Below are 288,358 nucleotides of genomic sequence, written 5' to 3'. Positions count from 1 at the left end.
TATGGAATCTGAGGTGTTGCTAAGGAGTCCTCTGCAGAGTGAGAAAGAGGGATTCAACAACTGGGACCAGAGCCCGGAAGACAAGCAAGGTTCATGGGCCACTGGGTTGTTCAAAATTGTTTACAGTGAGTTTACAATAAGGGCAGAGCGAGCAGCAAGGATCCTATTTTATCCTGAGAGTAGGCAAGCTGCGCTCAGGCAAGCTGAGTAGGCAAGCTGCCCTATCCTTTCCTGGAAGGGAGTAAAAACCCGTGGGGAGGGGAGCACAGAGGAGAAAGAGAAGTGAGTGACACCTGTGGCTACACTTAGTGGGGAGCCTTGGAGGACATCAGCTGAAAGTAAGGAACGGAGCGAGGTGAGGGTTACTGGTGCTCAGTGGGCTCCAGTTACGGCCGGACAGAACAGCAAATGAAACTCACCGGGCAATCGTTTCAGACTTGAGATAAAACATCTTACGATGAGTCTGACAGAAGCCAGAATCCTCCCGGGAGGGAGAGGTAGAAAGGTGCCTTGTTTTACTGTAACTTTCAGGGTTAGCGGTGATAATGGTGGGTGGAATAAATAGAAGAGAAAAAGAAAAGCCAAAGAACGCTTTCTTTGTGCCTTTTTAACAGGAAAGCTTTTATTCTCTCCCCAGGCTTGATAGACGCCACCTAGCGGGCAAAGAACCATCTCACACTCAGCCAACAACTACGGCCAGCCCAGGTTGGACATTTCATATTTACCTTGCTTTACCTGCCAAACAAGAGGTGTAAATGGTGTTATAGCTCTTCAAAGGCTGCCCATCACATTGGGATCGAGGCAGCAGCTGACCTGGGTAGTGGAAAGTGGCCCAGAAGCGTCAGGGAGCCCCAAGAGCTGGTGTCGACAGAGGGCAGGAGCCTGGAACCAAAGAGGCAGAAGACTGGCCCCAGGTCTCCTGTGGTCAGCAACAAAGCCGGGGGCTGGAATCTGGGGCGCCTGGGGAAGCAGGTTGGCACTCATCTGTTCTCCAGGCAGAGGTCGGACATTTAGAAGGTCATTATTATTCAAACAGTGGCACTGGCCAGCAGAAACACAGAATACAGTGCTGAGATTCATTCCAGGCGGGGAGCCACCTGTCCTCTGACCCATTTTGTATTTTATGCCACTGTGTGTGCATTCTGGGCCTGGAGAAGACTTCTGGGGCCCGTAGGAGTCTGGGAGTAAGGAATATTTCAGCTAGTCTACATCGAGTTTTGTTTTGTTGATGTATAACTGACGTATAATATCACATTAGTTTCAGGTGTACAACGTAATGATTCAACAATAGTTTATACGTTGCAAAATAATAAGTCTAGTCAACATAAATACCTTACATAGTTGCAATGTTTTTCTTGTGATGAGAACTTTTAAGCTCTTCTTTACTTGCAACTTTCCCACATATTAATATAGTATTGTTACCTATAGTTACCATGCTGCAGCATCCCCATTAGTTATTATTTTATAACTGAAATTTGTAACTTTTTACCCACTTCACCATTGTGCCCATCTGCACCCCCAACTCTGGCAGCCAGCAATCTGTTCTCTTTATCTATGAGCTGAGGGTTCTTTATTCTGTTTTTGGAGTCCACAAAATAACTAAGATCACAGAATTTGCCTCTCTGTCTGATTTTTTCACCTAGCATAATGTCTTCAAGGTCCATGCACATCACAAATGGCAAGATTTCCTTCTTCTTTTATGGCTGTGTGTATGTGTGTGTATATATGGATATATGATATTTAATATATGTTTATGACATTTTCGTTACCCATTCATCCACGGATGCACACCTAGGTTGCACATGTGTTTGCCATGGTAAATAGTGCTGCAATGAACGTGGAGGTGCTTATACCTTTTCAGATTAGTATTTTCATTTTCTTTGAATTGCCCAGAAGTGGAATTGCTGGATCATATGATAATTCTATTTTTAATGTGTTGAGGAACCTTCATACTGTTTTATAGTGGCTGTACCAGTTTACATTTCTACTAACAGTGCACAGGGTTCCCTTTTCCCCACAACCTCATCAACACTTGCTATTGCTTGTCTTTTTGGTAATAGCCGTTCTAACAGATGTGGGGTAATATTTCACTGTGTTTCTATGTGCCTTTCCCTGATGATTAGTGATGCTGAGCATCTTTTCATGTACCTGTTGCCCATATTTATGCCTTCTATGGAAAAGTGTCTATTCAGATTTCCTGCCCATTTTTAATTGGATTCTTTGGGGGTTTTGCCATGAAGTTGTGTGAGTTCTTTTTATATTTTGGATGTTAACCCCTTATCAGATACACAATTTGCAAACATTTTCTCTCATTCATAGGTTGCCTTTTCATTTTGTTGATGGTTTCCTTTGCTGTTCAGAAGCTTTTTAGTTTGATGTAATCACACTTCTCTGTTTTTGCTTTTGTTGCCTCTGCTTTTGGTGTCAGAGCCAAAAAAAATGCTCACAAAGACCAATGTCAAGGAGCTTAACACCTGTATTTTCTTTTAGAAGTTTTATAGTTTCAGGTCTAACATTCAAATCTTTCTTTCATTTCGAGTTAATTTTTTTACATAGTTTAAGATAGTGATCCAGTGTCATTTGCATTGAGTTTCTGACACTTACATTCAAAATATTCCTAAGTAATAGAGCTGCTAAGTCCTATTGCAAAGGACTCTGGAGAGTGCCAGTGGCCAGAAAGGAAGTAAAGGCAAGGCAGTCAGCACAGTCCCTCCACCTTCCTGCCTGGAGCCCCTTCTAAGGGACTTTCCTGCCCGGAATATCTTGATGAAGGTGTGGATCTGCACATGTTATTCCAACCTAGCACTAGACCGGAAGCTGGTGTTTGACCCTAGGACAGTGAGTATAGGTTAGATTATGCTGCCTCAACAAATCACACCTGCAATATAAATAGCTTTAAAAATTAAGAGGAAAAGAACAAAAGGTGGGTTTATTTCCTGAACACGTTCCATGTCCATAATACGTCAGCTGGGGGTTCCTCTCCAATTGTCCTCCAGATTGTCAGGACACGTTGGAGAGGCAGCCACCTCTCAGAGGATTGCTAGTCACTAGAGCAGAAGAAAAAAGAAAATGGCTGAGAGAACACAAAGGGTTGAATTGACCAACCAAACTCACAGGGATGGGTCATAAATCTTAATACTAAAATGTATTAACGAGTCAAAGGATACGTGCGATCCCAGGAGACAAGTGAAACGTGTAGACATTTGGGACCATCAGTGCCATTCTCCTCCCTTTCTTTGTGCACTGGGACACGTTCTTTTCCAGATTTAAAATGGTAGGTTTTAAGTAGGGCTTCACTTGGGAAAAGGACGCCTTTTGGTTAGGAAATATCTCCCACTTATACTGTAATAAATACATAGCTTATTGACAGTTTTTCAGTGAACCATACCCCATGAATGCCCAAATTCCAGGTTGGTTTACTATGAGCTACCTAGATAGGCCAAATCACCTCCTGCTAGAAACACTCTGTAGTTGAAGACTCTTTATCATCTTCAGAAGGTGTGCTTGGCCCATTTATAAGGAGTAAGTCCTTTGTATCCTCTTACCACACATTTGTGTCCCCAGGAGAAGGAGAATGGGTTGCAGACCAACTGCTAACCTCTTCCTTTCTGATGATGAATCATGTTTTGGCTCTTAAAGGCTTCTATCTGGAAATTAAGCATATCACTTCTACTCACATTTCATTGGCCAAAGCAATTCACCTGGCCAAGCCTGGAATCAAGGAGGTAGCAAAGTATAATCCTTCCTCAGGGAGGGGAACCAGACATTGTTGAACAGTTATAAAGTCTACCATAGGTAGCTAATTCATAGTCAGGAAGGGGAACCCTGACACAGATTTGCTTGGTATTAGGATAATATTAACCGCTATAACAGAGAAACTTATGGATGCTTAACACAAAGAATTCCTGATTTCTCTTTCATATTACAATTCAGCGTGATATTTGGGGGCAGCGTTCTACGTGGTAACTCAGGATTCCAGTCTTCTACCATAAAAGCACTCCACCATTCCGCATGGCTTCAGTGCTCTCTTCCAGCTGGCTAACAGGGACATGGCGGGTGGAAAGGTGAGAACCAGTGCTTATTAAGAGCTTTGGTTCATAAGTGACATGGTTTCACAGTTCCACCTATATGCAAAGTAGTGTAGGGACTGTACTCCCAGACTGCACAGCTACTCCCCAAACACAGTTTCGCACAGAGACGGAACAAAATCCCTGCTGGAAGCCAGCCGTCTCTGCTGCAGGCATTGAAAGATGGGGCTAGACAGATCCATCTTTTTTCCTTGGAAATTTCAACCAGCAAACACTGAAGGAAATTTCCAATTTGTGATAGAGCTATAGCTAAAGGAATATATTGGTTAGGATTGGGTTGAGTTGTTGTGGGGTATAGGGGGAGAAATAGCAGCTTTAAAAAGAAGTTTGTTTCTTATATGTGAAAGTCCAAAAAGGAGCAGCCCAGGACTAGCGTTGTGACTCTGCCCCATACCGTCCTCAGGGATCCAAGCTCCTTCTGTCTTGTTTTAAAAGTATGAGGCCCTGGCTGGTGTAGCTCAGTGGATTGAGTTGGGGCCTGTGAACCACACGATCGCAGTTCAATTCCCAGTCAGGACACATGCCTGGGTTGCAGGCCAGTTCCCAGCAGGGGACTCACAAGAGGCAACCATACATTGATATTTCTCTCCTTCTCTCCTTCCCTTCCCCTCTAAAAGATAAATAAAGTATTTTTAAAAACTTAACAAACAAACAAACAAAAAAGTATGGCTTTCTGTTCCCAAGGGGTGGTTCCTCCGGGCCCCCAATGATGATTCCATATTCAGTCATCTGTCCATAACCTAATGACAAGGACAAACACAGGACAAAGGAGAGGGCAAAGGGCTCATACCTCTGTCATTTTTCTTGCAAGGTGCCTGGAAGCCGCCACATGATAACACAGCACATGTTTGTATTCCACTGACCAGAACATCATCAAGGGGCTAAATCTAGGTGCTAGAGAGCCAGGAAATAGGATCTGCATTATGATGGGCCAGGAAATTGGTTGGGAGGGAGGGAGAGAACTGCTCCTATATTTTAGAAAAACAGCCCAGTGGATGGGATTGGTTATAAACAACTAGGTTGCTTGTGGATTAACCTAGATAGGAAAGAGTTAGTTAAATAGAATTCAGTTACTTTTCTCAACAAAGCGACGGAAAATTGGAATCTTCCTCCTGCAAAAGAGCGAGAGTGTAGGAATACAGGAGAGAAAGAGAGAAAGGCCTGGTGGAGGAGGAGTGCACCACTGCGCACAGTGTGTGTTGGTCTCCCGGGGCTGCTGTAACCAAGTAGCACTGAGTGGGTGCCTTAAACACCAGAACTGTTTTGTCTCACAGTCCTGGAGGCTGGAGGTCCAAACTCAAGGTGTTGGCGGGGTTCGCTCTTCCTGAGAGACCCGCGCAAGGCTCTGTTCCAGGCCTCTCTGCTGGGCTCGTAGATGGCTGTCTCCTGCTGTGTCTCTTCTCACCACTTTCCCTCTGTGTGTGTCTGTCTCTGTGTCCAAAGGTCCCCTTCTTAGAAGGACCTAGGCATTGGATTAGGACCCACTCTAGTGACCTCATTTTAACTTGACTTCTTCTGTAAAGACATTCTATCCAAATAAGGTTACATTCTGAGGTACTAGGGATTAGGACTCCAACATATTTCTTTTTAAGGGACACAGTTCAGCCTATAACAAATAGTGAGGAAAAGAATGGCTGCGGGAAATTCTCTGCAGAGGGATAGCAAAGACCTTTAAGAATGGCAGTGTTTAATATTCAATTTAAATGAAACATGTTTTTTAGATGTAAATCCCTCTATTACTCAAACCTTCAGTAAAGAGTCTGCCCCACCCATGCAGACGACATTCAGGTTAGGGGTGCTTTGGAGAATGTGATTCTGCGTCTGAGGAAGCACTCTGGGCCTGCTGGGCCTGCTGGGCCTGCTCCGCCCCTCTGAACGCAAGCCTGGAGAGTTAAGGCCCTGGAAGCATCCCCCCCCCCCAACTTCCAGATAAGGTGATGATGGGTCACTACTCCAATTTCCTTGCCTTAGTACAAATCTGAGGTTCTTTCCTCATCATCTCAAGATTCCCCAGTGGCACTNTTGGAGAATGTGATTCTGCGTCTGAGGAAGCACTCTGGGCCCGCTGGGCCTGCTCCGCCCCTCTGAACGCAAGCCTGGAGAGTTAAGGCCCTGGAAGCATCCCCCCCCCAACTTCCAGATAAGGTGTTGATGGGTCACTACTCCAATTTCCTTGCCTTAGTACAAATCTGAGGTTCTTTCCTCATCATCTCAAGATTCCCCAGTGGCACTGGTCTACAAGTGCCCACAGTGGTAACCCATTCTTTAGTCACTTCCTTTCTCTCCTGACCTCATGTCCCCACTTCCTCACCGGTATTTCCTGGGGTCACCTCCCAAGGAAACTACTCGTGGTCAAACTCTAGTTTGAGGGTTTGCTACTGGGTGATCCCCAACTTAGACAATAACCAAACATGTAAAATTTTAAACTGGAATCCAAGAGTTTTTTAGCTTATATGCATGGGGAAAAAAATCCTAATATTTTTTATTGTATTTGACAACCCCCTGCCCTGGGAAACAATGATGTGTCGAAGTTCTTGTTTTATTCATGGGCTTTCAGAATGATATTTGAAAGAATGGACAACAAACATAATTGTATTCTCAAAGTTTATTTTTATTTTACTCTCTCCTCGCACCTTGAAACAGGTGGTATCCATTCAAATGAAAATGAGATATACAAGTGATTTTTATTAAAATTAACATTTAATTTAAGTTTTGCTTTATTATGCATACTAAAAATAACTATGAGCTCCCGGTAAATAGGTTGTCTATATGACATAATTTATAACTATTCATGCTCTACCAATTACATTGAAATTATGACTAGAGTTACCACTGAACCTCAATAATCATTACTATGCAATTTGCAGGTTTCCAGATCGGGGAGCTCTTTGGAAGCTACAAGTAACTAGCCAATTGTTTTTAGAGAGTACAGTAATGACTGTTATTACTGAGGAGTTGAATGAAGCTCCTTTTTATGCCCTGAAGATTGCTTGATAATTACACTTAATGCTATCATTAAAAGAAAAAGTACCAACAGATAAACAGACAGCAAGCTAACTGTAACAGTCCAATAATGTGGGCCAATATTGTTCACTGTGGAAATGAACGCATCTTCTATTGACTTCCATTCCTTTAATGGGAACACCTGCCAATACAAGTGCACTTAATTAGACAGATTGCCTTGCCTCATGAATGGCATTAGGAGAAAAATGAGTGAAATTAAAGGGAAGATTTCTGAGATTTTGCTTATTATGTGAAAGAACAATAGGCCGCAAAGAAGACTTGAACTAAGTCAGCTCCCCTCACCGCAGTTGAAACAGACCTTGCTCTGTCCCCCTTCCAAAGCTCCTTGGATGTGGTGCCCAGACCCACTGCCTGCATTTTATGTCAGTGAGGTGACCCTGGACTGGACTCTGTTGATCACCATGGCCCACCTCTCAGAAAACATTTTGTTTTCTGGAAATGAAGCCCATTAAAAGATTTCTTATGTTTAAGTACTTGAAAACAATATTTCTCCTCTACTTTTTTCCCCNTTAAAGGGAAGATTTCTGAGATTTTGCTTATTATGTGAAAGAACAATAGGCCGCAAAGAAGACTTGAACTAAGTCAGCTCCCCTCACCGCAGTTGAAACAGACCTTGCTCTGTCCCCCTTCCAAAGCTCCTTGGATGTGGTGCCCAGACCCACTGCCTGCATTTCATGTCAGTGAGGTGACCCTGGACTGGACTCTGTTGATCACCATGGCCCACCTCTCAGAAAACGTTTTGTTTTCTGGAAATGAAGCCCATTAAAAGATTTCTTATGTTTAAGTACTTGAAAACAATATTTCTCCTCTACTTTTTTCCCTCTTAAACTAGGTCACTGTAGACTTTTCCCCAAAACTTTTTTTTTTTTTTGTACAGGGAAATGTACTTCTCATTTAGAATTGACCCCAGGCTAAAGTGTTAGGGATTCAGGATTGGAAGTTTGGTTTCAGTCCCATTAACCTCTTTTCCTGCCTCTTATTCCTCATCTTTAAAGGCTCAGTGCAAGTCAGAGCAAAGCTTGCTTTTATGATAGTATCTTGTGCTAGCCCCTGTATTACCTTTCCCAGTGATAAATGATCTGTAAAATTACCTCTAGGGGGCTAATAAAAGATTTTCTCCCATGTCAAAGCACCTCAGCCAATGGGAGGTCAAGTGACTTCTGAAATTGGATGCCACAGTCTGCACCGGGTCAGGTTACCTTCCTGCAACAGGCTACTTTCACTGCCCACTATCCTGACTTCCCTGCTGGAAGAATGGAAGTCCCCTCCTGAAAACAGCCACAATGACAGCATGGAGACTTAGTCCTTAATGCCCTCATTTTCTGCAGCAGCTATTCCAAAATAAAAGCTCCGGCTTTCCACTGCTAAGTTGCCCTGGGAACCACTTTAATAAGTCTATTAAGATTTTTTTTTCATGCTGCTAGTATTGGCGCCCATTTCTAATTTTAATTAGACTTACACTAGCCAGCTCATTGAAACAGCCCTCTTATATTTTTATTCAAGTGATTAACTCCAACTGAACTAAACCATTTTATTTAACAGTCTCCAAAAGCACCCCATAAAATGCTTCATGAGTCCTTTCTCGGGGGCACTTTAGTGAGCAGACTTCCTATACTTTCAAAATTCCTGAGACCAAAGTCCCATCTACTTGTAGAAGACTCCAATTGGTGGAAATACCACCTGCAGAAAATCTACTGGCTGTGTGGAATGAAATGACAGACTGGAAAGACAAATAGAAAGGCTGACATCCACACATTTGGGGTGCTGCTCAGCTCGCCCTCTCTCAGGACACTTCCTCACCCCCTTTCACAGGGTTGGGCCACTGACAGAATATTTATGCTTCTAAGTCACCGCTGCCTTTGGCCACAGCTGATTGGCCCTGAAGAGAATATGTCCAGGGGTGTCCAACCTTTTGGCGTCTCTGGGCCACACTGAAAGAAGAGTTGTCTTGGGCCACATATTAAATACATTGTGACATGTAATCACAAAAAAATCGCATAACATTTTTTATAATTAATTTATTTTTTAGAGAGAGGGGAAGGGAGAGAGAAAGAGAGGGAGAGAAACATTAATGTGTGGTTGCCTCTCACATGCTCCCCACTGGGGACCTGACCTGCAACCCAGGCATGTGCCCTGACTGGGAATTGAACCTGTGACCCTTTGGTTCTCAGGCCCATGCTCAATCCACTGAGCCACACCAGCCAGGGCAAATAACATTTTAAGTAAATTTATGATTTTGTGTTGGGCTGCATTCACAGCCATCCTAAGCCACAGGCAGTGGGCTGACACCCCTGAAGTTGGGTCAGTCTGATTCTCTAGCCCAGGAATTTGGAATTGAGACTGACAACTTAGTTGGCCTGTATATGTTTGGCAATCTTGGGCACAGGGAGGTGCGGTGGGAAGTAAATGTTACACGTGGACAGGAGAAGCAAGAAAGCAAACCTGAAGAGGAAGGAGAATCGGAGGAGAGGAGCAGAGATAAAAATCTAGTGTTTTTTTTTTAAATTTTAATTTTTATTTAATTCTTTTTCAAGTACAGTTTTCTGTCGTATATTCCCAGCCATGCCCCCCCAGTGCTCCCCACCTCCCTCCCATTTCCGCCCCCCACCCTAGTTATTGTCCATGTGTCCTTTATACTTGTTCATGTGAGTCCATCCCCTTTTCCCACTCAAATACGGAACAGGCTGACAGGGTCCAGAGGGGTGAGGGGAGAGAATCATAGAGAAAATCTAGTGTTCTGATAGCATTTGGTTCCCAGACCCAGCCCTGGCTGAGGCTCAGCTTCATTTCCCCTGCCCTAGAGCTCCATGAACTTCCCCAATGGCGGGGGTTGTGGGTACTTTTAAAATCTATCCACAAATTCTTTGACATTCCTTCCTTTACATGATGGAGACTAATTTCCCTCACCTGCAATGTGGTATGGACTTAGCGGCTCACTTCTAACAAAGAGACTGGGGTGGAACTGACAGCTGGATTTCCGAAATCCACTTTCAGAAGAGGCATTGCCACCCCTCCCCTTGCTCTCTTACGCCTCGCCCCTCTGGGGGAATCCAGCGGCCATGCCTTACGGACACTCAAGCAGCCCACGCAGAGGCCCAAGTGGAAAGGCGTGAGGCTGCCCACCACTGCCCTGCTCTTCCTGCCAGCCCTGGAAGTGGACCTTCCCACCCCTGTGGAGCCCTGGCCAACATTTTAGCTAAAACCTCAGGAGCTCCCTAGCCAAAACCATCCAGCTGAGCGCCTCTCACATTCTTGACCCGCAGAAACTGTGAGGACCATACAGGTGTATGGTTTTAAGCCCCCAGGTTTGGGGTAACTTGTTACACAGCAGCCTTCATGGCCCCAGGTGATCTGGAACCCCTTTCCACCCTCGTTTCTGGCCTCTGCTCCCCTTGCTCATCATACTCTAACCATACACTTTCCTGCTTATGACCTTCACCCACACTATTCCCATTACCTGAAATCCTCTCCCCCCAAATCCTACTTTCTCTTTCAGGTCTCAGCTTAAATGCAAATGCTTCAGAGAGGCCTTCCCTAAGTACCCAGTCTAAAGCCTGTTCTTTTACCGTCTCCACTGTTCTCTCACAGTACCCTCTTCCTTGTCTTCATAAATTTTGCTGTAGCTTATAATTATATATTTACTTGATTTGGGTTTTTCTTGTTGATATCTGCTTCCCACTGTAAGTCTAGAGCCAAGTGTATACAGTTAACTCTCAATAATATTTATGGAATAAGTGTTGTGAATGAAGTAAGTTCCACTAGCTCTGACCAAGGAGTCCTAACTAACAGCCCAACACAAATACTACACAAATACACAAATACACAAGTCTTGAGTCAGGAGACCCAGACTCTACTTCTGGGTCTTACAATAAGCTGAGCGCCCTTTTCAGAGTGTCCTTAGTTCTTGTCAGAAACCTCTGGGACAGGCAGATACTCATCTCATGGAGCGGGCTCTCGGGCCCAGGTGGTTAGGCTGTCAGAGGCCAAACTAACAGTTAAAGGACCACACTGGCTGGCCAGGGACCGAGACTCCCAGGCACCGGCTCTCCCAGGCCACACCACTGGCTCTCTCTGTCCTCCCAGCATAGCTTGCTTTCCAGCCTTTTCAGAACAGCAGGACGTCGTACCCTAATCCCAGGGTGTTAGAAAGCTCGCATTGTTACCACAGTTGGTGTGGAGCTCTCAGTGTCCTTTCTACCTGTGCCAGAAGCTCTTTACTCTCTTGCTCTCCTCTCTGATGCCACAAAAAGGAGTTCTCTCCTCCCTCTCCTTCCAGCCCCACCCTGCGGGGACGCACGGCTCCCCTCCTCGCCCAGAGCCTTGGTCTCCACTGTGTTCCCAGGCTCAGTTGGGTGCCAATGACACTTCCTCCCAACTCCCACCCCAAGTCTGCAATTTACCTCTTGGCAGATCTACCGCTTTGGTGACCCCAAACCCTAGGGTCTCCCACAGGAAGCTGACTTTCCCTCCCAACTAGCCAGGATAGAAAGCAGGGCCTAAGCCTGGGGAGGCCACAGACAGGCTCCAGGAGAGCAGCCATTTCATGGGCAGAGCCCATGGCATTTGTGGCCGAATAGCCACAGCTCAGCCCCACCGAGATCGCTGGCCTCGCCCTGTGTCTTTGTTTCTCTCTGTGCATCTGCTGTCTTCTTCTTTTTTGTTCAGTCTCAGCCAGCTCCCTCTGCTCACCTTTCTTACACATGGCCCACCCTCTACTTGGTTTCTGTAGGACTGAACACCACAGCACCCACAGGCCACTGGGATTTCCTTCTATATCTTTTAGTTTTAATTCTCAAAATAAGTTGTGAGAAGTTCCAATCATCCTTTCAGACTGAGCTATACCAGTCCCAGGTAGCAGCCTGCTTCTGTGCGGAGTCCCCTGGGCCAGCCTTCTGAGCTGGAAGGGGCTGGAAACAGGTCCTCAGCAGACTGTGGGTAGGCCCTCTTCCAGAAGGGTGAAGGGTGGGTAAGCTTTTTTATACGCACTCAGCCCCGCCTCTTTAGGAGGGTTCGTGTGATTTGAGAATTACCCAACACCCCAAATGCCTATTTTATCAACCCTTAGAGTTGAAGAAATTTTTTCCAGAAAAATTCTGCTACTGCACAATATGTTACATGCAGTTACATCTTGGAGCCTTATAAAGTGGGACTTCAGAGACCATCTAGTCCAGATTCATCGTGTGTCACCTCTGACTACCTGCAGTGTTGCACTGTAAAGAATTGTGCCCCAATTACTCTGGGTGTAAGGCTTTGCCAGGTTTTTATTCAAACATGTCGGGCCACTCAGCATCATTACCTCAGAGGAGCCACCCCTTTCCCGGTCAGTATGGTGAGCCGCCTTTGAGGCCTCCCATCTCTTCCACCTTCAGTGATGGGCACATAATCCAGGCTGGACCACTGGCTGTGCACCATCCCTCTGGCCTCAGTGACTGGTACGGAGGTGGAAATGTGACCCCACAGGGCCATGTGGAGTCTTTTCTATGATACATACTTCCTGTTGAAGTAGCAGGCTCTGAGGCTGCCCGGTGCCCTCTTCCCCCTGACCTGAGAAAGCCTGCAGGCAGCATGAAGACAGGCAAAGTCCTACAGAACAGAGTGAGAGCGAGAGAGCGAGCAAGAGAGAGGGACCTTATTACTATCATTTGACCTGCTGGATCCAAATATGCCCAAAGAAGCCAGTACATTCCTTTTTTTCTTAAACAAGTTTTGAGTTTTCTGTCATATGCAATGAATAGAATTTAAACCAATAATCTCATTCATTTTACAGATGAGGGGAATGGGAGTTCAAGAGGTTAACTGATTTGGCCTAAGACCACTCACCTAGTTAGTTATATGGCCATTTGGAAAGCAGATTCTAAAGACTGGGACACATCCATCTATCCTACCGTTTCAGAGCCAAAGGCCCTGTTGAAAGCCATTTGGATGCTGATTCTGTCATTAGCTCTCTCTCTCTTCCAATTCCATGTCCTCTGAAACTTTGATAAGCATCCCCTAAATGTCTAAGCCACCATTGATATTCCGAAATAAAACGAAGCTAGACCCCAGCCACAAAATCCCCTGTGCGCCGTGGCTCTGACCTATTGACTAATCTTTCGATAGAACTGTTCAATTTCTTTTTTTTTAATTTTTAAAAAGATTTTATTTATTTATTTATCTTTAGAGGAGAAGGAGAGAGGGAGAGAAACATCAATGTATGGTTGCCTTTTGTGCGTCCCCTGCTGGGAGTTGGCCTGCAGGGAACTGGCCTGCAACCCAGGCATGTGCCCTGACTGGGAATTGAACCGTGATCCTCTGGTTCGCAGGCCTGTGCTCAATCCACTGAGCTACACCAGCCAGGGCAGAGCTGTTCAATTTCTTATCGATCCACCTAACCATACTGTTACGCAGTCCATGGCCCTGTAACTCAGAGTGTGTCCTGTGGCCTTCTGCACCTCCCCAGAGCTTTTAAAACTCAGGTTCTCAGGCCCCACTCCACACCTTTAGGCTCTGCGGTTTAACAAGATCTTCGAAGGGTTCACTGCACAAGAAAGTTTGAGAGGCATGGATCTCCATTCCCTACCTTAACAGACACATACACACATACACAGTTTTGCCATATTCTTTCTGAAACTTAATGAACATGTACACACACGTTTCTTATCTAAAAGTCAGGCAACCTTGTTGAAATAAGGAACATAGTTGATGTGATGTGTCTTTTTCTTGCTGAACCTGGGCAAGCTCTTATTGGTCACTGCTGTTAAATCATAATTTTAACAAAAAGAAACGTTGCCTGGGCTTAGTGCCAAATTGCCAGAACTACAGATTAGAGAGCCTTTCTTTTTTAGAGTTTTTGAAAAGTGGAATCCTATTTGCACATCTCAAGTCTTTCTGAAATCAGCCCTAAGATTCTTTCAACGCATTCTACACAGTTCCTTAAAGATGACCAAAGGATGCAGCGATTTTATTTGCAAGTGTTTCCAATACTCTGGAACTCATCCAGGTCAGGTCACTCAAGCTAATTTAGAGCATCTAGGCTGATGGATTGCCACCCTGGATGTACACTAGAATCACCCGAGACAGCTTGGAAACTACCACTGTTTGGGCCTCTCAACCAGCCGACTGAATTAGAACCCAGAGATGGAGCTCCAGGAGAACACTGCTCTTTTAAGCCCCTGCCCTGCTCCCCGACTGCAGGTGGTTCTGACATACCATCATGGATAGAAGCCATTGAAAAGAGGTTTTTTGCTTTCACTTTGGGGTGGCAGTGGTGGTATTGTTGTTTAATCTAGTGCTCAGGGCCCACAGATTCAGAATCCCTGTGGCTGAGGCTCAAGCATCAACAGTTTTAAGCCCCCAGATGGTGCTCAGGTATAGCCTGGATGAGAGCCACGGGCAAGAAGCTGTTCTCGATGTAAGCCAGATGTTACGCATTCTTCTGTTACATGCAGCCCAACCTGATCCAAACCAATGCAAGCAGGGCTCACCACTTGGGTAAGCCTCCCAGACGTACTTCAGCCCTCCTAGTCCAGGCGCCCCTAGAAAGCAAGGAGAACAGATCAATTCAAGGAAAAAAGAACAACAACAACAAAAAAACCAGTTCAGGAAAAGTATACAGCTGCCAGATCAATTTAGTAACAGAAGGTGTTACTGTTTTTAAACTGAAAAGATTCTTCTATCCAGCACAATGATGTTGAGGTGGCCTTTTGCCCGACTGATGAAAGTGATATTAAATCTTACGGGACTTTGGTCCAAGTCTCCGGAGGCAGCCTAGGGGAGACTGGGAGTGTCCAGGAGGTGGAAGGACAAGGGGAGGGTGCGCTGTCGAAGAACGCCAGTTTATGTAGGCTAATTGCCCCGATATAGTTGTGAAGATGCAGAAATCAATCCAGAGTGTCACTAAGCCAAAGCTGAACTAGTGAGCCTCCCAATGTCACCTCAAGAGCTAACCTTATGGCAAGGGCAGCGCACATGAGTAAGAATCTCTAATTACTTTTTTCTTTTATTGATCTCAGCTGACCTATTCATTTGCCCAACCCGCACTGAATGGAGGCTGGTCCATTTAGTCTTCTCCTGGCTCTGGGGCTTGCTTAATTATTCTTGGCTCAGAGCCTTCCTCATGAAAGATGTCATTGACACCTCAGAGAAGGGCGCACTCTGTAGTATAGCATTTTTCTGGACAGGATTTCACTTGCCAAATGGGAAAAGATGGCTTATCAGGCAGTCGGGCGGAGCATTTTTCATGCTCTGCGAGTTTTCTTTCAGCCGGTTAGCAGGCTGTGGTCGTCTGGGACATTTTCAAGATAACTGAGAGCCAGTGAATGGCTTTGCCACATAAGCCACACAGCCCTCCTGGCAACACTTCTGTTCTGGGGCCCCCTTCAGAGGTACTATGTCACTTCAGAAAAAGCAATGAGCTGCTTCTCTGGGTTCAGCTGCTGACTTTGCCTAGGATATTGTAACCAAAAGCCGCCTGCGTCTTCGAAAGCCAATACTCAAGAGATAGGTGTGATGTAAAGGGAAGAGGTATATTCAGATGCTGGCCACCTGGAAGATGTAGGACTCTCGTCTCAGAGCCCGTGTCCACACCTCAGTGCAGGCAGAGGTGTTTATGAGGAAGGAGAGGGGAAGAGAACAATGGGGTCAAGGGAGGTCAGGGTTGAAAAGTTCTCTAAGTGCAGATGAGTACAGTCCATTCCTATAAGAACAGAGTTGGTCTGGTGTGAGTCATTCTGGCTTCACCTCATCCTGGCTCCATGGTTGGTCGAAGGTCAAGCAAATCTCCCAGAGCAGAATGCCTGAAGACCCAGGTCTGTCCCTTCTGAAGTTAGTTCCTAGGCTTCTTACACAAACATGCTGTTTATTTACAAGGTACATATTAGTCAGAGTCAGCACTTATGGAAACCATGTCAAAAGAATGGTGGGGTGGGTTACAATTCCCCACTGTTACAATATGTGATTTATAATAAGAAACATACAGATCTCTGCCTCCGGCTCCTGACACAGAGTTCCTGAGACCCTTGTTAACTTCCTGGGTGATAGGAGGGTCTCCAGGGTGGGTCCTGGGTGAGTGCTAGTCACCAGAAGCACTGACCCATGATTAGAAGCTTAGAATGCTCAGCCCTGTCCTCCATGAATCTGAGAAGGGAGAAGGTCTGAAAATGAAGTTAATGATCAGTCACACCTACATAATGAAGCCTCCATAAAAGCCCCCAAATAAGGGGTTCAGAGAGCTTCCAGGCTGCTGAACCCAACTCCATGGGACAGAGCTCTGGTGCTTGGGACCCTTCCAGACCTGGCTGTTCATCTGTATCTTTTATCGTGTCCTTTAACAAGCTAGTCAATGTTTCCCTGAGTTCTGTGAGTTCTGTGCTTGGGACCCATACCAGCAAATTCTGTATTTAAACCTGTGGAGAGGATCTTGGGAATCTCCAATTCGTAGCCAAATCGGACAACAGCTGTAGGTCATCTGGGCACCTACTACTTGTAGCAGACATCTGACGTGGGGCGGGAGCAGCCTTGTCGGCCTGAGCCCTCATCCCTCGGGAGCTGCCGCTGTCTCTGGGCAGAGGGTGTCAGCATTGAGTTAAATGACGGTAATTGTAAGACACCTGGCTGGTGTTGCAGAGAACTGCTCGGTGTGGGGAAGAACCTCCACACATTTGGTGACCAGAAGTGAAGTGTTCTGTGTGAGAGTCAAGAAAGACACATGAACAGGAGAGAACTGGAGGGAAGACTGGCTGGGATTTTTCTTTTAGGCCGCTGACTCTGAGGTGACCTGGGTGACAACTTTGGACAGATCAGTTAACTTCCCGGGGCCTCAGTCTGCATATCTGTAAAATAAGGGGTCGATGTATTTTTTAAAGAAAGCTTTCAGCTTTAAAGCTCTATAATTTTGTGGGGTTTCTTATTAGGAGTAGAAAAATGAAAACTTATCTATATTTTCTCACTGCACCAAGGCATTTTTTTTACTCAGATGGCATATACACTTTGCCAGAAGTACAAATATATATTAGCAGAAAGATTAAAATATAAATCTTCCATCCTCTCATCTCATTAGTATTTTGATTATATCCATTCAGACTTTTTTCTCAGCATGAACATGCTAGAAATTTTTTTGCAAAACTATAATTCCATCTGAACAACTGTTCTGTTGGTCTACTTTTTCACTGAACTCAATATTCAAAATATCTTTCTAAGTCCCTTAGAATTCATGTTAATTATCACATACTATTCTATTGTAAGACTGTAGCAAAATTTATGTAACCAAACTACTCTTTGCTGTTGTAAAATCCACTGTATTGAAAATCCATGTATATACATCTTGTCTTAGTTATTTTTCCTTTGGAGAAATTCTTAGAAGTGAAATTCCTGAATTTAACAGTATACTTCTTTTAAGGATGTTACACATATTCTGAATGGTCCTCCAGTAGGTTGTATGAATTTATGTTCCCCAAACTGTAAGAACGCTTTTTCCCCACCCTCTCCCTCATTCCTTTTACTTTTTGCCTTTTTGGTAGGTATATCCTATTACTTTTCATTCTGCATTATTTGAAAGCCACTGGGATTTGTTCTTTTTGTGTATATGTTTTTGAGACTTGCATATCTTCCCTAGAAAACTGTCCACGTCCTATTTCTTGTTGGGACCCTCTCTGGGCTCTCTTCTCTAGGCATAGCTCTTGCCACTTTAAATGTGACAGACGGAGGAGACATGATGGGTGAAAAGGTGAAGAGGGAAGGAGTCCCCAGGCGAGGTGTCAGGGCTACCTTGAGCTACTGGATAAGCACCTGTGTTCCCCACACCCTGCACCTGCAGCCTCTGGGTCACCCACTCCGGAACACACAGAGGACGGGGACCAGACAGGTGCCCTGAGGTGCATGGGGGAGCTGAAGCAGCCTCCAGGTCACTACCTGAACCTTGACTGTCATAGCAAGGTCAGCACAAGGAGAGTGACAGAAGCCATCATTTAGAAAAAAGTGACTAGAATACAATGAGTGATGTTATGGGGTTGGAGGTGTCTCCAAAGTGTCCAGCAGCATCTGATACCCACCACACATTTATGCTTTAGTTATTTGATAAATATTTATTGAGTGCCTACTATAAGCTGGGGACTGCACTTGCCAAAATATAGACCGATAGACAGTTATGTTGTTACTTATATCATTAGTTGGTTTTTGTTGCGCTAAAAGGGTTCCAGCCCTGGCTGGTGTGGCTCAGTGGATTGAGTGCCAGCCTGCAAACCAAAGGGTTGTCGGTTTGATTCCCAGTCAGAGCACATGCCTGGGTTGTGGGTCAGGTCCCCAGTAGGGAGCATGCAAGAGGCAACCATATACTGATGTTTCTCTCCCTCTTTCTCCCTCCCTTCCCCTCTCTAAAAAATAAATAAATAAATAAATAAATAAATAGAATCTGTAAAAAATACACTTAAGAGAAAAAGTATTCCGTTTTCAGCATTCAGCCAACTAGGGATGTTTCATTTGAAGCAGCTAGAATGTGTAGTCAGAGTGCTCAGTGGCACAGCATCTGACTGGACAGAACGGAACACTGCTCCAGCTGACATCTTGTTTTTATAGAACCATGTGACTGGACAGGACCTGCAGATGAGAGTTTGCAGCAAGGCCCTGCATGCTTTCCGCGGGGCTGGAGGAAGGGACACACAGCTATTCCCAGCCAAGTCAAGCACATGGGAACATATTTTCACAAAAGGCAAACTTATCGAGAGTTTGTACTGAGCGATGATAGAAGTGGTAATACCAGCAATGGTAGTGGAACATCTATCAGTTTTTATAATGATGTATATTATGACATTTTAATGTGAAAATCCTCAGACTACGGATATGAGAGAAAGGGAAACTCAGGAATATGACCTGTGGCCACTGTTCAGTAATTCACTCTAGCCATAGTGAATTACTATGAAGCCACTCAGAGAAGGTTTCAAACTCAGTAGAGTTCAGCTTGTCTTCCTTGCCTTCCCCCAAATATCACTTTCTGATACGATCAAAAATCAATAATTCAGTCATGTGGGTTATCTCAAAGGTATGAGGTAGTATAATAAGCCAGTCCCTCCTTTATTTTTACTTGCTTATTTTATGTGTGTTTCCGAGCTTGTGGGGCCGCTTTCACATTTCACCTGGCCATATCACTTGTCAGGCTGGTTTTCCTTTTCTGTGAGTTTTGTTGCCTTAGACTGAGGCCACATACCACAGCTTGCAGCTTTCAGGCAAGGGGGTGGGGGTGGAGGGGCAGGTCTTGCAGTAACTAGCAATCTTCCACATAAATAATAGGCGTTTGGGATTACAGACCTTTGTTCCAGCAGTTCAGGAGGATTCATTCTTAGCAGAGAAAACTCATTTGCTGGTGGCAGTGATTCAAGCTGCTAACTTCACAGAGAATATTGCAAGAGTCAAATTTTTTCTCGGTTATGGAGGTCAGAGGTGAGGCAACTGTGCGTATAGGGCAAAGCTCTTTTATGGATTCCTTTGGCTTTCTGCTTTCTTCTTTACAGCTGATTAACACCCAATAACCATGTCTTTAAGAAAGAAAAATTCAATTTCCCAGTTTAATTAACTTCCCTAGTGCCATATTCACTACAGCCTGCCTGAATCCAGGCAACAATGACTTGAGACTTGAGACCCAGGGTTTGTGTGGTCAAAATAAGGCCGTGGACTTAACCCGTGGCTGGCACGTGTGAGGACTCCTGAGTGCAGAATTTTGTCTGCATTGACCATGATTTTTGGAGAGCCTGACATTCTTTGGCTTGGTTTGACATTTGCCTTGACTTCATGGTCAAAGTGCATTAGCTGGCAGCGTGAGTTTTATTATTGTTAATTTTAATACACTGTGGAGTTCTTTCTGCCTCATTCTTTGAACAATTAACAAACAGAAGTTTATTGAGAATCCAGAGAGCACAGTTTACTCCATGTTTACTAAGTAGCTGCAGATTTGGACAATCATATGCATTTTTATTCTTTTATTACAACTCTTCAGTATTATATGGTAAAGGCAACAGAGCCTAACCTATAAGTGCACAAATGCTAAGCCAAATGCCTGGGTTCAAACTTAGCTCTGACATTTCACAGCTGTATGATCCTGGGCAAGTTAATGGACCTCTTTGTGCCTCAGTTTCCTCACATGTAAAATCAGGATTATGACAGTCTCTACCTCGGGATTCTTAAGTAGTAGTTAATTAACGAATGCAAAGCAGTTAGAATAGTGCTTGCACTCAGCGTAAGTCCTCATAATGCTCACTCACCGTGAGCGTTTATTAAAGGGTACCACCATTGAAAGGTCATCATCTCACTGAGGAGTGGGATTGTAAATTTTCTACCACTAATTGTCCCGTCAACTCTCCTTCACCTATTACCTGTCTTGGGCAAGGCATGGTGGGTGATGGAGCCACAAAGGTAAATCCTACATAAACTGGAGTTGGTTGGGAATTTTGCACATACATCACAGTTGCGTGATGAGTTGATGCATGAAGAAGTCACCCGGTTGCACCACAGGGGAATATGAAGTGTCACAGCACCCTGCTATCCAATTCATTATTTCCTTCAAAGCTTTCTAAATGACCTCACCCTTGTCAGTGATCTCTGCTCCCAGAAAAAGCACAGGATATGGGAAAAGGGCCCTTGAGAAAGAACCTTAAAGAAGGTGTTATTGTGTGTCCTGACTGTAAGATGTGCAGTTTTTTTCACCTTCTTACGCCTCTGAAATCAGATGCAGTGAGGAAGCACGGCCACCACACCGGCGTGTGCACACATGGCTGAGGCCGCTCAGCTGTCACTGCAGCCGAGTTATGTGCATTGTTGGCGTCACGGGGCACGAAATGTATTGTCGTGAAGATGTCTCCGAAAAGACTGCACTATGATTTAGATTGGAAGGAAAAGTTACTGGATGCACAGGAAAGCACAGAAACAGAGCTTTGCAATATATGATTAAAAAATTGTGCTTAGTAAAAGACAGCTTTCATCAAACATAAATTTCAAAGTGCTAAGTAAGCATGAGTGGTAGTTCAGTTGGCAGTATTTTCTTCTTTGTGGTACATAAAATAATGGTTCGTTTTATAATTAAAAGCTTCTTTAATTCAATGAAATACAGTACTTTGTAATAGTTCATTTTTATTGTATTTTTTCCATTACCATTTATCACTTGTATACCCTCTTCCACCCCCACCTACCTACCCCTCCTTGAGAAAAAATTAGAAGATCCTAAAACAGTTATCTTCACATTTTTCCCCAGCACTCCAAATTTTCAATGTTTGGTAGAATCAAATTCTACCTACAGTCATATTTAATTAACTTTTAAACTTACCTCACTTTTAAACCTAATTCTGTTATTTTGAAAGAAGTATATTATTCTTGTAGTACAGAATGAAATTTTTGATGTACTAGTCAGGTGGTTAACTATGAAGTACAATAAACCCATCACCATCAAAATGGGAAAACATGCTCGACCATTTAACACTTACAGTCCTTTTACCATAGAATGCAGACATGTGCAGACTCCCTTAGGGAAACCTCCATTTAGATAAGGTATTACCGCCTCAGATCAGTCACTTCTTCCCAGCCACTGAGCCATTTCCACTATGTCAAGACCCTTTAATTGCATTTGCTTTCAAGAAACTCACACAGGAAAATCCTGCCCACACTGAACCGCGGTTTGGTGTTCACAGTTTGGTGAACCACAGAGAGCTGCCACCGGTTTAGTGTTTGACTCCTCAGTATCCATGATTCCTGTGCTCATTTCATTACTAAGGAATGGGAAGCTCTGTGTCCTACTCTGGCTGTGGTGACTAACCCTCTGAGGTTACCAGATTTTGCCATGAATTTTTAGCAATATTTTGACACAATAATTTTGGACCTTTGGGGGAGGGGTCTGATTTTAGCCTACGGTAGTCATTCTCAAGATTGGTCCTTATCCTTCAATTTATTTTCAATTTGTAATCCCGGTCATGTATCTTCTTTGACTTAATAGAGCATCACTTTCACATATGGCCAGTACTCTTGTACCAACAAGAGAGGAAATTCTGTTTATCAGCAAGTGACACTTTCCCCACTCTGCATTTCCTACTAATTACAGCTAAGTGTTTAAGGTCCTATCAAAAAGAGCAGCTTGTTAACCTTAATTATTTTTTAAATTCCTTGGCTCTAATAGAGTGAAGCTAGCAGGTGCCAGAGGGTTAGAGTGGCAGAAATTAGTTAACAAAGAGCGAAATCTCTGACAAGCTGATGCTTTTGCTATCTGTCTTTCTCATTTAACCATCAGAGTCGGTCTTCAAACTGGAGGCAGAGAAAAGGTAAGAGCTGGGTGTTCAAGACACATGAAAGCCAAGTTTTAGGGCTTGGCCAGGAGAAGAGTACATGCCTCATTTTTCATCATTTTCCAAGTAGACCAACTGGATTTAGAAAACCCACAGATCAGTTGGTTCCCAAATCACCTGCAACTGATGTGTGTATTAAATTGAGTTTAAGAAGAAGTTGGCACTTAAAAGCTTGACTGGAATCCCTCTGCCTGGCAACCCATTAAAATTAGATTTCAATGGCCATGGAAGTCCTCTGCTCTGTGATGATGTGGCACTTTGCTGGTATTCTTTAAACATCAAACCAGTTAGAAGCCATTGTTGTAGATTCCACTATTAAGTCCATGTCTGTTCCAATTTCTCCTTTTAAAAGTGACTTCCTGGTATGAAAAAATAGTACTCTCCAACACTGCTAGAGGCAATTTGAATTGATACAATCTTTATTTTTCTTTAAGATTTTATTTATTTACTTTTAGATAGAGGAGGAGAAAGAGAGGGACAGAAACATCAATGTGTGGTTGCCCCTATCACACCCCCTACTGGGGACCTGGCCCACAACCCAGGCATGTGCCCTGACTGGGAATCGAACCAGCTACTCTTTGGTTTACAGGCCAGTGCTCAATCCACGGACCTACACCAGCCAGCACTATTCTTTCTCTCTCTCTTTTCCTTCCTTCCTTCCTTCCTTCCTTCCTTCCTTCCTTCCTTCCTTCCTTCCTTCCTTCCTTCCTTCTTTTCTTTCTTTTTCTCTTCCTCTCTTCCTTCCTCTCTTCTTCTTCTTCCCTTTTTCCCTTCCTTCATTTCTTTATATACAGTCTTTCTTTTTTTTAAAATAAATTATTTATTTATCTTTAGAGGGGAAGGGAAGGAGAGGAGAGAAATATCAATGTATGGTTGCCTCTCGTGAGTCCCCTGCTGGGAACCAGCCTGCAACCCAGGCATATGCCCTGACTGGGAATCGAACCGTGATCGTGTGGTTCACAGGCCCGTGTTCAGTCCACTGAGCTACAGCAGCCAGGGCTATATACCATCTTTCTTAAAAGCAAGGTAGCTACAGACATAAGATCTCATCAAATATACGTACAATTTGATCTAAATTTCTGCAAGTATTTTTTTCAAGGGAATAATACGATATGTGGGCAAAGAATTATCAAAAGGAGGTTTATAGCAGCATTGATTAGAGTAGTGAAATATTAGAAAAACTTAAACATCTCAAATACTTGACCAGCAAAAGTGATGTCATAGAATATTTGACATAAAAAAATGGTTACAAAAAAAAAATGAGCTCTGGCTGGTGTAACTCAGTGGATTGAGCTCGGGCCTGTGAACCACACAATCGCGGTTCGATTCCTAGTCAGGGCACATGCCTGGATTGCAGGCCAGTTCCCAGCAGGGGACTCATGAGAAGCAATGATACATTGATATTTCTCTCCTTCTCTCGTTCCCTTCCCCTCTAAAGATAAATAAATAAAATCTTTAAAAAAATGGTTACCTTATATTGTGAAGTTAAAGAACCATGTCACAGAACATTTTTTTGAATATTGCTATTCTTGTTTTAAATTATTTTATTGTTTTTCAATTACAGTTGTCTGAAATTTCCCCCCAACACTCCCCCTGCAGCCAAACCCACCTCCCTCCCTTGCTTCCACCTTCCCCCTTGATTTTGTCCATGTGTCCCTTATAGTAGTTCCTGAAAACCCTTCCTCCCATTGTTCTTTCCCCTCTCCCTCTGGCTATCGTTAGATTGTTCTTAACTTCAATGTCTCTAGTTATATATATATATATATATTAATATACTTTATTGATTATACCATTACAGCACCCCCCTTCATTCCCCTCCACCCGCACCCTCCCTCCCCCACCATTCTCCCCCCCCCCTTAGTTTTTAACCATGTGTCTCAAGTTCTTTAGATTCTATATTTCCCCCACTATTCTTGCCCTCCCCCTATCTATTTTCTACCTACCATCTATGCTATTTTCTGTCCCTTCTCCCCCCTTCTCCTCCTCCCTCTCCCCTGTTNATGATGTGCCTTGGTGTGTTCCTTCTTGGGTCCAACTTCTTTGGGACTCTCTGAGCTTCCTGGATTTCCTGGAAGTCTATTTCCTTTGCCAGACTGGGGAAGTTCTCCTTTATTATTTGTTCAAATAAGTTTTCCACTCGTGGCTGTTTCTTTCCCCCTTCTGGTACCCCTATAATCCGGATGTTGGAACATTTAAAGATGTCCTGGAGGTTCCTAAGCCTCTCCTCATTTTTTTGAATTCTCATTTCTTCATTCCTTTCTGGTGGGATGTTTTGTTCTTCCTTCTGGTCCATTCCATTGATTTGAGTCCCCGTTTCCTTTCCATCACTATTGGTTTCCTGGACATCTCCCTTCATTTCAATTAGTTTAGCCTTCATATGTTCCTCTAATTTGTGACTATAATCAACCAGTTCTGTGAGCATCCTGATAAACAGTGTGTTGAACTGTGCTTCTGAGAGGCTGGCAATCTCTCAGTCACTGAGAGTTATCAGCTCTGGGACTTTGAGTTCTTCTTGCGCCATCTTTTGGGCTGTTCATGCCTGTTCCATAGCAGGATTGGAGCCCTAGGTGTTCACCAGAGAAGGGCAACTCAGTTGCTGGGTTGTGATGCTGTATGTGCGGGCGGAGTCAAAGAGGAACAATGTCAACCCGTCTGCCACCTCCCACCACGGCCCCCACAGGTGGCCGGTGCCGCAGCTGCCACCGTCACCTGGGCCCGCGCGTCTCGTCACACTGCACGTGAGTGCGCCACCGCCGTTAGCCCTCCACTGGGTTCGCCCCCTGGGGCCTGCATGGTCTGTCTCACTGTGCGTGAATGTGCGACCTCGGTTAGTCTGCCCCACCCCCCGACTGGGTCCGGGCTACTTGCGCGCCTAGGTCTGGGGATCTTTTCTGCTAGACCCTGCTCTACTGCTGCCTCCGCCCCTCTTACCATCCCAGTTGACCGGTTCGTTGTTGTCAGACTTCCATATAATTCAATTTTCTGTTTTTTGGCTGTGTCTTTGTTCTCCAAACCTTTGTTGTATTCAAACTTGGTTGTGGGAGAAGACACAGTGTTTCCACCTATGCCTCCATCTTAGCGGAAGTCCTATTCTTGTTGTTTTAATACTGTATACATGTATAGAAGTTAAGAGGAGTAGAATTAAAGTACATTTTATCCATCTCTGTATGTTTCTGTACTTTTTAAATTTTTCTATATTTAATAGCTGCCACTCATAATCAGAGAAGAAACATTAAAGGCTTTAAAAAAGAAAGAAAAGAAAACATCTCCTTAAGGCATAAAATAATTGTTGAAATTCAAAGTTTATCAAAATCAAGCCCCTATTCTTGAAAGTTCAGAAAGGAAACTGATTTGGTGAGGGCTTGCCATGTATTAGGCACTGTGTTAGGAACTTTTGCGTATATTATTCCACTTAATCATTACCCAAGTCCTGACAGGTAGATACTATATTATCCTTCTCCTCGTGGTGAGGATCCAAACCTAAAAGAACCTAATCAGCTTAACTCATCGCAGTTCAAATAACTACAGCTTGTGGAAGGCATCTGATGTATCAGAAATAATGTCCTTCTCCAGATCAGTTTTGTACATTTCCTTGGGGACTATGTTAATTTCGTGCAGCTCTTGGCTGGTCCTTGAGCAGATGATGCCAATGAGAGCATCCTCATCAGTCCCCAGCTCCTTCATGGAGGCTGCCATGGGGGAGGGGTCAAATTGCTGTTGATCTTCGGCAAGACATCCATATACCCTACCAACCACACTCAAGCAGGAGTTACTTCTGCCGATCCCTAATGCCTGCTTGGGTGTGGTTGGTAGGATAATAATATGGCTGTAATAATTCATAGTTTTAATTTGAACATTTCACCTAAAATTTCATATGGTGTGCTTGAGTGTGATATTGTTATGTTACAGAATTACATGCTTATGATTTCGTAATAAAAGAGTTTGTAATAAAGAGGGGCATTATTTGTGCCAGACCCTGCATACTAAGATTGAAGAAATAAATAAATGGCAGATAATGGGAACTAGATTTCTCGCTGTCAGAGAAAGAAAGTACAGCTAAGCAAAGGGAAAATGCTAGAATGAATACCATGGAGCTCAATTAGAGTACAAGACAGTATAAACTTATATTTAGTTTAATGTATATACAGATAGGGAGATATAGAAATAATTATGAGTATGTGAGTATATATAGATCAATATACATTAACATGTTTTGTAGCATCTTTAAAGGATTAAAAGTGGTACACTTTAGTAGTAATGAGCACACCCAAAACCCAGATCTTGGTTTCTAAATACCATTCTCTATTTAGAGGAATCAGGGCTCTTGGGAGAATGGCTGATGCTAGGACTGGTAAAGAAAAAACAAAAGATGAGCCTGGAGCATTTTCCAGTGCCAAAAATACAGAAATGCTCAAATAGCAAAAGAATGATTGCACAACAATGTGAATATACTCAATAACACTCAACTGTCCACTTAGAAATGGTTAAGATAGTAATTTTTATGTTATGTATATTTTACCATGCACAAAAAAAGATAATAACCTGACAAAGAAACTCAGAAGTCAACCTAAAAGTGGTCCCAATGAGCAAAGCTGGAAAAATTTAAGTAAAGAAATTCTGCATTCCCACCAGCGTTGAATAACATAGCATCAGATTAAAGTCAAAGCACAAAATAAACATACATGAGCCCATGTTGATACAAGTAAGACGACTAAATAAATAAATAGGAGAGAAGAGGCAAAAATTCTTACAAAAGAATTTCAAATTATTTCTATAGGTACGCCACTCCAGGAGGTGGAGCCAGTCTAATTTTGAGAAAATTAGGCCAGTCTAATTTTGAGAAAAACATTAGATATACCCAAATGTAGGTATATCTAATTAAGGCCAGTCTAATTTTGAGAAAAACATTAAACATACCCAAATGTAGGTATATCTTGCAAAATACCTGATGGTGCTGTATGAATCAAGGTCACAGGAAAGTTTGAGACGCTGTCGTAACCAGAAAAGACTAAGGATGTGGGCCAACTAACTGTTATGTAGGGTCCTGGAACAGAAAAAGGACTTTACTAGAGATACTTGTGAAATTTGAATAAAGTTTAGAGTTTGCTTAACACTGATATACAAATGTTGGTTGTTGGGAACCGCCCTGCCTGGTTTCAGAAGCTGTAATGGCCCATGGCTAAGATTGAATAAAAAGACCTTGAGATCATAAGTCACTAAGGAGACAAAGCTTATCTTTCCAGCACGGGCCCTTTTTACTTCACCCTTCCTGGCCTCAGGTGGACAACTGACTAGACAATGACGAGTAAGATTCCTCAAGGGAGGGATGACCTAAGACAGGCATGGTCAGGGTCCCTCGGGCATGAAGGGGCCCTCAGGGAAGGACTTGGAGGACTATATAAAAAGGGAGTGATGGACTCTAACCCAGTGGCTTTGACATACCTGAGTCCTCATTCTGTCTGTAAGAAGTCTCCTAATCTCTTGGCTGCCTTTCTTCTCCTCCCTGACTTAAGTCTGAAGCAATGCCAGAGGCAGTGCTGGTATGGGTGGGTTTCTGGGGAGGCAATCAGGCCTAAGAAAAGAATGCAGAAAATCCTGTGAAACCTGCTTTGCTAAAAAATACCCTCATTTTAAATGATAAGCGTCCTAGCATAGAATGAATCCCCGAAGTTTTGTGGTCCTTTAACTATCTGACCCTGAATCAGAATAAGCCCTCATAGTTATTTGAATGTTATCTATTGTTTGATCACTACTGCCTGACAGTGATTGACAAGCTTTACCTGTATTCCTTTGCAAATTAAACCCAATAAAAGCCTATGAAGGAACAGGCTCAAGGCCCTTCTCCTTTGAGAAATTGGCTACCTCTCCTGCCCAAGCAGATCATATCTTGGTAGAATTACTCTCATCCGAGAAGGGTTGGGGATTCAGATAGACAAAGCTCCCCCACAGTTGGTTTCATGATTTCAACAAATATACCATGATTATGTGAGATTGTAATAATAGGAGAAACTGGGTGAAGGGCATATGGGAACTCTTTGTGCTATCTGCAACTCTCTGTAAATCTAAAATTATCCCAAAATAAAAAGTTAAAAAAAAAACTAAATAAAATGATTCACAATAAAGGTGATGAGAACATCAAAGAAGCCCAAGAACATCAGCAGAGATTCAGCCTGTGGCCACAAACCCTCTCAGTTCTGCAGATTTTCGACAGTTATCTGATTGCCCACAAACAGTACACATTCACTGAGCATCCCTGTAGTGGGGTGGTTTTCAAATTCTGTGTGTATCAGAATAACCCAGAAATCGATGAAAACTACTGGGACCCAGGCTCTGTTGAAATACCCTAGCACTTGGACTTCTGTATTTTCACAAAGTACCCTGGTGTTTCTGATACATATCCAAGCTTGAGAGCCACCGCTCTAGTACTTTTCTGTCCACATGACTGTTGATATTACCATTAATTCATTCATTTATTTAACAACTATTTACTGAGCAACTATTCTATGCCAGCCCATTGTCAATACTAAGTGAGTGCATAGTAGTAGACACACAGGCAAAGACCTCAGGAAGCCAACATTCTAATATGCAAATATTCACTGACTGAATCTCTTCTTGTGTTTCCCAGTTTCAAATCCCCAAAGAGAATATCTGATTGGCCTAGCTGGTCACCACCACCTCTTTTTTGTTTTGGGGGGAGAGCAGAAGTCTTCTTAACAGACCACATCATTGACTATTAGTTTGTGTAAGTGTTGTTTGTCGACAGACCAAGGGTTTCCCTCAGTCCAGTCAGTTATTGCTGGGGTTTGATGGCACATAACATGACCCTTCCTGAGGTTTGCTTCCTCAGCAAAGCAAGCTGGGCCCATGGATGAGGGAGGCCCCACTGGCTGACTATGCAGAGTGCCTATCATCCACATGCAGCATGAGCTAAATTTCCCCAGGGGAGTCTGGAGGCAAAAGTATTAGGCTGCAATAGCCAATATGATACAAAGGACCCTACCTTTTATGCTCATTTATGGGAACTCAGTGTTAATGAAACCTAGAATAGACACACAAAATTGTGTCTTGGATGTTTTGTTGAGAAAAATAGACTTTGGTTTAATATTTTTAGTCTGTAGATATTAGTTTTTGCTGGGCTTTGCTTCTCTGCTGCCTGTGGTGTTTCAAAATACCAACTTGCCTAGAGTGGATTCCTACGTGAATTAGAAATGACATGGACAATAGTCTCCCATGTCTTCCCCTCCATCATGTGATATTCATTTATATTAGCTTTGACAATATCCTTGGGGTTTTATTTTCTGCCCTCCGAGCACTTACCCTAACTAAAACAGGAAAACAACTGGCACAGGGAAAACTGTAGCAATGGTTATCACAGTTTTTCAGTTCTGCTAGGGTGAGCTTTTTACCTCACCCTCTACCAATTGTCTATAAAGAGATAGCACGGATTGTCATGAGGCGAAAACAGGAGCAGCATAGGTAACTTAGTAACTGATCTTGAAAAAGAAAAGGCTTTGAAGCTATTCATTATACACATTGAATTCAAATCAACAAACATTACAGTAAGAGGGTGCAGCCAGGGAGGGGGGCAAAAGAAGGATTTGTAATAGGGTCCAGAACTCAGGGAGTCCGGGAAATATTAAAAATATGGAATGTCCTCATCTCCATGAGTCTGAACTGGGGCTTGGGACACCTGGAGCAGGGCCATTAAGAGTTGTTTTGCATAGCAACAGTTTTGCAGATAACCTCTAGAATGGGCATTTAACATATCTATAACCTTTACCTGGTTTCATAGATATGTTAAGTAGCTGTGGCCTGCTTTGAGCCATGGGGATGGGAGTGACTTCTACCCAGTATGTAACTGGGAGGCAACTTCCCTTAGTTACAGCACCTGCCAGAGAGCTTGGAGATGATTGGCCACGCCTCCCTGGACTTACTATGGCAGCCCAGAAAAGCTGAAAAATATGAGAATGCTGGCAAGTGTAGTCAATTGCGGGATGAGACAGGAATGGGTCTGCAGAAGATTGGCGCTGAGATTTAAACCCAGCCTCGGCAGCCATGACAAGAATCACCACTAAGCTTTAGCAGAGAATCACCACGTGGCTTTAGCAGGGGAGAACCCCAAGGTTTTGGGTCTCCCTTTGCCATACAGCTTAGGAAGCCAGAAAGCAAGATGTAGTAGTGATTCAGAGCCTCTCTTAGCAGTTTGGAAGAATGCAGGAGAAACACTGCAGGAAGGTGAGGGGTGAAAAGGACTCTTGCTGGTGGGCCATGAGAAGGTGCTGCGTGGTTTTGTATTAAGAACTGGAGATCTCAGTGACACAGCTGGTGGTGCTGGGAACCGAGGGAGGCCCACCAGCTGAGTTCGGATTACTGGGAAGAGCCAGGGGCTACCTGAACTGCGGACTTCTATTTCTTTTCCTGAGATACAGTACCCCAGACTAGGCAAACTGGGGAAGGAAGGACCATGTGGGTTTGTGGGTACTTTAAGGGACTTTGGGATTTTAATGAAGACATTAAGTCATTACTCTTAAGTCTATATAACTTAAATATGTAATTCCTTTCCTTTTCACCAGTCTCTAACATGGAGAGCTATAATTCCCTGGTGGTGGGCAAGGCTAACCTAGTATAGGGGAACACCAGGAGAAGGAGGGGTCCGTTTGGTGACATTGTGCCACCCCTTCTCCAGTGGCCAATCAGGGAGACCACATGCGCAGTAGCTTTAAAGTAATACAACTACTTGTACAAGCTCAATAAAAGCCTGCCAAAACTAGCCAGAAAGGATCCACCCTGTAAGAATAAAATCCCTTCCCTGGTTGGTGTAGCTCAGTGGATTGAGCGTGGACTGCGAACCAAAGGGTCACCAGTTCAATTCCCAGTCAGGGCATATGTCTGGGTTGCGGGCCAGGTCCCCAGTGGGGGCCAGGTGAGAGGCAACCACACATTGATGTTTCCCTCTCTCTTTCTTCCTCTCTTCCCCCTCTATAAAAAATAAATAAATAAATAAGATCTTTAAAAAAGAAGAATAGAATCCCTCCAGCCCATGAGGTCAATCTCTGCCCATGAGGTCAATCTCTGCTTGGATTTGGCCTGCTCTCAATGTTTTCTGCTATAAACTCTGGGTGTTTGGTTTAATTCTTTGTCCCAATCAGCAACAACTTGGTTAACTGTGCCCACCTGTGACAGCTGCAACAGTTTTTGGTGAGCCAGTCAGGAGAAGACCCCGGAGTGGTAAACCCCCCTTGCTGCTCTGACACCCAGTGATACCCCTTTTCATTTTCATCGATTCTACATTGGTGAGTCTGATATTCCCTGGTGGAAATTTGACCACTAAATTGTGGACCTAGGTCAGGCAGTTAAAAGCCACAAGGGTGCCCGCTGCTTGAAGACACCCCTGATAGGATAGCCTGGGCTCGGAATGGGGTTAGCCTTAGCCCCCGCCAGGTGCAAGAAAATGTCTGCACATTGGTCAGGCACACTGCGAAAACCACAAGACGTGCCCCACCCCACAGCTGCTCCCTCAATAGGCATAGCTTGACCTTCCATATGGAATATCAGTCACCACCTCACCTGCGCTATGACTTCCTTTTGCAGTCTCCTCATCAGGTCCACAGATAGTCTTTTACGCTTATCCTCCCTGGCTGACTTTTGGCCTTTATACCTGCACTTGTACCCCACTTGCCTTTTGTGTAGGAAGGTTTCCTACTGTCTTTATACCCATAGTATCTATCTCGGGGTCACTAATAGTCCCATCACTAAGTATAGTTGCAGGAATGAGTCATCCCCATCTTCGGCATGTATATACTATCATTGTAAGCAGCAACATTGCCCAGAGCTGATTAACAGGTGCCTGCTAATCATTTGTTACTAGAATGGCCACATTGAGCCACTCTTACCTTGTGACATTACTAGCACATTCCCAACACTCAACCAGGAACTGGGGAGCAAAAATAGAAAAAACATGATCCTCACCCTGAATGATGGACCATAAATGGTGGAAGATAGGTGATGGTGATGATGATGTTACCAGATGGTAATGTTACCATCACCATCTCCTCTGGTGATGATGATGTTACCAGAAGTGAAGGAACTAAACTATTCCAGCAACTGAGTGAGGAGAGAATCATTCTGAATTTAGGAATAAATAAGTAACATTTGAAATGGGTATTAAAGGAAACAGAATTTTTCTAAGTAGAAAAATGTAGGCAAGAACATTCCAGTTGTATGGATTCACATAAATAAAGGCAAGAAGGTAAGAAAGTAAATGGTCTGTATGAGGAATAGCAGGTAGTCACACGTGTGGGGGAAACATGATACAGCTCTAAGGAAGGACTGGATTTGTTCATAAACTACCGCAGGCCCACAGCCTGGGCTAGTGTCAGACATCTGGGAAGCAAAAAGTTTGAACACTGAACAGAGCAACAGCTTATTACACAGCCACAAAGAGGATAATAATTGGCAAGAAGAACAAAACATTTTCATGAAATATAGTTCTTATATTTATTTCTTTGCATTAAATTAATTTGTTGAATTAGCTTTTATGTACTCTGCAAAGTAGTAGGAACATAGAGCTGACTCCATTGCAGTCCCTGTCCTTAAGGAGCCTAATGACTGAAGATTTTAATCGTGTATTAATATATTTATTAGGCCTCCTAAAAACCTAGTTATAAATAATTTTTTATGTTTAATTTTTTAAAGATTTTATTTATTTATCTTTAGACGGGAAGGGAAGGAGAGAAGGAGAGAAATATCAATGTATGGTTGCCTCTCATGTGTCCCCTGCCAGGAACTGGCCTGCAACCCAGGCATGTGCCCTGACTGGGAATCGAACCGCGATTCGTGTGATTCGCAGGCCCGCGCTCAATCCACTGAGCTACACCAGCAGGGGCCAATTTTTTATGTTTAATTTTTAAATACTCTTATTTTTACAGAATCAATCTATGGGCATTAGAGAATACAGAACCAGACAAAACAAACAATAAAACATCCCTGTCCCAGCCAGATATCACCACTGTCATCTTTGGTTCATATCCTCCTATATTTTCATATGTATATTTATGTATTAATATGCATTTTGTTTACCAAAATGCTTTCATTTTGGTAAACAAAATATTCAGAGGCATCTGTCTTGTAACCTATTTTTTAGTCAATAATTTCCATTTTCCCATGTCAATAAATGCTTTTTTCCCCTATTACTCAGTACATATTCAAATTTTCCCAATTAAGCAAAAAATGGCCTTTACAGCTAATTTCTCCGGATCAGCCCCAGAGTCAAGATCTCACATTGCATCTCCTGATTACGTCCTTCCTAAATCTTTTAATCCAGTATAGTCCCTTTCTTATTATTCTAATTCGATGAAAATAACTGGTTAGCTGTTCTGAAGAACAGTCCACCTCCTGTATTTGCCTGGTTGCTTGCTTGTGATGTTATTTACCCATCGCTCTATCCTCTCTATTACTGTAAACTAGAAGATCTAACTGAAGATGTAACAGAAGCAAGTTAAACATTTGGGGCTAGAACATGTATTTCACGTTGCAATGAAGTAGGAAATGTCAATACACTCGGCTACCTAAAGGAAGTGGGAAGGGAAGCCCAGTGGCAGGCAGTGGAACACCAAGGACATCCAATTGTGTTGATCTTGTTCTCTCAAAATAGGGAAACCAAAAAACAAAAACAGGAGGAAGGAAGAAAGAAAGAGCGAGAGGAAAGAAAGGAAGGGAGGGAGGAGGAGAGAGAGAGAACATGGTGGGTCCTCCATGACTTTTGGGGACAACCGTTTTATAAATAGATCATTTTCCTTTATAAAGGTGAGTTGGGCTACGCGGATGCGGTATTTACTACGAGGGGAGCCACTGTCACCATCCTCTGTGCAACCCGGGACTAGACGCAGAGAGTAGCAAAGAAACTGCACCCGTCCCTATTATTTTCGGCAGCACCCTTTTTCCTGCCTCTAGCCACCAGGGGAGCTAAAACCAAGCTCGTCTTTCTTTCGCGAAACAAACTTTCGGTAGAAGAATATTGTCCTACTCAGGGTCCGGTAACAAGGTGCTGAGGAGGGTTGAACCGTACACGTATCTGTTCTCTCGCGAGCTTGAGTTGGCCCCTCCCCCGCTTTCCTCTCCTGGCCCTCCCTCCTCACCTGCGCACGCTCAGGCCCCTTCTGGTGGCTCCCGGCAGGTGGCGCTGTCTGCGGCGTCGCCGGGGCTCTGGCTGCGGCGAAGACCATCTCCCGGCGGGCAGTGCGGCCCGGCTCTCAGGCGGCAGCAAGTGCCACGTCCCAAGAGCTGAGCGGAGGAGCGGAGCGGGCGGTTGGCTGGGGGCACAGGAGCTGGGAACAGCGCGGAGTCCGACCCAGCCACACTGATCGCCTGCCGCCATGGGCTCTTCCCAGAGCGTCGAGATTCCAGGCGGAGGCACGGAAGGCTACCACGTCCTTCGGGTAAGAGCTCCGACGGCACCCCGGAGCAGCGGACTGGAGGCGGGGCCTGGCCTGGAGGAGGGGGAGGTCCCGACGGGCCCTTTCCCCAGGCGGCCTGCCCGACCCCACCAAGGGGGAGCGACCACAGCTGCTTTTCCAGAGGCCCGTTGGGGAGGGCATTCATATCCCGCTTGCCCGGAGCACCCCAGCACCCCGGCTCAGGATCCCTTGTTTTGGGAAAAGGGGCTGGAACCTGACACAGCAGCCGGCGACTTCTCTTAGGGACAAACTTGGCTCTTTTTCCAACTCACGGCCTTCTCGGTTCCCTCCCCCTCAATTCTTAGCTTCCAAAGTTAGGAAAGGCATGGGGGCAAAGTCTGCAAAGAGGTGATGGTGAGGATATCTTTTTAGTTTTCCGAGTAAAGGAAGCTTGAGGACCCTGCCAACAAGAGGTTGGGGATGCGACCGCAGGTCCCATGTCTGGAAAGGCCAGTTAGGCAAACAGAACGAAGTGGCCCAGGTGTATGCTTGACAGAATTAAGTTTATTTGAATTTGACAGTCATTTTTGCTCTCGTGTCGCTCCTGACATTTCCAATCCTCTTCCACGTTTCCTGTCGGAGGGAACTTCCGTTCTCTTCTTTCTAAGACTGCTCAGGGTGTGGTGAAGATTAAGGTTTAGAGCCACAGTGGTGAAAGGTAAAGGAGAGGAACTCTTAAAAATATAGTCTAGGTAAGTAAAGGAAAGCTGCCTCAGTCACCAGAATGCAGAGAAACAGTACATGTCAAAAGGCGTAAACTAAGCCCCTGTTTATGGACAGCCTGGGTTGAATTAAGCATGTAGTCCCTTGCTCAGGAACTAGTCTTTAAAAGTAGCATTGGTGGCTGTGTACTGTGACACTCACGTGTAACGGGACTGACTATTAACAAAGTGGCCCCAATCTGTAGCGCCATTTCAGGATGCAATAGAGCTCCACTAGATATTAGCTCCTCACAGGCGAGGGCATTTTCACTGAAAGTGAGAAAGTGCACTTCCTGGTGCTACAGTCATTTTCTGGCTTAGGTCCCATGTTTGAGGTGAGACACTCTTAAGCTGAAGGACCCTAATATCTTCGATAGAGCTGTGATCAGTCATGTTTTTGGTATTCAGGATTATCATGTCTAGTTGTCTCTTCACTATACTAAACATCCCTCTTGAAGCCACACTCTTATTTGGAAAGGATTTTCCCAGATAGTTTTGAGTTTTATTAGAGGGAACTTTGAAATAGTAATGATCATCTAGTTTAGGAGAATTTTTTAAATGTACCTGAATGTGTATGTAACCCACTCTGCCCCTGACTCTAATTGGTTTTCTTTGTTTTTAAAGGAGAAAGTCCTATGTTAAATCCCAACATTCAAAAATAACTTATTTTCATTTGTTATTGCCTAAATGTACAGCAGTATATTCCACCGCTGGATTACTGAGTTTGTAAACAACAATATATGACAGGATAACCTTGGAATAAAATAACCGTGTTTAACGAGCCCTCTAGAATGATGAAATTGGAAGTTTTCATTAATAATCAATTCTCTGGCCATTTTCTTGTTTGTCACAAAAACTTGTATGACTGGGTTTTGACATCCATATCCATTGCTGTTTTATCATTGTTATTTCAAAGTCCCTGCAATTCATATCAAACTTCACAGTTTTTCCATTTTTTCATATTGATTGTTAGAGTCTGTTAAAAAATCTTTAGGGACAACCTTGAAATGTTTTCACATTTTCTGCTGTGAGCAGTGTATTTTCCTCTTTATGTTTTATATATTTATGTATTCGTGCATGTTTTCACGTTACTGATCCTATTTTATATGGACTTCCCATCCTGGAAGTAACCACCATAGGTAATTTCTTCTGTATCCCTTCAAAAATGTGTAATACACCCTCCCTTTTTACTCGTTTCTGTTTCCTTCTGTGACTGTTGCAATTATATGATATAGCCAGGCACCTTGGTCTTCTCATTTGATAACCATCCTGGCAGGCTTTCCATAGCAGCACGCAGATCTGTCTCCTGTTTCACTTGGCTCCATACTACCCTGTTGTACCATAGTTTCGTCAAGAGCACCTTCTGGTGTTGGACGTTTAATCTTCTGTTCTTTTGCTATTATAAGTATATATCTACAAACTTTTTTTCAGATCTACAACATTTTGATTTCACCTAAAATGTACATTTTCCTGCCCTGGCTGGTATAGCCTAATGGATTGAGCGTGGCCCTGCGAACCACAGATCGTGGTTTGATTCCCACGGTTAATATTTCTCTAAGATCTTTTAGAGGGGAAGGGAAGGAGAAAGGGAGAGAAACATCAGTGGGTGGTTGCCTCTCATGAGTCCCCTGCTGCGAACTGGCCTGCAACCCAGGCATGTGCCCTGACTGAGAATCAAACCACGATCTGTGTTTCGCAGGTCCACACTCAATCCACTGGGCTGCACCAGCCAGGGCAAAAAGATAAATAAGATCTTTAAAAAGATGTACATTTTCACAAATTACTAAATGTTATCTAATTACATAAATGTTGATATTCATTTTAGTAAATTACATTGTTTTCTGATTGTGAACACGTGTTTACTAATTATCATTTGGATTAGTTCCAAAAGTATAACAATGAACCAAAATTACCTGTAATCCTACCATCCAAAGGTAAATACTGTTGAAATATTTTTCCTAGTCTTTTTTGCTCTAACATTTTCCCTAAGCCGTATCTCACAAAGATTTTGAATGATAGGATATGTTCAGGTACAGTGTGGTCAAAGTTATAAGTTGTTGGCTTTACACTCTAAGTATCCAACAGCTGAGGAATTGTTAAGTAAATCAGGGCCTATATACAGATTTGATTACTGTGCATTCAGTGACATTTGTGTTTCAGGAAACTCTGTGGGCACAGGTATGCCTCTCCATGTATGTCTGTTTATATTCAGATGGCCAGGAAAATAACATGGAAAGGTAATAAGCCAGGATATTAAAAGGATTATTGGTGGATGGTGACATATTTCTTTTATTTTACTTTATTTGGAAAAAAATTTAAATCCTCACCTGAGGATATATAGATATGTTCATTGAGTTGAGGAGGAGGGCGGAGAGAGAGAGAAACATTGATGTGAGAGAGGAACATCAATCACTTGCTGCCGTGTGCTGCAACCACGGGTCAGATCTACAACCTAGGTATGTGCCCTGAATGGGAGTCAAACCCACAGCCTTCTGGTATATGGGACCGTGTTCCATCCAATTGAGTCACCTGGCCAGGGCACATTTATATTTCTTTTAACCTTTAATGTATTTTCTAAAATTTCTGTAATGGTCATGAAATGTTTGTATATTTACAAAAATATACTTATTGTTGTAAATATACTTATATAAAATATATTAATAAAAAGTAGACTCCTAATGGAAGATTTTTTAATTTGTTCAGAAGCCCTCATTTAAAAATAGCATTATATTTCAGAGTCCTATATGTAGTGGGTCCAGTTTCATGCTCACCATGAGTACCACTTCTATTCCCGGCCTCTACTCCTAACATTAGGCAGGAAAAGTGTTACCAGGGCTTCTTAGTTTTGTTAGAAGTTATGGTGAGTTACTACAGTTGAAGTGTGTCAAATACAAAATTCTTGCCTAGATTTTCCGTTAATCAAAAATTACCTTTTTGGAGTTGTGTCATGGATACCCAATATAAGATTCCCGTGTAAGTTAAAATATTCACATTAATTTCATTCTCCACTTAATACTCTCTGAGATGAGGTATATCTGAGGACATTTTGTAACCAGTGTTCACACCAACATGGGGCACAGAAAATGTCATTTTGCTCTTTCTTATAACTTCCACGAAGAGAGATTTCGAGTTGATGTTTTGAAGCACAGGACATTGAGATGAGGCGTTTCTCCGGTGTAATAGCAGGCCTTTGTCTCCTGAGCCATTTGCTGCAAACTGGGCAATGTCAGGTACTTTGCTTAGAGGAGAAAGTGGTGGTAGAATGGTTTCTATAGAAAATGGAATAGCTAGACTGTGTCTCCTGTTACATGGATCTGTTCTTTTTAAATGATGCCCTAATAATCTACATGATATGTTACAGCATTTTAGTATTTATTTTGAGAAAGTAAATTCCCAATATTTGATAGTCATAATTTTTTATTCTACTGATACAGTGTTTCTGAAATTCATGCCCCCATTTGAAAAACATAAAATTTTCACTACTACTCTCTTCTCACTCATTCTGAAAACAATGAGTATTAAAAGATAAGATTATTTGATGTTATTTTCCAGGTATAAAGTTATAATTAAAAAAGCTTTATAAGTACCACATGAAAATTCTAACCTACTCCCAAAATTAATCTCTTCTGAAAAATGCTACAAAATTTAACTAATAAACATTCTTTGGAATTGCTTTTTTTAAAGGGAGAAAGAAAGAGAGGGAGAGAAACATCAATGTGTGGTTGCCTCTCTAACACCCCCGACTGGGAAGCTGGCCCCGCAACAAAGGCATATGCCTTGACTGGGGATTGAACTGGCGACCCTTTGGTTCACAGTCCAGCACTCAATCCACAGAGCCATGCCAGCCAGGGCCGGAATTGCTTTTAAACTTAAGGGTCATTATATTTCAGTTTATTATTGCCATGAAATGCAATGTATGTGAACCTTAGTATACTTTTAAGAATTGGAAGTACCATTGGAAATAAGTGATTCCCTTGAACAAATTAATAGTGTCATGTGGTCTATGTAACTTTTGTATTTTTGTTATGAAGTGTGCTTTCGTATATAGACTGTCTTCTCAGGAGCCTCATTCAGGGAGACCAGCTATTGGTGGATGAATATGATGTCTGTCTCTGGTCAGTAAGTAGTAGAGTGCATAGCACTGGCTGTAGTGCCTTCTAGATCAGAGAGTGACTGGGTTATTTGATATTTCACCCAAAATGTTCATAAGACTTGAATTTCAAATAATATCAGTACACTTATTTTGCTGGCTTTGATATTCTATTGAAAGGATTATATTATTTTGATTGATTCACTAATGAAATTTTAATTAATTAAACTAGAAAATACTTATTCACAAAGATTTGATGTGGACTTTAGAATCTGTGGATTGCCTTGGAATTTGTGATTATCAAGTAAGGTGATTTCACCCCCCCCCCCCCAAACATATGCAGAACCAAAGTTATTACTTGAAGAGACTACACATCTCTCTTGGCATTGCAAATAATTTACTACAGCATGAAGAGAAAGATGGGGGGAGTTTTGTTTTGTATTGTTTTGTTTTAAACACCTTGAGAGATCATTCAAGCACATTATCAGCAATGAAGAACTTTGTCATGCCCTGACTGATGCAGCTCAGTGGGTTGGGCATCATCCTGCAAGCCCAGGGGTCACTGGTTCAATTCCTGGTCAGGGCACACGCCAGGGTTGTGGGCCAGGGCCCTGGTCGGGGTTGTGCCAGAGGCACCCAATCCATATTTTTCTCTGACATCAATGTTTTTATCTCCCTGTTTCTCTCTCCTTCCCCCCTCTCTGAAAATAAATAAAATCTTAAAAAAAAACATTTTGGGAAAAACAACACATTAAATTTCTTTATTAAAACAGCTCTTCCTGCCTCATTGGTTATCCTGGAGATTAAATGAGATACTTCTTGTAAAGCACTACCATAGGCTCTGTTGGCTGGTGCCTTTATTACTATCAGTTGCATTATTGTATCACCCTTGGGAATCACTAGTGTAGTGGCAGTACTAGTTAAAATATACTGGTAAACATTTTAAGTAGTATGTCCATTTAATCATTCAGTAGCTACTTTTTGTCATGTACCTAACTCTGTACTTTACTGCTGTTTAAAACACAAATTTTGGATCAAATCTGACCCATTATTTTTATAAATGTACCTTCTAATTTTTAAGGATCTTTATTTTTGAAGATACCTTATGCCTGTTTTTTAAAAAGTATGTGACGACCAGTGCCCTTTTCATCGTTTTGCCAGTGTGACTAAGCACATTAATTAAAATGACTAAAAATGTCTGTGTTATTAAAATGATGTTGTTGGGTTTGATCTTTCAGTAACTTAGCAACAGTTAGGCTTATTTCATGGTGAGTTATTAAATCTTAGATAGACGCTATCCAGTCAGTCTCCTCACTTTACAGTTAAAGCAGAGAGAGATTATTGCCCAAAGTCATACAGCCCATTTCTTTAACTAAGATGTAAGTAACGAACTTGTTATTCGAATAATATAAAATGAGGTGACAGCTTGTCAGAGTTTTTGTTCATTTTGAAGCAGACTTCACTCTATTTGAACATCGTTTTACGAATATACAGATCTTTTCCAGGAAGCTGTTATGTAATAATGGGTTTTGATTCCATTTTAATAACCATTAGAATTTTATTTCAAATTATTTCATATATTATAAGTTACATCATCGGTTCAGTGTTAGGAGAAGGTGCTCTTTGAGTCACTTTGGTAGAACATGTGAGAAGAACGTTTTAGCTGGGAGGCTTGAAGTCGGCTACTTGACTGCAGAATTACTGACCACACATTTGTGCCCAGTGCCAAATGGGGAAACCAGCCCTTTCAGACTGTGGAAGGGCTCCCCGACTCCCAGAGTGCCTTTTTTAAAAACTCTGAAGGATTTAGAGCTGATTTTTATTAACATCACTTTTCCCAATCTTTTCCTATCATTTTGATTCCTTAAGCACACACAGAACACGAGGCTTTGTGTATACAGTTGAAATGAGCTCTCATTTAGATGTTCATTGAATTTCGCGTTATTTTTAGCCTTATTTAATATCATTATGTTCTTAAAAGCTACAAAAGTAAGAATGTCAACATTCAATTCAGAGCTAGAGGCGGTGATGGTGTAGACAGAAAGTCATTCAAAGGGACTTGCCTACTTTTAATGTGTGAAGAACGAATTGAGTAGAGAGTTAATATAGAGGAGGCACATTGCACTGAGTCACTTTTATGGAAATATCTCCGTGGTTAGAAAACATGAGGAAGATAATTTACACACCAGCCAGAAATTTGGTCAAGTGTATCTTTGTATATCCCCTTATAAAATACCTAGTCTGGTAATACCGTGTTCTGAAAGTAACTTTGTGGGTTCCTTTGAGGTAGCAGCTCTGTGTCCCTCGGCTGGAAGTGTATGCGTAAGCGCAGCAGTGCCAGTGAGAGAGTGCCTCCCCTTGCCTCCACACACCCGCTCACACTCTTCTTCCTTCAACCCTGCTGCCCCTCTCTCCTGCAAGTTGATATAAAAGAGGGGTTCATGCAAAAAGACCCAAGTCTAGTATAAAGTGCAATGATACTTTTATAGGAGAAGAGGTGGGTGCTTTGCTGGAAAGCAGCTGGTATAGAACTATTAGGTCTGTACACAAATTCAGGCTAAATCTGGTAAAACTTTCTAATGATTCAGTATCAAGGTGAAGGTAAAGTCAAAAGCTTAATTACTTTTATTACCTGGAATTTGATTGGACAAAAGAGTTAATGGTATCTTATAGGACAGTTTATTGAACTTTATTACAGCTCAAAATAAATATATATTTCCATTGCAAACGATATGTACTACTACATTTCATGAAAAACGTCCTTATTAAGTCTTATTTTATTAAGTCATGAATTGCTATTTTGTCTGTGCTTATATTTTTGACATTTGTCTGTTAAATTGATTTCAGAACCTAAAGAAACTCTCTGTAGTTGTTGAATGATGCTACTTCAGGGATTCATTTATGCATGGTTGGTGATTCAAAAATCCATCTCCTAGTCATTGGTGCTGATTTCTTTTTATGTAGTGGGGATGGATGATCCTTCACTGCAGTTTCTATGTAACCTTGAGGAGTAAAAAATGTCCAACAGATTTCTTGCTTTTTTTCTAGAGTGCTTATGAGGGAAACATTTCTTTCATGTTGACGTTTTTACTTTAGTAAGTACCAATAACTGTCCATAATTTCATCTGCCTGTTCATGGTTTGGTAACATTTCTTTTTATGATTACCATTTTGTAAGCATATTGCCCTTTATTATTTTCAGCTGTTTTATTATACTTCTTAATTGTTCAAAGTAAATCATATGGCCTAAGAAATTGGCAAAAGTACTTCACCATGCGTTTTGAACTCTCAAGGAATGGGTTTGCATAGAGTCAGTTTTTTCCTTAAAACTGAGTATATACTGCTTTTAAGTATCAAAACTATGATGTATGAACATCTGTTTTTAAGCCCTGGCCAGGTGGCTCATTTGGGTGGAGAGTTGTCCCGTATACCAAAAGGGCACATACCTAGGTTGCAGGTTCAATCCCTGGTCCAGGCACATATGGGAGGCAGCCAATCAACGTTTGTCTCTCACATCAGTATTCCTCTCTCCCTCCCCTCTCTAAAGTCAATAAACATATCATCAGGTGAGGAATTAAAAAAATAGAAAGAAAAGAAGATCTGTTTTTAAAATGTATTGTGTGCTTCTCCAGCATCAGAGAGATAAATGCTAAATATATTTTAACCACTTCCTGTCTTAATTATTTTGATAACTGTCAGTTAATGGTGCCATGTTGGAATACAGATCACACAGTCCTCACCTAGCCTTGTGTTGTAGGGTAGCCTCTAGCTACATGCGGTTGTTTAAACTTAGATGCAAATTTTTTGTCTTTTTCCCCACTATTTTTAATTGTTTTTTAATGTACTAGATGTAAATTATTAAAACTAAGTGATATTAAAATTCAATTCCTTGGTCACAAAAGCCACATTTCAAATGCTTATGTCACTTGTGGCTACTGGTTACTATATGGCACAGCACACAGACAGATTTCCCTCATCACAGAAAGTTATGTGGGTAACTTAAGGGCAGAGATGTTTTGGTTTTTTTTTACTTTTCTATTCTCCACAACAAGACACAACCACAGCTGCACCTTTTATTACAAGTGCACAGTAAGTACTTGCTAGGTAGAATTTGGTAAGTGGCTTTGTTTTTCTTTTGATTTTTGTAATTTTTAAAAAAATTTTCTGCCAGCAACTTATTTACAGTCCAGTGGCAGTAGCATTCCTTTTCTCCTTTCTGTTCTTTTGGCTATTACTCTGCATATTGCTGGCTTGGGAATGATAGCCAAACGATGCAAAATAAATGTACAGTAAATAGCATCTAAGGGGGGTCTTGAAGTAATGTTGTAAAGAACAGTTGTAAGGTATATAAATGTCTCACCACTGTGATGTACACCTGTCACTAATATAATATTCTACATCAACTGAAAAGATTGAAAAGTCTTTATTAAAAAAAGGAAGAAAAAAACAAAAAAGAATTAGCAAGGTAAATACATTACTTTGTGGCCTTTACATTGCCTGCTCAGAGTCCTTTTAGACTTAATGGCTGGCTTTCAAATGGTGTTTCTTATAGGTGAGGTGTGGGTATGTTCTTAGATTGCAGTAACTTAATTTCTACTAATTTACTAAAAGTAAATTTCTAATTTACTTTTTGGACAGAGAGAACATATCTTTAAACTTTTTGAATTAAAGAAATACCTAAGTGTACAGCTTGATGAATTTTCACATACAACACACTGTGTAACAGGCACCCCATCCCTTTACAGTATCACCCCAATGACTCTCCAATACCCCAGTGTGAATAAATAGTATCCTGATTTCTTTTTAAAATGTATTTGTATTGATTATGCTATTACAGTTGTCCCATTTTTTTCTCTAATCTTTATTCCCCTCCACCCTGCAGCCACCCCACCAGCATTCCCCTCCTTAGTTCATGTCCCTGGGCCTTACATACAAGTTCTTTGGCTTCTACATTTCCTATAGTATTTTTAACGTCCCCCTTTCTATTTTGTGCATACCATTTATGCTTCTTATTTGCTGTATCTTTTCCCCCATTCTCCTCCCTGCTGATAACCTTCCATGTGACTTCCATTTCTATGATTTTGTTCCTGTTCTAGTTATTTGCTTAGTTTTTTGTTTGTTTTTTAGGTTCTGTTGTTGATAGTTCTTTCTTGTCATTTTACTGTTCATATTTTGATCATCATCTTTTTCTTAAATAAGTCCATTTAACATTTCGTATAATAAGGGCTTGGTGATGGTGATCTCCTTTAACTTGGCCTTATCTGGGAAGTACTTTATCTGCCCTTCCATTCTAAATGATAGCTTTTCTGGGTAGAGTAATCTTGGATGTAGGTCCTTGCCTTTCATGACTTGAATTCTTTGTAGGTAACTATCTCCTTTTCTCTTGCTGCTTTTAAGATTCTTTCCTTATCTTTAACCTTGGGTAATGTAATTAGGATGTGCCTTGATGTATGCTTCCTCAGGTCCAAATTCTTCAGGACTCTTTGAGCTTCCTGGACTTCCTGGAAGTCTATTACCTTTGCCAGATTGGGCAAGTCCTCCTTCATTATTTCTTCAAATAAGTTTTCCATTTCCTGCACTTCCTCTTCTCCTTCTGGCACCCCTATGATTCGGATGTTGGGATGTTTCAAGTTGTCTCAGAGGTTCCTAAGGCTTTCCTCATTTTCATGAATTCTTGTTTCTTCATTGTGTTCTGGTTGAATTTTTATTTCTTCCTTCTGCTTTCAGTCATTGATTTGAGTCCCAGTTTCCTTCCCTTCACTGTTATTTCCCTGTACATTTTCCTTTATTTCACTTTGTGTAGCCTTCATTTTTTCCTCTACTTTGTAACCATACTCAACCATTTCTGTGAGCATCCTGATTACCAGTGTTTTGAACTGTGCATCTGATAGGTTGGTTATGTCTTTATTTCTTAGTTCTGGTTTGATCTGTTCTTTCAGTTAGGCCATGTTTTTTTTGTCTCTGCCTTTTACGTTCGTTGTAAGGGGCAGGGCCTAGGTATTGGCATGATGGGACAATCCACCTTGCTACCTTGTGGTGCTGTATGTGGGGGAGGGGTCAGAGAGGGAACAATGCCCCTTGCTTGGCCAGGCCAGCTTTTAGTCACTTCCCCTGCTACCCGCAATCAAATTGGGCCCTTCCAGCACTCATTCCCAGGTGGGTGGGCTTATGTAGGTTCTAGGACCCTGTGGGTCTCTCCAGTAAACTCTCCTGTGAGGCCGGGAACTTCTCCCACAGTTGCAGCCCCCACAGGTTTTGACAGCTGAAGGTTTTGAGGCTTTCTTTTCCCCAGCCGGAACCCTGGATTGTGCAGTCTGTCTCCCTAGTTGTTTCTCCCAGTTTAGCCACACGCAATGTGGCAAATGTGGGACCATGTTTTGTATTGTTGTAGAGACTTTCATTAATGCATTTCATGCTATGGAGAGCATGTACCAAAACTATCTGTTCTGCTGTTGATGGGCACTGCGTAGGATTCACTTTGAGGCTATTACAAATAGTGCTGCTGTGAACATTATACTGTGTATGTCTTTTGGATAACATGCATGCCCATTTCTATTGGGTATACTAAAGAGTGGAATATCCGGTCAAAGGTGTGCGTATTTCAGTATATTAATAGATATTGCCAATACTTTACTAATGTACATTCTCGTCAGCAGGTTTCTGATTGTTCCCTATCCTCATTAACACTTAGTATTTTCCATCCTTTTTTTGTTTGTTTGTTTGTTTTGATCATTCTGATAAATGATGGTAAATAAATGATAAATGATGATAAATGTGTGTGATGGTATTGGCTTGTGGTTTTCATTTGCATTTCCTTGATGACAATTGAAGTTGAGCACATTTTTATAGTTATTAGCCACTTCAGTATCCTCTTTTGTTTCGTGTTTGCGAAAATCTTTTAACCATTTCTCCATTGTTGTCTTTTTTAGCAGTTTTGTTGAGATTAAATCCACCTGTTAAAGTTTACAGTTCAGCGTTGTTGTTGTTTTTAATTAACAGAGTTGTACAACTCTAGTATCTAATTCCAGAACCCTTTGAGCACCCCAGAAAGAAACTCCCTAACCATTAGCAGCTACTCCTCATCCTCCCTCCCCTCGGCCCCTGGCAACCACTGATCTACGTTCTTTTTCTATGGATTTGCCTTTTCTGGACATTTAAATGGAATCATAACTATGTGGCCACTGGCTTCTTTCACTTAGGGTAATGTTTTCAGGTTCATTCATGTTGTAACATCTGTCAGTAATTGATTCCTTTTTATTGCTAAATATTCCATTGTGTGAGTGTTCTACAATTTGTTTACCTATTCATCAGTTGAAGAGTATCAGTTGAGTTTTCATATTCTGGCTTTTATGAATAATGCAGCTATGAAATTTAGGTACAAGTTTTTACAGGAACATGTTTTTGTTTCTCTGGGTTATATACCGAGGAATGGAATTGCTGGGTCATATGATAACTGTTTGGCCTTTTGAGGAACTGCCAAACTATTTTCCACAGCGGCAGCACCATTTACATTCCTTCCATCATTGTATGAGGGTTCCAGTTTCTACATGTTATTGTCAGCCCTAGTTCTTCTCTTTTTTATGTTAGCCCTGTCGATGTGAAGTGGGTATCTATTTGTGATTTTACTAACTTAATGATTGCAGTGTTCTAAATTTGCTCTGAGTACAGTTCCTTTGTATTTTTTTAATCAACTTTGTTTTACTCTTTTGATGAGCAGAAGTTTGTAGTTTTAGTATAATTTAGCTTATCAATTTTTTTAGTTTGTGGTTAGTACTTTTTTGAGTCCAATTTAAGAAGTCTTTCCATACTTGAAGATCTCAAAGATATTTTCCTGTTTTTCTTTAAAAGCATAATTGTTTTACCTCTGATCTTTAGATCTGTCATTCATCTGGAAGTGATTTTTGAGAGACTACACTTATCTCTTCCTAGCTGGCTAACATTTTATGTCTTTTTTTAAAAAAAATAGGTGAGATAATTAATACATCATTAGAAAAGTAGTGTAGTATCCAGGAGTTACTTGGTTATAAAGATTTACCCTCAGGTGGTAATTGCAAAGTTAATAAGGAAGATGTGCTTAAGCTTTGTAGGACTCTTGTCATATGTCAGAGACCTATTAGCTAAGTATTTCATAAACTTAAACTCATCCAGTTGCTATAATAATCTTGCAAAGTAGATGACATTATTCCTTACTTGCAGATGAGAAAACCAAAGCCCATAAAGATAAACTTTCCTAAGCTCCCCTTGCTAGAAAGTAGGCAAAACAATGGCTCAAAACCAAGTAGTCTAGCACTAAAATTCTATTATCTTTTCACTGTATATTTTTTAAAATCTTGTAAAATCTTAATTATATTTTCAAATTTAATCTTTTCATCTTAAATTTCTATGCTGTTTGGCCCAATAATAAATGCTAAATGCCATGTCTCTGTGTGTGTGTGTTTGTGTGTGTGTGTGTGTGTTGAGATGGTTGAAGGAAACAAACAATCAGATCTCATAAGGGACAGAAAGTATTGACGTGGTAATCTGATGCTTCAGAGATTAAATGCCTAAGAGATTCTAATCAATGGATAATATTGCCAGAGAAACTAACCTGTGTGGATGTTTAATTTGCTGTGTTGTAGATCTAACTTTCCATGCAATGAAATGTAGGAAATTTCCTTTTAAGTGTATTAGGGTCAAAGAGAGCGTTTCCTAGGGCTCCCTCTGCTGGTTTCTGAGCAGTAATTAAGATACCTAATTGCCAGAGTTGTGCTGGTATTGTACTAATGATGTAAGTAAATTTAAGACAAATTCATTTCAAGGTCCGTGAGGAACAGAGAAGATATCGGTGTTTTAGTACATGAAAATGGAAAAGTAGAGTTAGAGAAACTTTATTTAGAATTCAAAGCTTGTTATTAAGTCTTTTTTGAGTTTTGGGGAAGAATATGTCTAACGGTATTAGAGACTTTGCATTTCAAACATATGGTGGTAAAACTTTATACTCAGAGGGTGGCATGATAAGAATCTGTGTGAGATCAACTTTCTGAATTGGTGATGACATTACAAAAGGCACTGTCTTTAGCCATTTTTAACTAAAGGATAAACTTTCAGAAGCCTCAGGAGAAATGTGAAGTTGATAAATGGACAAATTGGTTTCTAGATAAAATAGGATTGGATGTGGACCCTATTAAATGAAAAACTTCCCTCTGAGGGAGCTTCTAGGGTTTATGCTAATTATCTTCTTCAAACCTGAAGCACTTTACACCTAATTGACAGGACCTAATAGACAGGCATTTCACACCTAGTAGATCCCTGACTCTTTCCCAGTGTCTCTGGGACTTCCCTCACTTTTCTTCTTTCTCCAAGCAGCCACCACCATTTTCCTTTAGAGCTGCCATTTGAGGAGAAATCTAATCTTGCATTTGAGGATCTAGACAGTTTGCTTGATAATTCAGGGAAGGGGCAAAAGTAGGTTTACAGTTGTTTGAATGGAAAATAATTCAATAATTAATAAATAATACAAGCATAAACTCTTTTTCATGTACTCAACTGTAAACCTACTTTTGCCCCACTCTGTATATAGAACATAATAGCCCCCATTTAAGAAAACTTGAATATACAGAAATGAAATAAATATACATTGTTCGCATTAGAGGTAACACTTTTAAATCCCTTTGATAATTTATAAAATGATGTAGTCCCACATTTTTGGAAAATTTGTATAAGCAAAATCACAGTTTTACTAAATCATTGAAAATCTTTATAATGGACAGCTAATTCTTCCTTATTGTGTGACCTATGGAAAAAATTTAGTTTTACTTCTTCAGAGGCAATGGTAAGTATAATTTGGCTTTATATAAATAAAAAGTAACATTAATCCAGATTAGTATTATTAATCCAAGAAGTCAGGCGTTAGAGGAACATATTCCAGGAATAATCTGGGTTCCATTTTGAAAGCATTAAAATTATTTGTTACTGTGTAAGTGTCTACAGATTTATGTATGGTTGACTGTGCGTATCTATTATTTGCATAGCCTCAGAATTAACTATTAGAACTCTTTAGCCCTGGCTTGTGTGGCTCAGTGGGTTGAGTGCCAGCCTGTGAATGAAAGGGTTGCTGGTTCAATTTGCAGTCCTGGCACAGGCATGGGTTGCAGGCCAGGTCCCCAGTAGGGGGCACTCGAGAGGCAGTCATACATTGATGTTTCTCTCTCTCTTTCTCCCTCCTTTCCCCTCTCTCTGTAAATAAATAAATAAAATCTTTTAAAAAACCCAAAAAACTCTTTAGACTATTAGAGAAAATCAGTCTACAAATATCAGTGCAAACTTTGTTTTCATAGGATAGTTTTGACAGTATATAATAACATCAAGCAGAATAAAAATTCCATGAAAATATTTTAGAGAAATGCAAAATAAATTGCATTAACTTTTGGGGTTTTTTTGTCACATTACCACTATTACTAGCTACTAATTTTATTATTGCAATTTTAGAAAATGTAATAGCTAATTCATTTCAAAGTTGAGATGCTAAACATTTGAGTTGTTAAGAAGCTAAATAATCTTTGTTTTGTTTTGAATTTCTTTTTTAAATTTAATTTAATTTAAATTGTTGTTCAAGTAGTTTTCTGTATTTTGGCTCCATCCCAGCCGCCTCCCCCCGCCCCCCCCAAGAAGCTAAATAATCTTAATCATCCATTTAAAGTCCTCTGTAAGTCTGGCTCCACTCTTTCTTCCCAGCAGCCTCCTTACTGAACTAATAGTTGTAAAACGTTTTTGAGCTTCACCTCTACCACTAGGCAGCTATGGCACCATAGCAAGTTACAGGATGGTTTCTTCACCTGTAAAATGAAGAAATTGCTCAGAATTTGTTTAAGTGTTTTTAGTGCTTTGTGTCATGGAGAAAACCCTATGAGAATCTGATGGATCTTTATACACTGAAAACTGCTGATTCATAGAAAATGTTGCATATAATTTCAGAAGCTGCAGTATTCCCTGAAGCTACCCACAAACCTCTTGGATTAGAGGATTTCTGATTTTCAGAACCTATAATTCTGTATTTCTACCCCACACCACCCCGTTGTCTGGTTATCCTGTATTACGATCCTCATCAGTTCTTCATTTCAGATGTCCTTATCTCTTTATTCATCTCCACCTTTGAAAGTTCTACCCTTTCGAAAGGACAGTTCAAATGTCATTTGTGTGTATAGCTTCTTCAACTAGAATTAACCTTTCCCATAGAACTTTGTACGTACATTTAGCCTTTCCTTCTTTGGTCTTGCAGTACAGTTATTAGGGTACTGTATGTCCTCTATGTCCCCTTTCTCTTCTTGCCCGTTTCTCCGTACATTATAACTGTTTTGACATCAGCCACTGTACTGTGTTCTTGTGTTAGTTTTGTAATTGAATTGTTCCTTGCTAGTAGTAGTCATGGAATAAATGCTCACTAAAATAATTTGAATTTGTCTCTTGATTATCATAACTATCTGCTCTGTCATGTGCTCAATGCTGGGAGATTGCCTCCACCCTGCCTGCACACAGGAGAAAGTGGCGTGAAATAGAACCATGGAGGGAAAGCTCAGGTAGGCGGTAAACTTAAAGGATGCGTAGAATTTAGGAAGCTGAGAGAAATGAAAAGGAATGGGAGAACTAGTGTGTTTTATAATTCCTTATCGGTAAAATTAATCTATTTTTACAGAACAGAGATAGGTATTAAAATTATGCTCACAGTTTTTAATTAAGCTTTGATTTTTCATATTGGCATTTTGTTTTTACAGGTACAAGAAAATTCCCCAGGACATAGAGCTGGACTGGAGCCATTCTTTGATTTCATTGTTTCTATTAATGGATCAAGATTAGTAAGTTCAACTTTTCATACTTTTTTTTGTCTGTAGTATTTTGTAATCTTGAAAATGGAATTTTTTGGATTATCTGGGATGGATGTTTATTCATTAGTTACAAACATTATAAAATATGTTACCAGTTTGTAAAAATAATTATTTGTAGCCCTGGCTGAGTAGCTCAGTTGGTTAGTGCATAGTCTAATACGCCTAGATTGCGGGTTCAGTCCCTGGTCAGGGCACTTACAAGAATTAGCTTACAAATGCATCAGTAAAGTGGAACAACAAATTAATATCTCTCTTTCTCTGTCTTTCTCTTTTTCTCTGTCTCTCCAATGAATTTTTTGAAAATAAATGTTAGTAAACATATGAAAATGTCAATAATAAAATACTATACCTCACATCCCAGTGATTACTTTAAGATAATAAAGTCACTGGAGACTTCATATGTTAAATATTTACATTTTTTAAGCAGAAAGAAATAATTAAAATGAAAATGTTTGCCTTTTAAAAAATGTCAGGCTTTTTTTAGCTTATTGACAAATGCATTAGTAAAGATTCTCAAATAGAAGCTTGTCAGTTTCTCAAAACTCTTGAGTTTTCTTATATATATATAAAGTTGCTAGAACCAGAAAGAGAGGTATGTTCTAAAAGTTCAGCATTAAAACCACTTTTTGTAAATTGCTTTCAGTTTACTTGTAGTAAAGTCCTACAGGAAGGAAATTATATAATTTCAGCAAAGGAAGTTCTCACAATGGCTACTTGGCTGGCTTATTTTTTTTTTACAACAGTATTAAGTTTTATCATTTACCAACATCTCCTATATAATGGCCTTTATTCATTTATGTAATGAAATATTTAACATACTGTTTCCATTTTCTTTTCCTGTTTCCAATAAATAAATAAGTGTATATTTATGAGTAGAATCCCAAATTAAACTTCAGTGCCAATAAATGTTTTAGATTTTAAAATCAAAGTCATACCAACCTGTTAGTAGTATGACTTCCTACAGTGCATTTTGGGGTTTGTTTGTTTATCACCGAAACCGCAGATCACTTCAGCTCATGCTGGGTTGGAAGTCACACAATCTCTAGTCAGCTGTTTGAAAAAAGTCAGAAGTTGTTGCTAACATAAGAGCTGTTCTTAATGTCTTAACATTCTTTTAGTTGGAGGAACATTTGAATGATTATGAAAGCTTTGCCATTGAATGCTTTGTGTTGATTGTTAATATTACTCCAGGAAGGCCATAGGTGGCTTAAGTTAAAATAGTTACCATTAAATTTTTATTTATTGAGAAAAATAATTTTATGTATTCACAGAATAAAGACAATGATACTCTGAAAGATCTACTGAAAGCAAATGTCGAGAAGCCTGTAAAAATGCTCATCTACAGCAGTAAAACACTGGAGCTGCGAGAGACCTCAGTCACACCAAGTAACATGTGGGGTGGCCAGGGCTTGTTGGGAGTGAGCATTCGTTTCTGCAGCTTTGATGGGGCAAACGAAAACGTTTGGCATGTGTTGGTAGGTATCAACCCCGAGCTGTTACTTGCAGCTGAAGAAGCAGTGTAGAAAGGTGTCCTAACAGTGCTTGTCTCCAGTTTGGTGAGATTGTAGGGGTGGTGGTATTAGTCTCTCTGTAGTACTTAAAACTCAGAATTCATTGCTGTTAAAATAAGGATAATTTTTTAAAAGCATGAGGAAGAGAAGCAAATGTAGATGCCTAAGAACTATTTTTCTAATAATTTGCCCATTATAAGAAGAAATGTTAAAGCAAATAGTAGTATCTGCTTTAAAAAATATTTAAAATATCAGAAATATTTTAAGTATGTATTAAATATGTAATTTTTAAGCTTGGAAGATTTAAAAATATATACCCTATAGTTTCAGACATTAGCTTTAACAAGACAGTTACAAATATAGGGTTTGTTAATTACTGTAATTAAGGATTGTGAACTATAAAATGTGGAAGATTATTTTACGTCCATTAATGTTGAGGGGTGCCTGTGTCATCCTAGGAGGTGGAACCGAACTCCCCTGCAGCATTGGCAGGTCTTAGACCTCACAGTGATTACATCATTGGAGCAGATACTGTCATGAATGAGGTAACTAGTGTTTTTATTAATAATGAAAATTATATAACATCTTCTTATTAACATTTATGTTCAGAAGTATATGCGCATACTTTACATTTAGGGTTGAAATTTAGATCTTTGCTGGTCAAGCTAGGTTATGCCTCAGGGTGTTGAACAGTGCATCTGGGGGTATCTTATTAGGTGTAGCTGTGAAGAAAAACGCCCACTGCATAGCAGTTGCACAGATTTTGTGTATGGTGTACAGAAATCGCTTGTGTACCTCAACACTAAATCATCCTCAGTTTGGTCATTGATTTCACTTTCTCTTCTTTGTAGGGTAACAAAATTGGCTGTGCTGTATTAGTCAGATCCTGTTCCATGCCTGTTAGCTAGTGGGAGCATGTATTGCTAAGAGAGAAAATAAGGTGACCAGATAACCCGATATAGAGCAGGAGCAGGATATAGAGAATTTAGCTGTAGAAGAGTTTTACTAAAACTACTGACTAGGTCTTATGGAACTGGACATAGGCCTTGCACATAGTAAATTGGTCACATATGAAACCTTACTTGGAGTATCAATTTTTAGACATGATTTTGTGTCTAAGGCAGGGTCGAGTGTGTGTGTGTGTGTGTGTGTGTGTGTAGTTTTACATTTCCACATAATTCTGGTATTAGGCAGACTTGAGTCCCACTTTTTCAAAATTCAGTAACGTAAAAATATTTTTCTCCTGTGATGCCTTTGCAGTCTGAAGATCTGTTCAGCCTTATTGAGTCACATGAAGCAAAACCATTGAAACTCTATGTGTATAATACAGACACTGATAACTGCCGAGAAGTGATTATCACACCAAATTCTGCGTGGGGTGGAGAGGGCAGGTAAGGCCATTGTTTAGACTAAGTTATAACTAAGTTAAACTTAGATGTATTGTGAAAATTGATAGCTTTTATTCTGAAACAAGTTAGTGGTTTATTATAAGACTTCTTGAGAAAAGGAAAGTATTGACCTAGAATAGTAAACCAAACACTTCATTTTTTTTTTATTTTAGAGAGAGAGTGAAATACTGATTTATTCTTGCACTTATTTAAGCATTCACTAACAGATTCTTGTATATGCCCTGATCAGTAATTGAACCCTCAAGCTTGCCTTATCGGGACGATGCNGTCGAGTGTGTGTGTGTGTGTGTGTGTGTGTGTGTAGTTTTACGTTTCCACATAATTCTGATATTAGGCAGACTTGAGTCCCACTTTTTCAAAATTCAGTAACGTAAAAATATTTTTCTCCTGTGATGCCTTTGCAGTCCGAAGATCTGTTCAGCCTTATTGAGTCACATGAAGCAAAACCATTGAAACTCTATGTGTATAATACAGACACTGATAACTGCCGAGAAGTGATTATCACTCCAAATTCTGCGTGGGGTGGAGAGGGCAGGTAAGGCCATTGTTTAGACTAAGTTATAACTAAGTTAAACTTAGATGTATTGTGAAAATTGATTGCTTTTATTCTGAAACAAGTTAGTGGTTTATTATAAGACTTCTTGAGAAAAGGAAAGTATTGACCTAGAATAGTAAACCAAACACTTCATTTTTTTTTTATTTTAGAGAGAGAGTGAAATACTGATTTATTCTTGCACTTATTTAAGCATTCACTAACAGATTCTTGTATATGCCCTGATCAGTAATTGAACCCTCAAGCTTGCCTTATCGGGACGATGCTCTGACCAATGGAGCTGCCCAGCCCTGGCCTCTATTTTAAAGCACGTATTTAGGGAGATGGGTATATATACTATAGCTCTTTTCTTTACTGATCTAAGAGCCAACAGCCTTATTTGGTTTTGTTGTTATTTTAATAAAAACAGTTCAATTTTATTTTATTTTCCTAATTACCTTCCCCAACAGTGGGACAATACAGTGTAATTTTCTCTAGCTGCTGGGAAAATTTTTTAGACTTTGTGGAAACTGTTGGCTTTCAGAAATAGACTAATTTCAACCAAAAGTTTGCAACAGCAATAAAATGCACTTAGAAAGAAGATTAAGCCAAGCAGGTAGATCAGTTTTCTGGGGCTGTTTTTCAAGTCAGCTCCCTAATTTCAAAAAGTCAGACCAAAACAAAACATGCTGATTTGCATTGCTTTTTTAGGTCTTTCAGCTGTTGTTTAAATTGTACAAAATTTCCAGTATTTTGAAAGTCCTAAGAGCCTTTTTTAATTTGTGGAATTACTGGACATAAGTCATGATTATAGGAAAGCCAAGGGTTTGGAAACTTTGAAGTGATCTGTAAAAGTTATGGCATTCGCTGGGAAAAGGATGACGTAGTTGATACGGGCAAACAAAGCCTCTATTTACTCACATACCTTTACCCACACTGCCTGAGATTCTATAGCTGAACATACATTGCCACCAGCATGCTAAGTTGTTGCAATTGGAGAAAATGAGATAGAGGTATTTTAAGAATCTGGCGTGTCTGAGGCAGTACTTTTGATGAAGTCATCATTGTCTATTGTCCACGTTTATAACCACAGAAATATGATCCTCTCAAGGCATTCAGAGTCAACTAATGTCAGATGGACTGCCTCATAAACTAAATTTACAGAGAAACTGCTATATTTATTAAAGTGACAAATTTTCAGAGAAACCGCTGTACTTATTAGAATGGCAGATTTTCATTTTACAGAAGAAACTGATAGTTTCTCCAGTTAGAACACTAACATTCTGGATTTAGTATTGGGTTGGCCAAAACATCTGTTATGTTTTTTCATAAAATAAAAAACACATCTTTCATTTTCATCAATAACTATTGATTTGGATATTTTGAGTATGTCATCTGTCTCCCACTATTGGCTTGTAGTGGGTAGAGGCCAAGGGTGCCTCTACGCATCTTCCAACACACAACACAGCCCCACAGCAAAGAATTATTTAGCCAAAATGTCAATTGTGCCAAGAAACTTCGCAGACCACTTTTGACACATTTGATCAGTCACAGCAACTTCTCCATACACTGCATTAATCTTTTTTTGAGGTTCAGTTGCATTTTTACCTTAAAGGAATAAAGTATAATATGTCAAAAATGTTGTGTATCTTCTTCATCTTCAGTATTAAAATGGCTGCACAAAGATTCACCAATTTTGGTGCATTTGTTTTAAATGCACATTGATATGACAGCTGTCACAATGCAAGCTAACAGACTGTTTTCAAATGACATTAAAGACAACTAAGCACTACTAGAGCCATTCTACAGGAAAAAAAAAAACCATAATGGACGTTTTGGCCAGTCCAATACCACAAGAGTGCTTGGTGAGCCTGGAATCAGAGTGTAAGGAGGAAGTTCTGCAGGTGGTGAAGTCATCGGGTTCTTCAATTTTTAATTACACTGCTACATTCTTGTTCTTGGAGCCCTTCTTTTCTAGACTTTGGCCATTATTCCTCTTCTTTTGGAAGACCTTTGTCCTTTTGATGTGGTTCAGTACCATTGATCAGCCACTGCTGGTCAGGCACGTGCAGATCACTTTCCCGAGCCTGCCCTCACTTGGCGTATGTCTGCCGCGGGCTTTTATTCCTTCCTTAGAGGCTGACCACGTGTTTTTCATTTGTGCATATTTCTTTTAGTTTTTATTCTTGGGCAAGTTTGCAGAAGGTCTTGCTCTTGCCTCAACTGCCTCTCTACTACCAATTAATTATTAAGAGGCACCTTGTTTTAAAATATAGAGGCCTCTGAGAGGCTGTCATTGATCAGTATAAACTGAATCTTACTTTCTTCTTGAGACCCAGTTCAGTAAGAATTGCAGTTTTGATGGTAGAGGGAGGAAAAGTGATAGAAGAAGGAACAAATAATTTTGTGATATGAAGCATCATTGAAAAATTGAATTTGGATAAGGAAGAGCTGAAGTTTGTCCCTGCCTGCCCTCCCAGTAGACATGTCTGTGTGTGGCCGACACAGAGAGCATCAAGTAGTTTGGGAAATAAAAGCAACCATGGTAGAAACGCGGTCGGAGCCTGTGATGGGCCTTAAATACCGTGGTCAGGAATGTGTGTGTACTCCGGGCAGTGGTGCCCTGTCAGTGGGGCTCCTTGGTTCCTGTCAGTAGAGCCCAACTGTCACTGTTGTAAACAGACATGAGTTTATTGTGGAATCACTCATATAGTCAAAGAAAGAGCTAAAGAATCAGACTTGGAAAGGACAGGACTCAGAACACCCCTAGGGATTTAGAGAGGAAGGGCTGACAATTTCATCAGTATTCTACGGAAGGGATGAGCTGTTTTTGTTTTTCTGTGGCTCCCAAGATCTGTAGCCATGGGCCAGAGAGTCGATTGGCCTGGCTTTGGTCACTCCTTAGTCTGGGCAGAAGAGGTCCCATGATTGACAGTCACACCAGCACTGCACAACAGCAAAGAAATAATTCTCCAAAGAAAGAAAGAAAGAAAAGGAAATATTGGTAGGCTGACAGACTATGCAAAGAAGCAGTGTGATCATATCACTTAAAAGATGGCCTCTGGTGATAGAAGGAATCTGGACTAATTTGGATTGATTTGTGTCGGGGTCTGAAACGGAACTCTGAGGTGTGTAAACGACATCATCATGCAGAAGTACTTGGGGATCTTCCCTGGAAAGGCTGGGTCATTCCTTCAGCAAATAATTAAGCAGTGTCTGGCTTGCCCCGGGAGCTGTCAAGGCATTAAACAAAACAAGGTCTCTGACCTCAAGAACCGTATCATTTTGTTAGGGGAGATGAAAATAAATAACTATGCAGTGTGTTAGATGGTGATCAGGGCTTGAAGAAAAATAAAGGAGAGTGAGGGTAGTAAGTGTCCCTGGTGGAGAGAAGAGAGCTGTTTCATAAAGGAGTGGCCAGAGGAGACTCTGATAAGAGGACATATTTAAAGGAGTGGAAATTTGTTTTTATATTTTAAAAAATAAATGAAAAGCAAGCTACGGTTGATAAATCATATTAAGTCAGTATTTAAAAATATATTTTTTCATAGCCTAGGGTGTGGCATTGGATATGGTTATTTGCATCGAATACCTACACGCCCTTTTGAAGAAGGAAAGAAAATTTCTCTTCCAGGACAGATGACTGGTACACCTATTACTCCCCTTAAAGATGGGTTTACGGAGGTAAGAAAACTTACTACCTGGTTATATAATAAAGTTTTCACCAGAATGAATCCAGTGTTGACATGTGTGTGGCAGTAGCACTAGTTGAGAGGGCAGATGATGAGTTAAGTATTCACTGTGTTGAATTTGGATATCCTACAGGTCTGGATTTTAAGGAAGAGGACAAGGCTAGTGATAAGGGATTTGAAAATCATCAGCAAAGAGAAGGCAGTTTAATCCAGTGAGTGTTGATAAAAGTTGTCAAGGGGTTGGCCCTAGGTAGGCCAAAGGACTGAAGTTGGAATCTTGAACATTTTGAGTATTTAAATGGATGGGCAGAGGAAGGGGGCTCAGCAAAGGAAGCTTGGAACCTTTGCTGCGTCCTCAGCAAAGGACTCAGCAAAGGAGAAGTCCCGGAGGAGAGCAGAGTTTGACGGAAAAGGGGAGAAGGAAGGTAAATGGTGCACGATAAAGTGATGGTAATGGTGCTTACTACTTCAAGAAACTTAACTGGGAAAGCAAAGAATGCTAGTTGTGTGGGAACTACCACAGGATCAAAATGAAGCTTTTTCAGAAAGAAGAGATATTTGCACAGGACTAAAGGCTTTTAGAATGTTTCTATGCAGACTTCACAGGATGGTCAACTCTTGTCTGCATGACTAAATCGAAACCAAACATCCAAAAGAAAAGACTACAGCCACAAAGAAAGGGCTGAACCACTGTCATTTTATGGTACACAGTGTGACTGTCCCCGATTCTAGAGGAAGTGACAGGAGCTATGAATACATACAAACTCTGCTCCCCTAACCAGATGAGCCTGTGTGGGCAGTCAGAAGGCCAGAGGCCAAGTTGGTGGCTAGAGAACAGGGCCGGTGTACACGTCATGGTGAAACGTGCCCGAGGGCACTGGGGCTGGCAGAAAATCTTCAGAGGTGAAACCACCCTCCCCCCATCTGTAGAGACTCCATGTAGACTCACTCATCTTCTCGTGCTGGAAGGTGGAGACCTGGCTGCCACGTTTATTCATTGATGAGAAAAGATAAAGATGGACTGATGAGGTTGACATCTTGAGAAACTTACAAGGAATTTATCATGGTTTTCAGACTTCCCGATGATTTCTTCCATGAGCAATGAAAGTTAAAAGTAAAAACTGGCTGGGAATTCAGAGAAGAGGAAAGCAGTGATGTTACAAGGGTTGAGTAAAGTGATTCTTGGATGGTCAGGGGGGAGGAGAGAGTAGAATCTCCTAGTGTGGAAGTAGCTAGAACTGGGTGTGTGGCAGGTTAGATGCCATGTGTCAAGAAACGAAGCGACGGAGTGGGCAGAGGTTTGCAGTGCCTGGTCCTTGGCGTGTATCAAAATTAGGAAGGAGTGTCTGAAGGCAGAGTTCCTGGTGAAAACTTTTGATAGCTAGTATATGGTCAAAAAAATGCAGGACTGATCAGAGCCAATTTTTGTACTTTCTTTTAAGTAAATCTGAGTGGGGTTTTTTTTTCTTTCTTTTTTTTTGGAAGGTCCAGCTGTCCTCAGTGAATCCCCCGTCTTTGTCACCACCAGGAACTACAGAAATTGAACAGGGTCTGTCTGGACTTTCTATTAGCTCGACTCCGCCAGCTGTCAGTAATGTTCTCAGTACAGGTATATGGAAAAGTTTATTCCGTTTTTCAAGTTTGCTTTGTTTCACATAATACTCTTTTCTGTCTTTCACTGTACTCGGCATTGGCAGGCCCTGCGTGCCTGTGAAAGTTAGAACCGAATCACTGGGCTTTTTACACACCGGGCAAGCATTTAGACCTTTCCACATATTTCAGACTTTGGGCTTCTCTTCATATTGCACAAGTTGTAGAGTCAGGACTCTACCTTTAAATTTTGTTTAATTGCTCTGTTTACTCAACAAATGTTTGTACATCTCCCAGGTGGTAGACACTGGGGACACAAAAGTGAGCAGGATGCCATTCCTTTCATAGGGCTCAATCTTGCTTAGAAAACATGTGTCTATCTCCTTTTCTTTATCCCTTGTTCTATTTGTTTTAATTCTTTTAACAGCTTTATCAATATCTAATTCATATACCATCCATTTCACCCATTTAAAGTGTACATACAAGTCAGTGGGGTTTTTTAGTATATTTGCAGGGTTGTGTAATCCTCACTTCAGTCAATTTGAGAACATTTTATTACCCCAGAAGAAACCCTGTACCCACGATCAGTCACTCCTTGTTTTTCCCCTTAGTACCCAGGCCTAGGCAATTACTAACCCACTTTGTGTGGACTTGCTTACTGTAGGCATTTCACATGTGTAGTATTCTGTTACTGGCTTCTTTCACTTTGAATAATGTTTTTAAGGTTCATTCATTCCATAACATACATTAATACTTCATTCCTTTTTATGGCTAAATACTGTTTCATTGGATGAATATTCCACATTTTGTTTACCTATTCATCAGATGAGGTACACTTTTTGGCTATTATGCTGCTATGAATATTTGTGTTCAAGTTTTTTTATGTGAACATATTATCACCATTTTTCTTGGTTATATACATAAGCATGGAATTGCTTCATCACATAATATAACGTTTGGGGTTTTTTTAGATTTTATTTATTTTTAGAGGGGAAGGGAGGGAGAAGAGAGGGAGAGAAACATCAGTGTATGGTTGTCTCTCGTGTGCCCCCTACTGGGGACCTGGCCTGCAACCCAGGCATGTGTCTTAACCAGGAATCAAACTAGGCAACCCCTTGCTTCATTGTCAGGCACTCAGTCCACTGAGCCACACCAGCCAGGGCACATGATATAACTCTTAACTTGGTTTGTTGGTAGTTTATTTTTGTTCTTTCCTTCTTTTAAATCTTTTGGGTTTTTTGGTTTTCTTTCTTCATAATACCAAGAGTATATTATGTATTCAAATTTTAAGTGAGTTAAATACTGACATGGTTTAGTTTCATTTCATTAATACCTTTTATTCTTGAACCTTTCAAACTATTTATATTCAAGATTGCTTATATGCTCCTTTGTTCTGGCATGGACTTAAAACAGCCCATTGAGCCCTGACCAGTGTGGCTCAGTTGGTTGGGCATTGTCCCACCAAACAAAAAAGTCACCAGTTCAGTTCCCAGTCCGGGCACGTGCCTGGGTTGCTTGTTCTGTCCCTAGTCAGGGCGTGTACGAACAGCAGCCAGTTGATGTTTCCCTCTCTTTCTTCCTCCCTTCCCCTCTCTTATAAAGAAATAAAAATAAAATAAAACGGCCCACCAAGATACACTTAAACTCTGAAGTTGGTCCCCTAGGTTCAAATTCCAGCTTTTGGGGGAATTGTTTTATTTTCCAAAGATATATTTTTCTGGATGAAACTTTACATTTTAATGTTTTCTAATTCAAAATTTTAGATGTACTCAAAAGTAGGTAGAATAGTTTAATGAACCCCCACTATCCAGCTTCAGTGATTATTAATATGGTGACCCGTCCCCGACCCCTACTCTTTGTGAATGTTCCTCCAGTTTTATGGAGGTGTAACGTGCATACGGGGTAAGATCAACTCGCTGTGTGAGTTGGCTCGGTGCTCTCAGTGAGTTTATGGAGTCGCGCAGTCATCGCCACAGTCAGTTCCAGAACGGTTCCTCGGTGCTGGTAAATAGTGCATCAAGTCTTAGGTACACTTAGGAAGGATTTTAAAGTTTATTTCATTCAAACTGTTTTATGATACGACTTTTTTCTTACATCCCATCAAATGCTCCTATTGTTTACTCCTGAACAGATTAGCAAAGGTGGCCTGGGGTGCTTCCCAGGGCAGCAGCGGAACCCGTCTGAATAACTCTCACCTGCTTTGGAGTGTGCATCCCGCTGCCTGTGACGGCTCTTCTGAGTTTAGGGCACAGCTGACATCTCTCTTCAAGGCCCAGTTTCTTTCTGACTTTCTAAATCTTCTTTTATTGCATTGTAGTTATACTTGTGTTGTCCTATAAGCATATGCACTGAAATCCTTGGCCTTATTGTTACACTACAGAGAAATGGCTCCTTAAATATTAAAAGAAAGACAGAAATTTAAATGAAGCAGTAATTGCTCAAAAGAGACTGAGAGATACAATTTTCATTTTAAGTCAATTTAAAAATACTCAAATGTTCTAGCATCATAACATGTGAAAAATTGCTTTTTGATAGGCATTTATTTTTGTGTCTCTGCTTTTAATTATATTGCTGCAAAGTAGCCGAAACAGTAACTGTAGAAATAAGTACATGTTTTTAAAAAATAACTACTTTGTGGATGGATAATTTTTATTTTTTAAATTTTTTAAAGATCTTATTTATTCATTTTTAGAGAGAGGGGAAGGGAGGAAGAGAGGGAGAGAAACACCAGTGTGTGGTTGCCTCTTATGTGCCTCCTACTGGGGACTTGGCCCACAACCCAGGCATGGGCCCTGACTGGGAATTGAACTGAAGACCTTTTGGTTTGCGGGGTGGCACTCAGTCCACTGAACCACACCAGCCAGAGCAGAATTGATAATTTTTAGATTATGAGTTTTAGAAAATGAATATATTGTTTTGGAATGGTATTAATCAGTGTGGTCTTTTTGGTACACCACACACACACATACACTTCCTGAGCACTTTTGTTGCTCAGTTTCTCAAAAGAGAACCGAACGCCACTTTACATGCTATGTATTTTACTGGTTTGGTATTTGTCTCCCTTCCTTTTCCTGCCCTTCATTAGAATGTAAGTTTCCTGAAGGTAGTGATTCCTATTTTCTTCATGCTGTAAAGTGCCTCAGGGTCTAGGACAATGTCTGACATATAATAGGGTACCCCCCAAAACTTGAGTGAATGAAAACACCAACCAACCGTCCAACCCCTTTGAGAATCTGATAAAAGCAAAGGATCCTTTTCTTTTTCATGCCTCTAGTTTCTGCAGGGAAGTAAATACATGAATAAATAAATACCTGAAGATGGTTCCTTTATACTTTGGGGCACAGTTTATTCCTGCTACTACTGTATTTAAGCAGATCTCTGTAAGACAAAATCTAGAATCCATGTGCAGTATTACTTTTGTTTTGACATCAGCAAAACCGCCCTATGAGTAGGTGATGGCCTTTCTTGGGCGTCGTTGTAACAGTCACTTGTACATGAAGAACATAACCTCCTCAAGCTAACGTCAGTGAAAGTGGGAATGTACTAGACTTTAAACTGTCACAGAACCTACGGTCAAAAGGAAATGGAGATTCAGGAAACAGGGTTATTCTCTCCATCTCTGGAGGGTCCCCTGCTCTGTTGTCTCTTTCCGATCATCTGCATTATTCTCCTCCTCCAGAGACCAGCATTCCCTGTTTCACAGGGCACATCCCTTGCACCCTTCCCTCAGCCCTAGGTCCCCCTGGTTTCTTAGTTCAGGAGTCCAGTGGAGATTGGCTAGAATCCTTTTTGTCTTTTTCCTTCCTTCCTTCCTTCCTTCCTTCCTTCCTTCCTTCCTCCCTCCCTCCCTCCCTCCCTCCCTCCCTCCCTCCCTCCCTCCCTCCTTTCCATTGTAGAATACTTGTGTTTTATTTCCAAATTTTTTAAAGTTTTCTAATCTAACCCTGCTTAGGTCAAGTATAAAACTCTCACCCAGTGAGCTTGGCTGGGATGCTTTGCAGAGCCTCCCGCCCTCTCGGCCTAGGCTCTGTTAGCAGCTTTTGTTAGGGGCGGTGGGCAGAGTAGATAAACCAGCTGTGACACACCAGAAACCAACTAAATGACATCTCACTGAGTGAAGACCTGGCCACTGGGGGAGAGGGGAGACTGAGCACTGTCTTCATGTAGTCTGTTTATTCGTTGTCAGCTGAGTGTGTTATCAATTCTTAAAGTACTGTGCTTTTATTTTAGGTGTACCAACAGTACCGTTATTGCCACCACAAGTAAACCAGTCCCTCACTTCTGTGCCATCAATGAGTCCAGCCACTACATTACCAGGTGAGTAGCAGGAGACTAGAGGTGTGTGCAGTAACAGCATCACTGACATTTTGCATCTTAAAAACAATGAAAAAAGCCTTAGACCTATATGATGACTTTATTGTCTTTTGGTCTCATTTTACCTCTGTAACTTTGTGATAAAGGAGAGCAAGAGGTAACTAGCTGTTAGTCACCAGCTAGTTAGCTGCCGAGCCTTGCAGTCCTTACCCGTGGCCAACTTACTCGCTCCCACCCCCACCCGCTGCCCCCCCTCCACAGGAGGCAGGAGTGAGGAGTGTGCAGAAGTTTGGTCCTTCAGCACTTCCTTAGTTGGGGCTTCCTAATAGTTGTTTGTGTGAGCACACATTGTGCCCGAGAGGAGCCGCTCCTTATTTGGGTCTTTAGGAGCTCGAACGTCAGGTTTCGGTTTATTTCTGCTACTGTCTCCAGTAAAGACCAAGTTTCTTTATCCTTCAAATGACAATCAAATACTATTTCAGTGATCAAATATATTTGCATTGGGAGAGACTTTAATTGTATGGCTAAAGATGTCACACAGACTTATGAAGCCATAATGAATCTGCTAAGCAAGTGTGTGCACACACAGACACAATGGTAGAGCAGGTGTGATGTCAACCTTTGGGGAATTGGAGTGGAAAGCTGTATACAGGGTTCTTTATATCAACTGACTTTTGTAACTCTAGGTCTGAAATTATATCAGAATTTTAAAAAAGGTGGCGGGGTGGAAAAGCCAGAGAGTCTGTGTGAAAAATTCAGTTCCATTCACTACCACACTTGCTGGGATAACTGGGCCCTTTCCTGAGACACTCGGACTTCCTCATTCTTGCTCTGGGGTTTAGAAGTGTTCGTGTTTGTCTTATCCCTCACCCACGTAGCCATCTAATCGCTTAGCTCTAAAAAGACATCTTTAGTGGGATTCCGTTGTTAATTTTTTAAAGATTTTATATATTTATCTTTAGAGGGGAAGGGAAGGAGAGAGGGAGAGAAATACCAATGTAGGGTTGCCTCTCATGCACCCCCTGCTGGGAACTGGCCTGCAACCCAGGCATGTGCCCTGACTGGGCATCGAACTGCGATACTCTGGTTCGGTGGCCCGTGCTCAATCCAGTGAGCTACACCAGCCAGGGCTAATGTTGTTATAATACAAACCTGCCACATAGTAAGTGGACCTGTAGCTTTCTCACTTCCAAGTGGGTAGTACTTTTTTCAACACACAAGGCTTGAATGTTTTCCCCCAGGGAAACCGGTTTACCCTTTGTTCTCACCTTCTCTTTAGGTCTGATGCCTTTACCAGCAGGACTGCCTAACCTGCCCGCCCTTCCAAACCTCAACCTCCCTGCACCGCACCTCTTGCCCGGCGTCAGCCTCCCGGAACTCGTGAACCCAGGTATGTCACCTGTGTTGCCTTCCTAGGACTTTGGTAAAAATCACTATCCAGGGAAGCCAGTCCTCCATTTCAGTTTTTTCCTGGAAAAGGCGATTAAGTTTAATAAACTTAAGCTGCTTCAAATCAGTATTAAATCTATTTTATTTTTAAAAGCTTTAAAAATAAGAGGAAGAAGTGTATGTTTGTGGTTCTCCTCTGCCTGGCCGCCTCTCCTCCTCCTTTCCCCGCACCCTGATGTGTAAGCCCCATGAAGGCCAGTTGCAGAAACAATGAGTCGGCGTGCATGTCACACGGCTGTCACTGCAGTGGGTGGATGGTGTGCATCTGCCCAGCAGGGTCAGTGCACGTCCTGTGCCGCTCCTTGTGTTTTGGGAGCTGCCACCCATGGTGCCTGCCGTGCACAGCCCAGGCCCCAGCAACACGCCGGGACACTGGCGCCCTTGCTCAGCTGCATAGCTTGTTTCTGAACACATACTTGTTATTTAATATATAGTCTTCACTGTTAGCATGTTTTTATAGTAGAAACTGGGAGATTTTAGCTGCAAATAGTTGAGTGAGCAGCTATTCAGAGTGCTTAAACTCAGATTTCATGCACCGACGACAGTGAAGCAGCAGAGTGTCCCACTAGTTCGCTCTTCCAGTTAGTGATCTCCCAGGTTGCCTTTGGCTTTGAGGTGGCCATGTGTGAGGGCTGACTGTTAATTGCTGGAAACTCTAATGCTTACTATCTTAGCACTCCCTTTGTCCTTTCTTTTGTGTCCTGAATTCTTGGCTTTTTCCTCTGCCCTTTCCCCAAACTGACAGACTCTAAGAGGTTTGACCAGCCCAGTGGTTGCCCTAAGCCTGTTGTACTGCCTGCCTTGCCTTTGTTTCGTAAAGAAGTAAAGCTCTTGCCCTGGCCGGTGTGGCTCAGTTGGTTGGGCGTTTTTCCAAAAAGCGGAGGGCCATGGTTTCGAATTCCAGTCAGGGCACGCGCCTGGGTTGTGGGTTCTGTCCCTGGGAGGGGTGAGTACTAGATGTAGGCAACCAATTGATGTTTCTCTCACCTACTTTCTCCATCCCCTCCCCTTTTTAAATTAATTAATTAAAATCTTTTTTTAAAGTAACTTCTTTTCCTTTATTGTGTATTTTCAAATCATCACAATAAATCCACCAAGTATAAATAATTGTCCTCAATGTTGGGGCTTGAGCAGAGTCTGGGTGCTGATGCTGAGGCCAGTGCAGGGGCCATGCAAAGCCCCCTCCACAGGCCTCCCCCGAGGGCTGGCCTCTGTGCCCCCTCTGCCTGCTGGCCGTGCAGGGCAGCTCTGACTCAGCCTGCAGCTGTCCGGGGGTGGTGGCGCTGGGGGGCTCTGTCCACCACTCGGGGCAGCTGCTCTGCCTGCTGGGTGGGCTGCTGTCTGTCCCCACTGGGAGAATCGTGTCTCCCCCGAGCTGGGCTGTGCCGCACAGAGCCTGGGTGTCTAGGAGCCTAGAGGCCGGGAACCTTTCCTCCTGGGCCAGCCGGTCTTACAGTGACTACAGGGCGGGCAAAAAGTAGGTTTACAGTTGTGACTATGTGAAGCACAGATTATTCTTACGTTATTATTTACTCATTGTTNGGGGTGGTGGCGGGGGGGGGCTCTGTCCACCACTCGGGGCAGCTGCTCTGCCTGCTGGGTGGGCTGCTGTCTGTCCCCACTGGGAGAATCGTGTCTCCCCCGAGCTGGGCTGTGCCGCACAGAGCCTGGGTGTCTAGGAGCCTAGAGGCCGGGAACCTTTCCTCCTGGGCCAGCCGGTCTTACAGTGACTACAGGGCGGGCAAAAGGTAGGTTTACAGTTGTGACTATGTGAAGCACAGATTATTCTTACGTTATTATTTACTCATTGTTGTATTATTTTCCGTGTGAACAACTGTAAACCTACTTTTGCCCCTCCCTGTGTTTAACTCTGCCCTGGCCTCCAGCTGAGGACGAGTGGAGGCTGTGATTTGTGCTGTCTCTCCTCTGCCTCAGTTTCCTTGATGAAATGCAGATACAAACAGTCTCGTGACGATGACTGCTGCTCATTCAGTGCCGGTGGGTGTGTGACGTGTGCCCTTTGTGTCCTAGGTTTGCCGCCACTTCCTTCCTTGCCTTCCCGAAACTTGCCCGGCGTTGCCGCTCTCCCCGTGACGTCCGAGTTCCTCCCGTCATTCCCTTTGGTCCCAGAGGTCTCTTCTGCAGCAAACTCGGGGGGGCTGCTGTCCTCCCTCCCACCCCCCAGCAGCCCACCCTCTGACCCTGTCACGACCACTGCAAGGGCAGATGCTGCCTCAGCTCTCACCCTGGATGTGACGCTTCCAACTTCCAAGGTCCCCGTCACCGTTGAGGACAGAGTCAGTGAAGCCACCCCAGCCAGCGAGAAGCCTGCCTCTGTGGTGACGGATGCAAATGCCTCTGAGTCACCTTAACTTGGAACCATCTTCGGAGTTGGCACAGTGTACTTATTTAACCACGGAAGCAAGTCTGGAAATGCAAACTGTCATTAATTTCATACTAGTTTGTACCGTATCTGTAGGCGTCCTGTAAATAATTCTAAGGGGAAACACGCAAGAGGAGTCGGGATTGTGTCCTGCCAGGTCAGGGTGGGTTCACGGGCCGGGAGGGAAATGTCAGCAAGTGCTTTGATTTGAAAACAACCAAAAAGACTTCAAGGGTGGCTCGCTGCCAGGTCTCCACTGCCGTTCGGGGGGTTGCGTCTTGGGAAAGGCGGTGACGGGGTGTCTGCTGGGTCCCTGTCCCTCTGCTGCTTCTCTGTAAGAAAAGGAAATATTTTCTGCCTAGTACTCCCGTGGGACATTTCTTGTGTTTTATAAATCGTTTATGGGAATGCAGACCCGCTCACTAAACCATGAAGGGAAGACATTTTCCTTTTTGTCTCCGTGAGTCATGTGTCTCTATTAAGGTTTACACGAAAATTCCAACTAAAGATGTTTGTTAAAGTTACACGGTGTGCACTATTAATTGAACATCTTTTTATTCAGCCTCTACACAGATCCTTGTTTTGAGCTCTCAGAATTCCTCAGACAACATTTTGTAACTGCTGCTGTCGCTTTATACATCCACCGTAAAATGGCATTTAAAAAGAAAAAAAGGGTCGCACAGTTTTAAAACAAAAGGTGGCGCTTTGTGGCCACCTAAAATATTACAGCTACACTGGGAAAGCATAGACACAGCAATAAATGACAGTGATTGGACTTTTCTTCTGGTGGTCTGTTCACACCCCCGCTCCGAAACCGGGCGTGCGCGTCGCCGCAGTGGGCCCTCCGCGTGTTTGCTTTCTCCTGAGTGTTCTGAGAGGTGATAAGTGAAGTGGAATTGATTTATTGGATGAAATTAAATGTGTACTGTATCTCTTTCTTAAATAAGTCAGAAGTCCACTGGCTGTTAACTGGGTACTAGCATGAGCGTGGCCGAGAGAGCCGCACTGGAACTCCCGCCACTCGGCTGCAAACGAGCTACTGGCTCCGTCCGGGAACCTCGAACAGGAGGCCCAGCGCCGGCCAATTTTCAGAGTATGTCCATTTCTGGATCCAGGTTTATACGTAAAGCAGTCCAAAACAAGGCTCCAGCTGTGATCAAGCATCTTCTGTTTGCATTATAAATATTTCTAGAAAGTTCTCTCAGTTAATCCTGTGTCTTGAAAAAGAGTTTATAACAGGTAGGGAAAGCATTCACAAGTATATTAAATGTTAAAGTTTTTTACTTTCCAGGACAGGAAAAGTTGATTAAGTTGTTATTACTTCCTAAAAGATGCTCATGTTAAATTTGTGTGTGTGTGAGGTACCTTCATGGAAAGCAAACAATTTTTAAGATTTACAAAATGATATTTTATGGCAGTTCCTCCAGTGCAATCATTGTTAACTCTTGGGAGGTCACGGTTCTCGTTGATAATGACGACAGCCCTGGCCCATCTTCCCAGGAAATGTCCGTAAGCACCTGTCCGGCACCACGCTCGGGGGCGCGGGGCTGCTGAGCACTCACTTGGAAGATGGACACAGACTTGGCCTAGGCTGGCTCACTGGATCGGCGCTTGTTTTAGAAAGGCCCTGCTTCCTTCAGAAAAACCAGTTTGGGTGTTTATTATGGACATCAGTACCAGGGGCCAGAAATGTGATGTAAAAAAGTGCCACTACAAGAAGCCACTCACTGTGGCCTTGAAGGGGCAGCCTGCGGGTCAGTCCTCCAGGCACTCCAGGGCCGGCCGCTGCGGTGAGGGCCACCTGCGTCACCTGCGTCACTCAGCTTGGCCCAAGTTCACATGAGGCAGGAGGCAGTGATGGGGGAGGACATTAGTTTGGAGTAGGCCGTTACCACAACAATTCTCAAAATAATAGTGGCTTAAACAGAGCGTTTGTCTCTCTCTTCTGTCCCAGTGTTTGGAGGTAGTCCATGTAAGGGGGCCCGGCTGCTGCAATGGCAGAGGCCTGGGTGTTCACCCTGTAGTTCCCCTGGGTGTGGGTTCTATTTCCAGGGTCATCACGTGGACCCAGATGGCAGCCAGAGTCCCAGCCATGTCATTCTCATTCCAGCCAGAAGAGGAAGTCATGTCCCCCTTCCTTTGGGGACAATTCAGAAAAGTTTCCCGGCACTTGGCTTTACTTCTGGTCTTTTAAAAAAGATTTTATTTATTTTTAGAAAGAGGGAGAGAAACATCAATGTGTGGTTGCCTGTGGCGTGCCCTCCACTGGGGGGAACCTGGCCTGCAACCCGGGCATGTGCCCTGACTAGGAATCAAACCAGCGACCCTTTGGGTTGCAGGCCAGCACTCAGTCCACTGAGCCCTCTCGGCCAGGGCTGCGAAGTGAAGTCTATCCCACCACGTGCCCCACCATTGCTAAGGATGAAGAACAGAAACTAATGTGACCGGAAGGGCCTCAGTGTCCAGCTGGGAAGTCGGGGCTTTGTCCTAGAAACAGGAGTTACTGGAAGTGGATTTCATGGGGCACAAGCTCAGATCCACACTTGAGAAAGCCTCTCCAGCTTTCTGTGTGGAGCCCGGAGGGGGCAGCAGTCCCTCTAGGGAGGGCACAGGTGGCAAACACGAGGCCTGCAGGCTGAATCTGCCCCCCTCCCCTTGTTTTATCCGGCCAGCACCTTGCTTCTACCCAGCAGCAGTGCTGAGCTCCTTGCCCCTAGTTAAGGAGCAGTTACATTTACACAGTCCTAAATGACATTCGGCCCTGTGAAGGCCACCTCGAGGCTGCTGTGGCCCCCGGTGAAAATGCATCTGACACCCCTTCTCTAGGGGCAGCCAGCCCTGAAATGAACAAAAAGGGGAAGAGCTTTGGGGCAGATACAAGACTCCAGAGAAAAGGCCACTCTGGTAGCTAAGACAGTGATGATGACTTTACCTTTCCCCTTTGATTTTCATTCCTGTTTTACTAAGTGTGCCTACCTTTAAACAGCCTGGTTTAGCTCTTTTTCTGAAAACTGAAAAAGTAAAGTGAAAGGGACCTTCTCATTTGTGAGACACCAACTGATGTTCAAGAATGACTCTTCCTTGGCCTGAAGGGGAAGGCCTCCCCTCCAGTTACCTGACCACCCAGCAAGCCTTCACCCCCAGCTGCAAATTTGAATCACCTCGGCACATGGATTGCTGGGCCCTTGGAGTTCTGAAAAGCTTCCCAGGGGGTGAGGGCCACTAAACTGAGACGTTTCTCTCCCTCATTGAACCTGCCCCTCCCAGGCTGCAATTAGCAGCTGGCTCAGCACCTCCTCCCAGGTGGCAATTGAGTCAGGCTGCCCCATAACTTGGGGAGGTAATAAGGCAGCAGAGAAGTCATTGTTTACTAAGACACTTTTCACCACTTAGCAAAGTGCACACATTAGGAGAGTGAGCTTTTTGTCACTGATACTTTTGGTATGTGATCTAGGAAGAACAATTTCCGGTGTTGCTAAGCAACTCACTTCCTTATAGGCCTCAGGACCACTCCCAGGCTGGCATCACCCTGGTCGCGCTGGGGGGAGACAGAGACACTGCTCTTCTCAAGGATGCTGCCAGTGGCAGAGTTCTGTGTGCCTCCAACTGCGCAAGGCTGGGCCAAAGCTCAGGCTCGTTAAAGGGCAGCTGAGACCCTGGCTGGGTTGTGCAGTGGGTTGATCACTGGCCTGCGACCCAAAAGGCTGCCGGTTCAATTCCCAGTCAGGGCACATGCCTGGGTTGCAGGTTCAGTCTCTGGTTGGGCCATGAGAGAGAGGCAACCAATCAATGTTTCTCTTTCACATTGATGTTTCCCTCTTTTTCTCCTTTCCTTCCCCTCTCTAAAAATGAATCAATAAAGATAAAAGTCCCAGTGACAACACTGGGTCTTAGGTTCCACAAGGAAAGAGGTGACCCCTTGAGCCTGCACCGCCCAGTCTGCCACACTGGTTTCTGCCACCTGCCTGGCCCGGCTCACAGGCGTCTCAGTCTGCTGTGTCGAGTATAATCCCGGTAGGGATGGATGGGGAAACCGGGTTTCAAAAAGTTGGAGGGTCCAGAGCCCAGGGAATCTAGGATCAGAAAACAAGATCTTTTCTGGGCTTCCTTATTTTAGATCCACAAGTCATGGTAGAATGGGCTCTAAAGGGCCACAGAATTTGAAGCAGTCACTTAAGCTATAAAACTGGGGGAGAAATGGTTCTCTGGACAATGACTGGGTCAGTGGCAGGAATGTGGGTCTTACCCTCTTCCTAAAGCCACTTCTGAGGCCCCAAACCCATTATTTATTCACGGTAACAACCAACTCTGTTGGAGTTTATTCTTAATTCTGTTTCTAGGCATCAAGGAGCAGGTAATAAGAGGTCCCAAACACCTGAACGTCTTTCTTGCCCTCCACTCAATACAGCCTCACAGCCCAGTAGAGGGAAGCGGCCCGCCTTTGCCCATCTTGCGCGGCCTGGCCTGGGTTGACGGGAGCGGATCAGTCTGAGCTCCCCTGAGGTCGCAGGGAAGCTTCTTTGAGAAGCACCGGAATTTCGGTGGTTGGGGAAGGGCCATGGGACCTCTGGTTTCTTCTCTTACATATTTGTGTATTGCCAGAATCTTAAAAAAGAGTTTTGAATTACTTTTCAGTCAACAAAAGCATTAGGGTTGTTTCCTTGTAGGGAAGAAATGGGGTACTTACGGGGCCAGGACTGCTGCGAGCAGCGGCGTTTAGAAGGAGTATATGACCGGTTGTACACGGAGGGAGCTCTCAGTACTGAGAAATCTGTAACAATGGCCCTAGACTAGAATTGTTGCCGAATTTGCCTCACTAAACTGCAGATCACAACACAGTGCCAGCCTGCGTGTGTTTGCAAATCACTTTGCCCAGAAATGTCCCTGCGTGGTTCGGACAGCGGTACTGAGTGGAGGGGCCCAGAGACAAGGTGGCAAGAGTCCATGGCGTCTCTAGACATTGTTTTGGCATTCACATCTCCGGAAATACTGCTAGGTACGTGAAGTACACAGATCTATATTAGGCAAATAGTATAACCTGCGGGAGGGAAAAAACCCACTGGGGTGTTTGTCCCCCTGGTGTCGCCGTGCTCCAGGTGGGGGCAGGTGAGGATGATTGTCACAAGGAGGCGGAGAGGGGGGAGAAGTGGGGCAGGGCCCCCGGGCAGGCGCAGGTTCTAGACTTGGCTGTGTGATCTCACATCGCTGAATGTGCTACACGGAGAAAATTCTGCTTTCTAATTTCCGTGTATTTGACATGGATTTAACAATGTATTTAACCTGTGTATTTCACTTGGATTAAAAACGAAAACGTTTGCTTCGGATGAGGCTAAGTATCTTTCTTTATAAATAAGCTTCAGTGAGAGAAAAGAACCCATTTAAAGAGAAGTATCATTTGACAGCAGGTGCCAGGTACCAAGCAGGGCGAGTTTTCCTAGCTTCCCGGGCCATCCCCGCAGGTGGTACTGATTTACCTTCACTTAACAGATAAGAAACCTCCTCCAGGTCACACAGCGGGAAAGCTTCGGGCCAGGAGTTGGCTCCAGGTAGTTCTGCCGGCCCCAAGCCTCAGTTCTGTCCCTACACGGCGGGCGGCCGCGGTACCCAGCATCGACTTTCACCCCGAGACTCCTGTTCTCTCCACCGCCCTTGTGCGGAGGGGAGGAAACCCGGCCGGGGTGGACTTCCGAGCCGGGCCTGCAGTGCACGCCGCGGCCACCAGGTGGCACCCAGAGCCCGAGAAAGCCGCGCCCCGTCGGAGGCCGCGGGGTCTCCGGGCCGGCCTTGCAGGGCCCCTGGGCGGGGCTGTGGCGTCGCGGGAGCAGTCCCAAGAATGGGGGAGCTTTCTGTTCTTTGGAAAATGTCTCTGGGATTTAGTTTCCTGCTTCCCTTCCACTGCACCTGTAGCTAGGTGGGGAGGATGCAGCGAAGCCTGGGTGCATTCACCAAAAGGATTCCCTTTCCAGCACCGTTTTAAATTAAATATATCATCAACAGGAGGATTAAGATAAAGATGAAAAGCCTTTCAGGTGTCTGTGAACCCTTCGGGTACTTCGAGAAACACCAGGAATCTAAGTGCCTGGTGAGGGAGGTGCAGGGGTCTTGCTTCCCACCATTCCCAGCCCACACACTCCCTACCCTACTGCTCTGGCTCCTCAACCCCACTGGCTTCCCCCCGAGTTGAGAGCCTTGCTGTGACCGCCGTGACCCTCATAACCTCCCAGCGCCCAACGACCCCTCCGAGACCAGGCCAATCTCGGGGCCTGGCCCTGGGCTGGGCGCTTCCACCGCTCTCAGATCTGCAAGGCAAGTATCCCTGCTTCACCGACAGGTCCAATCCCACTTAAGTGGGGCACCTGGGCTTGGCCCCAGGTGCCTCTAAACGCGAAGGCATCCCACCACACTGCCTCTACACTGGCAGCTTAGTAGCCAGTGCGATGAGTGTGAGGGCAGAACAGCGCTGGAGCAGGCCCGCTTCCGCCTGAGGAGGTCGGGGAAGGCTCTCCGGGGCTTTGAAGGACGCACTGGGGCTCTCTCGGGCAGTCGTGGCGGAACGAGCGGAACGAGCGTTGCAGACAGAGGGACCGGCGTCCACAACGACGCGAGGGTGTGTAGCACACAGTGTTTTCTGGCTCCGGGAAGTGCTCTGGGCGCCTGGAATGGGGAGTGCGACGTGAGGACGCGCAGAGCTGCAGCTGGAGGAAGGGAGGACCGCATCATGGAAGGCCTTGGGGCGCCATGCCCGGGTCTCAGAATGGACCATCCAGAGAGGGTGTTTTGTTTGGGGCTGAGGAGTAAAGACCTTGCCTTTTACAAAGGTCAGGGATTTCAAAACCCTTCCTTTTGGTAAGCAGATAGCCTTTTGAAAATGAAATATGTGTTACATAGACTTAAAAACCAGATCAAGGTGCAGCTGCTGGCGGCTGCCCTCTGACCAAGAGGTAAAGTTGCAGCATCCTGGAGGAAGGCGTCCACAGTGGCCCCAGAGCTGGCAGCTTGGGGAGAAACTTTAGGATCTCATCCTATCCCCAAAGAAAGGTAAGCCCAGAGAAAGTGTGGTGGTGCCCCAGGTCTCCTGCCTCCCAGTCCACCTCATTGCCACCCTGCAAGGCCCTGCTCGAGGTGTGGCTGGCGAGGAATTGAAGGTAATTCCTCCCTGACTTCAGAGGGCTGTAAGAGCCCAAGTCCAGAGAGGTGAGACGGCTGGGTCTTCCCCAAACCCTCTGCCGCTGAGGCAACCTTCCCCACCTGGGCTGGGGAAAACAACCCACAGACCAGTGCTTCTCAGCCCTGACTGCTTTTTAAAAAAATACCAACCCCCAGGGAGGAGGGAAAGCAGCTTGGGAGACTTGAGATATCTCCCTCAATTAATAACTTTATAGATGAAGAAAGTGAAATCCCTTAAATGTCACTGCTTCAGGCTCACAGCTGGGGGCAGAGCTGGGCCTGGTGCCCAGGTGGAACTAGGCACCGTTCTTTGTTCTTTCAGCATGACTGCAACCTGTGCCACGTGGGCACGGGACAGGTGGAGCAGCTCATGGTGCTGGAGACTTGTGCGTTGTAACTGAGTAGCTGGAGGGCAGAGAGGAGGTCAGTGTCAGGCCCGTGAGTGCTTGTAAGGGACACTGTGAACGCGAACCAGAGATAAAAGTACCCTCGTTTGATCAGAATTCAAAATTCTGGCCCTTTAATGGCAGGGCCCTGGGGCCGCTCCTGCCTTTAGAGAGGAGCCGCGCGCTGGGCTGCAGCGTCCCCTGCTGGCGGCTTCCTGCCCCTGCGGACAGGCAGAGAAGTGGACTCAGACTCGGACTTCGAGTGGGCGACTCAGGTGAGAAAGAGCCACAATGTGACATTCGAGGAGGTTACATCCATCCGTCCTCATCCTGGTGGCAGGGCCCATGGTTTATAATGGTGTCTGAAGCACCTAGCACATGCCTAGCTCAGAACAGGCACTTAACCTCTGCAGAATGATTTGGCCGTGAGGATCCGTCTAGGTGGAGTCGTGTGATTAGACCCTCGCCCCTCAGACAGGAGTGAGGCCACGTGGGGGGTGCTAGGATACAGCACCACGGGCAGTGGCATGCCTGATTCCCTGCTTCTGTCCCACAGTGTCCCTCTCTAGCCCAGGGACCCTCAACAGAGGAACAGCATTCCCCTCCCAAGGGCGTGAGAGCTGTCTGGGGGGACCAGAGTGTGTCTCCAGGAGGTGTGCTGAACGTGACCCAGAGAGACTGAAGGGCAAGGGCTGTTCACACCTGTCGCTCTGCCTCCAACACCCAGGTCACACACAGGCTTTGTATCCTCTCATTCCCCACCTAAGGGCAGGGGGAGTTAAAAAACAATGGTTTTTGTTACATATTTGGTTGGTTGGTTTGGTTTTTAGATTAGGGGTCTTAGCTTTCTTGTTCAAGAGAAACCAGTTAGTACAATAAGCTATGGGCAGTAATTGAGTCTAAAGAAAGAGTCTTTAGCCCTGGCTGGTGTGGCTCAGTGGATTGAGTGCCGGCCTGTGAACTAAAGGTCGCTGGTTTGATTCCCAGTCGGGGCAGGTGCCTGGGTTGTGGGCCAGGTCCACAGGGAGGGGGCATATGGAAGGCAATTGATTGATGTCTCTCTTGCACATCGCTGTTTCTCTTTTCTCCCTCTCTTCCCCTCTAAAAGTAAATAAAATCTTTAAAAAAATAATTTAAAACATTTAATAAGTCTTTGATTGGTTTTCACTTTCAAAAGATGCTGTTCAGAGATTTATTCTTTTATAACAAATTAGGACAATTAAAAGTTCTCAATGCTGAGAAAAAATATAATACTTAAAATATCTGAGCATGTCAGAAACTAGCAGCTTTCTGCTTCGTCTTCGGTTAGGAAAACAGCCTTAAGTTCAGTTGGTTGGAGTTTGCCCTGGTCACCAAAAGGTTTCAGGCCCTGATCCCTGGTCAGAGCACATACAAAGGTTGTGGGGGTTTGGACCCCTGTGGGGCCCATATGGGAGGCAACCAATCAGTGTTTCTCACATGGATGTTTCTCTCTCTCTACCCCCCCCTTCCTTCTCTAAAATCAGTAAATATATCTGCAACTGAAGATAAAAACACAGAATGGTGTGTCTGGGGTGAAATGTGTCTAATAAAATATTGGCAAAAGTATTAGAATACTATGGTAGTATCAAAAACATAACCATCTAGGGATTTGAGAAATTCATACATGTCATAAAAATGGCAGTAATTAGAATTAGTAATTGAGAACCTTGTAAGAGAATTACTGGGGAAGGATTTTTAGGTTAAGTGATTTCCTGTTTCTCAGGGCTAGCATTTGTTCTAAAGTGTCTCATTTGAAGAGTCAAGGAGAAAGAGCAGGATTTGAATATATCTATGAGGTCTTTCAGATTAGAATCCCCTGAGATATTGCCAGCTAGTATTACCAGTGCTCTCAGATGCCCAGGGTGTGAGTTTGTGCTTCCGATAATTTGGGGAGTATGACTACGTCTTATTATTTCATCTCCAAAGTGAGGAGTTTCTGCAGTGAAATAATCCTAGTTATTTTTGCTCAAGTAGCATAGGTCTTTGACATTTTCTAAGTAGCACATACCACATTATCCGGTGTAATTTTACAATCTGTCTCCTCTCTTGGACTCTGTGCTCAATGAAGACACTTTCTAGCTTTCTTCTGTATCCATAGAGCCTGGAAGTGTCTGGCATAGGACATATGCTCTGCAAATCCTTATTGGATAAATAAAAGGACCACTGAGAGGTTTTTAGACTGGACTAGGTAACCCATTTTACAGCATTCCTGACTGCATTATTATGTAAACACTCAAAAAGCATTCATAAAGGATGGAATTGTTAACTGATAGCCTATAGATTTTAGATACCTTTCCCATTTAAAAAATCCTTCTTGATTTACTTGAATTTATTTATAACTATTGGATTAGCCAAAAAGTCTGTTACGGTTTTTCCATAAAAGACAGTTTTCATTTTCACCAATAACTTTACTGATTTGGGTATGTGAGTACATCAGCTGTCTCCTGCTATTGGCTTCTTGTGGGTAGAGGCGGGGGGTGCTGCTGGCACCTTCCAATGCCTAACACAGCTCCTTGGCAAAGGATGGTTTGGCCAAAATGTCCATAGGACCAAGAAACTTCACAAACCACTTTTGACATATTTGATCAGTCACAGCAACCTCTTACACGGCACAAATCTTTTTTTGGCACTTCAGTTGCATTTTTACCTTTTTGAAATAAGCATAATATGCTGAAAATAGTGTATCTTCTTCCATTTTCAACATTAAAATGGCTGCATAAAAATTCATCCATTTTGATAACTTATCAATAATTTGATTAGGGGTCTTAATGGTGTCTGGGGGGCCTTGCAGCCCCCACGAGATTTTACAGCCAGAGGTTTTGAGGCTTTACTTCCCCAGATCAGAACTCTGGTTTTCGCAGTCTGTCTCACTCCCTGGCACCCCTGCCCCCAGCTCCCTCAGGCAATCCCCACTGCTGTCCTTGTTCACGGGTCACGAGTGTGTATTGTCTAGTCCTCCCACCTTCTTTCAACCAGTCCTCACCTTCCCCTTCCCTCTTACAGATGTCAGCCTGTTTCATGTCTCCATGCTTCTGATTCTGCTTTGCTCATTAGTTTATTTTGTTCATTAGATTCCAAAAATAAGTGAGATCGCATGGTATTTGCCTTTCTCTGGTGTATTTCACGCAGAATAATCTCTGGTTCCATCCATGCTGTTGGGAAAGATAAGTCTTCCCTTTTACTGCAGTGTGGTGTTCCACCATATAAATGTACCACAGCCTTTTAAAAAAATCTCCTATGTGGCTTTTACTATGTTGAGGCACATTATCTCTACACCTACTTTGAGAGTTTTTTTAAAATCACAAATAGCCCTGGCTGGTGTGGCTCAGTGGATTGAGCGCCAGACTCCAAACCAAAAGGTTGCTGGTTCGATTCCCAGTCAGGACACATGCCTGGGTTGTGGGCCAGGCTGCCCGTTGAGGGTGTGTGAGAAGCAACTAATGGATGTTTCTCTCTCTTGCTCTCTAAAAACAAATACATAAAATCCTTTAAAATTTCACGAATGGACATTGAATTTTGTCAAATGTCCCTCCCCCCGCAATCTGTGGAGGTGCTCTCTTTTTATCCTCCGTTAACTGTGGGGTGTTACACTGACCTGGGCATTTTGAATCCCTAGAGCAAATCCCACTGGAATGTGGTATATGATCCTTTTAGATATTGTTGAGTTTTATTTGCTAATATTTTGTTCAAGATTTTGCATGTGTTAAAATTTTAAAATATTCCTGATGAAGTTAAAATAATCATAAAGTAAGATTTTGTCATAAACTGCTAGTCCATAGACCATCATGGTGTTAATAATATTCATGGTGACTTAAACATAAATGTTCTCGGAGTCCAAATAGCATTCCTAAAATAAAGAATAAAGAGTAGACTGTTGTTAACAGAAACATTAGCTCTCCAATCCCCAAGTAATGAAGAGCACAGCTCACACTAAGTGGTTATGCACAGACAGGAGTTAAAATACAGAATCTCTTCCACGGTGGTTGACGAACGCTGCCTCCCGCACTCTCCCGACCCTGCTCCTCCGGGTGTCCCACAATGACTCCACCGTTGGGGTCGTTTCTTCTTCACCACGGCCAGCGTCTGCCCTGACTGGTCAGAGCCCTGCTGTGCCATGGAGAGGCTTCCCAACACACTCCTGGTGCTAGGTGCCTCCAAAGCAGGTGCAATTAGTAGAAATTACTTACAGATGTGGAAGGAAAGCCTGGAGAGGTCACAGCCTTCTCTAAGGTCACACAATCACTAAATAACAGTGGTGGGATGCAAAGCCAGGTCTGACTTCACATTCCATGCTTTCCCCACTTTCAACCCTTCTTCTAAATACCTCCTTAAAAGGAAATTAGGAATTTGGTTATTCACAAAGGGATGTTCTAGGATGCAGTGTCAACTACAATTTTAAACACCAAAATGACTTAAGAATAAACTAGCCATACTCATTCTTTGGACCAGGTCATTTTAGTATCTAAGTAGGTCTGTCATATACTAGAAATAAAACTTCAGTATCTTTCTGATCATGCCAATGATTTTTAATCCAAACATACCACTAAGAACAGAGATGTCAGGCATACAACATCTACTGTTTAGCTCAAGGCAGTGGTTATGAGAATAGCCTAAGGTCCTTCAGATGAAAATGGATCACATATTTAAATAAAAATGTGAACTTAGCCCTGGCTGGTGTAGCTCAGTGGATTGAGTGCGGGCCTGTGAACCACACGAATTGCAGTTCGATTCCCAGTCAGGCCACATGCCTGGGTTGCAGGCCAGTTCCCAGCAGGGGACTCACGAGAGGCAACCATACATTGATATTTCTCTCCTTATCTCCTTCCCTTCCCCCTAAAGATAAATAACATCCTAAAAAATGTGAACTTAATTACCTGAAGATTTCTTCAACCAAGGGAAGAGTCACTTTAAGTCATGATTACTCCTTGGTGATCTTGGCGCTGGGGCACCATACAAGTACATCATCAGATTTGGAAGGCTTTTAGAAATGACGTCTAGGGACCGTACAGGGACAACCAGTGAAGTTTCTCTCAAGTTCCAGGGCCTCCTTTTGAGAAAGTTATTGGCTTAATGGTTTTACAATAAAAAAAAAAACAAACACAAATTTTAGAAAGGGGGAGAAGCATTCGTTGGTTGCCTCTTGCATACCCCCAACTGGGGATCAGCCTGCAACCCAGGCATGTGCCCCGATGGAGAATCAAACCAGCAACCCTTCGGATTGCAGGCCTGCGCTCAGTCCACTGAGCCACACCAGCCATGGCTTTATAATTTTACAGTCTTTATTAGAGACCAACTGGTCCCACCGCAAGGAGAGGAGACAGGATATACCTCCTGTGCTCACAAAAGTGGGCCAAGGATGAGGAAGGGGAACCAGTCTCTAAGTTCAGTAGAACTGGATCTGATCTTTGACTTGCAATGAAAAACAAATGTGAGAACGGGAGGAGGTCTGCGCCCCAGTAAACCCTCTCAAACAACACAACCAGAGCCCGGCCCGGATGACATTCCTAATTGAACAGCTGAAGAACTTTTCAGATTTGCATTTAATGGTGACAGTGATCTGTACCTACTGTTTTGTCACCTCTGAGAAAGCATTAAGATGTAATGGGCAAAACGCTGTGTACTCATGAGGCAGGACGTTGGCACTTGGAGAGCCTTGCTCCAGGAGCTGTGCTTTACTTCTGATGAGTCCTTTCACATTATGAGACCATAACCAGTTATTTCTTCTCTAAATTGGTTTCTTCCTCTGCAAAGCCGGGATAATACCTAAAATGGTATTATCCTAAAATAATACCTAAAATGGTATTATTATTGTTCTACCTAAAATGGTTGCCATGAGCAAGAAAAAAAATACAGAACTGCAGCATCGATGGTCAGGGTGACTACCCCTTTGGTGATTACAGGTGCCGCAGTCACCTTCCCTCCACACCCCAAACTGCTGCACCTCCCATTTCCAGGAAATCTACCACTGTGTGACATCTGAATCAAGAATCTTAAAAGGAGTTAAATTATCACAGGAAGCAAAGCAAACTGCATCTTATGTGCAGGTTAAAAGCAATAGAATCATCGTCTTAAAAAATGACGACAGATCATATATGGTAATGATTATGTACGGTTATGCGATGTGCTGGGCACAGCTGTAGTGCTCCGCACATGCAGCTCACTCACGCTTCATGGCCGCTCTACACAGGCATTGTTATCCTCTTTCAGACGAAGAACACAAACCCCAGGTAGACGATGACAGCTGACTTTTGAGCCCAAAGACTCTGTTTCCAAGATCTGAGTTTCTGGCCAGTACCCTGCACTGCCTTTCTTAAAACAGTCACATCCCTAGTGCTTTAAACGAGTGAGGATTTCTAACTAAAAATATTTCTATGAAGATCTTTGGCTCTACATAAACTTTTGAAGTTGGTTTACACACATTTACACAAATCTTTCCCATTCTACACATCCTCAAAAAGGGGGAAGAGAAATTAGGGGATGGCAAATAACAATGTATACATCCTAGGAAATAAAGCTAATTCAAATTGACAAATTACATGAATTCTAGAATTGTAGAATTCTTAAAGCCAATGAACAAGAATTCTCATATTTGATTTAAAAACTAGCTCATAAAGCACTTTTTGAAATGCCTCCAGAACATGAAATTTTAGTATATTTTGGAGGAAATTTTTATCAGGTAACACTCAAAATGTAAAGAGGGATTAGAGAAAGATCTGCAAATATGACTTTAAAGGCATAAAGCTTGTTCACACACAAACAACAATGTAATGAAATTCTAAAAGTAGTAACCTAAAGAACTGGACAGCCTGCATTGCCATTAACCAGCCAGTAACACCCGATGATGACCCTGTACGGAATGAGTGACGGTGAATGGAAAAACACAGGATATCCTCTTTGAATCTTCCAGCAAAACCCTCCACCATTTTAGCTTCATGTAATGAGGTATTTGTAGAAGTATCTGTTCCCATTTCATGTACCATTTAAACTGAGTTTTTTCTTTTTTAAACAATCCAGTATCTACCCAACTCCCGATTTAACCAATTACGAGGGTGGTTTTACACTTACTTCCTCTCAAGGTACACACACTAAAGCTATTGCACACCAGAGAAGGGTTTGAAAATTCTGTGCAAACACTGAGCACGCCACCCTGCAAGCAGTGCTGACTCTCACAGGGACTAGACCCGTCCGCCACGCGGGAGAAGACCCGCTCCTGTTGTAGAGCCGAGACAGGCTTCAATTCTGAGGAGTGAGTGCAGGAGACCAGGAAACAATTTACACTTCAAAAGATAATCAGAGCCAAAGATTGCTAGAGGGACTGAAATTTGGTGATAGATACCAATTTCCTACACGAAGAGGACAGTCTTCAATTTGGCTCAATTAGCCACCTTGTACCTGTGGGGCTACTGGCGTATTATCTGAAATCCAGAGAATTTATTTGGAAAAAACTTTGGGAGGAAGAGATAATCCATAATTTGATTCATCTCCTATACATCTTTGATTCTAAATGATTACCTAAACCCCCAGGCCCGGAAAGCAATTTTATTTTATGGCTTTTTTTTTTTTTTTGCTCCAGCAGGCACTTTCATTCATTTGAAAACGATACGGTAAAGCAGTGATCTAGGTCTACACTACTTATTCAAATCAACCTCTTATTAAATTTATGTATCTAAAATCTTAAAACCGTGCATTTCCTTATAATTCAGGACTTCAAGGAAGTTACTACATGAACATAGGACTTTATGATTTGGAAAGATGAAAACAACAAAATTGAAAAAATTGCTGGCAGCAGCTAACACACTCAGTCAATGCTAACATTTCATTACCATTTCTGTGTGTGTGTCTGTCTTTTTAAATTAGAATTTCTAATGTACAGAGGAGCAGGTACCCCCCTCCGCAGGTACAGAGGAGCAGGAGTCCCCGCCCAAGCCTGGTCCAGCGCGGGTCCTGGCCTCTTAGAAACCTGGCTGCACAGGAGGAAGCGAGCAGTGGGAGAGCGAGTGAAGCTTCACTCGCATTACCTCCTGAGCTCCGCCTGTTTCTCCCCATCCCCACATCCATGGAAGAACTGTCTTCCTCCAAACCAGTCCCTGGTGCCAAAAAGGTGGAGGACTGCTGCCTTAAGCCACTCCTGAGAGCGCTGTTACTTACCCAGATTAACCTTGATAATGGTTATTAGGTTCACTTGAACAGTTTGAAACACTTTATACTTGCCTTGAAGTATATTTAAAGAATTTATTCAGCTGATTCTTAAGGAGCAAAGTCAGAGCCAATATCCTAAATATTGAAAGCTCCCTTCAAACGTAATTTCCATAGTCTCCAAACTTTAACTGTCATTGTTTATTACTGTTTGGCTACATTCTCTACACTTTCAGCAGCATTTTAAAGAGACAGTATGTGTATGTACAATGGACAAACAAAAGGGCTTGCCACATCAGAAGGAGGAGCCACATTGGAACTGTACAATACTAATCAGGACAACCTGCGGGAAGTAGAGCCTCTTTCTTCGGTCACAGAACTTACATGTTAGTATCAGCATTATGAATGTAACAACAAAGGAATAATTTTCACAGGAGTAAAATACAACATCCTGAAAAATAATGGTTTCTACCATACACGGCAGTTAGAAAATGTTCACATTTTAACAAATCTGTACAAACCACAAGTAACTTGTTTATGGGACCATCATCCCACCTTGCCGATAAGAACCTTCTAGAAATGTAGAATAACCATGAACAATTTATAAATCTATTATCTATGTGCTCCACAGCCCTAGAACCCAAAAAACTGATTTCGAGAACTCTGCATGTCCAACATGGATCATTTTTACATGCCTTGATTGTTAATGAATGCTTGCTTTTACTATGCCTCTATGACGTACAGTCAATTTGCACCTTTTCAAGGAGGTCATCTGATTTTTTGTTTTGCAAAGAAGCAACATCATTTAGCAGCAATTAAAGCGCCTTCAAGACTTAAAAAAAATACAATATCCAATTAGAAAAGCCTTATTTTTAAACATTTGTACAAGAATAAGCTGCTGAAACTTGGTAATTGAAATACGACATATGTACAACAATTTACAATAGAGCTAGAAGGGAATTTATCATTATCCTGCATAGAACTGGTCTGCATTTGGTTATATACTTCCACTTGTTTTCACGAACAAGGCCTGGGATCAAAACAAAAGTACCTGTTAACAATTCTAACATGTTGAAAACAATGGAGATATTACAATTTAATGATTTCAAAATAAGCAGCTCATTTTGTCAAAGGTGTAAAGTATCTAGGAAAAACAGCTCTCCCTTTTAATATAACTAGTGGGGGGAAAAGGTGATTTCGAGGTACAATGTGGTAAAAGCCAGAACAGGCCAATGACAAGTCTACCTCTGCCAAAGGCTCTAACGCTCACATTCTATCACTACAAAGCACAGCTGTCACTGCCATTCAGTTCTTACTTTGGTTCCAGCAGATTAACTGCTGAATGCTGAAGAATGTATCCAGGCACTATAGTTCTTGTGTTAGAAATATGTCTCATTTTTCCAAGTGTTTTTAAATAATGAAAAACTACCCTTCATATTAGAACTCTCTAGTAACAACCAAATGTATTTAAGTATTATAAACGCTATTTACAGGGTTCCCCCCAAACAAATCATTTTTCTTCTATCTTAACACGGTATCCCGGTCCCTGTGCAACAGGCGGCCACACTCGCCGCTCAAGGGCATGGTCAGAAGTGCACATTCATTCACTGTCCATGATCCATCCTCTCTCACACAATGACGCTACCAGGAACTTCGGTTCACAAACAGTTCTCAACCATGTCCTGTGTAAAAAAGAAAGTAACAAAAACACTCAAATGCTCTCAAACTCAAGTGTGCATCCGGAAGCAATCCAAAGGAATCATGCCGACTCCGGAGGAAAGTCAGTAGGTGACTATGCTTGAAGAAGGGGGCGTAGGGGATGCTGTCAGCCCAGCCATGTGTAAGTTCCCTGAAGAATTCGACCTTCTCATGTGCGGGAGAAGATACGGGTCGTTCGCCAGCTGGTGTACATCGAATCGATCTTCTTTTCGGTATGCCAAACAGCGTCTTATAAAGGCCTTAAAAAAAAGATCAGCAATTAAAATCTTTCCTGTTTTAAACAGCAATCAACGAAATCCTACAGAACGAGCACATTTAAGACAACTTTTTCAACATCCCAAACGGAAACTATACCCATTAAATCATTAACTCCCAATGCCTTCCTCCCCCAGCCCTTGGACACCACTATTGTCTTCTTTATGACTCGGCTACTCTAAGTGCCTATATAGAAGGTACCTGGAATATATGTAAAATCATGAAGTATTTTTCTTTTGTACCAGGCTCATTTCACTTAGCACAATGTTTAAGAGAAATCTGTATTGCAGTACACACTGGAATTTTGTCCCTTTAAAGACCGAATGATATCCAACCGTGTGTGCACATGTACATGTACCACATTCCATTTATCCCTCCATGTGCAGCCCGACACTGGGCTGTTTCCACCATTTTGCTATCGTGAATAATGCTGTTAAGAACACTGGTCTGTGCTTAAAGATCTGTTCAAGCCTCTGCCTTTTCACTTTGTTGGTTTCCAGTACTGCGCAGAAAGCTTTTTCATTTGATGTAGCATCATGCTTTGTTTTTGTCTTTGCTTTTGTGTGAAATTCAAAAATTCCTCACCAAGACCAAGGTCAGAGTCCTTCTGCCTGTATTTTTTTCTAGGAGTTTTATGGTTTCAGGTTTTTATACTTTCAAGTCTTTCATCCATTTTGAGTAAGTTTTTGTGTATGGTATAAGTGGTCCAGTTTCACTCATTTGGGTAGTATAGACATTTTAATAATATCAGTTCTAATCTGTGAGCACAGACTATCTTTCCATAAATTTGTGTTTGACTTCTTTAATTAATGTCTTATAGTATTCAGTGCACAGTTCTTTCATCTCCTTAAATTCATTCCCAGATATTTTACATATTTTGATCCAACTGTAAATGGGATTGTTTTCTTAATTTCTCTGATAGGTTATTAGTGTACACAAATGCAATAGATTTTTACATACTGATTTTCTATCTCACAACTTTACTGAATTTGTTTAGTTCTAACAGTTTTTGGGTGGTATTAAGGTTTTTTCTATGTAGTTGACCCTTGAACAACACAGGGGTTCGGGGGTCCAGAAGCCAGCACAAAACCCATGTGTACCTCACGTCAGCCTGCTGCACATGCGATTTCCAATGGCCAGCTGACCCATGAACAAAGCAGGTTTGAACCCATGGTGTTAAAGGGTTAACTGTATAATATCATCTGCAAATTAGTAAGTTTTATTTTGTCCTTTGATTTGGATGCCTTTTATTTCTTTTTCTTGCCTAACTGCTCTGGCTAGGACTTCAAATATGTTGAATATGAAAGCAGCATTTATACTTACAAAATTCTGGACACTTATTTCTAGAATTTATCTTCTGCTACAGTAATCTTGTCCTCTTTCAGTTTAGTTTGGCCAGAGGGTATGCCATTTCTAGCCATAATATATTTTTTCTTATTGAGCATAAAGACTTTCTTTAGAGAAAGGGATGCTTCTATTAGGTTTTTGTTTCCTAGGTTAACACTGAGCATCAGGACACTTTTGAAAAAGCTAGGAGTGGAATATAATAATCTTTTTTCTTTCTCAAACAGGTTTTATGTATCTTATCCTTGAGAATAGCTTATTTTTAAAAATCTATTATAAAATCTATGCAAATCATTAAGTATATAGCACAAAGGAAATAGATCAAGAAAAACAATTTTATCAGAACCTCCTAAGTCTGTTCACACCCCTGCAGGCATGGGCTCTGCCTACAGCCCACCTAGGTAACCACTAGCCTAACTTTTAACATTAAGTTGAGTTTTGCTTGTTTGACCTTTATGTAAATGAAATCACAGATTATGTTCTCCTTTACCTGGTTGCCTTCTTTCATTCAATATTATATTTGAGAGATTTATCTATTTGTTTGCAACAGATAAAACATTCCTAAGTGATAACTGGTAAGTCTTTCACTTTCTTATTGCTGACACCAGATGTAACTTTAGTTTGTCTTTAAATTCCTAAATGACACATAAATTCATGAATTAAACCATTTTCAGGTAAACTATCACTGACATAAACACTTTTTAATGTGATTAAACTTTAATTTAAAATGAACCATTTTGCATGTTTCTTGCTTTAAAATTCATTAGGAGTAATTTTTTTCTTGAAAAACAAATCTAGTCCTGACTGGTGTGGCTCAGTTGGTTGGGTGTCATATGAAAAGTTGTTGGTTCAATTCCTGGTCAGGGCACATGTGAGAGGTAACCAACTGATGTTTCTTTCCCTCTCTCTTTCTCCCTTCCTCTCTAAAAATAAATAAATAAATAAAATCTTAAAAGTAAAATAAAAACAAATCTAGGTCTTCCCATCGTTATGCCACAGTTAGCTTACTAAGCCTTTCTGATCCCTTAGGTCTTATATTTTAAAGTCATTAACAAATACACAGAGTTGCAGAGATTACCCTAGAAATGGTTAAGCTAGAGACAAACTTTTCCTGTATGTTGAAGGCAGAGTCTAAAGGGATGAAAACTATCAACAGCAAGGCTAAGAAGAAGTATACAAGGAGTAAATATGCTTAAGATACTCAAATCAGGTCAGCAGAGGTACTTGGCAAAGGTGTATTCTGTAGGGACAAAAGGTTAAAAAATAAACAAACAAAAAATAATCCCCCTGCCCCCTGTCCCAGGTACCAAAATGGTGAATGTGGCACCAATAAAGAACCTGAGGATAGAACCAGAGGTGGTAAATGGGACTTCTTTTTGACATACTACATTCATACTACAGTCATTGCTGGTCATTTTTGTCACTATTAAAAATGTAAATAAATGATCTTGCATTGACTAATAAATTCATTTAGTTTCTATTCTCACTGATGCTGAGAAACAGAAGACAAAATGTAGATGCTAGCACCATCAAGACCTTTTTTAAAGGAGCCATATTTACCTTATGAAAATAACTCATGTTTTCATGTAAGAGCATCAGTTATTTTAATTGTCAAAATCTTCTAAAAGTCAAATGATTTGCAAAAAGTCAATAAAGATGTTATGGATAAAATGAAATACGGGACAGTTTCAACAAACACTCTGAGATTACACAAAAACCAGCACAATTATGGAAGCCACTGTGCCCTTGACCAGGGACACACAGCGGTGCTTCTCTACATCCTAACAATACAGAAGCTATACAATGCTTTTACTATTATAGAATTATGCTTTTACAGAAGCACGATGCTTGTACTATTTCTTATACAGCTGACCCTTGAATAACGTGGGGGATCAGGGGCATCAACACCCTGTGCAGTTGAAAATCCACATTATTACTTTGACTGCCCCAAACCTTCCTTACTGATACTTAAATAGCTGATTAAGACATATTTAGCATGTTATATTTATCATATACTATATTCTTACAGTAACAGAAAACAAAAATATTATTAAGAACACCCCGAGAGAAAACATGTACATATACTTTATGCATTCATGACATCTTTTTCTTATTTCTTTCCAATATTTCTAAGCTATGTGATTCACCTGTAAGTTTTTTCAAATTGTCGCAAATTGCCAACAAAATTTTCAATGTGTTTATCAAAGATAATACATGTATCAGTGCAGTTCAAACCCAGGTTGTTCAAGGATCAACTGTGTATTTAAATTTCTCAGTATTAACATAAACTGATACATAAAACATAAAGGTAATGGTAGGCCCAGATCTTGAGATTTTTCCTAATTTTCAAAGCAAGCTGGTGTGAACGAAGAATCAGATTATATTTGGGTCCTTGAAAGATGAACACTTAAGCCAAAGGCCTAAGCAGCTCTTGTTTTCAGAGCAAATCACCAACCCCTTCTGGGCAGACTTTCCTGTGGTGACAATCACTTTTATTTCATTTACTAATGAGTAATTACTTTGTTTTACATAAATTTAATACCTTTGCTTCGCTGCTTACAACTGGTTTTACAGGAAACTGAACTTCTGTGGCTTTTAATATTGTATTTTCTTGAAGAATGTCTTGCTGAGACTGATTGTGACCAAATGGCTAAAAAATAAATAAGAACAAAATGTTGAGAAAGTTATCTCACAAAACATTTAAACAGAGATATTAGTGAATACTCAAGATGCAAATGATTTGTGTTCTGAAAAATCCTTGTCCTCAGTTACATGGATCATCACAGCAACAAAGGTATAACTGGCAGCAACCTGCAAGCCTATCTAACCAACCCTCCCCATAGCCAACACCCTGAGCATAAGCAGAAGAAAATAATGCTATTACAATAAGTAAGTAAGATAAGTTTAAAATTTTATTCTGGATATTTATAAAATGAAGTTTGATTAGAGAAGAGATGAAGTAGTGGAAATGCCTGTGAAAACACCACAGAATATAACTCTTCGAGCTCACAGGACACACTGAGAACGTGAGGAAGTGGAGAGCGTGGAGGATAGAGAGTTTTGACTCCAGGATTCTTCACAGTAGAGACTGGTAGCACTGTTTAATACGGTTACTTCTTTTTCCTTAAGTTAAAAAAAAGGGGGGGAGGCAAAATGCAGGCCACGTAAATTGTTATGACATTAAAATAATTCTGATCCATGGAAATTCTAGGAATAGAGAAGAAGCCTGGCTTTAATTGAAAAGATCTGAATTGACCTGACTTCAAGTTAATGAAAATTTGTATTTAAAGGGGGGAAATTTGGCAGGCAGGGGAGGACAAAGGTGGAAGAGGGTGTAAGGGAGACAAATGGTAATGAAAAAATACAAAACAAACTAATCACATGGAAAAAAAAAAGCATACAATTAAAAAAAATTAGCCCTGGCCTGTGTGGCTCAGTGGATTGAGTGCTGACCTGCGAAGCAAAGGGTCACCAGTTCGATTCCCAGTCAGGGCACATGCTTTGGTTGCAGGCCAGGTCCCCAGTTAGGGACATGAGAGGCAACCACATACTGATGTTTCTCTCCCTCTCTTTCTCCCTCCCTCCCCCTCTCTCTAAAAATAAATAAATAAAATCTTTAAAAAAATTAAAGGGGAAAATTCAACTTATCTATATACAGCTGCATTCTGGTATATTTTAACTTACCTTTCTCCCATAAAGACACTGAAAGAAAATGACTCCAACCGACCACACATCAACCTTGTTGGAAATTTTTGGTGGTTCTTTTCCAACTACAAAACATTCAGGAGGTAAATACCTATAGTTTTTTGGGGGCGGGGAGGAAGAAAAAAAGGGTACTATTAACAATCTATAAGTGGGAAAATCTCAGAACACTAATTTTATCCACACTAAAGCTTGGGACTTTCATTAGTGCAAATCATCAAACTTCTGAAGCATCTACACTCTTGCATCATTTCATCCCAATGCCAAAACAGAAGTTTGTCATCAAGTACGCTACACACACAACTGAAGCATAAATTACATATATTATCTACAGAAATAAAAAGTTATTAGAAATTACAATGTTTTAATTTGGGTAAGTGTCTGATAACAGAAGAAATCTTCTCCCATTGCCCCCCTTCACCAGCATCAAACAGTAGGCAGTTCTCTTCCAAACACACACACATCTAACCAGGTGGCTCTTTTGTTTAAAAAACCTCACCGCCAAGGCAGATCTCAGATTTCTTGTTTGCAACAAAACCTGTCCTAATCCAGAAGCAATATAAATTTCCAACATCTGTATTCACTCTCCTCCCTCAAACCCTCAAACCGGCAAGGGAAAGCCCATTACCTTGGTTGCCCACACTGCTTTTCTGTCACCTACGCTTTTCAATATGACAATTACTAATAACTTCCCTAACCACTCCAATTCTCCAGGTGAGCACCTTTTCCTTGAATGATAATTTTAAGTGAAAGAAAATCATGACATATCATCTTATTCATGTCCCTAGGAAATGCCACAAGCAGAATTTAAACTTTAAGGTGGCTTTAAAAGAATACATGAATGTAACTAACCCTTGTTCACGAAAAGCGAAGACCAGGAAGACCTGTGGTATCTTATGGAACTGGTTGGTCACTATGTGCCCAGGCCAACAGTGTGGGGGCTATTCCAGAAAACCTAATGTCAATACCCTGTTCGATGAAGTTAACTATAGTTATCTCTCTTCCAATTAAAATTTCACTCTTTTTGCTGAACTAATTTATTCTGAAAGCTAAGTTCATTTTGAAATTTTACAGTCTATTTTTTTCACTTTAGTGAATTTGACATAAGTTTGACAATTCTCACTTAGTTTTTGTCAACACCTACCTAACTTTGAAGGCAATGACATTCATTTAGACTGTGAAATCTACGGTTCTATCCAGACTTACATCTATCTGTATGTATTGTATGAAGTCAATAAAGGTATTTTTGAGAGTCAAGTCCAAAGGCCACGAATATGTGAGACACCTCTCGTATCATGATCAACAAAACATTCATCTCCAACAAGAACTGTAACCACAAAACCTCTACAGTGAGGGCTTGATGCTCCTTCCTTATAACAGGTAAGATGTAGTTATACAAGCACTTTTTCATGATAAACATCACTCTAACACTACAGAAGAAAATCCACAAATTCTCTACGCCAGAAGTTTCTGGGCAGGTCGTGAAGTCACTTGCCAATGCCCAGTCTTTCTCCCTCTAGTTTGGTGACACTTCCAGTTAAGACCAGGTGAGTAAAGAAGACCGACGAGCGCAGTCTCCCTCCTGACTCAGAGACTTCGTCTCAGTGCCCTCACCACGGTGATCACAAAGGTACACAGAGAAACAGCTCTCATAGAAAGCCCTGTCACTAATCTAGGTAATTCTGATGTTTTTAGTAACACTAAAATGTACCAGTAAGTGCCCGCCCCTTGGGAAGTTAGATCCATTCCATCTACACCGTAGCTATCATCATCCATAATCTTGGACAGACCAAAATCGGTGATTTTGATTTCTCCACATGCTGTTCCATCTACCAGAAGGATGTTTCCTAGGAACAAAACATAAGGTTCTTTTAATGATACACATAAAAAAACATTATCTTTACAACTTATGTTAACTTTTGGGAAGTAAATACATATATTTAAAATTTTAAATATAATTTAAAAAGATTTTTAAAAGATTTTATTTATTGATTTTTAGAGAGAGGAGAAAGGAGGAAGAAAGAGGGAGGGAAACATCGGTGTGAGAGATATATATCGACTGGTTGCCTCTCACATGCCCCCAACCAGGGACCTGGCCTGCAACCCAGGCATGTGCCCTGACTGGGAATCAAATCAGTTATCCTTTGGTCCACAGGCCAGCAGTCAATCCAGTGAGCCACACCAGCCAGGGCCAATTAAAATATATTTAAAATATGACTTTAAAATGTGACATGACAAAAAATACTTTAAGTTGTACTAGTATTCCATTGACATTTAAAAACTAAACCAGGAAGCATGTTTTCAGGTAAATTAATAAATATGACTTTATACTCTTTAGAGCTTTAAAAAACTAGACACATTTTATTAATTACCTGGCTTAAGATCATAATGTATAATAGGGGGTTTGATTTCATTGAGATATCTTAGTGCATTTACAATTTGCATTACAATAGACCTAGCTTCTTTCTCTGACATTAATTTATGTTGCTTCAGATAGAAATCCAAGTCATTGCCTTCACAGTATTCTAACACTGTACAAAACCTACAATGGAGAAGAGAAAAAAAATTAGACATAAAATACTATCCAATAATTCAGGCCCACAATGGGGGAATAAAGATATTTCTATCATCACCACAGAATAGGGAAAGCAAAAGCAAACGTGTCTTAAAAACTAAATCCTTATAATCACTTACGTATCTGTATCCAAGGAGAAATAATCATAGAGTTTCACTATTCTGGGATGATCCAGTTCTTTGTGTATTCTGTACTCTCTGCAGGCATGTCTACAGGAAGAGAGAGTACATTAATTCTCCATGACCATTAAATATATTTTCAATTGATAAAAAGAACGAAGTATTAACATTTACTTGTGGTAGTTTTCCTTTTTCTCATCCCTCCAGCTTTTATTAAGCTGATGGATCTTCACTGCAGCATATCTCTGTTCATAAAGGTCAAAAGCCTAGGATTCAAGTCAGAGAAGAGTTAGGTCCGAAGACCAACTAAATAGCTGAAGAGACTTTTAAAAACTATTTTGGTGATAATTTTTACATAATATGGAATTACAATATACACTACAACTCTTGTGTTCATCTTTGCTAAGATTATATACAGTTCCATGACATGTTATCAAAAACAAGATACAAATTCCACGGTGCTAAATCAGAGAAATTCACGCTAATGTCAATTTTCACATTCCAGTTTTATAAATGCCAATATACTGAATCAAACTAAATAAAGCCATTCCTTGTTTTTAACAGGAACCTACTCTCTCCTGGCAGCAGCAGTAAGCAGCCAGGAAAACAGATGGCTTTTTTTGTAGGTTGGGTAAAGCAAATCTTTCTTCTCTAGCTTCTCCTATCAACTCCCCACATTTTCCTCCCCGCTCCCCACTTCTTTGAAAATTAACAAGTTCCTAAGAGGTTTAAAAAAATTCTAAGCTTTGATTATGAAATTGTTCAAACAGAACTGTAACTCTTAACCATCTATCATTATCACACTTAATTATATCAATAATCCCTAACCTCATGTAATACCCAACCTGTCTTCGATTTCCTCTGGTTGTGGGGAGGGGGTGGCGTTTATACTGGTTTGTTTAAATCACGAGCCTATTTCTTAAGTAACAAAATAAAGAACGGTGAGTATTCTTTTAAGGCTTCAGGTAATTTTTAAATGTTTTTAAAAAACAATAAATATTAAAAGAGACTGAATAATGTAGGTTCCACTGTGATTTATATATAAAGGTACCCCTTTATTTATTTTATTTTATTTTTTAACCCTCACTCAGGACATGATTATAGGATTTTAGAGAGAAGGGAAGGGAAGGAAAAAGAGTAGAAGAGAAACATCAATGTGAGAGAGAAACATGGACCAGCTGGCTGACAGGGGACATAGCACCCCTGACAGGGGGACAGAACCCACAACGTCAGCATGTGTCCTGACTGCTAATCAACCCTGTGGACCTTTCGATTTATGGGACGACACTCTAACCAACTGACACACATTGGCCAGGGCCAAAGGTGCCCCTTTAAAAAACACTTAAAAGCTTACGTATTTGTTAGAAAGAAAGTCCTCAGTCCACATTCTCCCCATCAATTTCATCTGAAAGTGACCAGTAGTGGTAAACTGCTTATCACATAATTATAAAAGCAGGAGCTCAGAACAATATAGGATAGAATAATTAAGAATATTCACTGTGTAGTGAGATAACCTTATTAGCTGCATGACTCTGTATTAATACCCTCTCAGTTTCAGTCTCATTGATCAAGTTTGGGTTGTTGAGAGAATTAAATAGAGTGAAACATACAAAGTATTTAGAAAAGTATGATTCATAGTCAACATCCAATAAATATTAGCTAATTATATTATTAAAAGTTGGGTTTAAAGAAATAGAATTTTAAAAGTTCATGTGAGAGCAAAGGAGCATAAAGGATATAATTCAGAGGCACTCACGAAAAATAATAGAGATGAAAATAAAACTTTAAGTATACTACCAATAAAGAAAGAAAAGGAAAAAAAGGGAAGGGGAAGGGGAAGGGGGAAGGGAAGGCAAGGAAAAAAGAAAAGCCTCAGAGAACTGGTAAGGGCACTGCGCTTACCACAAAACTGGATATAGCCCTGACTGGTGTGGCTCAGTGGATTGAGTGCTGGCCTGTGAACCAGAGGGTTGCTGGTTTGATTCCTGGTCAGGGCACATGCTTGGGTTGCAGGCCAAGTGCCCAGTAAGGGGACCATGAAAGGCAACCACATATTGGTGTTTCTCTCCCTCCCTTCCCCTCTAAAAATAAATAAAATCTTTAAAAAAACTGGATATAGTTAAGTACATTCGGTATGATTTGGTAGGTTATTTTTGAGGTCTGGGAACAGATGAAAAATTTTCCATATAAATTAATGGTAACTGCTTCTTTGCTTTACGCTATCTCAATTTCTGAAAGGTTTCATAGGAACACTCTACTTTTGGGTAGAAGGGAAAACCTTTACTTCTTTATCTTTACGAACAGAAAAAAATTTTACATTACCTTATACACTTCACTAAAGCCACCTCTACCAAGCAGATGAAGTAATAAATATCTTTCATTTAATGTTGGGTGATCTTTGAACCTTTAGGGTAGGAGGAAAAACAGTAACATGAAAATGCACACAAAAAGGTTCTTTCCACAATAAAGTCCCAAGTTCTTATTCTCGTAGCTATTTTTCAGTTACTCTATGGCAAATTCCAAATTCTGTTCCATACTTTTCTTTATCTGTGTGACTATTACCCTTCTTCACGCTTGCTTGATGTTCACAAAGCTTAACATTCATAGGTGAATATTCAGGTTCAATGACCAATTGCAGCACCATAATAAAGAGCTACCAGCTGTGTTGTCGAGAGCTTTATGAAATCCCATTATCTACTCAGCAGGAATTATTTCCCTTGGAAAAATAATACTTTTATATTGGGGGTTATGGTTAATCAAGGTTTTATATCACTGACATGATTTAAAAGAATTATACTTATAAACTGACCTTCACCCATGATTAAATTTTACAGTCTTTGGAGTTCTATAAATAAAATTTTAGTTCCTAATTAAAAAAGATAATCTTGTTTAAAAACTTAAAAAAATAATCACTCATAGATAATATTACTATTATAGATACACAAAACAAATTTATACATAACTTTCACAACAGTCAATTGTTCTGTTCTATTAGAATTTTCATCTGGCATAATTTAGGCTGTTCTGTAATTATAATATTTCATACACAGCTGGTAGAAAATAGGCCTCCTTAATTTTAAGCAAGATAGTTACACTACACAGCAGAAACTAGCCATTTCCGATTCTGACAAGTAGTGCCTAGCTGATTTCCATCTTCTTCATAAGGCTCCCACCAGCCCACAGGGATTTTCTCTCTTCATTTTTATAACCAGGGATTAAGGACAGAGACTGTAACTTAAACAACATTTCTTTGTCTCAAGCTTTGCATAATAATGCTGAATATATGACTTACTGAAATCCCTTTAGTGGAAATAATTTCTCCTTCCTTACTGTAATATGAATTTCAGTATTCAGTCAACAAATACTTAATGCACGCCTACCACGTGCCAGGCGCTGGGTTAGGCTTTGGGGATACAATAAGAACAAAACTAAGTCCCCCCTCTCATAGAGGCTATATTCTAGGTGGAAGAGACAGATAATCACTGAAATATAAAATTTTAATTCCAGGTAATGATAAGTGTTGTACAAAAAAAAAAAAGCAAGGCAAAGATACTGAAAAAAAAAAAAGNCTTTGCATAATAATGCTGAATATATGACTTACTGAAATCCCTTTAGTGGAAATAATTTCTCCTTCCTTACTGTAATATGAATTTCAGTATTCAGTCAACAAATACTTAATGCATGCCTACCACGTGCCAGGCGCTGGGTTAGGCTTTGGGGATACAATAAGAACAAAACTAAGTCCCCCCTCTCATAGAGGTTATATTCTAGGTGGAAGAGACAGATAATCACTGAAATATAAAATTTTAATTCCAGGTAATGATAAGTGTTGTACAAAAAAAAAAAAGCAAGGCAAAGATACTGAAAAAAAAAAAAGAAAGTGAAGGGAGCGATGTAAATCTGCTATTTTAGATAAAGTTGCATGGGGATGGCCTCGCTGCTGACCATCTGGAGTGAAATAAAAGGTAAGTCACTCAGATATTTAGAGGAGGAACGAGTCAGGTGAGAAAATGGTAAGCACAGAAGCCCTGAGGTGGGAATGAGGGCTGGTATGCCTGCAACCTACAAATGAGGGGAGGATCACGATGTGCGTTGGTGAGGTGGCCAGACACAGGACCTTCTGACCCATGGGAGGGAGTGTGGATCTTTTTCTAAGTATGATGAGAAGGCCCCCTCCCCGCTAACAAAGAAATACTGTGTTTATGCTCTGCACAGAGGAGAAACACTTTTATCATGTGAAACTGAAATACAGATAATGACTTACTGAGAATTATCTTCATTATTTATCCTTTTGAGCTCTCGAATGTGAAGATTTCTGACTCTTTCCAAACGTTCAAGTTCTGCCTGGATTTCTGCCTCTTCCTGAAAATGAAGAGAGGGGACTATAACAAGCTCAATTTATTTGCGATATAAAAAAGATATTTTTACTCATGCATCAATTTTTTACAATGACAGGAAGAATAGTGTATTATAAAGCACCACTGAGTAAAAAGACCAAAGTGCTCTTTTCAGTGCCTGAGTGATGGAAAAGATCAAGAAAAAGCCTATTTCAAGAAACCATACTCCACATAAAAATCTGTACCTAATGAGATGCTGAGTTTTGCTCTGTGCAAGAAATCTATTTTTATAATGTCTAAACTGAAAATGACTGCCAGGTAGTCTGAAACTGACTTATAACACAAAATGAGCTAAAAGCGGTTTTTCTGGGACATCCAAATTTTAATTTAAGAGGGAATCATCTACTAGTATAAAACAAATGAAATAAAGATATTTTAAAACAGTTAAATTAAAAAGAAGGAAGACAGAACTGCCGGTTATTCCTACATCTCACAACATCTGGAACACACACAATTCACTCTGGGTAAATCCCACTGTAATCTTAAAAAGGCTCTCAGACAACAATTCTATGAATAGCTGTGACAGATCCTTAGGTATCATAGCAGATCTAAAGAAATTTAGGTTAACATTCATTTAATATAAAAATTTTGATACTTTCATGCCTCAAAATCCATACTTCAGAACATTTTTAAAAACTAGACACCAAAACAACATAATCACCCATCACACACTCTTCCTCTGATTCGTTAATATAAGTTTGAATATTACTTAAAGAATGAATAAGAATAAACCAAATTTCAGTGGACAGTTCTAAAAATGCCCAATTTTACAATAATTTAAAATATTTGTTGAGTAAATAAAACTACATATTGTCTCGACTTAGAAGTGTATCTACTACCATTATACATCTGTGTCATAGGAAACAGAGATTGTTTCTGTATACTGTATTTAAATATTTCTGTATTTCATTAGCTCCTCTTAATGGTTTATCTTCTATTTTAAAATCCTTTATCTCAAAAAATTAGTGATTCTGAAATTTACTTTAAAAATATAAGTATCACTTCATTCCAAAGCAGATTAAAGAAGTATAACCTATAACTAAGGCTTACATACTAAGAAATGTTCTAAGTATTATTTAAAAAAATGTTCACTGAACAATTAAGAAAATAATTTAAAAAATGTTCACAGGTTAAAAAACTAAACCTAAGTATGTGTGTACTCCACTTGACCCTTAGAGTTATTTTAATTATTTTGAAATGAAACTCAATCACTAATTGTTGTACAACAGATTATTTAATATATATTAAATAGAAACTTCAAAATAAACAAATGAAGGTAAACCTTTCTATCGTAGAATTTTGGAGAGATTTTTCTAAAATAGATACACCAAACAGGTATTTAACTGAAATGTCCTCATTTAATGTAGCTTCAGTCACATATATTTCTAATTTTAATGAAAAAAGAAAAAAATCCCAGTAAAGATTATTTATTAGGGCAGAAAATAGATTAAAAGTCTTTGAAACAATAAACTCAAGCCACAGCTTAGCTGTCTTAACTTACTCATAAAATAGAAAAGGAAACTGATCATATAGGAATGTACATGAGTATGAAAAAACCTCAAATTCATTTACACATAGAATACAGAAAATGGTAACTTTTTCTTTTCATATTACTAATGTTTGCTGCCTTAAGACTTAAATTGATTCCTACACATGTAGGAAGCTATGAAACAGGTAGGCTGGTAGATTTTTAAATAATCTGATAAAACAGTGAAATGCCTATTAGAACAGCAGCTAAAATAGTTGTTTTAACTTTATTTGAAATTGTGGTATGAGGATACTATTTCAAAAGAGAACTTAGAGGAATTAAATTTTATTGAGTCATAAAATATATAATTATGAGATTCAACTAGATTATTGAGATACATAATTACATTTGTTTTATAATTTTTGGTAATTTTCAGATGCCTATACAATGGCAGTAACCAGTATCACAAAATAAATATTTATTTTAAAAAGTAAATGTATGTTGCATCAGTTAAGCAAGCTTTTCTTCTCTATAAAACATGACAAGTATGTCCCATAAAATCTTACAATACAAAAGCACAGGCAAGCTTCATTTCACTTTGAACTGTGAAGTATGTAAGAAAAAGCAGAATGTTATAAGCACTGGGGAAAGAAAAAAGCTGGCTCCTAGGTATTTAAAAGGAAGTGTCAAGGGAAGGAACTATAAGTCTTACATGCAGACAGACAGAAATCCTCCATAGTCAGCAAAATACATTTACAAATTCCATATTGTAATTCAACATTTATTTCACATCTTGGACCTTAAAGTGATACATCCTGGAAGATAAGATAATTTTGCAACTCTAAGTAATTTATCTCAGAATCCCACTGAACAAAAGTATACATAATATTTTGGACTGAAGGTTTGTCTTCCCCTAAAATTCACGTTTATGCCCAACCCCCAATGTGATGGCATTTGGAAATGGGGCCTTTGGGGGATAATTAGAGTTAGATTAGGTCATGAGTATAGGACTCTCATAATGGGATTAGTGGCTTTATAGGAAGGAAGAGAAAGATACCACCACCACACCTACCCCTTCTTTTGGGGAGCACTGGGAAAAGCCCATGGGAGGACTTGAGAAGGTGACCTACAAACCAGAGTGCCTCACCAGAAACTGAACCCTGCCAGAACTTGACATTGAACTTCCAGTCTTTAGAACTGGGAGGAAATAAGTTTCTGTTGTGTAAGCCACTCAGGCTGTGGTATTTTGTTATGGTAGCTGAGGAGAATAATCCACATACTTTTAAGCACAAATACCAGGGCAATACTGTTTAGTACCGTATCCCTTACAGAAAAGGGCAAGGCCCAATATTGGTCTGGCCTCAGAATCCAAGTCTAGAATACAGTAGCCTCAACAACTAACTTCACTTCAGTGCAGATCATTTCCAAAGATCTATCCCATAGGCCACGCTCTCCTTGAGATCAACATTAATCTATGGGCCATCCTCAGAATTCATGGTTTTCAGAGGCTTTAGGAGAAGCACCTGGGCTCACAATGGACCTAAATTCATTAGACTGGGATCCTCAAATGCACAGCAAAACTAGGCCAGATTACTAAAAATAAAAGAGAGGAAGAATACCAAGTTTAAATCCTCCAGTCATCCACTAGCTGAGCAGTTAAAGCAGAGAAGGTCTAGATTAGAAGAAACAAAGAACTAAACAGCATCTTAAGAAAGGAAGTGTTCTCTATAGGCAATTATGGTGCCAAAGGGACATGAGTAAGAATGGACTGTATTAAAGAGAGAGGCAGGTCTGGTGATCACACAATAAAAGAACATGGCTCTTTTCTGTTTCAACAAAGATAGGGTAATGGACAACTTAACAGTATACACACTACAGTTATTTTAAGAGTATTTTAAAATAAGCTCTCCTCTTCTAAATTGCATTTTAAAAAACCAGGTCATAGAAGCAAACAACAGATCTTGATAATATCTCATTGTTTAAGAAACCTACAAAACATACCACCTTCCAAAATTTTTTTATTAAAAAACTTAAAGGAAAGGTAAGTTTCACAGCAACCTAACCAGAAAGGCTTGTCCTTCACAACATGTCTGGCATAGGAATGCTTTCTATTTGTTATCAAAGTCTCTTCTGACAACTTAGTATGCCCTTGGCTCAACATTCTAAGCCAAAAGTATGTTACGACAATGCAGAATCTCTGAAAATGCCAGATTAAAACTGATTAGCAGATTTGGGTTTTTTTTTTTTAACATATCCCATAATGGCAATTAAGGGGGAAAAATGTGGGATGTGTGGGCATTAAGCTATAAAGCTTAAAGAGTTATAAAAAGCATTTTCGTATGCTTTTTTCAGGAAACTGATACATTTCCTGAAAAAATTTAACACACTAGTTTAAAAACAAATTGAAAATGTGTATACCATATTATCCCCTCTACAAAGCACCCCCTCAATTTTGAAGATCTGCCTTTCTATAGAAGTGAGGTAAGATGGAAAATATTTTTACATAATCTCTGCTTTCCTATAATTGACAAGGGTTGATAAAAGAAATTCTGTTTGGTATATTATTTAAACGGTGGAAGCAGAGAAATGCACATAACTTCAAATTGTTTATTTAACACCACAACACGTTACCTGGTCTAGGAAAACTAGTTCAGAATGAGGTTTCAGGAAGTTTAACACTAAATTCATTTTAGTAACGGACAACAGTCCCTCAAAAGTTAGTATCCCTAGGTCTTCAAATTAAGTTTTATTTCATAAACTATGTCATTCTAAAAGTGCATCACAAGGAAAGTGAAAGGTGAAGTTAACAAAAGGCACTATTAAAAGCTAATGGAAGGACCCATATAGAAATGAATCAAGGAGAAAATCATTACCAATTTACTTCAAATTTGTCCTCATTATATATCCCTTGATAATTTCTACGACAAGCTTTCACGTACCTTAAATATGGGTATGAGATACATGAACCATTGGAAATATGAACCAACCAACCTAAAAACCACCTAGACAGCAGGTCTAAATTTATAAAAATCAGTTTTGAAATTACCTGCCCATAGTCCTATTTCTCCTTGAGTATGATTGTGTAGACTGAAAAGTGGGGTGGGAGAAGGGATAAAAATTATGAAATTCCTGGTTGTGGGGTTTCTTATCTAACTATATAAATGTTCCCCCAACTCCCATCCCTAACAAATCATTGTGCTTATTATTACTGTATCTTCCTCTGGGGTGTTTAACTGGCTCGGATGATTAGTTTAGAGCCTTAATGGTTTCCTCTCTTTGCACTTCATTTCCTTCTTTGGTGGGGTGGGGGATAGTTGTGGTGGGGTGGTGATTTATTCTTTCTTTAAATGCATAAATACTTACATTAAAATCCCTAATTGGGAATAACTGTTAAAATGAGAAGTGGTTCTGTCAGTTCCCCTATTCTATTTAAACAAAACCAAACAAATTCGACCTTAGCAACAGCAAATAAATATAACAATGCAACTGACTGGCAAAATTTAAATATTTAGAATATTTAGTACACTTTTTGAAACAGCAATTATAGTTGCTGTATTGGGGGGTGGTGAAACTCCCTGATGTAAACACTAACAAGCACGCTCACACTGAGCCCTGGCGCACACAGACACGGTGCCTTACAAGAGTGTATCATAGCCCTTCTCATACCTTTCTGCTTCCCTTTAATCTCTTGGGGGGGGGGGGCTTTTGTGGATTCCATAGATTTAACTTTTTACACGATAAAGGAAAAGACATAGTCTTCTAGCCTGTCTTTACACATATGCACATAAATAACATGGAGTTATAGTTCTGATTGAGAAGGGCCAGTGGCCAAGCAATTGTGAAGGAGTGATGTCATAAACTTAAATTAATTAAACCTAGCTCTAACTAATGGCTAGTAAGACTTCTAAGATTCTTTCCGAATTTACTCTACCTATGTAACTGGATTAATATTGAATGCCATGGAAATAAAGAACATTTTACCTTTAAATTTTTATTTTAGTAACTGAATATCATGTACTACCAAAATAAGATGTATGCTTATAAATAAAGAAACACAGATCAAGGAATATGTTTGCAGGTCCATAATGAGAGTAGGAGGTAGAATATAAATACTGGGAGTTTTCCTACCTACAGCTGGTTCCACATTCTCTCAGCACAGCCATCTTTTATAGACTACTACTCATTTTTAAGTAGGAAGCAGTAGCAAGAACAAAATGTTAAGTTTAGAATTCCAACACTCTTCTTGGCACTTTTCTTGTCTACACAGGCCAAGAAGTCAGGAACCTCATAACATTCTCATGGGCTTAACCATGACTTTTCCTACTGTTAGTGCCTTTAGACACTTCCACTGAAACTACTGCCTACACAAGCAGCATCTTGTGTTATGTTCTGGAGAAACACAATGTACAGTGTGGTTGTGGCTTTAACTGACAGAAGAATTCCCAAAAGATTTCTTCTAGTCATGGTCCTGAATACAATGGACACAAAGACTCAGAGATTAGGTCTTCTATATTATTGTTCATTATTTTCATATATTCAAAGCTAAGTGACAAGAAATGCCATGTATGCAAATTTATTCTTTGTGGTTATACTAAGGATTTGATAAATCAGATGATAATGGTATTCTAGAAAGAAAGACCAAAGGAGATATCAAAGTTCAAGAATAGTTGGGGGTCAATTCACCTAAAATCAATGCCCTGTATTCTCCACTGTTCAAAAGGCTTGTAGACAATCCATTGTCTTCCATTTCAACTAGTTGCATGGTCCACTGTGAAGCAGTGAGAAAAGAGCTGTGTGCTTGTTCTTGACCTGTAAAGATTTCATCATGGAAGATTAAAACTGATGCTGCTGCTGCCTGTTACTGGTTGTTTCTCTTTGCAGGTGCCAATATCGGTCAGAGAACAGGATTTCAGTAGCAGAGTTGTTGCTATACTGTTATCTCTTCAGAACGGAGGCACAAGGAGAGATGAATGCCACATCGCAAGGAGCAAAGGAGAGAGAGAGAAAGAAATGGTGTCAGGTGGCATGTTGGATGCGGTTTTTGTTTTAGTAGAGATTGAGATGACTGCAAATTGTTTAGCTGATTCCTTTGGTCTGCAAAGACACATTTGTGTTGTTGCTGATGATTCTTGACTTATCCTGTTTTAATTACAAGTTGGTTATGTTTTTCCAAAAAAACTTCTGGCACTTATATTCAGGGCTTATAAATCTCCCATTGTCTCTCTCTCACATACACCCCCCCCCCAAACACATACATTAAAGCTAATCCCTACTACACTATTTAATATCCATACTGAGATGTCAAATCTTCCATATGCGTTCTCTCCAACTAATTGTTTAAAATCTAGATGGTGACAAAGCTTAGCTAGAAAATAAAGAGCAACATATATCCACAGGCTGTTCACATCACAAACTTGAACTAACAGCAGTGGCAAGACATCATTTTCAGTCTTAGTAACTTTCAAACTTCTTACTTCCTCATCATTTGGGGTATTGTGATTGGTAACTTGTATCTTTAAAATAATATCACTACAGAGAGAATCTATTACAAAGTGGATGGTTTTTAAGAGGTTAAAAAAACTTATTTATGTTAATTTAGTGACAATCCTTGGAAAGCACAACCATGTAGTTTTCTTGAATTCCAGAATAATGATCTGAAATAGACAAAACATAACCTAGCAAATTCTTCAAATCACAAAGATAAATTGCTCTCCCATAATCAGAATTTATCAAATATTGGAAGTAAAAAATAATCAACCACAAAAGCTAACTGGTATATGGTTTGTTAGCTTCTTTAAACCCACAGATTTAAAACAATAGATAAAAGAACAGTTAGTAGAGCTGTCTCAAAGGACTTTGGAAAGACAGGAAATCACTCCCTGGAGGAGTGTGTACATAATTACTAATAGCAGAAAAGTTTTGTTTTGTGTTGTTTCAGTTTAGGAATAATTTGTGTGGTCTCCATGTACTTTATTACAGTTTTTTTCTCTTCTATTCTGTTAAATCCTTAAGCTATATAAAAGGTAAAATTATGTTAGAATATGTATTTTCTACAAAAAAGACTTTTTTCTGTTGGCCTTTAAATATAAATTTAGAGTGAAAAGCAATATACCAGCTAATAATGAAGCACTCTAGCTGACAGAACAGTCAACTACAGAATACCCAAAGGAAGTAATATGTGAGAGAAAATATGTGTTTGTGAAAAACTTAACTGCTTTCCTTCATCTGTAACAGAAATGAAATAGCTTATTTTTAGAAGATGGGAAAAAAAGCAAACATCCCCACAATTCTGAGAGAGATAGAGAGAAAGCTACAAGTAAATTAATTCTTCTGAATAGAAAGAATCAACTTGCTATCCATCTACAACAAAAGAATGTAGGAATAAAGCCTCTGGGTATTGTCATTGAAATAGGAGTGAGAAAAGGTTTAAGAGGAAAGGCTGGCCTTGCTGGTTATGAGCTGTATTAATTCAGACAAAGCATATACAGATCTTGGCATTGAAAAAGTTAACATGAATGGTCCCTCTAGAATAGTTAAAACTTCAAAGTCCATAAAATGTAATATTTTGTAGTTTTTCTGCAGTGGGAACTTGCAGTGGGAACTATTATCAGGCAGAGTATGAAAACAAGTCAGTGAATGAGTGTGCAATGGTTTCATAAACTGATATGACAACAAATATTAAAGAATCCTTGATATATTAAAACCAAGGTGATAACTGCACAGTGATTTTCCTAATCTCAGAAGAAAAAACTAATAGGCCATAAATATACTTAAATTTACTATTTGGTGGTAACCAGAAATATCTTACTGATTTCAGCCATACACTTTTTGGATGTTTCTGCTTGCTCATTCATTACTCTATTACACTAACAGCTCTGAATTTGTATTTCTAAACCTATAGGATAGCACAAAATGTGAACTAATCTTCATGACTTATTCAATGATAAATACACATTTTCATATTCAGCTTCCTTATTCAATTATTACCTTTCTGATATACAATGCACAACATACTCATTTCAAGACAAAGTCATTCCAGTCTAAAATGTCTGAATAGCACGAGCTTCCTCAAAGTAGAATGTTTTTTTCTTCTGTGTCAACAAGTTTAATATAATAATTTTGCTGAACGTTAAGAGTGTTTACTAAAGGGAGAGTGTGCCACCCTGGCTAATGCAAGAGTATGACGGGCTCCAATCTAAATACTAAGCTGACATACCACGGGTTATTCCTGTGTAGGTTACACGGACATCAAATATTCACGGATCAGATCCAGCCTATGGTAGAAGCTATACAGTTACAAGTTGAAGTACAGTTCATGTCAGCTTAATAAACCCAGAAGCACCAGGAGCTAGTAAGATTAGAGGTGATAACATCTTTTCTCTGAAGTCAAGCTTGTTCTCTCTGTTAAAAGTGTCCAATCAACCTTTCCTTTTCTTGTCTTTTTTAAAGAAAAGAGCACTATTTCAATGACCTACTTTTCAAATGGGGCTTAGAATGCCAAATAACTTACTTTTAAAGCATGTAACTTAATGCTTATTATTTTTTAATTATACAATTCCAAAATTAATAGCCAGTGGTGTGTAGGGTATTTTTATTTGTGTTCTAAGTTGACACCACCTATTAATTCTGTTCTCTGTATGATACTAGCAACTTTCTTTACAATGCATTCTATTTTTCTCATCCAAAATAGTCTCAGAAGAAAATGTGAGAATTTAAGACATGAGAGTATGTTTCAGCATTACTACTTCATCTAATTTCCCCGCCCATGATGGAGGTCAAAGAAGAGTAATGCTGTAAACTGCTTGAGAAGATAAAGCTAGAAATCTAAAACTGCTCGGGAAATGTGATAAAAGCTGAAAAAATAATACAGGAAAAAGATTATGGAGGGAACAATTATTAGAAGGAATGAGTAAATACAAAAAATGGAGAAGTCAAACACTGGGAAAGAGAGTAGCACGAAGGTTAGAAGAGAAGGTATACTGTTCTGGGACAGTTATAACAGTTTATACAATATCTGGGCATATACATATACCTCACTTTAGGAAACAGAAGAATTTCAGAGAAACCAAACATTTTAAAACTACCAAGAAAGCCTTAAAGTCAACCAACCACCAAACAACCAAAACTAACAAACAAACAAAAAACCCTTCTCTGAAGCCTTTTAAAAAAGGAAAGCATTTAAAAAAATTTTTTAAAGCAGAGTATTTTTCTAATACAAATGGTTGATTCCTAAGTTATCTGTTTTGTAATTTCAGACTTTATATAAAAGTTTTAACAAAATAAGATGTAAAGTCTCATCATTGGAAAGAGTAATTTATAATTTACTAGTATATGTAAAAATAGAAACCCTCCAGTTAAAGCTCTAAGTATATACTTAGTGTCCCATTATCATTAAGGCTGGACAGAAAGTAACTGATAAATCTTTATATGGAATAGCAAGTACAGGTCTCTATGAATTCCTTATCAAAATAGCTTAGGTAGACACTCAAATACTTGCACTCACTCTGTACTACAAAATCTCTTCTTCCTTCTACAGTCCCATCATGACTTCATCTTTTACAGAGGACAGACTGAAATTGTCTACTGTATTTCAAAGAGCAGGAGAAACAGTCAATAATGACAATAGAATAGAAGAACTAAAAAAAAAAGCCCAAGAAATTTACTGTTGAAGTAGTTCAGGCGGAAACTTTTCTGAGGAGGAGCACAGACAGACAGGGCATGCTACAGAACCCTGACACAAGTTACCTACACATACACTCATACTCCACCCATAACTTTGATGTGCTCCCTGTAATTAAATGGCAGGGGTCTGAAGCATATTGATAGCATTGCAAAAAGAAAATCGTACATGGTGTAATAGTAGCTGCCAGAATGGGTTTCTCTGTCCTGTTTCACTCTACCTGAGGAAGACAAAAATGCTATCTTCAGAAATACTATCTTCAGTTATTAGCTCACTAACTCAATTTTAGCTATTATTCAGCCTATTTTTAAAAAAATTCCATATCCCAATAAGCAGAAAACATAGTAAAAAAATTGGGTCAAAAAAAGAATTTTACACCTGTCAGTAAAATCAAGGGGGAAAATCTATTTTTATTTCTTTGAAATGATTTGAACTAAAAATATGAACTGTAAAAACAATGAACTAATTAGAACTTCAGCATTTATAAACAAGTACAAAGCTACACACTTATTAAATTTTACTATAATAACACATAGTAACAGTTTTCTAAATTTTATTACTTTATGTTATTACTGATGGCTAGACTTTTCCAAATTTGCCAATATATACATTTTAATGGAAACACTTAGCCAAACATCCCACAGCTTAAAAGTTAGGCCAAAGAAACAATTTGTTATTAATTTACAATTATTTCAACTTATTATAAAATGGAAATAAACAATATGGAATTTTACATTGCATTTTAAAAGTTAAACATCTTTTTTTTACAAAAAGATGGTACTTAAAAGAAGCTAATGTAAAGACACTGAAGGTCTGACCAGGGACCACCGCTTCACTACAGGGCCATGGCATCATCAGTATTTCAATGTTTTAAGTTGCCACAGTGAAAGGAATATTATTTTGATAAACTGAACATAAATTTAATGCCACTTTCCTGTGGTCTAAATTTTTTCATTTGGTGACTTTCTCTATTAAGTTTCATTTCATTTCTTCATAAGAGACATATATAACACAACTCTCTACAATTTTGGGTAACAAAATTCGACATATGTTTCACGTACCTTTTTGAGATGTCCTAGTCTCAGCTTGAAAATTTCTTCCTGTTCATGATATTCTGCCAAAGTTAACCTATCAAAAATAAAATTTATTCTAGATATTAAGAATAATACTTACTTATTAACAACCAGCTAAGAAAAATCAAATCAATCAAACGGAAATAATAAAGTGTTAACGACTTTCAGCTGAAAATAATATAAGGCAAATGCCCTTGAAGATATTCTTCAGAATACATCTAATACTTACAGATGGGACAATTAACTAATTTATGTATTTTTACCAACTTCTCTGGTTTCGAAGCATTAATAAGCAAATTTTACAGACAGTACTAAATACTAGGCTACTGACTTGCTTGGGCAGTGATTCTTACCCTTTTATGATTATAGATATATCTAGAAATAATTTAAAGGAATTTATATACAACCCAGAAAACTTCACATATATGTAATATTGGGGATTCACAGATCTCTGTTTAAGAATTCCTATCCCAGAGTCTTCTCTCACAAAACAGAATGCAAATCCCAAAGTAGCAAAGGAGACAGCTTTTACATTTCTCTGCATTTCTCTTACCGGGAAGTAATATGACATACATTAATAGCTTTTTAGGCATCTCTATTGTGTATTTCAGTTAAATAAAAACAATTTTAATTATTTATTTTTAGACAGAGGGGTAGGGAGGGAGAAAGACAGAGAGAGAAACATCGATGTGTGAGAGATACACGGATCAGTTGCCTCTCACATGCATGCCACCAACTGGGGACCTGGCCCACAACCCAGGCTTGTGCAGTGACTGAGAACTGAACCCACGACCTGTTGGTTCACATGCTGGGACTCAATCCACTGAGCCACTCCAGTCAGTTCAAGAAAAATTAGATAAAATGTAAAGTATTAAGAAATATAAATTGGGGACAATCTTCTTTGGAGAAACATGATTTTATTGCACAGACTAAAAAGAACCAAGCTAGGATAATGTTAAATTTAATGTCTTTTAATTGCCACATTAATTATTTTTAGGATATCCATATCCTAATCCCTGGGATACGTGAATATGTTAAGTTATACAGCCAAGGAAAATTGAGGCTGCAGATGGAATTAAGGCTGCTAACAAGCTGAGTTATTCAGAATTACACTTGTGGGCCCAATGTAACTATGACAGTCCCTAAATGAGGAAGAGCAGAGTAGACCTATCAGAATTGGAGGGACGTGACATGAGAAAGACTTGACTGGAGACTGCTGTCTCACAGATGGAAGAGGAACATGAAACAAGGAATGTTTCTAAAAGCTGAAAAGGCAAGAGAGTAAAAGCCGTAAGGAATAATACAGCCTAAGACACCCTGATTTTAGCCCAATGAGACCCACTTTAGAATTGTAATTTCCAAAAGTGTAAGATAGTATTAAGTCACCAAATTTGTGGTAATTTGTATAGCAGCAGTAAAAAATTACTACAAATTTTGCAAGAAGTGGGATATTCCTGCAACCAACACCTAAAAATGTGGAAGTGGCTTTGGAATTGGGCAATAGTCAAGAGAACAGAATCTAGAGGAACATGATTTTTAAAGTGGTTAGACTGCCTTGACACCATTAACAGGAATATGGATGTTAACACCTCTATTATTGAAGACTCAAGGAATTCAGTACAGCACAGTACAGAAAACACATACCCCTTTAGAGAACATGTAAATTGTCATGAATGGCCTGTTGGTAGAAATCTGGACAAAGGAAGTGCGACTGGTGAGGATTCAGAGGAAATAAGGAACAGGTTCTTATTAAAAACTAGAGGAATGAGGATTCTTGTTACTATGGAAAAAAGCTCAGCAAAATTGTAGCTGGTGGTTATACAGAAAACCAAAGGTATGAGAAGTGATCTTGAACATTTAGCTTAAGAGATTTCCAGGGGATCCAAGATGGTGGTGGAGTAAATGGACTTTTACACCCACCTCTTCCCAGGATCAAACTGGAATTACAACTAAAATATAGAGCAAATGACCTGAAGACTACCTGAAGAGATATACAGAAGCCACATAAAGACAGGTAGGAAGGGAGGATATATTAAAAGGGCTGACCCCTGCTCCCAGGGGCTAGGATCCCAAAGGATATCTATCTCAGCTACAGAGTTCCCCTGAGAAGTGCCGGGTCTCAACCTCAAACTAGGCTGCCCAACCCAAAGCACCACAGCCTGGGAAGAGGGGCCCACGTAACATCTGGCTGTGAAAAATCAGCGATGATTCTGTCTGCCTGGGAGAGACAGGAGTCTGCTGGAGACACAGGCATCCTCTTTAAGGGCCAACACACAGAATCTCTTCACAGTTCCTCACCTTGGGCTCCGGAGGGGGGTCCAGTAGACTAGAGTCACATGAAAACAAACTGGAGTTGATGGCTCTGGGGAGAGACCTAAAGGGACAGATGCCAGGATCCCTGGCGTGACTATGCTGAGTCATTCCCCAGTACTACAGGCCTCATCTTACTTGGGAGGAGCACTCCCCTCCATCTGGCATCAACCTGGGGGAAGGCAATAGTCCCATCTTCTGGAGCTCACCCTTACACCCTACTGAGGGGTCAGAGCCTGGGCCCGGATGTGGAGGGATGCGCAGACTCATGAAGGTGTCAGTGCCTGAGCTGTGTGGATTTGGGAGAGATGCCATTCCCCCACTCTCCCAAGAGCCCAACTGGCAGTATGGGGTTACCCCATAAAACTAAAAAATGTTACTGTCTTATGACCCAGCAATTCTACTTCTGGGAATATATCCAAAGAAGCCTGAAACACTAATTTGAAAGAATATACGTACCCTTATCTTCACTGTGGTATTATTTATAATAGACGAGGTATGGAAGTAGCCCAAGTTTCCATCAGGAGACAAGGGAATAAAAAGCTGTGCTACCTTAAGGAAATCTTACCTTTTCTAATACCATGGACAGGCCTGGAGATTATTATGCTAAGTGAAATAAGTCAGTCAGAGAAAGACAAATACCACGTGATTTCACTCATATGTGGAACCTAATGAACAAAATAAACAAACAAACAAAATAGGAGCAGACTCATAGACAACAGTGCAGTCTGACAGTTGTCAGAAGGGAGGGAGTTGCGGGGCAGGGTAAAAATGTAAAAGGATTAAGGAAAAAATAAACATCTCAGACTCATACAATAACATGGACATACTAGAGGAACAGTGGGATGGGGAGGCAAAAAAGGGTAAAAGGGGGAATAAAAGGTGATGGAAAGAGATTTGACTTGGGGTCAATAAAATATACATATGATGTATTATAGAAACCTGTATAGTTTTTTAAACAAATATCACGCCAATAAATTCAATTTTTGAAAAGAATTTTTAAAAATGTCCAAAGTGTTGAATATATTGACTAGTTTTTCTTCCTGTTTTTATTAAAATGTGAGAAGAGATAAATTCAGGTAAGAAATGTTCAATAATAAGGAACCAGGATTTGATGGTTTAAAAAATTCTAATTCTACCACAGTGTTAAATACACTAAAATTGAGATTCACCATCAGCTGCTCTCAAAATTAATTAAATTAAAAATAAATAAAATAAAAATAAAATAGGAGAGTATAGCCAAACAACCTTCTACTAATACCCTAGAGAGGCCAGACTATTCAGTCACATAAATGGTCTTTAATAAGATGAATGGTTTTGCAACTCATATATTCCATCAGCTTTCTCAGCAGAAGCCAAATACAGAAATGGGAGTATTTGGAGTAAGTCCTTATTTCATACAAGGGAGATCCATAAGATTATTAAGAACTTTATACAGTAGAAACACTGCCAGCTTAGATTAAAAAAGTCAGGGAGTATGCAATGCAAGTCTGTCACACCCTCAATATTCTACAAACAAGACACAGGCTGATAAAGCTATTCAGCTACAAATACCCGATAACCTTCACGGAAGACTCAGAGTTGCTGACAAAACCTTGAGTTCCAAAGGAAGAGCCCCAAGACACAAATACTTATTACCAGACTTTGAAACCAAGTAGTGTTTGAGTTTGCCTGAACAGATTTTTGAACAGTCACTGCCTGGAATCAGTGACTTCTTTTTACTTGAACTAGAATCATATATATGACTGTTATACTTTGTCCTGATCACTGTATTTTGGAAAAAAGTCACCTTGTTTGTTGAGGTTCACAGATTAAGAGGAATTATGCCTCTTGGTGAATTATACACAGAGACTCACCCATATCTGATCTAGACAATGAGATTTAGATCATTTGAGCAGAAAAGCTGTAGATGAGATTCTGGATGTTGAGTTGATGTATTATGAATGAGGTTTTGGGGGATGTTGGGATAGGGTGAATATATTGTGCGTGTGGGAAGAATGAGAATCTTGGTTCAGAGGGCAGAATACGGTAGATAGAATAATGGCTTCCCAAAGATGATATATCCTAATTCTTGGAACTTGTGAATATGATACCTCACATGGCAAAGAATTAAATGGGATGAAAGGCTGCTAATCAGCCCTGGCTGGTGTGGCTCAGTGGATTGAGTGCGGGCCTCCGAACCAAAGAATCACAGTTTCATTCCTGGTCAGGGTACATGCCTGGGTTGCAGGCCAGTTCCTGCACGAGAACTGCGTCCAATGTATGGACGCACGAGAGGCAACCATACATTGATATTTCTCTCCCTCTCTCCTTCCCTTCCCCTCTAAACATAAATAAATAAAGCCTAAAAAAAGGGGCTACTAATTAGCTGGCCTCAAAATAAGTTGATTATCCTGGATAATACAGCTATGAGTAAATAGAAGAAAGAAAAAAATTTATCCCAAGGGAGGTAGGAAATAAACACAGAAGGAGTAACACCTGAACTTGGTTAAAAAGAAGCAGAAAGACACCAGGAAGAAGAACTAGCAGATACAGGGAGCAAAGTAACTCAAGAGCACAGCATGTAGAGATGTAAGCCAAAAGAAAAATAAAGTTATCTACTACTGATTTTTGCTAGGAGTTTTAATCAGAGATCAATGTTGAATATTACCTAATGTTTCTTATTTTGGCATCTGTTAAGATGATCATATAATCTTTCTTGTTATGTGGAAAATTACATTGATAATTCTAATGTTAAACCAATCTTACATACCTAAAATAAACCCGACTTTGTCTTGACAGTTTATCATTTTTATATACTATATTTTGGGTTAGTAAAGTTTACTTAAGATTTTTCCATAAGTAGGACTTCCACCAAGATGGAGGCATAGGTGGAAACACTGTGCCTTCTCCCACAACCAAGTTTGAATACAACAAAGGTTTGGAGAACAAAGACACAGCCACAAAACAGAAAACTGAATTATATGGAAGTCCGACAACCACTAATCGGTCAACGGGATGGTAAGAGGGGCGGAGCCAGCAGTGGAGCAGGGTAGGGCAGGAAAGATCCCCATACCCAGGCGCTCAGGCAGCCCGGAACCAGTCGGGGTGTGGGGCAGACTGACCGAGGTTGCACATTTGCACACAGTGAGAAGGACCACGCAGGCCCCAGGGGGCGAGGGCTGACAGCGGTGGCATACTCACGTGCAGTGGGACGAAACGCGACGGTGGCAGCTGCCGCACCTGTGGGGGCCGAGGCGGGAGGCGGCAGACGGGACACCATTGCTTCTCTTTGACCCCGCCCCCACATACAGTGTCACAACCCAGCGACTGAGGTGCCCTGCGCTAGTGAACACCTAGGGCTCAGATCCTGATACCTAACAGGCACGAACAGTCCAAAAGATGGCACAAGAAGAACTCAAAGTCCCAGAGCCAATAACTCTAAGTGACCAAGAGATTGCCAGCCTCTCAGAAGCACAATTTAAGACACTGTTTATCAGGATGCTCACAGAACTGGTTGATTATAGTCACAAATTAGAGGAACATACGAAGGCTAAACTAATTGAAATGAAGGGAGATGTAAAGGAAACCAACAGTGATGGAAAGGAAACGGGGACTCAAATCAATGGAATGGACCAGAAAGAAGACAGAAACATCCAACCAGAAAGGAATGAAGAAATGAGACTTCCAAAAAATGAGGAGAGGGTTAGGAACCTCCAGGACATCTTTAAATGTTCCAACATCCGGATTATAGGGGTACCAGAAGGGGGAAAGAAACAGCCACAAGTGGAAAACTTATTTGAACAAATAATAAAGGAAAACTTCCCCAGTCTGGCAAAGGAAATAGACTTCCAGGAAATCCAGGAAGCTCAGAGAGCCCCAAAGAAGTTGGACCCTACAAGGAACACACCAAGGCACATCATAATTACATTAGCCAAGACTAAAATGAAGGAGAGAATCCTAGAAGCAGCAAGAGATAAGGGGACAGTCACCTACAAAGGAGTACCCATCAGACTGTCAGCAGATTTCTCAAAAGAGACCTTCCAGGCAAGAAGGGGCTGGAAAGAAGTATTCCAAGTCATGAAATCCAAAGACCTACAGCCAAGATTGCTTTATCCAGCAAAACTTTCATTTAGAATTGAAGGACAGATAAAAGTGCTTCTCAGATAAGGGCAAGTTCAAGGAGTTCATCATCACCAAGTCCTTATTATATGAAATGTTAAAGGGACTTATATAAGAAAAAGAAGATGAAAAGTATTAACAGTGAAAGGACAGCAAACTCACAGTTATTAACAACCACACCTAAAACAAAAGCAAACCAAGAGGACAGCTAGATCAGGAGTGGAACCATAGAAATGAAGAATACATGGAGGGTTAGAAATAGGGGGGTGGGAGGGGGAGAAGGCACAGAAAATAGCATAGAGGGTAGGTAGAAAATAGATAGGGGGGAGGGCGAGAATAGTGGGGGAAATATGGAATCTAAGGAAATTGAGACACGTGGTTATAAACTAAGGGGGGGAGAATGGTGGGGGAGGGAGTGTGCGGGTGGAGGGGAATGAAGGGGGGGAATAGAACAACTGTAATGGTATAATCAATCAAATATATTTTAAAAAATAAAAGCAGAATATAAAACCAATAAAAAAAAGATTTTTGCATAAGTAGAATTAGCCTATAACTTTCCTTTCTTGTACAGTCCCTGTTGATTTTGACACCAAGATTTTGTTGGCCTCAGAGTAAACTGGAAACACTTCTGCCTTAGCTGTTCTCTAAACAAGGTTTTGAAAGACTTGACACGGTATCTTACTTAAATGGTTGGCAAGCAACATAGATAAAGGCATCTGTAGCTAATGCATTTTTTTCCCTTAAATCCTTACCTGAGAATATGCTTACTGATTTTAGAGGGGGAGGGGGACAAGGAGAGAGAAAAATAGGTGGGGCGGGAAAAATGGGGAGAGGGGGACAAAGAGAGATAAAGAGAAAGAGAAATAGAAAGAAAAGGAGAGAAAGAGAAAGAAAGAAAAAGAAAGAGAAAGAAAAAAAGAGAAAGAGAAAGAGAAAAACAGTGATCATTTGTCTCCCATACTCACCCTGACCAGGGTTTGAAGATATAAAACTATGTATGTGCCCTGACCTGGAATCGAACCTGCAACTTTTGGTGTACAGGATGATGCTCCAACCAACTAAGCCACCACCGAGGGCTGTACTTGGAGTTTTCTACGAGCAAAGATTTCAATTACAGATTCAATTTCTTTAATGGTAATAGAACTAGCCCTGGCTGGTGTAGATCAGTGGATTGAGCAGGCCTGCGAACCTTGGATTGTGGTTCCATTCCCAGTCAGGGCACATGCCTGGGTTGTGGGCCAGTTCCCAGCAGGGAATGCATGAGAGGCAAGCATACACTGATGTTTCTCTCCCTCTCTCCTTTCATTCTGTTCCCCTCTAAAGATAAATAAATAAAATCTTTAAAATAATAGTAATAAAACTATTTGAATTTTATTTTTTCTAATGTCAATTTTATTAAGTTATAGTTTTCTAGAAATTTACCCATTTCACAAAAATTTCAAATTTAAACAATTTGTAATTCAGGGTGACAAAGTAGGTTTTACAGTCGTGAGTACACAAAACACAGTTTATTCTTTTTTTTTTTAAAGATTTTATTTATTTATTTGTAGAGGGGAAAGGAAGGAGAGAGAGAGAAATATCAATGTATGGTTGCCTCTGGTGTGTCCCCTGCTGGAAACTGGCCTGCAACCCAGGCATGTGCCCTGACTGGGAATCGAACCGCAATCGTGTGGTTCGAAGGCCCGTGCTCAATCCACTGAGCTACACTAGCCAGGGCAACACAGTTTATTCTTGTATTATTATTTTCCATATGAACTGTAAACCTACTTATGCCAACCCCTGTATTTTGTTTTCTTTTAAATACCTACAGACTACTTCTGGCCAAGATGGAGGCATAGGTAGACACACTGTGCCTCTTCGCACAACCAAAAGAAGGACAACAACAAACTTAAAAACAAAAAACCACAGAACTGAAAGAAAATCGACTGCATGGAAGTCTGACAACCAACGAGTTAAAGAAGAAACATTCATCCAGACCAGTAGGAAGGGCGGAGATGGGCAGCCAGGGCGGAGATGGGCAGCCAGGGCGGAGATGGGCAGCCGGGGCAGAAAGGACTCGCAGCAAGACGGTGGCTGGCTGACTGGCGGTCCTGCATTTGTGTGCAAATAAACTGGGAGGAACAACTGGGAAGCAAGACAGATGCACAACCCAGAGCTCCAGTGCGGGGGGGAAATAAAGCCTCAAACCACTTGTGGGGCTTGAGGAGGCAGCAGGAGAAATTCCCAGCCTCACAAGAGAGTTCATTGGAGAGACCCACAGGGTCCTAGAATGCACACAGACTATCCCACCTGGGAATCAGCACCCAAAAGGCCCAGTTTGCTTATGGGAAGCAGGGGAAGTGACTGAGAGCCAGCAGAGAGCAGAACAAGCAGTACTGTTCCTCTCAGAGACCCTCCCCCACATACAGTGTCACAACGCAGCCACATGGGTTGTCCCACCTGGTGAACACCTAAGGCTCCACCCCTTATTACATAACAGGTATACCCAGACCAAAAAAAGGGCCCAAATAAAAGAACAAATCAAAGCTCCAGAAAAAACACAACTAAGCAACAAAGAGATAGCCAACCTATCAGATGCACAGTTCAAAGCACTGGTAATCAGGATGCTCACAGAACTGGTTGAATATGATCGCAAATTAGATTAAAAAGTGAAGGTTATACAAAGTGAAATAAAGAAAAATGTACAGAGAACCAACAGTGAAACTGGGACTCAAATCAATGGCATGGACCAGGAGGAAGAAACATTCAATCAGAAAAGAATGAAGAAACAAGAATTCAAAAGAATGAGGTGAGGCTTAGGAGCCTGTGGGACAACTTTAAACATTCCAACATCTGAATCATAGGGGTACCAGAAGGAGAAAAGGAAGACCAAGAAATTGAAAACTTACTTGAACAAATAATAAAGGAGAACTTCCCCAATCTGGCAAAGGAAATAGACTTCCAGGAATGGAGGAAGTTCAGAGTCCCAAAGAAGTTGAATTCAAGAAGGAACACACCAAGGCACATCATAATTACATTACCAAGATTAATGATAAGGAGAGAATCTTAAAAGCAGCAAGAGAAAAGAAGACAGTTACCTACAAAGGAGCCCCCAGAAGGCTACTGGCTTATTTCTGAAAAGAAACCTTGCAGGCAAGGACGGACTGGAAAGAAGTACTGGAAGTCATGAAAGGCAAGGACTTACATCCAAGATTACTTTAGCCAGCAAAGCTATCATTTAGAATGGAAGGGCAGATAAAGTGTTTTCCAGATAAGGTCAAGTTAACAAAGTTCATCATCACCAAGCCCTTATTATATGAAATGTTAAAGGGACTTATCTAAGAAAAAGAAGATAAAAAATATGAACAGCGAAAGGAGAGCAAACTCACAGCTATTAACAACCACACCTAAAACAAAAGCAAACTAAGAGGACGGCTAGATCGGGAGTGGAAACATAGAAATGGAGATCACATGGAGGGTTAGCAACAGGGGAGTGGGAGGAGGAGAAGGGGGGAGAAGGTACAGAGAATAAGTAGCACAGAGAATAAGTAGCATAGGTAGAAAATAGACAGGGGGGAGGGCAGGAATACTATGGGAAATACAAAATCTAAAGAACTTGTGACACATGGACATGAACAAAAGGGGGGAAGTGGTGGTGGGGGGTGTGCAGGGTGGAGGGGAGTGAAGGGGGGAATGGGACAAGTGTAATGGCATAATCAATAAAATATATTTAAAAAAAGATAAAAAGTATGAACAGTAAAATGATAACAAACTCAGTTATTAACAACTGAACCTAAAACAGAAACAAAAACAAAAACAAAGCAAAGTAGAACAGGAACAGAATCACAAAAATGGAGATCCCATAAAGGGTTATCAGCAGGGGAGTGGGAGGAGGAGGGGGGGAAGGTACAGAGAATAAGTAACATAAATGGTAGGTAGAAGATAGATAGGGGAGGTTAAGAATAATATAGGAAATGGAACAGCCAAAGAACTTACACGTATGACCCATGGACATGAACTAAAGGGGGTAATGCAGGTGGGAGGGGATGTACAGGGCAGAGGGGAATAAAAGGGAGAAAATGGGACAACTGGAATAGTGTAATCAATAAAACATATTTAAAAGAAGTATCTACAGACTCTGTAGTAATATTCCTTTTTTTCATTCCTGATAATGGTTGTTGTCTTGCTTTCTTTTTTCAATTTCATTAGTTTTTTATTTTAAAAATATTCCTCTTGGGATTGACTGATTCTCTCTATTACATATTTGCTCACTGTATCATGAATTACTGTTTCCATCTTTCCCCTCTTCCTTTCCTGGCTAATTCTGCTACTCATCTCCTAACTTACTGAAATAGATGCTTAGTTTATAAAGTTTTACTTTTTCTTCTTTTCCTCTATATGTATACAAGGCCATAAGTACCACTTCTAGATACTGTTTCATATTTATCGCACAGATTTTGCAATTTAGCACTTTCACTCATTTATTTTAAAATATTTTCTCATTTCCATTTAAGACTCTCCCACGATCCTTTTTGTTACTGATTTCTACTTAAGTTCCACTGTGGTCACAAAACATGTTCTATATGATTCTAATCCTTGAAGTTTCATCCCAAAGTTTAACAAGCATTTAAGGACAAAATGGTCCAATCTATCTTATATAAACTCTTTCAATTCCTTGAAATTTGTTAAGATCTGCTTTGTGACCTAACAGGTTTGGTTTTTATAAAAGTCCACACTTGAAAAGAACCTATATTCTGTAGATGCTAAGAGAATATATTCATTAGTTTAAGTTTATCAACACTGAATTTTTCTAAGCCCTCTGTTTATTGTTTGATACTGTGTTTTTATCTACCTGCTTTATTACTAAGAAATCTATGTGCTGAAATCTCCCATTATGATTTGTGGATCTGTGTCTCTCTCCTTAAAGAACTGTCAATTTTAATTTACCTTGAGGCCATGTTATTATGTGTATACAAATTGAGAATTATTATATGTTCCTGGTGATTTGAATCTTTTGTAGTTATGAAATAACCACTTTATTTCGTATGAATATATAGACAGAATCAAAACAATTAAAAATATATTTAAAATGAAGTCAAAATCTTGATTAATATATACAAGTATACAATTAACGCAAAAATCACTTAAATATTACCTATAGAAAATATTATCTGTGTAAACTATTTACTCTGAATAAAAGTATTTGTGACTAGAATTAGAAACCTTAAAAACTTGACTGAATCTTATTAAAATTAGTTAAGAGCCAGGAACCAGCTCTGGCTAGTATGGCTCAGTTGGTTGAGGCACAGTCCCGTAAACCAAGAGGCTGCACGTTCAATCCCCAGTCAGGGCACATGCCTTGGTTTCGGATTCGGTTCCAGGTCAGGGTGTGTATGAGAGGCAACCAATCAATGTTTTTCTCTCTTTCCTTCTCTGTAAAATCAATAAGCACATCTTCAGGTGAGGACAGAAAAACAGGAGCCAGGAACTATGCAAATACAATACATGCTTTACCACATATTATCTTTCAAAACTATGATATATTATGTACTTTCCTAAGTAAGGAAACAAAGGTTCTAAGAGGTAAAACAGCTTACCAAAAATAACCTGAAAGAGTCACGGTTAGACTCCACATCTGTCTGAATACAGGGCTTAAAGTTCTAACCATTATATGAAAGTAACTTCAATTTCTATATAGAAAAATAATTAAAGATTCATTACCTCTACTCTAATTATAGTAGTTATTCTACACATAAGGTAAAGCCTGAACTTTCCACCGAACGATGATTCAAAAGGAGGTTTTATAAGATAGTTGCAGAGTATGGCTGCTAAAAAATCAAACTATAACATACATGAATCAAAGTGCTTTTGTGGCTTTTTCTCCTATTTAAATCTGTATGTAAAATCAACTTGCTATGCAGTTATCACTTCATTTGCCACTTCAAGAATGCATAACAGCATAACTTCAGGGTTAGTTCTAAGTCAACATATGCCATAAAATGAGATGGAAACAAGACAAGTCTGTGATTATTAAACTACAGTTATGGCTGTTAACATCTTGGAAGCAAGCAGAAAGCTAAATACTTGTAACAAAATAGAAATATGATCTGTTGAGTAAGAGAAAATAAAAATCAAACATTTATGTACTGTAATTTAGTATTCACTGATCACTTTCCACATGCCAGTAACTGTGCTAGGTATTGGGAATATGTGTAAAAGATAAAATAGTAAGATAAATGCTACCATATAAACAGGAATATACAAAAGTAATAGGCACTTAACTTGAGGAAGAGGGGGAAACCAGGAAGAAGGTTGGAGAGGGCTTTCTACTGAAAACTCGTATCTGAGCCAAGTGTTAAAGGATGAATAGGAAATGAGGTAGAGGCAAGGAACAAGCCCTGACCTGTGTGGGTCAGCTGTTTGTGCATCATCCCACAAAGCAAAAGGCTGCCTGCCAGTTGATGCCCAGTCAGGGCACCTGCCTAAGTTGCAGGCCAGGTCCCCAGTTGGGGGCGTGCGAGAAGTAACAGATAGATGTTTCTCTCACTTTCTCCCTCCCTCTACTCTTTCTAAAAATAAGTAAAATCTTAAAAAAAAAAAAAAACCAAAAAAAAAAACAAAACAAGGAACAAGGTGTACAAAGGCACAAAAAGCATAGTGCACTTAGAGAACTGAAAGAGTTTCACACAGGATACACAGGGCAGATGTTGGGGAATGAGGATAAAGAGAGAAATAAGGTATATAGAGGGTCTTCACAAGAGTGAATTTTATCTTGATGGCCAGCAAAGGAAATATAAAAGTTACATGATGAGATATATAAGGAAACAGTACTTGAGGCTAGAAAGGTCAGAAGGTAACACTTGGGTTATAACATTCAAGTAACAGAAAGCTATGTTAGGATTCTAAGGAAGAGAAAAAAAGGATGATAATTTTATTTGGGGAAAAAATGACTTGTCTATGACATCAAAATGAATTGGAGGACAAGACCAAAAAGGAAAGGGAGTGTGTGTGTAAAAAAGTCCAAGTAAGAGATGGCAGGAGACTTCCGCCAAGATGGAGGCATAGGTGGAAACACTGTGCCTTCTCCCACAACCAAGTTTGAATACAACAAAGGTTTGGAGAAACAAAGACACAACCAAAGGACAGAAAATTGAATTATACGGAAGTCCGACTACATCTAACCGTTCAATGGGGACGGTAAGAGGGGTGGAGCCAGCAGCGAGGAGGGTCGGGCAGGACAGGGCCCCCGATCCAGCAAGAAGGGGCTGGAAAGAAGTATTCCAAGTCTGCTTTATCCAGAAAAACTTTCATTTAGAATGGAAGGACAGATAAAAGTGCTTCTCAGATAAGGGCAAGTTCAAGGAGTTCATCAGCACCAAGCCCTTATTATATGAAATGCTAAAGGGACTTATATAAGAAAAAGAAGATAAAAAATATTAACAGTGAAAGGACAGCAAACTCACAGTTATTAACAACCACACCTAAAACAAAAGCAAACCAAGAGGACAGCTAGATCAGGAGTGGAACCATAGAAATGAAGAACACATGGAGGGTTAGAAATAGGGGGGTGGGAGGGGGAGAAGGCACAGAAAATAGCATAGAGGGTAGGTAGAAAATAGATAGGGGGGAGGGCGAGAATAGTGGGGGAAATATAGAATCCAAAGAACTTGAGACACATGGTTATAAACTAAGGGAGGGAGAATGGTGGGGGAGGGAGGGTGCGGGTGTAGGGGAATGAAGGGGGGGAATAGAACAACTGTAATGGTATAATCAATAAAATATATTAAAAAAAAGAAAAAAAATAAAAATAAAAATTGAAATACTCAAAAAAAAAAGATGGCAGTAACGTGAGTCAGAATGGCAGAACTTGATGTACTAGTGGGGGCTTATATAAGTGGGTACACTGGAGCTACAGAAGAAGAATTGGGTGTTTGGGGGGCTGAAGTGAAAGCTATCATACACTTTCTTCTATGTAACTGTTCCCCTACCTGTCGACTCTTTTTTTTAAGCAACATATTTACACAAAGTAAATCATTTGCTAAATTTTAAAAAATGCTGATAGGTAAACGCTTTAACTCCAGTTTACACAGCCTCCCCCAATTAGGAAATACTTGAAGAAGGAAGTAGATTTTGAGATGGAGTTTGAAAGGTAAGATTATCGTGCCAATCCATCAATGGAAAATAATAAAATGCATCAAGAAAAATAAATGGAATCTTAATCCAAATGTTAAGGGTGGCAACCATAATTCTGGCATGTGGAATAGAAAGGATGGTAGTATCCATTACTGACAGAATGCAGGAAGAGGCAAGGGGTGTGTGTGTGTGGGCAGAGGGACTGAGAGAGAAAGAAAGGTAGAGAGAGGGACTGACTGACTGCAATGGGAAAGATAACAGTCAATACAGTTTTGAACAGGCTGCATTAGAGGTCCCTAGGAGACATTTAAGTACCAATATGAACTAATGCAAGGATACAACATTCAGGATTGAGAAATTTGATACTCAAGAGAGAAAAGAGGGCTGGAGATAGAAGTTTGGATTTCAGCAACATACACACGATAACTGAAATGTGAGAGTAGCTGTTGTACAAGGAGACTGAGTAGCTAATACTCAAGATGTATAATGGAGTAGAACGTATCATTACAAATCACTCACATTTTACAAATTGGTAATGGAAAATAATGTCGATAGCACAGACCGAGAAGACATAGCCAGATGCGTTACAATGAAAAGTAGGAGAACAAGGCACTTTGAAAACTAAGGCAATAAAAGTTGTTTAAGAAAACATAAGGAGTAAACAATATTCAATGTTAAGTTAAAGTTAAAGCTGCCAAGTTAAAACTCAAATGTTTACAGCATTTAGCATCAAGGAGATAGTTAACAATCTTTTAAAAAACAATTTCAGTTAAAGGAGAAAATGGAAGGTGAGGTAGAAAATGTCATATGAAAATGATAACATATGAAGATGAGAGGGATTTATAATCAAGGGAGACTTTTTTGTTTTGCTTTCTAACAGAGAAAAAGCAAAAGGCTGAACATTTAAGATAGAGAAGGTGTCTCTAGAAGAGGTCCCTGATATAGCAGGAAATGGGATTAAAAGCACAGATGAAACACTCTCTTCTAAGAGAGGAGAAAAAGACAACATCCACAAGTAATAGCAAACAGAGGGTGAGTATGTTATCTACTCATATGAACTAATGTAAGTTCTTACAGAATAGAAAAATAAGTTTGAATACATCTGTATAGTATTCCCCCTTCACCCGTGGGGGTTACATTTCAAGACCCCCAATGGATGCCCCAAACCACAGATGGAGATGAACCCTGTATATAGTGTTTTTTCTATATATACATACCTATGATAAAGTTGTATTTATAGACATTAACAATAAAACAATTATAACAGTATACTATAATAAAAATTACATGAATGTGCTCTTTTGCTCCCTTGCTCTCAAAATTCCTTATTGTACTATACCCACCTTTTCACTTAAAGAAAGTACTTCATGGCTTCTCTTTGGGATACTGAATTGCCAACATCACTACTCTTATGGCTTGGGACCATTACTTAGTAAATTAAGGGTTACTTGAACACAACACTGTTTTATAACAATCGATCTGATAACTAAGACAGCCAGTAAGTGGGCAGGCAGCATACAGAGGGTGGACACATTGGACAAAGGGACGATGCATGTCCCAGTTAGGACAGAGTGGGACAGTGTGAGGTTTCATCACACTACTCAGAACAGTCTGCAATTTAAAACTTACAAACTGTTTATTTTTGGAAATTTTCATCTAATATTTTTAGACTGATTATGGGCAACTAAAACCATGGAAGGCGAAACCACAGATAAGGAAGACTACTGCACATCAAAAGACAATTTTTATCCTCACCTGAGGATATGCTTATTGACTTTAGAGAAAGGGGAAGGGAAGGAGAGAGAGAGGAGAGAAACACTGATGTGAGAGAGAAAAAAACATTAATTGGCTGCCTCTCCTATGTGTCCCAACTGGAAACTAAACCTGCAACTGAGGCGTGTTCCCTGACCAGAAGTCCCTCCCACCCACCACCTTTCAATTTATGAGACAATACTCCAACCAACTGGGCACCGGCCAGGGCTACACACCCAAGTTTTTTAAGTGGTGTTCTTTGTGGAATCGAATCACGATCTGTATTTGTTTCATTGTGTTCTTCCATACTTTCCAAATTTTCTACGATAATGTAACTATTAAAAACAAAAACCTTTGTCCCTTGAATTATAAAGAATAATTCATCATTAAAGCAAAAAAATTTCAGAAAACAAAGAAAAGCAGAAAGGGGAAAACAATACCTATAATTTACTAAGGTACTGCTTCCTCTGGTTAAGAAAATATATGGCGACTGTATTACTTAACATTCTTAGAAAAAGGAACATTAATAATGGACTCACTCAGACATGAAAGAGGAGATTCTGGTCTCCTTTTAGCTACCTAAGTCTCCACTTTAAAAGAGCATTAATATATCTCCACTTACAAAAGTAAAATTCAGATATTTGGGGATTATTATTAATTTAAAGGTATATTTTCAATACTGCCTTTCCTCCTGGCCATAACTATTATTACTACTTAAGTATTAGTAATTATAAAAAGCAACCATTAATAACATTCACAGCTACAATTTAAAAGAAGAATAAAAAATGGAGGCTTACAGTTGTGGTAAATTTGGTCTAACAAACGGATCATTCTCTGCTCCATTGACAGCTTTGTTTTTCCTTTGTTTGGGTTCAGAATTAGTAGAGGGGGCCTGAGAATTATTAGCTGTGGGAGGTTTGCGTTTGGCTAGAAGTTTCCTTTGCCTTTCAATATCTTCCCTTTGCTGATTGACCCATTCTTGTTGCCTGTATAAAAATAAATGTATAAAGCCACATTAACTTTCCATTACTTTTCACAGTTAAAACCTGAAAATCAGAAGTCATTATGATATAAATTCATACCTTTGTGGTACCTTTCTAGGGAACCAACTCGTACTCACAGTCCAGGTCTCCTCTGAAACATTCGGTTCTGAATGAGTCATCCCTTACACCCCTAGACTAGGGAAAGATGTGTGGCCATATACATGTTCACGGTATGCTGTTGCTCCTCACCTCCTTTCTAACAAATATCATTCCTGTAGATACTGGTCAGAATGGTTGGACTACATCACTCCATGAGAACAGACACTACAATTATTTTAAATCCTACTGTATTTCTAGTGTCCAACACAGGGATTGGTATACTATGTATTAAAAAAATACAGTGTTGGCAAAAGAGGGTTTACAGTTGTATGTGTGGAAAAAGACACGCAGGTATGACTATTAGAATAAGCTTTATTAACTCTGTGTTTCACATAATCACAACTGGAAACCTTCTGCCCACCCCTGAATTTATTGAATGAAATAAATGTGCTATTAAAAAAGAACTTACAAAATTAAGTATGAGGCAGAGTGTGTATTTCAGATTTATATTTCTAGTTTATATTTAAGGTTATATTATGTAACCTTCTCTTTTAGTCATTACCTGGGCAACTGTGGGTCTGAGTTTAGTAGCAGAGGTTCTTGCTCATAAACACTCAGAAACTATGGTTTCGATCTCTAATGCAAATCCTGCTCCCCATTTTATTGTGAATATTTTAGCTCAAGCCCAATCACCTTTCATTTGGACACCTTTCCATCTGAACTCAACCAATTTATCCTCTTTCCAATATCACGCCAACATTACCATCAGAATTTTCTAAAACTCAAGTCTGACCACACACAACATACAACCTTTAAAAGTTCCCCATTATCCACAGAATTAAAACCCTAACTCCCATTAGAACATTAATTTAAAAAATGATTTTTTTAAAAAAACACAACACCCTAACTCCCCAGGATCACAAGACACTGTCTTCTTTCATTATGGCATACCTAAGACCCAGCACAGCTGTGCTGAGCAAAAGCTGAATAAATCAACTGAGATACAGAGAAAGCCATTCTGTGATGAATCATGGGCACTAGTGTTTGAAAAAGCAATTTTTATGTGATAAATAATGCTTTGTCTCCATGTTCCATTTAACTAGACTGACTCTGGAAAAGTTGATGAAGATGCTGACACTACTCTTGTTTTTCACATTTAAAAAAACCTTTTCCAGGAAGGAAAAAAAAAGCATATATCCTGGCTCCTTAGCACATAAATGGTTAACTTATCCTTCTCACCATCTGAGCTCAAAAAAATATACTAACAATGACTTTTGTTTTAAAGAACACTAAAGCTACATGTTCAGTTCAACTGATTTATGAGTTATTATACCTGAGGCAGAAGGAAAAAGGGTTTGTTTTTTTGTGTGTAGGAAAAGAAACCAGGCAAGTAATGAATATTAACACTTAATATTGGAGAATGAAAAAGAAAAACAAAGTAGATAAATCTCAAGATCTATATAGATATAAACTTCCAATGAAAATTAAATTTTCAGTAATTTTACTCCTGTATTATCTATAAAGCTAAAAGGTCAATTTGTATTTTGGAAACTCATATTTAGAATAATACATCATACCATAGAGATGAATGCTAACTAGTCAAAAAGTCTGCTAACGCTAAAATTATACCTTTTTTGTAGCTTTATATTTCTTTCAAATACACTAAATTCTATAATCTCAAACAGTAGGAATAGATGTAGAACATAATCCCGAATCTAGATTCGTTGAAAATAATGAAAACCCAAAGGAAAATTAAATGTTTTAAAATGTAAGAATGACTAACTTCACAAGATTCTGAAATGCAAAGCCGTCTGTCCATTGTTCAGTAAACGAAGCACCATGTCTGACTGTTGTGAAGTGTCCAAGGCGTAGTCTGTCTTGCATACTCTTCTCTCGGCTTGCCAGTTTTTCTTGGGTGCTCTGAAAAAAGGAGGAAAATTCATCACTCAATTATATTCCGTTAAATTTCAAAAGTGTACAAGGCAAAAGGGACTATTCAAAAAAGGGGGAAATTTTATTGAACTTCAACTTGCCTTTTCAATAAGCAGTTTCTTGCTCATTGATATGCACTTGTTTAACCGTTCTTTGTATTTTTCAAGTAATTTTTGTTGTTCATCTATTTGACGTCTGAGATCACAGTTTGCCTACAATATAAGTAGAAAATGAAAAAGATCTAAAATTTATATACATGAGACACTAAGGAATAGTTGTGTTTTTTTTAAAAAATTTTATTTATTTATTTTTAGAGGGGAAGGAAAGAAGAGAGGGAGAGAAATATCAATGTATGGTTGCCTCTGGTGTGTCCCCTGCTGGGAACTGGCCTGCAACCCAGGCATGTGCCCTGACTGGGAATCGAACCACGATACTCCGGTTCGCAGTGCCGCAATCAATCCACTAGCTACACCAGCCAGGGCAGGAATAGTTTTAATGTACTGAATAAATTATATAAAGAAAAAAGATTAAGTATTTATTTGAGTATGACACTAAACTTAAAAAAAAATCTGCTTACCATGGGGTATTACTGTTAAATGCCACTTAATTGTGTAGTGGAAAGTACATGGAATGTGTATCCATACTCGCTGGGTTCAAATCCACAAAGTTATTTGAATCTTAGTTCAGCTGACTTATTTTTAAAATAGGAGCAATGTCATTTACCTAAACTTAGTTTAAAATGACCAAAATATGGTATATAAAGTGTCTAGCACTTAAAAATGAATATGATCCTCTTCTATCTTTTGTAATTAATAAAATTTCTCTTCACTCCATTTGTGGATGACACTGTTGATGCCAATCCAACAGACATCCCCAACGTCTTTCTTGGCAAACATATACCAATTTTGTTGACTCTGTAGGCAGCCAATGGCTCAGTGAAGAGGCCTCTCTCTCAACTCAGGAGATGAGTCTGATTAGCCTAGTACACTGCTAAGACAAGAACTTGAAGAGCTTGTTGGAACACAGATTGCTGGGACCCATCTCCAGAGTTTCTGAATGTGCAGAACTGAGGTAGGGCCTGAACATTAATTTCCAGTAAGTTTCCCAGTAATGCTAATGCTTCTAATCTGGGGAATCATACTTTGAGAACCATGGGTTTAGGCCAATCATGGTGGAAGCCAAAAGACAGTGTATAATAAATCAAAAATGATGGGAGATAATAGCTACCAACCTAAAATTATATACCTAATAAAACTGATTTTCAAGAAAAAGCATAAAATAAAGACACTTTCTGAAGAACATAAATGGAATCTGTCACCTCATCATTGCCATCAGGAGCAATTCAAGCAAAACTAATTAAGTGTGTGTGTGTGTGTGTGTGTGTAACTTAAAAAAATAAATTTTAATATTCCTCTAGACTGCAAAGGGCCAAATACAGCCAAAAAGAAAAGGATATTTGTCAAGATTTAATAGAAAGCTACGGGAATTATGATGGTCCAAATTTATTTTCTCCTTCCTTAATAATGAAAAACCAGTATTTTATTCTCAACTGATATATGCCTAGCTAAAATCACATTTCCCAGCTTCCCTTGCAGCTAAGGAATAGAATATTCAAGGAAGCTGCAAACAGAATTGTTGCCTTTTTTGTTACTCCCTGCTTCTTTATGTTTTCTGCTCAGGAACACAGTTATGATTAGAGTCATAAATATTTTGTACCTTCGTATAACCCTCAAGATAAAAACCATTAATACTAGGGATGAGAAGGAAACACAAAAGTAATCAAAAATCCCATATATGTCACTGTGAAGCCATCACACCCAGGCTGCCCACTTCTGTTCTCTCAAAAAGTAACACTGACCATGGCTGGCGTAGCTCAGTGGATTGAGCATGGGCCTGCTAACCACAAGATCGCAGTTCGATTCCCAGTCAGGGCACATGCCTGGGTTGCAGGCCAGTTCCCAGCAGGGGACTCACGAGAGGCAACCATACATTGATATTTCTCTTCCTCTCCCTTTCCCGTCCCCTCTAAAGATAAATAAATATTTTTTTAAAAAAGTAACACTGTATCTCATTTAAAATATTCCTGTTTTATGTTCTGTCACTAACAGCCAAAGACAATGAAAAAGATACAGTGAAACCAGCATAGAAATATACAGATAGAATACAGAACATAGCAAAAAAACACAGATACAGACCCACTTATTTATGAAAACTAGATTCATATGACAGAGCTGGCAGTAAAGAGTGGACTTTTAATTAAATAGGCTGGACAACTGGTTATCTATAAAGAAATTAAAACGAAACCTACTTCTTCATACCATACCCCAAAAGAACTTCCAGTGAAATTAACAATTTATATTAAAAAACAAGACTATAAAACTTTTAGAAGAAAATATAAAACATCTTTATAATCTAAAGGAAAAATTATTTTGGTAGACCTTTTCTAATAATTTGGTACAAATGAAACTATAAAAAAGATTTATTTAATCACATAAAAACTTTGAATGCCTCTAGTCATCAAAAGATAGCGTAAGGAAATGAAAATACAACTGAAACAATTGGAGAAAATTAATATAGACAGTAGGGCAAAAGTAGATTTACAGTTATGAGTACACAAAAGTTTATTCTTGTATTAATTGTTGTTATCTTCCGTATGAACTATAAACCTTCTTTTGCCCCACCCTGTATATTGTTAGTGAAAAAAATGGCATCAATAAAGACAGCAACCCAGCAAGAAAACAAGCAAAAAACACGATCAGTTATTTCCCAGAAGAAACAAATATGGTTAATAAATATTTTAAACAATGTTCAAAAAAATAAATAGGGAATGCATAATCAGAGATACTTTGTTACATCCATCATTTTGGCCAAAAATTTTTTTAAAAGTCAAATCCAATTAAAACAAGACTCGGCAAGGATAATGAACAACAAAATTATTTCTTGCCCACCACTGGTGGGATCCACCCACTTTTGGGAAAACCTGACATTTATATAGCAAAGTTGTAGATGTGCACGGACCGGTACTTCTAAGCATGTACCATATAGAAATCCATTATTTGTCCCAGAAGACATGTACAAGTGTGTTTTGAGCAATTCATATTAGGAAAAAGTAGAAACCAAATGCCCACCAAGAGAACAAAAGATAAATTATGGTATATTCATATAATGCCTCACTATACAGCAATAAAATGAACAAATTGTATATATAATATTTAGTGAAAACAAGCAAGGTAAAAGGGTATATACAGGGTAATTCTGCTCATGTAAAGTTCAAAAACAGACTAAAATAACGTTAAGACTGTACAGATATAAGTAATAAAACTATAAAGAAATGAAAAAGTATAATAAACACAAAACTAAGAATAGTGGTTAATGGTAAAGGTATTACCGCATTCATAGTGGTTAATGATGTGAGGCAGTGAATGTGATGGAATCAGGAAAAACACACTGGACGTTTCAAAGGTTGTCATGGTACAATCATGGATGTTGGTTTTACTGACTGTCTAAACCAATGGTTCTCAATCCTGGCTTAAACTGGAATCATCTGGAGATGCTATTAAAACTACCAATATAAAAACCTCTACCTCAATTTAATCAGACTCCTCGGGGTAGCATAATGGCATCAGTACTTTGATCCAGGGCTTCCCACCCTCCTTTCCCTCACTCAGTGATTCTAACGACAAGAATCTCTGCTTTGCACTTTCCTCACATTGTAAGAACACCTTTTGATGGTCTTTTGATAAGGTTTCCACTAAAAATCTCACAGAATTGCAGTAGTTACTTCATCTTGTAAAACAGCAAATGTCAGTTAGGTTTGTAACAAAATCAATTAACTTTAAAACTAAGATGAAATGAATTATCTCTGTCTTATGATAGCTATTCAAATAAAAATAAATTTTATTAACATCCATCCATTTCTCCAACTGTTCTCAATTCACATTTTAAAGAGCTAACAAAATAATTTTCACTTTAAAGTTGAAATTTTCAGGTACTTATACAACCAGAAAAGGCTTATGGTTTTTTCCAGCTGTAGAATTTTTTACAATGCTAAGTCTTTTTTCAACAGTTTTACTATTTCTGAATAGTCTTTTTTTTTAAACCTTCATGACTTACTACTTACCCTGAGCAAGTCATCTATACGACCTTCCTTCTTTTCCAGGTCCTGGTTTTTATTACTCTCTAATGCTGCTATTTTCAGCATTGTGAGATCAGTCTAAATGAAAGAAAGCTATTTTATTATCTCCTTTATATATATATATATATATGTATATATGTATCACTGCATGTAAACATAAATTTGATTTTACCCTGATTCTAAAAAGCAAAGAAAATACTTGATTTTGTGTGTGTATGTAAAGGCTATCCCCAAAAGCTTCAATGTAGTTTTAAATTTTAATCAGAAGTGTAAGTACTACAAACTTACAAAGAAACATTTAAAGTGTATTTAAAATTTTAGACTATTGATATAGTCATCATTAAGATTCAATCTAACCACTGCTTTATGCCATCAACACTCTGATTTTTGAACATGACAAAAACTTTTATGAGCTGTTCACTTACTGAAAGCAAATGTACTTATTATAATCCTAGCCTAAAAAGCATCCAAAAAAAGTAGTAGTAGTTTTGATGCACATGCAACAGCAATAAAAGTCTAGACATGACCTAGCAATAAAAGTCTCATGGCAATAAATCAGGCAGCTGAGGTAGCCAGGCAAAAAAGATCAACTCTCCCAGTGCCTGGTCTGAGACAGTGCCATTCAAAAACTCACATGTAGAAAGTTGAAATGAAAAAGTACCCAAAATTAATAAAACTAAGTAAGTGAAAAAGGTATTGGATTAATTCAATTTTCAAGTATTTTTATTAAGTACGTAGCATATACGAATATACAGAAGATACACAAAATGAATGGCTTTGATGTCCACTTACAATAAACACAAGAGCTTCATGAAGACACTGATTATATGTATTTGGATGTTAAGTTCAAAAAGAACCAGTAAACAGATTTGACATTATTATGGTTGTTTTGTTTATTTAATTTACTTAACATATCTACATATTTAACCAATGTGTAATAAAGGGCAAGATGATAGTAAATTGGGTATTTCAACTTTTTACTCCTGACAAATTGTCTTTTTGTTTAGTAATAAGCTTACTTGATGGGCAGATTCACTTTATAACTATGTCCAAAACAAAGAGAAGACATATGAGTTGTTTGCACAAAGCTGGTTACTCATTTCTTAGAAACCATACCAATAAATTTCAATAAATATTTACCTGAGTAATTTTCAAACATAACTGCTTTGGTTGTATAACAGGGTGGTCCCCAAAAGCTAATGTAGTAGGAGAAGGGCTATTAGGTCGAACCTTAAAAAAACATATTAAAATTTTTACATTAGCAAGAAAAAAAATAGGCTTCTGCTGAGCAACAATTACTTAATATTTCTTAAGTTTCAGTCAATATAATAAACTTAATTAAAACATAATGACTTTAAAACTTTTAACCACCACTTATCAATTTGCATTTATTGAGTACCTCCTTCACATTCATTCCCAGCCCTCATGGTTACATTCTAGTGCCATAAAAAAAATTTTAGCCCTGGCTGGTGTAGCTCAATGGATTGAGCACAAGCCTGAGGACCAAAGGATCGTGGTTCGGTTCCCAGTCAGGGCACATGCCTGGGTTGCAGGCCAGTTCCCAGCAAGGGACACGCCAGAGGCAACCATACATTGATATTCCTCTCCCTCTCCCCTTCCCTTCCCCTCTAGAGATAAAGAAATAAAATCTTTAAAAAAATAAAAATGTAATGCTTTCAATCAGTTAAATAAAACAAGGACAATACATTATGTTAAAACAAAAACATTAAGTAAAACTGAACAAATCTTAATGCAGAACTCTTAGTACTAGAGACAATACATTCCCATATGTCATATAATATCAATTTACTGATGAGTTTTGTGGTTTATCTAGTCACTAGTTTTAAAACACATTCATTGAAAATAGGAGATTACATCACTGTACCAGTGTTACCACTACAACTCTTACAGTTACAGTTGAGTATTATACTTTACTTTGATGTGTCCCAAGGTACAAAATGATTAAGAAAAAATGAAATACATGTCTATAGACAAGGACCATGTCTATAGGGTACACTGGAAGTACAAGCAGGGTACTCAAATAAATAAGAGATACTCTGATTTTCAAAAATTTTTAATTTGTCTTTGAATTACTAAAAGCCAATGTTGTTTTTCTGGTTAGCCACTGAACTTTCACACAATGAAAGTGAAGAAAAATGAAATCCAATATGTAAAACAATGCAGATAAAAGAATTAGGTTATAAAATGTCAGAAACAAACCAAAAAAGTTGTAAGATAATTTTCAGGTCCAAGATCCTCATCCTATACTGAACTAAATAATCCAAGGCTGATGCCTACCTATTCTTTTTCTTAAGGATACCCAGAAAGGAATTATGCTAACATTTTAATGGTTGAGAAATTTAATTCATAAGAAAGTTAAAATTTAGAACTAACTGAACATGGATCGCTATGAGTCTCCATATTAGTCCCCACAGGCTCAACAGCATTCTTTTACAGAAATGTTACTTCTTGGATATAATTAGTTCAGGAAAACCTTAATTGAGGAATCTCACTTTCAGTAATAAAATTCTAATAACATTAGGTCAATGAAAAGGACTCAACCACACAGAATGATTCTTGAAAAGAGAAACAATATATACAGAAGTTCTCAATAAAGACAACAAATTATAAAAGTTATATGGTATACAGAACTCCCTAGACAAGTGACTACGCAAGCAAAAACTTACAGATGAAGAAGGAGTGGAATGTGAATGTGAATTCTGCGGAGAACGGATTGCCGGAGGTATGCCTCTTACTGGACTTGAGCCATTCCCACCTTGGTACTAAGGGAAAAAAAGAAACATCACCATTAAAACAGGTTTAGATAAATGTTATTTTAGACATAGCATTGAGCATTTAAATATATCTTATTTTAAATTAAATCCTGTAGTCTTTTAAGTAGGTCAAGAAAAAGCAAAGGTAGTGTTTCTCACAGCTAAGTCCTAAAACACTCTATAGAGGTAATATTGATTGATCATAAGAACATGACAAGATTATATTTTATACAGGCCCTTATTTCTTGAACTTCTAACTATATATAATTTGTTACTGTGGCAGACTCAAAAACAAATAAATTCCCTCCACAAACAATGAACATATCTTATATTTCCTTCAAATTTTAGCATGAAACTGAAGTCTGAAACTCAACAATAACTTTAAGAACTACAGTGATAGAACTGACACAATGACACTGTCACATTATGTTTGTCCAGCCAGTAGAAACACTAATCCCCCAAACTTAACACATTTACATGTACATGTTAGTAAACAAAATCAATCATCTTAAGACAGAAGAAGCACCATTCTCAAGATCTGTTATATATCTAAATGTTCGTAGCACTATATAAAAGTCTACAGACTTGAGTTCCTTCCCTTTAACAGTATAAAATCTAATAAAAACTGACCGTTTCTTACATGCACGACATGTGTTACAGTACATGATTTAGCAACATAGGGAGGGAAGCCACTCAATCTATTCCATAGCTACCTTTCTCATTTCTCATGTTTCTGTATCAAGAATGGGAGGAGAAAATTTGCTGTTACTGGCTTCCTTGCAGGGTATTAGGCATGAGCAGCAGAGACGGGGACTTCCTAGTGTGATCATTAAACAACTTTCTATAACTTAGGGGCTTTGTGTAACTTTTTCTTTTCTATCTTTAAAAAAAAAATCTATAGTGCCCAGCGTTAACGCCCAGCACATAGTAGGCATTCAAGAGTCTTGACATTTTATTTGAATTGATCCTACCTTTGGCAAAGATTCTTCATGATATTAACATTGAAGGAATAATCTCCACTAAAGAGTATTAGGTATCTCGTTGGCACCAACAATTTTACCTTAGATTCTCCAACCCCCAAAAAACAATAGAGGGTAGAAAAACAATGTTTTTAAAAATATATCCCTTCCTCCAATCAGCAAATTCTCTTCTTATTCTCAAGTAACTATATATATATATATATATATATATATATATATATATATTCAACTGAGTAGATGATGCTTGCTGTTTTAATAATAACGTTAATGTTTTATAATGTGAAACTAGTAGCTAGAGCATTTCTGCGTAGAAGCAAAGAAACACTTCAGAATTGGATTATAATCTAAATTTACCACTGTTTATTATTTTCAGAAACTCTTAGACGGACATTATTTAATCTCCATCTGCAGGGCTGAAATGTTATTGTGTAGTAAGTAAAGCCTGTATCGACAGGAGAAACAATTCTGAACAAGTGGCTGTTAGACTTTAAGTTCTAGTCTTTGCTTTTTCATTTAGAATTTGTCTTTCTGTAGGCTACTTTATATTTGTGGTCCTCAGTTTCCTCGTCTGTAAATCCCTATTTTGCTCATCACCCAAGTTGTTATAAGCAAATATGTGATAAAGTACTTTGAAAATTATTCTGTACCATACCAATGCAGAAGTAAATTTTAATGTTCCTAGGAAGACAGGACATTACATAGACTAAACCTATGCTCTAATCAAACAGATAATCAAAAGCTGACCTTGTGCTTCACAGCAATTATCTCAGCCCATAGCAGAATCGAATTAAGAACTAAAGATGTTCCTTAATGAACTTACTTCAAAATAGTCGCTAATTTTGTGGCCACGTCCCCCAATACTTTTTCCTAAAATATAAAAGTAAAAAGTTTTATAGATTTAAAGTCAGTCATTAATATTGCTTAATATCTACTAATTTCATTAAAGCAAATCAATGAATTAAGAAAAAATCTAAAACAGATTCACACCTGTAAATAATAATAATATAAAAGCTGTTGTTAACACAAACCACAACGAAGAATAACATGCTTTTTAATATGAATGCTCTTTTTAAAAATGTTTTCATCCTCTAAAAAGTACTTCCAAATTTATAGGCTGTTTTTTAAAAAATTAGATTTTAAATATTTTCCTTACATGCCATATATTGACAAAGTGATTACAGCTCTTTAATTAAAAGTTTTGCTCTAAAATGGACTCAGTTTTCTAAAAACTAAATTAGGAAGTTGGAGAGCAGTATGGTGTTTCGAGATGCTTTTTTGGATGGGATTAATCCACCTTTCATTGGAACTATACAGAGTACATAATTTTTTCAAGTTACAAAAGAAAAAATTACTATACCAAGGAATCCAAAGTTTTATATAATAAAAGCATAGAGATTTATCAATTCAATACTGACTTATATTAATTTATTCATCTATATTATTCAAGAAATCTATCTTGAGTGGTAACTATGTGCCAGGCATTACTGCAGTGAACAAACAATACATTTAAAAGCTCAACGACCTTGGGTCAGCTTTGGCTCATGCGGTTACTTCGCCATGGCAGACACTAAAAGCTCAACAACCTTAAATTCATTACTTAGAACAAGGCAGGGGACTTTTTTTTAAACTAAGTAAGAACTCAGGACTATACATGCTACCTAGAAATTTTGAACAACAATTTTGTACAGGTTTATTTAAAGGTCAGAAAAGACAAAAAATTTTATGCCGAAGGAATTCCCCTTCTGCCTGTAACAACCTTCCTGCAGATTCTGAAGAAGTGCTACTTACTGAACACAAACATTAGGGTTACTACCCAGAAGCTGTTTGCCCAACTGAACCCAAATTTTGTTAACACCCCTTTCCTTACACAGCACATGTAATTTTATGGAGAGCTGACTCCCATCCAGCCTCAGGTCCTAGTTCCCCTTCTGAGAAGAAATCTAATTATGTTCATTTACCATCCCTTTTCCATGATGCCTGTACTTAAGGAGAACTTTAATCCATTTTCAATTTCAGAGATGCACCTGATTTTTAAAAAATCCTTATCTGAGGATATATGTTTATTGATTTTAGAGAAGAAGGGACAAGGAAAGAGAACGACAGAGACAGACAAAAATAGCAACATGAGGGAAACATCAATCAATTACCTCCTGTACATTTCCCAACTGGTATCTAAACTACAACCCAGGTATGTGGCCTGACCAGGGATTGAACCTACAACCTCTTGGTGTATGGGACGATGCTCCAACCAAGTAAGATGGGCCTGATTTTTTTTAAAGGCAACAATACCTTTGTTGGACATACGTGGTTTTGGAATGGACACACGACCCAACTCTGGATGAGAGGAGAGGTGTGAAGGTGACTTCAAAAAAAGAGAAAAAAATCCACAAAAAGCCACCCCTTTTCTTAATTCTTGCTCTATTTTTGTGGTATCTCTATGCTGCAAATGTTTGTATGTTTGATACTGCCCCAGAGGCCCTTTATTCCAGCCCTTTTCTTAAAGCAAATATGAGCCCTGGCCAGGTGGCTCAGTTGGTTGGAGCATTACCATACACCAAAAGGTTGTAGTTCAATCCCAAGCCAGGTGGTATGTAGGAGGCAAGTGATCAATGTCTCTCTCTAACTGAATAAACATATCCTTGGGTGAGGATTAAAAAAAAAGCAAAAGCAAAAAGCAAATACGAGAGTGAGAAAACTAGTATCAGTAAATCCAATTAAAACTAACAACCAATCTAAAACTGTAAGAGAATCAGACAATTCTGCATATGGCAGACCACAAAGAATTACATGGGGATTTTTAAAAGACATAGGTTGGATTAATCAACTCAAAAGCCCCACCCTATTTTGGACCTGCTTTAAATTGTGTTTTTAAAACTAAAGTTGAAACAGACACAATTAATGTATCTTTACACTAAATAAAACTCCAAATACATTAACCAAAACTCTACCCTGGCTGATGTGGCTCAGTGGATTGAATGCTAGCCTAGGAACCAAAGGCTCACTGGTTCAATTCCCTGTCAGGGTAACACACCTGGATTGCAGGCCAAGTCCCCAGTAGGGGGCACATGAGATGCAACTACACATTTATGTTTCTTTTCCTCTCTTTCTCCCTCTCCTCCCCTCTAAAAAATAAAATAAAATAAACAAAATCTTTAAAAACAAAAACGAAACTTTGAGGAACTACCAAAAACCAGAAAGTAGCTCAGGACAGAGATACAATACACCACACAACCAGAGAAGGTGCTAGAATGACTTCATTCCTTCTTTCTGAAAAGACAAATGCTTCAAATACATGTCACAGGTTCATGGCCCCAAATCATGTAATATATGTATAAAATCATTATGTATGTTGTAAGAGCCCACTTTATTATATTTAATTTTGAATGGCCAAATTAAACAATAGTATTTTGTTGTCCATTGTAAGAAATTTTGAAGGCTAAGAAAAAATTCTTCTCAGCTCATATTACAAAAGGTAGATATGCAAAAAAAATCATAAAGGACAGATATAAAAAGAAAAAAATGATACCTTAATAAAAGTTTCTCAATTATTTAGTGTTTTCCTTTGTAAATAAAAGGGATGAGTAAGTTTGGGTGCTTGTTTTAAAGTGAGATCTAAAGTTCTTAGTTCAATATTCTGATTTACATAAAAAAGAAAAAATGAAAGTATAAAGTAATGCTTGACAGGTTTGGGCATGACACTTATCTTATTAATTCTAATCTAAAAAAATAAGGGAAGTGTCAAAAAAACCTAAACAGTAACCACACACTGTGGTACAAAAAGATTCCCATTTCATATTATTTTTTATGCAAAGCACACCCCTAAACTATTATTAAATGTAAGAATTACATATAGCTTTAAAAATCATGAAAACTTATTTTGTATTTAAACCGTAAACTGGTTAAAAAACACAGGAATTATAAATGCCTGTTTGGTCTGGAGGAAGATTCTCCTTCACTTACCCTGACTACTTTCATTCTGGTTTTCTGCTTTTCTCTTTCTTCCTCTGGATGATTCCGATGGTTTCTTCTCCGGTGTCTACAGAGAGCAAAGTTAACAGCATTTTTAAACGACGGTTTAATTATACAAAATTGTTAGAGTCGGTATAAAAATTTTTATTTTCAAAGTAGAATATAAGATGGGGGAAAGTAGGTTTACAGTTGCTCATATGGAAAACAATGCAATAATTAATAAATAATACAAAAAACTGTTTTGCAACTTGAAAACCTACTTCTGCCCCACCGCTGCACTGTTTGGCTCAATAGCACCCACAGAATGTAAATGTGCACGTACACACAACTTATTTAAAGCCCCAAATTTCCTATTCTATAAGTTTTTAAAATTTGAAGTATAAAATATCTTGTACATATTACTTGAAATTTACATTTACAAAACTTGACTCGAGGTAAATGAGAAATATGAGAGTAATTGGCCTTTAAAAGATGCCCCTTAAATTCTTAACTGAATAGGACTAAATAATAACAAGAAAACCTTGTTTTTTCTACTTGTTTTCTACTATTCACACATAGTCTAGAAAAGTAAACTTGGATAAGGAAAAATAAAGCAGAACACAAACCCTGATACATACAATCACTACTACTAACAGGACCATTCACCTAAATGCCCTACAATTATTATCCAATTAATAGTTTGTAGTAAACTCATAGATTACCCCCCAGAACAAGGGCCAGCAAACTACAGTCCACTGGCCAACTCTGTCTAGGTACCTGTGTTGTACAGTCCATAATCTAAGCATTACTTTTATATTCTTAAATGAGTAAGAAATTTAAAAATCAAAACATTTTTTCCAATATGAAAGTTGTCAGAAATTTAAATTTCACTGTCCATAAGTAAAGTTTTGTTGGAACCCAGCCATACTCATTCATTCATGTATTTCCTATGGTTGCTTTCACATTACAACATCAGAGTTGAACAGTTCCAACAGAGGCCATATGGCCCACACAGCCTAAAATAGCTAGCTGGTCCTTTACAGGAAAAGTCAGCAGACCCCTGACCTACACGGTGGCTTGTTTTCAAATTACAGATTTGTTCTTTTAACTGATAGCAAGTATCTGCACCAGGCTAAAATAACGAGGAATTTTTGTGGAGGCTGACAGACTGTTGTGCTTAGACAGAATTAAACCCCAGAGCTCAAGGGATGGGGCCCTAAGATTCCAGAAGCTTGCCATGTGGTCCAGTGCCAGAATGAAGAGTATTTGAAACATCAAGACAACTTAAATAAATCTCTAAGGGCAATGTGGTTCCCAAACAAGGAAGGGACTTAATCCATATTTTGATATCTGAGTAGTTTAGATTAAAGGGTATGAATGACAATACATAATCTAGCTCATATTGATCATTTATGGTTCCTCTAAATATTATTTTGGAGGTTTTAAGTTGTCTCATCTCCATTTGGCCAACAAAGTAACAGATTCAGAGATTGGAGTCAACGTTACTAGTCTCCGAATTTTTTAATGACAAGAGTTACACCTTCTCCCCACATCACGGCTCCCACCCACATGCCCAGCACATAATTATTACTTGATAAATGCATGAATATTAAATAACTTATTCAAGGTAACCAGGATTCCAATCCAATTCTGTACATTCCCATGGCCTAAAGGAATTTTTTTTCCTCTACCATGCTATATAACCTACATGTCAAGAGCTTAATCAATCAACTATACAAAAATACTTCAAAATGTTATCAAGTTCCTAAGTAAAAATTCATTGTGAAATTTTGGTTTTTCGCAAACATATAGGTTTTATGAAACATACAGGTTTTACCTATATGTTTTCACGTCACAAACCAGGAAACTTGAAGAAATCCACAGTAACTACTGAAGACGTAGACTGATGTACCAGCAACATAAGGTAAATAGTTAATTGGTTTAGTTTCATGTCAAAATTAAAACATTCAAATTTCAACAATGTCCAATGTTCTATTTTCCTCAGAATAAAAATAGCACCAAATTAAAAATTCTAAGTTAACATTTTTATAAAGAACCCTAAAAAACCTATATTAGAGCAAAAGAATTACCAAATAATAATTTATTCATATCCTTCCCAACTTTAGTGTATATAAAAAATGTAATTTAAGGTCAAGAAGATAATGATTTTTTCAGAATAGTTTTATACTAATTTTTAAGTATGGCAGGATCCCATCTAAACTCTAACTTAAATCTTGACTATTTCTGAATAAACAAAAAAACCACACAAAATAATACAATTCTGTAAGCTATATTTGAAACATTTCTTATCAAAAAAACTAAAGAAAACATATAATGTTCTTAATGGCTACACACTGTTTTCTAAAGCATATTACAAGGAAAACTGAATCAGTGACAGATTGAGGGACTACATTTTAAAGAGAAGGGATAATAGGGTGGTTTCACTGGGGTGAACAAAGTATGATTTCTTTTCTACCATGTTTCTAAGAACCATTAAAATGCTACATTTTTTGGCTATCTCCAAAAGAGGAGTGGGATGGAGGACACAATATATGTACAAATCCTCAAACTTATTTGGGATAACATTCATTAAATATTTCACTAAACATATACTTTAAGATATTTAAGTTCTTTTTTTTTTAAAAGACAAACAGTGCTCACTTGGGCAGCAAACAGACTAAAATGTGAACGATACATCGAGGATGAGCATGACACAGCTCCTGCACAAGAATGACACGCGTATCTGTGAAGCATTCCTTATATTTTAAGTCATGGGAATGCAATGTACAGCATAAAGAACAGAGTCAGTAGTATTATAATAACTATGTATAGTGACAGATGGTCACTAGACTTGGAGAGATCACTTAGTAAGTTTCATAAATGTCTAATCACTATATAGTACCTCTGAAACTAATATAATACTATTATCAACTTAATTTTAAATAAATAATAAAAGACATAAATAAATTTCTTGGTAAAAACTTTTTTCTCCAAGGCAAAATTTCCCCCAACATAAAATTTTTTGGAATAGAGATGTGAGGCAGTCTCCTTTGGGGGATATGTCACTTTGCCTAAAAACAAAAATGAGGGGGGAAAAACCCAAGTGCATAATGACTACAGTAAAGAAAAAAAGGCAACTAAGTTTACCTCCTTTAAACCAGATAAGATTTTGAGAAAGGAGGAAAAAAAGGATGACAGGATTGAAATTAAGACTGTAATGTATCACTTACTAATGGGGGTAAGAAGTTGGGAATAGGTAATTAAAAACTAAAAAGTTGAACAAAAGAAAGAGAAACCTAGATATTCCTAAATTAGCTTATAAAGTAAATGTCTCCCTTACAAAGGGCGTTTTCTGTCCCTTCCCATGAACCCTAGTCCTTTTCACCTATTACTTAGTATGACCACCTGGTGTCAACCCTTATTCTCCAACTTTAGGGTTGTTCTGTCAGGCCAATAGACCACAGCTTCCTAAAGAGCAAGTACCATGGGCCTCTGAAGAAACAGACTAAGAAATCGAACTGTGGGTCCCTTACTTAATATAACTCTCAGTATGTCATTTAACCCAAGACTTGATTTCCTCCTCAATTTTAAATGTGATAACACAGGCAGAGGAGGACTGTGGGTATGAAATGAGAAACATACCACAAACATACCTAGAACGGCATCTGGAACAAAGAGTGTACTCTATAAATGTCAGTGAGTACTCAAATTATCTGATTTAAATTGCTATCCTTCTGTTACTATAAATATCCAGGCACTTTTATGTTTTTCAAAACTTCAGTCATGGGTCACCTATTAAATGATCAGGAGCTTCTACCCAAATAACTCACAACTCAGGCTTGCAAAATAAGCATATTTCCTCTTTAAATTGTCTCATGCAACTCTGTTCTAGACTACAAGCCACAGAATCTGTAGTCTAAGGTCCTAAGTATCACATCACTAGCCCTCATGCGAATGTGTGTTAAAATAGTCTTTTGATTTTGCATTTAAATAATCTGAGAACACCTATATTAAACAACAACAACAAAAAACTCTCAATGAAGCCTACTGCTGCCAATTCTCCCAAGTCACTCATCTGTGAATGAACTTATCTGGGGGCTTTAGAACCTTAGGAATTTAGGATATGCAGAGTCTTACCAAATATTTAATCTTTTAAATGGCTCATCACTGAAGAAGAGTTCAGAATACTATCTGTGATTTTTAAACTACATTCCAGAGGCACCTTAAAGGTAAGGAGGTTGTGCCTCAAAAGTTATTAAAGGGGCTCTGATCGGTGTAGCTCAGTTGGTTGAAGCATCATTTGGTAAAACAAAAGGGCCACAGGTTCGACTCATAGTCAGGGTGCATGCCTAAGTTATGGATCTGGACCCCAGCTGGGGTGGGTACAAGAAGCAACAGACTGATGTTTCTCTCCATCTCTCTCCCTCTCTAAAATCAATAAGCATGTCTTCAGGTGAGGAGTTAAAAAAAAAGCCCTATAAGAAAAGTCAATGTAAAGTAGATGTTCTATTCAAGAATATCATATGTACAAGATACAGTTTTGTCCAACCTACTGCTATAAAAATTAGGTCAGAATAATGAGTTACAAGAACACTGAAAATCTGTTGTAAAAATTTCCTTGCTATTTTGTATCCAATTTAAATAATAGATAGCCCTGGCTGGTGTAGCTCAGTGGATTGAACGTGGGCCTGCAAACCACACGATTGCAGTTCAATTCCCAGTCAGAGCACATGCCTGGGTTGCAGGCCAGTTCCCAGAAGGGGACTCATGAGAGGCAACCATACATTGATACTTTTCTCCTTCTCTCTTTCCCTTCCTCTCTAAAGATAAATAAATAAAATCTTTAATAAATAAATAAATTTAGATAAAAACTATCATGAAATACGTATACTCTGAGTCAAGGAAGATTTTAAGCTGGCATGACCTGAAATTCATAGACTTTGTCTTTGCCTAAGAGACAAAACTTTAATATTATCCAGAACTATTATTACCTAGAAATGTTTGCTTGAATCTTTGACACCTATAAGAAGATCACTGCTATATTGAAACTAGCAATATAGCAACATTTCGGAATCTTATAACTAAATAAAAGCATTTCCTTGCTATTCAATATAAATCTAATTAATGTATCAGTAATTTTCCATGTGGCCTATTTTCTGCTGTATCCCTTTATTATTTAACAATAAATAATATTTCATAATAATTATTAAATAGTTTATTATTTAATAATATGTAATATCCAAGATGGCAGAGAGCTATCAAGAAGAAATTGGGCAGCCACCCAACTAAAACGTGTGCTGTTTTATAGATAACTTAATGCATGCCGGTTCATATTTTAAAGCCTTAAAGATCTTTACTCCCTTCACAAATATACAAGCATCCACAACCAAACCAGTACGTAAAAGAAATATAATACAAAAACAATCTTACTCTCAATTTGAGGTAGTTTTTTAACTTTCCATCCTTGCAGTCTGACTTCTTAAAGCTCCTGTCAAATGGACCCATTTTAATTTACATTCACATGTATTTAAAAGAAGCATATATATTAAGTCTTCAATATTGGTAGAATGCATGTTGTTTGCCATTTTCTTATCATTTATGTAGCATAACTGTATCTTAGCATTTTCCCTTCCCAGGCTTTCCTTTTTATTTGTCAAATAGTGTAAGTCATAAAATTAAAATAAAATTGGGTTTTCTCCTCTAGTCAGATAATGTAAATTGTTTTCAAATCATACAATCAGAGTAAAACAGCCATGCAGAGCAACTGCTATGAAGGAAAAAAAAAATTTCAAATATTCTGGAAACGTTGGCATTTTGAAAGTACTTATAATATTAAAACTTAGAACAGTGATTTCTTAAGTTTCACCCCTGTGACACTCACGGTGGAGTGGCACACTCCTTCCTGTATACTATTTCCTTGACCGTGATTAGAGGTCCTTGGGCAATTATTTTTTCAGGACAGGCACTCTTAAATGTAAATCCTGTGTCACAGAATACGCATGTTTAAAGTTTCAAAGACATTGTCAAATTGTACTTTCAAAGACAATAACAGCCTTGGTTGGTGTGCCTAAGTGGGCTGAGTGCCAGCCTGACAAACTGAAAGGTCACTGGTTTGGTTTGGGTCAGGGCACATGCCTGGGTTGCGGGCCAGGTCCCTTGCTGGGGGTGTGGGATAGGCAGCCAACTGATGATGTTTCTCTCCCTTTCTGCCTCCCTTCCCCTTTCTCTAAAAAAATTAAAAAGCAAAACAAACAAAGAAAGGCAACATCAATCTTACTAACACTAACTACCAATTTAGGCTCTGTTTACCTGATGTGTTTCTTCTCTATGGCAATACTACATTTATTATTAAAAATGATTTTTTTTGTATTTTAATAGAAATTGTTCTATCATTTATCTACTAGCACTAATTCTCAACACTATATATCAAAATCCCTTATAAAACTTTTATTTAAAGTTCATGCTCAAGCCCCCATTCCAAATTCAACCATTTCTGGAAAGAGACCAAAGGAATTCTTATTTTTAAAAACTTCCAAAAGTGATGCTGATGTATCATCATGATTAGCAACAGTCATCTACATTTAGAATAATGTCATGATTTTCCTGCATATTCCATTTTAGAGAACCTCTAAAATCAATGTTATTCTTTATATAATCTTCCATTATGAATTAAAGACCAAAATTGTGACATATAGCTGAAAACTCATTAGGATATAAGAAGTCCAACCAGTTGTCATAGTTACTCAGTTATTTTTAGAAAAACTGAATTAATCTTTAATAAAACAGTAAAATAGCCCTGGCTGGTGTGGCTCAGGGGAGTAAGTTACTACTATTCCCTGACTGGGAAGAGAACCCACATGCCTGGGTTGCAGGCCAGGTCCTCTGTTGGGGGCACACGAGAGGCATCTCTCCACATTATTGTTTTTTCTTCTCTCTTTTCTCCTTCTCTTCCCCTCTCTATAAAAATAAATAAGTAACATCTAAAAACACAAAACACTGCCTCATCAAAAAACAAAAATTAAAAATAGTAAAATAATCACTATGTTCTACTGACATAAAGATACATCTGCTATTTTAAAAATTCTACTATAGTATAAGATATTGAAACCAAATTTCTCAGTAATGTCAACTTATGCCGAATGACCTTAAAATTCCATCTAAAAGCAGTATTTATCAGATAAAACATTTGTGAGGTGCTGTTGTTATTAGTCCAGGCATATCTTGGATCGCCAAATTTTATGATTACTATAAATCACCTTAAATCTGAATATTTCTAAAAAAGAATACCATTTTTTCAAAGGACTAACTAGGGTCATTTATCTTACTTGTAAGTTATATACTATTTTAGTTACACAGAGAGGACACACACATCAGTTGAGTATCACTTTGGAATCATCATTTTGACTACTGACTTATTATCTTTGGGCAAAGTAATTAATCCTTCTGGGCTACTGTCTCCATACTTAGAGATGTTAACCTTCCTTTGTTATGATCTAGCTCCACAGGTAAAGTGTTAAAACTTTATTTTCTCTTTTTCATTAATGGTTTCTCCCAGAGGAGATTTGCCCAGACACCCAGAGGATATTTGGCAATATCTGGAGACATTTTTGGTTGCCATGACAGCGGGTTACAGATACTTAATGTGTTAGTGATGCTGCTGAACATCCTACACTGCTCAGGACAATCCCACACCCACCTCACCCCAAGGATTATCTGACCCCAAATGAGAATTACGTTCAAGTATAGAAACCTTGTTTTGATGAATACATAAGAATCATTCATAGTCAACAAAAAAACTACTATGACAACAACTAAAGTGAAGTTAACAAATATTTACTGACCACTTAGTATGACTGAGAACTATACCAAGTTCCACTTTAAAAGTATGTCTTCATTCTTAAAATGACCTGGCATTTTTCACTTCTAATCTTGTTTTCATCAATTGGCTCAGAACTTTCTTGCTCTAAAAACAACCAACCAGCTACACTACATGAACTATACGTCTACTGATAAATGGTTTACTAAATTATCATTTCAAGACTTTATGACTTAAAAGAAATTGTAAGATTATCTAGACAGAGTATATTAGAATTTGCAAGTAGGAAGCCTGGGTACTTATACTTTGAAAGGCTTCTAAGATGATTCTGACAAACAGTCTTCCACATTTATAAAAACAGAGTCACAGGGCTAATATTAGACCCCCATTTGGTTACCAGCTCACTTTTCCTTCTGGGAGACTAAGGACATGTATATTCTTAAGGACCAGGATAGACTCACTTCCTTTGCGTGAACCCTGTCATATAACATATTTTAGGGTAAGACATTCTAACTTATAGCTGAATACAGTTCATATATAACAGCATGTACTTTATGTATAGTGGCAGAATTAGTTTTCTTTTTAAATAAAATAAAAATTTTTAATGTAATTTCAGGATTTTCATGGAAACTTTTACATCCTGTCATTTATAAAAATGATTATTAGTTCTAATAAGAGAAATAAACAAATTTATTCCCTAAAAGAAACAAGGTCTTTATTAGTGTTATAAAATACACAATTTTGCATGCACCCAGAGTACTCTCCTTCAAGACAACAATGATACTGTACATTGTATATGGCAATAGTGTTACATACAATGTCTTAATAAAACAAATGGCAAAATAATACTTAGTAAGATTTATGGCTCAGCCCACCTAACATAGTAAGAAGTGAGAAAATATTACCAGCAGAAAGATAAGTAAAGGAGAAAACAGTGGAACTCATTGAATATAACACTACAAAGATCATTGTAGATCAGTCTAAAACATTTTAGAAAATAATGTAGGCAGCAGAATACAAAGAGTATTTCTTCAAAACAACTACATGTCTAAAAATCTTGAGAAACTGGACTGATTTAAGTAGAATAAGGTAAAAAACCAAGGTAATTCATTCTGAGGGAATAGGCATAAAAATAATAACTTTCAGTGATACTTAGACTATGTATCATTAAATTCATTTTCCAAGTTTTCTTCTTTCTTACTGGGTACTCATACTAAGACATTAAAAAAAAAGACCTGTCCAGATTATAACAAATACATATATAGATGAGTAACAGCTTAATAAATTAAAAAAAGAATCTAAAACCTAAAACTTAAGGCCAGGATTACTTCTGTTTCCAAACAGAATCGTAACTTTCTATCAATCTGGAGTACCTAAGTATTCACTGAGAAAGCATTCAAGCTAAATACTATTAAGAGGGAAGAAAGGAAAAAGTAGAGATAGATGTGTATATAAAAATAAGGTTAAAAACAAAATATTCTTATCACTCTCCTAATCTAGCCAATTTACTAAGAATAGAAGAGAACCCATTTAAGCAATCCACATGGTTCATGTGTTAATTTTAAGATACCATCTTCAAAAAAAGGAGAATTTACTTCTAAAAACTTATTAAATAATTCTATAAACATTATCACTAGTTCTAGAAATAGAAATAATGGCTTCCTGAAGCCAGGTCCAAGTCAGTTTTAGATCTGATTCCCTAGCTTTCTTAATTTCTACTTCCTCTAAAATATGCAAATGAATCATACAAAATATGGCCCTTTAAAGTCTTTTTTAAAAAGAACAAAAGCATGAATACTTCAAATTATCTTCAATACTATAACTTTAACTCAAATGAGGGGGGAAAATTTAAGTTCCAAGACTACTTCTAAAACTTAATTCAAATGATAAAGCTAATCAGATCTTCTTTCACAAAATGGCCTTCATTAATCACTGTTAATGAGGTAAATTAAAACAATCAAGACATCATATCTATACTATATTCTTTCCTTACAATTATTACACTTCTGAAAGTGGATCTAAGTTTAAATGCCTAGATGGAAGAACTGTCCCAGTTTCTACATATCTATTATATCCTTAAAATATCCTTAATCCTAAATAACTCAAAAATCCCCAAATACACCTGGATCAAAAATAAGTAGTAATTCAATGCCACGGTGCTAAGGAAAGGGTCACAGGAAGTTAAAGAACTGATACTCATCCAGGAGGAAGGCAAAACAGGGATAGAATGTACTTTAAAGTCTTCAATTGTGATTAAAGTTATATAGAAGTATTATAGAAGATAAAGATTAAATTGAGGCAAAAACAGAATCTGGCATGTGTGTCTGTTTTACAAACATTATTATGTAGTACACTGTATGCAAGCATACATGCATATGTAGACTTAAAATTGCTTCTCCAACATTCTTGAAGAAGATGTAATTCAACGATATTTACATTCAGTCGCAAATACCCCACCTCAGTGAGAAATAAAATAAAGCACAGAACTATATTCTACAACATCCCAAAAGCAGTAGGGAGGAGGAATAGTTATGGTACTAATATATTCATTACATTCCAAATGAGCTATATAAGATACACAATTTACCTTAGCATCATGGGGTAAGGTTGAGTAGGAACAGAAATTGTGCAAAATTTAGAGAAAGTAAAGATCTTTGTGTTTAGACATGGATGGGTCCTACAAGAACTGTAGATCAAGGCAGGTTCTAAAACTTGGAAAACATTTATAACCAAAAAACATGGGTTCCTTCTCTTACCCTCACAAAATAATCTGGACTTTTACCCAGCAGATAAATCACACAGATCAAGTTTGTAACTCCTAAAGGCATTCTAACACATTTTTTTAAAAGATGAGTGACCCCTCTCCCTCCCACTCTCTTGCTTGTCCCTCTCATAAAATTGGTATCATTCCCCTCACGCCCAAAACCCATTCATCATTTTTCGCTTCAGCTGATAACCTTTATTTTCACTGTGAGGTAAGAAAAAGGTTAGGAAATCCATCCATCAGGAGAAAAGTTGTTCGCAGTCATTTCTGCCTACAAATCACCCTGCCTATGTGAGTCCAGGTCTTGCCATTCATATCACCTCCAGGAAAACATGTCAAGTTCTGGTTCTATTTTCTCCTGTCTCTTCAGCACTTCCCTGTCCCATCATAGCTCTGCTATGATCCCCTTCCTCAGTACATGGTATGTCAAGCCAGTTAAGACTCTTGATACTGTCTCCTTTCCTTCACAGTCAAGATTCTGCCCAAAGCTGTCAATATTTGCTGCCACTACCTCCTCACTTTCAAATGCTTTCTTAACCAACTACAACCTGGCATCTTGCTACCATTAATATACTAAAACTAAGCCTAAGCAACAAATTCTTAATAGCTTTTTACTGTCATTACCTTATGTGACTTCGAGACACTCAATTCCTCTTCATTTTCTCCTTTTTCTTCCTACCATCTACCCACCTCCTTTCTCCAGCACACCCATCTTGCCTGATAACATTTCCTAGAGTTATGCAAACTATTAGAAGTTCATCTATAAAAGCACTTTTTAAACTTTTGGGTCTCAGGAGTGTTCTACAAACTCTTCAAATCTATTGAGGACCCCCAAAAGCTCTTATTTATGTGGCTTATAACCATCGATATTCACTGTTTTAGCATTTAAAACAAAAAAGCTTTTAAACACCAGAACACACAAGTAGAGAACCCATACATTATCAGTGATGATATCACATGTCATTCAGCCTCTGGCAAGTTTCATTGTAAACTCAGGAGAAAACAAAAGTTGTAAAAAGCCAAGTATGTCTTAGCATTATTTTTTAAAAGATAAGTAATTTCTTAGCACTGTTATAAAATTGTTTTAACCTTGTGGACCTCCTGAAATAGTCTCTGGGTCCCCAGGAGCCCTCAGACATCCTAATCACTTCACACCTATGTAGAAACTCCAAGTCTTTATCTACAGCCTGACCTATTTCTTTCCCAAGTTACCATCTAAAGTTATGCACCTTTAAATAATCCTAGGCTCTTCCCTTCCCTTCTTTACTCTCATTCAGTCATCAAACCCTACTGATTCTACTTTTAAAATTTAGCAGAATTTGAGAGCTTGTTAGAGAAATGCAACCCCCCACTCCAGACCCCCATACTAAAGAATCCTTGGTAATTCACTTGCACATTAAACTCTGAGAAGCATGGGCCTGGGTGGTGATAGCATCAATAAGCAAAGTTAGAGAATCTGAAGAAGGACATCTGAAAGGCAAACTGGAGAACACTAAATGAGAACCCCTCTTATTTGAAGTTTTTCCTCCCAACACTAAATTTCAAAGGTCTGGATTTTGTAAAGGCATGGTATTCCTAAAGCAAATGATCTTCCTAATTTAGGTTTAACTTGCCACCAGTCTGACCCTCTACACTGCCACCTAGGGAGGACTTCCTTATCTCTATTTTGTCTTCCCCCAGCCCCTACACTCAAACAACTCTCCATCCCGCAGGTAAATGCCTAAATCCCTTTCTGTGAAACAAAAGGGCTTTCTTTCAAAAGGGCTGACCCCTGCCTATCTTTCACCCTTCTTGCATGTCCTCCCTATCCCAGAAGACTACAAACCAGCTGAATGCCCTCTGCAGCAAAATCACCCACACTTCCATGCAAAAAGCAAAAGCATATCTCAGTCCCTCTGCCTGCCTTCTCATACTTTGCCCTTGTTCTCAGAATGCATCCATAGCCTTTCATAACAACTATCATTGCTTCTCTGAAGGAAAACTCCTCTCCTTCTCCCTCCTCTCCCTTGCAGGCAGATGGAATGGGGGGGGGGGGGTCTTGCTCTTTGATCTCATAGTACCTTGTCCTTGCTTACACTTATTTTAACAGCCCACACTGTTTATAAAGTAGTCTGTCCTACTTAATACTGATTTCTTGTGAAGGCAGAGATAATATCCTATTTATATTTACATTCTCTGTGCTTGGGCAGAAGTTAGAAGATAGTAGGTAAGTAATAAATGCTTAATGAAAATACAGTAAATTTTTGGAGTCTGTTGAACAGACTTAGACTGATATAAAATAAAGCAAAACAAATCAACACCTTCCTACCAACTACAGGTGATGTCATTAACAAAAGGAAAAACCTACATTTAGAACCTGTATCTACATTTAGAAATAAAGGCAAATCCATTTATGCAGTAATTCATATATTAACTGAAAGGAAAATTTCAGTTGAAGTAGATTCAATTAGCCTAACAGTAAATATCATGTTTTCCAGTTTTAATAGTAAAAGGATAATAGGGTTAGGGTTAATACAGTTAGGGTTCTGGGTATCTGAAGAGTACTGGGTAGGAGGGTACAGAGTAGGTAAAGCTAAAATCTTCATAAATACTAAGAGGGACTCAACAGACGATATTAACTAATAAAACAAAATAGCAAGTTATGCACATTATTTATATTATAAAATGTGAAAATAAATACCAGGAAGAAAAGCTAAAAAAACAGAGGGGTATGGAAAAAATGGCTGGTAGAGAACTGCTTTTTAAAATTAAATAAATGAATGAAACTTTTAGTACTATGTGTTCGTAAAAGCAAAAACTATTATTTTTTAAAAGTAATGATTAGGAAATGGATTACCAAAAGAATAAAATGACATGAGAAGACAATGAAATACTACACAAACTACTACTTGGTGTACAGGGAAAAAGGAGCACCTCTGCAATTTATCCTTTACGTACAACAACTTAATGGCCTATGAATATCTGCATCTTGATCTGTATGAAATTTCACCACAAAGGAACCCAATGATTAAGGTATGCAGAATAGAAGGAATAAAACCTGGCCCTCATTTTCCAGACATGTGGCTTCTTATAATGGAAAGACCAAAATATATGCTTCTTCAAATCTTAAGAAAAATGTATAATCTGTAGTTATTTTTAAAATATTGTGCCACTTGACTTAAACTATTAATTTCTAAAACTTCCAGATACAGAACACAGAACAACAAAATTCAAAAGATTAAGATTTTCCATTGCTGCCTCTATAGCAAGATTTCTGTACAAATAAAGCTAAGTACATCCAATGGTGAACCAAACTGTATTTCACTGCAAGTGCCACTATGGCCTTAAAAAATTTTTTTAAATTAAAAATTTAGCCAAAAATGATTCTTGCAATTCTTTAAAGGGAAGTACTATTTTCTTACAGAGTTTTCTTTTGAAGGAATCAAATACTGCATCTATAAAAAGCACAGAAATATACTATAAGGGATCTAACTTTTTACTATGTTTTACTATTTTAAAAAATCAGAAACACCAGATTTGGTGAACAGAAAGAGGAAATATATTAAAATTATGTTTCTGCTCTTTATAACATAAAGAAAGAGGAGGCATGTGAATTTACTAAACAGACCCAAATCTGGAAATATCAAGAAATATTTCAAAGTCTAAGAAATATAAAATGAAAACTTTCTTGATATAGTTTTTGAAAAACTGTACTTTGTCTAGATCTAAACCTATAATTTTTAAAGTCTCAGTATAAATGTGTTAATTAAAAAAAACTAAACTGTGACAGTCTGGTACTTTTGGGGCTACTAACGCTTACCTCAAGGGAACCTACTGCAGATAAAGTCCCGTCACTTGCACAGTCCTTTCAGCTGCCTGCCAGTTGTCTCTGCGGAAGGGAAAGCCTGATGAGTGAGAGCCCTATGCCACACTCCTTTGGAGTGTCAGGGTGCCTGTGCAGAACTGCACAGAACTGTCTACCCGGAGATTCCTAGATGCTTTCCATGATACAGGGCTTACAAAGATGCCACGTTTGATATTCCCTTTCCACTGAACACCAGAACTGAATGGCTAAGAGTTACTGAGTGCTAACAACATTCTGGTATTATCAAGATTATATATCTACACTAACCCAAATTAAAAAAAAGACTAAAATGGATCAAGTAGAAATAATTTAACACTGACAGGGAAAACATACACACGCAGACACATACACACATATACACCAAAGAAAGAACTGTAATTTGAGAACAGATAATATTACAAACTATTGCCACAAAAAGTAAAGTTGCAGCATCAATAAGTAAACGCTAAAACTCAGACATTCCTGTCTACACATTTTAAAAAGATACCACCAAGTATATTATGCTCAATGTGAACTCTACCATGGATCCGAATGACTACTTACAAAATTCAATGTATTTTCTTAGTGGGGTCAGTAAGTGGATGAGAAGGGAGATTTTTCAGATATTTTTAAGAAATGTGAAAATCAACAGCATGAAATTCCACAAGAGATTTCACAAAGAGAAAAAAACCCTGTATCTATATCTCAGAAAGTAAACAAACCCTTACTCAGAGCCAAGCTAAAAGGATTTAACAAGAAATAGAAAACTGTGAAACAGTGTACTGCAGAAACCACCTTCGCCTCCTAGAATTATGAATGGCTACTAACCGTCTTCCATTAAGAACACCTATACTACAAGTTTAGCTACATAACCAAAAAAACCCTGTATTTTCTTTCTAATGTCAAATACAGTCTTCAGTCTGCATGCTGTGCTTCACAGGCAGAGTAAAATGCTCCTACAAAAAAAAACTTTAAAAAGCATGAACATTTACCACAAGAGATGATGATGGGAAAAAACCTATTTAATTTTTTTAAAAGGATGATTCCAGCTTTTACATTAGTAGCACCATATTTAAAATGAAGTTACTTACCTCTGATTCTTTGTCACTTAAAGATCCCAAGCTTCCAAAACTATGATTAGAGCTTTCATTATTTGTTGAGGCCTGTTAAAGATTTTTAAAAAGGTAAAAGTTAGAAGTAATTTAAAATGAAACATATTACAAAGTAAATTATCCTCACAAATTAAAATAAAGTATGACTCCTTTCAGCAAGGAAGTCAAGTAAAGTAAAAATAAAGAAATAGCAACCTGTTAACACTATAAATACCTTGAAAAGTTTTACCAAGTCAATCAAGTTCTGTTGTATTTCAGGAACAAATTTACTAGTTGTTGGTTTTTTTAAAGAATTTTTTTTTGAGAGAGGGGAAAGGAAGAAAAAAGAGGGGAAGAGAAACATCAGTGTGGGAGAGTAATGTCAATGATAAGAGAAATATCACTGGTTACCTCTCGCATGCATCCAACTGGGCATCTAGCTAGCAACCTGGGCATGTACCCTGGTCAGGAACTGAACCTTCTGGTTCATGGCACAGCGCTCAACTCCCTGAGCCAGACCAGTCATGGCCATTTTACAAAACCAAATTCAGAAGCAAAGGAATTGGACTATTGTTAGGGTAACAAGATCCCTAAAACTACTATCCAATGTATTAAAAACTAATGTTTCCTTTAACTGAAAGTACTACTTGTGTTCCCTAATTCTCTTCACAATCTTATCCAATTCCATTCCATCCACACCCATTGGCCTTTTCTTCATATTTACAAACTGGACAATCTTTGGTTTTTTGTTTAAGTGTTTTAAGAAAAATTTCTTTTATCATGTTGACCATTTTAATTGCTTCACTCAAGCAATTTCCTTTACAATATTTTTTTAAACTGTGACCAACAGAATTGAGTTATTATTCTGCAGAATGTTTGCTATATTTCCAAGAGGTTTCTATAATGCTTATTATTTTGTGGCCTTGTTTGGACCAACAGTGCATTAGATACATGTCTTCCAGAAATGTTTAGACCAGAGGATGACAGGCTACGGTACACATGCCAAAGATGATGCACGAATTAACTTCATGTGCATGCACGCCAGGTGATAATCTGTTTCCCTTCAATCTGTAACAGTAGGGAGGGAGGGGGGAGGATGGGGGGTGGGATGGGATGGGAGTAATAGACAGAAAACTGTACTTGAAAAATAATTAAATAAAAAAAATATCAAAAAAAAAATCTGTAACAGTAGCTGTTAGTCCTACTATTAAAAGGCTGCAAAAGTTGGACTATAATTACTGTTATATTAATTTCCGATGACTGAGCTATTGCATACGTATCCAATATGATGCTGGACACTGTAAAATGTTTTCAACATAAGTAGCACTCAAACTATTAAGATTCAAGCACTATTTAGAGGAAGTTACATAATCTAATTAGAGCAAGGTGATCAAACTTGAAACAAAGAACACCATATAAACAACAATTAAGTAGTGATAAACTATAAAGATTCAGGGACAATGGAGTAGTGGCAGCATTTTTGACCATCTCTAAATCTCTATGTAAATATATAAATGCCAAACCTAGACACAACATCTACAACAAAACTGGGTGACTAGGGATCTCCCCAACACAGCAGGTGGGAACAGATCACCAAACACAGGACCTGCACTGGTATGAGAGGAAGCAAAAAAAGGGTGTCTGACAGATTTGACAACAGAAACTCCCGAAACAGCAAATGCAAACTAACCAGTAAGTAAATCTGAGTACAGAAGCTACACTGGAGGAATTTCTGCCCTTTCCAGCAGTGACTAAGTGCAAGGGGTCCGCAGTGAAATCTAAAATAGTCGGAGCAATCTAGCCCCTATGAACTCTTGAAACTAATCCTTCACTAAAGGTGTCACAGTAAAAATGAATTACTGGGTATGGAAGCAAAATTCAGCACAACAGGTAAAATGAAGACAGAGGAAACAATATCAAAATAAAAGCAGGAAAAGGAGCGAAGCCTAGGAGTGAAGCCTATCTCAAGGAGCGAAGCCTATCTCAAAAAGCAAGTACCACACTTATGAAGAGTGCCCTGAAACAGCAGCAGCGGGAGCTCTGTAACAAAAGCCTTTCTAGCCCTGGCTGGTGTAGCTCAGTGGATTGAGCCCAGGCCTGCGAACCACATGATCGTGGTTCAATTCCCAGCCAGGGCACATGCCTGGGTTGCAGGCCAGTTCCCTGCAGGGGACACATGAGAGGCAACCATACATTGATATTTCTCTCCCTCTCTCCTTCCCTTCCCCTCTAAAGATAAATAAAATCTTTTTTAAAAAAGCCTTTCTAAACCCTCACGATGGAAAAAGGAAAGATACAGAATATTCTGGTAATAAAAACACACCAGAAACACATACACATTTCACAAAATAGGTGAAAACTGTAACTTACTATTTCAAATGAGCTAAAAAACATTACTACAATGACAGAAGACATGAAAGAACAGCATAAATCAGATTTCATAAAACTCAGAAATAAGGTTCCAGAAAATAGGAAGGCATCAGAAATTGGGGGTAAAAAGGTCTAATAATGAAAATTAAACCTGAATGAACTCAAAAGAAAATACAAACAGATAATGCTTTAAGAGAACTAGGTGAAAAAGGAGTACTTTTGAAATCAAAAGAAAGAGATAAAAAGAATGAGAGAAAGCAACAACTATCCAACATTCACATAACAGAAGTCTTTAAAGACCACTGGTAGAAGAGACAAATAGTAGAAACTTTAATTCAATAGATCCTCCTTAAAACATTTCTTAAAAATTGAAACTACTGCCTGAAAGAACACATATTGCACCTAATAATACCAAATTTTTCAAAGGCAACACTTTATGGTGGAAGAAAATGGAATCACGAAATGAAAATATTTAAGAAACTATAAATAAGGTGTTTTATATCCAGTAAAATAGATTTTTTAACATACATGAGACATAAATAAATTTATCAAAATGACAGAAATCAGGAAATAATGCTTCCACGAACCTTCCAAATGAAGCCAGAGAACAAGCTTTGGATAGGCAAAGTGAAATTTCAACCTAAAAACTGATGCAATCAATAATATTACTTATTGATAAGGGTCAAATGAGAAACAAGGAAGAAACTATAAAATTTAATGGCTAACGGGATACAAAGTTGTTAATACATTATTTTAAAAATTGGGGGATGGAATTTTATGGAAAGCACAAATGAAAATAATGTTTTAACAGTTTTTAGCAACCACTTTGGTCATTGTGATAGCACAAGTAGCTTTTTGAGACTACTGTGTGTGTAGAAAGAATAATTAAGTGATATCCTAATCTTATTATCTGCCTTATGTTCTTGAGAACTACAATTCTTGGTACACAAGAAAGAAGATACAGATACAAATAAAAACCTTGTAGTCCTGATTTGAATTGAAAGCAGCAATATCAATTAATGAGATATTTTCACCTTTTAAAACAAATAATTTAAAAAATACAGAATCTGCTACAAGTAGTAACAGAATACCTCTTATCAGACCAATGTTTCCACAAATAAGTATAAATTCTGGAAAAATATATAAAACAACTATCTGAAGGCACTTGAGCAATCAAAAGTAGGCAGAATCTGGAGCAGAGACAACATTTAGAAGGGAACAGAACTAGGTGGGTTTTGTGTTTTTCACAGCTTTGGCTGGGGAGAGGGTCCCGAGTCTGAGTGGCACAGAGTAGCTGAAACTTGGAGCATAACATGCAGTCTTACTGAAAAACCAGTGGCACACAGCAGCTGCAAAGAAGGCATACGTACATATGCTGGAACATGAAGCACCAAAAAAAAGAGTTGCAAATTCTGCATATCACCTCTATCCATTCACTGATCTATGCCAAGAGTGGAACAGACTGTAAGCAGTCCAGGTAAGGCTAAAACAACTAAACAGAGACATTTGTCTCTGTTCATCTGCCATCCTCTGTAAGGAGATACAGTTTAGGTTTCAGTCTAGCCAAGTTAATTCTTTGTTAACAAAAACAACAGCCAAAAAATCAACACTCTCCAGAATCCTACACCACATCCTACAGTGACTATAACGTATCATTCACAGTGTGCAGGATATAAACAAAATTTCTAAACTCATGAAGAAACAAGAAAATGTAATTCATACTGGAAAGTAAAGACAATCACTAGAGACCAACCACAAGCTAACTCATATTACAACTAGCAAAAATCTAAAAGCAGCTACTGTCAGTATACTGAAGATCAAAAATACAGTTGTAATAGATGAACGAACTGCAAATTTCAGCAGAAAAGTAAAAATATAAAAAAGATTCAAGTGAAAATTCCAAAACTAAATTTTAAAAAAATCACTGCATGGGTTTGACATCAGAAGTGAGAAAGTACTGAAGATCAAAAGATACTAGAAACTAGAGAAAAAATCATTGAAAAACAGTTGTTGGACGCTTGGGCATATATTTTAGAGTCACAGAAGAAGAAGAAAAAAAGAAGAGAAAGTATTTGAATAGCCAGAAAATCCCAACACTTGGTGGGATGTGTAAATTTACAGATTCAAGGTTCACAGATTACTTCAAGCAAAGTACAAAGAAAATCATGCATACTAATAATCTCAAAGAAAAAGTTTTGTTATATTAATTTTTCTATTACACTTTTTGTTTTCTATTTTAATTCTGCTCTAGTGTTTATTATTTCCTTCCTTCTACTGATTTTGGACTTCCTTTGTTCTTCTTTTCCTAGTTCTTTAAGGTGAAACATTAGATTATTTGCAATTTTTGTTTATTGAGATAGGTCTACAATGATATCAACTTCCATCTTACTACTTATGGCTTTTGTTATAACCCAAAAGTTCTGATATATCATACTGCCATTTTTATTTGTCTCTATATGTATCCTTTTGTGTTTTGTAATTTCTTCTTTGACTGAGTCATTGTTTAATAGCCTAAACTATTAATAGCCTAAAGTATTTTTCCAGCTTTCTTTTTGCAGATGATTTCCAATTTCAGAGTATTGTGGTCAAAGAGTATTTGTAGTATGATTTCAACCTTCTTAAATTGGTTGAGGCTAGTTCTGTGTCCCCACGTATGGTCTACCCTTCAACAGGTTCCATGTCCACTAGAGAAGAATACATAACCTGGTATTCTGTGGATGAAAGGTCTGTAAGTGCTGATTATATCTATTTGGTCTAATGAGTTCTTCAAGGCCCTACTGGTTTTGTTTGGATGATCTATCCCTAGCTGTCAGTGGGGTATTTAGGTCCCCTACTGTAACTGTGTTGTCAGTTTCTTCTTTTAGCTCTGTTGGTAGTTGCTTTATATATTTTACTGCTGGTAAGTGTTACATCTTCCACTACTCCCATTATTATTATAAAATGTCCATTTCTGTCTCATTACTTTTTATCTTGAATGTATTTGTCTGATATAATAATAATAAATACATTATACCCATTCTTCTCTGGATACCACTTCCTTAGAGCATCATTTTCCACCCTTTCACTTTTGAGTCTGTTTGTCCTTGAAGCTGAGATGTGTCTCCTGAAAGCACCCACCATGTGCTCTGGCTTTGTTTTGTTGTTTTTTTTTTTACATTTTATTTATTTATCTTTAGAGGGGAAGGGAAGGAGAGAAGTATCAATGTATGGTTGCCTCTCATGAGTCCCTTGCTGGGAACTGGCCTGCAACCCAGGCATGTGCCCTGACTGGGAATCAAACTGCGATTGTGTGGTTCACAGGCCTGCACTCAATCCACTGAGCTACACCAGCCAGGGCGCTCTGGCTGTTTTTTGATCCAAATGCTACTCTGTGTCTTCTTATTGGCTGAGTTCAGTCCATTTACATGTAGGGTGACTGGTTTTATGTGAGGATTTCCTATAGCCATTTTAGTTTCCTAGTTTTAGCCAAGCTCTGTTTCCTGGTAGCTCTGTATCTTCATTTGTTTTCCTTTGTGTTCCAGTCTGTCATTTTAGTTTGGTGGTATTCTATGACTTTTTCCTCTGCTTCCTCTTTTTTTATTTACATGTTTCACAGCTCTAAATTTTTTTGTGTGGTTACCATTAGGGCTTACGTAAAAGAAATTTCCATACCTAGGTAACATCAGAGTCAAACTACTAAAAACCAAAAACAAAGAAAACAAATCTTACTAAAATGGGATATCACTTCATATCTGTCAGAATGGCTATTATCAAAAAGACAAGAAATAATAAGTATTGACAAAGATGCAGAGAAAAGGAAACTCTGTGCACTGTTGGTGGGTTTGTAAATTGGGGCAGCCACTATGAAAAACAGTACAGAAAAAAATTACAACCAGAACTACCGTATGATCAAGCAATTCCACTTTTGGGAATTTATCCAAAAACAAAAACAAAAAACCACTAACGTGAAAAGATATATGCACACCTGTACTCATTATTTATAATAACTAAGATATGACAGAAATCTGTATCCATGAATGAAGAAAATGTGATGTGCTGTGTGAAATAGAATATTACTCACCCATTTAAAAGAAAATCTTAACATCTGTGTCAATATGGCTGGACCTTTAGAGCATTATGTTTAGTAAAATATGTCAGACAAAGAAAAGGAAAGAAAGACTGCGGTGTGATCTCATCCACATGTAGACTCTAACACCAAAACCAAAACGGAGCTCACAGATACAGAGAAGAAATTCACAGTCACCAGAGGTGAGAGGTGGGGGATAGATAAAAAGGGTCAAAAGACAGAAACTTCCAGTTATGGGCAAGTAAGACTACATGGTGACTACAGTTAATAATGCTGTACTATATATCTCAAAGTTGGTGAGAATATAAATCTTAAAAAACAATTTTAACTATGTATGGTGACAGGTCAACTAGCCTTATTATGATGACCATTTTTCAATATATGTAAATATGGAAGTCATTATGTTGTACATCTGAAACTAATATATGGTATATGACAATCGTACCTCAATAAAAAATTAATTAAACATTAAAAAAAGAAATAATCTTGAAAACAGCCAGAGGAAAACAACACATTACATACATGAAAACCATAACAAAAAAAGAATATGACTGACTGCTGGCTTATAAGTACTGGAGGCTAATCTCTACAAATGGCAAGTCAGGAGAACTCTAAACCAAGGCACATAAGGCACAATTGAGAATAAAAGATGACACACTAAATGAAGAGACCCTTACCTCTTTTTCTGTGCTTGATTCTAGAAAATGAGCAACCAAATTTATACTCCACAAGCAGAAGATTGCAGAATTTCTTTCTAGGGAAACAGATCATCTCAAGAGGCAAGATTTATAGATAGCAAACAAACAAACAAACAAACAAACAAAAAACACCTCAGTAAAATGACCTAGTCCAGTCATCGTCAGTTAAGTGCTAACTACATACACAAAGTTTCTAATAAATGTTTCAGTGCCTAATGCACAGATATGAACAAAGCCCATATCAGCACAAATCTGAAGAAACACAAACAAAAATAGAAAGAAACCCATATAAAATAGAACAGAGAACAATAAAACTTCACACAAAAATAAAACTATTACATCTATCCTAATAACAGCAAACTATAAAAATGAAAAATTTAGAGAAGAACCCCAAGAAAGGCTCCTGAAAATTAAAAACATTATAGCTAAAATAGAAAAAAAACTGGATGAATTTAAAGACAACATCAAAGAAATCTCCCCTAAAAAAGATGAAAAAAATTCAAAAAGAAAACTACAGAATCAGTCCAAGATGTCCTGGTCCAAATAACGAAAATTCTACAAAAAAGAAAAAGAAAATTGAGAGCTGAAATTATCAAAGAAATAATTCCAGAAACTTTCCCAGTATGACTTCCTGGGTTGGAAAGACACACTTTCAAACCAAGCACACTGGTTCAAGCAAGACCCACACGAAGGCATATAATAATTTAAAATGTTAAATGCTGAGGATCAAAGAGAATATCCTTACAAAGGACCAGGAATCAGAATGGCACTGGGTGCTGAGCAATACACTTGAAGCCAGAAGGCAATGGATCAATGCCTTCAAAGTTCTGATAAAATGATTTCCAACCTAGAAGTGTACACCCAAAGTAATAACTAAGTGGGAAGAGGAGAAAATGCAAGGTCTCAAAAATTTGACTGCCCATGTACCTTTTCTCTGGAAGTCACTAGAGAATATGCTCCACCAAAACAAAGGAGTACACCAAGAATGAGGACAATACAGCAGAAAGGAAGCAAGAGCTCACACACAGGACAGGTACAAAAGGAATTCCCACGCTAATCAAGATGACAGGCATCCAAGAGAAAGCAGAAAGCAACTAGCCTGGATAAGAACAAAACAATCCAAGTTTTAGGGGGAAATAATAAAAAAAAAGCCAGCATAAATAATTTGTATTTAAAAATAAATGACACTTCCAGCCAAGACGGAGGTGTAGGTGGAAACACTGTACTTCCTCGCACAACCAAGTTTATGAACAACAAATATTTAAAAACCAAAACAGAAAATTTAACTGTACCGAAGTCCAACAATAACGATTCATCCAGACCGGTAAGAGGGGCAGAGTCAGCAGCTGGCAAAGAGGGGCTGAGCAGGAAAAAGCAACCTGACCAACCCAGACACACAGGTGGTGGGTGGCAGATCCCAGGCGTAGGGTGGCAACCTGCAGACCCAGTGAGGGCGCTTCACAGCTGGCTGACCAAGGTCACACATTCACGGGCAGATAAACCAGGCAAAGGAGCAAGCAGTGACACAGACTGCATAAACCAGGGCCCCAACGCCGAGAAATAAAACCTAAAAGCACCAATTGAAAAAACTTTGGGGGGTTGAGGTGCCGGGAGAGGCTCCCAGCCTCACAGGAGACTTTGTTGGAGAGACCCACAGGGCCCTAGAGGGTGCACAAGCCCACACATCTGGGAACTAGCACCAGAAGGGCCCAATTTGCTTGTGAGAAGCAGCAGAGGGGACCAAAATTCGAGAGAGAGCAGAAAAAACCACCACTGCCCCTCTCTGACTCCTCCTCCATAAACAGCATCACAACCCAGAAACTTGGGTTGCCCTGCCCTGGTGAACACCTAAGGCTCCACACCTCAAACATAATAGGCGCAAACAGATCAAAACATTATGGCTCAAGAAGAAAAGCTCAAAGCTCCAGAGCCAATGCTTCCGAGCGACCAAGAGAGAGCCAACCTATCATATGCACAGTTCAAAACACTGGTGATCAGGATGCTCACAGAACTGGTTGATTTTAATCACAAATTAGGTTAAAAAATGAAGGCTTCATTTAGTGAAATAAAGCAAAATGCACAGGGAACCAATAGTGCTGGGAAGGAAACTGGGATTCAAATCAAGGGAGTGGACCAGAAGGAAGAAAGAAACAACCAAACAAAAGAAGGAAGAAACAAGATTTCAAAAAAATGAGGAGAGGCTTAGGTACCTCCAGGACATCTTTAAATGTTCCAACATCCAAATTACAGGGATGAGCAAGAGCAACAACTGGAAAACTTATTTGAACAAATAATAAAGGAAAACTTCCCCAATCTGGCAAAGGAAATAGACTTCCAGGAAGACCAGGAAGCTCAGAGAGTCCTAAAAAAGTTGGACCCAAGAAAGAACACACCAAGGCACGTCAAAATTTCATTAGCCAAGACTAAAATGAAGGAGAGAATCCTAGAAGCAGCAAGAGATAAGGGGACAGTCAGCTACAAAGGAGTTCCCATCAGACTGTCATCTGATTTCTCAAAAGAAACCTTGCAAGCAAGATGGGGCTGGAAAGAAGTATTCCAAGTCATGAAAGGCAAGGACCTACATCCAAAATTGCTCTATCCAACAAAGCTTTCATTTAGAATGGAAGGGCAGATAAAGTGCTTCTCAGATAAGGTCACGTTAAAGGAGTTCATCACTACCAAGCCCTTGTTATGTGAAATGTTAAAGGGACTTATCTAAGAAAAAGAAGATAAAAAACATGTACAGTAAAATGACAGCAAACTCACAATTATTAACAACCACACCTAAAACGAAAACAAAAACAAACTAAGCAAACAACTAGAACAGGAACAGAGCCACAGAAATGGAGATCACATGGAGGGTTAGCAACAGGGGACCAGGAGGAGGAGGGGGGAGAAGGTACAGAGACCAAGTAGCATAGACGGTAGGTAGAAAATAGACAGTGGGGAGGACAAGAACTGTATGGGAAATATAGAATCTAAAGAACTTGTGACGCGTGGAAATTAACTAAAGGGGGGAATGTGGGGAGTGGGTATGCAGGGTGGAGGGGAATGAAGGGAAGGAAATGGGACAACTGCAATGGCATAACCAATAAAACACATTATAAATAAATAAATAAATAAATAGTGAGAGATTCACACACCTCTGCTGGAGAGTTTGGAAGCACTCATAGGGAATACTAAAAAATGACAGAAGTCAGTCAACTATTAACTCTAGGGAAAACAACAAGCTGGACAAAAGAAATGTAATTATAGAATTTCACAGGTGTAAATAAAATTTACATGGTCACAATATAAATAATAATGATCAAGCCAAAAATTGAAATATATATAAAGATGAGATCAGGGAAGTGTGAATATTTCCAGAGGGGTGGACAGTGAGATCATCTAACAAAGTTAACTTACCATCTACAATAAGAAATTAAAAAATATCTAAAACTGAAAAAAACAAAGACCTATAGATCTAAATAACAGTCTTATATAATACTCATATTTAGAAATACAGACATCTCTGGTTGGTGTGGCTCAGCGGACTAACTGCTGGACTGTAAGCCAAAGTTTTGCTGGTTTGATTCCCGGTCTAGGGCATGTGCCTGGGTTGTGGGCTGGTTCCCCAGTAGGGGGCACAGAAGAGGCAACCGCACACTGATGTTTCTCTCCCTCTCTAAAAATAAGTAAAATCTTTAAAAAAATACATAGATAAAACAGAAGATACATAATATAATAAATAAAAAGCTGTAAGGTGAGGCCTGTCTCTATGAAGAATGAATACAGGGTTGGGAGAGTGGAACATGTTTCTACTAATTTTCTGTATAACCCTAGTAGAACAATTTAACTTTTGAAACTCTGAACATGAACTGTTATATCTTTTTCTTCCTGATTTGTAGAAATTCTTTTAGATATTCTTGGTATAAATCCTTTATGACTTACCTTTTCACTCATATATTGATATTGGTGTCATTTGAACATTGTTACATTTATCAAATGTTTTCTTTTAGGATTAATTCTTTTTGTGACCTATTTATGAAGTTGCTGTCATTATACTTATTAAAGCTTTACTGTTTCATCTTTCATATTTAGATCTACAAGTCACCTGGAATTTTCTTTTTAATCCTCACCCGAGGACAAGCTTATCAGTTGTAGAGAGAAGGAAAGGGAGGGGGAGAGTGGGGGAGAGAAACATTAATCAGTTGCTTTCTGCACATGCCCCAACAGGGGATAGGACATGCAGCCCAGGTAAATGCCCTGATCAGGAACTGAACCTGTGACCTTTTGGTTCACACTGGCCAGGGCTGGAATTGATTTTTGTGTGATGGTAAGAGTTGAGGGTCAAAAGTAATTTTTTTCCCATATGGATATCCAATCAATGCAGCATCATCTATTACCATATTTTGCCATATATTATGTGTACCCCTGTATACTGTGCACCCATGTTTTTGGCCCAAATTTTCATGAAAAAGAATCTTTCATTTTAATTTTTTAATTTATACATAAAACCATCATTCCAGAGTATTATTTTGCACGCAGATATTGTTATTGCTTTCTAGAGTTACACTTTTAATGCATAAGCATAAATAAAAGAATTAAAACCACTTACATAGATAATTAGTACTACCCATATATAATGAGCATCACTATTCTTCCCTAAAAAATTTGGGCAAAAAAGTGTGCGTCATACACGCCAAAATGCGGCATAAAAGACCAGCCTTTCCCCACTGCACTGCAGTGTCACCTTTGCTGTATATCAAGTCACTATACATGGATGGGTCTGTTGCTGGACTCTCTCCTGTTCCACTGGCCTATTTTTCTTTGCTGTGTCAGTATCAGTGACTTAATTCTACTCCCTAAGAAAACTAAACAGATATGCCTACACAAAAAGTTGTTCCGGAGTGTTCACAGCAGCATCATTCACATAAAAAAATGTAAACAACCCAATGTTCACCAAATGATGAATAAACAAAATGTGATATACCAATACAAAAGGATATTGTCATAAAAAGGAAACAAGTACTAAAATATACTATAACATTAATAAACCATGAAAACATTATGCTAAGTGAAAAATGCCAGGCACAAAATGCGACGCATTGTACGAGTCCACTTGTATGAAATGTCCAGAAGAGGAAAATCCACATAAACAGAAAGTGGACTAGTAGTTGCCAGGGCTGGTGTATGGGGTAGGACAACAGAGGAATGGAAAGTTGCTGCTCATGTTTATGGTATCTCTTTAACGGGGGTGAGAAAAATACACTAGAATTAGTGGGGATGGCTGCATAATTTTGTGATCTACTAAAACCCACCAAAATGTACACTATAAATGGGTCAACTTTAGGCTGTGTAAATCCTATCTCAATTCAAAATATTGTAAAAGTTTCAAATTACTGAGAAGAAAGGATCACAGAGGAGGAAAAGGCTTGACAAAAGTCTAGTGTATAATTATTTATACACTCAGAAATACAGTATGTGTACTTGTAGCACATACTCACAGACATTTGAAGCTTTCGAACAGATTTTTTTTTCACCCACGGGATATTGTTTTAAAATATAAAAAAAACTCACAGGCACATGGAAAAAATTTCATTACAGAAATAAAATTTCTCCCTCTCATACCAGTCCCACTATTCAGAAGCAACTACTTTAAAAAACTATTTTTAATTAAACTTTTGAATAGGCAACGCAAAGCAGCTACTACTTCCTGTTTCTTTCTCACTGTTCTAGATGCTCTCGGTCTACATGAGCAAATTCTATACATTCTTTGGTTTCTCTCTACTTACTCAAAAGAACATTACATGGACTGTCCTACACTGCTTCTTTTCTCTTAATATACCTTGGAGAAATTTTCAAATCTACATAGATAACTTCTTCATTCCTCTTTAACCTTTGCTACTTCCTTTCTTTCAAACAGGTGCAAAGTATTCCACTGATGTATTCCACTGAAGTATTCAGTGGAAGTATTCCACTGAAGTATTCCATTCTTCCTGATGTCTTTATTTTTTATTTTTAATTCTTCAAAGTTATCTTTATTTTACTTTTTCATTGATTTTCTCCATGACCATTTATCCCCCTTACTCCCCTTTCCCTGCAATCACTACACTGTTATCCGTGTCCATGAGTCCTTCTTACTTCTATCTGTAATCCCACAACAGAGCCACAAACTCATGCCACAAGGACCTAAGGCAAGTAAGCAAGTGAAGCAGGTTCCGGGTAAGATTGAAGAAGTGACATATGATAGGATAAAAGTTCTCTCCCTCTCCACTCCATTTTTGTATTAGCTGTGAACCAGGAATTAGCTAATGCTGAATCATCACCACTAGAGGAAATACACAGTTAGATTCCTGCAAGCTTCAACACTTTCCTCAACCAATCAATACATAATCTTGTGTGTTTCTGTTTAGAGACACCTTTTTATTATAGAGTGTCAATTCTTTCACGGCCAGTAACACTGTAACTCATGCCTGAATGAAGCTTATTTAACACCTGGTGTTTCCTCCCTAAGGCACTTCACAGTTTATGCTTAGAACACTAGGCAGCACTTCAGGACTACTACCTGCGGGGGCCATTTTGAACAGTGAAACTACAAATAAAATGCACAGAAATGTGAAGAACATGGCACTAAGTAGACTGCAAAAGAACAGTTGTTTACAGTATCAGAGCTGAAACATGGAGGCAGAATGTTACTCTGTTAGGCCTCAGGCAACTCAAAACTTCCCCACTCTGCACATGCACAGGCCCTTAAATGAACAGCAAAACCAACGTGAGAACTGATTTTAAGGTTATGAATAAATTTAGCGAGTAGGCAAACTTGCAACTACAGAGTCCCTGAAAAAGAGGACTGACTATTTTGTGTGTATGTATGTATATCAAATCAAGCTTATAAATTATACTGTGCAAATTGTCTGTGTATAGCCTTATTCTTTTAAGCATTTTGAAAGTCAAAAATCTAAAAGAACTATATTAACATCTCTCACTGTAACTGTACTTCAATAAATTTACAATGTATTTTTAAAACTGACATGATAGTTTAAACTGTCATATCTTCATTAGTTGTTAAAAAATACCTATCTCTATACCATTCAGGTTTTTAATTTTCAGAAATGTTTGATATTCACTCATGCATTGAAAAATAATTTATGGAGGGATTTTGTACTGTTGTAGATGCTAGGGTATAGTAGGGGGAAAAGGCCTAAGTCCAAATGCTCATGGAATTTACATTACAAGAAAGAAAACAGACAATAAACATGCAAATATTTAGCAATACGTTAAGGAACCAACAGCACTTTTTAAAAAATTAAGCGAAGCCAAAGACAGTGCGATACAGGTATTACCTATGGAGAAGGTCAGGAAAAGCCTCTCTGAAGAGGTGACACTGAACAGAAACTGCATTAAGTGAGGGAGAAGTGTTTGAGAGGCGGCTGGCAAACAAACCAGTGGGGGTGCAGCAGGGAGGCAGTTATTAAAAAGGGAAGTGAGTCCAGAATGAGATCAGAAGGTCTTGTTAGGGCCTGGTGAAGGCACCGAATTTTATTTGAAATGTGGGAAGTCTAATCTTTGGAAGGTTCTGAATTGGGGGAAAAATTATCTCAAATTTATATTTAATTCTATTTCTTTTTCTTTATAATTACCTGAAATATTTTCTTTTTGGATACTTCTAATCTTTGTCATTTGGGGGGAATGTTTCTTCTCAATATCTTATACATGGATTCTCATTTACTGTGATAACATATACTTTTCAATAGGTCTACTTTTTTTTAAGTAAAAGTTGTTTTTAAAAAAGGGAGTTGGGGAGAAACCCTGGAGAAATACATAAATGTGCATTTGAGAAAACAGGACTACATAAATGAGTATAGAGTATCGTCATAAAACTAAAAAATAAAGATACAAATAAAAGACCTTAGACAATAGCAGAACCAAGTAAAAAAACCCATAATAATAATAAATGTAATGAACAGACCCACCATTTCAGGGATAAAAATGCTCATGTGCCAACAAAAAAGGCATGCTGTCTACAAGAAAAACACTTAAAACAAAAAGCAAAAATGAAATACAAAACCACATACCTAAGACAAAAATAAACCAAAAGAAAATAATAATCTTAGAATTTGAAAAACAAATATTTTTAAAAACTATAGTCATAAACAGAATAAGATATATGCATGTAAAAAATAGAGCCTTAAAGTATGTAGCAAAAACGGATACATTGCAAGCTAAACTACGTAACTCAATAACTGCAGCTAAAGATTTTGATACACCTCTCTCAGAAAAGGAGGCCAAGATGCCAATACAAGGTGATAGCCAAGATCAGAACAAGCACAATTAAGAGCTATTAGAGCCTTGCATGCTGTGGCTCAGTGGATTGCATGCCTGCCTGCAAAGCAAAGGGTCGCTAGTTGGATTCCCAGTCAGGACATATGCCTGGGTTTCGGCCACGTCCCTAGTAAGGGGCACATGAGAGGCAATCACCCACTGATGTTTCTCTCCCTCTTTCTTCCTCTCTTTTCTTTTCTTTCTGCTCTCTCTAAAAATAAATAAATAAAATCTTTAAAAATGTATCTATTTTATTGTATGTTATACATTAAGTCCAATTAATATATTTAAAAAAATAGTATACCATAAACAAGTAGAGTTTATCCCAGAAATGCAAACAGGATCAACATTTTTTAAAAAAATCAAATAGCTCTAGCCAGGTTGCATCAGTTGGCTGGAGTGTTATGCTGTACACCAAAAGGTTGTGAGTTCGGTGCCCAACAGGCAACCAATCGATGTTTCCCTTTCACACTGGTGTGTGTATGTCTCTCTCTCTCTCTTCCCTTCCTCTCTCTCTAAAATCAATAAACATATCCTTGGATAAGGATGTCTTAAAAAATCTGTTAAGAGGGACTTCCACCAAGATGGAGGCATAGGTAGAAACACTGTGCCTTCTCCCACAACCAAGTTTGAATACAACAAAGGTTTGGAGAACAAAAACACAGCCAAAGAACAGAAAACTGAATTATACGGAAGTCCAACAACAACGAACCATTCAACTGGGACGGTAAGAGGGGAGGAGCCAGCAGTGGAGCAGGGTCGGGCAGGATAGATCCCCAGACCTAGGCGCACAGGTAGACCGGACCCAGTCAGGGTGTGGGGCAGACTGACCGCGGTTGCACATTTGTGCACAGTGAGACGGACTGCTCAGGCCCCAGCAGGTGAACCCAGTGGTGGAGGGCTGACGGCAATGGCACACTCAGGTGCAGTGGGATGAAACGCACAGGCTCCAGTGATAGTGGCAGCTGCGGCACCGTGGGGGCCAAGGCAGGAGGCGGCAGACGGGACGCCATTGCTTCTCTTTGACCCCGCCCCCACATACAGGGTCACAACCCAGCGACTTAGTTGCCCTGCTCTGGTGAACACCTAGGGCTCCGATCCTGCTACGTAACAGGCACAAACAGCCCAAAAGATGGCGAAAGAAGAACTCAAAGTCCCAGAGCTGATAACTCTCAGTGACCGAGAGATTGCCAGCCTCTCAGAAGCACAGTTCAACACACTGTTTATCAGGATGCTCACAGAACTGGTTGATTATAGTCACAAATTAGAGGAACATATGAAGGCTAAACTAATTGAAATGAAGGGAGATGCACAGGAAACAAATAGCGATGGAAAGGAACCTGGGACTCAAATCAATGGAATGGACCAGAAGGAAGAACAAAACATCCAACCAGAAAGGAATGAAGAAATGAGAATTCAAAAAAAATGAGGAGAGGCTTAGGAACCTCCAGGACATCTTTAAACGTTCCAACATCCGGATTATAGGGGTACCAGAAGGGGGAAAGAAACAGCCACAAGTGGAAAACTTATTTGAACAAATAATAAAGGAAAACTTCCTCAGTCTGGCAAAGGAAATAGACTTCCAGGAAATCCAGGAAGCTCAGAGAGTGCCAAAGAAGTTGGACCCAAGAAGGAACACACCAAGGCACATCATAATTACATTAGCCAAGACTAAAATGAAGGAGAGAATCCTAGAAGCAGCAAGGGATAAGGGGACAGTCACCTACAAAGGAGTACCCATCAGACTGTCAGCGGATTTCTCAAAAGAGACCTTACAGGCAAGAAGGGGCTGGAAAGAAGTATTCCAAGTCATGAAATCCAAAGACCTACAGCCAAGATTGCTTTATCCAGCAAAACTTTCATTTAGAATGGAAGGACAGATAAAGTGCTTCTCAGATAAGGTCAAGTTCAAGGAGTTCATCATCACCAAGCCCTTATTATATGAAATGCTAAAGGGACTTATATAAGAAAAAGAAGATGAAAAATATGAACAGTGAAAGGACAGCAAACTCACAGTTATTAACAACCACACCTAAAACAAAAGCAAACCAAGAGGACAGCTAGATCAGGAGTGGAACCATAGAAATGAAGAACACATGGAGGGTTAGCAACAGGGGAGTGTGAGGAGGAGAAGGGGGGAGAAGGTACAGAAAATAGCATAGACAGTAGGTAGAAAATAGATGGGGGGAGGGCAAGAATAGTGGGGGAAATATAGAATCTAAAGAACTTGAGACATGTGGTTATAAACTAAGGGGGGGGAGAATGGTGGGGGAGGGAGTGTGCAGGTGGAGGGGAATGAAGGGGGGGAATAGAACAACTGTAATGGTATAATCAATAAAATATATTTTAAAAAATCTGTTAATATAACTCATTAATAATCTAAAGAAAAAAGTTGTATGAGTCTTCCAACCCAGAACAAAAAAAGGGCCTTCATAGAGTTCAATAATATTTGTGATTTGTAAACAAACACACACTTCTTTAAGCAGGAATAGAAAAGCTCTCCTTTAATTTAGGCATAGTCGTATACACAAATCCTATAGCAAACATTACACTTAATGAAAAAACTTTAGATGATTCTTCTTGAACAGACGGTACTGAAGTTGATGACCGGTACTGAAGTTGATGACTGGTATAAGGGCTAAATAAATATACTGAGGTGTAAGAAATAAAACTGTTATTTTGGGAAAATAATTAATTTTTTTTGAGAAACCTAGAGAGACAATCAATAAACTATTACGACCAATAAAAGAGACGACCAGCAAGACTATTACATATAAAACAAGATCAATTTATACAAATCCAAACCCGCTTAGGTCAGCAATAACTAACTAGAAAATATAATTAAAAGTTACATCAGCCACAGGAACTTTAGAGTACCAAGGAATTAGCCAAAAGATTCACAAAAAATAGCCAAAAATTCCTAAGAGTGCCATAGAGGACAGAAATGTAGAGACATTTCATGTACTTGAAGGGGATAACTTAATTTTTTATAAGGTTCAGTACTCTTCAAATTAATCTATAAGTTCAATGCATCCATGACAAAAATTCCGAGCCCTCACTGGGTAGCTCAGTTGTCATCCTGATGACAGGATGGTATCAGGATGTCATCCTGATGCCCCAAGGTTGCCAGTTTGATCTTTGGTCAGGGCTCATACAAGAACCAACCAATGAAAGCATGAATAACTAAAACAACAAATCTCTCTCAATCTCTCTCTCTTTCTCTCTCCCTACCTTTCCCCTTCCTTAGCTCTCTTTAGAATCCATCTAAAAAAATCCATTTGAATCATCTAAGAAAAAAGATACAAATAAGCCATTATAGAAAAAGAATCCCCAAATGCTAACAAGCAAGTGAAGAGATACTCAAATTTTATGAATAAAGATCCATAAATAACTAAATTGATTTTACCAAGAAAGTTAAAGAACAGACTTGTACTACCATATAAAAAGACAGCAAAATATGTTTTTTGGTATTGTTGTTTATTGTGGTACTGGCACATTCAAATACAAAAAGGGCTCTGGAACATAAGATAAATATCAGAGGCAGATCTGCAATATATACATGGCATCACAAATCAGTGGAAAAACACAAATGATTCAAGAAGCTCTACTGAGAGAAATGGTTCACTAGCTGGGAGAAAAATAAAACTGGATCCCTATCAATACTACATGAAAGGTGAGGCCTAAATGGACTAAAGAGCAAATATGAAGTAAAACTATAGAAATAATTGAAGAAACTGTAGAATATCTTTGTGGACCAGGGTTGGGGAAGAAGTACAGTATTTAATTTTTAAAATATCATCAGGAACCAATGGACCCAATTTTAGTTTTCGAGCTTCTTTGTCAAGCAGTTCTGACTATGTATTTGTAAAGACTGCTATTTCAGTACTTTTATTTTTTCTTAGAGATCACCCAAAGAATAAACTTAAAATTTATTTTTAACAGGAAAAAAAAAAGAACCAGACTTCCAATCAAGATGGAGGCATAGGTAAACACAGCTCACTTCCTCACACAATCACAGCAAAAATCACAACTAAACTACAACACAACTATCACACAGAATTGTCAAAAACTGAGCTATCTGGAAGTCTGACAACCTAGGAATTAAAGTCACATCCATGCAGATATGTAGGAGGGATGGAGTCGAGGAGATGAGAAAAGGAGGACCAACATATGGTAGATAAAAATCAGGAGGGGAATCTTGGGAGTGAAGAATCGCAGCCACACACTGGACCACCCAGCCTGGGGTTTTAGTGTGAAGTTGTAAGTCCCCAAAATTTCTGGCTGTAAAAACCAGTGGGGGGTGGGACAGTGGAAGAAACTTGGATTCTCAGGTGTCTCCCCTTAAAAGGGCCTACAGTGGACTTGGAACTTACACAGAATGACTCCCGCTGGGCTCCAGCACCTGGGCTCCAGCTAGAAGGACACCAGTGGCACACAGGGAGAAACTGTCTGGCATGGGGGTGAATGCCCGGGTACAACTTCTTTCCAGACTCCAGAGGTCAGGCAGCAGCCATGGTCCCTTTTCTGAGTTCTCCCCACACAGAGCCACAGAGTGGTGATACCATGTCTCAGACTCCATCCACCTGGTCCACAAGGGTTGCCCTGCCCCGGTGTTTACCTAAGTCTCTGCCCCATGCAACTTATGGGTGCACTTTTCTACAACAGGCCATGCTACTAAGATAGGGAGTCAAAGCATCTCTCCCTAATACATAGGAACAAACACAGAGAGACTGCCAAATTGAGGAGACAAAAATATGGCCCAAATGAAAAAAGAGAAAACTCCAGAAAAAGAAATAAACAAAATGGAGATAAGCGAAATCTATCAGATACAGAGTTCAAAACACTGATTATTAGGATGCCTAAGGAACTCACCAGGTACTTTGACAGCATAAAGACACTGGCAGAAATGAAGGTTACACTAAATGAAATAGAAAAAAATTTACAGGAAATCAACAGTGGAGTGGAGTGGATAAAGCCGAGAATCAAATCAATCATTTGGAACATTAAGAAAGGAAAACAAAACAAAACAAAACAAAACAATCAACCAGAATAGCAAGAAGGAAAAAAGAATCCCCCCAAACAAGGATAGTCTAAGGAGCCTCTGGGACAACTACAAATGTAACAACATTCAAATTGTAGGGGTGCTGTGAGAAGAAGAAGAGCAAGAAATTAAAAACCTACTTGAAAAAATTATTAAAGAAAAATTCCCTAATTTAGTGAAGGAAATAGATATACAACTCCGGGAAGCACAGAGAATCCCAAACAAGACAGGCACAAAGAGGACCACACCAAGACGTGTAATAAAATGACAAAGGTTAAAGATCAAGAGAGAATCTTAAAAGCAGCAAGAGAAAAGAATTAAGAGTTACCTACAAAGGGGTTCCCATAAGACTGTCAGCTGGTTTCTCAAAAGACACTTTGCAGGCTAGAAGAGACTAGCAAGAAGCATTCAAAGTGATGAAAATCAAGGGGCTACAAACTAGATTACTCTATCTGCAATGCCATCATTTAGAATCAAAGGGCAGAAAAAGTACTTCTCAGGCAAGGTAAAGCTAAAAGAGTTCATCATCACCAAGCTCTTTTTATATGAAATGTTACAGGGACTTATTTAAGAAAGAGAAGAAGATCAAAACTATAAACATTAAAATGGCAATAAATTCACAATTATAAAGAACTGAATCTAAAAAACAAACTAAGCAAAAAAGCAGAGCAGAAACAGAACACAGATATGGAGATCACAGATATGGAGATCTGGAGGGTTATCAACTGGAAGGGGAAGAGGAAGGATGGGGGAGAGGGTGGAGGGATTAAGATGTACAAACTGGTACGTACAAAAAAGAGAGGGGGATGTTAAGAACAGTATACAAAACAGAGAAGCGCAGAACTTACATGCATGACCCATGGGCACGAACTAAGGGGGAACTGCCAGAGGGAATGGGGGTGGATACAGGGTATAGGCGGAAGTGGAAAAATTGAGACAAGTAGAAGAGCATAATTAATAAAATATATTTCAAAAATAGAATAAAACATATTCTGTCGTGCACAAAATAACTGGTTGTATAGTAAAGAATGATGAATCTGGATGATGCCAGGTGTTTCTGGGATGAGAGGACATAGAAATACTCATGCACCCTACTGAAAAGTGCAAACTGGTTTTGTAAAACTGTTCTGAATAGCAATCTTGTACTACCCCTATGTCCTAGAAATTCTGCTCTTGGGCATATATCCTAAAGAATTACTCACAAAGGTCCATAAGAGAACAACAAGAAATTCACTGCAATGTGAGGCAGTGTGGTACTGAAGACTATCTCATGTCTACCAGTAAAAAGCATAACACACTTATTAAGCTTTATGCAGCAGTTAAAAGTAATAGACTGATGTACAGATAGGAACATGGGTGATAGAGGCAAGTAAGAAACAAGATAAGAAAGGTAAAAATTATGTGATGGGAGACGGGCAATACAATCTGCCACAGCTTTTTTTTTTTTTTTACCTCTGAAACCTAATATGCTGCTTTTACATCATAATGCCCCTGGAATATGTTATGCTCTATTAGAAATCAGGTTCATAAACAATGAACTGTTTTCTATACATTATAAAAATTAATATTAACAGTAATATTTTTTTGCTGTTAAGCATGTGCACAGGAATACGCTAAAAGATTTATTTTAGATCATTTAGTACAAGGAAAGAATATCAGATAATGATGGAAACTTGACTCACTTTAGCTCCAACACTGCAACTGCCAGTGCTCCCAGTGCTGCCACTTGCGACTCCTGTAAATCTGGCTTCCAGTAATTCTTGCCTTCTTGGATCCAGACTATGAAGCTCATCCATTGCACCTATTAAGGGGGAAAAAAAAACCAACACACACACATATATACATATCTTTACATACAAACAAAATACATATTTGTGTTAAGGTGTCAATAAACTTAATAAATGAATTCTACAAACAGATGAAAGAGACTTTAAGATATTTTTAATATCCATTATCATTTATCAAAACCTACAGTGGATTTCAACACTTCTGACTGCAACCCACATTAAGAAATGTATTTCCCACCCAACTCAGTACATAGATACATAAGTACATATATTTAAAAGTCGCACAAATACTTCTTAATGCATGCAGCGCATGCCAATATTTTCTAGCCTACTGTAGTCCACTAAAATAGGAAAATGTTGGTTGTGAGCTATCAAATTGATTTCATGAGACATGAATGGACCATGGGGTCCACAGTCTGAAAAATACCACTCTAACAGTATAATTTCCCTATCCTAAGTTTCTACAGAATTCTGGCACTAAGTGACATTACTATTTAATAATTTTGTTTATAGATATACTTTATTTATCTATATTTTAAACCAAGGTTTATTTTATTACTATCACATCCCCAAGTTTTCCTACAGTTGACAGTTTTAAATGTTTTCAGTTTCTAGCACACAGATGAAACACACACATATACCAAACAGATCAATAAGCTAACATCTCTTATAAAACAATCACCTTGAGAATAAAGGGAGGGAAATCAGCATCCTCATATAATTGCTACTATCCAGACTAAAGCACGACAAATCTAGCTAAAGTTCGATTAACTTCTTAAAAATTCTTCTACCCATGACTGCTAATTCTCTACTGACATAAATGAGTGATCCTTAAAGGGAGCAAGAAGGGTATTATCAGAATCCAGAACCACATGTGGAACATTTTCCATTGACACAAGAGCACTTCCACACATCCTGACTATCCACTCCTAAAGTTTAAGAACTATTCCTATACACCTTATTTAAGTTCCTGTCATTATCTTTCATCTCTTTCTAGAGAGGACTAGATGGGTAACGACCATGCTTCCCCATTTATTTGCATCCCTGTATCTGTATTAAGTCTTCCCTCTGCACTCCTCCTTTTTCCATCTCAGACAATGAGGTAACCACCTTTAAAAAGCCAAAGGCTTCAATTCTTGCTTTTGATTCCATTCCTTCTAAGTATAGTCCTGACAATATACTTTAAAAGTACCATCAATGCTTCTAATTTTTTCATCCTGCTATTACACATCAGAAATCGTATACTATTCCTTTCTAGGAGTAGGGGGACAAACTTTTAATCTTTGGTTTTTAAAATACGCTATTCTAGTTTTCAGAATTCAACCATGTCTTTCTGCTTCTTTGCTTGTTCTCTGTTAACTATGATATCCCCAGGGGTCAACTCATGGCTTTCTGCTCTTTTCATACTCCCTCCTGCTTCAAAATGATGATGCTCAAATAAAACACCTAGTATATGCCAAGCTAGTCCAGTCTTAAGGTTGGCCCTGGAAATAAAGGGCTTATAACTCATTGAGATTTTGATATATATATATATATATATATATATATATATATCAAACCACACACACACACACATATATATATATATATCAAACCATATATATATATATATATGGTTTTTAAAATAGGGTCTAAATTATCATTTTGTGTATGTATATGTATGCATGTGTGTATATATATATATATATATATATATATATGTTTAAAAATCCTATCAATTCTACCCTGCCACAGGAGTATTTTGAAATCACCTTTTAAAAATGAGTATACAGTTGCTCTAAATATTCTTGCACAATTAATCTGTAAACAAATGTTTTGTTCTTCTTAATACCTATGAGTGGAATTGATGGATCATGAGAATATGCCATGTGAACTACTTCAGAAACTGCTATGTCTCCAAAGTAGTTGTACTATTTTACATTCCTATGTGCTTACCAATATTTGATGTTGACTTTTTAAAACCTTTTTTATAGCAGTATGAAGTGCTACTCAGCTTTGGTTTTGATTTGTATTTCCCTGATTACTAACGGTATTAGCAGCTTTTCATGAGCTTACTGGCAATTTGTATATCTTTATTGTTGATGCTAAGAATTATTTTCAAGTCTGCTGCCCAAATTTTTATTAGGTTGTTATTTATATGGAGGAATTACTTAATGTATTCCAGATAAAAATCATCATCAGATAACAGATGATAAACAGGAAAAAACTATTTCTCTATATCTAATATTTTTTTCCATTTTATTTTTGGTGTTTTGACAAGCATATGTGTTTAATTTTTGGTGAAAAGAAAGTTGAAGTGTTTCACTTTGGTGAAGTGAAAATTAACTAATCTTCTATTCTAAAAAAATTTTGCATGACCCAAAGTAAAAGAAATACCATCTTTAGAGGTTTGTTTTTTCTGTTAAGGTCCATGACCATCCTAAATTAATACTTATGCACAGTATTAGGTCAAGGATTTTTTCCCCATGTTTTTATTTTATTACCACCATTCATTACAAAACAAGCAAAACTCTACTACGCCAATAAATAGTGTCAGTCACTCTGTCAAGTCAAACATAGTAAGTATATGGTACTGGTATAAAAACAGACTTATGAACCCCCAATGGGATAAAATAGAGACCAGAAATAAACCCTTACATACATGGTAAAATGATTTTCAGTAAGTGTGCCAAGACCACTCAATGAGGAAAGAAAAGTCTTTCAACAAATATTGCTGAGAAAACTGGATATCCACATGCAAAAATATTAAACTGGACCCTTACCCAAATGCCATATATAAAATTTAACTTAAAATGAATCATGTATCTAAACGTAAGACCTAAAACTATGAAAGTCTTAGAGGAAAACATAAGGGAAAAGCTTTAAGTCACAGGATTTGGCAATGATCTCCTGATTTTGAGAGAAATAAAAGGCATAGGCAATAAAAGAGAAAATAGGTAAGCTGGACTTCACCAAAATTAAAAACTTTTGTACATTAAAAGACGCCATCAAGAAAGTGAAAAGGCAGCCCAAAAGATGGGAGAAGATATCTGCAAATCATGTATCTCATAAGTAATTAGTATCCAGACTATATAAAGAAATCCTACAACTCAACAACAAAAACGCAATTTAAAAAATGGGCAAAGAATTTGAACAGATATTTCTCAAAAAAAAAAAAAGAAAAGAAAAAAAAAGATATACAACTAACCAGTAAGGACATAAAACAAGGCTCAATATCATTAATCATTAAAAAATGCAAATCAAAACTACAATGAGTTACAACTTCATACACATTAGGATAGCTATTATTTTTTAAAAAGAACCAGAAAATAATGAGTGTTAGCTAGGATGTGGAAAAATGTGAACCTGTGCGCACTGCTGGAATATAAACTGGTGCTACCACTGGGGAAACAGTATAGCAGTTGCTCAAAAAATTAAACACAGAATTATCATATAATCCAGAAAGTCCACTTCAGAGAATAAATCCAATAGAAGTAAAAAGGACTAGAATAGAATTTGTATACCCATGTTGATAGAAGTATTATTCACAATAGCTAAAAGGTATAAGCAACTTAAATGTCCACCAATGAATAGGTAAAATGTGGTACATTCATAAAATGGAATATTATTCAATATTAAAAAAAGGAGGAGACATGACAACAGTGTGGTGATCGTGGGGAGTGGGGCATGGGGTGGGTGGAGGTGGAAAAGGACATGGGGGGAGATAAGTGGAAAGGCCATGGAAAAAAATTTTTTAAATGAAGGAAATTTTGATACAAGCTGCAACATAGGTAAACTGAAGGTATTATGCTAAGTGAAATAAGCCAGACACCAAAGGACAAATCAGTACTGTGTGAATCCACTTACATGAGTTTCCTAGAGTACTCAAATTCAGGAACCAAAAACACAGTGGTGGTTCCCAAAGGTAGAGAGGGGCATGGTGTAATGAAGCTTTAGTGTTTAGTGGATATAGAATTTCATTCAGCTGGGGAAGACAGAAGTTCTGAAGATGGATGTTGGTGATGGCAGTACAAACTAAACCATACATTTTAAAGATGGTTAAAAGGGTAAAATTTATATTATGTATATTTTACCACAATTCTTAAAAATAACTTTTGAAAGAGAAAAAATTAAATTGGACTTCATCAAATTTTTAATTTTGCTAGTTCAAAAGATATGGTTATAAAAATAAAAAGAACAAGAGATTGAGAGAAAAATGTTTCCAAAACATTTATGTGCTACATATACTATGTTCACTCTTTGGCTTGGTAACCAACTGATGGCCCACTGGAATAAAGATGGGGACATCAGTCTCTACTTTGACCTGAGTCTCTACTCAGTCTCATAATGTGGTATTTTGTTGCCCATTGTTTATTTCTTAGATGTACAGCTTCCTTTAAAGCAGGGGTGTCAAACTCTTTTTCACTGGGTGCCACATCAGCCTCATGGTTGCCTTCAAAGAGCCAAACTGAATTTTAGGACTCTATAAATGTTAACTACTCCTTAACTAGGGGCAAGGAGCTGGGCGCTGCTGCTGGGTAGAAACAAGGTGCTAGGCCAGATAAAACAGGTGGAGGGCCAGATTAGGTGTGGAGTGGGCCTTGTGTTTGCCACCTGTGCTTTAGAACTTCCCCCTCCCCTATGAAGTCCTAGAGGAAGCTATATACTTAAGGCAAAAAACAAAACAACAACAAAAAATACTGCAAACAATGTTTTTAACTGAAAACTCTTACTAGGGGTCCCAATCTTGCTATAGTCCTTAACACATTCTAACAAGTTTTTGTGATGTTTTAAATAGGCACTATATGCGAGAGCCCCTACTGGCACATAATAGATGCTTGATAAATATTAGTGTACCTGCCTACAATCTAAACTTGAATACTAAAGGCTTGCTTCTCTAAATGCAGCTCACTGACCATCAGCATTTGTTATCATTTCAGATGCTTTTAAGAAACACAAAATCTTGGATCCCACCCCAACCCAACAAAATTAGACTCTGCATTTTAATCACACCTTCATGTAATTATTATAGGCATTCATATTTGGAAAGCACTGCTATAGAGTATGGTCCACAAACTTTCTCTGTAAAGGGCCAGATCATAAATATTTTAGTCTTTGCAGGCCAATAGGCAAAATCATATACATGATTACATAATGAGGGAAAAACTTCTTACTGAAAAAATTCAAGATAAATAACTGAGCACAGTATTTATAACATGTAAGTCTCCTAATTTAAAAATGAAATTGGAAGGGATAATGTTTCACTTAATTCCAGTTTCCTATCATCAAAATCCATTGCAAATGCTCATCTGTTAATGCTGATCGAATTTTATGTATTTATCTTTGAAAATGTCTTTTCTGACAGGCACTATCAAGTACTGGTATTAATCCACAAGCATATGATTTTAATTAACATATTCATTACTTTAAAGGCAGTTGTGGAAGTCTATTAGATTCTTTCAATATCTGTCTTACAGTGGAGTAAGACAAAAATAGTCCTTGCTATAGTCCTTGCTAAACTGCAAGTTAATCACTTCCAATTGAAGGTTAGGTAAAGTTCTCAAGTGCACAATTTAATGAATTTTTAATTATTGGGAACTTTTTGCACTTGTATCAATATCTGGAAAAATGCTGCTAAAACTAAAGTTTGAATTTAGAAAAATAAATTCATGCAAATTTAAGTGGGAATGAAGATCTCACTTTGACAACACGAGAAATGTAGAAAGTAGCTTGATGTTACTTGTGATTCAAACATCAGTTGCCATTAAAATGACTTTACTTCAGCTAAATTTTGCATGTAAGCACTATTTTGTCTTATAATTTTAGGTTATATTCTTTCAAAACATTTCCTAGTCTGCAGGAAAAACAAAGTTCCAAAGCCAATTAGAATTTAGTAATAGTATTTGAGGGCCATCCTCTTTGTTCGGAAAAATTTCTTCCAGCCCTTACCTCAAAAAAATTGGAGTAATATTTTACCACTGCTAAGCCAGACAGTATATTCAGCTTCTAACAAAAATCCATGGAGCTGATACTAGGTACATCCATGAAAGCAAATGAAATTCACCATTGACAATACTGATTCAACAACACGATAAATTCAAGTATTTTCTGCAAAGTACATGCTGATGAATAATGCAATGAATAACCACAGGCTTTAAAAACCTCCCATTTTTTGCAAGCTTTGTGAATTTGTCCAAATAAGCCTTTTCTGTTCCACACACACTTTTACCACCATCAGCTGTAGCACATCTGAGCAGATTCCACTTCAGATTGTACAGTTTTTTCTCAACTTTGAAAATATTCTCACCTATAGTTATTATACACAGACTGTTCACAGAGGCTAATTATTTTTTGGCCACTTCAAACTTGGCATTGACACCTTGAATAAACAATAACTCAGCAGTATCAATAACATCTTCTGACTCAAGAGCCAAGGAAAATCACTCTTTACCACCACTTACTTTCTTTTTAATCAACTTCAAATATCCTCAACTCTTAAATCAACTGTTCTTGTCAAAAAGTTAATGGACTAAAACAAGTTTTTCTTCCCTCTGTAAACACTTATTAGTTGCAATCAAACAGAACTGAATTAATTCACCACCAGCAAATGGCTTTCCTTGCCTGGCTAACAAATGAGCCACTCAGAAACTTATTTTGGTAGCAGCCCTGTTTTCCATGTTTATTTTATGATGAAATTATACTATAATGAGATGTGCCTTTTTAAATTAACTGTTACTTTAAGAAAATTGAGAGTTGAGAATACTGTGGTATAGAAATGTATAGAAATGTATAGAAATTACTGTTTTAGTAATGTCAACCTATAAAGTGTTCTCTCACAGCTACAGTATCACTACATAAGAGCATGTTTTGGTTATGTAATTCAGTAAGAAAATAATACTACACTATGCCTTAAAAGCACTCAAAACACTGTCAGTCATAACAGCAGCAATGACATTTGTAGAGAACAAAAAGCCGTACAAAGTGATGAGAATGCGATTTGTCTCAACTACCCAGATCTGTCACTATAATGCAAAAGCAGCTGTGTCCCAATAAAACTTTATTAATGGGCACTAAAGTTTGAATTTCACATGTCACAAAGTATTGTTCTTCAATTCTTTTAACCATGCAAAAACATGTAGTTTGCTAAATCAATTTGTAGCAAACACATTTCAAAGATTTGTGAAACCTTAATCTTTTATGAAATCAAACTGTCATTTCTGACACCAAAAATTTGTCCTCAATCATAAGAGGTGAGCTTTTCTGAAGAATGTTAATTTCACTACAATCCATTAAATTTTAATACAATGTTTATATTTTGACAAAGAAAGTATAAAGGTTATATAAAGACCACATATCCATCCTTGAAGAATACCCTATTTCAAAATAAAACCATCTGCCTCCTAATTATGCTAGTATGCTACTATTCTTACTTAACTGCTCCCTGGGTTTAATGTAAATCCAAAACTGCACAATATGTAACAAGAGATGCCCCTACTCAAATTAAAGACCAATCACATTTCTATTCTATGAAGAAAAATTTTAGGGTAACAATATAAATGAAGGCCACAAGTTGACCCATGACAGCAGCTTACCATGGCCCCTCTTAATAAAGATTTATCTCTCCCTCTCTTATACATACACTCAAAAAATGTTAGTTATTATATTGGAAAGTACGGTCTCCCTAGGTAGTCAGTCTAAAAAAGGATACATGTATTTGGTCATAGTATCAGTTCTGATTAATCAACATTACTATGTAGCTATTCCACTTTCTTTATGACAAGAAATCTATTTTTCATTATATCATTTTTTAATAGCCTTAAGCCTTCATCTTCCTTGGCAAACAGTCAAAACAAAAATCACACTATCTAGAAAGCATGTGTTCAAAGGATCATACCAGTATCAAAAAGTAAAAGAAATTACTTTGTTTACTAAGACCTTTCTCACAGTACAGTCAACTGCTGCTAAGCCATCACCTCTCATTTTAAAATTTAAAACTTCCTGAAGTCTGATAATATTTTAACTCACTCCAGTTTTTAATTGTATATTTCATATTATGTCTGATAAGCTGATTTATACAAGAAAGGCTTCTACTTTTCACATTATGCCCAACAAGGCAGAAAACACTGATTAAAAATAGAAATACTATGTTAAAGTTAGAAATTATTTAAGCAAAAAATATTTCACTTAAGTCATTCCTTTTCATTAGTTTTTAAATGCATTTCAAAGTATACAAAACAAAAAGAATTCAAGAAGTCTAAACTGTGTAACACTCTGTAAGTACTGACTTTTGCCATTATAAGTAACATGGTTTATATATGGAACATATCTATTTTAATGCACAGTATTTTGCATCACAAATCTGGTTAACATAAGCATCATTTTTGTTGACTACAATCTATTTCATCATTTATTCCACAGTTTGACATTTCAAACTATTGAAAACCTATTTAAAACCTGACCTATTTAAAACCAAATATTCTAATATTTTGGCATTAAGAAAATAAGCTATCATAAAAGCAACCCAATATCTTGATTTTCCAATAAACTTACTCCTTCATGAACCTAGTAAGACATCTCCTACATTTCTTCCTAATGATTTAAAAATTAACATTTGGAAATTTAATACATTTAGAATTTAATTGTATCTAGAATTTTTTCCAAAGGAAAATGTCATACAATTTCTCATAAATTTGACGTTCTCTGCTGGTCTGAAGTACCTCTCTGGTCATCTATCACATTCTTTTTTTAAAAAATACATTTTATTGATTATGCCATTACAGTTGTCCCATTCCCCCCCCCTCCCCTCCACCCTGCACATCCCTCCCCCATCATTACCCCCCCTTCGTTCATGTCTATGTGTCAAAAGTTCTTTAGATTCTGTATTTCCCATAGTATTCCTGCCCTCCCCCATTTATTTTCTACCTACCATCTATGCTACTTATTCTCTGTACCTTCTCCCCTCTTCTCCTCCTCCCACTCCCCTGTTGCTAACCCTCCATGTGATCTCCATTTCTGTTTCAACTCCCGATCTATCTGTCCTCTTGGTTTGCTTTTGTTTTAGATGTGGTTGTTAATAACTGTGAGTTTGCTGTCCTTTCTCTGTTCATATTTTTTATCTTCTTTTTCTTAGATAAGTCCCTTTAACATTTCATATAATAAGGGCTTGGTGATGATGAACTCCTTGAATTTGACCTTATCTGAGAAGCACTTTATCTTTCCTTCCATTCTAAATGAAAGTTTTGCTGGATAAAGCAGACTTGGAACACTTCTTTCCAGCCCTTTCTTGCCTGGAAGGTCTCTTTTGAGAAATCCGCTGACAGTCTGATGGGTACTCCTTTGTAGGTGACTGTCCCCTTATCTCTTGCTGCTTCTAGGATTCTCTCCTTCATTTTAGTCTTGGCTAATGTAATTATGATGTGCCTTGGTGTGTTCCTTCTTGGGTCCAACTTCTTTGGGGCTCTCTGAGCTTCCTGGATTTCCTGGAAGTCTATTTCCTTTGCCAGACTGGAGAAGTTCTCCTTTATTATTTGTTCAAATCAGTTTTCCACTCGTGGCTGTTCCTCTTCCCCTTCTGGTACCCCTATAATCCGGATGTTGGAACATTTAAAGATGTCCTGGAGGTTCCTAAGCCTCTCCTCATTTGTTTGAATTCTTCTTTCTTCCTTCTTTTCTGTTTGGTTGTTTCTTTCTTCCTTATGGTCCACTCCCTTGATTTGAGTCCCAGTTTCCTTTCCATCACTATTGGTTTCCTGTGCATCTCCCTTCATTTCAATCAGTTTAGCCTTCATATGTTCCTCTAATTTGTGGCTAAAAATCAACCAGTTCTGTGAGCATCCTGATCACCAGTATTTTGAACTGTGCATCTGAAAGGTTGGCTATTTCTTGGTCACTTAGAATTATAGGCTCTGGGGCTCTGAGCTGACCTTGAGTCATAATGTTGGGTCTGTTCGCACCTGTTATGTTTGAGGGGCGGAGTCTTGGGTGTTCACCAGGACCCAGCAACTCAGTTGCTGGGTTGTGACCCTGTATGTGGGGGTGGGGTCAGAGAGGGAAAAAAATGGCGCTTTGCTCCACTCTGTTCTCGCTCAGATTTCTGTCCCCTCTGGTGCTGGCTCCTGGGTGTGTGGGCCCGTGTACTCTCCAGGACCCTGTGGGTCTCTCCAACGAACTCTCTATGAGCCTGGTAGCCTCCCCTGGCCCCTCGACCCTGAGAAAGTCTTTCCAGTTGGTGCTTTCAGGCTCTAATTCCCATCACTGGGGCCCTAGCCTGAGCGGTCTGTCTCACTATTCGCTCCTTTGCTTGGTTTATGTGTGTGCGAATGTGTGACCGCAGTCAGCCAGCCACCCTGCACCCTCACTGGGTCCGCCCGTCGCCACCCCACGCCTGAGATCCACCAAATGCTTCTGCCTCCGCCTCCTGGGTTGGTTGGACCCAACGATCTTTCCAGCCCGACCCCACTCCTCAGCTGACTCCTCCCCTCTTACTAGTCTGGCCGAATGATTCCTTGTTGTTGGACTTCCATGTAGTTCAATTTTCTGTGTTTGGGCTGCGTTTTTGTTAGTAAAACTTTGTTGTCTTTAAACTTAGTTGTGGGAGGGGGCAATGTTTCCACCTATGCCTCCATCTTGGCCGGAAGTTTTATCTGTCACATTCTTATGTAAACTGTCTCACTAAACTATCCGCTTTAGAGCTATATATCTATCTTTCTATCTATGTACACATACAAATATATGTATGAATTACACATATACACATAAATGTACTCACACATATACACATAAATATCTTACCTACCATGACTGAAAAGAATAAGCACAAAAAGCTAGGTTCCTGAATCTAGTCTATACATTCAGTTAGATAAGCCTGTGGTGAAGATAAGACAGATCTGATCTAGAATCTTTAAGATGGTCATTTTAAACACTTTTGCTGTAACCCGTATAGCAGAAGATTCAGACACACAAAGACCAAATTATTTATAGAAGGAAATATAGCCTGCATCCGAGGTAAAGCATAGAGCCTTGTTTTGGCTTCTCTATACTGACACCACCTTAGAGATGAGATAATTTAATCTCAATTTTATTCTTTTAAGTAAAAAATAATGCCCGACAGCTCATTTTTCTTTCATCAAAAATAAATACATACACAGATTAGGTTGTGTGAGCATGGCCAAATTGCTTAACCTCTTCATGTTTTCAGCTTGCTTATACATAAAATGAAAAAAAGTACAAACTTCATAGTTGTTAAAAGTAAGTTTATATAAAGGATTCTGAGCTAACCTGTCACAATAAATGTGACCATATGCTGTATGTATGCTAAAACACAAGTGCTCAAAAAAACACTGGCATATTAGTAATACGTAATATAAGCTTCCTTCCAACTTTCTCCCTGAGGTTATAAATTCCTGGTAGATAGAACAGCATATACTTTAATGCCTAATTTCTTATGCTTATGTAGTAGTTAATGTAACTCATTTTCCTCTAGCTTCAGGCACAGAACAATTTGCTATTTTTAAAATCAATCAGTCAATCTCCATATACACACATATACATATGTAAAAGCATGTATATATATTCAGATACACACATCTGTGTATTTTTACACTAGGTTTTTTCCCTACTTTAACATACAGGTCTCATTTTAAAGATAAGAAAATGAAGACACTGAGAGGTTAAATTTATTGTCTTTTGTTAGAACTTATATCCACTCAGCTAAGCATCCCAGTCCACAAAGAACAGTCCAAAAGAAAGACGTGAGGGTGGGGGAGTACGGGAGAGGTGAGGAGAGGGTGTGTGTGTGTGTGGAGAGCAAGCGTGCACTTTAACATGTAAGAAGAATGTTCTCCAGGAAAGCTCCAAAATAGGAATTTGGTTAAAACCTGACCTATTTAGTAATTACCCTCTCTTCGCTAATAGAAAGTCAACTGGTATCCTAACCCTAACCAAAGTACTAATTACGTAAGAATCTTTTCAAGTTTATTGCCTTTCCTTATTATTAATATAATACATGTTTGTTGAAATAAATAATATGGAAGTAAAAAAAAATCAAGTCCCAATACTCTCCTGTCTCCCAAAATCCCACTCCTCCAAGGTATATACCATCTGATACACCTTAAAAAGACCAGTTGTGATTTACTGCCCCACAGTATTCCTTCTTGGTCTATTCTTCTGTCTCAAGGGTGCAAGGTGAAAGGAGGGTTTTTATTTGTTATATACAGCCCATCTGCAGCAGCAAAGTAAATCTCTGACCAGAAAGAAAGCTGTCTCGCGCGGTATGTCAGAAGTCCAAGTTAAGTACTATACACCTATGAAAATATTGCCTGAAACAATGTATTATAATAAAAAGGATAAAATATTCTCAACATTTATATAGTGACAACATCATCATAAATATTGTTTCACCAACATCATCTCTATATCATGTTTTCAATGAGATTCCTAAATGGGCTTCTGTCGACATTTACTGTTGCAATATCACTTCAGGGTTAAGACTATGAGCTCTGATGTCAGACTGAGTTCAAATCCCAGATCTGTCACTTAATGACCACATCTATAAAATCCTGGTAATAATACAGCCTGAGAGGATTGTTATATGAATTAAATGAAATAATACTTGTAAGCCCATAGCAGGTTCCCAAAAACACAAAACCTCAATTGTTTTTATTTACTATTATTGAGGCCCGGAAAAATATGCAACTTGCACAAAATCATATGCCAAGTAAGTGATGTGAGAAGAGAAAGCAAGAGGTTATTAGCAGACAGCAGGACATTCCAATGTACTCACTCGCTCTTCAATTTCTCTAGCCCAAGCCTTCGAATAAGAAAAATTTTTAATTAATAAATTCACAAGGTTTTCAACAAAACAGACTACTCTGCTTAGGAACCCTATCTACTCAAAATACATATGTTTAACACAAATTATCATGCTTGATAAAAAAATAAACAATCTTTAGCCACCATTCCTAACTACAAACTACTATAAAACTATAGAGAATGTCAAAAGTTTAGGTTTCAGAAGCACAAATTAGCACATAAACCCCTTAAGATCAGAATGTCCTCTAGCAAAACACACTTCCAAGGGACCAAGTCACCCAAGAAACAAAATGTTTAAATTTTAGTAATAATTTCTATTACTTGCAACCTTAATAGAAATACCAATCTTTAACTTGAGATAAATACATAATATGAGCTAAGCAAATCAATTTGAACAAAGGACAAGAAATTATGATTTTTACCAGGTTGGACCATATGAAATTACAGATATCCATCCATTTTTAATCCACTAAGTAAGTTCACACAGTTTAACCTAATACTCAATGACCAGAATGGCCCATGGCGGTGATTTTTAACCTTTTTCATCTCATAGCACATATACACTAATTACTAAAATTCTAAGTCACACCAAAAAACCTGTATTTTCCTTATCTGACAAAAAAAGTATAAATTTTGATTCATTCACACCGAATGACTACTGCTGTATCGGCTATTAGCATTTTCTAATTTGACCGTGTCAATGAAGACAGTTCAGTGCCCCTGACTAAATAGTCAGGTATCACATTTTAAAAATTTGTGTAGCACACTGGTTACAAGCCACTGGCTTATGGTGTACAATCAATACCCAAGGATCTCTGCAAATGATTATGACTGGCATTTTTTACAGTATTCAGTTATTTGAAGAAATTGTGGGTCACACCAATCTCGTATTATCTTTTACCTGTGTATTAATCTCAAAGCTGCCAAAACAGAGTGACAAATGCAAAGTCTTGCTAAGTTATAACAAAAGGCTGACCCTCAAATTTATACCACAGTATTCCAGCAAAGTCTGGCTTATTGATTTACAAAGTCTGGCTTATTCCAAGTTTCCTTTGGATTATAGTTCTTTTCTGACTTCATATTTCTATCCCAATGCCAAATTTATTTACCTTATATAAAAAAGGACATGTATTTTTATGAAATAGTGATAAAAAAAAGCAATTTTACTTCTTTCCCTTTTTACCCTAGTCATAAAACTAAAATTGCCAACAGTAAAGAAAAATGCAAAAGTGCCAAAAATTAGAACCTAAAATATTCCAACCATTACATAGTCTTACTACCTAAAGATAGCCAATGTCAAAATTTCAGGTTTATTTTCTTCCAATCTGCTTTCTGTATACTTTTTATTCAATATTTACTGTTACACTTTATAGCAGTCCCTGGCATTCAAAGATGGTTCCCTGTTTACAATTTCAATCTTTTGCTAAAGACCTTGAGAAGTTGATAACAAAACACAACCACCACTTGCTCATGAGGGGCTGAGAGAAACTGACACTCCATCCAATTCTATTTGGGTTTGCTTTTCCTTACCTATAATCATATATCCAAAAACTCATATAGTTACCTCAACCTCCACCAAAAAGCTTTTTGAAAATTATTTTCTCCAAATAAACCAAATTAATAATATAAATGAGGAGAATGTGCAGTTCTTCACCATAAAAACATCACATAAACATGTATTTCTATGTACTGTCCTAATAATATAATGCAGTATACATGTTTCAATAAAATCGACTTAAATTTTCTTATAAATAAATAAATGTTTGTGTTAACACTGAAAATTTTCAAAGCAGTGTGATGTGTACCTTAAGGTTCATTGCAATATTCACTCTATCTTAATGAATTAAAAATTTTCCATAACGGAAAGTTAATATTTTATATTCTCTTACATTTTTTGAGGGGAATATGTGTTTTTTCAGAGAATTCACCAATTTCAGAACCATGAAAGTTATCTGGGGCACCCATCACTACTATCAGGATTCTACACTAATCACTATTTTGTACCCTATGTTCTTCTAATTATATAACGGCAGTTTCCCACATTATGATAGTGTTTTCATGGCCACCCAACATTTCATTAAATGGAGGTATATTAATATATTTAATTATTCTTCTAACATTGGCAATTCACATGGTTTCTAATTTCTTGCTATTAAAAAGAGTGCTGAAACAAACACTGTTCTACCTAAAATGTTTTGTTTTTGTAAAAAGATTTTATTTAAGAAAGATTTTATTTATTTCTAGAGAAAGGGAAAGGGAGGGAGAGAAACATCAATGTGTGGTTGCCTTCTTCATGCTCCTAACTGGGGCCCTGGCCTGCAACCCTACTCTGACTGGGAATTGAACCAGTGACCTGGGAATTTGGTTTGCAGGCTGGCACTCAGTCCACCAAGCCACACTAGCCAGGGCTGTTTTATTTAAATTTAGTATTATTTCCTTACAAAAATGACCCCCAAAACATTATAGGAAAATGATATGTAAATATTTACTTATCTCTTCCCAGCCCATTCCTGCAATCTCCAGTGAGATTCAACAGTCAACTGTTAAGAACACTGTTAACACAGTAGGCCCAAGGATATTATCTTCAGAAAAGCCTACCAGTAAAGAAATTCCCACTTTTCCCTAACTGGTAAGGGTGGTTCACAGTGCCTAGATTGATTGACCAATATATATTGCATAAAGATACCCCAACGAAAACTTCGAGTGTGGATTCTCTAGTGGACTTCCCGGGATAGATTTACTGCATACTTGTTGNCATTCCTGCAATCTCCAGTGAGATTCAACAGTCAACTGTTAAGAACACTGTTAACACAGTAGGCCAAGGATATTATCTTCAGAAAAGCCTACCAGTAAAGAAATTCCCACTTTTCCCTAACTGGTAAGGGTGGTTCACAGTGCCTAGATTGACTGACCAATATATATTGCATAAAGATACCCCAACGAAAACTTCGAGTGTGGATTCTCTAGTGGACTTCCCGGGATAGATTTACTGCATACTTGTTGCTGGGGGAAGAACGTGTGCTGCACATGCCCATCTTAGGAGAACAAAAGGAAGCCTACAGAGGGATTTCCCCAGCCCACACCTATGCCTTTACTGGGACATTATAATATATCTCAACCATGAACACAACTATCTGGTAAGCCCACTAGTCTTTCTAGCAAATCTCTGAACATGGCGGTAGCCTTGGGGACGCGTGATATGCTATCATTCAGCCTGCTAGACTATACTGAAAAACAGGCAGACAGAATGCCTGGTTACTAGTGAGGTACCATGTTATGGCCCTAGGCAAGAACTAGCATTTACCTTACTATTATAATATAAATTATATATTCATATACTTATATATTATGTATTTTAAATACATTATATATGTTATATATTTGAGGTTATGGAAGACACTATAAGTTAACTGCACATATCTTTTTCTCCTGCCAAATCAAGAGAATGCTTCTTAGTTCTCAAACTCCCTAGCAGGCGTGGTCATTTTGAATATACAGTTGTATTAATGAGCCAGCACATCTCCTTTCACTAGAATACAAGCTCCAAAAGAAAAGGAAATGGGGAGTTGAGATGGGGTGGTTATTTGTCCACTCAACACACAGAAGACTGTCAATGAATATTTGCTGAATGAGCACCAATGGGTGTGGCTCAGCTGGTTGGAGCATCATCCCATAACCGAAGGGTTGTGAGTTAGATATCCACTCAGGGCATGTACCTAGACTGTGGGTTTGATCTCCAGCCTGGGGGCATATGGGAGGCAACCAATCAATGTTTCTCTCCCTCCCATTCCTCTCTCTCTAACAGCAATGGAAAAATGTCCTCAGCGAGGATGGATGGATGATGGATGGATAAATAAATATTTCCTGGATGAATAAATGGTTATTCTTAGGAATCTCCAAAGTCTCAAATTGAAGAAACTCAGTCTAAAAATGCAAATTCGTATCTCAACTCCACAACTCAGTAACTGTCAACCTCAGTTTCCTCATTCATAAAATGAAAATAACCACCTAACTTACTGGCATAAAGATGAAAACAATACTACATACGGGTAAACTCCTGGTAGGCTCTCAATACTAACATAAACCTTATTTGGAAAACCAAGGAACTATATATAATTTCCTATAGCTGAAAATGTAAACTTACATAATAAAGTTTTTTAAAAAGATAGAAGCTGAGCTATGTGAATTACTTGGGAAATATTATAGCTTCTGCAGGTCTGAGTAATTAGATTCCAGAATGGATTCATGGGCATCAGCGAGGTGGCCCCTACAGTGATCTAGGAAAGGGAAAACATTAGCTTGGACTAGAGCCCTAACATACCAGAAAGGTTATCTAGGAGACAAAACAAACAAACAAACAAAAACAAAAAGGCTTGGTGACACACTAAATTTAGGAAGTCAGGGAAAAGTGTGTCTGACTTACACATGGATAGCTGACAGCAACAGTCACTAAAAAAGGACCTGGTATTGGGAGAACCATAAACTCCTTTTTGAAGACACTGAATTTGGTGTTTTAGGGACAACAGTGTGTTTCTTCTGGTAGGCCTCCCTTATCTTATTTACTTAGCAACAAAGAATGAAACTCAATGAAAAGCCTATTTTATGGGCAAAGGTTCATTGAATTACCACTAGCAAAGAGCAGCAGGGTAGTAAGAAGGAAGAATACAAAGAAAGCCCAGCTCACTATACAGAAAATAAAAGTAGAGAAAAGATGAGAAAAAGCTTTTCACTGACCATCTAGATATTGAAAATTTCATCTATACTATGGATCATTTATATGATCAGCATTATTATAAATCACTAAAAGGCAAATAAGACAGTGCTAGAACTCACATTATGAATACAGAAAAACAAAACAAAACAAAAAAACTTAAAATTTTAGCTTGGTAAATCAGAACCAATTTTATGAACTATTCACCATGTAAGTGTAAATATACACACTGTAACAACCCCCTAAACTTTTCTGCTTACCGTACTAGTATATAGGCAAGGTGTGACTGAAACACTATATGACACATAAAAATTAATCCTATTTCTTTTTTCACTGAATTATATATAGTTCATCTTCCCAGGTTGTTTTCTTGTACTTTGAAAACAATCACAGAATGTTTAACTTCTCTAGTTTGCAGCACAGGAAGTGGTGACACCAGGGCGCAAAAGGCACCCCAGGCGGCGGGACCAAGCAGACCCTGGGTACCCAGTCTAATACTGGCTTTCAGCAAATCAGAACTTTCACTTACTGTGCTCCTTCCTCACTTACAAAGTATTACTTTTGTAAGTAGAGGTAAATTATGTTAATCTACTTATTTGTACTTGGAGACACACACTGCAAGACATGAGAGAAACTGTACTATTAAAAATAATATGGTTGGCTAAGAAATACCGATTCTAAAATGGGCAAAGGATTTGAACACACCTTTCCCCAGAGACAATATACAAATCCTCACCATGCATACAAAAGTATGCTCAACATCACTAATCAAGGAAATGCAAGTAAAAACCACAATGAGACATCACTTCATTTTCATTAGGATGGTTACTGTAAAATATATGTGTGTTGACATGGACGTGGAGACACTGGAATGCTTGTGCACTGTTGATGGGACTATAAAAGGGTACAGCTGCTATGAAAAACAGAATGGCAGTTCATCAAAAAATTAAAACTAAAATGACCATATTCAGCAATCCCATTTTTGGTATGTATTCAAAAGAACTGAGCCGACTTCCGGCCAAGATGGAGGTGTAGGCAGACACAGTGTGCCTCCTCCAACAACCAAAATAAGGACAAAAACAATTCAGAAACAAAGTAACAACAAAAACTGAAAGAAAATTGAACTATATGGAAGTCTGACAACCAAGGAGTTAAAACAGACACATTCATCCAGACAGGTAGGCGGGGCGGGGTCAGGGGGCGGAGTGGGGTGGCCAAGCAGAGAGGGTTTGCAGCACAGGAAGTGGTGACACCAGGGCGCAAAAGGCACCCCAGGCGGCGGGACCAAGCAGATCCTGGGTACCCAGGCGGCAGCTGGCAGACCCCAGGCTTGGGGTGGCAACAGGCAGACCCAGCAAGAAGGCAACTGAGAAGCCGGGCACTGGGCGCAAGATGGCTGGCAGACCAGGCAGCAGTCCCACATTCGCATTCTGATAACTGGGGAGTGAGACACATCGCACAACCCAGGGTCCTAGCGCCGGACACTGATTGAAAACACTTGTGGGGGTTGAAGCACAGGGAGAGAGTCCAACCCTCACAGGGAAAGTTGGCTGGACAGACCCACAGGGTCCTAGAACACACACAAGCCCACCCACATGGGAATTAGCATCAGAAAGGCGCAGTTCACTTGGGGGAAGCGGGGAAGGAACTGAGGTGCAACAGAAAGTGAAGCAAAGTGACATTTTTCTCCCCTATCGGACCCCGCCCCCACATACAGCGTCACAACCCAGAAACTTGGGTTGGCCCGCCCTGGTGAACACCTAAGGCTCCACCCTTCATATGTAACAAGTGCTAACAGACCAAAACATTATGGCTAAAGCAGAAAAAGAGCTCAAAGCCCCAGAGCCAATACTTCTAAACAACCAAGAGATAGCCAACCTATCAGATGCTCAGTTCAAAATACTGGTGATCAGGATGCTCACAGAACTGGTTGATTTTAGTCAAAAATTAGATGAACAAATGAAGGCTAAACTAAGTGAAATGAAGGGAAATGCACAGGGAACCAATAGTGATGGAAAGAAAACTGGGACTCAAATCAATAGAGTGGACAAGAAGGAAGAAAGAAACATTCAACCAGAACAGAATAAAGAAACAAGAATTCAAAAAAATTAGGAGGCTTAGGAACCTCCAGGACATCTTTAAACATTCCAACATCCAAATTATAGGGGTGCCAGAAGGGGAAGCAGAAGAGCAACAACTGGAAAACTTATTTGAACAAATAATAAAGGAGAACTTCCCCAGTCTGGCAAAGGAAATAGACTTCTAGGAAGTCCAGGAAGCTCAGAGAGTCCCAAAGAAGTTGGACCCAAGAAGGAACACACCAAGGCACATCATAATTACATTAGCCAAGACTAAAATGAAGGAGAGAATCCTAGAAGCAGCAAGAGATAAGGGGACAGTCACCTACAAAGGAGTTCCCATCAGACTGTCAGCTGATTTCTCAAGAGAGACCTTACAGGCAAGATGGGGCTGGAAAGAAGCATTCCAAGTCATGAAAGACAAAGACCTATATCCAAGATTGCTCTATCCACCAAAGCTTTCATTTAGAATGGAAGGACAGATAAAGTGCTTCTCAGATAAGGTCAAGTTGAAGGAGTTTATCATCACCAAGTCCTCATTATATGAAATGTTAAAGGGACTTATCTGTGAAAAATAAGATAAAAAAACGTATGCTAAAATGACAGCAAACTCACAATTACTAACAAGCATACCTAAAATAAAAGGAAACTAAGTAAACAACTAGAACAGGAACAGAACCATAGAAATGGAGATCACATGGAGGGTTAGCAACAGGAGAGTGGGGGGTGGGGAAGGTACAGAGAGTAAGTAGCATAGATGGTGGGGAGAAAATAGACAAGGGGAGGGGCAAGAATAGTATGAGAAATGTAAAAGCTAAAGAACTTAAGACACAGGACATAAACTAAAGGGGAGGAATGTAGGAGGGAGAGGGTGTGCAGGGTGGAGGAGAATGAAGGGGGGAAACGGGACAACTGCAAAAACATAATCAATAAAATACATTTTAAAAAAACAATAAACATTCCAACCAAAACTGAAAGCAAGATCTCATAAGAGCCAAGACACAAAACGGGGTCAAGTGAACAACAGTGGGTGGATGAATGAATACACACAAGGTGGTATGTTATATACGTAAAATGGAATGCTATTCATCTTTAAAAAGGAAGGAAATTTCAACACATACTACGTTATGGATGAACCTTGAGGACATTACTCTTAAGTGAAATAAACTAGTCAAAAGAGACCAACATATATGACTGCACTCTTATGATATATGTGTAGTCAAATTAATAGAGAGAGAATAAAATGGTGGTTTCCAGGGGCTAAGGACAGAGAGAAATGGAAAGTTGTTTAAAATGAGTGTCAGTTTTATAAGGTGAAATAGTTTGGAGATTGACAGTACAATAATGTGAGTAAATTTAACATTGTTGAGCTCTTGGAAATAGTTAGGATGGTAAATTTTGTGTATAAAGGAAGTTTAACAGCGCAGGGATGACCACTGTAATTTATCATGTTAGCTTTCAGACATAACTAGCCATGTATTTATGTTTTAGCCATTAACTGATTAATGAAAAATTTAAGAAATAGCACTTGTTGAATGTTTAGATACTTAAAATGGCATGTATACCATATTTATTTTGGTTTTAGCAAGTAAAGAGTAAATAACTAATACAAGTTGATCCTGGCAATGAAGCTGACATGTAACAGTACACTGACCTAAAAACCTCTATTTCAAACCAGCAAGTTTCAGGCACCAGTATTTTGGAAGCAAGCGGAAATAATTTACCCCAACTTAAAAATCCCAATCATCCCCCCTGCCCCTGACCTTGCTATTCTTTAACATAGAGAAGTTAATTAATCAGTACAAACAAATGAAAGTAATCTCAACGTTAAGAACCATAGCACCCTTTGTAGTTGGAAAGTACTGCAGTAAAAGCAAGCTTTGGCAGTAGTAAGCTGTGGTAACAGTTCCATAGTATCAAAGATGTAACCTAAGTTAATGAACTTTGCTCCCTCCTAAAAAAAAAATCTTATCTAAATTATTTTATGAACAAGCAATTCAAAATGTCATCCTTTTCAACAGGATTTCAATAGTAATTCTTAAAACAAGCCACAAACAGAAAAGGTAATAAACATGAAAAAACTGCTTATGTTCCTGATAACCAACATATGCAAGTAAAATAACTTGGAAGACCACACCTACTTAACAAGCCAAACACTTTTTTGGAGGAGTGACGTTTCCGATAAACTGGTTCATGTGTATGTTGATGACAGCACTTTAAATAGGTACAACTCTTACATCCAGAAAGAAATTCTTTTTTTTCCCATTTATTTATTTTTACATAAATTTTATTGATTATACCATTACAGTTGACCCATTTCTCCCCCTTCATTCCCCTCCACTCTACACACCCCTCCGCCCATTTCCTCCTTTTAGTTCATGTCCATGTGTCACAAGTTCTTTAGCTTCTACATTTCCAATACTGTTCTTGCCTTCCCCCATCTATGTTCTACCTACCTTCTATGCTACTTATTCTCTGTACCTTCTCCTCTTCCCACTCCCCTGTTGCTAACCCTCCATGTTATCTCCATTTCTATGGTCCTGCTCCTGATGTAGCAGTCTGCTTACTTTGCTTTGGGTTTAGGTGTGGTTGTTAATAACTGCGAGTTTGCTGTCCTTTCACTGTTCATACTTTTTATCTTCTTTTTCTTAGATAAGTCCCCTTAACATTTCATATAATAAGGGCTTGGTGATGATGAACTCCTTGAACTTGACCTTATCTGAGAAGCACTTTATCTGTCCTTCCATTCTAAATGAAAGCTTTGTTGGATGGAGCAATCTTGGATGTAGGTCCGTGTCTTTCATGACTTGGAATACTTCTTTCCAGCCCCTTCTTGCCTGTAAGGTCTCTTTTGAGAAATCATTTGACAGTCTGATGGGAACTCCTTTGTAGGTGACTATCCCCTTATCTCTTGCTGCTTCTAGGATTCTCTCCTTCATTTTAATCTTGGCTAATGTAATTCTGATGTGCCTTGGTGTGTTCCTTCTTGGGTCCAGCTTCTTTGGGACTCTCTGAGCTTCCTGGTCTTCCTGGAAGTCTATTTCCTTTGCCAGACTGGGGGAGTTCTCCTTTATTATTTGTTCAAATAGGTTTACCACTTGTTCCTCTTCTGCTTCCCCTTCTGGCACCCCTATAATTTGGATGTTGGAACGTTTAAAGATGTCCTGGAGGTTCCTAAGCCTCTCATTTTTTTTGAATTCTTATTTCTTCATTCTTTTCTGGTTGGATGTTTCTGTCTTCCTTCTGGTCCACTCCACTGATTTGAGTCCCAGTTTTCTTTCCATTACTATTGGTTCCCTGTGCATTTTGCTTCATTTCACTTAGTGTAGCCTTCATTTTTTCATCTAATTTGCAACCAAAATCAACCAGTTCTGTGAGCATCCTGATCACCAGTATTTTGAACTGAGCATCTGATAGGTTGGCTATCTCTTGGTTGCTTAGAAGTATTGGCTCTGGGGCTTTGAGTTGTTCTTCTGCTTGAGCCATAATTTTTTGGTCAGGTCATGACTGTTATGTATGAGTGGCAGAGCCTTAGGTGTTCACCATGGTGGGTCAACCCAGTCCCTGGGCTGTGACTGGGGGAGGGGTCACAGAGGGAGAAATGGCGTCTCTTCTGCTCTGTCAGATTTCAGTCCCCTCTGCTGCTTCCCACAAGCAAATTGGGCTTTTCTGGTGCTGGTTCCTGGGTGGGTGGGCTTGTGTATGTTCTAGGACCCTGTGGGTCTCTCCAATGAAGTCTCCTGTGAGGCTGGGAGCCTCTCCCGGCACCTCAACCCCCAGAAGTTTTTTCGATCATTTTTAGGCTTTATTTCCCAGCTCTGGGGCCCTGGTTTGTGGGGTCTGTCTCATTGTTCATTTTTTCGCCTGGTTTATTTGCACATGAATGTGTGACCACAGTCAGCCAGCGCAATGCTCCCTCACTGGGTCTGCCTGTTGCCACTCAACGCCTGGGAACTGCCAACCACCACCTGCATGACTGTGTTGGTCCAGCAGCCACCACTTTTCCCTGCAGCAACCCCTCTCCGCAGGCCACCAACTCCGCCCCTGGTTCGTTGCTGCTGGACTTCCATACAGTTCAATTTTCTGTCTGTTCTGATTGTGTTTTTCTTTCTAAATCTTTGTTGTCCTTAAATTTGGTTGTGCAAGGAGGTACAGTATTTCCACCTATGCCTCCATCTTGGCCGGAAGTCAGAAATTCATGTTTTTTGATTAAATAACTTAAATTGAAACAACTACAATGGATGAGGCATGAAAATTTCCAAAATCTTGTGAAGTGTTATACTTTATTTAGCAAACCTAAAGTCTATTTTTAAAGCTAAAGCAATTTATAATGGTAACTTATTTTCAAAGGGCAGTAATACTTAAAAAGCAAAGGAACAAACTAAAGATGCGTGTCACATTTTTTTTTTTAACCCGTAGTGGAGACAACAGAGAACTGAGAAAATATCCATCCTAAAAGGAAGTGTATTATGGACATCAATAAAACAGAATCCAAGTATTAAATTACAAAAGGAAGGTGTAAATATTAACTATAGCCTCTTAGAACCTATTTCCTGAATAAGACACACTTCATTAAGACTGTAACTCATTAGAAAAGTTTCCTCCAGGATCAAAAAGTTGCATGAATTGTAGGATTTTGTGCCATCTATGTTATCTTAGAATTTTTTAAAAAGATTTTATTCATTTATCTTTAGAGGAGAAGGGAAGGAGAGAGGGAAAGAAACATCAACATATGGTTGCCTCTCCTGTGTGTCCCCCACTGGAAACTGGCCTGCAACCGAGGCATGTGCCCTGAGACTGGGAATCTAACTGCAATCCCTTAGTTCACAGGCCCGCGCTCAATCCACTGAGCTATACCAGCCAGGTTATCTTAGAATTTTTTCAACATATTGTCCTTTTATAGTAACAGAAAAAAGTAGCCTGAGATGCCATTTACTCTACATTGATTATCACTATCTTTGGTGATTAAAAAATTTAACCAGTAACTACAACATCTGAAAATTACAAAAGGAACATATATAAAGGACCCAAGGACAAAACCAAAGAGGGGTAGGATTGAGGGTGGGAGGTAGTGGTGGGTGGTAGTGGTGGGTGGGGCCAGGGAAAGTCTTGGTGGGAAAACGGAGACAACTGTACCTGAATAACAATAAACAAACAAACAAATAAATAAGTATAAAATAAAATAAAAATAAGCACTAAAAAAAAAAAATTTCAAAACCCAAGAAGGCTATAGGCTGTTTCTAGGATTAAAGGAGTGGTACATTAAATTATTCTAGCCAGAACTATTATATATAAATGTCAAGTTACAAATTCATATAAATGACAAACATTATAACTCATTACACTCCAATGTCATACTCCCTGTAATCAGCTTTATCGTAACTCATGAAGAAAAGAACTGGTAAAAATAAAATAAAATACACAGTGCAATACTTTCAAGATTTTAGTTGAAAGATTTTAGTCTAAATATAACTTGCACTGGTACTACTTAGTTACAAAATAAATAAATGAATGAATAAATAAAGCTTTAAATATTACAATAATCTTCAAGAAATTAAAGGCAAAGACATTCTTGCTTCAATTTCAACCTACAACTCCAGATGGCTAACTACGCCACAAAATGGCCCTATTCAAGTGCTGTACGTAACCAATTGACCATTTATACAAAAGCATGGAAGGGGGGGGAAAGAGAAGAAGGGAATAGGGAGAGGGGAAAAAAGATTCAAATTCATTCAAAAGTTCCAAACCAAAACATTAAAAAGCAAAGCAAAGCAAAACAAAAACAAGAAAGAAAAAAAAACCCTTCTGTTTACAGTAATGATGATCATGTAAATCAGATCTACCTTCTAGAGGAAAAGCTTGAAAAGTTGGACTAAATTTTAAAAGGAAAAGTCTGTTTATAGATCAGGCCATGAAAAATCATGGGGCCAAAATTCAGGGCAAAAAAAGAATTTCCAGAGAGATATGTCTGCTATATAATGCTTTCCTGCCTCTGGAGACATTTGTTACTCCAGAGCTAATGACTAAGGGGCTGAGATGCTAAACATAACTTCAGCAGCATCACTGAGCTAACCAGACAAAAAATAAAATCAAGAGCCTCCCTCCAAACTTTGCGTTGGAATTCCAATCATACAGTGAGAGCAAAGAGGATTAAATTCCAGTTTCTATTCTCAATCATTAAATGCAAATCAAGAATCAAAGCTCAGAGAGTCACAAAGAAGTTGGACCCAAGGACACCAAGGCACATCAAAATTACATTACCCAAAATTAAAGATAAGGAGAGAATCTTAAAAGCAGCGAGAGAAAAGGAAACAGTTACCTTACAAAGGAGTTCCCACTAGATCATCAGCTGATTTCTCAAAAGAGACCTTGCAGGCAAGAAGGGGCTGGAAAGAAGTATTCCAAGTCATGAAAGGCAAGGGCTTCCATCCAAGATTACTCTATCCAGCAAAGCTATCATTTAGAATGGACAGGCAGATAAAGTACTTCCCAGGTAAGGTCAAATTAAAGTTAATCATCACCAAGCCCTTATTATATGAAATACTAAAGGGACTTATCTACAAAAAGAAAATGATAAAGTACGGACAATAAAATGACTACAACAAACTCACAACTACCAAAAACTGAACCTAAAAAAAAACCAAAAACAAACTAAGCAAACTACTAGGACGGGAATAGAATCACAGAACTGAAGATCACATGGAGGGTTATCAACGGGGCGAGAGAAGAAGGGGGAAAAGGTACAGGGAATAAGCAGCATAAATGGTAGGTACAAAACAGACAGGGGAAGTTAAGAATAGTATATGAAATGGAGAAGCCAAAGAACTTACATGTACAACCCATGGACATGGACTGGGGGTGGGGGAATACAGGTGGGATGGGGGTGTAGTGCAGAGAGGGATAAAGGGGAAAAAATGGTACAACTGTAATAGCATAATCAATATAATATATTTTAAAAAGTAAAATATACCAAAAAAACAAATTTCCCACCACAACCACAAGTGGTGGCAAAAATTCGGAAGAGATTATCTCAGGAGGAAGAAATCCCAATACCACACAAGCCCCCCAGTGCAGGGTTCCAGTGCCAGGAAGATAATTCCCTACAACTTCTGGCCGTAAAAACCAGTAGGGATTGAGTTGGTGGAAGAAACTTCTTGAGCACCAAGGAATTCCTCTTAAAGAACCCACACACGTACTCACCTACTCAGACTCACTCCCTCTCAGCTACAAGCACCGGGGCAGCAGCTTGAAAGGCACTTGGTGACATATTGGGAGAAACTGAAGTGTCTGGCATCAAGGCAAGTAGAGGCCACAGTCCCTTTTCTAAATCTTCCCCACACAGAGTTGGCAAGCTGGAGCCATCTCTGAGACTCCACCAACCTGGCTAACATTGTTTGACACGCCTTGGAGATCCCGTGAGACTCTTACCCACCCACCTTACAGGCCCACCCAAGATGCTTTTCCATATGAATGGCTGGTCTTGGCTCCTGATGTATGTACAACTTCCTAAGTCCTCTGAAACAAGCAACAGCTGGTCTCAGTGAGCCCCAGGTCTGGCACCAGCAGAAGCCAGCCTGGATCCACAGCTTGGCTTTGCCTGGGAATCCCCAAGGCTGCTACACAGGTAGCAGCCATCTCAGACTGCTTTATAGCTTGGGCAGGGTGGTCCCAGGAAAAACACAGGCTGGGGCTGATCTTGGCCTGCACCACCTGGGAAACCCCTGGTGACCCCAGGGTCACTGCACCCAGTGCACAGCTACAGACCACACTGGAGCAACACCATACTGCCCCTGCACAGCTGATCCTCCACAGAGGGTGGAGGTCAGTGGTAAGTGGTCACAGTCAATCCTTACAGTTGACAGGCTGGAGTAAATTCCTCCCACTGATCTGCCAACAGCAACCAAGGCTCAACTACAAAGGAGGGTGTACTCAGCCCACATGAAGGGCACATATCTTGAGTACGTGGCTTGGGTGATGGGGAAGCTGTGCCACTGGACCCTACAGAACACCTACTACACTAGGCCATACTACCAAGACACGAAGTCAAAGCAGCTCTACCTGATACACAGAAAACACACACAGGGAGGCTGCCAAAATGGAGACAAAAAAACATGGCCCAAATGAAAGAACAGATCAAAATTCCAGAAAAAGAGCTAAACAAAATGGAGAGAAGCAATGTATCAGATGCAGAGTTCAAAACACTGCTTATAAGGATACACAAATAAGGAGCTTAGTGAGGAGCTCAACAACATAAAAAAGATCCAGTCAGAAACGTACGATGCACTAATTGAAATAAAAAACAATTTACAGAGAAACAACAGTAGAGTGGATGAAGCCAAGAATCAAATCAACAATGTGGAACACAAGGTAGCAAAACACAACCAATCAGAAAAACAAAAAGAAAAAAGAATCCATAAAAATGAGGGTAGTATAAACTGTCTCTGGGGCAACTTCAAGAGGTTCAACATTCACATTATAGGGGTGCCAGAAGGAGAACAGAAAGAGCAAGAAAATGGAAATCTATTTGGAAAAAAAAATTTTAAAATTCCCTAATTTGGTGAAGGACATAAACATGCAAGTCCAGAAAGCACAGAAAGACCCAAACAAGATGGGTGCAAAGAGGGTACTCCAAGATAGAGCATAATTAAAATGTCAAAAGTTAAAGATAAAGAGAGAATCTCAAAAGCAGCAAGAGAAAAGAAGTCAGCTACCTACAGAGGAGTTCCCATAAGACTAACCATCAATTGATTTCTCAAAAGAAACTTTGTAGGCTAGTAGGGATTGGCAATAAATATTCACAGTCATGAAGAGAAGGGATGTAGGGCCAAGACTGCTCTAACCACCAAAGCTATCATTTAGAATCAAAGGGAAAATAAAGAATTTCCCAGACAAAAAAACTAAAGTAATTCATCATTACCAAACCATTATTATATGAAATGTTGAAGGGACTTATTTTAAAAAAATCAAAATAGAGAGTGTTTTGATGGTCATCAAATGCCTCAGAGGGAGTTGTGAGGGAGTGGGTATAGAGGTGAGGGGAATAAGAACTAGTTACGGAATAGCCATAAGGGTGTAAGTACAGCATAGGAAATGGAGTAGCTAAAGAATTTAAACACATGACCCATGACCATGAACAATGGTGGGGGGACTGCCTGAAGGAGTGGGGATGCCAGGTGGAAGGGAGCCAAGGGGGTAAAATCAGGACAACTATTAATAGAATAATCAATAAAATATAATTAAAAAAAGAAGTTATTAGACACAAACTTTCAAATAACTATGCAGAATATTAATACTGAGGACTCTAGCAAAGAAACTAAAAGTAAAAAAAAAAAAAATTTAGCCCTGTCTGGAAGGTCCAGTTGGCTAGAGCGTTGTCCTACAAAACCAGGAGGTTGCAGGTCTAATTTCCAGTTGGGGCACAGGCAAGAGGCAACCAGTGGATATATCTCTCACCTCTCTTTCTCCCTTCCCCTGCCTGCCTTCAAATCAATAAGCAAATCCTTAGGTAAGGATTCAAAAAAACAAAATGTTTTCCAGTAAAAACCAAAGAACCTAAATTAAGAACTCAGTAAATGAGTTTGACAATTACTCAACACAGCTTAAGAGAGAATTAATGATAGAAGATAACTCAGAAAAAAAGCATCTTTAAAACTGTACACAGGAGTAAAAAAGATGAAAATATAGAAAAGGACATAAGAAACACAGGACATACAATAAGAAGGCCTAATGCATGTATAACTGGAGCCCCAAAAGGAGGAGTGACAAAACACAAGCACTCTCTGAAGGGCTGAGAAAACTTGTGAAAGCTCTCAACAGTGCTGTCCAACCAAACTTCCTACAATGATGAAAATGTTCTCCATGTGCCAAAGGGGAAGCCAGTAACTTCATGTAGCTAATGATAACTTAAAATGTGATGAACTGAATCTTCATATTTTAAAAGAATTTAAACAGCCACATAAAGCTCGTGGCACTGAACAGTGCAGACATAAGTCACAGACTCAAGAAGTCCTACAAACACCAAGTAGAGCACAAAAAAAGCACATCTAGACACATCATAGTAAAACTGCCTCTAAACCAAAAAATAAATCCCCAAAATCTAAGATGCAACCAGAGGCTGCAAGCCAAACTACCTTCAAAGTAGCAACAGTAAGACTGAGATGACTTCTGCACAGAAACAATGGGAACCAGGAGTCAACAGGATAACGTGCAACAGGCTGAATAAAATACTGCCTACCTAGATTCTGACATCCCGCAAAAATAAAACAAAACAAAATTCAATAATAATGATAGGAAAAAAGACATCATCAGACAAGCAACAGGAAATTCCTCACCAGATAAGCCAAAATTAAATAGTATATCATTAAAAGTGATTTAATTCAAATAGTATTTAATAAAGAACCATATGATTTTTAATCTGTCACCACACATCACATGTGGGCTATAAAAATGAAAACAACAAATGAACAAACAAGATAAGCGAACAAAAACTCACACACACAGACAACAGCATGGCAGTTACCAGAGGGAAGGGGGTGGAGGAGCAGTAGAGGGTAAGGAGGTCAAATGTATGGTGAAAGAAGATCTGGGGCGGTGGGCACACAATGCAATACACAGATCACGTATCATGTACTCTTGAAACCTATGTAATCTTAATAACCAAAGTCACCTCAATAAATTTAATTTTAAAAAGTAAAAGAATGGAGAAAGATATACCATGCAAATACTTAGCAACTGCAAGTTAGTGCTGTCTGTCTTAATGTGAACATACAGTGTTAAGTTCATACAATTTAACCAAGGCAAAATGCATTATTAGAGATAAAGAAGGGCATTTCACAGTGATAAAAGGTTTGATTTACCAGGTAAAAACAAAAATCCTTAATTTTAAAGCACCTGTAACATATCTGAAATATATAAAACACAAAATGACAGAAATTATATAAAGACAGACAAATCTAGAATCTTTCCAAGACATTTTAACAAACCTTCCTCTGAATAAAAAAGGAAATAACAATTTTAAAAAGAAACAAATCTGTACAACTGATACACAGTATACCATATCTAACAACTGCAGCTTACAAATTGTTTCATCCTACAAAATATTTAACCAAGGAAGACCATATGTTGGGTCATTAAGCAAGCCTCGCATTTTAAAGAACTGAAATCTTATAGCTTCAAATTCTTATTACAGTGGAACTAAGTTAGAAATCAGTAACAAAAAGCCATTTAGAAAAACGTTATCTTTAAAGATTAAACCAAATACCCCTGGCTGGGTAGCTAAGTTGGTTGGAGGGTTGCCCCAATAACCCAAGGCTGCAGGTTTGAGAATCAACCAATGGATATATAAATAAGTGGAAAAACAAATAGATGCTTCTCTTTCTTCCTCTCTCTCTCTCTCAAAACAAAAACAAAAAACCACAAACAATACACTTCTGAATAATCCATGAACCAAATAAAAATCATGGAAATTGCAGAATGTTTTGAGCTGAACAAAATATGCATACACACATATACATGGACACACACATATCAAAATGTAGAGGGTTAAATTACACACTCTTAGTTATAAAGTTCCCTAAGCAAAAGATTTGGTTTCCGTTCTCAATTTTATTTTGTCTTTTTAAAAAAACTGAGGTGAAATTTATGTAACATAAAGTTAACTATTTTTAATTTCACCTCAATTTTTTTAAAAAGACAAAATAAAATTGAGAACAGAAACCAAATCTTTTGCTTAGGGAACTTTATAACTTCAAATACATGGGATGGGGGTGGAGAGGGGACTGGGTTTGAAAATCCAAGTTATGTATTTGTCACAAAACTCTAGAAAAAAGAATAACAATTAACTCCCCCCCCCCAAATCAGAAGGGAAGCAATAAAATCTGAACAAAAATTAAGCAAATAGAAAGAATGAAAAAAAAACTTAATGTCCATGAAAAGACTAATGAATTGGCAAGACTGATCAAGAAAAAAATTGAGACAACACACATCTGGAATGAAAAAGAGATCAACTACATATCCTAAACACAGAAAAATAACAATGGAATATTACTTACAATTTTATGCACATTTGAAATTTTAGATAAAATTAAGAAATTCCCAGGTAACATGATTTACCAAAACAGATATGAACTTCCGCCAAGATGGAGGCATAGGTGGAAACACTGTGCCTTCTCCCACAACCAAGTCTGACTACAACAAAGGTTTGGAGAACAAAGACACAGCCAAAGAACAGAAAATTGAATTATACTAAAGTCCGACAACAACAAACCGGTCAACGGGGACGGTAAGAGGGGCGGAGTCAGCAGCGGAGCAGGGTCGGGCAGGACAGATCCCCCCACCTAGGCGCACAGGCAGCCTGGACACAGTCAGGGTGTGGGGCAGACTGACCGGGGTCCCACATTCACACACAGTGAGACAGACCATGCAGGCCCCAGTGGCCAACCCAGTGGTGGAGGGTTCTGATGGCGGTGGCACATTCACGTGCAGTGGGACTAAACGTGCGGCCCTGGCAATGGCAGCGGCAGTGGCAAGAGGGGGCAGACCGGACCGCCACTGCGCCTCTTTGGCCCCACCCCCACATACAACATCACAACCCAGCAACTTAGTTGCCCTGCTCTGGTGAACACCTAGGACTCCGATCCTGCTATGGAACAGGCACAAACAGCCCAAAAGATGGCGAAAGAAGAACTCAAAGTCCCAGAGCCAATAACTCTCAGCGACCGAGAAATTGCCAGCCTCTCAGAAGCACAGTTCAACACACTATTTATCAGGATGCTCACAGAACTGGTTGATTATAGTCACAAATTAGAGGAACATATGAAGGCTAAACTAATTGAAATGAAATGTCCAGGAATCCAATAGTGATGGGAAGGAAACTGGGACTCAGATCAATGGAATGGACCAGAAGGAAGAACGAAAAATCCAACCAGAAAGGAATGAAGAAATGAGAATTCAAAAAAATGAGAAATGGCTTAGGAACCTCCAGGACATCNAGGGTTAGCAACAAGGGAGAGGGAGGAGAAGGTACAGAAAATAGCATAGACAGTAGGTAGAAAATAGATGGGGGGTGGGCGAGAATAGTAGGGGAAATGTAGAATCTAAAGCACTTAAGACATGTGGTTATAAACTAAGGGGGGGAGAATGGTGGGGGAGGGGGTGTGCGGGTGGAGGGGAATGAAGGGGGGAATAGAACAACTGTAATGGTATAATCAATAAAATATATTTCAAAAAAAGAACACATGGAGGGTTAGCAACAGGGGAGTGGGAGGAGGAGAGGGGGGGAGAAGGTACAGAAAATAGCATAGACAGTAGGTAGAAAATAGATAGGGGGGAGGGCAAGAATAGTAGGGGAAATATAGAATCTAAAGAACTTGAGACACGTGGTTATAAACTAAGGGGGGGCGAGGGAGTGTGCGGGTGGAGGGGAATGAAGGGGGGAATAGAACAACTGTAATGGTATGATCAATAAAATATATATATTAAAAAACTGATATGAAAACTGAAACTCTAAAGAGCACTGCTGTAACAGGATGAAGTCAGGCATCCCCAAAGAAGGGTTTGTAATCGGGCCCAGAACTCGGGGTGTCCAGGAAATATAAACATATAGGATGTCCTCACCCCACAAGTCTGGACTGGGGTATAGAATACATGGTGCAGGGCCATTGAGAGTTATTTTGTGTATCAACAGTTGGCCAGCTTCATACCTAATATACAAATGGTTATTCTACATATCTGTAACAGCTGGTCAGCTTCACAGACATGTTAAGTAGCTGCAGACAAGCTTTTAGCCAGAGAGATGGGTGTGACTCTAACCCCTGCTATAATTGGGAAGCAGGTCCCCTTTACAGCACCTGTGTGAGAGGTTGGAGGTGGCTCACTCCACACCCCGGGGCAATGCCTGCCAGGACTAAGTATGGCAGCCAAGAAAGGCTGGAAAAATATAGGACTGATGGCGGGTGCAGCCGGTTGTGGGAGGATTCAGAAATGGGGTTACAGAGGAGGACTTGCGCCAGGATTAAAACCTAGGCGCAGCATCCATGCAGGGACTAACCATGCAGTTTTGGGGTTCCTGTCACCACACAGCTTAGGAAGCAGGAGAGCAACATGTAGCACACATGCAAAGCTCTCTCTTAGCAGTTTGGAAGAACACAGGACAGATGCCACAGGACTAGGGGCGGGGACAATGCAAGACCCTGCAGGGAAGGAAAGGACTCATGTGGATGGATCATGAGAAGGTGCTATGTGGGTTTGGATTAAGAATTGGAGATCGCAGAAACACAGCTGATGGTGATGGAACTGTAGGAAGCCTGCTACCAGAGCACAGATTACTGGGAAGAACTGGGAGCTAGCCAAGCCACGGACCTCTATTTTTTCTGTAAGACACAGAACCCCTGACTGGCATGACTGGGCAATGGGGGGAAGGGGGGAGGGGCGGGTGGTGTGTGTGTGTGTGTGTGTGTGTGTGTGTGTGTGTGTGTTTTAAGGGGCTCTGGGATTTTTAATGAAGATATAAAGTCATTACCCTAAGTCTGTATAACTTTTGAATAAACAGTTCCTTTCCTTTTCACCGAACTCTGACACTGAGAGAGACAATTCCAATTCCTTGGCAGTGGGCAAAGAATCCAAGTGAGAGAAGGACCCCGTAACCCCAGGTCCATTCTGGAACACTGTGATATAGAAATTGAAGCCATTACGTAAAACTTCTCCACAGAGAGAACTCCAGGCCTAGAAAGCTTCCTCAGTGAATTCTACTGAATAGTCAAAGCTCTAACACCCTTCTTACATAAATTCTTTGAGATAATGGTAAAATAAAAAGCACTTTCCAATTCATTTTTATGAATCCCATGTTATCTTGATACAAAATCTAACAAAAACATTAAGAAAAAAGTTACATACCTATCTCATTCATGAATATAGGTGCAAAAATGCTATAATGAAAGATCAACAAGTAATTTGTATAAGAATACTTCACATATTGGATTTAGTGCTGGAACATACGGTTAGGTTTAAAGAGCAATAAAAACCAACCAAGTTGGAGGCACAGGTTGGTATTCTCTGCTTCCTCACACAACCAAAATAAGGATAACAACCAATTGAAAAACAAAAAACAACCAGAACTGCCAGAAAATCAAACTGTATGGAAGTCCAAAAACCAAGGAATTAATAAAGAAGCATTTACCCAGATTGGTAGGAGGGGCAGAGACAAGCAGCAAGGGTGGAGAGGACCCACCTCAAGGCCATAGACGGGGCCAGGTGAGGTGGCAGCTGGCAGACCAGGTGGTCCTACATTTGCATGGGAATAAACTACGAGGAACAACTGGGGAGCAAGACAGACAACAAAACCCAGAGTACCAGCACAGGGAAATAAAGCCTCAAAATCCCTGGCTGTAAAAACTCTGGGGATTGCGGCAGCAGGAGAAACTCTCAACCTCACAGGAGAGTTTGTTGGAGAGACCCACGGGATCCCAGAATATACACAAACCCACCCACAAATCAGCACTAGAAGGGCCCAATTTGCTTGCAGGAAGTGGTGGGAAGTGACTGGAAGCCTGACAAGAGCCGAGCAGGTGGCACTGTTCCCTCTCTGACCCCTCCCCAACACACAGCAGCACAACACAGCAATGTGGGTTGCCCTACCCTGACAAATACCTAAAGCTCTTCCCCCTATTACATACAGAGACAAAGAAATAATGGCTCAAAACTCCAGAAAAAGAACTGAGTAGTAAGGAGATAACCAACCTATCAGATGCACAGTTGAAAATACTGGTAATCAGGATGCTCACAAAAATGATTGAGTATGGTTGCAGATCAGAAAAAAATTAAGCCTATGCAAAGTGAAAAAAGTGAAAAAAGGAACATAGTGAAAGCAGCAATGAAGGGAAGGAAACCAGGACTCAAATCAACGATTTTGAGCAGAAGGAAGAAATAAACATTCAACCAGCACACAATGAAGAAACAAGAATTCCAAAAAATGAGGAGAGGCTTAGGAATCTCCAGGACAAGTTGAAACATTTCAACATCCGATTATAAGGGTGCCGGAAAGAGAAGAGGAAGACCAAGAAACTGAAGACTTATTTGAAAAAATAGTGAAGAGGATTTCCCTAATCTGACAAAGGAAGTAGACTTCCAGGAACTCCAGGAAGCTCAGAGAGTCCTTAAGAACTTGAACTCAAGGAAGCACACACCAAGGCACATCATAATTACATCACCCAAGATGAAAGATAAGGAGAATCTTAAAAGCAGCAAGAGAAAAGGAGAGAATTACCTACAAAGGAGTTCCCATAAGCCTGTCAGCTGATTTCTCAAAAGAAACCTTGGAGGCAAGAAGGGACTTAAAAAGCAAAGTCATCAAAAGCAAGGACCTACCTCCAAGAATACTCTATCCAGCAAAGCTATGATTTAGAATGGAAGGGCAGATAAAGTGCTTCCCAGATAAGGTCTAGTCAAAGAAGTTCATGGTCAACAAGTCCTTATCATATGAAATGTTAATGGAACTTATCTAAGAAAAATAAGAAGTTCAAAAACTATGAACAGTAAAATGACAACAAACTCACAACTATCAAAAATGAACCTAAACAAAAACAAAGCAAACGGTTAGAACAGGAACAGAATCACAGAAATGGAGATCACATGGAGGATTATCAGTGGAGAGGGGGAGGGCAGAGAATGGGGGAAATGGTACAGAGAATAAGAGGCACAATTAGTAGGTACAAAATAGTTTAAAATAGTATAGGAAATGGAGAAGCCATGGAACGTATATGTATGACCCATGGACTTGAACTAAGGGCAGCAGGGAATGCTGGTGGGAGGGTTGGTACAGGGCAGAGAGGGATAAAGGAAATTAAAAAAAGGGACAACTGTAATAACATAATCGATAAAAATGTGATTAAAAAATAAACAGGAAAAAATAATTCACCACTTATTAGGAGAAAAGTTAAATGAGTATCTAAGTCACCAGTGGCAGCACCGAGCTCTCACTTAGCTGTTAAGGAGCAGTTACATTTACACAGTCCTACACTTGCATTCCGCCCTTTGAAGGCCACCATGAGGCTGCTGTGGTCCCCAGTGAAAATGAGTTTGACTCCCCTGATCTAAGTAAAAGACAAATATGTGTTTGATAAACTTCAATATCCATTCATAAAAAGTAGTAATAGAAAAAAATTTCCTTGATCTGAGAAAGGATATATTCAAAATGCCTGTGTACTAAATAATGAAACACTGAAAAATTCTCCCCCAACTTTTAAAATTAGTAACAACACAAGGACTCCCCCCATTTATAACCAATCTACTCAAAACTATACTGGAGATCAAAGTCACTGACTGCAGTAAGGCTAGACAGACAAAAGTAGTGGATTGAAAAAGATTAAATTATCATTCACAGGCCATATGTTCATAAAAATGAATCTACTTGAGATAAGTATCAGAATTATAAGCAAGGCTGCTGGTTACCAAGTCAATATGCAAAAATTAACTGAATTTCTGTGTATCAACAATAAATACAGATATGTTTAAAATAAATACCACTTATAAAAACATCAAAAAATAAAAATAAAACATCTAGAAGTGTAGCAATAATTGTGTAAGATTACTACTTGCACTATTATTGAACTGATGAAGGGAATACATTACATACACTCATTATTGTAAAGACATGATCAAGAGAGTCAATGCCATCCTGACCAAACCCCCAAAAGATGATTTGTTGGTTTTGGATTTTACATTTATTTGTGTTTATTTATTTATTTGCTCAGAGAATCTGAAAATCAATACAGTATATATAATTCTTCTAATACTGTCCCAACAAGTTCCCCAAAACGTGGTAGCTTAAAATATCCATTGTTCTCCAGTTTGTCTGGGTCAGAATTCTCAGTACAGGATGGCTCAGCTGGTTCTCTGCTTAGAGTCTCACAAGGATAAAATCAAGGTATCAGCCAGGCTGTGCTGCTGTCCTGACAGTCTGGAAGACAATCTACTAGTTTCCAGGTTCATTTAGGATGTTGGCAAAATTCAGTTCCAAGCAGTTGGACAGAGGTCCCCATTTCCTGTCTGTCAGGTGGGGGGGGGTGTCACACCTACACACAGCTCACTCTCAAAGGCAGCATCGGCAGGTCAAGTGCTTTTCACACTTGTGTCAAATCCCTCTGACCTCTCACTGTGCTCCATCTTTCTCCTGCTTCCTTCCTCTGCCTCTTCTGTTTTTAAGAGCTTGCGTAATTACATTGGGCCCATCCAAATAATTCCCAATAATCTTGCTATTTTAACATGTTAATTAGTAAGATTAATTACATCTGTAAAATCACAGCACTACCCAGATTACTATTCAATGGGATAATCAGGGGACAAGAATATTGAGAGCACGTCTTTAGAAGGCCACCTATCAAAAAGCAGGAAGTTCTGTTTTACTGGATATCAAGCTACTTATAACGCTAAGTAATTAAGTATAGTACTGACACAAGAACAGATAAATGATACAGAATACGGAGCCGAGAAACAGAGTTGTTTCTGGGTAAGTACTTGATTTATGCCCCTCCCGCCAAAGAAACCACTGAGTAACAGTGATAAACAACAATTCTTTTCAGTAAATGGTGCTGGGACATGAGAGCCACATGGAAATAAAACTTACTCCTACCTCACACCACAAAGACCAAAATCACTTCAAGAGGATTATCAATCTAAATACAAAAAGCATGATTAATTAGAAAGCTTCTGAAAGATTATATAGTAATGGGACTGTGGCAATAATGGCATTGGACCATCTCTCTCCAGCAGAACCACCATTTAACTAGTGAAAAAAGACTGAACAACCACTAAGGGCATATATCAAATGGAAAAACATTTATTCAAGAAAATATAGTAACTGAGGTGAGAAGGGCAAGCATCTGTAACATCTGAGCCATAAGCCACTCCCATTCACACCCCACAACTCAGGGTAACAGAAGTCCTGTGCCAGATGGGTGCTGCAGGAGAGCTCTTCTACCCTGTACAGAACCACAACTTCATGCCAAGAGCGTAGGGCTGCTGGTATCTCTCACCACCAGCCCCAGCCCCTGCTCTGTTGCAGAAACTGCATGCCAGGAAGGCATGAATGAGGAGACCAGGAGTCCCTCCCTGCAACCAGCCCCCATGTACAAGACAGCTGTACTTCGGGTACAGTACACTAAAAATATTGGGTCCCAACTGTCCACGTACAATCATGGCTGAGGTTCTTCACCAGAAAGGGAACGCTGAGAACACAGGTTACCATCCTGACACAGAACCCTACTCCTAAGATCGAAGTATCACTTCAAGTGATCGCCTGCCTCTGCCCTTAACTCCCCTGAAGCAAACAAAAGGTTCTTCCAGGGAAAAGGGAAAGCTGTTAATACAGGAAGCTCTGTTCTTCACCCAAGGGAACTGACCTTATTTGGAACAGGAAGTTCATTCCTAAGGGTACTGACCAAAACTAGAAAGATTTTGGGGGCAAACAACTAAAATGAGGCTGCTAGGGAGTTCCACGAAAGGAGTAGCAACAAGCCAAGGCACAGACCAGGTAGGAGTAACAGAGAGAACTAGGCAAAGAGAAAGGCGATATCCTCTTTGGGAAAGCACAAACTACTAAGACTGGAAACACTTAGCTTCTGCAGAGACAGAACTTAAGAAACCAGAATGTAGTAGAGCAATTTATGCCCCAGGATGTTGATGAAAACAATAAAGCAGTCATCTAGCAATTAGTGAAGTCTGACAGCTGGGTGTGACAACAATGGAAGTGACCAAAAGTTTAATGGGGACATCACTTGAGAGACAAAGAGAAGGGCCAAGACCAGTCATCCCTGGTGGTCAGGGAATCTGAGCACATGGCTTTGCGAGGGCCTAGATGTTGGATTCAACAGAATTCAAAGCAGCTATTATAAATATGCTCAAAAAACTAAAGGAAACCATGTTTCAAGATTTAAAGAAAGGTACTTTGGCAATGTCTTAAAGAGAGGATACAGATAAAGGGAGAAAAGACAGGAATTACACAAAATAGTCAAATGATGCCCTGACTGGTGTAGTGTCGTGAATTGAACGTGGGCCTATGAACCAAAGGATCGTGGGTTCTGTTTGATTCCCAGTCAGGGCACAGGCCTGGATTGCAAGCCAAGCCCCGGTAGGGGGTACATTAGAAGCAATCACACACTGATGTTTCTCCCCTTTTGTTTTTCCTTCTCTTCACCTCTCTCTAAAAATAAAGACACACTTTTTAAAAATAATAATAAAATGAAAATTCTGGGGTTGAAATGTACAATAACTGAAAAGAAAAATTCACTAAAGGGGCTAAACAGCAAATTAGAGCAGGCAGGAAACTCAGAATTAGTCCTTCTGGGTACACCAGAGAGTAATCTGAATCTACATGAGAAAATATGAGTGCCAGTAAAGACAGCATAATTGTTTATTTCTTCTCCTTTCTTCTCTTAACTTATTTAAAAAACAATTGCATATAATTGTATTGAAATGTAATATATTTGACAATAACAGCACAAAGGAGGCAGGTGGAGACAAACTTGCCAAACCTAATTGGAATAAGAAAATAATGTGAAATGGTAAGTCAAATGTACAGGAGGGAATGAAAACAATCTGAAATGATAAATAAGGTTAGTACAAAAACTATAAATACTATGTTTACTTCCCCATCTCGACATTATAAATAATTTTAACAATGTACTTTGAGGTCTGTAACATACAGCAGCATGTATAACAAAAGAAGAGGATGAAGTAGACTACATGAGAGTAAAATTTCTATGTAGATTCTGGTAAACTATATAATGTAAACCCTAGGGCATCAATTCTCAAACTTATTCACCTCGTGGTACACATAAACTAATTACTAAAATTCTGCAGCACACCAAAAAAATGTATTTTTTTTGCTGATCTGACAAAAATAATAGGTATAATTTTGATTCACTCACCCAAGACAGCTTTGTTGTATTGTAAATCTATAAAAAAAGAGGTCAGTGACCCTGACTCAGGAACTGCAAGTTTTAAAAATCCTTGCATCACACCAGTTGAAAATCACTGCCCTAGAGCACTCACTATGAAAATAATTCAAAAAAGAGTTTGAAAATCACCGAAGGAATTAAAATGTTACACTAGAAAATATTCATATGCAAAAGAAAGCAGTAAAGGAGGTACAGAAGAACAATAAAATATGAGACATAGAGAAAAGAAGTAAAATGAATGGCAGGCATAAATCCAACAATATCAATAGCATTAAATCCGAATGGATTAAACAATAAATGGATTAAACAATACAATCAAGTGGAACAGGCTGTAGAATTACATAAAAAAAACACACAACCACAATGAGATATCACTTAACACCAGTCAGGATGGCTATCATAAACAAAGAAACAAACAAGTGCTGGAGAGGTTGTGGGGAAAAGGGGACCCTAGTTCACTGTTGGTGGGATTGCAGACTGGTACAACCACTATGGAAAACACTATGGAATTTTCTAAGAAAACTAAAAATGAATGTGCCTTTTGACCCAGCAATTCCACTATTAGGAGTATATCCTAAGAACCCTGAAACACCAATCCAAAAGAACCTATGCACCCCGATGTTCAAAGCAGAACAATTCATGATAGCCAAGAGTTGGAAGCAACCTAGATGCCCATAGGTAAATGACTGGATCAAAAAGCTATGGTACATTTACACAATGGAATTCTATGTTACAGAAAGGAAGAAGGAGCTCCTACCCTTTGCCACATCATGAATGGAACTGGAAAGCATTATGCTGAGCGAAATAAGCCAGGGGGTAAAAGACAAATACCATATGATATCACCGTTAACAGGAATCTAAACAACAAAACAAACAAGCAAGTAAAATATGACCAATGACACTCAAATATGGAACAGGCTGACAGGGTACAGGGGGGAGAGGGGAGAGAATCATAGGGGGAAAGGGGATGGACTCATATGAACAAGTATAAAGGACACATGGACAATAACTAAGGGTGGGGGGCAGAAATGGGAGGGAGGTGGGGAGCACAGGGCAGGGGGTGGGCAGGGCTGGGAATATAAGACAGAAAGCTGTACTTGAACAAGAATTAAATAAAAAAATAAAATAAAATAGTGAAATTACTATAACCTCCCCCCCAAAAAACACAACCCAACCACATTAAGACACAGACTAGATGAAAGTAAACAGATGGAAAAAACATACCACCCAAACAGCAACCATAAATAAAAGAACTAGAGTGGATATACTAATATTGGACAGCTTCTAGAGGTGAAGAGGAATATTTTATAACTATTAAAGGGCCAAGCCATCAGTAAGATATAAAAGTTATAAACATATATGCTCCTTATAACGGAGCCTTGAAATACATGAAGCAAAACTGACAGAATCAAAGGAGAAATACACAAGTCAACAATAGTTGGAAGACTGCACTACTCCATTTTCAAAAATGAATAAAACTAGAGAGAAAACTAACAAGAAAATAGAAAAACTTAACACTATAAACCAACGAGACCTAACATGAAGGGACAAATCCAGGACCATTTGCTGAGCAGGGCTATGACCTTCTGAAACACGACTGCAACTTGACTCTTTCAAGCTTGTCCCCAGGACTGCAAACTGCTGGAAAGCAAGAACAGAACGGGACTAAGCGCTCCCTACAGCCAGAGGCAGAAGATAACACTGGAATGAACTGCAGCCTCCTGTTACAATGCCCCCAACAGCCCAGGGGCCTCACAACAGCAACGCCCCCATTTTTAATCCAATTATAATTCAATAAAAGCTCAAAGCCCCCCCCCCCCCAAGATGCTGGTGTATCTCTCTATACCATGCCCCTCTCCTTTGCTGGAGAGTAAATTCAAACTTTACACTTTCTTTTCTTTGTGAATTTTTTCACAGCCTGCATCACCAACCACCCTAAGGTATCTAGAGAACACACCATCCAACAATAGAATACAAAAGAAGAATGTTTAAAAACATTCTTCTAAAGCATACATGGAACATTCTCCAGGGCAGACCATTTGCTAGGCCATAAAACAAGCATCAATAAATTGAAACAGACTGAAAGCATACAAATATTCTCAGACCACAATGGAATTAAGTTAGAAATCAATAGATTTTTAAAAAGTCATTAAAAAATCAATTTCAGAAAGAAACTTAGGAAAATCACAAACATGTAAAAATTAACATACTCCTAAGTCACCAAGAGGTCAAAAGAAGGAAAAAAGAAAACAAGAAACAAGTTCAGGCTGGTGTAGCTCAGTGGATTGAGCACGGGCCTGCAAAACCAAAGGGTCGCTGGTTCTACTCCCAGTCAAGGCACATGCCTGGGTTGCAGGACAGGTCCCCAGTCCAGGGATTGTAAGAGGCAACCACACACTGACGTTTCCCTCCCTCCCTCCCTCCCCCTATCTTTAAAAATAAAATTTTAAAAATCTTAAAAAACAAATCAGAAAACTCTTGAGATGAACTGCAACATATCAGGGGGCAGGGAATGTTTATAATAAAAAAAATAAAGGGTGCTTAAGCAAAATACAAAAAGAATTCCTTCAAGTAATTTTTTGTAAACACAAACACAAAGAAAAACTGACCAAAATATTTGAACACTTTACAACAGATCTCCAAAAGCCAATAACTTATGAAAAAAATGAATATATTAACTCAGGAAAATGAAAATTAAAACAACAAACACCACCTCACAGCCATCAAAATAGCAAAAATAAATACTAACAATTCCAATTGTCGGCAAGGATGTGGAGCAATGAGAGCTCTCATACACTGTTCATGGGAAAGTAAACTAATACAACCACTTTAGGAAATTGGCAGTACCTACTAAAGGCAAATACTCCCATGCCCTATAACCTAACAAATTTACTGTTAGGTACAAACTCAACAGATAGTGTATGAAGACACAGGTATAAGCATATTCATACAGCATTATTAGTAACAGTCAGGAAGTGAAAACAACCCAAGCATCCATCACCAGATTTTATAAATAAATTGGGGTATGTGCATAGAAAATAACATTATAAAACAATAAAAATGAACCATAGTTACAGGAATTAACATGGATGAATCTCAAATTAACGTGGAACAGCTAGAAACAACACATACTGTATGACCACATGAATACAAAGTTGAACAGGCACAATTAAGTCAGGATACTGATTGCTTTGAGGAGAAGGTAATGATGGACTGATGGGGGCAGAGAGAGGGCTTCTAAAGTGATGGCCATGTTCTATGTTCTATGTCTTCACTTAGCAACAGTTATACAGATGGTAGTTTATACGAACTCATTGAGCATCAACTTGTGTGGTTTTTCTATATGCATTTATGTTTCAATAATGAAAAGTACAGCACCATATACAATTAAAAAAATAAAACTGAATCACACTAAAATTAGAGTACTTAAGCTTTAGAAAGTAATGACTTTTAAAGAACTATACTTAAAAATATCACAAGGAAAAACTGGTTAATTTAATTTAGTCAAAGTATAAACCTTCATACAGTGGAAAAGATATGTATATAAAAAAAAAGCCAAATGGAGAAAATGGTTCCATCAACTATAACAACGATTGACATTACAATCATATAATCTAATCCCTAAGATACAGACTTCAAGAAAATTTGGCTGCCCTGACCAGTGTGGATCAGTTGGTCAGGCATCATCCTGCAAAGCAAAAAGTCACTGGTTGGATTCCTGGTCAGGGCACATACAAGAGACACATACAACCCATCAATGTTTCCTCTCCCACTCTTTCTTCCTCCCTTCCCCCCTCTCTAAAAATAAATAAAATATTTTTTTTTAAGAAAAAGAAAAAATTTGGCAATGAACTTTTGTTACAAATATTAAGTCAAGCTGACTTACAATCAAGACATACCAACTGAAACAAAGACACCATTTAATAGTTCAACTGGCCCTGGCTGGTGTAGCTCAGTGGATCGAGCACAGCTGCAAACCAAAGGGTCACTGGTTCGATTCCCAGTCAGGGCACATGCCTAGGTTGTAGGCCTGGTCCCCAGTGGGGGCCACATGAGAGGCAATCACACATTGATGTTTCTCTCCCTCTTTTTCCCTCCCTTTCCTTTTCTCTAAAATTCAGTAAGTAAAACCTTTAAAAAATAGTTAAACTGGAGGAAAACTGCCTAATTCCCTTCTCTAGGGAATACTTTATTCATGCTCTGTGACAGAAATACAATTTCCTCCCTTCACACTTTTCCTTTTCCAGAGAACTTTACTTCACAGGACGAGAAAGGGTTGCGCTATAATCCACAAGATAATAGCGCTACTGTGGTTCAGTCCCCTTTGAGGTCTACCTAGGTTCTAAGGGATATCCAGCCCTATATCCTTATAATAATACATGTTTTGCTTAAGTTTGTTTCCACCAACCAAATGACCAATGAATAACACCTTGATATAGTATTTATATGCTACAACTATATTATAATTCTTTTCATACCAGAAGCTGAAAGCTGGCAACTCATTGTTTTATCTGATGCACACAGTGTTTTTTATTGTATAAATTACATGTTACAAATTACAGTCTTCCTCACTAGACTGTGATCAAGCTACTAGAAGACAGGGGCTTCTAGTATATCTTTATATATATATATATATATATATATATATATATATATATCATATATCTTTGCTTTCCCAGTGCTAGGCTCCAGGTCCAGAATACTTGGTGAATGAATAAATTGTACCAATAAGGTTTCTATAAAACTCTAAAGCTCTGACAACTGATTCACCCTGAGAAGTAATAACAGACTTTAAAATCCTAGTTAACCCATTAGAAAAGCATTAATGACAATACAGATTAAATGACATCAAAATATGCAACTACTTTTGCCCAGGTAACCAAATCATTGAAATGTATACTAAAGTAATTCAAAAGAAGAAAAACGATTACATGCATAATAAATGCCACAATATTCTACAGTAAAAATAAATAAGACTAACAATTATAATGAAATTCTGGTATAGATATTATCTAAATAAGTTAGCATACATTCATTAAAGGGTAATTATGACAAATGTGCAATAAGGAGACATGTACAGATGAAGGAATGCTGCTTAAATGTTATTTCTTCATGCATGTGCACATACACACAAACAATAACAGCAAGTAAGCGGCCCACGATCAGAAGTGATAAAGGATACAAACACAGTTCTATCTATACTAAGCCCACAATCCTAACCTCTATGCTCCACTGCCTATACTCCCACTAGTAAACACACATTATTAAGCACCTAGTGCACACAAAGCATTCTTCTGGGCACAAATTGGAACACGCACCCTGACTGGTGTGGCTCAGTAGGTTGGGCATTGTTCAGCAAACTGAAAGGTCGTTGGTTTTATTCTGGGTCAGGGCACATGCCTGGGTTGCAGGCCAGGTCCCCAGTTGGGGGCGTGAGAGAGGCAACCACACATTGATGTTTCCCTCCCTCTCTTTCTCCCTCCCTTCCCCTCTCTCTAAAGATAAATGTTTAAAAACAAAACAAATAGGAACACAAAAACACAATGCAGGTCCCTTTTATAATTTTCAATGTAGTTCTTTAAAGCATATTTCTGCATACCAAAGATAAAGCATAAACATTGCTAATCCAAATCTAGTACTTGGTGCTTGCTTAAAAGCTACAAGCATGTCTCATAAATTTGATCAATTCTCAAGCCATAAAAAATTACAAGAACTAAAATGATGAAAGTAGCAATTCAGAACACCATTTGAAATCTGCCTCTTAAGACACAGCTCTGCTAGAAATCTTAACAGGCCAGGGAGATAGTTCATGTAAGTCAAGTATGCTCTAGCCATATGACACCTTTATCCAAATAGTACTTGTTCCCTATTCTTACCATTTAAAAAAGAAAGAAATTAAATAGTGCAGTATCCTTTTATCTACATATAACAGTAACAGTTAACACATACTGACTGGTTAATGTGCCACAAATTTCCCACTTCATTTTCACAGCCTTGTGAAGTTGTTGGTAACACTGTCTCATGCAACGATGAAGAAAATCTATGGGTGGGACACTGAGGTTAAGTTACTAGAGTTAGTGGCATAACCCAAACTATAACCCATGTCTAAGAAATATGTACTTATAACTATTACTTACATTAAATTATGTTACACTAACTTTCTAATGCTTTTAACACCAGGTACCAATACCCCAAACTAAGTATAAAATTCTGTCAAACAGGTCAAAGTCGGGTGACACTGGGGGCAAGAGGAGGAGGGGCCAGGATCTTGCAGCATGCTGCCACTTACTAGCCTTTTGGTTCTGTGGTTGTTAAAACAATAAAGTAAAAAATTTTAAGTAGTGAGAGTGAGACACGCCCAGAGAAATTATAATGAAGCATTTGATTATTTGGACTGGATACACGTTCAGTGCCAGGTGTGCAACTTCTTGGTTAAGCGCAAGGCACTGTGTTAATATTTAAGCCCAGTAATTCCTAGGATGTGTTGAACTCCACCTAGGTCAAAAAATACACGCCCATTTCATGTACTGATGGTATAGGATGAGTGGAGTATAATTCTTCAAATAATAATCGGGCACCATTTATCAAAAGCCTCAAAATTGTTTTATACTTTTTGCCCTGAAAATTCCACTAGGAATCACCTTAAAAGAACTTTTACTTAAAGATATTGATTATATCATTATCTATAACAGACAAAAATAAAAAAATAAAATTTAAATTTAACATAAATTTTAAAAAAACAAATAACCTAAATAACTACCTATAGAAGTACTTCATTTTACGGGCTATAAGACACACACACCCCAAATTTGGGAGGAAAGGGGGGGTGCATCTTATAGTCCAAATGTAGCTTTACATTTACACTGGTGAGATATTATGTTATTTTATTAAATATTTTACCACATTTTTTTTCCAATTTCCACCCCCATTTTCCTCCTCTAAAACCTAAGTGCGTCTTAGGGTCTGAAAAATACAGTAGTTAAATTGTTTTTGTTCAGCACGATCCCTTTCTCAGAAAAACTACTATGCACCTAATCCATCTGATTTTTTTTCCAATTTTTTAATTTAATTATTTTTCAAGTACAGTTTTCTGTCTATTACTCCCATCCCATCCCACCCCCGTACTTCCCCCTCTCCCATTTCCACCCTTCTCAGTTGTTGTCCATGTATCCTTTATATATGTGTTCCTCTAAATCCCTCCCCTATTTCCCCTGAAACTCCCTCCCCTCTCCCCTCTGGTCACTGTCAGCCTGTTCTCTATTTCAGTGTTTTTGGTTATATTTTGCTTGCTTGTTTGTTTTGTTGTTTAAATTCCTGTTAAAGGTGAGATCATATGGTATTTGTCCTTCAACACCTGGCTTATTTCACTCAACATAATGCTTTCCAGTTCCTTCCATGATGTTGCAAAAGGTAGGAGCTCCTTCTTTCTTTCTGCAGCATAAAATTCCATTGTGTATATGTACCATAGTTTTTTGATCCATTCATTTACTGACGGGCAAATTTACCTGGGTTGCTTCCAACTCATGCCTATTGTAAATTGTGCTGCTATGAACATTGGGGTGCATAGGTTCTTTGGGATTGGTGTTTTAGGGTTCTTAGGATACAATCCTAGCAGTGGAACTGCTGGGTCAAAAGGCAAGTCCAATTTTAGTTTTCTGAGAAAAATTCCATACTGTTTTTCATAATGGTTGCACCAGTCTGCAATCCCACCAACAGTGGACCAGAGTCCCCTTTTCCCCACACCCTCTCCAACATTTGTTGTTTATTGCTTTGTTTATGACAGCCATTCTCACCAGTGTAAAGTGGTTATCTTATTGTGGTTTTAATTTGCATCTCTCTGATAGCAAGAAATATTGAGCATCTCTTCATGTGTCTCTGGATCCTCTGTATGTCCTCCTTGTAGAAGTGTCTGTTCAAGTCCTTTCTCCATTTTTTTAAAAATACATTTTATTGATCATACCATTACAGTTGTTCTATCCCCCCCTTCATTCCCCTCTACCCGCACACTCCCGCCCCCACCATTCTCCCCCCTTAGTTTATAATCACGTGTCTCAAGTTCTTTAGATTCTGTATTTCCCCAACTATTCTCATCCTCCCCCCTATCCATTTCCTGCCTACCATCTATGCTATTTTCTGTGCCTTCTCCCCCCTTCTCCTCCTCCCACCCCCCTGTTGCTAACCCTCCATGTGTTCTTCATTTCTATGGTTCCACTCCTGATCTAGCTGTCCTCTTGGTTTGCTTTTGTTTTAGGTGTGGTTGTTAATAACTGTGTGTTTGCTGTCCTTTCACTGTTCATATTTTTCATCTTCTTTTTCTTATATAAGTCCCTTTAGCATTTCATATAATAAGGGCTTGGTGATGATGAACTCCTTGAACTTGACCTTATCTGAGAAGCACTTTATCTGTCCTTCCATTCTAAATGAAAGTTTTGCTGGATAAAGCAATCTTGGCTGTAGGTCTTTGGATTTCATGACTTGGAATACTTCTTTCCAGCCCCTTCTTGCCTGGAAGGTCTCTTTTGAGAAATCCGCTGACAGTCTGATGGGTACTCCTTTGTAGGTGACTGTCCCCTTATCTCTTGCTGCTTCTAGGATTCTCTCCTTCATTTTAGTCTTGGCTAATGTAATTATGATGTGCCTTGGTGTGTTCCTTGTTGGGTCCAACTTCTTTGGTACTCTCTGAGCTTCCTGGATTTCCTGGAAGTCTATTTCCTTTGCCAGACTGGGGAAGTTCTCCTTTATTATTTGTTCAAATAAGTGTTCCACTCGTGGCTGTTTCTTTCCCCCTTCTGGTACCCCTATAATCCGGATGTTGGAACGTTTAAAGATGTCCTGGAGGTTCCTAAGCCATTTCTCATTTTTTTGAATTCTCATTTCTTCATTCCTTTCTGGTTGGATTTTTCGTTCTTCCTTCTGGTCCATTCCATTGATCTGAGTCCCAGTTTCCTTCCCATCACTATTGGATTCCTGGACATCTCATTTCAATTAGTTTAGCCTTCATATGTTCCTCTAATTTGTGACTATAATCAACCAGTTCTGTGAGCATCCTGATAAATAGTGTGTTGAACTGTGCTTCTGAGAGGCTGGCAATTTCTCGGTCACTGAGAGTTATTGGCTCTGGGACTTTGAGTTCTCCTTGCACCATCTTTTGGGCTGTTTGTGCCTGTTAAGTAGCAGGATCGGAGCCCTAGGTGTTCACCAGAGCAGGGCAACTAAGTCACTGGGTTGTGACTCTGTATGTGGGGGCGGGGCCAAAGAGGCGCAGTGGCGGTCCAGTCTGCCGCCTCTTGCCACTGCCGCTGCCATTGCCGGGGCCGCACGTTTAGTCCCACTGCACATGAATGTGCCACCGCCGTCAGAGCCCTCCACTACTGGGTTCGCCACTGGGGCCTGCATGGTCTGTCTCACTGTGTGCGAATGTGGGACCCCGGTCAGTCTGCCCCACACCCTGACTGTGTCCAGGCTGCCTGTGCACCTGGGGTTGGGGGATCTGTCCTGCCCGATCCTGCTCTGCTGCTGGCTCCGCCTCTCTTACCGTCCCATTGAACGGTTCGTTGTTGTCGGACTTTAGTATAATTCAATTTTCTGTTCTTTGGCTGTGTCTTTGTTCTCCAAACCTTTGTTGTATTCAAACTTGGTTGTGGGAGAAGGCACAGTGTTTCCACCTATGCCTCCATCTTGGCAGAAGTCTCTAGCTAAGTAAATTATAGTACATCCATTCAGTGGCATACACTGACAGAACAGTGTGCCTATCACTTAATATGTACTCAGGAGCCTAGTCTGAATCCTCATGGTGCTACATATTCTCTGTGCGCCTTGGGTATGTTGCTTAATCTCTATATGCCTTAATTTCGTTTGTCATCTGTAAAATAGGGATATACTAGTACATATTTCATATGATTGTTAGAAGTAAAGGAGTTACTATTTACAAAGTGCTGTGAACCAGAACTAACATTAATAAGTACATGTATTTTTTAAATAAGTGAGATAAACAAGTTTAAAAAGCAATAAGGTTGACTAAACTACATTAATTGTAGTGATGCTTTTAAAAACCCGTGACTGGAAAAAGGAAAAACTGCATTTTTAAAAGTAGCAAGCAAACACAACTTATTAAAAATTAAAAACATGCATCAGGTACCATGAAAGACAGGATGAACACAAACCCTTACGACCTTCCCCAGGGGCACTATACGCATCTCAGGCAGAAAGCACATATAGTGTCAAGCATGCGATCATGAAGTCACACAACATATCACATTTAACGACCAGCACTTACCAGGTTAAAGCTTAAGAATGTAAACCTAGAAGCTTAAGAATGTAAACCCAAAAGTTTGTCATTCTCTCCACATAAATTAGTTTCCAAGAAAAGGCACAAATTCATGAGCCTCACAATCAACTCTTAACAATCCATATAAGTAAAGAACAATCATTACAAGTCATCCCCCCAAGTCACTCACCATTGGCTTTTCAATGCCAACTTTTAGAATACAAGCATGTTTATTTAAATGTAGGTATAATGTCTTCTTGAAATTCCCACAATTTCAGACCTAATAATCAAATCACACTGATATTTGTTTGATGTCCTACCACTTGCATCAGCTCTGCTTATCTTTCCACCCTATGCTTTGAATTCCTATCAACCCATTCAAGTTCTAATTCTTGTAAGATTTACTAAATAATACATGTTACCAAGGGATTTGTTTTATATGCAATAAAGAAATGAAACTAAGTGTAAGGGGAAAATACTGCATAGAGACTGAGTTTCAACTAAAGCATCTCAATTTTGTTCACAGTCTTATATACATCAGGTTAGAAGGCCTCCTCAACAAGTGAACTCTCATATCGACACTGGAAAATTCTCATTCAAATTCTAATGTTATGGCTATAGTGGGCTTACGAGGCCAAAATATTAAGGTAAATGACATTCTAATTTAGATTAAACATGAAAATAAGTTTTTCATTTGAGAACCTCTAACATTTTCCATCCCAGTAGTAAGCATTATCTGAAAATATGAAATGTAAGTAAAATTTGCACTGCTGGTACAACTTTCTAAATTGGGTTGTTTGGTTTTGGGTTTTTTATGTGTGTGTTTTTAACCATATCTTCAAACATGTATAAAAACCACGTAAAAAAATTATGCAGGTCTGCTGGTGGGGCACAATGGATTGAGCACAGGCCTGCAAACCAAAAGGTCACCAGTTTGATTCCCAGTCAGGGCACATGCCTGGATTGTGGGACAGGTCCCCAGTTGGGGGAGTGCGAGAGGCAACTGATCTTGTATCTTACACAGTGCTGTTTTCTCTACTTCTCCTTCTCCCTCTCTGCCCCTCTCCAAACAGGTAAAAAAATAAAATCTTTTTTAAAAATTATTAAAAGTTTAGAGGTAAACTGAATGACCTAAAGGACTGGCAAGTAAATTAAGTGTGCTTAGGAAAAACAATAAATTACCCCAAACCAAATTTCTGTATTTTAGGCACTATATACTAGCAGTTAAAATGCAGACTTGGTTCCAATCTCAGCACTAACATTTACTACATCGAGTCACACTGGGCAAGCTTCTTCACATCTGTGCTTCAGTTTCCTCATCTATAAAATGAGAATAATCATATGTTTCTCACAGTTATGAGAATTAAATGAATTACCATGTACAAACGCCAAATCTCAGCTATTATTGTTACTGCTATCCCTATCACTCTCTCAATGTACCTAAGAATTATTAAAATAAGCATCTTCCTCAGCCTTCAATATGGACTATTAAGACACATAGTCACTTCATTTTAAAGAAAACAACAGTCTTCCACAAAACTTTTTGTTGGATGCCAACTCCATAAAGGACATCCTACCTACTGTGCACTAAAAATGGGCAGATGAAAGCACAATGAATCACCTCTTACACCACACACAAGAATAAATTCAAAATGGATTAAAGCTTTAAATATTAAGCCTGAAACCATCAAAATCCTAGAAGAAAACATAGGTAGTAAAATCTTGGACATTGCTCATAACAGTATTTTTTTCTGATACATCCCCTCAGGCAAGGGAGACAAAAAAATAAACAAACAACTGGGACTACATCAAACTAAAAAAGTTTTTAACAGCAAAAGAAAACATCAACAAGATAAAAAGACAACTCACTAAATGGGAGAACATATTCACCAATATATCCCATAAGAAATTAATATCCAAAATTTATAAAGAACTTATAAAACTCAACACTGAAAAAGCAATCAATCAAAGGACCTGAATAGACACTTCTCTGAAGAGGGCACACAGGTGGCCAAAAGATATATGAAAAGATGCTCATCACCACTAAATCATCAGAGAAATGAAAATTAAAACCACAATGAGGATATTATCTCACACCATTCAGAATGGCTACCATCCATAAATCAACAAACAAATGCTGGTGAGGGTGTAGAGAAAGGGAAACCCTTTTGCACTATAGGTCAGAATGCACGTTGGTACAGCCACTATCGAAAGCAGTCTGGATATAACTCAAAAATTAAAAATGGAACTGCCTTATGACCCAGTGATACCACTTCTGGGAATTTATCCAAAGAAATCCGAAACATTAAGTCAACAGAACATAAGTACCCCTATGCTCACTGCAGCATTACTAAAAACTGCCAAGACCTGGAAGCAGCCCAAATGTCCATCAGTAGATGAGTGGGTAAAAACAAGTAGGGGACATTTCTACAATGGAATACTACTTGGCAGTAAAAAAGGAGAAAATTTTACCCTTTGCAACAGCATGGATGGACTTGGAGAACATTATGCTAAGGGAAATAAGCCAGTCAGAGAAAGACAAACACTGTACAGTTTCACTCAAATGTGGGATTTTGTGAACAAATTAAACCTAACAAGCAAAACAGAGACAGACTCACAGAGAGCAGACTGACAGCTCTGGCGGGATCAAGCAAAAAGGAAAATTCACCACAATAGTGATTGTAGGCAGGGAGAGGCGTATAAGACAGAAGTGGTAATAGAAAAATACAATAAAAAAGACCCCCCAAAAAGAGAAAGAAAATGCAGTCTCTGAATTCAAGACCTTTGTCTAGTAGGCAACATAAATAAAACTATAATCAAAGGGAGCATGATGGAGGTGCTATAAAATTAACAATCCAATAGGACACTAAGGTACAGAGGCACCTAATTCAAGGGGACAAATACTGAAGAAATAACTTCTGAGGAGCAACCACCATAATTCACTTCAGAGCACCACATTGTTATTTACATAATTGACATCATTTTTAATATACTCAAAACAGTGTTTTAGAATGCAGATCATGAAAAAAACGACATCACCTGGCACACTAATTACCATGCTCCAAAACTTAAAAACTTTTTGGTAAGAAGAAGGTGACTGCTCTCTCTTAACAAACCAAATCATAATCCTGAAAAAGTCACACTGTTTCTTCAAAAACATTTCTTTCAGTATACAAACTTTCCTCCAGGTAAATTATATTAGGACTAATATCAAAAGAATAATATTTTTCAGCTGGTAGAGACCTTTGAGAGCCTGGAATCTAATCCTCTCATTTTACAGATAAAAAGAAGCCACAAAATATACTGGAAAAAGCACCATGTTGAGTCAGGCAACTGGATTTTGGCACCAACCCTCTTAGAGTAAAAGCCTGGGCAAACCCTCTTAGTTTCCTCATCTATAAAAAAAATGGAGAGGTTTTGATTCACTTGCTTCCAAGGCCCTCTTCAGTTCTATAATTCTCATTTTATTGAAACTGAGGCAGAGATAGCAACTTGTCCAAGGTCATACAGCTAGTTAATGGCAAAGAAGAGACTACACTTGGACTTCAACTACAATCGATGATGCACTTTCTTATCTCTACCATACTGCTTCTTCTAATTTATAACACTATTCCTCTGAACTATTCTAAGATTTTTGAAAACTAATAATAAGCACAAGGACTTCATAAAACTAAATGACTTATTCCTATGGCTCTTCTATAGCAAATGAGCTTTAAATTGAACTGGAACAAGTCTCCAGCTCTGTCACTTACTACACTTATTAAGTTGACCTCAAGAAAGTTAGGGGAATTTATGCTCAACTTCCCACCTCCTAAAATCTAACCTTTCTTTTTTCTTTTTATTTTTTAAGATTTTATTTATTTATTTTCAGAGAGAAGGGAAGGGAGGGAGAAAGAGAAGGAGAGAAACATCAATGCCTTTCAATTCTTAGGCCAGCACTCAGTCCACTAAGCCACACTAGCAAGGGCTAAAGTCTAACCTTTCAATCCAACCCACAAAAGAGATTATGTTATAAAATAAAATGGGAATTGTTATAGGTTATTATAAATATTACATGTATAATTCTCTGAATAAGATAATTAAAATTCATTTTATTTATGTCCTTAATATGCATTTTTAATTTAAGAAAGAGCAGTTTAAATACATTTTTTTCAAGTGTCCTCTTTTCAAACTCTCTGGCTTTAAAGCCAGTAGCACAGATTAAGCATATTACTTCTGCAATCACATAAACACTTACAAATAAAAGACCATACAGACTGGTGGCAGTTTCTATCAAAATCGAAAACTAGCCCCCCAACAGTATTCTAAAGTTCTGTATCCAAATATATTACAGCCCTACTAAATTGTATCATAAGCGATATCTGATTCCCTAAAACATCTTCAAAGCTTATTATATTTCACAGGGAATTTAGCAAGATTTCAGGAAGACTGATAGTGTTGATTCCAGAAAATACAGAAAAAATCTCAGAGGCAAAGCACAATAAAAATGCAAAATAGTAATAAAGTCAACAATAGCTTCATACTACTCACTTAAGAGAATACTCAAAAACATTCAGGGATACATAAGTACAATTTAACTATATTTAGGGATTTTCAAAGAATCACAGAAAGCTTACATTTTTAAATTGGATGGGACCTTAAGTAACTTAATCCAATAGCACCCAAAATAAGAATCTACAGAATTTATCTTGCCTCCCCCTAAAATGTCCCTGTAGTCTGCTTTAAATTCTTTTAGCTAAATACTTCAACAGGCAGTTCTTTCCACTGTTGGATAATTCTCGCTGCATTTTTACATTCTTGACAAAAATTATACTGAATTCAATCTATGCCTTCCGAACTTCCATGTGTTAGTGCACCTTCAAAAACAACAGAATAAATTTATTCTCTCTTCTATTTGTGTTTGAAATCCTTGAAAAGAGCTATCATGTTTCCCACCCTTTATCCAGTCTCTTCTTTAGGCTAAATGTATGGTCCACAGATTTCCTGTGGGTCCTACAGACACTTCTGGAATACAGTGTATTGCCACATTACAAGTGACCATTTAAAAAAACTGCCACTCGTTGAATTTTGGTGTAATACTCAAAATATGTGCAACTTCTCAAAAAGCTATTACAATAGTGATTTTTTTTCTAACTACATATCTATGTGAAGCTGGAGTCTCTTCACATATCTCAGTTAGAACAATCACAACAGACTTTTGAAAGCAGAAGCAAAATCTAGCTGTCTTCTAGGAAGCCAGAAAATGAAGTGATCTGTAAAAATACAAAACAATCCACTACTTTCACTAAAGTTGTTTTAGAATATTTACTCTAAGTTAAAAAATTTGTTAACATGTAAATAGCTTATTATTTTAGCTAAGTTACTAAATATCTTTGAAATGATTTCATTTCTAATATAGTAAATATCAACAGAAATAGCCCACACAAACAAGATCTCTTTAGAGTCCTCAATAATTTTTAAGAGAGTAAAGAGGTCTTGAGACCAAACAGGCTAAAGCAAGCCCACCTCTCAGGGGCAGACTCCCAGACCTCTAACTATCCTGGGTTTCTCTCTCTCCCCTCTAATATGTAAATCTCTCTCTGAAATGGTCTCCATCTTGATACCTGGGAATTCATATATATGCAATTCCTTTTAGCATTAGTGAAATGTGAGACTATAGCTTCAGGATGAATGTATACCCTAGAGAGGATTATCACAGTTTTAACTTGCATGCCAGCTGGTCAAAAAGAAATATACCCACCTATAGCATATCTATTCATGAGGTGGAATCCTTAAACATTACACCCCTATCATCTTTCAGTGAGTGACTTCAAGAAATTAAAGGACCACCTGGCACACCTTTATTTTTAACATCTCCCTACAGGTATTACTCAGTCATCTGGAGTCAAATACTTTAATTCTTCTATTTAAGGGATGCAGTCTATAAATATGGAAACAGAAAGCAACGGTTTAATTATACTGTGATATTATCTCTCTAACCAAACTACTCTCAGTATTTACATACAAGTAAAGCAAATTTGCATATCCAGTAGGCTGAAACAAACAAATAGAAAAATACAAGCCTTTTGTATAATCTTTAATTTGACTCTTAGGAATAACCCATTCAAAAGTACCCATGTACTGATATACAAAAACCCCCAACTGCTTATCTAGCTAAGTTTTGAGGCCACAACATAGCAAAACTGACATTTATTTGAAAATGTATTTAATTTCTAAACTTCCTTAATCACAGGATTATTAAAAGATAAAACACAACAGAGATCACAGGTGTAAAAGAGCCAACATGGCTAACTACATTCTGAGAATCTCTCAGAAAAGTTCAAGATTGATGAAGAAAAAGCTTTGGGACTTTGGAGCTCCCAAGAAAATAAAAATAGTCTACACTATATTACACAAATTCCTCATTTCTAATATAGTCCTAATTCTTGCAATATTTAAAAGTGTTTATTTGTAATTAAGTAAAACTACATTAATATGATAATAACAGGGTGAGAAAGAAAGGGAAAAAGCCAAAATATGGAGCATTAAAAACAATCAGCTTATATTCTTTTAGTTTCAAATATATCCAAACTTCAAAATAATTAATTTTTAAAGCTACTTAGGACACATCTTTAAAAAAGCCCATTTTCAAAGTTTGCTTAGAAGTTCATCCACATATGGAGATGACCTTTATATGGGTAAATATTCATGTGTATATCTTTTAAGTTTAAAATTCACTATTATGTATTACATTAACTTGGCTCAATTTTTCAGTCTGTTCTCTCCTTGACACGAATATTCAAGTCCCATTTTTACTAACAACCCTTACTAGCAGTCACCAGAAGTTGAAAGCCCTCTCAGTTAATGTCAATGTATACAACATACTAAATGAATACCTAGGAAAGACGCTAAACACCTGTCAAAATAAAAACTGAGATCCCACTCAACTGAAAACGTCTCTATCTTGACACCTGGCTCTTAGTACAGGCAATTTCTGTCAGCATTAGTGAAAGCTGAGACTATAGTTTCAAGGTGAATGTAGTACAACCCTAGAGAGGGTAAAACAGTTTTGACTTGCATGTTGGTTGGTCAAAAAGAAATACACCACTAGTTTAGGTAACATAAAAATCTACTGTAATCTAAACCACTGAGGAAATTCTGGTCATTTGGAAATTCAAGCTAAATCATTCCAACCCCTCAAAACAGTCAAACATCAGGAAAAGTGCAGAACAGTATAAAAGTTTTTTTCAAATGAAGTTGATGTAACCTCAAAAACTCACAATCTAGATTTTGCAGCCCCAAATTACCAATACTGATAATAGGGGTCAGAGTTGAACAAGTCAACACCATGTCTGATTTAGTACAGCACCTAGCTTATAAAAATGGTTCAATAAGTATTTGAGGAATGAATGAATGCATGAAAAAAGGTATAGCCTTTAAAAAGGAGTCTTTTCCAAGACCAATATTTACTATCACTCCTTTCACTATGACTCATAAACACTATCATTCAGCTTGTTAATGAAACGACAAAAGTAATGAACTGCTCTATTTACAAAACAGATTTTAAAACATTCACTGACAAATCCTTAAATGCAAAGAAAACCACCAAATAAACTGAATTTCAGTTAGTGGGTAAACAAACTTTTATCTTCTAATAATCAGAACTCACCGTTAGGGGTGTGATGGAAAAAGGGAAAATGTCAGTCAATGTATTCAGCAAGGTTAGTGGATGCCATAAATCAAACCTTCCCATGAATTTTCTAGAGCAAATTCGTGCCAATCTTTAAGCCTATTGTCACTTTCACACATGCTCCCAGGAACAAAATGACAAAGAATGCTATGCCGGAACCAGTGGATTCAGGGCACAAAACACTTAACAATTGTCAAGCCTCTTAGCAAAAATTGGCAGATATTTTCGAAGTAAATTAATCCCACCGATGCCTAACATAAATCAAAGCTCCTGCTTTCTTTAGACGATTCACTGGAGCACTAGTCTGCCAGACAGTATTTTAAAAAAGGTGGCTACGATCTCCTCGTGCGACACAACTGGGAGTGAACAACCCATTTCCCAATTGCTGATGAATAACCCTTAACGTTTTCCAGACAAAAGAGCGTTAAACGCGATTCTAAGCACTTCTATTCTTCCCCCATAAATGCATGCTCTCCTAAATTTCATTTTATGTGGTATACTTAAAGTTAAATTACAGCAAGTTGAAATTTCAATCACAAGCATTCCAGTGCCTTACTAGCTGTGTAACTGCTACATCTGGTGGCAGCACAATTGCGTGCAAGAAGCCAAAAACTTAGAAAACAATTGTAACCGATCTAGTGCGTGTTGCAGTAACCTTTACGCAGATATTCCCACAAAACCCACGACCCTGTCAGAGAAGAACAGTAGCCTACTTGCAGTAATGAGATAACGTACAAAAAAAAAAAAAACACGTAAGAGGTGATGGCTAAGGTAAAAAAGTTGCAACCATCTGAAGGGGTGGTTTTAAAAGCCTGCCCACCAGACAATCTACCCTTCAGATTGCTCTAGGAAGCCAACCAAGGGATCAATGTCCGCTTTGATCATTTCAGCGGCTCTCCCCAAAGGGCAGAGACCCTGCAAAAGAGGGACATCCTCCAGGTCCAGAGCAGCAGAGCTCGCAAAGCGAGGACCGCCTCTATGGGAGGAGTGCGCGAGTGAAGGGGAGGGGGCTCGAGGATGAATGCTTCAACGGGAGGGAAAACCCACCAGAGACCGGAGGCCAGGAGGTTAAGAGTACTGAGTGTACTAGCAAATGGAGCAGAAAGGGGCTCGGGTCCAGGGGTAGGCTTCCCACCTTATGAGGACTGGCTCCTAAGAACCCTGGACGAGTCTGTGCGCCCGCCGCGCCCCGTCCCCTCCAGCCAGCGCTCACCCCCTCGTCCGTCTCCTCCACCACCCGCGAACCACCACCCACAGCCACCGCACTACCTCCTCGGAGCCGGGCCGCCTCGCTTCCACCTCGCCACCATCCCCCACCCAGGGGTCCAGGAGAGGGGACAGGGGCGCGCGGGGGGCCCGGCGCGAAAGGGGAGGCCCTCGAACGGGCGCGGGTACGACGGCGCTTACCTTCCCTGGGCCTCCCGGATGGCGGCGTGTGATTCAGCAGGGACCTGGCCGCCGCCGCCGAGCCCGGGGTTGGAGACGTGGAGAGCTGGGACCAAGATGGCGGCCCCTCCAAACTTCCACTGCTACTTTGGACACTCATCAAGCTACTTTCTGGGAACCCGACTCCCCCCCTGCGACGGCAACGGCGGCAACGGCACCGGCACCCGCCTCCGTCATGGCGGGGGCCGCACTGTGGGCGAGCTAGAGAGCGAGGGCAGGGAGGGGAGAGTCAAGGGGATGGGGGAAGGAAGCCGAGAAGGAGGGAGGGAGAGGGAAGAGGTGAGGGGAGGAGAGGGGACTGGGAGGAGGAAAAGGGGGAGAAGCGAGGGAGCAGGCGGGCGCGCCGGAGAAGAGGCGGAGGGAAGGAGCGCTGCAGCGGAGGCGTCGAGGGGGCGTCCGCCGGTGCCGGCGTCTGAGCGCGGGCGGAGCGCGGGTTGCGCCTGCCGAGGAGACTTCCGCGGGCGGAACCTGCCGGCACCTCTGCAGTGCGTCGGCCCCCGGCGTCGCCCGGGTGGCGGCAGCGACGGGCGGTGGGTGGCGGCTGAGGCGGCGGGGTAACCTCTGCATCAGTTACAGTCGGCGGCGGCGTCACGCGCCGCCTGTGCAAACACTATCGCGAGGCTCCTGCGCCTCCGGTAGCAGCGGCGGCGGCCGCGGGAGCAGGCTTGGGGGAGGGACCTGCCAGGGGTTGGGGGCGGGGGTGTGGGGAGGGAGTGAGCGCGCGAGGGAGGAGATGCGGGCGCCCCTGGCGCACCCGCGGATCCTGGCGCTGCGCGGGAGCCCTAGGTCGGCGGACTCCTGTGCGCTGGGGCTACCTCCCCTCGCCGGCCGGAGGGAGGCGCGCCCCGCACGCGCCCCCGCCGCGGGGCTCTGGCTCCAGCAGCCGCTCCGCTGCCACCTGACTACCCCTCTGCCGCGGAAGCGCGCCTAGATGCCGACCCACACCCGGCTTGGGGAGAATTGCTACTCGCTGGGCTGTCGTTTGTCAGGAGTTCGATGTGATCATTTCTCAAAATGGAACTGAAAAGTTGCGAGTTGCTTCTTCCTTACCCATCTGTACTGTGTAAAAAAAAAGAAACACAAAAGAACAAAACCGTGCGTCTCCCCGTCTACAGAATGGGAGTGATTGCCGAATAAAACCTAAGAAAATAAGTTGGAGGTGGAGTGTGGAAATAAAACTTTATGAATGTCTTTTGAAAGAGAATCTTTACCAGTGTTGTGCACCATATGTGTGGTATATCACTTACTTCAAAACAGTAAGTGGAAAATCTAAACAAATTTGATTATTGAATTCACGTATTGATGGAAACTATCTGGTGTTTATCTTGTAGGAAAGGGTATGGTTTCTAGAAAGTTCCAGTTTGTGTCTGGTGCCACTGCTGAGTCCAGACTACAAAACTCCAAAGCGAAATAACAGCATTTGCTTAAATGTATAGAGTACAGCTTTCTACACATCCATGTATATACAAGACACACCAGGGACTGGACATCTTGTACGTAAAAGAGCAGTCTAATAGTTCAGGAAAAATACGTCGTTATTGCTCTCTTTAAAAAAGCAAATTGCATAGAACACTAAAAAGATTATGATATAGAGCAACTGTACAGGCATGCGGAAATGACATGATTACCAGGAGGACAATTTTTTATTTTTATGACTTTGCATTTCTCACAGTAATGTTCTGTTCAGATAAACTAACATACTACAATAGAACCTTGGTTGTCAGTTATCTGCAGAAGTAATTTTAGTTTTCTTATGCTTCAGCTTCAGTGAGTTTCTAGTCTTGTTCTGTTTTTCAAACTTAATAGGTAGATTTCACAAATGGAACAACTGTAGGGATATATAATTGACGTACAATAACTACATATTTAAAATGTACAATTTGGTAAGTTTTGACGTGACATAACGCTGAAACTATTTCTACAATGAACATAATGAGTGCATCCGTCACCTTCCAATGTTTCCTATACCCTTTCGAGGTTCCTCTTTCACTCCACCCCCATCCCCAAGCAACTACAGATCTGCTTTCTGTAACGGATTAGTTTGCATTTCTCAGAATTTTAGATAAATGGAAGCACACAAATTGTAGTCTTGTCTGGCTTCTTTTACTCAACAATTGTTTTGAGATTCATCTACCTTGCTATATATATATATATATATATATTTATTTATATATTTCATTTCTTTTTATTGCTGAATATTCCATTGTGTGAATATACCACACTACTTATCCGTTCACCTGTTGATGGGCATTGCGTGGTTTCCAGTGTTTGGGCAATTACATGCTTTTTCTTTTTTTTTTTTTTTACAAGTTACTTTAAAAATTTATTTCTTTTTTTAAAATATATTTTATTGATTATACCATTACAGTTGTTCTATTCCCCCCTTCATTCCCCTCCACCCGCATACTCCCTCCCCCACTATTCTCCCCCCCTTAGTTTATAACCACGTGTCTCAATTTCCTTAGATTCCATATTTCCCCCCCTGTTCTCGCCCTCCCCCCTATCTATTTTCTACCAACCATCTATGCTATTTTCTGTGCCTTCTCCCCCCTTCTCCTCCTCCCACCCCCCTGTTGCTAACCCTCCATGTGTTCTTCATTTCTATGGTTCCACTCCTGATCTAGCTGTCCTCTTGGTTTGCTTTTGTTTTAGGTGTGGTTGTTAATAACTGTGTGTTTGCTGTCCTTTCACTGTTCATATTTTTCATCTTCTTTTTCTTATATAAGTCCCTTTAGCATTTCATATAATAAGGGCTTGGTGATGATGAACTCCTTGAACTTGACCTTATCTGAGAAGCACTTTATCTGTCCTTCCATTCTAAATGAAAGTTTTGCTGGATAAAGCAATCTTGGCTGTAGGTCTTTGGATTTCATGACTTGGAATACTTCTTTCCAGCCCCTTCTTGCCTGTAAGGTCTCTTTTGAGAAATCCGCTGACAGTCTGATGGGTACTCCTTTGTAGGTGACTGTCCCCTTATCCCTTGCTGCTTCTAGGATTCTCTCCTTCATTTTAGTCTTGGCTAATGTAATTATGATGTGCCTTGGTGTGTTCCTTCTTGGGTCCAACTTCTTTGGCACTCTCTGAGCTTCCTGGATTTCCTGGAAGTCTATTTCCTTTGCCAGACTGGGGAAGTTCTCCTTTATTATTTGTTCAAATAAGTTTTCCACTCGTGGCTGTTTCTTTCCCCCTTCTGGTACCCCTATAATCCGGATGTTGGAGCGTTTAAAGATGTCCTGGAGGTTCCTAATCCTCTCCTCATTTTTTTGAATTCTTGTAACTTCACTTTTTCCTGTTTGGTCATTTCTTCCTTCTGGTCCACCCCCTTGATTTGAGTCCCAGTTTCCTTTCCATCGCTATTGGTTTCCTGGACATCTCCCTTCATTTCAATTAGTTTAGCCTTCATATGTTCCTCTAATTTGTGACTGTACTCTACCAATTCTGTGAGCATCCTGATAAATAGTGTCTTAAATTGGGCTTCTGAGAGGCTGGCAATCTGTTGGTCGCTTAGTTATTGGCTCTGGGACTTTGAGTTCTCCTTGCACCATCTTTTGGGCTGTTCGTGCCTGTTAAGTAGCAGGATCGGAGCCCTAGGTTTTCACCAGAGCAGGGCAACTCAGTCGCTGGGTTGTGACATTGCATGTGGGGGCGGGGTCAAAGAGGGACAATGGCTTCCCTCTGCTGCCTGCTGCCGCGACCCCCACCAGCACCGCAGCTACCACCCTCACCAGGCCCACGCGCCTCGCTCCACGGCACGTGAGTGTGCCACCGCTGTCAGCCCTCCACCACTGGGTTCACCCCCTGGGGCCTGCGTGGTCCGTCTCACTGCGCGCGAATGTGCGACCTTGGTCAGTCTGCCCCGCACCCCGAGTAGTTCTGGGCTGCCTGCACTCCTAGGTCTGTCCTGCCCAACCCAGCTCCACTGCTGGCTCCGCCTCTCTTACCATCCTCCTCGTTGAACAGTTCGTAGCTCTCAGACTTCCGTATAATTCCGTTTTCTGGTCTCTGGGTGTGTCTTAGTTCTCCAAAACTTTTGTTGTATCCAAACTTGGTTGTGAGAGAAGGCACAGTGTTTCCACCTATGCCTCCATCTTGGTGGAAGTCATGCTTTTTCTCAAATACTTAGAACCTTACCGTTAGTTTAGTTTTGTTTTAACCAAAGTACATGTACTAGAAGGGGGAACAGTTTCTATAACAGCATGTAGGTAACTGTATATAAGTATGCTCTTTCAATATTTTAAGAGATAGCTTAATCAACTGATTATGGTGAAAATAGCACAGGACAGGAAGGAAGTCAAGAGATCTGGGTATTTGTCTCAGCAGTTAACAATCCTTGATTCAATTTCCTCATCTACAAAGGAAGAAGTTAGAGTCACCAGGTGATCTCTAAAGCTCCTACAAATTTCAAGACTTACTGCAGAGCTCAGCTCCTTTCACCAGACAGGTGGTAGGTTATCTTCCAACTGTCCCCAGAGCTTCTGGTTACTTCATATCAACATGGGTTACATTGCATATAGACTAACTCCTTTTATTTGAAATGGTAACTAGATGGTCGCAGCATGTTTTTGTTGTGAATGCTGCCGAGGAAGAACAATTAAATGATTGATTCTTGCCCTCTTGTAGCTTAAGAGAAAGATATTCAACACTTGGTTATAAAGAGGCTACTGTGGGGAACTAATCAAATAAACCGTGCGTGGCTTAGCTTGAAAATGGAATGTCATGCCATCATTTAAAATAATGTCTTCAAAGAGCACTGAAAAAGATAAAATTTTCACACTACAGTAAATGAAAAAGTGGATACGATCCCAACTTGTAAGTAAACATAACAAATGACTGCATGGATGCACCCCAAAAAGTTAATAATGGCTAGCCCGTGGGTTGTGAGATTACATCATCATTCGTTCCTCCTTCATGCTTTTTCAAATTTTGTACAATGAGTCATGTATTTCTTAAGTAACTTAAGTTTAAAAAGGGCCTGAACATAAATTGTGCAAACACATCATTTTATAAAATGATTATGGTTAATGAAAACTTCAGTGGTGAGTAGAAGCAGAGGCTCCACCACACCTTGCACGTCAGTCAGTACATAGGCACTCAGTAAGTGTTTGCTAGATAAATGGGGCACTTGGAGTGATATCTTGCACAATAGGGAAAGGTACAGAAAAGTTAGGAGAGTCCCGGTTGGGGTGAAAAGGAACACCTGCCCCTCTGTGATGAAGGAGAAATCTCAAGAAAAGGAAGAAAAGATGATTGGAAACAGGCTGTGGCAAGCTTTCTTGGGGAAATATTTCCAGGAAGAAAGTCAGAATGAAAACAGAGGAGGAAACTAAGCAAGTCAAAGGAGAGTGAAGTAAACCTGCCTTGAAAAAATTGGGAAGAGACAGGAAAAAATTGGGAAGAGACAGTTCACTCTGTGAACTGAGTCCTCCAAGATGGCGGGGACTCAAGCCTCAGCACAGTGTGTGGCAGAGACCAAGGGCTCTGTCAGTGTTTGTGGAACGAATGACTGATGAAAATCAATGAGCTGGGGTAGAGACGAGCGTGCAATGAGCTCTTCAAGGGTCTCCATATAGAAGGTCATATACAAAAGGGGAGATAGGACCCCTCATCTGTGGGTGAATCATCATAAGTTACAACTATACTTATTAGACTTTTTTCTACTTATGTATCATAGTGAAAATATCTACAAGGCACCCAGTATTATAAATATAATAAATGCATTTTGTGCCTCTTAACATTTGATCCCTTCTAAATTTGAAGATCTGACACCTAAACCCCTTCCCTCCAAACCAACCAGAAATCCACTCAGACTGATGAAGTGTCCTTTCTAAGTCCTCCTCGTACAGTGGAACGCTGTGGCCAGTCCACACCGCCTGGGGAGCAGATAGTGAACATCTCTCCTGATTCAGCGCGATGATGTCACATCAGTAGCTTGAAATTTGCCCTAGTAAGAGAATTTATGACTTCAAAGTCAGCAGAAGTCGACAAATCCAGGCATCCTCACCAGCGCACCACTTTCCCGTAGCACGTAGATCATTGCCTTATTGTTCTCTATTTCCCCACCTTGGCTAAAACCTAAGGAAAGCGAAGACCTTGTCTGTCATGTTTACAGTTGTATTTCCAACATCTAGCACCTGCCTAGGTACAGTCGGTGCCTATTACACATTTGCTGAGCCAATCCATCACCCACATAGCTAGTCAGCAAGCACTGGAGCCCCTTGAGTGAAACTGCTGGTAAAAAACAGGGTTGGCCACTGTGGCAGAGGGAGAAAGGGTCAGATACTCCACACCCCCTCCCTCGCTTTTACTCTTCATTGCCCAATGTTTGTGATTTGGTTAAGTTTGTTGACCTTGTTAGAGTTGCCAGATGAAATATAAATTTTGCATGGACTAAAAAAATTATCTGTTGTGTATGTGAAATTCAGATGTAACTGAGCACCCTTTACTTTTATTTGCTAAACCTGGCAACCCCAGCCCTTTTGAACTAAGCAAAAAATAATATTAATGAGGTATTACCTAGTAAAGTTGAAGATATTTTGACCTGGCAATTCCAATCTAGAGAATATCTTCTGGAGGAATTCTCATGTGTACCAAGAGGTAAGAACAAACATATCTGGAGTGCTATGTGTATAGCAGCCCAAAACAAAACCACCCAAATGTCCATCAACAAGAGAATACAAAAAATAGAGTTATGTAGATTCACACAATAGGATACTATGTAACAAAATGCTCACAATCATAATGTTAATTTAAAAGAACAAATTAAAGAAGGGTGAAGTCAGTTTGACTCCATTTATAACGTTCAAAACTAAATAATACATTGTTTGGGAATATATATGTGGCAAAACTAGAAAGAAAAAGGAAAAAGGAATGAGAAGCTGAAGTCAGAGTGGCTACTTCCATCAGGGAAAAGGGGGGCTGTGTTCATGCAGGACCCAGGGGGCTTCAAAAGCAGCAACGAACACACTAAGTTGGGTGGGAGTAGGTTTGTCTTATGCTTTTTCTTTAAACTATGTGGATATATTAGATCTACCGTTGTATGGGTGTAATATTATGTTACAAATGTTTAGGAAATTAGGAGTTCTGGGCCTTTTTGTCGGAGTACACTAAGATGCACCCTCTGTCTCCTCTGTCTACACTCACCCCCAGACTTGGTTTCCTTCTTTGTCCAAGTGTACACCCACAAATAGGTTCTCTCAAGGGGCCTACCCTGCCATCATATAACCTGTCACCTCAATAATATTTTGATAGACACTTAGACAAGCAGCTTCATTTCACTGGAGTATGAAGAATGCTCCTCTCACTGAGTTTGTTCTACCTGCACTGCCCCCTTACGAAGATTTAGGTTTCCAAGTCCCTGTAGGCATAGTTCCAGAGTTTTGTGCATAATAAGCTAGGTTACACTTCATCTGTTCTCTTGCAATGGAAATGGTTTCCTTCAAGTTTATTAACTCATTTGGGGGTAGGAGGGGAGCCTTGGTCTATACATAACAAAAACTGAAATTACGGGATTCTCAAACTGATCCTTTTTGCCTGGGGTTCAAAAATTATAGTTAACTGTAGAGCAATATTACCTCCCCCAAAGAGCACCAGAAGCAGTCCTCCAAGGACAGGTGTATTACGAAATGTTTACAAAAACAAAGTACAACAATCAAACAGTGCTCATATAGCAGATTTAAAATCAACGATGTATCACTTAACAAAGCAGTGTACTAGAGAGGTGTCTAAGAAAACGTGCAAAACCAATTACAATCTAGTGCTCCCCTTCACTCAGCCTAGACGTTGCTGATCAAATCAAACCAAAAAGAAAAATTCATTACATCAGAGTGGAGAACAAAGATTCCCAAAACCTTAGGCTGGACTTTATTTTTGTAATAGGAATTATTTGTAGGAAAGAAATTGAAGTTTCTTTTCGTAAAAGTTAATATCAAACATCTTTGAGCCCTGGCTGGTGTAGCTCAGTGGATTGAGCACGGTCCTGTGAACCAGAGGACCGTGGTTCGATTCCCAGTCAGGGCACATGCCTGGGTTGCAGGCCAGTCCCCTGCAGGGGATGCATGAGAGGCAACCACACATTGATATTTTTCTCCCTCTCTCCATCCCTTCCCCTCTAAAGATAAATAAATAAAATCTTTAAAAAAAATCTTTGATTTTTTACAGTATCTTCCCAACTGCATAGTTTAAAGATTTATAAAATTACTTAATGCTTCCCCAGCAAATATAACCTGAAGCTAAAATGTCTTAACTGGATACATGGCAAAAATAAGTAGAGATACATACAGATTTAGAAACTTTGAAACAAGACAAAAATGTCAGATATTGACAAGGATTTCTTTCCCTTTTCCTCCCCAAAAGAAGTCAAAATGCCACCATGAAACCAGAGGGGAGTTTCTGAGATGCAAATAATAATCTGTTTCTCTATCCAGGTGCTGGTTACAAGTGTGTGTTCAGTTTGTAAAAATGCATCAAACCGTGCACTTAAGCAATAAAAAGTTAGAAAACAAATTTTAGAAAAAACAAACTGGCATTTGTGATTCTAAGTATTTATACACACACATTTAATGTAAAATAAATTTGTTATTTTTATGAGAAGATGAAGTGTATTTTTCATAAAAGGAAAATGTTAATGTAAGGGGAAATTGATGGCGGTTTCTTATGGGAAGAGCGACAAAAGCAATGTCTTAAGACATACAATATAATTTCTAAAATTGCCAGCATGAGAAAGTCAAGTAAATATTTATTTACTTAACTATTGTCCATTTTGAGCACTTAGTAAAGAAAGGTGTCTAGGAATGGTTTATAACTGGTATATCCATTGGTTTTGAAAAACAATTATAGATTGATACAACATTTGTATCAAGGGCACATTTGTTAATCACCTACCTTGGACAAAGCAATTTGATTTGCCAGGTGCTGTGGGTTTGCAAAGGTGAGTTAAACATTGAATTTAGAGAGGATGAACAAAGAATAGTCAGGCAGATGCCCTCCATCCAATGTAGAAAGTGACCCATGCTAGAAGTGAAGCATAGATACATGGGAGAGTGAAGAGGCAAGAGAGACTGAATTTGAGGCTTCCTAAATGAGGAGTAATTTTTGTTGGGCCTTGAAGTGCATCTAAAAGTATTATTTTTGACCTTATTTAGATGTAAATTATTATTTCTTTTTCAAGATTCAAAACTTATTCATTGGAGTCTGGATCTATTCCATACATCAATTTAAGACTCCTATTTTTTAATTTTACATCTTCAGTTTCATGTAGTATTGAGCTCCTAGTTCAATCTTTGCTTTTTGTCTTTATTTTGATTTTATGTTTAGAGGCCTCAACACACTTCCTAATCCCTCCTTTTAATTTACTGTAGGCTTCTCCTTTGCTCTATGGGTTGGGATGGGTTGGAAGATGGCAAGGACACTAGTAACAGAAAAAAATGTCCTCAGTGTGACTGAGTCACCTACTACTAACCATGAAGAAAAGAAACCTAATTAAGTCAAACAAAGCATTAATTTTATTGGTGAAATCAGCAAAAAAGTATATGAGGAACGCTCTCCCATGGATCTGATACGGTTTAATGACTCATAAAATTATGAATCACTGGATCAGAAAAAAAGAGCTTGTGATTTGGAAGATAGGAGTTGGAAAGAGTTGGTGAAGGTGTCTAAAACACACATTAGGTATAGATGCAAGTTAAACACTAATAATGTGAGATGAATTGATGCTAAATTTAAAATGCTAATAAAACTATACAAACAATAAAGTTGTATTGAGATTTTATTTATAACAATGTGATTTCTTTTTGAAAGCACTTTAGCAATGTGGATCAAGAATCCTTTAAGAAAGTTATTCCTTTTGACCCGCTAATTTCATTTTGCGAAGCTATCCTAAGGAAAATAATTCTAAATTAGAAAAAAATGTGCTTTTCTCTTTTTGCACAAATATAATTGTATTCAACATTGTTTATGATAAAAAAGTTGAAAATAACCTGACTATAAACAATAAGGATATTATAATAATTATGGCTCATCTAGTTCATAGAATATAAGGTCATTAAATGATTGTGAAGATTTTATAGTAACCAAAAACAACTGATTTGTTAATAAGAACATATCAGCAGTTAAAGCAGTACATAAAAATGGTATATACAATATAATTTCAATCATATAAAATGTGTATAATAAAAAGATTAAAATGAAAGATACTAAAATGTTAACAGTGGATGTCTTGGTGTAGTAATATGATGTCAGATTTTTGTTTCTGGCTTTTGTACTTGTTGGTATTATTCAAATGTGTTGTAAAAACAATAATTTGTGAGAAAAAAACCCTGTATTTTTTCAAATGATTGGGTTTACTATCTCAGATTGGATTAATGAAGACCACCAAAAGGAAAGAATTACAGGGGATAGGAAAAGAAAAAAACATTTGCTGCCTCCTTTTTCAGTTTCCAAAGGTTATTGTTTGACTTTTTATTGGTAAAATTAAACAAATGTAGATTTTAAAGGTATTGTGGAAAACTCTCAGAATCCCGCTAGCAGAATTAGAGGAATGTCTACCTTAAAAATCACAGTAGAAAGTAAGAGCAAACAAAACCCAGTCTGCAGTGCAAATGACGAAACTGAAAGGAACGGCATGCACACATGAAAACAGACAAAAAAACGTGGCAGTGGCGAGACTAAGCTTCATAAGTTTAGTTATTAAATTTAGATTCCCTAGTAATAGAAAGTGTCTCAGATTATGTTAAAAACTAAAATCCAATACTTTACTGCTTATTACAAATACATCTAAATGAAATAACACAAAAAGACTAGAAAGAAAAAATGGGGGGAAATGTAGTAAGTAAACCGACAATAAATTAGAGATAGCATATGAAGTTAAAATAGAGTATAATAGAGTAACACAGGGCAAGCAATCTGTTTTTTAAGACTTAGTTATTTATTTTTAGAGAGAGGGGAAGGAAAGGAGAAAGAGAGGGAGAGAAACATCAATGTGTGATTGTTTCTCATACACCCTCAACTGGGGACCTGTCTCCCAACCCAGGCCTGTGCCCTGACTGGGAATCAAACCGGTGACCCTTTGGTTTGCAGGCCAGCACTCAATCCACTAAGCCACACCATCCAGGGCATGGCAAGCAATCTTAAATATGAAAAAAGATTGCCCTGGGTGGTGTAGCTCAGTGGATTGAGCATGGGCCTGTGAAGCAAAGGGCTGCTGGTTCCATTCCCAGTCAAGGCACATACCTGGGTTGTGGGCCAGGTCCCCAGTAGGGGACACATGAAAGGCAACCACACATTGATGTTTCTCTCCCACTCTTTCTCCTTCCCTCCCCCTCTCTCTAAAAATAAATAAAAAAAATATTTTTTAAAAAAGAAAAGAAAAAATAAAGCTCTTAAAGAGAATCAGGAGATATCTTTATGACCTATGGGTTGATAAAGGTTTCTTAAGACACAGAACATACTAACCATAAGAAACAAATTTGGTAGATTGAACTATATTAAGATTAAAAACTTCTGATCAGAAAAATACTTGATTTAAGATTGTGAAACAAACAGACTGGTATTTGCAATACATATACCTGACAAAATACTTATATTCAGAATATGTAAAACAACAGCAATAAAAATCTCCTACAAATCAGTAATGAAATGACGAACAATACAATAGAAAAGTGGACAAAAAAATTTGAACAGTTCCGTTACAAATGAAAATATCCAAATGGACAAAACAAAACAAACATCTAAAAAAACCAAAAGGCTACAGGTTCAATTTCCAGTCCGAGCACATACCTGAGCTGTGGGTTCGATTTCTAGTCTGGGCACGCACAGGAAGCAACTGATCGATATTTCTCTCCTATGGATGTTGCTCTCCTCTCCCTTCCTAGTTCTCTAAAAGGAATGAAGAAATGTCCTCGATGAGGATAAAAAAAAATTTAACATGAAAATATGTTAAACATCTTTAGTTAACAAGGAAATGTAAACTGAATCCAAATGAGATACCACTCATCAGGCAGGCTGAAATGAAAAAGACAAAATGTCAGTAAGCATGTGGAGCATCTGGGAGCTCCCATACACTGGCAGCCGTGGCGAGCGTTTCCCTCCCACCGGTGCATGGGGCTCTTTTGGAAAACTGAGGGCAGTCACTACCAAACCTGAATTTATATTATATTATGTTATATTATATTATATTATACATATATATTGATACATATACTTATCAAAGGACAATACAAGAATGCACATAAAGCAGCTCTGTTCATCATAGCTCCAGACCAGCACCTACCCAAAAGCCCACCAGTACAAGTACACTGTGGAACATTCACACAATGGAATAATATACAGAAATTAGAATTAACAGCCCTGACTACTGTAGCTCAGGGGGTTGGGTACCGGCCCGGGAACTGAAAGGTTACAGGTTTGATCCCCAGTCAGGGCACGTGCCTGGGTTGAGGGCAAGGTCCCTGGGTGAGGGTGTATGAGAGGCAGATAATCAGTGTTTCTTTCACACATCAGTGTTTCTCTCCTTCTCGCCTACTCTCTCTAAAAATAAAAATAACTTTTAAAAAATCTTAAAAATAAAAAAGGAATGAGAGTTAACAAATTGCAGATACACACAGCACCATGGATGAATTGTACACATATAATGTTGAACAAAAGGAAAGATACAAAAGATAACATATTATGTAATTCCTTTTACATAAAGTTTTTTAAAAAGGCAAAACCATTCTATGGTATTAAAAGTCAAAACAGTGGTTAGCCTTGGGAGTACATGACGGAGGCTTCTGAGATGCTGGTAAGGTTCTTCCCAGACTCTTCCACTCACGTGACTCTAAGAAATCTCACGTATAATGATGACTCTTAAATCTGTGTCTCCAACCCACACATCTCCCCTGAGCTCCAGGATATTCAAACCTGGATGATTCCATAGGTCCCTCAGTTTCTTCTCTTCTGTTTGTTAAATTGGGTAGAAAGGTGGCCAGGGATAAGAACAGGAATAGGAATTCAGTTACCCAAACCAGGGATCTGAGAGTCATTCTTATTTTTCCCTCCTCATTCTCCATACCCTCATCACTTACCATTCCCTGAATCCATGCTGTCTCCTAAAGAACCCTTTGAATTTACCCCCATCCGTCTATTCATCCATCCATCCATCTATCTGTCCATCCTTCTGCCACTGCCTTTATCATTTCTCATCTAGGTTATTGCCAAAGCTCATTAACTAGTCTTCCTGCTTTCAGTTTCAGCCTTCTTCAGTTCGGCTGCTGAGGTTACATTTATAATACCAAATCTGAGCGAGATTTTCCACTTTAAAGTTCATCTGTGGCTATTCATAAGTGACTGGAACATTTCCAAATTCTCTAGCAGAGCTTCTGTGATTCTCTTTTATAATCTTTTTTATCTTATCACCTGCCTGCCTTTCCAGTTTTACGCCTGGTTACTCCCTCTTGGGAATCCCACACTGCAGTCACACCAAAGTCATTACAGTGGTCAAACAGGTTATACACTGTTTCACTACCCATGCTTTCTCCCAGCTCAAAATGTCCTCCTTTGCCCTGGAGCATCATCCAAGGCTCAGTTCAAGCCTTCCCTTGACCGAGCAAACCTTTGGGGATCACGTTTTTACGTGACTGTGGTCATGAGGTACACCCAATTTTCCATTTTATTTTTATCAAATAAAACATTTAAAACATGAGTAATTTTCTGGTTTGCTAAGATGCTTTTCATAATTATCATTTAGCATGCAATATTATATTCTCTTTCTTCTCTGACCCCATAGTATACTGCCTATAACCTTTATTACATCACTTATCACTTGTTCTTTAATTTTTTTAAGTGTCCACCTCCTCGTTAGGCCCTCAATTAGTACTTGAGGGCAGAGATTTTTGTTGTCTCTATTTTGGTGCCTCTAGCACAGAGTCTGTCACAGAGTAGGAATTCACTAAACAAAAGTGAATGAATGACTAAATAATGATGGCTATGTTAGCTCAATAGAATAGGGATAATATATTTTTTCCTTTTCTCAATTGTCTAAACTTTCTGTGGCTACTTATTTATTTAGGTTTACTATTTTCATTTTTTTCTAAAAAGCAGGGGATTTAGAATACAATTTTCAGTAACATATTACCAGTATCTTTATATTTTAAATTATTTTTGATTTATTGAACATCTTGCAACTCCCAATTTTGTTTACTATGTATGCATACAGTGACAAAGACAGGAAGAACATTTACTATTTCTTGTTCTGTTTGTAACACCCTTCCTCGTGTCTGATTAACAGTTAGTACTCGGTCCTTATCTTGCTGGCTCTTCTAACAGTCTGATGGCTCCCTCTTCCTTGAACCTCTGTCTTTACTTGACCTCTCAGACACTCTCCTGGTTTCCCTGCTGCCTTTAGGGCTTCTTTTGATGAGTCCTGTTGCTGGACCCTCTGGCTCCTCTCCTGGGCCACCAAATTCTGGAGCCTACCAAGGCTCAGTTCTTGATTCCCTCCTCCTCTCTTCCTACAGTCAGCCACCCAGTCCCATTTCATCCTGGTTTTCAAAGCTTGGCTACACATTAGAATCGCCTGAGAAGCCTTTGAAAATGAAGTACTAAAATGAGGCCCCTTTGTAACAAAGTGTCTTGGTTCAGAGCCAGGGGTTCATAGGTTTTAAAGTACCCTGAGTGATTCTAATGTGGGACCAGTGTTGAGGATCATGTGTGGGTTTAAATACCATCTCCACACAGAGTGCCACAACAAGTTTAGTTAACATCCGTCACTTCATATATTTACCAAAAAAAAAAGAAGAAAGAAAAGTGTTTTCCTTGTGATGAGAACTTTTATGATCTACTCTCTTAGCAACTTTCATATATACCATACAGCAGTGGTCACTACAGGATGGTATACATTAATCCCCAGTACTTACTTACTTTATAACTTGAAGTACATACCTTTTGACCTCCTTCGTCCAATTTCCCCACTCCCTACACCCCACCAATAATCAGCATATTTTATTTTATTTTTAAAGTATATTTTATTGATTATGCTATTACAGTTGTACTATTTTCCCCCTCCCCTCTGTTCCCTCCTCCTTGCACCCCATCCCCAGCATTCCCCCCTCCTCTTAGTTCATGTCCATGGGTTATATATATACGTTCTTTGGCTTCTCCATTTCCTGTACTATTCTTAACTTCCTCCTGTCTATTTTGTACCTATCATTTGTGTTTCTTATTCCCTGTACTTTTCCCCCATTCTCTCTCCTACCCCTCCCCAGTGATAACCCTCTGTGTAATCTCCATTTCTGTGAATGTGTTCCTATTCTAAGTTGTTTGCTTAGTTTTTTTTGTTGTTGTTGTTTAGGTTCATTTTTGATAGTTGTAAGTTTGTTGTCATTTTACTGTTCATATTTTTCATCTTCTTTTTCTTGGATAAGTCCCTTTAACATTTCATATAATAAGGGCTTGGTGATGACGAACTCCTTTAACTTGACCTTATCTGGGAAGCATTTTATCTGCCCTTCCATTCTAAATGATAGCTTTGCTGTATATCGTAATCTTGGATGTAGGTCCTTGCATTTCATGACTTAGTTCTATTTCTATTTCTTTTAGCCCCTTCTTGCCTATAAGGTCTCTTTTGAGAAATCAGCTGACAGTTTTATGGGAACTCCTTTGTAGGTAACTGTCTCCTTTTCTCTCACTGCTTTTAAGATTCTCTCCTTATCTTTAACCTTGGGTAATGTAATTAGGATGTGCCTTGGTGTGTGCTTCCTTGGGTCCAACTTCTTCGGGACTCTCTGAGCTTCCTGGAGTTCCTAGAAGTCTATTTCCTTTGCCAGATTGTGGAAGTTCTCCTTCATTATGTTTTCAAATAAGTTTTCAATTTCTTGGTCTTCCTCTTTTCCTTCTGGCACCCCTAAGATTCAGATGTTGGGATGTTTGAAGTTGTCCCACAGGTTTCCAAGCCTCTCCTCAGTTTTGGAATTCTTGTTTCTTCATTGTGTTCTGGTTGAATGTTTATTTCTTCCTTCTGCTCCAAATCATTGATATGAATCCCAGTTTCCTTCCCTTCACTGTTGGTTTTTTGTTTATTTTCTTTTATTTCACTTTGCATAGCCTTTACTTTTCCTCTATTTTGAGGAAATGACTGTACCCAGCCATTTCTGTAAGCATCCTGATTATTAGTGTTCTGAACTCTGCGTCTGATAGGTTGGCTATCTCTTTGTCACTTAGTTGTTTTTCTGGAATTTTGATCTATCTATTTTTTCATTTGGTCAAATGTCTTGGCATACCTGTTACATAATAAGAGGTGGAGCCTTAGGTATTCACCAGGGCAGGGCAACCCATTTGGCACTGTATGTGAGGAAGGGGTCTGAGAGGGAACAATGCTACTTGCTTGGCTCTGGGCTGGCTTTCCATCACTTCCCTGCTATTCACAGCAAGTTGGGCCCTTCTGGTGCTGATTCCCAGGTGGATGGGTTTGTGTATGTTCTAGGCTCTGCGGGTCTCTCCCACAGACCCTCCTGTGAGGCTGGGAGTTTCTCCTACCACCACAACCCCCTGCAGATTTTACAGCCAGAGGTTTTGAGGTTTTCTCTGCCTGCGCTGGAACCCTGGGTTGTGCGGTCTGCCTCACTCCCTAGTTGTTCCTCCTGGTTTATCAGCACACAAATGCGGGACCACCAGCTGCCACCTAGTGGCACATCCTCACCCCAGCTGCCCATCTCTGCCCCTCTTGCCAGTCTGGATGAATGATTCTTCTTCAACTCCTTGGCTGTGAGACTTCCATACTGTTTGATTTTCTGGCATTTCTGGTTGTTTTTTGTTTTTAAATTTGCTGTTGTCCTTCTTCTGGTTGTGTGAGGAGGCAAAGTATATCTACCTACATTTCCATCTTGGCCAGAAGTTAATCAGCATAATTTAGACTGTATAAAATATGGTAGTAAGCACTGAATAAATAATATAATGGGCTGGGGGCATTAAATAAACGTATAAATAATTAAAATAAATGTTAACATAGCTGAGCCAAAAAATGGTATCCTGGTTACCATATACATAGAGGAAATGCATCATAGAAACAAATGATTCTCATTGGTGTAATGGGGGCAGGAAGCCCTGAGTTGAAACTCAAACGCTGCTGCAGGAGTCCCTGATGTGCAGAGCCCTACATGTCAAGAGCATAGAGGGGCAGACAAAGGTATGTTCAGAACCTGTCTTTTCTCAACTAACAAAGTGATGCAAATACAGCAATTTTTAAGCTCAGAGTCATTGCTGAATAAGACCCCCTAAAGGATATAGCGGCATCTCCTACTAAGGGTATAGTGAATTTTTCAAACAATAATATTTTTATACTAATATCACTAATGTTTTATTAGCAAGCATTCTTTAACACTTACCACATACCATGTCCATATACAGTGTTTTCATGCATTATCGAATCTGACCCTAAAAACAAACTCTTTGAGATAGGTACTACTGTTATCCGTATCTTACAAATGAGAAAGCTGAGGAATAGAGGAATTAGGGAGTTTGCCCAAAGCCATGCTGGTCTTAAGAGAAGAAACCAGGATTGGGCCTTGGACAGTGTGGCTCAGCTGGGTGGGCATCATCTTGCACACCAAAAGGGCCCATGCCTGGGTTGCAGGTTTGGTCCTCGGTCATGGCATGTGCATGAGGCAAATGATCAACGTTTCTCTCTCACAGCAATGATTCTCTCCCCTTTTTTCTTCCTCCCTTCTCTGCTCTCTAGAATTAATAAAAGAAAAAAAATCAAAACCAAAAAACAACCAGATTCAGAAACCAGGCCTGCTTCAGGCCAAAATTCATGCCTTTAACTGCTTAGCATACTGCCCTTTATTTACATTTGGACCTGCATATACTTGTATGTGGGTTCTGCATCTGTGGATTCAATGAAACTTGGATGGACAATACCCCCCCCACAAAAAGAGAGAAAAGTTACACCGCTGTTGACATGTACTATTAGTTAAGCCTACAATGGTTGTGTCTATACTGAACAGACTCTTTTCTTGTCATTTTTCTCAAAAGAATACAGTGTGATGACTATTCATATAATATTTACATTGTATTAGTAATTTACATCATCTGTAAGTAATCTTCAGATGATTTAAAGTATGCTGTTATATGCTAATACCACGTCATTGTATATAAGGGAGCTGAGGATCTGTGGATTTTGGTATCTGTGGAGGTCTTAGGAACAATCTCCCGCAGAAACCAAGGGACAACTCTGTTTCTGTCTGTCTCCCAATGTTGCCTTTGTATTTCTGGGTGGAATGTCATGGCGTTTTAGATTACAGACTAAAACTGAAGGGATGTGTGCCCCTCAGCTTTTCACCCTTTCCTGCTTCCTGACCATGTTTCTTCCTCCCTCGGCTGCCAGCCCAAGGGAAACAGGCTTGAGTTCAGACATACCTGTGGCAACAGTGGTAACAAAAGTTACAGAGGGAACAGGCAGAACAGCGGTGGAAAGATAACTTCAAGACTGACAATCAAAGTAACCAAGACATATGTAAGCAAAGCCGTAGTTGCAATGTGTTGAGAATCAGTCAGCTATAACTACAGAAAAGCTTAAGATTTTACTTGTCTAAATAGAGGCAAGGAAAGCTGCTGTAGTGTATACTGCTTGATTCCTCTTGTTAAATATTTTATAGGCCTATTAAATTGAAGAAATTTAAGCATGAGTTTAAGGTTTTCTACCACTTTCCTGGCTGGGGGTATCAGTTTAACTTGACATTATCAAAACAGTCTTAATTTTCAAGTATTATGGCCCTTGACACTGATAACTATTAAGTTTTATGTATACTTTTTATTGTATTGGATAATTTAGTGCATTTTAGTGCTGTGATTTTGAGTGACTCTTTCCAAGGTTCTGGGGTAGCTTGCACCTGCTCTAGATACAGCTTTTTATAGCCTCATCTAATGATGGACTTGAAGATTATTCTAATATTTGTTGTCATATGAGAATGGATCTTACATTTCATATAAGAAGATATAGAATAGCTATTACCAACTGTACAGGGAAATTGGCGGTGCTACGGTGATGGCGAGCGCAGTTGCAGTGGTGTGGCCGATTCATTCATTTCTTTAATAACCTTCATAGTCGTAATGAGTCATCCCTGTCTCTTATTTTAAATTATAGGGTGCCCTTTCCTACCAAACCAAATGAATATACATGATGACGTTGTTTCTTTCTCACTCTCCTTTCAAAGACCTGATTTTTTATAATCTAACAGCTAAGAGACTCCAGCAGATATGAGTTGAAATCTTGGCTCACAGGAGGAAAAGGTTAGAGGAGGAATGGGTTCCTCTACTGCCCTCAACGTGTCCTCTAGACATGTGTCAGAGGCTTTGAAATGGGGCCAGGCTCTTTGTTGCTGTGAGTCTAATACTTGAGCAGCTAGTTGCTTCCATTCCTTTCATGAAAAAGAGGAGGGCGAGATGGAGGCAGAGAGGGAGGAGAGATTACTTCCTTACAAGAGAAAGTAATTTTTGTTTGGAGAATCAAGCAGATGGTATTTGTTCTATACATCAATTTCATTATTCAAAAATGAGATCTTTTAAAAATGTTTTAAAATTGATTTTTAGAGAGAGGAAGGGAGAGAGAGAAACATTGACTTGTTTCACCTACTCATGCATTCATTGGTTGCCTCTTATTTGTGATCTTACTGGGGGATTGAACCTGCAACCTTGGTGCATTGGGATCGTTACCCCTCTACCAACCCCCCACCCCTAAAGAATTGAGCTGTGTGTCCAGAGCCGCATATGAGGAATTTTTAAAGGAGCCATTAAAGAACAATCATGTGAAAAGGCAGGAGGACATCTGCCTTTCAGGGCCCAGTGAGAGTAGATAGCGTTTGTCATGAGGGGAAGAATTGTTTTCTTCCATGATTCCCGGAGACAGAGGAGAAACAGTCTGACCTGAGAAGATTGCAACTAGTTAGATTACCAACTATTTAGGTAACTAGTTGCTTCAGTGTCAACCAGGGTTTTTCTACATTCGTCTCAAATGCGTGACTGTAATTTAGATAATCTGTAACTAAATTTCCAGCTATGTAAATTCTACAAATGAGTCAGTTGACATGTTAGGAGTATGTGGGCATTAAAACAATGGCAAGAGAGTGTATTTTTTACTTTACATAAAATTCAAAGTCAGAGAAGATGCCGTTTAGGAAATATAAAAACTACAGGCCTAACAAAATGTTGAAAAGTTCAGAGATAAATAACTCTGATAATAATGATTCAGAAGTTATATTTAAGATCAAGGAAAAAATTCATTCTGTAAGAAATCTTGAGCACAAGGAAATTTCCATTTGTACTATGCGCAGGGACAGTGAAGGTTTGCATTTGTTCTGATCTTTCAATAGAAGTTGGGAGATTTCAGAGCTCATTAAAGAAAACAGTAGCTCAAACAAAATATGGTGTTTCTTTCATGAAGTGGAAATAAAACATCAAAGTGTAATGTAAAAATCTAATACCATCAAGACCCCCAAATTGTCAGAGTCACAAGTGAAGGCAATGTTGATTTGTTTCTTGACTCCAATCAGGATGAATCACTCCATGTGCTTAAACAATGCGTTGTACATACTAGTATAAAGACTTTGACACATTAGTGGCTGTCCGAGAAATCCAAGGTGAAAAACTGAGCCAACACTTAAACTCAAGTGCTCTAATGTCTTTGTGTGCCTCCAGAGCCGCCCCTCCACAATGTTAACATCCTCAGGATTCTAAATTCTCGCCTCTCTCCATTTCCTTGTAATCTGTCAGCTGCCTCTGGTTTCACTTCTTACCTTATTCTGCCAGACCCATGATTTAATCCTTCTATTCCACCCTTGCCAAGACAATTAACTTCCTTGTTCCTTTGAAAGCTCAGTTACCAAACCCACCCTGGATCAATCCAACACTTTGGAGAAAAAAATTCGCTGGACTATCAAAAGTTAATGTTAGTAATCAGTATCTCCAGGGATGGGGCGGTAGGGACATTTCACTCTCTGTACTAGTAAATGTGGAAGACATGATGGAAATTAGAAAATCACTTTTTGGCAATGAGCGAAGTAATAATTCAGGAAAGAGGCATCACTGGATGCTAAGTACTAAAGGGTGAAATGGGACGAGGAACTGAATTTTACATAGTCCCAGAGTACTTCCTCTAAACGCTAATTAATTATAAAAGGATGGAAGAGTGATTTTTTTCAGTCAAGAACCTGGCAGATACCATCTGTTGATGTAAGAAACATCCAAACTGTAGAGGATTTTTATAATTTTATTTGAGCCAAACTGATGGCAATTGCCAGGAAACAAGATTTCAAATCCTCCAGAGAATGACAGTTTACAGTTTCTTTTTTGCATTTGGAATTAAGGAGGGAGTCTAAGGAAGATGACATGAAGTTGGAGAAAGCTAAGTGGTGATTGAATTACAGGATGGTTAACATGATTATGAGCTCTTTAAGGGTGGTTAGTCCTCTTCCAGAGGAGTCTGAGGTTCAGGATTACTCTGGCATTTCAAATGTGTGTGTTGAGCAAGATGCAGAAGGAGAAGCCTTGCTTAAAAACCATTCTTTAAAGAAATTACAAGCCTGGGGCATGACTACCCATTATGACCTACTCAGTAGGAATTTACAATCAGATCACCCCCATGAGGTTTCTTTCCGTAGAACCCTTCTTTTGTCCACAGATCTTAAATCCATAAATAGTTTGTTCTTTGTTTATGGTGTGAGGTAAGAATCTAAACCAACATTTTTACCTGTAACAGACTAATAGCCTGGAAGAGATGTCTACACCCCAAATCTCCAAAATATATATATATCCTCACATGGCAAAAGAGATTTTGCAGATATGAATAAGCCAATGAAACTTGAAATAACAAGATTATCCTGGATTATCTGAGTGGGCCCAATCTATCAACCAGAGTTCTTGAAAATGGAGAACCTTTCCTGGCTGTGGTCAGAGGGAAAAGTAACCACAGAAGAATTTTCAGAGAAAGGCAATGTTGCTGGCTTTAGGAATGGAAGCGGGGGGGTGGAGGGGGGGGCGCCAGGAACCAGAGACCAAGAGTGGCTTCTAAAACTGGAAGAGGTAAGGAGTCAGATCCTTGCCTCTAGCCTCCAGGAGGAAATGACATCCTGGCAGCACCTTAATGTTAGCCCACTGAGACCCTTGCCAGGTGCTGACATCCAGACCTGTAAGACAATATATTTGTATTGTTAGGTCACCAGGTTTTTGATAATTTGTTAGTTAGAAAACTAATATGCCCCTCTAGTCAACACTTTTATTTAGCACTTCATCCTATTCCCACTAAATTAAAATGCTATCTTTATTATATACATAATTTCCATGCACATACTGCTTTCCAAACTCTCTCTTCTGACCGACTGATAAGAATGGATTTCTTTTCCTGAACTATATATTTTAAAAATGTTTTGGTTTTAGAGAGAAGGGAAGGGAGGGAGAAGAAGAGGGAGAAAAACATCAGTACAAGAGAGAAATATTGATCAGTTGCCCTCCCCATATGATCGACTTGAGACCGAACCCCAGGCATGTGCCCTGACTGGGAATTGAACCAGTGACCTCCCAGTTTGCAGATGATGTCCTACCTACTGAGCCATACCAGCTGGGACTATAACTATGTTGCTTTAATTACTGTTACTTTATAATTTTATTTTATTTATTTTTTAAAATATATTTTATTGATTATACCATTACAGTTGTTCTATTCCCTCCCCTCATTCCCCTCCACCCGCACATTCCCTCCCCCACCATCCTCCCCCCTTAGTTTGTAACCACGTGTCTCAAGTTCTTTAGATTCTATATTTCCCCTACTATTCTTGCCCTCCCCCTATCTATTTTCTACCTACCCTCTATGCCATTTTCTGTGCCTTCTCCCCCCTTCTCCTCCTCCCACTCCCCTGTTGCTAACCCTCCATGTGTTCTTCATTTCTATGGTTCCACTCCTGATCTAGCTGTCCTCTTGCTTTGCTTTTGTTTTAGGTGTGGTTGTTAATAACTGTGAGTTTGCTGTCCTTTCACTGTTCATATTTTTCATCTTTTTCTTAGATAAGTTCCCTTAACATTTCATATAATAAGGGCTTGGTGATGATGAACTCCTTGAACTTGACCTTATCTGAGAAGCACTTTATCTGTCCCTCCATTCTAAATGAAAGTTTTGCTGGATAAAGCAATCTTGGCTGTAGGTCTTTGGATTTCATGACTTGGAATACTTCTTTCCAGCCCCTTCTTGCCTGTAAGGTCTCTTGAGAAATCCGCTGACAGTCTGATGGGTACTCCTTTGTAGGTGACTGTCCCCTTATCCCTTGCTGCTTCTAGGATTCTCTCCTTCATTTTAGTCTTGGCTAATGTAATTATGATGTGCCTTGGTGTGTTCCTTCTTGGGACCAACTTCTTTGGCACTCTCTGAGCTTCCTGGATTTCCTGGAAGTCTATTTCCTTTGCCAGACTGGGGAAGTTCTCCTTTATTATTTGTTCAAATAAGTTTTCCACTCGTGGCTGTTTCTTTCCCCCTTCTGGTACCCCTATAATCCGGATGTTGGAACGTTTAAAGATGTCCTGGAGGTTCCTAAGCCTCTCCTCATTTTTTTGAATTCTCATTTCTTCATTCCTTTCTGGTTGGATTTTTCGTTTTTCCTTCTGGTCCATTCCATTGATTTGAGTCCCAGTTTCCTTTCCATCGCTATTGGTTTCCTGTGCATCTCCCTTCATTTCAATTAGTTTAGCCTTCATATGTTCCTCTAATTTGTGACTATAATCAACCAGTTCTGTTAGCATCCTGATAAACAGTGTCTTGAACTGTGCTTCTGAGAGGCTGGCAATTTCTTGGTTGCTGAGATTTATCGGCTCCGGGACTTTGGGTTCTTGCGCCATCTTCCGGGCTGTTCGTGCCTGTTCCGTAGCAGGATTGGAGCCCTAAGGTGTTCACTAGAGCAGGGCAACTAAGTTGCTGAGTTGTGACGTTGTATGTGGGGGCGGGGTCAACGAGAAACTATGGCGTCCTGTCTTCCCCCTCCCACGCGGCCCCCACAGGTGCTGCAGCTGCCACTGTTACTGGGCCAAGTGTTTCATCCCACTGCATGCGAGTGTGCCACTGCCGTCAGCCCTCGTCCCCTGGGGCCTGCGTGGTCCGTCTCACTGTGCGCGAATGTGCCACCGCGGTCAGTCTGCCCCGCACCCCATCTGCTTCCAGGCTGCCTGCGCGCCTAGGTCAGGGGATCTGTCCTGCCTGACCCTGCTTGCTGCTGGCTCCGCTCCTCTTACCGTCCCCGTTGAACGGTTAGTGGTTGTCGGACTTCCGTATAATTCAGTTTTCTGTTTTTTGCTGTGTCTTTGTTCTCCAAACCGTTGTTGTATTCAAACTTGGCTGTGGGAGAAGGCAGTGTTTCCACCTATGCCTCCATCTTGGCAGAAGTGTTACTTTATAATTTTAAAAAGATGCCTTAAATCCTTCTTTTCCTTTTAATTCCCACTCCTACCTCTTTATTTAGGACTTCATTACTTCTCTCCTCTTTTTTAGCATCTTAAGTGTTCTGTCTCCACAGCACACTCCCTTGGTTCATTTTCTGCTTTATTGCTAGAATAATTTAAAATGCAAGGGTACTCAGATATATGCCATTCAAATCCTTCATGGCCATCCTTCATCTTCAATACAAAGTCCAGATTCCTTGGTATGGGACACGAAAGTGCCTTGACAAATGACATCTTACTAGTGTCATCTCCTGCCCCTGCTGCTCTCTGCTCCAGACACCATGAAATTTGAAGCTCATGGAGAGCACCACACTTCAATCTTTTGTATCTTTGGATATGTTGCTTGTCCATCTAGAATACCTTTCGTTCTTCCTACAAGCCAATTAGCACTGTACATTCAAAACTCTGCAGCATCAACCTCCCTTGGCAAGCACTGTGCATCCCTCACTGGCAGATTCAGCTGGTGCCCTTTGCACTAGCACAGCAGTACAAATGTGCCTCTTCCAGCGTGCGCTTGGACGTTTCCATTGCAATGCCGGTTTACTTGCCTACCTCCCTCACTGGAGTGTGAAGTCCTTAAAGGAAGAAATATCTTTCATTTCTCTATCCACAGTACTTAACAGCATGCTAACAACCTTGTGATAATAAGAATATGAAAAATAATGTGAAAAATAATAAATAGTGCCTCTTATTAAAGCCTGGACAAAGTACTTTTTATAATTCAGTAACTCATAATTTTGTGTTCTGTGAAACTGCTTTTAACTAAAAAAAAAAAGTTGTCCAGTGTGTTCACTCATCTCATTCATAAGGCTTGGCTACAAGTGACTTTGGGATATTTCCAAAGGAAGAAAGTCTTCTGTGTTAAACAAATTCAAAAGAACATGACTCGGGCTCTAAAAGGAATCCAGACAAGAATCCCTAAAGTATTTTGAGCAGGAATGGCATTGTTTGATTACTCTGATAGGCATAATTCTTGTTTAAATACCTCTGAGGACCACTGGCTTTCATTAGGTGCCCTTCCTCTGTGCTCCCACAGCAAAGAGCGCAAACATCAAACCTGGCACATATGACATCATATGGAGGTGGTGTATTTAAGAATCTTTCCTCATTATCCGTGGTTTTCAACAGAGGGATAATACAGGACCCCCTCCCTTGTAGGGGTGTTTGGGGAACTTTTGGCTATCTTAATAATTAGTGGGGAGGTGCCTCTGTCATTTTGTGGCTAGGAAGTAAGATACTAAATATCCTACAATGTATAGATAAGTCCTGTACCACAAAGAATTATCCTGTTCAAAATGCCCATCGCAACCCCATTAAGAGGCTGACTTTATTTGTCTTTAATTTCCAATTGGCTGGGAGAATTCCAGCACTAAAAGTCGCTCTGAAACTGAAAGGAGTGGGTCAGGAACAACTAGGCATAGTTTGTAGGATACATGAGCTTAAATAATCAGTCCATTTCTTTGTAATCATCTTTTTAATTTATGTTTATATTTCTTTCTTATATAATTGATGAAAGGTGAATGATAGGAGAATGAACTCGTAACTCTAAATACTCCTTTTTCTTTTTTTGGTTGGTCCAGGTAAGATTAATTTTAATAAAAATAGCAAAAAAAAAGTTTACCTTCAGTACTTTCTTCCATCCATCCACCCATCCCTAGGAGTCTGCTTCATATTTTGGCATCTACCTCCAGGAACCTTTCCAATTTGGTACCTCCTAGAAAATAGACATTGTGGCCTGAAATATATACACTTTTTTCAGGGTTCAAGGTCATGATTGTTTGAATTGATATTCCCAGTGGCTCCCAGATAATACAGTTTCTACATTATTTCTAAATTCCCTTCCGTTTTTAACATTCTATGATTCAAAATTATTAAAAGTCTACAATATTTTCTCAAGTCTTTCCTAAATGTCCTTATGACTCTGAGTTATTGATGAGCATTTATAGTTTGTTCCAGTACTGAGTTGAAGAGCAAGAGAGAACTTTAAGAAGGTGTGTTGGGAACTGCCCTGCCTGGTTTCAGAAACTGTAACCCCCCTGGCTAAGGCTGAGTAAAAAGACCTTAGGACCATAAACCACTAAGGAGACAAAACTTTTCTTCCCAGCAGGGCACCCTCTGCCCCCCTTTACTTCACCCTTCTTGGCCTCTGGAGGATGGCTGGATAGTCAATGATATGTAAGATTCCTCAAGGGAGGAACAACCTAAGACAGGAGCAGTTTGAAAGAGGCCATCAGGGAAGGACTTGGGGGACTACAGAAAAGGGGTGAAGGATCTCCACCCCTTGGCTTTATTGTAGCCAGAGTCCTCATTCTATCTGTAAGAAGTCTCCTAATCTCTTGGCTGCCTTACTTCTCCCACCTGAATTAAGCCTGAAACAATGTCAGAGTCAGGTGTGGCCCTGTGCAGAATGGGCAGTTCCCTAGGGTGATCAGGCCTAAGAAAGAATGCATAAAATCCTGCAAAATCTGCTTTGCTAAGAATGCCATCAATTTAAATGATAAGGGTCCAAGCATAAAATGAGTTTATTTCCCAAAGTTTTATGGCCCTTTCATCACTCTATCTATCTGACCCTGACTCAGAATAAGCTCTTACAATTCTTTGAATATTATCTCTTTCTTGATCATTACTGCCTAACAATGATTGATGAGCTTTATGTATACACCTTGTATTCCTATGCAAACTAAACCAAATAAAAGCCCATTGAGGGACAGGCTTAAGGCCTTTCTCCTCTGAGAAACTTGTCAGCTTTTTCTCCCAAAGCAGATCATGTCTTGGTAGACTTATTCTCATCCATGACAGCCAGGAGAGCTTTGCTGAATGAAGCTCCCCAAGAAAAGGTTATAAGACCATTTCAATAAAGTAGGAGATATTTTTTGAGCTGCTGGATTTTGGATTCCTCTAATCATAATTTTTAGGAAACTAGCTCTCCACCATTCTGTAGGTCCATTCCTAGTTTTAAAACAACATTGTTTATAGTCTGCATCTGCTAGAATGTCAACTTTATAAGAGCAAGAACCTTGTTAGCTTTATTTGTACTGACTCCCCAGTGCATAGAACTATATGTTTAATACAGGCACTCATTAAATGTTTGTTGAATAAATGAATAATAAGTAACTTACTATAAGTAGAGATCTAATCATTTGCCAATAAAAGAGTGTATATATTCTACAAAAAAAAGAAACTGTGTGTCAAAGGGAGATTGTATGACATACTGTGAACTCTGAATTGCAAAGTCATGGGAGGGCAAGAAGCAGAAACCCATATGCATAACATGAAATATAAAAACAGGTATCACTGATTTATTAGGAGCCTTTAAGCATGGTGCAAAGGTCAAGAGAAACTCATTTATCCCTTATGTCTGATCTAGGTGAAGAATATGTGATCTCTTCTTAGGAAAAATAAGATCAATTCTAAAGTATTACCCTGAAAAGCCAAAAGTCCATTGGCTTAAGTAATAATCCCAGACACACTTAAAATCTTATTTTATAGAATCCTAAGATGTCATTAAGACCTAAGCAAAGTGCCTCATAGGAGTAATGACATACAAATGACATGCAAAGAACTTAAAGCAAACTCATTTACATCATTTGTGTTTAATAGGATCCTGTAGTTATATTCATTTTACAAAAGACAGTAAGTCAATTGGGAAAACCAATACCACATCCTAAGAGAAATTTCCATGCAACCATATTAATGATGGAATTTAAATAAAACTGAAAAATCAACTCAAACATTGGTAGTATAGTTTTAAGACTTTAAATATTTCCTGATTTTAAAATTTCAATGAGAAGTATGGGAAAGACTTGTGAAAAAACTTGCATTCTTTATTGCAAAGCCCCACAGAGGGTTGCAAAAGAAATTCTGTCTCTTCGATCCTTAATCAAAAATCACTATCATGGGAAATGTTTAAATTTGTCTTTGCATTTAGCAGCAAATAACAGAAAACAAAACATTTTTTTTAATGTATGAAGAAATCTGAAGGTAGAGAGTAACATTGGGCCAGGAGCCTCCTATCTTTCTGTACCTCCACCTTTGTCCTCGTGTTGTCATTTGTGGTCACAATATGGCTGCTCTACCTCCAGCATTGCACTTAAGTTCCAAGCAGGAAGAAAGAGACAAACAAAAGGCAAAGGGCATGTGCCAGCAAAAAACTTGGCAAGAGGTTTATCAGAAGCCTCCATTCAGTGACTATTTTCTCAGGTCTCATTGCCCACAACTTGTCTCACATATCTACACCATGCTGCAAGGTGAAAAGATTATGCATTTCCCAATCTAATTTGACTATAGGATCTTTTTTTTACCCTAGAGTATGTTTTGAGAATTTTGGTCTAAACAGATGTACAAATATTTATTATTATTATTAATTTATTTATTTTTCATGGCTGACAGGGTCCAGAGGGGAGAGAACCATAGGGGAAAAGGGGATGGACTCACATGAATAAGTATAAAGGACACATGGACAATAATTAAGGTAGGGGGTGGAAATGGGAGGGAGGTGGGGAGCACTGGGGGGGTCAGGGCTGGGAATATAAAACAGAAAACTGTACTTGAATAAGAAATTTAAAAAATTAAAAATAAAATAAAAAATAATTTATTTTTCATGATACAAGAGCAAGCCTTCAAAGAGCATTTGGATTTTAAAGAGCTCTTGAGAACAAAAGAAACCAATCCATAATACTGGAAGTTAAGGTCATGGCCAAGAGACTTCTGGCCAAGATGGAGGAGTAGGTGGAAACACTGTGTCTCCTTGCACAACCAAAACTAAGGACAACAAAGATTTAGAAACAAAAACACAACCAGAACAGACAGAAAATTGAACTGTATGGAAGTCTGACAACCATTCAACCAGACTGGTAAGAGGGGCAGAGTCAGCTGCCAGTGGAGAGGGATTGTGGCAGGGAAAGGCAGTGGCTGTCAGACCCAGGAGCACAGGCAGCACAGGGCTGACCCCGGTCATACGTTCTCACGCAAATAAACTAGGCAAAAATGGGCAGCGAGACAGACCGCATGACCCAGGGCTCCAGCACCAGGAAATAAAGCCTAAAAGCACAGATTGAAAAGGTGCCAGAAGAGACTCCTAGCCTTGCAGGAGAATTCACTGGAGAGGCCCACAGGGTCCTAGAACATACACAAACCCACACACTGAGGAAGCAGCATCAGAATAGCCCAATTTGCTTGGGGAAAGTGGCAGAGGGGACTGAAATCTGAGAGTGAGCAGAGCAAGTGCCATTGTTCCCTCTCTGACCTTGCCCCCACATACAGTGTCACAACCCAGCAACTGGGTTGCCCCACCCTGGTGAACACCTAAGGCTCTGCCCCTTAAACCTAACAGGTACAACCTGACCAAAAAATTATGGCTCAAACAGAAGAACAGATTAAAGCCCCAGAGCCAATACTTCTAAGCAATCAAGAGATAGCCAACCTATCAGATGCACAGTTCAAAGTACTGGTGATCAGGATGCTCACAGAACTGGTTGATTCTGGTTGACAGCTAAAACAGGAGCAGAGCCACAGAAATGGAGATCATATGGAGGGTTAGCAACAGGGGAGTGGGAGGAGGAGGCGGGGAGAAGGTACAGAGAATAAGTAGCGTAGACAGTGGGGAGAAAATAGACAGGGGGAGGACAAGAGTAGTGCAGAAAATGTAGAAGCTAAATGGACATGAACTAAAGGGTGGAATGTGGGTGGGAGGGAGTGTGTAGGGTGGAGGGGAATGAAGGAGGGGAATGGGACAACTGTAATGGCATAATCAATAAAATGCATTATAAAAAAAGGTCATGGCCAAAAGGTTAAAGGTAGTTTAAGAAAATGGTAGGGGACCATTTGTACATGCTTCAAATTCCAACATCTTGATGACTGTCATTCTGGCCATTCACAGGATGGGTCTTGAGCCTATTTAGTAAAGAGAGGATTGTAACAGAGGATTTGTTACTTGAGTAACAAACTTGAGGATTTGTTAGTTGTGTGATAGATCAATAATATTTTAGACCCCGGTTGGTGTAGCTCAGTGGCTTGAGTGAGGGCCTGAGAACCAGACGATCGCAGTTTGATTCCCAGCCAGGGCGCATACCTGGGTTGCAGGCCAGTTCCCAGCAGGGGACACATGAGAAGCAACCATACATTGATATTTCTCTCCCTCTCTCCTTCCCTTCCCCTCCAAAGATAAATAAATAAAATCTTTTAAAAATAATATTTTAGCCATATGTACTTTTTAGTTGCAGCATCTATGAAATGATTAAGGTGTAAAGCCTGTTAATGTTTCTTGGTTAATAATAAATCCAGTTCAGATTGCTACAAGGAATTCTGTTTAAATTTGCTCTTTACAATATTTTGCTCAGGTATAAACTTGTATAGCATTAGTAACCACACATTTGCTCAAAAAGAAAATGTTTAACCAGTTTCACCTCGATACATTAAATAAAAAGAAGACAGGAAAATCTGCGAGCTCAGCCATGTGCTAAGATAAATCAGGTGCATGAGGCCAGTAGCCATGCTTGGAAGTGTCAACACCAGGAATGAATGGAAGGCTTGCTGCAGGAGGAGTAGAATCACCACCACTGGGCCCTTAAAAACCTTACTCAAACCCTTGTGCCCAAAATGGCATAAAATGCTTGCATGGTTTTTTTGTTTGAGTTTGTTGTTTATTGATATTTTTAATAATGCAATTGCCCTGGTCTTGGCATATCTGTATCTTTATTCTCTGTGCTAAAAGCTAATGGCTTACGTGCCAGTGTGTAAAGGGTACATTGGAGCTCTGTACTGACAAAATGTATTTCTTTAATCTCTATTCATATTAACCTGCAAACAATGCTTAGAAAGTGTCGGGAAATAAACTGCTGCCATCAGGAAGACCATATACGGTTGTGCAGGTTGTGGGCTGTGCAACCTGCCCAACTGTACGCAGCAGCCCTGAGCTCAAATCTTCCATACTTGCAGAAATAAGGTGGATGGGGAAGAGGGGTGTGTAAAGGATTCTGAAGAAATCCTGTGATTTTTTAATACATGGAACAAAATCGGTAATTTATGATATAACTTCAAGTTCCACATTATTTATTACAGAATAAAGCAAAAATTTCTGGTTGAGAAAAAGGCCCAGTGAAATAAAATTTGAATAAAATTAGAAGTAAAAGCCATTGTATTTATTTTCCATTAAAAAAGAAAAAATACGTTGTTTTAAATATTAGAAAATAAAAGGGGGACTGAAACTCAAGGTTCTTGACAACCTCTCAATGAATTATTATCCTGCTCCTTCTCTCCTTTTCTAACGCACCCCTTTCCTCAGTCAGCTCAAAAGGCAGAATTTCTGCGTCTGGCAAGTTGGAGTCAGCTGCAAAATCTCCCTGAGATGCATTTTCATACATTTGCTATCAGTAGAGACTGCACTATTAAGATTCTTCTAGCTCTCAACATTAAAGACATGAAACATCCTTCACAACCCCAAACATCCTTTTCCTGACAAGACGTTGCACAGAGAAGAAAACAATACCTGAACAAGATCTATAGTTAATATATACCATTTTCAGGTGGTAATAATTAAATAACTCTCATCTTTTGTTCCTGATATTGTGTATATTGTCCCTGGATGATCAACACTGTTCATTATATAAGATACTGTCTTCTTAGATATTATCTTGGTTGGATAAACACCTCAAAATTATTTCTATTGTAAGATTTTCTACTGAGATCTCCATTAGCTTAAAGGCATTACGGCTGCTTTAAAAGATGTGGTGGGACTGTTTCATTTTATTTAACTGTAATGTGGATAACTGTCTCCTGCTTATTAGAAAACAAAAAAACCACAGGGATTTTTTAATGCTCTCAAAAATTGATCTACATCTGCCATTGAGAGAGGGAGAGAGAGAAAGAGAGAGATAGATAATCATATATCATATATAGCAGCCAAGTAACTGTCACTTCATGAGTGTGTGTGTCTCCCTGAGCTGCATTGGCAGTGATTGTACAGAAAATAAGGGGAATGATTTCCTCTCTGTAGGATGAGCTAGGGCATCCCTTAAAAAGACTAAGCAAGCTTGCGGTTGAAATGCAAAAAGAGATATGTAGTGAAGGGAGAAGTCTAGAGGCCATTATCTGCCTGGTCGTAAGAGATGCTTGCCAATGAGATGGAAAGGAAAGTTTAGGACTGGGATTGGGTGAGGGACTCTGCCTGATCAGGCATAACTATCAGTGAGAAAAATAACAAATTCTACCTGTATAGTTAGAGCTCTAAAAACTTACTGGGGGAGGTTATTTAATGTTTTGCTTTGTTAAAACTTATTTCCATAGCCTCTTTCAAAGTAGTGGGCATATGACTAAAATCTGCATCTCACATTAATAATAATTTGGGCCCTTAGTTGCACTAGAAAAACTAAGTGTTCATTTTCTCTGAGAAGCAGGAGACCCTATTTGCAGGAAAAGTATCTATGAAGAAAAAAACAGACTCAGAGTAGTAAACGTTGAAATCTGAAGTTTTACCAAGTGCTAATGTTGTAATAGTGTTATAAAGCTTTTGATTTTATGGTTTAATGGTAGAAAAAAATAAATTTCTAGGCTTTTAGCAAAGTACTCACACACTAAATCTTCTTATACTTAAATGGTAATCTCTAAATGTGAGAAGATTTCTATTTTTTTTTTTTCTGGTGCAGCATTCCTGGAAGTACTGCAATACCAAGTCTATGCATGGAGTGAACAAGCAAGTCCCTATTCTGTCTCCTAATTCCAAAATCCATTTAATACATTGTCCTCGGAGAGAGGATGTACCAGATATTAAACCGATAAGAACAGATACTACACTTGACTTAACCAATGGCCGAGAAGTGATGGGATTTCTAATTCTAAAATGGCAGAGAGAGAATAAACATTTATGGAAAAGGAAAACGGTTAAATAACAATTTCCTTTAAAGATTGATTTTTAAAATTTATTTATTTATTTATTTATTTAAATGGGAAGGGAGGGAGAAAGAAAGGGAGAGAAACATCAATGTGAAAGAGAAACATCAGTTAGTTGCCTCTCATATGTACCTTGACCAAGGACCAAATACTCAACCCAGGCACATGCCCTGACCTGGAATGAACCTTCTGCTTTGCAGGACAATGCCCAGCAAACTGAGCCACACCAGTCAAAGCACAACATTTTGCTTTAAACAGCATTTTTTAAATTCTTCATGATTGGTATGGAACGACTGGCACAATATAAGACACTGAATAGAAACTGACGTGGTGCTTTGAAAGTGTTATTTATGAACTACTTGCATCAGAATCGCTAGAATGACTTGCTCAAAGGTAAATTCCTGGGCCCCACTCCAAACTGTTAAAACTGGGGTAGCCGAAAACTCCAGAATCCGCATTTACTCTCACATGACTCCCAAGAACAAAAGATCTGATAAGCACTGCACCAAAGTCTCTTGGACTGAACAGACAGGAAGTGCGCATTTGTGTACACTCGGTACCTAGGATGCTGCCTGGCCCAGAGCGGCTGTTCAATAAATACTCACGTAAGCAACATGAATAAGGGAGGTGGTCTTTCTCCTCTTAACCATAGCTGAAGTCCAAGCATTTACTTAAGAAAAGTATTCATCTATGTTCTATAGTAAACCGGTAAAACAGTGAAACATAGAGAAAATAGTGAAAGAAAAAGGGCATGGGCTGACCAACTGGAAATAATTATAAATGCATTTGATATATATATTTAATGTGTGATATAAATGCATAAGCTCAGTTAATGTGCTATAAATGTGTCAGTCCAATTAATTAAAGCATGAAACTTTTCTGCTCAGAGGCATCATTTAAGAAATAGCAATGGATCAACATAGCCCCAGTATCTCAACTGCAAAAATTATGTAAAATATTAGTATGTTATGGACAAGTAGAATACTTTTCAGTATAAAAAAATAGCACTTTTAAAACTACAAAGGAAAAAATCCTAGAATGCATATGCCAAAGTAAAGCACTGGAGTGGGTTAGGATGGGATGTAAAAAAGGGACATTTTAACTACTCAAATAGCAGGTTGTGAGAGCAGCTAGGCTTGGTAGAGCTGATGGTTGGCTTGGCAATGGTGCAAATGTGAAGTCAGACCATTATCAAAAGATGCATCAGAAAATAGGCCTGATCGAATAAAGAATGAAAATGAGGAATGATTACAAATGGCCTTTAAAACACCGCATGATCAATACTGACTGGTGTGACTCAGTTGATTAAAGTGTCATCCTGTAATGAAAAGGTTGTGAGTTTGATTCCCAGCCAGGGCGCATACCTAGGTTGTGGGTTTGAGCCCCAGATGGGACAGGTATGGGAGGCAACTGATCAATGTTTCTCTCTCTCCTTTCTTTTCTTTATCTAAAAAGCAGTAAAGAAATTCCTCAGGTGAGGATAAAAAATAAAATAAAAAGTAAAACCCTGCATGATCTGAAATTTCTGACTCTAATAAATTTATCCTCCAATCTACAAAAGAAAATGCTTGCTTCTTTCAGTTCTTTATTGATTATAATTTAAGGTTTCTCCTATCTATTTACCTATTTATCAACTTTAAATTTATAATGTGTTTCTGCATTTAAGTACTTTATCTAACAAATAAAAATGGGCAAAGCATGGCTTTGACAAATGACATAAACCAGAACCAACATTTTTTGGTAGTATGTAATACAAATTACTTTTAAATATTGAGTCTTGTTTATGTGGTGGGTTTTTAATGAAAAGGTCATATACCCAAAATTCATTTTTCAAAATAACAAAAGGATTGTTTTCCAAAAGACCATCTATAACAAAGTTGTTTGCTACTTCAAAGAATTTCTCTTAGAAGTTGTGTTATTTTGGAGATGTACATATCTATCTTTTCTATTTTAAGATTTATTTATTTACTTACTTTTAGAGAGAGGGGAAGGGAGGGAGAAACAGAGGGAGAGAAACACTGATATGTGAGAGAAACATTAATTAGCTGCCTCTAACATACCCCCAACTAGGGACCTGGTCCAAAACCCAAGCATGTACCCTGACTAGGAATCGAACTGGCGGCCCCTTGGTTTGTAAACTGGCACTCAATCCACTGAGCCATACCAGCCAGGACTATATCTTTTGGATTAGTCTTCTAGGCTAATCCAAAATCATGTCAGTGTCACTCAACCCCATTTATACTATCTGTCTTTCTCATGCTAATTTCATCACAAAAGCCTTTACGTTCATCCAGTATATTTGTGATTAATTATAGTTTCTTTTATTTTCTTAAATATATTTTATTGATTATGCTATTACAGTTGTCCCAGCTTTTCCTCATTTGCCCCCTCTTCCTGGTACCCCCCTTTCCTCCAGCAACCCCCATTCTTAGGTCATGTCCATAGGTCATGCATATAAGTTTTTTGGTTTCCCTATATCTGATACTATTCTTAGCATCCCCCAGTCTATTTTGTACCTACCAATTATGCTTCTTAATTTCTTCACCTTTTCCTTCATATTCCTCCTTGTCACGTCCCTCTCGCCCCCAGCTGATAGCCCTCCAAATGATCTCCCTATGATTCTGTTCCTGTTCTTGTTTGCTTAGTTTGTTTGTTTGTTTTTTAAATTCAGTTGTTGGTAGTTGTGAATTNTCATGCATATAAGCTTTTTGGTTTCCCTATATCTGATACTATTCTTAACATCCCCCAGTCTATTTTGTACCTACCAATTATGCTTCTTAATTTCTTCACCTTTTCCTTCATATTCCTCCTTGTCACGTCCCTCTCGCCCCCAGCTGATAGCCCTCCAAATGATCTCCCTATGATTCTGTTCCTGTTCTTGTTTGCTTAGTTTGTTTGTTTGTTTTTTAAATTCAGTTGTTGGTAGTTGTGAATTTGTTACTATTTCAATGTTCATCGTTTTGATCTTCTTTTTCTTAAATAAGTTCCTTTAACATTTCATGTAATAATGGCTTGGTGATGATGAACTCCTTTAGCTTTATTTCTCTGGGAAGCACTTTATCTGCCCTTCCATTCCAAATGATAGCTTTGCTAGGTAGAGTAATCTAGGTTGTAGGTCCTTGCTTTCTATCACTTTGAATATTTCTTGCCAGTCCCTTCTTGCCTGCAATGTTTCTTTTGAGAAATCAGCTCACGGTTTTATGGGAACCCCTTTGGAGGTAACTTTCTGTTTTTTTCTTGCTGCTTTAAAGAGTCTTCCTTTATCTTTAACTTTTGGCAATTTAATCGTGAGGGGTCTTGGTGTGGTTCTCTTTGGGTCCAACTTGTTTGGGACTCTGTGCTTCCTGGACTTGTATGTTTATATCCTTCAACAAACTAGGGAAGTTTTCTTTCATTATTTTTTCAAATAAATTTTCAATTTCTTGCTCTTCCTTTTCTCCTTCTGGCACACCTATGATTCAGATGTTGGTACATTTGGAGGTGTCCTAGAGACTCCTTATACAATCCTCATTTTTTAAATTCTTTTTTCTTTTTGCTGTTCTGATTGAATGCTTGTTTTTTCTTGTGTTCCAAATTGTTGATTTGAACCCCAGCTTCCTCTTCTCCACTTTTGGCTCCCTGTAGATTTTTCTTCATTTTCATTTAGTGTAACCTTCATTTCTTCCTTTATGTTGTTGCTGTACTCCATGAGTTCTCTGAGCATCCTGATAACCAGTGGTTTGAACTCTGTATCTGATAATTTGGTTATCTCTGTTTCATTTAGTTCTTTTTCTGGGTTTGTGTTCTGTTCTTTCATTTTGACCATATTTCTTCGTGTCCTCAATTTTTCAGCCTTCCTGTATTTGTTTCTGTGTATTAGGTTGAGCTGCTTTGACTCCTTTCCTTAGTAGTGTGGCCTATTGTAGAAAAGGCACCTGTGAATTGTGTGGGGCAGAGCCTTGGGTGATCGCCAGGATGGGGCAACCTGCTTCACTACTTTGTGGCTCTGTGTGGGGAGGGCTTGTAGAGGGAACAGTGCTGCAGCCTGGCTTCTGGAGGTTTGCCTGACACATGCCCCATTTTCAGTCACTTCACTCACTTCCTGTAAGCAACAGGCACCCTTCCAGCTGTTGCCCTGGTGCTGAATTCCAGAGTGGGTGGTTTTGCATAGGTTCTAAGACCATGTGGGCCCTTTAAATAGAATCTCCTGAAAATCCAGCAGTTTCTTCCGCCACCCCACCCCCCGTTGATTTTTACAGCCAAGAGTTATGGGGATTTATCTTCCCAGTGCTGGAACCCTGGGTTGTGTGGTCTGGCCTGGGGCTGGGGTTGCTCGCTCCCAAGGTTCCATCCTGATTTTTATCCACCACAAGTAAATGTGGGACCACGCATTCCACTGCGGCCATGGCCTCTCTGTGCCACACCATGTCTTTGTGCCTATCCACCTGTCTCTGCATCTCCACCCCTCCTGCCCATCTGGATGAATGAGGCTTCTTTAAATACTTGGTTTTTAGACTTCCATACAGCTCAATCTTCTGACAGTTCTGGGTTTTATTTGTTTTGTGACAGAGTTGTGACTCTTTCTGTGATTGTACAGGGAAGTGAAGCATGTCTACCTATGCCTCCATCATGACTGGAAGTCAGTCTCAAATTTGTGGTTAATTTTAAATTTACTTTATCCATACTTGTGAATTAATTATGATTTAATTGCCATCTCATTATTTACAGAGACACATGCAATATTCCATCATTAGTCATTATTGAACATTCTTTGAACTCACTCCCAGAGAGCCACTATTTGCTCAGAGCCACATGATGAACATAAGCCCTAACTGGCCCCACTTCAAAGCATTAGAGAGGACAATTGGGCTATGTATACAACAGTTTTATTAGGGAATCCCTAATACCACCACACATCAATTAAAATGGTCAAATCCAAAACACTGACAACCCCAAAAGCTGACTGAGATGTATAGCCATAAGAACTGTCATTCATTGCTGATAGAAGTACAAAATGGTACAGCCACTTCAGAACAGTGTAGCAGTTTCTTACAAAATTAAACATACTCTTACCATGTGTTCCAGCAATTGTGCTTCATGGTAGTTATCCGAGTCAATTAATAATGTATGTCTACACAAAAACTGGCACACAGATGTTTAATTAATTTCACTTAAAAGCAACCAAGATGTCCTTCCATAGATGATTGAACAAGTAAACTGGTATATCCAGACAATAGAATATTATTTTGCACTAAAATGATATAAGCAATCAAGCCATTAAAATACATTGAGGGGCCTTAAATGCATGTTACCATGTCAAAGAAGTCAGTCTGAAAGGCTATGCATTATATGATTCCAACTACATGACGTTCTGGAAAAGGCAAAACTGTAGAGACTAAAAAGATCATGCTTGCCAGCAGTGAGGTGGGAGGGAGGGATGAATAGACAGAACACAGGGTTTTTAGGGTAGTGAAAGTACTCTGCATGACACTGAAGTGGTGGGTGCATGTGCCATTGTAAATCTGTCCACACCCACAGAATGAGCAACACCAAGAGTGAACCCTGTTGTAAACTAAGGACTTTGGGTCATTATAACGTGTCAATGTAGATTCATCAGCTTTAATAAATGGCACCACTCTGGTGGAGGGGATGTTGAAGGCGGGGGTTGTGTAAGTGTGGTGACAGAGGGTAGATGGGAATTCTCTGTGTTTTCTGTTCAATTCTGCTGTGAACCTAAAACTGCTCTAAAAAAGAAATCTATTTTTAAAGAGGGGAAGTGGTAGAGAGAGGTATTCTGATGACTGATGATTTAGGTTTGGATCTCTTGTAAGACACAACTGCAGACCAACTAAATTGACAGCCCAGGCTCTGTAACCTGATCTGAGGCAGTCTTTTCTCTTTTTTAAAAATAACTTTTGGCTCTCATAAAATTACTGAAAAAGTTTAACCTTGGGAAAGTGTAGAAATTAACATTCCCACCTTAGGAAAGTATAAGAAAATATACAAATATACAAATAATTTTATCAAAATGAATTGAACTCATGGTGTTGCTATTTTAAAATAGTAAGTGTAACTTTTTGTCACTGCTATTTGACACTTAAATACTCTAAATAATTCTTCATGTTGTATTAAATTTGTAATTAAATTTTAAATCATTGGAAGGATTTTAGTTAATAAATTTAGAATCAATGTTTAAATGCTTAAGGAAAAGCAAGTTTCTAAGTTTTGTGTATCAGCTGTGTAAGCTCAGAGCAGTAATTACGTTACAGGAGTGGAGAGGATTCTTCTCCTTGCTTAGAAGCACGTGAGACTTCACGAATCCCCAAATAGGGAGAACAGATCAAAAGCCCTAGAAATGCAAGTACTCTTCAAACAACACAATCAACTTTGAGAAATTTATTTTAAGGAAATAATTAAAATATGAGAAAAGGTGTAGCTATGGAGACATTAATTCTAGTGATGCTAAGTATAGCAAAAGCAGAAACAATTAAATGTTCAAAAATGAGGCCTTTGATACTGATAAACATCTAAAAGTTTGCAACGCAACCTACTAGGGAAGTTGTCAAGAATGAATGACTGCCCATTGCTGGTTCAACGACACAATGGTGCAGCCTCTCTGCAAGACAACTTGACAGTGTCTATCAAAAGGAGAGATGCATTCTGACTCAGCAATCCCAATCCTCGGAGTTTATCTTAGCTGTAAACCTGTACTTGTAGGAAATGACCTATGTGGAAGTTTATGTCTTGCCCCTCTGTTTGTAAGAGAAAACAACCTTCTTTACAGGACACTAGTTAAATAAACTGTGGTTCATCCACCCAGTTCTCAATTGTGTGGCTGTGGGAGAGAAGGGAACTCTTGTGGTGATAATGGAGAAGCTCCAGAAATATACTAAGTTAAGAAAAAAGGAAGATGCAGGGCAGTGTAAATAGTATAGTCCCTTTTGTGTAAGAAAGCAAGGGGAAATAAGAAGGTATGTTTGCTTTTGCTTTTTTTTGTATAAGAAAATGCCAAAAGCACACTGATAATAGGGGTTACTTAAATTTGAAAAAAATGATGCTTTTGGTTACTTATGGGAAAGGGAGTAGGATGGCAGCGAGACTTCTGTGTTTATAAAACTCGATTTTTGAACTGTGTAAATGTTTCTTATTCAAAAAAATTAAATTAAAAATAGGAGCATTATTAAAATAACGATGTGTCTGCATGATAGAATACTAGATAGTAAATAAAATTGATGTTGTAGGTGTTTAAATAGATAAATGTTCAAAATATATAATGAATAAGAAAAGCAGATTATAAGAAAGTAATGTACGATCCTATAATTTGAGGAATTACATTTACTATTTTAGTATAAATTCCTAAAAGTAGAATAGCTCAGTAAAGTGTCCTTCTTAAAGCCCGTGTTTCCACTCCCAATCCCCGGTGCCTCAGAATGTGACTGTATTTGGAGATAGGGTCTTTAAAAGCATAATCAAGTTAAAATGGGTCACTGGTGTGGGTCCTCATCCAATATGACTGGTGTCTGTGTAAGGTGAGGAAATGTGAACACAGATTTGGACAAAGGGAAGACTGTGTGAAGACACAGTAAGTCTCTACACAGTGTGTGGAGACACACTCTCCATGGTCATCTACGGGCCATGGAGAGAGGCCTTAGAGGAAGCAAAGGCTGCTGACACCTTGACCTTAGGCATTTAGCCTGCAGCATTGTGAGAAAATACACTTTGTAGTTTAAGCTATCCAGTCTGTGGTACTTTGTGGTGACAGCCCTAACAAACTAATACACTATTGACTCATATTCTCAAAAATTTTAGGAGCTTGTACCCCACACCGGTGTGTATGAGAATGCCCGTTTCATACCTACTGCCAGCAAATGAGGTAAGCCAAAATGTGGTATCCTATCCTCATCCGGATTCCTTTACATTTTCCTTATGTTAAAAAGTTATTTACTGCCCTTGTTGGGTGGTTCAGCAGTTGGAATGTCATCCAGTACAAGAAAGGTTGTGGGTTTGATCCCCAGTTGGGGCATGTACAGAAGGCAACTGATCAGTGTTTCTCTCTCACTCTCTCTTTTCCTCTCTCAATTAAAAAAAAAAATCAACATATATCCTCGGTGAGGTTTAAAGAATGAAAGTGTGTTACTGTTCTGAGTTCGAGTGACATTGCATTGCCACGATGAGTAAACTATTATTTTTAGATGAATAAAGCTGAGCGTGTATTTATAGTGCACCCCTGAAGGAGGAATAAGGTTATAATGCCACCCACGCCCTCGCGGTCAGTACCGCTCCCTTTGTGCGGAACCGTCCTGGCTGGGTTGCGCTCCAGCATTCCTCCTCTTGCCACCACGCAGGTCTCCCTGTCGCTGTCGTTTTCCCAGCTTGAACACCAGTTCTTCCAGAAACCACACATAGGCAAGTATGTGGGACAGGCAAATATTTCAATGCCAGGGATAAGTCGGAAAGTCTCCACAATAAGCACATCTAAGGAACTGAGCACCATAGTAAGTGAAAACAATTTTTCAGTGCAAAACAAGTGAACAAACGCCTAGTCTTAAAGTTCAGAGATACTTTGAACTCTGAGAGTTTTTGCTCTGTATTGCAACATCCTTATATCTGAATCATTTAGTAACCAAACTAGGATGATTTACAAGGGAGAACTTGTTCGCTAATTAAATTAGGGCAAGGTTAATTTATTAAGGCCGTGACATGTGAAGAGAGAAGCTATGAACTAAGAGGAAATAGCCTTCTCTGACTGTTACCAGTAGGAAAAAGGAAGCTGCATTTGAATCTGAGTACATCCCAGAAGCCCAGAGTAACGTCCCCAGTAGGTATACGAAAGTCTGCCAGAAGGTATCCAGCCATGTAATATGAAAAATAGAGATATTTATTGAAGAAGATGCAAGATATGAGAAACACTGAACACAGGACAATGGTGCTTCAGTCCCCTTCAAAGTAGGCACCATGGGACCTCACAAAGTTCTCCCGATCTCCAACAGCTGCCCTGTCATAGTTTCTTGAATCTCACTGATGGTCAGAAATCTCTTCCCTTTCAAAGGTGATTTTAGTTTTGGGAAAAGCCAGAGTCATGGGGTGCCAAATCTGGGCTGTACAGGGTCTGAGTCTCCTTGATTTGATGTTTTGCCAAAAAAATTCTGCATAAGGTACGATGCGTGAGTGGGCATGCTGTCGTGATAAAGCTGCCAATCACCAGTTGCCCATAGCTGCGGACTTCTGAATCATCCTAATAGTTTCCATGGAGGAATGTTCAAGCTTAACACAAAATCTGACGCAGATCCATTGCTCTACTCAGTACACATGCTCACACGCAGTGCACATACTCACTCAACAGTATCTACCACCCCCAATGACTAGTACAGTGAAGTTGTCACTGTTCACACAGGGCGTTCCAGTCCTTTCTCCTTGGCTACCAGGTTAATATCGATGTTATGCAAACTGTCCTCATTATAGTAACAATGGCTGGACTTTTTCCAGACAGGCTGGTATACCAGGAAGGGCAGTTATGAGCAGGCAGCTCAGAAGGCTCTTCTAAACACACAGCTACTTCATCATACATGATCTTTGTGGCGACCTCCTCTGGGTACGTGAAACTGTAAGTTATTTTCTCTATTTCCTGCCCATGTTACCTTCTTAGAAACTACAAAGTGCTCTGATGACAGATGCTCAACAATTCAGAGAACTTGAATTTTACAGTTGTCAATTACAGGACATATTGCTGTAGAACCTTTCATGCAACAAAAATTTAAACAAGTATTATTTTATTACTTACCTGGCTTAATTTCTACAACAGATTTTGGTTGTAGGAAGCCTTTTGATTTTTACCACAAGTTATTTCAAACCGTTTGTCATGGTAAATTCATTTCCTCTTCCTTTTCTTGCATAATGTTTAATTATCTAAGATGCCACATTGTGGTTTCCTTATATCTTAATGCACCAGAAATATAATATACAAAGATACTTCATTGATGTACACATCAAAGTTTAATTGTGCAGTGCTGTTTTCCACGGACCCCTTCTCAGTCCAGCATTCTACATCGTAAATACATGTATCTGGGGATGTCTGAACTAAATGGATTCTCCATTTACCTGTCTTCCTAGTTTAAATACTGTCTAAGAAGCCTTGCCAGTTTGGACCTCAAGAAGTTGATGGGCATCTGCCTTAGTGCAGCCTGGCCACTCTAGCAGTCCTGTCTTATCACAGAGAAACATTCCTGGCTCCCTCCCCCAAAACTCTGCTCCTCGCCGCTGTCTTCTTGCCACTTGAACCTAACATTCCTGAATTTCCTGAGATCTCTTGGGTTGATACTATCTTCATATCTTGTAGTAAGTCCCTGACGTCTGATTTCATCATATCTTTCTTGCCTGCTTAATATATTCCCCCAAGCAATTAGGAGACATCCTATTAGACTTCCTTTGTCAACATCAGCGTGGTCTAAGGAAGAAGGATTCTGAACAAGGAAACAGAAGATTTAAATTCCAGCACCAGCTCCTTTTATAACTGATTATGTGACCTTGGGAAAGCAATTTAGATCCTCTGTACCTCTAGCACATAGTTTCTAAACTGTAACAAATATTATAAATCCATTCTGTTCTCATCATTTTTATCATCAAAGAGTGTTTATCAAATGCCTACTTGGTGACGGTACATTGCAGGGTGAGGCAGGCAATCAGGGCCCCTGTTGGCCAGTCAAAGGTCTAAAGCAGAGCATTTGAGCCACTTATGAGGTGTTGCTCATATGAACCTCACACAAGCATTTGTTGACAAAGTTTTACGACTGTGGGGAAATAAGAAGAAAATACACAGTAAAAAAATTTTTTAATCCAAATTTATCTAATATTTTTTTAAAATCAATCCTTCACATTTTTTGTGTGTAAAAATGTCATTTCTTTTATGAAATTATGGTCATAGCAGGTGTTATTTTCTAAAATTTTTCTCACCAAAATTTTTAAAAATTTTGCTCCTTTTAAAAAACAGGTAGCAGTTATATTTGTTTATTTATTTTATTATTACTATTTTTTTAATCCTCACCTAAGGATATGTTTATTGATTTTAGAGAGAAAGGAAGGGACGGAGGAGAGAGAGAGAAACATCAACTGGTTGCCTTCTGTATGCACCTTGACTGGGAATTGAACCTGCAACCAAGGTTTGATACCTGACCAGGGATCAAACACTCAACTTTTTGGTGAATAGGACAATGGGTCATTAGCTGAGCCACCTGGCCAGGGCAAAAAAATTTTGCTCTTAAAAAAATTTAATCTTTAGCCCTGGCTGATGTGACTCATTTGGTTGGAGTGTCATCCCTTAGCCAACAGGATGAAGGTTCAATTCCTGGTTGGGTTACATACCCGAGTTGCAGGTTCGATCCCCAGGGTAGGCACATACAATCCCCAGTATCAGCACATGCAGGAGGCAGCCGATTGGTGCTTCTCTCTCTAAAAGTGATGAAAAAATGTTCTCGGGTGAGGATTTAAAAAAATTAATCTTTAAAATGTTTTACTAATAGGTGAATTCCAAATCTGAGCTGTACAAGATTATAGAGTTCTTCACGGGGCCACGTCTCTCTGGAGAAGGAGTTTGTCTAGCAGTCATCATCTTCTCCCAGACTCTGTGGTATGTAGTTTCGAATATGCTGAGTTGATGGCCTCGGGGAAAGCTGGACCCTAGTGTCCGCTCTGCCTTTTAGTGTCCATGTCAGGTGGGTAAGTCCTATAGCCCCTCCGAATCTCAGGTTCCTCATCTATAAAATGATGTTAGGAGAGATGGCTCATCCATCTTTAATCCTAATGGGCAATGAAGACTTCCTTGGAACCGCCCTGCCTAGTTTCAGGAATTGGAACTGCCTCCCATGGCTAAGTGAGCAACCTCCGGAATGTGAGCCACAGGAGATAAAGCTTGTCTCTGGCAACAACGCTGCTTCTGCTTCTTCCCCTGCCCCCAAAGCATGGTTGATGTCCATGGCAGGTACAACCCCTCAGAGAAGGGCAACCTAGGCCAGACACAATCACTTCAGAGGCCATCATGGAAGGACTCGGTGGGGGGTGGGGGCTGAGACTAAGAGGAAATGATGGACCCTCATCCCCCTGGCTATTGTGACATAGCCTGAGTCCCCATTTCCTCTGGGAGAAGTGCTTCCTGGCTCTAATCCACTTAAGCCTAAAAACCTATGATGGGGAAGGTGATGCAGCCCTGTGCTGGAAAGGACCGGTGTCCAGGGTAAATCAGGCATAAGAAAGAATATGTAAAAATCCTGTGAAACCTGCTTTGTTTAGAATGCTCTCATTTAAATGATAAGGGTCCAAGCAAGAAGTTTGTTCCTTAAAGTTTTATGGCACATTAGCTATCTGACCCTGACTGAGAATAAGCCCTCATACTTCTTTGAATGATATCTATTGTTTGATCCTTACCTATATTCTTATGCAAACAAACCTAGTAAAAGCCCATTGAGGAAGAGGTTCTTGGCTCTTCCCCTTTGAGGGATTGGCCACGTTTCTTCCCCAAGCAGATTATGTCTCAGTCATGTTTACTCTCATCTGTGGCACACAGGGAACTTGTGAGGAAAGTCGCCCCCAAGTAGGCTGTCTCCTTGACCTAGTAAGTCTAATCAAGGTTTCTCTAAGCACTCAAGGCCCTGATTTTGGGGTCTGTCCTTAGTTAACTTTTACCAAGGATCCTGCTAGAAAAATCCCTGACCCTTAATATCTGATCAAATTCCTCATCCTCTGCCCTCAATATCCTAATCACTGTGGCTTGCCTTGTCTAAGGATCCGGTTGAGTTGTACAGCATCCATGGAGTTTTATCTTTCTTCTAAAAATCAATTTTATTTTATTTATTTATTTTTAGAGAGAGGGGAAGGGAGGAAGATAGAGAGGGAGAGAAATGGTGATATAAGAGAGAAACATCGACCAGTTGCCCCTGGTATGCGCCCGACAGGGAACTGCACGTGCGGCCTTTGGTGTACAGGAGAACACTCCGCCCAACCAGGCCCCCTGGCCAGGGCGCTGGATTCGTACTTTGACAGCCATTGTAGGATAAGAACTTTGAATCCACTAGAATTTAGTAGTCAACCAATCAATCGGTCAATTATTCTCAAACTGCACTTATTTAGGATCAGTCACTTCTTTGGTTTAACTACTGAATTAGTGACCCCTCAAGGCCTTTTTGCTACAAAAAAAAAAAAAAAGCTATGATGTTTGAGTGAGGCAAGGCAATGCATCCTGATTCAACAATTGAAGCCTGACTTCTCCTGCAATGCTGTTTCCAACTTCGTCAGTATCCCCTCCACTCCACTTACCTAAGGACTCTAATGCTCAGTGTTGTAGGAACCAAGCATGACATACTGTGTTTTAATTTTGTGCATGAAAACAGAATGCTGTGCTCTTCTCCAAATCTTGACAGATGGGATGAGAATCTTCTCTTTTCCTTAGAGATCTCTCTAAGGAAACCAAATCTACATTCTGGCTCTTCTGAGGCTGGAGGGAGGTCATTCCAGGACCATCAAATGCTGAAATCTGCTTTTAAGATTATCCAGGGCAGGTACTGTGGTAATGTATTGGCTTTTCTCTGATGGAACCTACAGGCAGTTTTTAGTTCAAATCCAAAAGGAACCAGTTTGTTGGTTTTTTAAAAAAAATTTTATATATATATAGGATTTTCTAAGTGGTGTATTTTATCTGAAAACATTTTAATCAATTGTTTTCCAGAGGCTGATTATCTAAAAGAAAGAAAAAAACAAGTGGTGAAGAAAGATAGGATTCAAAATAACTCTGGCTCCAGAGTACATTCTATGCTACCTCTTTCTTTAAAACAAAGAACAACTTTCCAGATTAATTAAATCTGTAATTCAAGTGTCTTATTAAACCACTTGACAATCTGAACCTGTTATGGATTCAATTGTATTTCCCCCCAAAAGATAACCCCCAGCACTCCAGAATGTGACCTTTTTCAGAAACAGAGTCTTTGCAGATGTAATCAGTTAAGATGAGGTCCACTGGATAGGGTGGGCCCCTAATGCACTCTGACTGGTGTCCCAATGACAGGATGGCTGTGTGTGGACAGGTATTCAGGGGTGACATCATTTAGGAAGGTAGAGATCGGAGATGTGCGTCTGCAAGCTAAGGAATGTCCAAGATTGCCAGCAGACCATCAGAAGCTAGGAAAAGGCAAGGAAGGATCCCTTACAGGTTTCAGAGGGAATGAGGCCTTGCCAACACCTTGATTCAAACTCTAACCACTTACTATGAGAAAATAAACGTTGGCTATTTTAAGCCACTCTGTTTGTGGTACTTTGGTATAGCAGCCCTAAAAATCCATTGCAGAACTGATACATTTATTCTCTGTTTTTCTCTCACTTCTCCCTCCTAACTTCTTTTTTTTTTTAGAGCTGTTATTCATTTATCGTTAAAGAGAGGTAACGAAGGAAGAAAAAGAGAGAGAGAGAAACATCAGTGTGAGAGAGAAACATCAATCAATTGCCTCTTGCTCATGCCCTGACCAGGGGACTGGACAGGCAACCCAGGCATGTCCCCTGACAGGGAGCTGAAACCAAACTGATGACCCTTTGCTCTGCAGGATAACACCCAACCAATTGAGCCACACCAGTCAGGGCTTCCCTGCTAACTTCCCATGGCAGTGTTATATAGAATAGCAGGCCTACTTGGTAGGGCAAGAAGCAAAGATCTGAGTTGATCATTCATTCACAGCACCGATGACTCCCATCGCATTGTGTAGGTGCTTAATAAAATGTTTGTTGATGGAATACGTCCTTCCAACATATATTAACGGACTATTCTTTGCCAGGATTATCTAAATATGGGCCAAAAAACCTTAAAAATCAAGAGTAGACAGTAACATTTCCTCAAATCCACAGTGACTTGATAAATATTAGCCACCAAGCTTTCTTCCAGCATCCCTAACACAAGTAAAAAATGACTGTTTTAAGAATTGGTTCCTGGGCCCTCTTGTTCCATTGATCTCTCTATTTTTGAGTAATGCTTCACCTCTTTTTCATTGCCTTGCCCCTGTCTGGTGGAGATGCTAAGGAATGGTACAAAAAACAGATGTCAGAAGGAAGAAATACAACCCCCAAACCTGATCATGCAGGCTTGAATAATTGAGAGGGCACCACCACTGTGAAGCTGTAGAAAAAGCCCTCTGAAATGTTTTAGACATCAATATCCCAGGAAGCTTACAAGGGTACTTTTAAAAAAGGTTTGCCCAAGGTCAAAGGATGAAATGATTATCTGAAAATAAACATGGTAAACATGTTGAGTGACTCTTTGGGGAATGGCGTCTTCAGTCATTTGCAATGGTCCAGGAGTTGACATACCATCAGCGGTTGTCCTACATACAGCCTCTAACAAAACTAGGCTGTCCCAGACCCCCTGTGAACAGAACTGTTTATCTTCATACCAAGAAGGTGGAGAAACCTCCCAAATCTGCATGTCGCATGTGCCCAGGCTGACTTGGCCGAGTTCGTGCTGTGAGGCCTAAAGTCCTAAGGAGGTTGTCTGAAACCAAAAAGCCCACTAGTGGGGCCTGTGCTGGATCCACGTGCGCTCAGTGTGCCCGTGACAGGACCAAGTGTGCTCTCCTCACTGGGGAGTGGGACATCGTTGTGAAAGTGGCACAAGCTCAGGGTCAGAAAGCTAAATTTGAAAAAAATGATGCTTTTTTTGAGTAATAAAAAATAATTAAACACCTTGTTTTGTTAAAAAAAAGTAAACATGTTGAGTGAAAAGAGCATAGAAAATGGTAAGCAATATAGTTTCTCTTTTATGAAACAGTGGTAAAATATCCTTGTATATGTATGTGCATATAAAACTGTTTATGTTCCTTTATATATCTCTGAGATTGCATGAACATGCAGGCGGAAGGATACTGTGTCAGTTTCCTATGGTTACTATAACAAATTGGCACCGACGGCGGAGGGTGGTTGAATTCATGGAGATGAAAAGCAGAATGCTGGTTTCCAGGAGCTGAGTGAAGGGGAACGGGGAGGTGCTGGTGAGCGGGTATATACAGAATTTCAATTCAGCAAAATGAAAAGAGTTCTGGAGATTATTTTTAAGTATGTATTTCATTTATTGATTTTTAAAGAGAGACAGACGGATGGAGGGAAAGAGACATCAATTTGCTGTTCCACTTATTCATGTATTCATTGGTTGATTCTCTTACGTGCCCTGACCAGAGAATGAACCTGCAACCTTGGCATATCGAAACGATGCTCTAAATAATTGAGCTACAAGCCCAGGTCATTTCTAAAGACGGATTGCACAACAGTGTGAATGTCCTTAACACCAAATGCACACTTAAAAATGGTTAAGATGGTAAATTTCATGTTATGTGCCACTTACCACAATTTCTTAAAAGCTAAACTCGAGCCCTATTGTTGGCCCTATTTTGGAGGACAATGAGGTCCTGCAACTGGCCCAGGATCATAGTGACAGTGACAGTAAATGACAGAGCTGCGATTCAAATGCAGGATAATCTGACTCTAAAGATCTTCCTCCTAATCACTGTGATATATCAAATGTAAAACAGTCTCTAATTATGAAAGAAGATAAAAGATATTCCTTTCTCTGATAAAGTTATTCTCTTATACTCCTGAAGGCCAGAGTCTGGCATTGGCTTCCCTGGGCTATAATCAAGGTGCTGGTAGCGCCCACCTCTGGAGTCTCTGGGAAGACCTGTTTCTCAGCCATTCCAGATTCCAGCTTCCCTTGGCTTGTGGTTCACATTCCAATCTCTGCCCCTGTGGTCACACTGCCTTCTTCTCTTCTCCCTGTGCCAAATCTCCCTCT

General features: G+C 39.2%; 2 protein-coding genes and 2 non-coding genes across 7 annotated transcripts; 2 read left to right on the top strand and 2 right to left on the bottom strand.

The window, feature by feature from the left end:
- Nucleotides 1-34,600: 34,600 nt before the first annotated feature.
- Nucleotides 34,601-69,527, top strand: GORASP2 (golgi reassembly stacking protein 2). 2 transcript variants are annotated; one of them, XM_037044483.1, is made up of 10 exons: nt 34,601-34,845; nt 51,404-51,484; nt 52,786-52,989; nt 53,484-53,570; nt 54,839-54,969; nt 58,518-58,650; nt 60,144-60,267; nt 64,479-64,565; nt 65,842-65,952; nt 68,043-69,527. In XM_037044483.1, the coding sequence occupies exons 1-10, from the start codon at nt 34,783-34,785 to the stop codon at nt 68,381-68,383; spliced, it is 1,362 nt and encodes a 453-aa protein (XP_036900378.1). In that variant the 5' UTR covers nt 34,601-34,782; the 3' UTR covers nt 68,384-69,527. The 2 variants fall into 2 exon arrangements, with proteins under 2 accessions (XP_036900378.1, XP_036900377.1); XM_037044482.1 differs by lacking the exon at nt 54,839-54,969 and adding an exon at nt 54,286-54,416 and having other exon boundaries at nt 34,604-34,845; nt 68,043-69,169.
- A 14,653-nt stretch (nt 69,528-84,180) lies between these two features.
- TLK1 (tousled like kinase 1) lies at nt 84,181-238,576 on the bottom strand. 3 transcript variants are annotated; one of them, XM_037044479.1, is made up of 21 exons: nt 238,195-238,576; nt 178,218-178,336; nt 156,057-156,128; nt 140,575-140,650; nt 137,435-137,481; nt 135,548-135,643; nt 134,001-134,090; nt 132,846-132,938; nt 128,827-128,937; nt 128,577-128,713; nt 126,509-126,697; nt 109,425-109,491; nt 98,083-98,180; nt 96,141-96,222; nt 93,993-94,084; nt 93,819-93,908; nt 93,497-93,666; nt 92,836-92,971; nt 91,107-91,218; nt 89,965-90,072; nt 84,187-86,062 (listed from the first exon to the last, which is right to left on the bottom strand). In XM_037044479.1, exons 1-21 carry the CDS (start codon nt 238,331-238,333, stop codon nt 85,886-85,888), a joined length of 2,301 nt encoding a protein of 766 aa, XP_036900374.1. In that variant the 5' UTR covers nt 238,334-238,576; the 3' UTR covers nt 84,187-85,885. The 3 variants fall into 3 exon arrangements, with proteins under 3 accessions (XP_036900376.1, XP_036900375.1, XP_036900374.1); XM_037044481.1 differs by lacking the exons at nt 137,435-137,481; nt 178,218-178,336; nt 238,195-238,576 and adding an exon at nt 154,942-155,010 and having other exon boundaries at nt 84,181-86,062; XM_037044480.1 differs by lacking the exons at nt 137,435-137,481; nt 178,218-178,336; nt 238,195-238,576 and having other exon boundaries at nt 84,181-86,062.
- LOC118986020 (U6 spliceosomal RNA) lies at nt 143,216-143,327 on the top strand. Its single transcript, XR_005066259.1, has one exon. It is a non-coding gene; the product is annotated as a U6 spliceosomal RNA (small nuclear RNA).
- Nucleotides 238,577-271,311: 32,735 nt separating the features above from the next.
- On the bottom strand, nt 271,312-271,498 carry LOC118986074 (U2 spliceosomal RNA). The gene has a single exon (XR_005066304.1). It is a non-coding gene; the product is annotated as a U2 spliceosomal RNA (small nuclear RNA).
- Nucleotides 271,499-288,358: the final 16,860 nt, after the last annotated feature.

Source organism: Sturnira hondurensis, unplaced genomic scaffold, assembly GCF_014824575.4.
Source record: "Sturnira hondurensis isolate 20B ecotype Veracruz unplaced genomic scaffold, ASM1482457v3 Scaffold0004136, whole genome shotgun sequence".
In the NCBI taxonomy this organism is placed as follows: Eukaryota; Metazoa; Chordata; class Mammalia; order Chiroptera; family Phyllostomidae; genus Sturnira; species Sturnira hondurensis.
The sequence above is the reverse complement of the archived record's forward strand: the minus strand, read 5'-3'. Positions and strand labels throughout refer to the sequence as shown.

What these genes read in the sequence shown, in the direction of transcription:
- GORASP2 (XM_037044483.1), top strand. Translation starts at nt 34,783, where the DNA reads ATGGGCTCTTCCCAGAGCGTCGAGATTCCAGGCGGAGGCACGGAAGGC. An exon ending in AAAACGTTTGGCATGTGTTG is followed by an intron (nt 52,990 to 53,483) that starts GTAGGTATCAAC and finishes GTGTCATCCTAG; the next exon opens with GAGGTGGAACCGAACTCCCC. An exon ending in CCCGGAACTCGTGAACCCAG is followed by an intron (nt 65,953 to 68,042) that starts GTATGTCACCTG and finishes TTTGTGTCCTAG; the next exon opens with GTTTGCCGCCACTTCCTTCC.
- TLK1 (XM_037044479.1), bottom strand. Translation starts at nt 238,333, where the DNA reads ATGAGTGTCCAAAGTAGCAGTGGAAGTTTGGAGGGGCCGCCATCTTGG. An exon ending in ATTCCACTCCTTCTTCATCT is followed by an intron (nt 134,091 to 135,547) that starts GTAAGTTTTTGC and finishes TGTTTTTTTAAG; the next exon opens with GTTCGACCTAATAGCCCTTC. An exon ending in AGACCAAATTTACCACAACT is followed by an intron (nt 109,492 to 126,508) that starts GTAAGCCTCCAT and finishes TATTTTTGATAG; the next exon opens with GTTAACTTTGGCAGAATATC.